The following is a 288,358-nucleotide window of genomic DNA, read 5'->3' on the forward strand; positions in this document are numbered from 1 at the left end:
GGTGCCGCTAGATTCTTCCTGGAGGCGGGTCAGTGCAGGCGCCATGTGAAACCTGCATTCTCCCAGGATGTGCAGTGAAGGCACATTCCTTTTTGTTGTAGTTACTGTGTTGTTGTTACTATTCCGTTGTATGGACATAGCATCACTTATTTATGCACTCACCTTTTGATGGACATTTGGATTATTTGCAGTTCTGAGGCTATCACAAATAAAGCTCCTGCAAATATTTGTGTTTCTGTCTTTGTATATCCATATACTTTCATTTCTCTTGGGTATACTTTAACTCTGAGTGGAAAGCTGGGAGCAGATGAGCTTTTATGGTTTAGACCACTACCAAACTTTTCCCAACTGGTTGTACTGGTTAATATTTCTTCTAGTTGTGTATAGAGGCTTCCCAGGTGGCGCTAGTGATAAAGAATCTGCCTGCCAATGCAGGAAACTCAGGAGACATGGGTTTAATCCCTGGGTTGGGAAGATCCCCTAGAGTAGGAAGAGGTAACCCAATCCAGTATTCTTGCCTGGACAGTTCCATGGACAGAGAAGCCTGGTGAGCTATAGTCCACGGGGTCACAGAGAGTTGGACACAATTGAGCATGCACACACACACATATACACACACTAGTTGTATATGAAAATGGCACTCCCTCTACACTTTCCCCAACACTCAGTAAGGTTAGTCACTTTAATTTTGGCTGCTCTAATAGGTGTGTGGGCACCCCTGGTAGCTCACCTGGTAAACAGTCTGCCTGCAATGTAGGAGACTTGGGTTTGATCCCTGGGTTGGGAAGATCCCCTGGAGGAAAGCATGGCAGCCCACTCTAATATTGTTGCCTGGAAAATTCCCATGAACAGAGGAGCCTGGTGGGCTAGAGTCCACGGGGTCTCAAAGAATCGGACATGCTGGTGCTGCTGCTGCTAAGTCGCTTCAGTCATGTCCAACTCTGTGCGACCCCATAGACGGCAGCCCACCAGGTTCCTCTGTCTCTGGGATTCTCCAGGCAAGAATACTGGAGTGGGTTGCCATTTCCTTCTCCAATGCATGCCTGCATGCCAAGTTATTTCAGTTGTGTCCAACTCTGTGCCACCCTATGGACAACAGCCCACCAGGCTCCTCTGTCCACAGGATTCTCTAAGCAAGAATACTGGAGGGATCGGACAGGACTGAGTGACTACGCACAGTACCCACAGCACAATAGGTGTATAATGGTATCTCATTTTGGTTTTAATTTGTATTTCCCTAAGTAATACCGGTGTTGAACATCTGTTCAGGTGCTTATTTGCCATTCATATATCTCCTTTGGTGAAGAGTCTATTCAAATTTTTTGTACTTTTAAAAATTGTTTTGATTGACATCTCTTATTTTTAGAATTCTTTGTGTATTCTGGATGTAATATATGATTTGTAAGCATTTTCTTCTCCAACTATGATTTTTCTTTTCATTGTCTTAATACTGTCTTTTAAAGAACAGTTTTTACATTTGATGACGTCCAGTATATCAAGTATATATCCAGTATATGGCTTGTCTTTTTGTATTGTACCTAAGAAATCTTGCTTTGCCTATCCAGAGTTTGCCTATTCTGCTAAAATTTGTATAATCTTTAGGTTTTACGTTAAGATTTGTCATCTCTTTCAATTCTTTAGATGATGAAAGATAGGGATCAAAGTCGTTAATTTTTATTTATTTATGTTTGGCAGTACTGGGTCTTTGTTGCTGCGATCAGGCTTTCCCTAGTTGCAGTTAGCAGTGGCTACTCTCTAGTTGTGGTGTGTGGCTTTTTCATTGTGGTGGTTTCTCTTGTTGCAGGGGCACAGGCTCTAGAGCATGGGCTCAGTAGTTGTGGCATTCGGGGAGCAAATTAGTTGCTCCTCGGCATGTGGAATCTTCCCCTGCTACTGCTAAGTCACTTCAGTCGTGTCCAACTCTGTGCGACCCCATAGACGGCAGCCCTCCAGGCTCCCCCGTCCCTGGGATTCTCCAGGCAAGAACACTGGAGTGGGTTGCCATTGCCTTCTCCAATGCATGAAAGTGAAAAGTGAAAGTGAAGTCACTCAGTCATGTCCGACTCTTCGAGACCCCATGGACTGTAGCCTCCCAGGCTCCTCCGTCCATGGGATTTTCCAGGCAAGAGTACTGCAGTGGGGTGCCATTGCTCTTCCCCTACCAGGGATCAAACCTCTGTCCCATACATTGGCAGATGGATTCTTAATTCACTGCACCATGAGGAAAGTCCCAAAGTTTTTATTTTTATTCTTCCTGCAGATATCTAGTAGTTCCAGAATTTGTTATATTTTTTGAAAAGAGAAAAATTTCTCCACTCAATTACCTTTGTAACTTTGTAGGTATGAGTTGTCCCTATTTCTGTGGGTCCATGTCCAGACACACTTTTCTGTTTCATTGATTCCTCTGTCTCTACTCTGGTTCTGCTCTGTGTTGATTACTTTGTATTTTACAATAAGCCTTGAAATTAGGCTGCATTAGTTCTCCAACCTCTTTCTTCTTTTACAAAGTTGGTTTGACTCTTACAGGTCTTTTGAATATATATGAGAATTTGAGAATCAATTTGTCAATGTCTTTTAAAAGAAACCTGTTGGAATTTTGATTAGGATTTTTTGGAATCTACAAATCAATTTTGAGATATTTGACAGATTAACAATATCAAGTTTCCTGACCCATGACAAAGGTGCATGTTTTCATTTATGTATATATTCTTGCATTTATCTGAGCAGTATTTTGTAGCTGTCAGTGTGTACATCTTTCACATCTTTTTGTTGTTGTTGTTCATCTTCTCTGAACTTCTGTTTCATCTCCTCCCGTCTTTAGCTTCCACTATGGAAAGATACAAAGTTTGTTCTTGCTAAACTGTCAAGAAAGCTCTTATTTTACTACTTAAATAGTTAAATGAAAATAGTATGACAGTGCAAATTTATATTATTTTCAGACTTGCAAAATAAACCACAACCAGCATGATGCATTGTGTAAAGTATGTACAGCTTTAATAAAAGAAACAAATCAGCCACTATAACATCGGAAATGTTCTAGAATAATAATAAACCAAAACTTTTATTTTTTTTTAAACTTTTAGGAGTTTTAGAAGGTAAAGAATTAAACAGTTGAAACTCAGCTTTAAACTATCAGGAGAGGCGCAAATTATTTCCTGTAATAATGCAATATATTTGGTATAGGGAAGAATATCAAAGGATAAGCTACCATTCCTGATTTCATGGAGGAGAAACATTTCACACTGGTACCTTGGTATCTGCCTGGGGTTAGCTCCAGGACTCCTCTTAGATACCCAAATCTGTGGATGTTCAAATCCCTTATGTAAAATGGTGCAGTATTTGCGTATAATCTATGTACATGCCTGTATACTTTAAATCATCTCTAGATTACTTAGAATCCCTCTTGCAGTGTAAATGCTCTGTAAATAGTTGCACCACAAATTCATGTTTTGCTTTTTGGATTTTTCTTTTTCCAAACGTTTCCCATCTGTATTTAGCTGGGTTCATGGATGCAGAACCTAAAGATATGGACGGCCGACTCTACTGCACCATCTCATACAAGGGACTTGAAATCTGCAGACGTTGGTATCTGCAGGGGTCCTGAAACCAGTCTCCTTTGGCTGCTACCAGATGACTGTATTCTTCTTATGGCCTCTCTTTTATCTAGCCTGTCTCCTCTGCTCCACACTGATGTGGATTCTTCCTTTCTGAAATTACAGCTTTATTGAGGTAGAACTTGCATTTTAGCAATTCACTCTTTTAAAGTATGCAGTCTAACGGTTTTTAGTGTATTAATAGGATTGTGCAACTATCAAAGCAATCGGTTTTGACACATAGTCATTAATCTCAAAGGAACACCAAACCCATTGGCAGTCACCTCGTCGATCCCCCAGCCACCTCAGCCCTTGGCAGCCACTAATCTACTTTCTGTCTTTTTAAATTTGCATATTCTGGACATTTGATATAAATGCAATTATAGAATATATGGTCACTTTTGACTGGCTTCTCTCATTTATCATACCGTTTTTGAGTTTCATCCATGGTGTAGCACGTATATGTACTTCATTTCTTTGTATTGCCAAATACTAATCAGTTATGTAGATATACCATATTTAGTGTATCTGTTCATCTGTTGGTGAATATTTGGGTTTTTCCACTTTTTTGTTGTTATGAATAGTGTTGCTACAAACCTTCATGTACAAGAGACTTTTTTCTATTCAGTCTTTTGAAATTTATTATAATCTCTTTCCCCAGATTTCATGATATATAATTGATAGTTTAAAATTTCATATTTTTAAGGTATACAGCTTGATGACTTGATAAACATATACATAATGAAACAATCACCACAATCAAGCTAATCAACATACTCATCATCCCTCATACTGTCCATCTTACTTGGCTTAAGATCTACCCTCTTAGAAAATTTCAAATATACAATATCGTTAACTATATTCACAGTGTTCTACATTAGTTTTTCAGAATTTATTCATCCTAAGTGACTTAAAATTTGTACCTCTCGATTAACAACTTTCCCTGCCTACCAGTCTCTGACAACCAACTCTTGCTACTACTGTTCTCTGCTTCTAGGAGTTTGACTCTTTTAGATTCAACATATAAGTGAAATCACGCAGTATTTGATTTTCTGCATCTTGATTATTTCACTTAGCATGATGCCCCCCAGATTAACCCATGCTGCGAAAGGTAGGATTTCCTTCTCTTTGAAGGTTAAATAATATTCTTGTGTGTGTGTGTGTGTATCTCATATTTCCTTTGTTCTTCTCTGGATGGATATTTAATTTGTTTCCATATCTGGGCTATTGTGAATAATGCTACAGTGAACATGGGAGTGAATGTATCTCAGTATCCTGATTTCACTTTCTTTGGATGTATACCCAGAAGTGAGATTGCTGGATCATAAGGTGGTTCTGTTTGTGATATTTTGAGGAATCTCCATACTATTTTAAAGAACGGTGATAAAAATTTACATTCCCACCAACAATGCACAAGGGTTCCGTTTTCTCCCCTTCCTCAACATGTGTTATTTCTTGTCTTTTTGAAAATAGCTATTCTAAAGGGTGTGAGATGACATCTCATTGTGGTTTTGATTCACATTTCCTTGATGATTTGTGATGTCATATACTCTTTCATACCTTTTAGTCATTTGTGTATCTTCTTTGCAGAAATGTAGGTCTTCTGCACGTTTTTTTTTTTAATTGAGGCATTGTTTTCGGCCATTGAGTTGTATGACTTACTTACATATATTGGATATTAAGCCTTATGAGATACATGGTTTGAAAATATTTCCCCCATTCTGTGGCTTGCCTTTTCCCTCTGTTGGCTCTTCCTTTTGCTTTGCAGAAGCATTTTTATTTGATAAAATTTCTCTCATCCACTTTTGCTTTTGTTGCTTCTGCTTTTGCTGATATATCCAAAAAGTAATTGCCCAGACCACCATCAGGAAGCTTTTCCCCTATGTTATCTTCTAGTAGTGTTACAGTTTCAGTTTCATGTTTAAATCTTAATACGTTTTGAGTTTTTGTTTAAATATGAGATAATCTCATTCTTCTGCATGTAGATACCAAGGTTTCCCAGAAGCATTTACTGAGGAGAGTATCTTTTCCTCATTGGGTGTTCTTTTCTGCTGCTGTACTGTGCTCGGTTGCTTAGTTGTGTGTGGCTCTTTGCAACTCATGGACTGTAGCCCACCAGGCTCTTCTGCCCATGGATTTTTCCCTTAAAGAATATTGGAGTGTACGGCCATTTCCTTCTCCAGGGGATCTTCCCCACCGAGGGATCAAACCTCGGTTTCCTGCATTGCAGGCAGATTCTTTACCACTGCACCACCTGAGAAGCCCCATGGATTTATTTGGTATATATGTCTGATTTTAATGCCAGTATGATGCTATTTTAATTACTGTAGCTTCAAAATATATTTTGAAATCAGGAAGTATGGTTTTTATTTTTCAGGATTGCTTTGGCTATTTGGGGTCTTCAGTTTGTTAGAGTTACTTTGTGACCTAATATGTGTTCTATCCTGGAGCAGGTTCTGTGTGCACTTAAGGAGAATGTGAGTTGTTCTACACTTGGATAATAACTACTGTATATTTCTGTTATGTCATTTTAGTCTATTGTGTTCTCACGTCAGTTGCTTCCTTCTTGATTTTCTGTCTGGATGTTCTAGCCACTAAGTGAGTTATTAAAGTGTCTTACTATTATTGTACTGCTGTCACTTTCTGCCTTTAGAACTGTCCCACCTTTATTAATGTATGATTGACAAATAAAGAATTTGTATATATTTAAGACATATAATATGGAGATATATCAATATCTGCTTTATACATTTAGCTGTGTATTCATATAAATGTTATCTCATCTTGTTGAATTAACCCTTTTATCATTATGCATTTACCTTCTTTGACGCCAAAGACAGTTTTAGACACAATGTCTGTTTTGTGTGGTATAAGTGTAGTTACCCTTGCCAGGCTGGAGAGGGTGAGCCAAGCTGGACAGGGCTAACTTGAGAGCATCCCTTTGGGGGCCCACCCTGTGACCCCCACCTTTTAAAATTATGGTGCTGCTCCTCCAGGGTCAAGGATAGGAACTTGGTACTCTTCATGCTCCTACAATACTCCACCTGGCACCAGGATCACGTGAAAAAGAAAAGAGCTGATGTGTACAGAGAATTGACTCTTTTGTTCCCCTTCTATAGCAACCTAAACAATATATCCAATAAATACACATCAATATCAGCCAGCTCTTATGGGAGCAATAAGGTGACCTGAGTAAAAGGTAATACTTGAGTTTTGTGCTAAGGAGGCTTGAGAAGCTAATAGGATTTTATGGGGAGGGGGGGTTGTTTTTATTATTTTACTAATATGCTGACATCTACCTATGACTCCAGGCAACTGGTATATGCCACAGAATATAACAGCAGGAAGGATGTGCAATGCCAAAGAAGAATGGAGGTAGGGAAAATGAGACTGTCAGAGATATGAGTATGGACTTATCACAGTGTTTTGGGGTGAGAATCAGTGGATCAACTCAGAATTCAGTTCAAGGTTTGATACCTGGGTGTTGTCCTATGTTGACCTTGGTTACTTAGATATCAGGGCTTCTAGTGCTCCAAACACGCTCATGATCCAAAAGATTTCTGAAAATAGCTTGTATATACTAAAAAGAAATGCTTTATGTGCCCACTTTTTAAGCATATGCTTAATCGCTCAGTCGTGTCTGACTCTTTGAGATTCTTTGCAACCCCATGGACTATAGCCCACCAAGTCCTCTGTCCATGGGGTTTCCCAGGCCAGAATACTGGAGTGGATTGCCATTTCTTCCTCCAGGGGATCTTCCTGACTCAGGGATCGAACCTGTGTCTCTTACATCTCCTGCACTGACAGGCGGGTTCTTTACCGCTAGCACTATCTGGGAAGCCCTAAAGGTCCTTGACCTTTGGGGAACTTTTCTCATGTGTAAGAATGAAGTAGTTGAAGCAGATTTTCTGACCAAGATGATTTAAATCAGGAAGATTTTTTTTTATAAATATCTGAAAAATCTGTGAGGAGAATATTAAAGTATCATCTTAATGATCTCTAACCAGAAACAGAGAGTTCTATCTTTTCATGTGGAACAAAATGAAATTCTTCTACCTTGGAGATAAGCAGAGCCCAAGGCTCTTAATCTCAGCAACACAGTGTATCCAAGACCAGTGCACTCAAGGAGTGTGGCACCTAGAGATGAAAAAGCAAAGTGCCATTCATCTATTGCTTTCTGCATCACTGCGCACCTTCTAGGTCTTAATACCTCTGACCTATGGCCTGAGCTCCTTATCTGGTTGACTTCCCTTTAATCTCTTTCTCACCTCTCCAGTAAATCCTCCATACTGACACTGGTTGTGCGTCTTTCCAGAACAAAGATCCCTCATGACATTCTTCCTTCATTGGATTTCTGCATCAAGGGGGAAAAAAAAAAACAAAACTTGTCTGCTGGCCAGTCATTTAAAACCTTCCACAGTCTTCTCTTGACCTGTCTTTTCAAATTTGTCTCCTTTACTCCCTGTCTTCTGTACAACTCCACACTGTTGTAGCTATTGTTCTGAATGCATTCTGCTTTCATACTTTCTGAGTCAAGCTCAAGCTTGCTTCTCAACCTCACCACTAACCCCATCCCTCTACTGCCAATCTGACATTGGGGTCCTACCCCCCCCCTCCATGACCTTGTTCAAATAATTCCCTACAGAGCCCTCCTAGATTTCTGCAGTTGGAAGTGATCTATCTTTTGCTTTTATTCCCAGAGCACTTTGAACCTTTTCCAGAAAATTCTTATAACAACTGGCTGCTTTGTCAGTTACCCTCACTGCCTCTCTCTCACAGGATGAATAGCATGTGTGCCTTAATCATCATCATGACCCCAATAATATCTAGCATAGTGTGAATATTTGATAAGGATTCAGAAAACATTTGGTGACAACCGAAGGTAAGATTATAGCCAAAATATCATGCAAATAGCATGCACGAGGTCATACCAAACATTTTGTTAGTTTTAATGGTAACTTTATTTCTGGCCTTATTTATAAGACTATTTGGCAATGAAGAACATGGTAGATAAAACATTTCTATCCCCTTTATTCAAGATAGTCATTCTATTTGTTTATACTAATAAAAATAAAATCTTTATTAGAGGGCTCAGAGTCAAACAGAAGCAGTTGTGATATTAGCATTTAAATAGAATTTGGGGTTACCCAGATATAACACAAATTTGTAGTATATGATTATTGAGAATTAGTTCTCCTACCATTGTGTAATATGTATTTTTTTAGCTCATTGATCAAGGTTCTTCTTTGTTTGATTTTAGAACACTCCCTCCTGTACCACGGCCAACAGGCCAGAGAGGGTTGGTAAAGACTACTGATAACTATCACTTATGTATCATTTTATCATGTTCTGAGCACTTGAATGTATTTTAGGTTATTTAATCTGTGTGAAATCTCTTCAAGGCAGGACTTGTTTCCTTTCTTGAGTGAGGAATCTCAGTCAGAAAATGTCATGTCTCACATCTAACATTTAGCAAATAGCAGAACCAGGTTCAAATCCAGATTTTCTGACTTGGAACAGCCACGCTACAAACAATGTAGAAGAGCTGGTCTGTAGAACAAGAGAATGAAGAAGAGTTGGTCTTTAGAAAACATCATTTGTGGTCCATCCCCTGACCTAGTCAATGTGTTGGCGTATTCCCAGAGTATAGCTAACCTTGAAAATATCCTTATAATAATTCAATTTCTCTGTATAAACCAACTTATCTACTTGTGTTTCAGCAGTACCAATATTACACTAAAACATATCTATGAACATCTCCCAAGATTAGTGTAGTTTATTCTCTGAAAGAAAGACAAAATTATCCCAGAGCTTATTAGAGCTCCAAAATGGGGAATGTGAAGTTAATGCAAGTCTCTTCATAAATTATCAAATTATCTTGACCTTCAAGAAAAGTTCAGGAGGTGCTTCCTTCATTCTCCTCGCCTTTCTAGTTTCTTTTTAATTTTATTTTTACATTTTCTCCTCTTTCTGAATACCAAGGAAATGTTTCTAAGGAGCTCCGCTCTGGAGAGCAGCTTGTCCAGGTCCCTTTGCTCTGTCTTCTCGTGTATCCAGAGCCATCTATATCTTTGCCTTCACTACCTTCAAATTCAGTGTTTCTTAGGGAGCCTTTGATTTGCTCTCTTTTGTTCTTCTGACAGGACTGGCAAGTCATTAGATGCCCTCTCTGTGTATCTGCCAAGCTAGCTATATTTCCCAAGTCACAATTGGGCCACACGGTTTGACATGCATGCTTTTTGACACAAGGGAAAAGGATATTAAAATTGAGATTGTCCCAAATTCCTCAGAGGTATGGTCACCATACCTATCTATGTGTATTTTGTGTCCTTTATTCTGTGGCTGTAACTTTCCTTCACATGAGAACAAAGGAGAGGGACTTGGATACCCCCCATTCCTGACTGGATATGCAACTTAATTCTGTTATGTCTCCTTATTCACAACACCTCTCCACAAATGTCCTTGAAAAATAGAGACCAGTTCATTTAGAAGCATCTCAGGGATATGTTATCGCTCTCTTTAGCATGATCTTTCTCCAAATTGTTGCACATAGCATTCAGTAAATATTGTGGAATGAGTGAATAAACAAATTGAAGTAAGGCTGAGGTTTTTTTTTTGTTTTTTTTTTTTAGTTGTCGCACACAACTGCTCTTTGTGGTTATTATTCTTCTGGTTTCCATTTTTTGATCCTTGGCGTGTGCCACAAAGGTGAGGCAAAAGCTAACCCAGACCCTGAATTTTTCTGATAGCATCTCTGATAAGCTGTGGCAACTTAGTGACATTAGAATGATGTCAAAATCTTGAACACTTCTGTTCTGCATTTATCTCCCATATCAGCACCGATGATTGAGTCCCAATTTGATTTTATCAAGACCTCTTGGGTATTGGGAATATCTCCTCTATGTATCACTGCAAGCTTATATTAATACTGAGACTCAAGGTATTTTGTTTTATGATTTAAATCTATAATATCCAAATCCTGACAATTTTCTCTGCACTAAATGAACTCAGACTTGCCCTGAATCTCAAGATATGACCCTAGCAATGAAAAAGGAGCCTTTATGAGAGACAAAAATACATTTTCATTCTGCTACATGCACATCATATTCATTAGTTTGTTCCCAAGTCTAAGAGGAGGGTAGGTGCTAACCTGATTTATAAAGTTAATCAAAGTTGTTGGAACATGTCACATGACAACAGGGGATTCCGTGAATCTCAGTACCTACTCAGTACCTTTTGTTGGGCAACCACACATGATGCAACTGAAATTTGAGTTTTCTCTTGCTCCTTTTCATTTCCTTAAATGATTATGCAAGACTGTTAATGTCTTCAATGAAGTTTTAGGTCAGTTATTTATACCACAGAATTAAACTGGCAGGCAATCATGTTCCTGTTAATTTTGCTTTGTAAATGGCATGATGACTGGGCCCAGGGCTGGTGGTTTTCAGGCTTTAGAGAAGATCTCAGAACATCTTTATTCCCTGTTTCTTCCTTACATCTTTGTATGGGTGTCACATGATGGTGAGGAGATGGCCAAGATGAAGGGAAGCTAAAGGGAGTCAGGAGTGGGCATTCCAGCACAAAGGTGTCAGGGAAGAACAGCAGAGGATGTTTGGGAAACCGTAAACAGTTGCATGGAAACAAGGCAGGAAATGGGAAGAGATGAAGCCAGGCAAGTTGTCAAGACCACGTGGGGAGGGACAAGGATGTCATGTGGTACTGGGGAGTGGGGGCCTCCTCACCAGGCACAGGGGGGCCCCCCAACCCCAGGGGTGAGCCAGGAGTGGTGCTATTGGACTTGCATGTGTGCCTTGGGCAGCTGTGTCAGGGGGAACTTTGTGAAGCACAATCCTGCAAAAAGGAAGTCAAATTGGGAGGAAGCATGGAGGCCCAGGAAAGAGATGATAAGTGTTGAAACTGTTAGTCACTCAGTCGTGTCCGACTCTTTGTGACCCCATGGACTTTGGCCCACCAGGCTCCTCCGTCCATGGGATTCTCCAGGCAAGAATACTGGAGTGGGTTGCCATTTCCTTCTCCAGGGGGATCTTCCTGACCCAGGGATGGAACTCAGGTCTTCTGCATTGCAGGCAGATTATTTACTAACTGAGCCAGAAGGTAATAGAAAAGGGGAGGATGGGCTGAATCTGAGAGGTATATTAGGGGAGGGGCAGGGCTATGTGGCTGGCTGGTTGGGTGGATCTGGGGAGGGAAGGAATGAGTCCTAGTTCTGGTGGAGGCGGGGCGAGACAGGAGGGGATTGTGCGGGGGCTTTGGCATCTGTGACAGACAACTCAGGAAGAGCAGCAGCAGTTTTGTCCTTCAATTCAGCAGGATTTCTTGAGGGCCTTCCTCAAGGTCAAGTGCTGGAAGATGGTGAATGGGGTGCAGGAGACATGGCGTTTGAGGTTCTGGTGTCATAGCCACAGACCAATGTGTGACAGAAAGAAGTGGAACTTTGAAGCTTGCAGGAGGGGCAGGCCAGAGATGACAGATCTATAAGTCACCATCTCAGAGCTGGTGGTTGAAACTGAGAGTAAACTTACTTACCCAGGGAGCACATGGCAGAAGAAGAACGCTGAGCTTGGCAGAACTCTAGATGATGTAAACATTAAAATGTTTATATAATTACTTTTTTTTAGTAGGTACTTCATGCACATTATATGATATCCAAAGGGTTCAAAAGGCTAGAGAGAAGTGAGTTTTTCTTCAGCCTTGTCCCCTGGCTGTCCCGCTCCCTGGCACTGTAACCACCTTTATTGGTTTCTGGTGTATCATTTCAAAGATGCTCTCTCTAAATGCAAATGTTTGCAAGTATGTTTGTGGTGGTTGGGATCATTTGAAACAGCGCCATCTCCTGTTCAGTCTGGTTGAGCTGCAGTCCTTGAGGACCCACCTACATGCAGATGTCTAACAGTGAGAAATAGATCTTTGATGCTTGCAGGAGAGGTGTGGGCCAGAGAGAACAGATCTGTAAGTCATCAGCCGCCAGGTGGGAGTTGAAACAGCAAGAGTGAATTATCAGCTCCTGGAGGAAAGTTTATTCCTTTCCAGAAATGCAACACAGAGGGAAAGAGAGGACTGGGCAGGGGAAAGAAAAACATGGAGAGAACGGGTGTGTAACCTCAGGAGAAGTGAAGATGGGGCGGGACATTATTGCTTTCAAGAAAATAAATTATGAGAGAAAAAAAGAGAGAACACTTGAGGTTGTGTCTTGTTCCAAATAGCTAAGGGGGTGGAGAAAATGAAACTTTATGATAAAATGGAAAGCATAGGGCGTTTGGAAGACTCAGATGGATACCCCAGAGACACACCTTCTCTATTTGTTTCCTTAAGACTTACACTCTGGGAAGTCTCCAGAAGCGTTAAGAACCAGAGGCATCTCAGTAGTATGCACTGAACATATATGGGTTGTTTTTCCTTCTAAAAACGTTCTAGCAACATTTTGCTGCGGCCTCATGATGTGCGAAGTAGCGCCCCGCAGCTCGGAGCGTCTCGGCTGTGGCTTGCTGCCCTCTAGTGGCCAGCAAGGAACCTCCCACTCCGGTTCTGTGACTTCAGTGAGGAGGGCGAATGGGGACTGGGGTTTGTGCTGAGTGTTTTGAGTGACTATTTGGAGGGCTCCTTGGGAACTTTGGAGACCATCGGCCTCTCTACCCAATCCACCATTTACCCGGAGAAGAAAATTTCCTTGGTCCAGAACACATTATGGAGGCAGCCATTAGGGCCAGACTCGAACTCATTGTTTCTATGATGTAAACAGTATTCTAAAGATAATGCTTTCTAGTTTCTCTGATGAAAGAGATGGCAGGCAAGATGTGGTTGGAGCAGACCCTCGTGAATATGTCAGGAGGGAAATCAAATGGAAATAGTGTAAACCAAACAAGTTTGTAAACTCTAGAGAAGTGCATGTATACACAGCATTATTTTAGGGAAAAATACCAGTGATCACGTGGCCTCTGCAATAGTTTCTTGGGCAAGATGTGCAACTTCTCCAAGCTTCAGCTGGCCCATCTGGGGATAACAATACATCCTGCATGTATGTGTGGCTGAGATCACGAGTCGATGGTTGAAGGGCTTACTTTTACCTTTCATTGTGCTTGACTGACACAGTATTAAAGATTTAATAAATTTAGCTATTATTTTTCATGAAGCCCATGCGCCTCATGCACAGTGAGGCCAAACAAAGTGAAATGTCAGAGTCTGGAGCAGAGAAAGATTCATTGCAGGCCATGCTTCTCAGGTAGCTTAGTGGTAAAGAATCCACCTGCCAATTCAGGAGACACAAGTTCGATCCTTGGGTCAGGAAGATCCCGTGGAAGAGGAAATATCAACCCACTCCAATATTCTTGCCTGGGAAATCCCATGGATAGAGTAGCCTGGTGGGCTGCAGTCCATAGGGTCACAGAGAGTCCGACACGACTTACCAACTAAGCAGACGTGCAAGGCGATAAGGTGGCTCATATCTGAAGTAACTTGAGCTCCTGGAAGGGCTTCAAGGGAAGCACTTTTAAAAGCCAGATTGGGGGGGGGGGTGACCTGGGGGATCATGCACAATTCGCTGATCGTCTGATGAGGAAGCAACAGTGTGGTGTCACAGAGGTTAACTTTCTCAGTCCTTAGGCTCTAGGGGGCCTGGGACTTTGCGCCCATGGTCATCGAGTAGTTAACATCTTCTATTTGGTGGGAAGTTTTCACTTCTGCAAAGCAACTCAGAAAATGTGCATCAAATGCAGAGAGGAGCTAAAGCGGAGTATGTGGGGGGGGGCACCATAGGGTCCTGCTCAGTTACATTATTATTATTATTTTACTGTTTTATTGTGTTGATTATTCTTTAGGAGATACAGTCCCAGCTTCAGCTTTAGACAGACCAGGAGAACCCTTCCATAAATAGAAACTCTCCTTCCCAGTTTATAAGGGTGTTTCAAGTCCATGTTGATCCCACTTAGTTAAAGCAGCACTTAAAATTCCTCATAAAGCTCTCCTCAAAGAGATGGAAGGGGAAAGATGTACTTGAATGGCCACTTGATGTGAAGAAACTGTAGAAGCGATTGAAGTGAACTTTGAAGGCCTTGATAAAATGGACATCAAAGCCCTCACAGGATGAAAATTTTGAATCACCTGACTCTCTGACCTACTTGTTGCCTGGAAATTCATGAGCAGAAGCCAACAGCAGAAGGGACCAGAGACACGTCTCTGCACAAGCTTGTGGCTGACCCCACCCCGCATTCTGGAGGGAAACTCCATTCTCTCCTCCTCAGAGGCGGGCACTTGGGTCCCTCCAGTCACCAGGGATGCTCCTGGAATGGCACACAGGCTGCCCATGACATCCTCCCTCCCAGCGCCACGCGCCAAGAATGCTTTCCTAGTGGAGGAGAGACGGGCATCAAGCTGAAGGAAATCAAAATAGTAAGACTCTGCAGGATGACTGGACAGAGACCTAAGGAAATGACTGACAACAAAAACTGGCAAGGATGATTTAGATACCAGTCTGATCTTTGCATGATATAAACATTATAACTTCTTGTGTCTTGGCAGAAAATAATACAAACATCATCATCTAATTTGTCAGTTCCGTCTGACAGTCATGGCATTAATAGAATGCTGTGATTAGGGTGCAGAGAGAGGAAACTATACAAGCTTGAATTGTGACATAGAATATACTTAATTCTTCTTTATGGAAGGATAGACGAACAAGTTGGTGAATTGGCTGTACTACATAATGGACTATGAATTCCTAAGAAGGATCCATCACTATAAGTCAACAAACATTTCAGTATAGACAGTATTAAAGGAATTTCCCTGGCGGCGCAGTGGATATAAGAATCCACCTGCCAGTGCAGGGGACATAGGTTCAATCCCTTGTCCGGGAAGATCCCACATGCTGTGGAGCAGCTAAGCCCATGCACCACCACTACCAAGCCCGTGTGCTGCAACTACTAAAGCCCGTGCATCTAGAGCCTGTGCTTCACAACCAGAGAAGCCACCACAATGCAACAACGAGTAACCCCCTCTCGCTGCAACTAGGGAAAAGCCCATGCAAAGCAACAAAGATCCAGTGCAGTCAAAGCTAAAATAAATAAAAATTTTAAAAAGCTATTAGTGCCTGGACTTAGAGGGAAAAATCATAATGCCAAAATAGCTCATGTTATTGAACACTTACTGAACACCAGATGCTATGCAGAGTACTTTTCACACATTATCTCATTCTTGAGACATACAGCCAATTTTCACATTTTACTGGGGTTCTTTAGAGAATTTCTTTCTTTCCCTTCATATGATTTACCACAATTCTTCATTATATAGTGTTTGGCTATTTGATGTCCAAACGTGATCATTGATGTTCGACATTATAATTGCAGTGTAAGTGGAATCTTTTCTTGTGGAATTCGGCTGGGTCCATTTTTCTGGTTGGTGATGTGGGGGAGGCAGCGCTGGGCTTTGCCCCAAGTTTGACCCCCGCTCAGGGTAGCAGTAGTCTATGTTTTGCTGTCCACAGACTGAGGAGTGTCTACCCCTCCTGGTTCCCAAGTGTTGACTTTGTATACTGACTGCACTGCAACCCAATGTTCTCTCCTTCCCCAACCTCTACCCTCACCCTCAAGAAGAAAAGAGCTTCCCCTTCAGCAGCCATTCTTCTAATACATTGAAATCCGAGAACATCCCCGAAGGAGCTCATCAGTATGAACATTTAAAACCTGCAGAAGCACTGTCGGAAGTGGGAACACGAAGGGAGCTGCCATGTTGCCCGAGCAAAAGGACCTCTGTCAATGGATGACAGTTAACACTATGGATTTCTCCAGCCAGATCACACCTCAGCACTGAACCAAGCTGCAGATCCAAGATCTGAACACCACTGGGAAGATGGTACTAATTTTGACAGTAGTCACGTGTCCTGCTCCATAATATATTGACCATTTGATGCTTTGAGTTCAGGATGAACTTGACTGTGAAGCTCTTTTTCCTTCTAAGGTTGGTGTCCCATTTCCCCAAAATCTTATATCTGTGGTAAAGACTCTTCTAAAGGCTCTGTTCAGAGTTGACTGCCCACCTTTCTTACCAGCACTTTGATTCTGTGATGTAGCCGCCAGAAAAGGCCTGTCATAGCATGTCCTTTAAGTACTTTATTTGTTCAAGATTTCAATTTGATTGATAGAGGAGAGTTGGCACCACTTCGGGAAATCATTGAGGAGTTTGGATTGAAATACAGGTTTCTTTAACACAGTTATCCTCTTGCTTTGTGTACCGTTTGACTTGTCTTATTGCTAATCTGCCATAGACTTGTGTTGGAGGTTGAATTGTACACCCCACCCCCAATCATATGTTGCAGTCCTAACCCCCAGTACCTTATTTGGAAGTAGAGTCCTTGCAGATGTAATTAAGTTAAAATGAGGTCATTAGTTTGGACTTCAACCCAGCATGACTGGTGTCATATAAAGGGGAAATTTGGATATAGAGACATGTACAAAGGGAGAATGTCCTGCGAACATGAAAACTTAGACACGTCACCCCTTTCTCTAAGTCCAAGAGGGAAACCCTAACAAATCCTTCCCTCACAGCTCTCAGAAGAAACCAACTCTGCCCTTACCTTGATTTTGAACTTCTAGCCTTCAGAATTGAGAGACAATGTATTTCTGTTTTTCTAAGCCATCTGGCTTGTGGTACTTTGTGTCCTGGCATCCCTAGCTAATACAACCGGTGATACAAACTTTGAGAAACCAAGGTACAGACACACATTGTCAGTGTTAACTGATAAAACTATTTCAGTGGTAGGTTGGCTTCAAAGTAAGAATACAAGAGTGTAGTTAGCTTTGACGTACTCAAAGACCTGTTATTTCATGAAGTCACACTTGTAATATATGATGACTGACCTGTACTTTATTAGTTTAACATTGTTTCTTTGCTGAAGAAATTGAATCTTTTTCCAATGACAAAATAATGGATAGTGAGCACTTCAGCCAGTAATTTATTGGTTTCCAAAAGTTTTGAAACCAAATTTCTTAACAGTACAGTCACATCACCAGATAGGTTTTATTCTACTTCAATCTAAACAATAAAAAGAGGCTTTTTTTTTTTTTTACCATTTAGAACATATGTTTTACTTTGTATTTTATTTTCATGTTTGTATACAAGTGCTTTTTATGGTTAAGAATCTACCTACTTACCTGTCTACCTATCTCGCTATCTATCTTCCTTTAAAAAATTCATAATTGTTATTCTAATAAATATTATATGACACATGTGGTGTAGGAGCAACTAAAGTTTTTCCTTAAATTCCTTTTTATTTTATAATATTTGAGATTTTTATCAACATAAACGTATCTACATTCTTAGGAGGGCATTTATGTGTGTTTATATACACAGAAATGATATATATCAGAAATTATTTATATATCTTTTACATCTTCTAAGGCTAATCTTATAGATTTTTATTTTCAAATGCCTCATTCAAATTAATTTTAACATATGAAGAGTTTGGTTAAGAAAAAAAATCTTCTAAAGCATTATCACAAACAGAGGTCTCAAAGCTACTGCTTTCATTCATGTTATAATGTGGGAGCCCACAAGCTTTATCCCAATAAATATAAATTAAGGAAGACCACAATAAAAGTCATGAAGATATCCAAAAGTATAGCACAGCTAAGTTATGGTGTGCTATCTATTCTTTAAGGATTGAGCCCTCATAGGAGTTCTGTTCTTTTTAACTGTTTTAGTATCCATATTCAACATACTTTATTTCAGTTAATAAAAAGGACCTTCCCCTTAAATAAGAAAGCACCTATTTTTCATTTGGATCCTAGGACTTACTCTAGCTAATGGTTTAGAATATATTGAGGCACAACAAGTGTACTGGAAGATTTGCAAAAGAAACGAAGCTTTAAATTCCCCTACGTTCTGTATTTCAGAGCCGTGATTTTCTTAGTCACTCACTGACCTCCTTGATGGCTTTGATGAAGGTTAGATTTGATAGTATTTTTTGTTTTTTATTTTTATTATCCCACTAGGCTATAAAGAAAATTGTTGTTTAGAAAATTCCATTTTATTAACTCAATTCTAATAAATTCTTAAATACATACAGCACTTGAAAGAATTTTCATCTAATTTATATCATCATTTGTTGAGTGAAACAGTGGGCTGTCACTTGTGAAAAAAGAGAAAAGTCCTCTGTGAAGCTAACCTATAATTTGCCTGTCAACCATTTTGTAGGGGTGTCTAGATAATGCCTAGAATGTTACTGACTCTCAACTTTAAATTAAACCTTGTCACTTTTATTTTATTTTTCCAGAAGAAATTAACTTCTATTTTTCAACTAGAGTCACATTTTCATCTTCATTTCTAGTATTTCTGTTATTCTCAAACACAGGGGTCCTCACTTTTTTACATGTATTTTCAGCACTAGAAATCCTCTCTTTCCTCATGACTACGCTTTAAACCAAACATCATCAGATCCCAAAGACATTCATTGTTAACCACAAACCAAAAGCTTGTAATTTGAGACTCATGATGCCCTTTATTATTTTTAATAAGCACAATTATCACCAGGTACACCAAAACCCTGATACAAACATTATTTGTTTGCATTCAAGGCCAGGGAGCCGAGGGTAGAAGAAAGCTGAGAGAATGGGAGAGGATGACACCCTCCTGACTTGGCTCAGAAGCTAAACTTTGATGAGTCAGAAGAAATCTGACTTCTGTTTCATTTTCCTGGTATCTCTCCGTGCCCTAAGCCAGAGTGTCTTGTTCCACAACCCATACTCCCCTGCCCACTCCAAATCACAAGGCCTCTATTCTCAATATCTATGATCTTTGCTCTTTGCACCTAATCCCACTCATAGGATGGAGAAAGCTTGCTACATTGTGTAGTCAATCTGTGGCGCTTTTATCTTCAGGCCTTTAAAAACAAAAATTTTTAAACCATGGGGCCATCATAGATCTTTGTTTGAATATTGACGATTCCATGTGCTACCGTGTTGGTTTTGGCCCCCAGATGTATCTATCTTATTCTTCCGTGATTTTATAGGACTGCTAGTTAATGAAGTGTTTCATGGTAGACTTGTAGCATCCTAACTCAGGTAGCTTCCTAGTTATTCTAGAAAAGCAAATCAGTGCTCATCATGACTTTCACAAAAACAAAGGGCAAGTTCCTCTAGTATTGCAGAGGCCCCAGGGCCAATTTTACTGGTGAGTTCAAGTTTTCCAAACTGTCGAGTTTTCCTTATTATTCTCTGGGCTTTCTCTCTGAGTGGTGAGGTTAAACCAGAAATGGAGCTTCTTAATCATAATATCACTATGTCATTAGCAGAAACAAATCAGGCCTAAAAAATCTAAGTTCTAGAAGTTTCTTTCCAAGTAGACTCAAATCATGGTGCTAGTGCTGCTGCTGCTCCTGCCTCTCAGGGTGGAATCCTAGCCAGAGAAGTACTGGCCTGGACAGTTATATTCATTAAACAAGGAGGTCATTAGGCTGAGGTGGCTGTAATGCCACTATGTAAGTCAACTAAAACCTAAGCCTGCAAATGCCTCAAGGTTGTGAAATTGAAACCTAAGAACAACCAGTCACAACAAGTCACCTAGGCTTTAAGCTGTAGCCCATCGAAGAATTTCCTTTCTTTGCCTCTGCACTTCTGTATATAATCTCTCCCCTGGCTCCTCCTGGCAGTGTGCTCCTAACTATTTCCAATTCCACTGGAATCAATTGTTGCTCTGATAAGCTCACAAAATTTTTAGTATGCCTCGGTTTATCTTTTGACAGCACCAAACCCTGAACACCTTCATGGAGGGACGTTATTTCCTCCTATACATTCAGTTTGGTGAGTAGATTTGATTTTTGCTACTGTAGAATTTTGGCAAAAAGGGAAAATGATCATCTGTTTTCAGTCTTTGTAAGTTTTGCATTATATTGTGATGTACCAGGCTGTAAAAGGCTTCCAACAGTAGTAGGGACATTACATGAGGTGGCAGTAATTTTACTAAATCAAGTGCATTGAAATTTGTTTGAGGTTTTTCTGATTATCAAATTCTATGCCAAACAAGTGTTCTGTAAATCCAGATGGATTACCAGTGGGCAGTACACTTGTTATGGAGCAACATTACATATTTGGTCTACATCAGAAATAGTAAGTGTTGTTTGCCATCCAAAATATTTTTAAATGTTCTTTTTGTTTAAAAAAATTAACCATTTTTAATTGAAGTATAGTTAATTTACAGTGTTGTTAGTTTCAAATGTACAGCAAAGTGATTCAGTTATTCATACACACACACACACACACACACACACATTCAGATTATTTTCCACTATAGGCTCCTACAAGATACTGAATATAATTCCCTGCACTATACATGCTATACAGTAGGTCCTTGGTTATCTATTTTATACATAGTAGCATGTATATGTTAATCCTAATCCCCTAATTTATCTCTCCCCTACCCCCACTATGTCATTTGGTAATAATAAATTTGTTTTCTTTGCGAGTTTAATTCTGTTTTGTAAATAAGTTCATTTGTATCTGGTGTGGGTTGCCATTCCCTTCTCCAGGGGATCTTCTTGACCCAAGGATTGAACTTGCATCTCCCGCATTGCAGGCAGATTGTTTACCATCTGAGCCAACCAGGGAAGCCCATTTCCTTGGTAACCCTAAGTTTGTTTTCTTTGTGAGTTTATTTCTGTTTTGTAATTAAGTTCATTTGTATCATTTCTTTTAGATTCTACATATAAGTGATATCATATATTTATTTTTCTCAGTCTGACTTACTTGACTCATTATGAGAAACTAGTTGCATCCATGTTGCTGCAGATTATATTATTTCATTCTTTTTTATGTCTCAGTAATATCCCATTGTATATATAAACATCTTCTTTATCCATTCACCTGTTGATAGACATTTAGATTGCTTTGATGTCTTGGCTATTGTAAATAGTACTGCTTTGAACATATGGGTGGATGTATCTTTTCAAATTAGAGTACTGTCTGGGTATTTTGCCCAGGAATGGAATTGTTGGATCATATGTCAAGTCTATTTTAGTTTTTTAAAGGAACTGCCATAGTGTTCTCCATAGTGGCTACAACAACTTGCCCTCCCTTTGCCCTCCCTCCTCCTTTTGGATCCTCTTTTCATACTACCTTGGGTCAGCAAAATATATGGAGCTGGAGCATTCATCTTATCATCACAAAGGGTCAACCAGGAGAAAAAAGTCAAATGAGTACTGGATGCTGGTTCTGAAGTTGTCAAGTTTCTGGATCAAGACCAGTAGCTACCTACCTTCAGATTTTTTTGTTATTGGAAAAAAATAAACTTCATCTTTGTTTAAAAGTCATTATAAGACAGGTTTTATACTGCTTGCAACTTGAAGTCCTGATAGACTTGCCTTGCCCCAGGAGAGCCACAGAAAAATCAATTACAGCTCAATTATGGACCTGACACCAGTCACACATGACTTTTACCTTTTGGTGCATGTGAAGCTTTGGATTCCTACCTGTTCTTGTACTTGTGTCCTTGAACTTTGGATCTGTGTCTGCAGGGTGGTAAACATGTTTCTAAATGCCAGTTACGATTGCTCCTATCTCCTGTTTTAACCAGACGTGGGGGTGTTCAGGGTCCCTCCTCCATTTCTGGAGTCAGGAAAGGGTAGATTCTGTGGTACCCAGAGCCACAGGTTGAGAAAAAACCTTACAGGCAGTCTTCTGGTTTCCAGATGAGTAAATTGAGGACTGTGACAAGGCTAATTGGAGTGTGCCGCTCTGCAGTGCCCTGCTTATCTCATCCTTCCTCTCCTGGAAGAAAGTCAATTTTGTTCAGTGTTGTCTAAAAGGCCCCTTGTAGGGCTGCACCAACCCATGGTTGTAGGAAGCTTTGCTGCCGTGTGGGATTGTCATACTTCTTATCCTTGCAAGTGACCCCTTGGGAGGCAGAATTATGAGAATCAGTCAATTAGGTGAGAGCAGGTGGATTGACAATGCAGTCATGTGGAAAACCACTTAATTTCACTTGCTGCCAACTTCAGATAAGAAGCATATGCATGATGATCACCTAAGATAGGAGTAGCACTTAATATTTTTCCTTCATATTACCACCGAGTGGTGATTACCTCTTTGTCATATTAGTAAGAAAGCATGCAATAAAATATTACTGAGCTATTAGATGAGATTGTCTTATAAGGGTTTTAAAATATAATAGGTTATCAGTTATGTTATTTCACTTCAGTTTCAAATATGATTAATTAAAATGATAATAGATTTGTGATCACTGATTTAATAGAAAAATTACTGAAGTACTGAGAGGAAAAAGGAGGAGGAGGAGACAGAGGATGAGATGGTTAGATAACATCACTGACTCAATGGACGTGAATCTGAACAAGCTCTGGGAGATAGTGGAGGACAGGGAAGCCTGGCGTGCCGCAGTCCATGGGGTTGCAGAGTTGGACATGACTTGGCAGCTGAACAAGAACAAGAACTGAGAGAAAATGATTTCCCACAAAATAAATTTTTATTTAGCGAATTGAATAATTTCCCATGTTATACTAAGAGGAAAAGAGAGATGGAAAGTAACTTTGAGGTTTTTAATACAAGCACCTCAGAAGATGACTTCCTATAATTAAAAATACCATAATAGTTGTGTGGAGAAGGAAATGGCAACCCACTCCAGTATTCTTGCCTGGAGAATCCCATGGACAGAAGAGCCTGGCGGGCTACAGTCCATGGGATCACAAAGAGTCAGACATGACTGAGTGACACTTTTTTTTTCAGAATTGCTTTACAACGTTTTGTTAGTTTCTGCTTTACAACAACGTGAATCAGCCCTATGTTCCCATACAGATAGCAAGATTCTCTCTGCTAACCAGTGCCCAGTATCAAGCCAAGAACTGCCTTTTAAAGTTTTGCTAGCATCAGACATGTAACAAGACCCTCCTCCGGCGGATAATAGTTACTATGCCAGTACTGAAAGGTCCGTGTGTGTGTGTGTGTGTGTGTGTGCGTGTGTGTGCATGCATGCACTTAGTTGCTCAGTTGTGTCCAACTCTTTGTGACCCCATGGACTGTAGCCCCCCAGCCTCCTCTGTCCACGGATTTCTCTAGGCAAGAATACTGGAGTGGGTTGCCATTTCCTTCTCCAGGGGATCTTCCCGATCCAGGGATCAATCCTGGGACTCCTGCATTGCAAGTGGATTCTTTACTATCTGAGCCACCAGGGAAGCCCAAAAGGTCCTAGGAAATAACCTTTGATCAAGTGGTCACCAGGCACAAAATCATGTGTGAATACTCTTGTGATAAACTGTTCAGCATTTGAACCTATAGCAAAATGACAACCCCAAATTAACTTAAAATTGAGATATTCTATTCTTTAATAATAACACATGATCATGCCACGAAGAATTTAAATATGCTTGAATCTGAACAATTCTTTTTATCACAGTGAGCATGCAAATGTCTACAAGAAGAGCACTCTTAAAATGAGGGCCAGATGATAGCTTCAATTACATGGTTCCAAGTTTCTTTTCACTTTTAAAATCTTGGAACAGAACCGTGAGAAAGAGTGAAAGAGTCCTATATCTGGAATACCTTAACATATTTATTTGTATCTCAAGGGGCTTCCCTGGTGGCTCAGACTGCAGTGCAGGAGACCCAGGTTCAATCCCTGGGTTGGGAAGAATCCCTGGAGAAGTGAATGACAACCCAGTCCAGTATTCTTGCCTGGAGAATTCCATGGACAGAGAAGCCTGGTGGACTGCAGTCCGTGGAGTCCCAAAGAGTTGGACATGACTGAGCAACTGACGCTTTCAAGGGACCTAGTTACTACTCAGGTGTGAATAATTTTAAACAGCAATACATGATTTACTTAGCTTCCATACTTGTAAACTGGCAAAGGGCAGAGAAACAGAAAATATGGGATCATTTTAATATTAATTGTTGACTCTTTTAGTAAAAGTTACATATGGCTAGAAATAAACATGTGATACAAGAACAATGAAAAAAGATCTGCAACTCATTCTGCTTAATCATCACACATGGAACAAATAATTGTAACTTTTATTTCATAAAACCACTGATTCACAATCTTTCACTTGCTTTTGTCCTCTTACACATTTCTTTCATCCACCACTTTGTCCCCTGATTTTTTTGTTTCCCAGCTGAACTCTCAGACAGCCAGGCAGCTCCAAGCCTTCTGAGCCCATTTAACCTCAATGGGATCTGGTCTTTTCACTCCCTTTTGTCCTCGACTCCATTTTCAATCCCTGCTGTTAGTTAGCTTCATTCTTGGGACTTGCCAGATTAATACTTTAATAATCTTCTCAGATGGAATTGTGATTAATTTCGGTAGATTGTACAGTAGATTATCACTATCTTTGTTTCCTCTCCCCTACCATTTAATTCAGTTAGTTAGGCCATAAAGCTTCTGAAGGATATGTTTGCCATTTCTTTTCTTTTTTTTTCTTTTTGGCCTCTCCAGCACTTAATACAGTATTCAGTAGGACCTTAATAAATGTTTGTTGAATAGTTAGATAAAGTCCCTAATCCATCCCTTCTTTTCCCTGACTTCCTCTTAGTCCTAAGTAAGCTTTGGAGAAGAATATGACTAAGATATGCTCAGAATCTGCGAGGGTGTTTGAATAGGGATGCTCTAGGAGAAGGAAATGGCAACCCACTCCAGTGTTCTTGCCTGGAGAATCCCAGGGATGGGGGAGCCTGGTGGGCTGCCGTCTATGGGGTCGCACAGAGTCGGACACGACTGAAGCGACTTAGCAGCAGTAGCAGCAGCGTCTCTGCACTTTGTCACCATATTTTAGTGGCTATAATTCAAGGACTAATGATATTCCCTTAGAGATCTGGACAGTACACTTTCTTCTTGCCATTTCCCATGCTCTCCTTGTGAATCCCCATCCATCTTATGTCCCAGGGCCAGGACTGATTAACTTGCGTAGTTTTATTTGGGTCAATTTTGCAAATGGTAAGGAATTTGTTGCTTCAGTGGTTTGGACAAATCTATCCAGGCGGTTTCATGCACACATTCAAAACTGGGCCCAAGTAATTATTAGAAAAGATTGGCAAGGAAGGAGGCAAGCCTGGGAGAGATGGAATGCACTGAAAATTTTCATTTCTCCCTGCATAAATACATTTCATAAATATATTTTCTAAAATCTCTCTTGAGACTTCCTCTTTTCACTGGATTCTGTAGAAGTGTGATGTTTAATTTCTAAACAATTGGAGATTTTCCTAACGTTCTGTTAATGATTTCTATTTTAATTTCATTACAATCAGAGATATCTGTTGTTTTCATTTGTTAATGTTTTATTACCTATCTTTTTGCTTTCTTTGTGTGCTTGAAAAGAATGGGTATCTGTGGTTGTTGGGTAGAATGTTCTATAACTGTAAGGTGGATCCCATTGGCTGATGTTGTTCAGTTCTTTTATATACTTGCTGATTTTTTTCTCTAGTAGTTCTATCAGTTACTGAAAAGAGGTATCGAGATTGTCAACCTTGATTGTGGATTTGTCTGTTTCTCTTTTAGTCATGTCAGTTTTGCTCTTGTGTTTTTTGCAACTCTGTTGTTTGGGGTATACATATATGTAGGATTGCTGTATCCCCTGGTAGGCTAATGTTTTTATCATTATATAGTGTCCCACTTTATCCCTGGTGATTTTTTTTTCCTGTGAAGTCTCCTTTATCAGATATTAGTATGGTTACTTCTGGTTTCTTTTGATATATCATTTTGCATCCTTTTCTTTTTAACCTCCTTATATCATTATATTTGAAGTGAATTTCTTATAGACAGCGTGTATTTGGGTTTGGAAGGTATTAATTATTCTTTGCTCATACTGTTCATAATCTCTCAAACTCCTTTTTTTTGAGAATAAATTTTATTTATTTATTTTTTCTGTGCTGGGTCTTAGTTGCTGCACAGGCTTTTCTCTCGTTGCAGAGAGCGGGAGTTACTCTCTATTTGCGATGCTTGGGCTTCTCACTGTGGTTCTCTTATTGGGGAGTGTGGGCTCTAGGGCCTGCAGGCTTTGGTAATTGAGGTGTGTGGGCTCAGTGGTTGTGGTTCCTGGGCTTTAGAGCACAGGTTGGTACTTGTGGAGCATGGGCTTAGTTGCTCCACAGCCTGTGGGATCTTCCCGGACCAGGACCTGAACCTGTGTCCCCTGCATTGGCAGGTAGATTCTTTACCACTCAGCCACCAGGGCAGGGAAGCCCCTCCTGTTTTCTCTTTGTACTTTATTTGTACTTATGGTATAATAGTTATCACACTTTATCTTATGCATATATTTGAATGAGATTTGAGAAGCAGCCTCTTCAATTTTTGATTCCCCCATATGGAACACAGTGCATTTTAGTGACTTGAGTTAAGTATAGAGCTATTTTTAAATTCACTGTGTTCTATTACCTGGTTTTCTTTAATTGAAGTACAGTCGAGTAACCATGTTGTGGTAATTTCTGCTGTGTGGCAGAGTGATTCAGTCACACATGCGTGTGTGTGGGGGTATGTGATTGAATTACTTTGCCACACAGCAGGAACTACCACAACATTGTAAAAATATATATATATTTATATTATACATATTCTTTTTACTATTTGTGTCCATTATAGTTTATCACAAGATATTGAGTATAGTTCCCTGAGCTACTCAGTAGGACAGTATTGCTTATCTCTGTTACCCGTTAATGGTAAACTTAAAGTGTAAGATCCAAGAAAGAGATGAGACTAAATTTTGAAACATCTCATCCTTAGTTTACTTTTGGAAGGCATATTGATGTTTAGTTGCTATACATAAAAATGCTTAGGTAAAAGATTTAAAACTTTATTTTTAATTCCACCAAAGGGAAATATTGTATCAGAGAGTCATAATCTTGAATTCTGCAACCTGGGAAATTTAAATTTAAGGAAATACAAACTAGAGTGAGACATGAGAACTTCTTGGCTAAATTAATGTAAGACTGTTACAGGATGAAGAACTGTGGTGAAGGAGGGGAGTAGGTGGGAAGAAGCAAGAGAAAACAACTTTCATTGCCGTTTCATACCCATCCTCTGCCACAAATCAAATATTCTTATTCCCTAATTTAATGTTAATACTAACTTTGACCCTCATATACCTATATATATATATTTCTATTGGAGTATAGTTGATTTACAATGCTGTGTTAATTTCAGGTGTACAACCAGCATATATTAATAATAGAAAAATATTAAAAGGATTAATAGCAAAATAAAAAAGAATTTCTGCTGGCTCATAAAATAATAGTCTCGTTGATGAGAACAAATAATTTTCTCAGGGAGCTCAGCTCGGTGCTCTGTGATGATCTAAAGGGATGGAATGGCAGTTGGGGAGGCCAGAGAGGGAGGGGGTCTATGTATACATATAGGTGATTCACTATGTTGTATGGCAGAAACTAGCACAGCACTGTACAGAAATTATACTCCAATTAAAAAAAAAGAAGAAACATAGTTTTAGTGCAAAAAACAATTTCCCAGAAATGTTTCAGTAACATGTAGGCTGCGGTTACATCAGGGAACATTTTAGTAATCTGTAGGCTGGTTACAACAGGGAACACTTTGCTTTTAGTTCAAGGATTACAAACTTCACAGCCCACCTGGGTCAGGGAGGTCATTTAAATATGTAAAATGGGTCAAAGGTTTATTGAGGAATGATAAGGACTGTGGTAGAGTAGCAAACACATGCCCTATACAAAGACATTCAGTTTAAAACATTTAAAAAATACTCTAAAGGACATGCAAAACATGTCTGCTGGCCAAGCCACCTTGATGTGACCTCCAGTTTAATTACGTAGCCATTTTTGATGGAAAAGAAAGCTAGTCTGCCTTTATCACATTCAGACGGCCCTTACCTCACATGTAACTGTCACATTCTGGAGTCATGTATAAGCTCTGCAGATGCAATCATCCTACGGGGAGATTTTACAGAACGCAGTGACTATAAGACATGATGCTGTGCCTCAGGGATTTCTGACCCCTAGAATCTTAAAATCAATAGATTTTAAAAAACAGAGTTCAAAAAAGGTCTAAATAAATGGTCATTTTTGCTTTAAAACTTATTTTGAATATGTCTAATCTTTCTTTCCAATTAATGATGGCATCACTAATTCAATATATATTTTACTCTAGATCAAGGGCCAGCAAAATTTTCCTGTAAAGGTTCAGGTAGTAAATATCTGAGGCTCACAGGCTACACGACAAATACTAAAGTCGATCACTGCAGTGCAAAAGTAGTCATAGACATTATGTAAACAAATTCGTGTGACTGTGTCCCAATAAAACTTATTTATGGACTTTGTGATATTTTCAATGAAAAATTAAGGTCATAGTTTTGTTTTGTTTTGTTTTTTTAGTAAGTGGGTTAAACCATTAATCGTTACCCATGTCTTTAATGCTCAGCCAAAATTAAGTCAATATGAATCTTGTTTCTGAACTCTAAATTGAGCTCCATTTACTATCAAAACCCCACAGAATATTTTCCAGTTGTTATGGAAAAAAGGCAATATCATTCCTCAGAGCCAGCCAGCTGGCGTACAATGACCAGGCAGTGGGAATATCTGCCCACAAGGGAAGGCTTATGACTTTTACTTTCTTGCTATGCACTGTGCTAATAAAATGGAGACAGATTTTAGTTAGGTTTTTCTTTAATATTTAAAATATTTATTTGGCCGCACCAAATAAATTGCATGTGGGATCTTTTTTTTATTGAAAGTGTCTGTAGTCAGTGAACCCTATTATTGGCTGTACTCCCGGTCTGCCCCCTGAGTGTAGGGGCATGACCATTCCCACTGGGCCATCCTTGGAATGCCACATGGGGTTAGCGTCTGTGATGTTTGCCCATGTGGTATCATTGGAAGGTTGTAGGAAAACCTCAGACAAGTCTATCATAAAATACCTAAAACTCTCCCATTCATAACAGAAATAGTAATGATAGAAGTGGAGAGGAATTACCATGTATTGACTTGTCTACCATGTGCCAGAGATTATGTGTTAAGTGCTTTATTTATACTTGAGAGATGAGGAAATGGGGTTTCTGAGAGGCGAAATAACTTGTCCAAAGCCACTGAAGAAATAATGGGGTGGGGATTCGGGACTGGGTGTAGGGAACGAGTAGGGTGAAGAAGGCTGCGTGGACAACTTCAGGAAAAAGGATGCTTAAAGTCGTGAGAAGAGAGGGTTGTATGAGAACAATGTGAAAGGATAGGGTTGAAATGAGAGGGTGTGTCACAAGTTTCCCGTGGCTGCTTTTGTTCCCCTGTGTGTCCTTTCTCCTCAACTTGAGCAGTTTATTGACAGCTCACGGTGTGCAGGGGCTTCCCAGGTGGATCTAGTGGTAAAGAACCCGCCTGCCAATGCAGGTGATGTAAGAGACAAGGGTTCGATCCCTGGGTCGGGAAGATCCACTGGAGGAGGAAATGGCAACCCAATCCAGTGTTCTTGCCTGGAGAATCCCATGGACGGGGGGAGCCTGGCGGGCTGTGTGGTCCATGGGGTCGCACAGAGTTGTACACAACTAAAGCGACTGAGTTTTCACACACGGTGTGCGGAGTGCTTCCAGGTTGCTGCTGTCACAGGAGCCAGGATTTTCTGTGTTAGCTGAGCCTGTGGAAACTGTGCTTGTGCAATGTGTCAGCTCTACTGCAACAAAGGCAATGAACCATATGACCAGTAAGCAATTGTCAAATAAAATTGCTCAAAAAGAAAACTTATTCCATACATACTCATGAAGAATCTTAAATAATTATTCAAACCTTCTTCCCAGCATTTTGACACAATATTAAAAAAAATAAACAGTGGAACAATGTTCACAAACATCACCATATTGTAGTACAATTAATAACCATAGTTTGATTGTGAAATATTGCGCCGGCCAAAAAGGTTGGGTTTTTCCATACCATCTTACAGAAAAACCCAAATGAAGTTTTTGGCCAATCCAGAAGATCACCTTTTCTAACATCTAAAAAATATAACACTTTGAAAAGTGAGGTGATTGCATAAGACGTTAAGGTACTTTCGTTCTCCTAGAAAGATTTCAGCATTTAACAGACTCAGGGCCTTCCTGGTTCAAAAGTTGTTCAGTCAGTCAGTCATGTCTAACTCTCATGCCCCATGGACTGCAGCATGCCAGGCTTCCCTGTCCTTCACCATTTCCTGGAGCTTGCTCAAACTCATGTCCATTGGGTCAGTGATGCCATCCAACCATCTCATCCTCTGTCATCCCCTTCTCCTCCTGCCCTCAGTCTTTCCCAGCATCAGGGTCTTTTACAGTAAGTCAGCTTTTTGCATCTGGTGACCAAAGTATTGGAGCTTCAGCTTCAGCATCAGTCCTTAAAAAAGGTGTGTCTTATTTTGGCAACCCAGATCTTTTCCCAATGACTCTGTAAACATCTTAAGTATGGTCAAAGCTGTCATGTAGTAAAAGACCTCAAGTAAGATGAATATTAAAAACACCTATAGTGAGAAAAAAGGATTTAAGAAAAATAAGATGAAAAGCATATCTACAGTTGGTAAAAAGAGGGAACAACAGAAGTTATCACTGCATTCACTGAAAATGAAAGTAAATGTAAAACGGATAGAAAGTTGTAGAGTTAGGAGACTAAAAGTGGTCCTTCAACTTCAGTGTTCATCTCTGTCACCTGGAGGGGTTGTTAAAACACAGATCACAGTCCTCACCCTTAAAGTCTCTGATTCAGAAGGTCTAAGGTAAGGCCTGATAATCTGCATTTTTAGCAAGCTTCCAGATCATGCTGATGTTGCAGATCTGGGGACCACACTTTAAGAACTATTGGACCTGGACTTCCCTGGTGGTCCAGTGGCTAAGACTCTGCACTTCCACTGCAGGGGGCACGAGTTCGATCCCTGGTCTGGGAACTAAGATTCCACATGCCCTGTAGTGTGGCCAAAAGCAGACAAACAAACAAAATCTGTTGGATTGGAGCAATGCTACTTACACTTTTCAAACTAACTCCTCCCAGTAGCAAAGGAGAGTAGGCAACCATGGGCTAAGATTTATCATAGCAGTGTAGTAAAGATATGGGACCAGATGTTAAGGGGACAGGACACAGGCAGAGTCTGGAGTAACTCATGTGTCCGTGCTCATGTTCAGTTGCTCAGTTGCTCAGTCGTGTCTGACTCTGCAACCCCATGAACCATAGCTCACCAGGTTCCTCTGTCCATGGGATTTCCCAGCCAGATTACTAGAGTGGGTTGTCATTTCCTCCTCCAGGGGATCTTCCCAACCCAGGGATCGAACTTGGGTCTCCTGCATTGATTCTTTACCACTGAACCACCTGTTAAGCCCAATCCATGTGTAGGCCTCCTAATGGTCTCTGTCTGCCATGAGGGGTCACACAGAATATCCTTTTCCCCCAGCAGTTAAAAGGCAGCAACATGCACAATGTTTCTGCCCCGGGAAGCCCTTTGAGACTTAGTTTAGGGTTTTCTCTTTTTTTTTTATTATTATTTTTTCTTTTTAGGGTTTTTTTTTTTTTCTTTTTTGCTGGAGACTGGTTACATAGACACCCTCTGCCTCAGATCTAGCAGAAGGCCCAACTTCCAGGAGGAAAGTAGGTGTTCAGAATAAAACACATTGTGTGAACAGTCCAGGCACAGTAAAAATCCTCATCAGTTAGGGAGCATTAAGGACCCTCCCCAAATCCAAGCTCCCAGATATCAGCCAAGGGCCAGGTTGGCAAACAGGCCTTTCTAAGGGTATCAGTCTCAGATCTGCTTTGTTCTTATTTCTGCAGAGGACAGTTGGCAGAAACCTCAGATAATACCATCAGTAGTATTATGGAACCCTATGGGATAGAATGATGAGGTGAAACCAACAAGGTGAAGCCTATGAAGTGAAAACGAGAGCTTTGCATTAAAGTCCAAAAGATCAATGACTAGTACTGGATGGTGGAGACCCAGCTTGACAGCAATTAATGTGAAAAACCCCCAGGGGGGTTTGTTGCTCAATATCAATTAACAGTGTTAACTGAGCCATTGGAAAAACTAATGGAAACTTACTCTAAATTAATGGGTGTAGAACTCCCATGGTATTCTGAAACGATCAAATATCATTTGGAAAAATGTATACACTTCTAAGGTTTTTATTCTAATACATATATAAATAAGTAAAAGAAGCACAGTAGCTATACGGGCTGCTAGAGTGACACTGATATATGAGCAACCTTATCATTTTTGAAATGAGCCCTTGAAATTTTTGAAACGAGTCTGGGTGATTCTCTCTTGCTCCATTTGGCAGAATTGAGACCAGTGGAGGCAGCTTTAGGGAGGTAGATACAGTGACACCGTAGAAAACAATTAGAGCAGACCGACTATGAAATTAGCTGATGTGGGCAAGAATGTCTTCCCCAATAATGCAAGTATTTACACAACTGGATGAACATGGGTCTCTAGGCTGGATGAGACACTGGAACTGAAGATCTGTGTGTGTTTGTGTGTGTGTGTATGTATGTGCTCAGTTGCTCAGTGTGTTGGACTCTTTGCAACCCCGTGGACTATAGTCCACCAGGCTCCTCTGTCCATGGCATTTCCCAGGCAAGAAGACTGGAGTCGATTTCCATTTCTTTCTCTAGGGGATCGGCCCGACCCAGGGATTAAACTCATGTCTCCTGTATTGGCAGCTGGGTACTTTACCATTGAGCCACCATCTCTTTCTCTTCCACTGTGCTTGACCCTGTGGTTCTGTTAATTTAGATGTCTCCCCTGTGCTCATATCTCAGAGGCTGCTGAATGGACAGTCAAAAGAAGAATAAGAGTGGTGACCTCTGCTATAGGTTGCCATAGGAGCCCTGGGGATGCTCACATGTGCTAGGGGCTCATTTCATAACATTGTCTCATACAGGCAGGCCCTCAATTTGGAGACAAAACTCTTCACTGGCAAGATTCATGCTTGAAATTTCACTTCTAGAATTAATCTTCAAGGATTATGTGATAAACATCAAGACATTACCTCAGTGAGCAGCTCTTAAATTTTAGATGCAATTTCAGTATACACCAGGAAGTTCCTTAGTCCCAGATGAAGCTGACCGGAGCTCCTCCCATTTTACCATTAAACATTTATTTTTCTGCATCTTACTAATATGTTGACTATCACAAAACATCCCCTAAAAATAAATAGCCCTGGGCGAAGTAGTGCTTTAGCTAATATCATCTAAATCAGGGTTCTCTAAGTGTTTCGTATTATGTAAAAAATATTGATTTCTAGGAGGAAAAATTCAGTTGTATCAGTAAAAAAGTTAGTCATATCCCGACCTGTCTATATCTTTTACTTCCTTGTATCCTTGACACTCTTCACTCATTCTCATTCAGCTTCCTTCCTCGAAACAACCAGAACCCTAGTCACAGCCAGCTCTCTGCCTACCCTGCAGCTGTGCCCCACTAATGCCTTTGGCTGGAATAAAACTCATCACCATGCAGATGGTTCTCTCTTGAAATTGATGCTGGAAACCTCATGTGGGCCCTTAATGCAGCTGAACCATCAGACTGTTCTTCCTGAATGTAGTCACTCTCCCTCAAAGTATATCTCAGACTTGGTGGTGATGGTGGTTTATTGCTAAGTTGTGTCTGACTCTTTGTGACCCCTTGGATTGTAGCCCACCAGACTGTCCATGGAATTCTCCAGGCAAGAATACTGGAGTGGGTGGCCATTTCCTCCTCCAAGGGGATTTTTCCAACCCAGTGATCAAACCCAGATCTCCTGCATTGCAGGCAGATTCTTTACCATCTGAGCCATCAGGGAAGCCCATCTCAAACTTGAGTGTGCTCTAAGTCACCTAGGCTTCTTAATTAAGTATACTTTCTGAACTGGTCCTGGAGTGTGTGAGCCTGTGTTTCTAATTAGCCTCAGGTAAGCTACGACCTTGGTGACCATTGAGTAGCAGAGTCCTCAATGACAATTTTATACCTTATCATTTCCCTCCAAGCTTCTAACACCTCCTCCCCAATCCTTGCAGCCAGGCAGTGCCCTGCTTCTTACTGTACCAAGAAAGCTGTAGTAATCAGAAGAAATGTTACCTCATCTACTGACCTGCCTGCATCCAGACCCACACATTCTGCCTTTCCACCTGTTAACAGACATCTCCAACATAACCGGGCTCAAAAGTGAACTCCTCGTGTTGTCCCCACAATCTCTTCTCTCAAGTTCTATGCATCAGTCCCTGCTGATGTTGCTGTCATTTCTCCAGTTGCTGACATCAAAAGTCTTGAAATCTTCCTTCTCATGTTTCTTTCCTTTTACCCTGTATCCAGTCCTATTTGCTTTACCTTCGGCATACATCTGTAGTCGGACCACTTCTCACCACCTGTATCATTACCACCCCTCCCTGTCACCTGGGTCAACATAATTATCTGTTAACTGGCCTGCCTCCATCTTAGCCTTGTGCCGTTAGGGTCTATTCAAAACCAAGTAGTGAGAGCGATCTATGTTATTGAATCTAATGCGTGTGTGCTCAGGCATGTCCAACTCTTTTGGACCCCATGGACTGTAGCCTGCCGGGCTCCTCTGTCCATGGAACCTTCCAGCAAGGATACTGGAGTGGGTTGCCATTTCCTTCTCCAGCAGATCTTCCCGACCCAGAGATGGAACCCATGTCTCTTGTTTCTTCTGCATTGCAGGGAGATTCATTACCACTTGAGAAGCCCTATTGAATTTAAAGTGAAAGTGAAAGTCACTCAGTCATGTCCAACTCTTTGTGACTCCATGTACTATATAGTATTCTCCAGGCCAGAATACTGGAGTGGGTAGCCTTTCCCTTTTCCAGGGGATCTTCCTGACCCAGGAATCAAACCAGGGTCTTCTGCATTGCAGGTGGATTCTTTACCAACTGAGCTCTCAGGGAAGCCCAAGATGCCACCAATTGTGAGAAGCAGCCTTATATTATGTATAAGTAAAGTAAGAGACATTGCTATGAACTAAACTATAAAGCTTTGCCTTAAAACTGTGTGTGCATGTGTGCTAAGTCGCTTCAGTTGTGTGCAATTCTTTGAAACCCAATGGACTGTAGCCCACCAGGCTTCTCTGTCCATGGGATTCTCCAGGCAAGATTACTGGAGTGGGTTGCATTTCCTTCTCCAGGGGATCTTCCCGACCCGGGGATCGAACCCATGTCTCCTGTGGTTCCTGCATTGCAGGCAGATTCTTTACTGCTGAGCCACTGGGTAAGCCCCATGCCTTAACACTAATCTTGTGCGAAACATCACTTAGTCTCATCAGAATCTGTCTGCTTGAAGAGATTTCACAATTCCAGGATATTTGAAACTTTTTTTTTTTTTACTGCATTCAGATTCATTCATCACTTGATGGAATGATAGGCAATCCTTTCCGATGTATACCACGAATGAAAGAAAACCCAAGTCCCTGATATATTTTCTTTGACCTTTTACAGTACTAACTTGGTAATGGCTTTGCAAGAAATAACAGACTTTCATTCCTCCAGCAATGAATGTTCATTTCACTAGTATCACTTTTTACACTGCTTCTATGTTTCCCTGACTTTCTATTGCATGTTAACTTTTTGCTTCAGTGCCAAATCATCATATAATCTTTTGGAAGACATTTTTATTTTTTAAATATTTGTTTATTTGGCTGTGCTGGATCTTCAGTTGCAGCATCCAAACTCTTAGTTGGGGCATATGGCATCTAGTTCCCTTTCTAGGAATCGAACGCAGGCTCCCTGCATTGGGAGCATGGAGACTTGGCCACTGGACCACAGGGAAGTCTCTGGAAGGCATTTTAAACAGCAATTAAACTCAACACATGTAGTACTGATAATGCAGAGAACTTGCCTAAAGGGAAGAAAAGAATTTTCCTGAACAAGTTCATTTGTGCAGGCAAATAACAACTTTGCCTGAACTGTCACATGGCAGATGAGTGTTGTAATAGTTGCCTCAAAGGTAATCCCAATAACCCCAGTGATAAAATATAGGGGGAAAGTGATAAAATTGAGTAAGTCAGATCAGTCCCTTCTGTACTCAGAACTAACAAAGGCTCTCCATTGCACTTATGAGAACCCCCGCCATATCCTACCGAATGCTGTGTGAGCTCCCTGTCCCCAGCTCAAGCCCCTTTGTCTTTGTTCCAGAGTGAGTTTGTCATTAGAGTGATCAGGTGAGTGTTTGGAATCTAGCCATGGGAGTATTGAGTTGCAGATACATGTAGCTTGGATTTCTGGGATGTATTTTTGTGGTTCACAGTCGTACCTAGAGGTAAGCTAGCTTCCCCATGTAAGGAATGGCTTCCCGAAACTCTCCTCATGTCCTCTGTGCTGACTCATCTGTGTCGGACATGAGGATGCAAGACCAAAGGCTGTTAGGTAATATAACCATGCACTCTGACTCCCAGCACCTGGAAGAATGGAGATGGTGAGAGAGAAACAATTACTGAAGTGGTTGATGCCACAAGCCAGACCGTCAGAAACTCTTCTGATCACTAGCGTGTATAAAGTTGTAGGCAGGGTGGTTTACTCATGCCAATGTCTGTCGAGACAGAAGTTCTCTTCTATCAGGAACATACATGAAAATGCAGCCATAAACTCTATTCCATGCTTCAGAGTCTTCAGGCTTTTTAAAGTTGGGCTTCACTCCTGGGCATACACACCGAGGAAACCAGATCTGAAAGAGACACGTGCACCCCAGTGTTCATTGCAGCACTGTTTATAATAGCCAGGACATGGAAGCAACCTAGATGCCCATCAGCAGACGAATGGATAAGGAAGCTATGGTACATATACACAATGGAATATTACTCAGCCACTAAAAAGAATACATTTGAATCAGTTCTAATGAGATGGATGAAACTGGAGCCCATTATACAGAGTGAAGTAAGCCAGAAAGATAAACACCAATACAGTATACTAATGCATATATATGGAATTTAACAATAACCCTATATGCAAAACAGAAAAAGAGACACAGATGTACAGAACAGACTTCTGGACTCTGTGGGAGAAGGCGAGGATGGGATGTTCTGAGAGAATAGCATTGAAACAAGTATACTATCAAGGGTGAAACAGATCACCAGCCCAGGTTGGATGCAGGAGGCAAGTGTTCAGGGCTGGTGCGCTGGGAAGACCCAGAGGGATGGGATGGAGAGGGAGGTGGGAGGGGGGATCGGGATGGGGAACACATGTAAATCCATGGCTGATTCATGTCAATGTATGGCAAAAACTACTACAATATTGTAAAGTAATTAGCCTCCAACTAATAAAAATAAATGAAAAAAATAAATAACTGCCAAAAAAACAAAATAATAAAGTTTGGGCTTCCCAGGTAGTGCAGTGGTAAAGAACCTGCCTGCTGAGGCAGGAGATGTAAGAGACTTGAGTTCCATTCCTGGGTCGGGAGGATCCCCTGGACTGGAAATGGCAACCCACTCCAGTATTCTTGCCTGGAGACTCCCCATGGACAGAAGAGCCTGAGGGGCTACAGTCCATGGGGTTGCAAAGAGTCAGACAGGACTGAGCACATGTGCACACACCTAAGGTTCGTCATTTATTGCAGTTTTCTTTGTCATTCTACATAAATCCTCGAATTTGTACCTAATTTTGTATTTGTACCTTTGAATTCTTTCCTTTTTACAAAGCATTTATTTATTTACTTATTTATTTGCTGCTCTGGGTGGTGTTTGTGGCACACGGGGTGTTTCTCTAGTTGTAGCCTATGGACTTCTCTTGTTGCGGCATGTAGGATCTGAGTTGCCCAGCCAGGGTTGGAACTTGTGGCTCCTGCTTTGGAAGACAGATTCTTAGCTAGTGGACCACCAGGGAAGTCCCTGAATTCTTTCTTTTAATTGTGCAAGACTCAGGTGCCACAACGGAGAAGGCAATGGCACCCCACTCCAGTACTCTTGCCTGGAAAATCCCATGGACGGAGGTGCCTGGGAGGCTGCAGTCCATGGGGTGGCGAAGAGTCGGACACGACTGAGTGACTTCACTTCCACTTTTCACTTTCATGCATTGGAGAAGGACATGGCAACCCACTCCAGTGTTCTTGCCTGGAGAATCCCAGGGACGGGGGAGCCTGGTGGGCTGCCGTCTATGGGGTCGCACAGAGTCGGACACGACTGAAGCGACTTAGCAGCAGTAGGTGCCACAAAACCTGGATTCACTCCTGCTCTGACGTCTGTAACACTGCCCTTGTCCCCACTTCCTGCACACTTGCCCTGAGCATAGGGTTCAATTGTAGTTGGTGGTTGTATATTCTCTTTTTTTTTGATTGTGTGGGGATTTTTAAGACTTTTTTAAGAGCAGTTTTAGGTTCCCAGAGAAATTGAGAAAGGTACAGACTTTTTCCATATACTCCCCTGCCCAGTGGTTATGGATTCTTACTACAGGAAAAAGGACAGGATGATTTTTATGGTTGAATGACTGCAGGACAAAGACCAAAGCTGCCTTTGAAATAAAAGCTTCTCATACACGTGGCTCTCGGTTCAGGAAACCAGAGAATTCTCTGGTGGTCATTATTTAGAACAATGAGGAAAATGAGGCCAGCAGAAAATGCTGAATGCTGTGAGCATTGGATATAAGCCAAACATTGGAAATGATGGTTTATTAACTTCTTTTCTGTTTGAATTTGTTTAGCTTTTTTTTTTTCTCGCCTCAGAAATGAGGATCATTTTCCCACATCTTGGGCTCCATTTCCATCACAGCACAGCAGGGCATAGCAGTGGGAGCCTCACAGGTGTTAATTTCGCTTCTGTCTCAGAACTTCGCATTTCAGGGAAAGTCTGCCTCCTTGTCAACAGCAAATTCAGTTAACAGTTACTAGCTATGTTTCTGATGTCTTCACCTGGCCATGCGCGGCTTCGAGCTACTTCTATCACTGTGCAGAAGGCTGGATGAGAAGTCATGTTTCTCCTTTTTGCTGAAAGGAAAGATTCAGGCCTAATGTTTTCTGCTTGGCTTAGCACATGTTCCAGGATGCTGACATATTTGGTGTAGTGATGCTAGGGAAATGTGAATGTCAAGAGCAGGTAGCCCTGAGGAGGATCACCTGGCGGGGTGGTTAACCGTGTTTCTTCTCCACTTACATCACACATATATTTGAAGCCTTGGTTCACGTCTGATCTTTGACACTTGGCAGTTGTCAGCTGTAGCTTTCTGTTCATGGCATGGTGGATTGGCAAGAGGAGTCCTCCCATGGGCACAGGCTTGTGGGGCCTGATGGCTTGTGGGGCCCAGGGAGGTGCCAGGACCTGTGAGGTTTGTTCCTCTGTGATCCAAGTGAACAAGACACTAGCCTCACTGCCCCCATCCTGGCCCCCACACAGCAGCCCAATGGATCCTGTTGAAACAGGAATCAGATCATGTCACTCCATTGCTTCACACCATCCCTTGGGTTCTCATTTCACTTGAAGGAAAGACGAAGTCTTCACAATGGCCCTGCTTGATCTGATCTCTGCCCTCCTCTTGCTTTTCCAACCTCTTCTCCTATTACTCTCCACCTCCCTCCCTCCATCCACTTGGACCACACTGGTCTTTTTTTGTTTTTTGTTTTAATATTTATTTATTTGACTGCATTGGGTCTTAGTTGCGGCATGCAGGATCTTTGTTGCATCATGCAGGCTCTTTTGTTGTGGCAGACAGACTCCAGCTATGGCATGCAGGCTCAGCAGTTGCAGTGCAGGGACACTCGAGTTGTGGCACATGGGCTCTGGAGCATGCCAGCTCAGTATGTGGTGCCCAGGCTTAATTGCCCTGTGGCATGGGGGGCGGATCTTAGTTCCCCCACCAGGGTTCGAACTCAACTCACCTGCATTAGAAGAAGAATTCTTAACCACCAGACTACCAGAGAAGTCCCCACACTGGTCTTCTTGCTGGACCTTAGACACACCTAGCACATGCCTTCCTCTGAAAGTGAAAGTCGTTCAGTCATGTCTGACTCTTTGTAACCCCATAGACTATAGCCCGCCAGGCTCCTCTGTCCATGGAATTCTCCAGGCAAGAATACTGGAGTGTTCCCTCCTCCAGGGGATCTTCCCCACCCAGGGATGGAACCCAGGTCTCCCACATTGCAGGCAGATTCTTTACCATCTGAGCCACCAGGGACACCCTTGCATTTACTGTCTCTTCTGCCTGAAATTCTCTTCCCTCAGGTTTCCTCATAGCACCCTCCCTCATCATCTACAAGTCTCTGCTTAGAAGTCACCTTCTCACTGAGGCTTACCTCAACTGCCACATGTCAATTAGCACCCTCTCCAGACACCCCACTCACACATGTATACTTAAATTCTCTCTTCCCTGCTTTAATTTTTCCATCGCCTCCTGTCATCATTGAACATTCTATATTATCTTTCTTGATTGTTGTATTGTCTGTCTTTCCTGCTACAGTATAGACTCTAAGAAGTTACTGGTTTTTACCTTATACACTGTTCACTGCTCTAGTCGAAGCCCCTGGAATAACACTTGGGATATAACCAGGTTGAGCATCCATACTGGTTTGCCAGGACTGTCCCAGTTATGTCTGTTGTCATGGTGTGATTATCAACTACACTCCCTTCACTGTGCAGAGTGACAATTAGATTTATGGTCAATGTACACCAAGGAGAAGCTTAGTAAATATGTCTGGATGAAGAGGCTGCTTTCTCATGGGTGGAATCTTTTCCAGTTGTGGTTCAGGCATTTAGTCAGTACCTGGAAAAAAAATTGAACACTCACCAGAATGATGCAACAGAGGTTCAGAAATGGTAGTAGAGAAAAGCAGCGAGCCTGTGAAAGGTCGGTCTTTGGGCTACAGTTTATCTGTCTCTGAGTTTCCCTGGTAGCTCCGTCGGTAAAGAATCTGCCTGCAGTGCAGGAGACCTGGGTTTGATCCCTGGGTCAGGAAGATCCCCTGGAGAAGGAAATGGCAACCCACTCCAGTATTCTTGCCTGGAAAATCCCATGGACAGAGAAGCCTGGCAGGCTACAGTCCATGGGGTTGCAAGAGTTGGACACGGCTATCAATCTCTGATATTCAGGAGCAGCATACCAGTTTCCTACAGGAGCACAGTGGACTCACTCTTTCCACAAGAAGCCTTGGGTCACTAGAAAGTTGACCAGAGCAGAAATGTAGAACAGCGTCCAAAACAGAAATCTAGCTTCATAAGCCAGCGCTGAAGAGGGTAGCAGTCAGGTAATCACAAGTTTTAGCTAACAAAAAGGATCCTTGATGCTTTTACTCTCTTGAATGAACCCTTTGAACCCTTTTGTTGTTGTTTAGTTGCTAAGCTGTGTCTGACTCTCTGTGACTCCATGGACTGGTGCCTGCCAGCCTCCTCTGTCCATGGGATTTCCCAGGCAAGAATACTGGAGTGGCTTGTCATGTCCTGCTCCAAGGGATCTTCCCGACTCCAGGGATCAAACCCATGTCTCTTACATTGCAGGTGGATTCTTTACCGCTGAGTCACCAGGGAAGCCGCTTGAACCCTTTACATATATTCGAAATCATCTTTTTCTTGTTGAAGACTGTGGCTCCCCTTCTACATGCCTTGTTAGTCTGTGACTTTTTCTTTTTTCAAAATATATACTTGAATACTTAAAAAAATATATCACTTTGCTTTCTCTTATTCCCTGTATTATTTTTAATATATTATTTATTTGGCTGCTCCAGGTGTTAGTTGCAGCATGCAAGATTTTAGTTGCAGCATGTGGGATCTAGTTCTCCGACTGGGGATCGAATCCAGGCCCCCTGCATTTGGAGCACTGAGTCTTAGCCAGTGGACTACCAGGGAAGTCCCAATGTATTAGATTTCTATTGCTGACATAGCAGATGGCCACAAACTTAGCAACTCAAAATAACATGAATTCATTGTCTCACAGTTCTGCAGATCAGAAGTATAGGATGGATCAGCAGGTTTTTCTACTCTGGGTCCCACAAGGCTGAAATCAAGGTATTGACTAGCCTGGGCACTTCACTTGTCTGGAGGCTCTGGGAGGCATTCCCCTGCTTGACACAGTCAGGTTTTCAGCAGAATTCAGTCCATGCTGTTTTAGGACTAACGCCCGCATTTCCTTCCTGGCTGTTGTCTGGGAGTCATTCACAGCTTCTGGAAGCTGCTCACATTCCTTGCTTTGTGGTCCCTTTATCTTCAAAGCCAGCAAGAGTGGGTTGACTTCCTCTCACGATTGGAATCTCCCCGAAATGTTCCTCTCTAGCATGTCTCCTCCAGCCTCCTCTATCACTGCATCTCTCTGACTGACTTTTCTGCCTTCCTCTCTTGCTTTTCTGGATTCATCTGTTTATAGTGAGCCCATGTCAATAACCCATAATATCCTCCCTGTTTTAAAGTTAACTGATGCATCACCATTAATTGCTTATTAACAAACTGGTGATTGTAATAAACTATAATAACTGTAAAAAAATTTTAATTACATCTGCAAAGCCCCTTCACAGTAGTAACTCGATTAGCATTGGATTGAATAACCAGGGAAAGGGACTCTTGGGGGAGTCACCTTTTAGAATTTCATTCATCACATTCCTCCTGTTTTTGCAAATGTATGTTCAAATTTCTTTTCAAAATATGTATTCAAATTTCTTTCCAAATTATCAGGCACTTGAGATGTTTTTACTTTTGAGTATGACAGCCTCCCGGCCCTGCAACTCCACAAACGATGCCTATAAAGGTGGTGAAATGGGTGGGCAGAATCTTGGGCTGGACTTAAACAGGAAACTCATCTGGTGAGGACTGATGTGTAAAAGTCTCTGGCTTCCGGCTGGCTCCCAATACCTTCATTCCTTCCTCCTAGCAGAGTTTGTTGTTGTTTTTGTTCAGTCACCCAGCTGTGTCTGACTCTTTGCAACCCCCCTGGACTGTAGCAGGCCAGGCCTCCCTGTCCCTCACCATCTCCTGGAGTTTGCCCAAGTTCATTGCATCGGTGATGCCATCCAGCCATCTCATGCTCTGATGCCCTCTTCTTCTGCCTTCAATCTTTCCCAGCATCAGGGACTTTTCCAATGAGTCGTCTATTCACATCAAATGACCAAAATGGTGGAGCTTGAGCTTCAGCTTCAGCATCAGTCCTTCCAGTGAATATTAGGGATTGAGCTCCCTTAAGACTGACTGGTTTGGTCTCCTTGATGTCCAAGGGACTCTCAGGAGTCTTCTCCAACATCGCAGTTTGAAGGCATCAGTTCTTTGGTATTCTGCCTTCTTTATGGTCCAGCTCTCGCAACTGTGTGTGACCACTGGGAAGACCATAACCTTGACTATATGGAGCTTTGTCAGCAGAATGATGTCTCTGGTTTTCAACACCCTGTCTAGGTTTGTCAGCAGAGAATTTAGTGAATAGCAAAATCCGATGTCAAAAATAAGTCTCCAAGTCTCTGATTTCCGAGGCAGGGAAAATGGGTCGGAGGATGTGCATGGGCTTAGAAAACTCCAGCACGGGAGCATAATTATCAAAACAGTGCACCCAGGAAGTGGTGGTGGGAGGGGCCCACACGACTGAGACCCATCAGGTAGCTGTGAATTGTGACAAGGGATGTGTGGGTGATGATTCTGAAACTGCTGCAGTAAGTCCTCTCCGGAGCTAGGATAAGTCAAAGACGGTGCTTCTCCAAGTAGGATCCCTGGACCCACAGTGTCAGCATCAGCTGGGGAATGTGTTAGAAATGTAAGTTCTTAGGACTTCCCTGGTGGCCCAGTGGCTAAGACTCTGTACTCCCAATGCAGGAGGCTTGAGTTCAATCCCTGGTCAGGGAACTAGATGCCACATGCCACAATTAAGAGTTTGTATGCTACAACAACAAACTGACACAGTCAAATAAATACATACGTACACACGTATAAACATTTGTTGTTGTGCAGTTGCTGACTCTTTGTGATACCATGGACTGCAGCACTCCAGGCTTCCCTGTCCTTCACCAACTCCTGGAGTTTGCTCAAACTCATATCCATTGAGTAAGTGATTCCATCCAATCATCTTGTCCTCTGTTGCCCACTTCTCCTCCTGTCCTCAATCTTTCCAAGAATCAGGGTCTTTTTGAATGAGTTGGCTCTTCGCTTCAGGTGGCCAAAGTATTGGAGCTTCAGCCTCAGTCCTTCCAATGAATGTTCAGGGTTGATTTCCTTTAGGAGTGACTGGTTTGATTTCCTTGCTGTTCTATTTGAAAGCATCAATTCTTCAGAGACATATATACTGACATAAATATTATTTTTAAAATGTAAGTTCTTGGACCCCATTCTTGACCTCTTAAATCAGAAACTCTAAGGCCCTAGGGATAGGGCCTAGGTGTTGGTGTTTTAACATGCTCTCCAGGTGATTTTGATGTAGGTGAGGTGGGTCCCCTTCAGCTATAGCAGTACACAAGAAATGGAAAGAGACACATCATGTAAAGGAGGTAAAGATACAATGTACAAACATCATGGAGATTCTCAGTTACCTTTCATGTATAACACTATGTTAGTGATTTTCGAAGACAATATGGGCACGAAATTATTTCCTCTAGGAGTTCACACACAAGACATGGTTCCTTAACAGATTTGAACATTTCCTCTAGTACAGGAGTTTTTGTTGCCCAGAATCTCTGGAGACATTCTCTAAGTTCAGTAATCTAGGGTTAGACTTAGTGTCCAGGGACAGGAATATTCAAAATTGGAATCATTTATCTCATCCTGCTGAAAGCCATGAAGCAAAGAGGGTTCACTTCACGGCTCACCCTGAGTTAAATAGATTCCTAAATCATTCAGCTGAAGCCCTTCAGGTTTGTCAACGATTCATTCACGACCCAGGGTGTGGAGGGCTGTGGCACCAGTTTGGCTGCTAAAGGGCTGGTGCTGAATACAAGTAAGGTTCTGCTCAGCAGCAGTGAGCCCCGTCTCTACAGTGAGCTTCTGCTTTGATGGAACTTGGATATGAGGCTGGCAAGCTGCCTGGCCCCTCAGAGAGTGAAAGAATTTATTGTGAGTAAATGCGTGAGGCAGAGGGAGTGGAAAAGGTCAAGGACATGGTTGAACTCAGACATCTGTCTGACTTGGAAAGAGAGGCGTGAGCCACGTTAAAGGCATGAGGCCTCCTCCTCTTTGCTAAATGATGATTGACTCCCTTTTCACTGAAACTATAGGCTTTTGCTTTTGTTTTACTCTGTTGTTGTTGTTGTTTTAATCTGGAAGCTCTACAACCAAAAGAAATGGCTTTTTAAAAATTTTCTTTTAATATATTTTTTTTTTATTTGTTTGTCTCCGCTGGGTCCTAGTTGCAGCATGTGGAATCTAGCTCCCAAACCAGGGATTGAACCCAGGCCCCCTGCAGTGGCAGCTTGGAATCTTATCTACTTCTTGATGTTTTTGTTCTCAAATTTTGGCATAGCCAAGTAGCAACTCCTGAAATCTGTGTTTTGAGAGCTGCCTGCACCCAGCTCTGCCATTTCCAAACTGTAAGCTGTAGCAGGTCACTCAGCATGTCAGTGTCTCATCTGTAAGATGTGAATATAATAGTTCTTACCTCATTGGGTAATGTTTAGGATTGAATGAGTTCATAAATGTCAAGCACTTACAACTGTGCCCTACATAGATGATTAGGCACCCAGCAAATGAAAATTATTCTTGCTGTTGTGGGGTGGTATTCTCTGCTCTGGATCGCTTTCTTCTTATACTTCCCGATATGTACCATATGCCTCATGACCATAACAAGAGGAGAAGACAGAGGCTATGGACTAGAGGTAAAATAATTCCTCACATGCTATACCTAGGTTGCATGCACAGTACCTCCCTGTCTTCTCTCCCTGACCATCAGCTCATTAATTTAATGCCAGGAAAGTTCAAGAATAACAAAAGATTACTTTAGTGACCTGAAAATGTGGCCTTTAAGCATTTAGAAATGTAAAAAGTAGAAACTAGCAAAAGCAAATTTTAAGTCATTCCAATATAATGTGGGCTTCCCTGGTGGCTCAGATGGTAAAGAATCTGCCTGCAGTGCAGGACACCTAGGTTCGATCCCTGGGTCAGGAAGATCCCCTGGAGGAGGAAATGGAAACCCTCTCCAATATTCTTGCCTGGAGAATCCCATGGACACAGAAGCCTGGCGGGCTACAGGCCGCAAAGAGTCCAAAACAACTGAGTGACTAAGCACACACTATAATGTATGGACTGTGTTAGTCAGTGACAAAGAAGTCCAGCATTATAACCATATATAGCCACAAGGACTTATTTCTTGCTCACATAACCAATCTGCCATGAGAAGACTGGGTCCCACCTCCACAGCTCTCTTCTCTGGCTGAGTTGGGCTCTTAGAGCGGCCAGCATCTGGCGAGTTGCTGTACTGTCGCCATAAAAAAGGAGACGAGGCACATCATGTACACAGCCACTAAACTGGTGGCCCAGAAATGAGCCACTTCTCCTCAGATTCCTTCAGCTAAAGCAAGTCACCTGTCTACGCTTAACTTCCACAGGGTCCATTACATCTGTGAAGGCATGGCCTCAAAACCAAAGCATTGTAAACTGTTGCTTCCAAAGAAAAATATTGGGCTTCCCTGGTGGCTCAGTGGTAAAGGATCCCCCTGCCAGTGCAGGAGACTCGGGTTTGATCTATGATCTGGGGAGATCCCACATGCCTCGGAACAACTAAGCCCGTGTGCCGCAACTACTGAAGCTGGCGCACCCTAGAGCCCATGCTCCACAACAAGAGAAGCCACCACAATGTGACGCCTGCACACCACAACTAGAGAGTAGCCCGTGCAGCGACGAGGACCCAACACAGCCAAAAATAAAATGTATAAAACGGAAAAATATTTAATATATAACAATATAAGAACACAAATCAACAATGTAAGAATGCAAGTCAACCTGAAATGAATCATCCCAACCCTAAGTGCACATTGTATCAAGTCAGTTTTTTCAGTCTTTCATATTTATATGATTAGTCTACTTTTCTAAGCAGAATGATACAATTTTCAAGCATTTTAATTATCTAAGAAAGACCTGCATAAAAAGGTCAGTCTCATTCCAATTTTAGGACAATATCAAGATAGATGGATATTTTTTTGAGTTGTTTGTATTATCTAAGTTTATAGATGTATAATTCCTAAAGTAGTAGTTTTTCTGTAATATAGTTTTTTGTTCCTGGTGTTCAGTGTGTGCATATATGCATTCCGGTTGCTTTAATTCAAAGTAACTCCTTAAAAATGGGCTTTGACTAAGGAAATTTATTTTTGAGAAAGCCTATCTGGAGATGGACAGGGAGGCCTGGCGTGCTGCAATTCATGGGGTTGCAAAGAGTCGGACACGACTGAGCGACTGAACTGAACTGAACTGATTAAGTTTACTAGGTTTTAAGCATGGACTGTAGCTTTTTTCTTAAGCTAACCTTAATGATTCCAGCTGAATAATTCAATGTTTGCATTGAAAGCCAAGTTTGGATTTTACATAGTCATGAAATGAAAATAATAACAATAAACAATATCTTAATTTACTAAGTTTTGTATACTTATTTAATCACTCAAAAAGAGGAACTATTAGTGTTCCCCCCCACACCACCATTTTACAGTTGTAGAGATTGAGGAGAAGCTAAGACTTAACCAGGGCTTCTCTGGTGACTCAGTGGTAAAGAACCCACCTGTCATCGCATGAGATGCAAAAGACACGGGTTTGATCCATGGGTCAGGAAGATCCCCTGGAGTAGGGATGGCAACCCACTCCAGTATTCTTGCCTGATAAATCCCATGGACAGAGGAGCCTGGGTTACTACACTCCAGGACGTCACAAAGAGTTGGGCACCGCTGAGAAACTGATCACAAGCACAAGAGACTTAACCAGGATCACACAGTAAGTAGCAGAGAGAGCATGCAAATCCTAGTCTCCCTGGCACCAGAGTCAGTGCTCCTAATAACACTCTATGCTCAATGGCTCACCAAGACCCCACATCCCTCAAAGTGAAATAGGACAGTTTGCTTATCCAACTGAACTTGTCCACATGGAATCCTTGACTGTATTAAAAAAAAAAAAAAACAGTTACTTAGGGCCCGATAAAATACATCCTAATGAGATAAGAGTATGTATAATTTTCCCAGAAGCATAATGATCACCTACCTACTATTAATAGTGCATGTGTGTGTGCTAAGCCGCTTCAGTTGTGTCCGACTTTTTGTGACCCTATGAACTGTAGCCCACCAGGCTCCTCTGTCCATGGGATTCTCCAGGCAAGAATACTGGAGTGGGTTGTCATGCCCTCCTCCAGGAGATCTTCCCAACCCAGGGTTCGAACCTGCGTCTCTTATGTCTCCTGCATTGGCAGGTGGGTTCTTTACCACTAGCACCACCTAGGAAGTAAGATATGTCTAATACACTGATATCTATGTTTAAAGTATATACGTAGGGAATAGCAGGCTTTTGTAGGTTGAAAGAATGAGAGAATAGTTGTGCTTAAAAATAAGCGGCTGAGGACTTCTCTGGTGGTCCAGTGGTTAAGAATCTGCCTGCCAATGTAGGGGACATGGGTTTGATCCCCGGTCTTGGAAGGTTCCATATGCGGGTGGGGCAACTAAGCCCATGTGCCGCCAACTACTGAGACCTCATGCTGCAACTACTGAAGTCTGTGTACCCTGGAGCCTGTGCTCTGCAACAAGAGAAGCCATCACAATTAGAAGCTCTTGCATGGCAACTGGAGAGTAGCCATTGCTTGCCTCAACTGGAGAAAGCCTGTGCACAGTAATGAAGAGCCAGCATAGCCAAAAGTAAAGAAATAAGATTATTTTTTAAAAAATATCAGCAGCTGAATTTTTAATATTAAAAGAAAACAAGTATTAAAAAACTGGCTCAAACTGGTAGGTTTGATATACGTCAAAGGCTTCTTTAGTCAAAGTAGAGATGAACAGCAAAGAATGTGCAGTAGCTTCAGCTCATCTATTAATGTGTGAACTTCCAGGCCTGCCAAGAGACTTAGAGTAGCCAAAGTGCCATAATAGGCTTTTAGTTTTCAACAGGGTCAGAGAGAAATTACATTTTAACTCTGATTAATTCCAACATCCTGTTAATTGAATACCTCAACAAACTCGTTAATGAGACTGTTGTCAGAAGAATGTAAGATCAGTTGTTTTTTTATTGTGGCTTTTTAGTTGACATTACCTTCAAAAAGAAAAGCTAATAAATTACATTGGGAAATCTATATTTATAACCAGAAAATAAATTGCTATTACAGTAACTTTGCTGAGGTAGGTAGACTACAGTATAAAGGGCATTTATTTTTAGGTAAATTACTGGTGTTCAAAAATATTCTATTTGCACGGCTAACTTGGTTAGCTACTTTGCAGAAAAGAGTTAAGATAACATGCTTGAGACTGCTTTCCTAAGAAGGGTCTTTTAGTGAGTTTGAACTTTGCCTGGCATCTGGGAACTTGGATTTGGGGAGGGTGCCCACTAGTCCCCAAACTGATAAGGGTGACTCACTGTATCTAAATGGTTTGTGCAAACAGTGTAGTTCCTGCTGAACTCTGCTTTCCTTCTGAAGTCTGCAATGCTGAGAGCTCAGCTTCTCTGCACAATGGTGCCAAGTCAAATCTTGGAGACCGAGTTTTGTGTGAAGTAGAAAAGAGTAGCTTTATTGCTTTGCCAGGTAAAGGGTGCTACAGCAGGCTAATGACCTCAAAACCGTGTGTCCCAACTTGGGGCAGATACTGAGAAGTTTTATAGCAATGGTTCAAAGAGGGTGTGATCAGCTCGTGGACTTTCTTCTTATGGGTTACTGGTAAGGTAAATAGGAGTCCGCATCATCGACCTTCAGGTCCAACTGGTCTGGGGTCTACGTGCCTGTGGGCAGCATACCATTATTAATTGTTAACTTCTCCCGCCTGGAGGGGCTTTCAATATCTGCAAAACAGCTCAAAGATACTCTTGTGTGTATCCATGGATGGGGAAATGGGAAAACAGGACCTTGACCCAAGGCTGCTCTTGACTGTTTGTTTCTCCCTAGTCTCACATCCCCTCTCTTCCCTTTTAACAACTGCTTGAATCTGCCTGTTGGAACTCAGGGAAGGTCATGGAGGCTGAATGGAGGCTGTTTCCTATAATCAAGGAAATGGGTGACACAGGAAGGCCTCATTCCCAGGAGTCCCACTGGGCCCTGCATAGTATCATCTAGAATTTTGATACATGTTTGACAGAGGGTACCTATGTGACCAGCCCCCAATGAAAGCCCCAAATACTAAGTCTCGAATGGATGGCCCTGGGTAGTAACATCACACATATGTTGCTGCACTTTTCTTGCTGGGGAAAGCGTGCACTCTGAGTGACACCTAATGGGAGGAATAAAACCTAGCAAGACCCTGCAGGCCTTCCCAGGTACAAACGCCCCTCCGTGTCCCCCATTTCTCTCCTGTAGAAAAGGCTTTAGTCTCCTAGGCCCTTCCTGAGTTCCAAAGAGCAGACTCAAGCATTTGCTAATTAGGGAAATGAGGGAATGCTGAAACAAAGGAAAAGCATTCAAGCAAGAAAAGTTGTGAGAGCTTAGATAATAGTTCAGATAAAACAGAGTCTTAGTTCTTCCTCAAGAGATCCACATAATGTTGTTATTGTTGTTCAGTTGCCCAATCGTGTCCGACTTTTGCGACCCCATGGACTGTAGCATGCCAGGCCTCCCTGTCCCTCACCATCTCCTGGAGTTTGCCCAAGTTCATGTACATCACATTAGTGATGCTGTCCAGCCGTCTCATCCTCTGACGCCCTCTTCTTCTGCCCTCAATCTTTCCCAACATCAGGGACTTTTACAATGTGTTGTCTGTTCACATCAGATGACCAAAAATACTGTAACTTCAGCTTCACCATCAGTCCTTCCAGTGAATATTTGGGGTTGATCTCTCTTAAGATTGACTGGTTTGGTCTCCTTGCTGTCCAAGGGACTCTCAGGAGTCTTCTCCAGCACCACAGTTTGAAAGCATCAATTCTTTAGTATTCTGCTTTCTTTACGGTCCAGCTCTCACAACCGTATGTGACCACTGGGAAGACAATAGCCTTGACTATATAGACCTTTGTTGGGAGAGTAATATCTCTGCTTTTCAACACACTGTCTATGTTTATCATCACTTTCTTGCCAAAAAGCAATCATCTTCTGATTTCATGACTGCAGTCACAGTCCGCAGTAATTTTGGTTGCCCTGGTAGCTCAGCTGGTAAAGAATCCACATAATAATCTGACATGTATCTTTGAGTCATTCTGCAAACACTAAGACTCCCCATCTAGCTGGAGGATGGTGACTACATTCTGACCACAAGAAGGTAGACCTCAGACTGATTGGAACCAGAAGGTTGATGATTGATTAAGATTACCAAAACATCACCCTGTTACCACCAACCAATCAGAAGAAAGTCTTGTATCCTGCAGCAGTCACCCCGAATGCTGCCTTTCAAAAACTCTCCCCTGAAAGCCAGCAAGGAGTTCTGGTCTTTTGAGCATGAGCTGCCCATTCTCCTTGTTGGTGAAAGTGAAAGTGTTAGTCGTTTAGTCATGTCCAACTCTTCGCGACCCCATGGACTGCAGCCTACCAGGCTCCTCCGTCCATGGGATTTTCCAGGCAAGAGTACTGGAGTGGGGTACCATTGACTTCTCCGCCTCAGTGGGCAAGTAGACCCAAATTTGATTTAGTAACAGGAAGAGAACAAAAGAAAGCCTGCATGTGGATTCTTCTAGATCCTGCTTGTGTCTTTCCCCCTCATGATCTGGCTGTATATCCATGCTGCATCACTGTAATAATTCTTAGCGATGTGTGCAACTGTCTTATGAGTCCTTCTAGTGAATGTCTGAATGCAGGGATGGTCTTGGAGACCCTTCAGCACAGGTACTTTCTACAGGCATTTTACATCCACAAGCTTTAATTTAAAAAGCAGTACTAAGTTGGTGTGTTTCATCAGAAAGTTGTAGAAAGATGATGTCTCACCCCGTTCCAACAAGATAAATAAAACTCCAAATATATTTGCAATCTGTGATTTCAATACATCAGCCTGCAACAAATGTTTTACACAGTAAAAAGCTCTGAAAGAGAATCAGAAAGGCAATGAATGCACACAGCAGAAACAATAGCTCACTTTTAAAGAAAAATAAGCAGAAGTGTCATTGTTCCTTTAGCCTTGGGGCACAATTATTCTTTGTTCTGAGAATTGTGAGGAAAAAAAAATCCAGGAAGCCACATGAAGATCTCTTGTGGACTTTTAAAAATATCAGCCAAGGGAGAAAGTGGGCAGAGATAAAGAGGAATCATGTTATTAACGAATGTTGTCCTTTTAATTTTTTTATGTTTTTTTCTCCTTTAAAAATTTTTTGGCTGTGTAAATATTATCTTTTAAAAATTACAGTTAATTACCTTTACTACAATATCCATAGTGTTTTATCTACTCTTCTTTTTAGGTACTGGAGGGCTGTTAAATGTATGTGAACAAAGGAAGAAAAAATATTCACGCAGTATGTTTTGAAATGGAATTGAAAACAAAAGAAAAGAACAAAGCAGAGCGTTCACTGAGATCATCATATAAAAAGAAAAGATGCCTGACAGGATTAAAATGCCAACGCCTGACATCAGGTAAAATTTAAATGTCAATTTCATAATAAGTATGTCATGAAGAGATACTGTAACACAAAATGAAATATTAGAAAACAGCAGTGCAGTACAGTGTACATCTTCTAAGCATTACTGTAGTTTTTTCTCATCCTTTAAAGCAATGTGATGTTTTTAGAATGCATAAAATACAATATTATGACAACGTTTAACACATTTCATATAGTTTCACAGGGTATTTCCAGAATATGAGTAATAATTTAAGAAAGATATTTCATCTATTCAGAGTGTGACTTGAAACTCTCTTCCTCTCCTCTAAGATTCCTATAACTTTTATGTGTCTTTAGCATCTTCCCCGACCCTGTTTTCCCACTTGTCACCCACTGACTACTTATACTTTGTAATTAACTTTATTTTTTCTCTGTAAACTAAAGATTTCTTAATGAAACAAATGGTAAAAGACTGGCCTTAAGAGGAAATGGGTTTTGCTGGAAAAGTTGCAAGAGGATAAGATTAAAAAGAAGAAAGATAGTCAGAGTAATGAATAGTTTGAGGACCACATATGGCATGGAATTACTCTCATTGGAATGCGAAGCCTGTTGAAATGATTTCACATGAAAATAGATATGACAAATAACTATGTCTATCAAAGAGTTTTAATATTCTCTCAAAAAGGATTATTTTCCAATACTCTCCAGTTACAATATATAAATCATTTGTAACAGATATTTTTGTTACATTCCTCGTAATAAAGGTGAATGGATTTCACTTCACAAAATTCTAAGACTTTGAACTCCTTTAAGGAAGGGAAGTGAATCTATTCCTCCTTACTTATATCTTTCTCCCCATATCCTCAGACTCTTCTCAATGCTTAGTTCATAATAAGAGTTTGGAGAAAAGTATAGGGGATGATGGGGGCACTTTGCTCCTTTCCTTGCCATGTCGACTTGGGAGAAAAATTCACTCTATCAGAGTTATGAGCTGGTTTTTTGTTTGTTTTTTGTAACTTTTTATTTTATATTGGGGTATAGTTGATTAACAATTTTTTGTTAGTTTCAGGTGTACAACAAAGTGATTCAGTTATACCTATATCTGTTCTTTTTCAAATTATTTTCCCAATTAAGTTATTACAGTTCCCTATGCTATGCAGTAGGTCCTTGTTGGTTATCCATTTTAAATATAGCCATGTGTACATGTCGAGACCTTCCTGAGGACTATTGCCCAAGGAGACAGCCTCTCAATAGCTCTGAGGGAACTGCTCCAAGAAGGAAGAGGAAGCAACCTCGTTTGTATATGACATTTGGCTAGGGAAGCATGCAGTCAAGCATGCAGCTTGGTAAAAGATTACTGCTATTCACAAAGAACAGATATCTCAAGTTAATGACCTGAGTGCTTTTCTATGTATGGATCTAACTGTGTAAGGGGACTTGTTTTTTCCAAAGCACAGAGAGCCTCATCCTGTTTTTCATCCTGAATTCCTCTGAGTGCCTGGTCAGCCAGTAACGACTTAGAGCTGGGTGCTGAGCAATGCTTTTTGTTCTTCCTTGTTTACAGCTTTGCTATAAAAAATTAATTTTTCTTTGTAATTCATAATTGAGAGGTAGACTGCCACTCTATCTGATTTCCCTTCTACAGTTTCCACTGGGTTCTATTTATAGTTCTTACTTCTTTGCTGAGAGTCCCTGTCTTTACATTCATTCTGAAGGTATTTTTATTTAATTCCCTGAGCATAATTACAATATCCTTGCATAATAATTTAGACAACTGAGTCACCTTAGGGTTGATCTCTGTTGATTATCTTTTCTGCTAAAAATTGGGCCACGTTTTCCTGTTCTGTTGTATACTTTTGGATTTTTGCTGGATATTGTGAATGTTATATCATGGAGATTTGGATTCTGCTATAGGCTCCCGAAGAGTTGGTTTTGATATTTTGCTCGTTTGTTTTCAAATCAGGTATGGCCTTTGGTTGGTTTCAGACTTCACGGTCTGAATCTCCCGAGGTGGCGACATCTCAAATTTCAGCTCTTACAGATAAAATTGTGTTAATTTGAGCCTACCCCAGCCCCTGTGTGGTTCAAGGGTCAGCCACAGAGCTGAGCAAAATTTATAGAGAGAAATTGATACACTTCCCCTCTTGTCTCCTTTTCATTGTCACACCCCTCCTTTGCAGTGTCTGTGGTTGCCCTGGATTCTGTCCTCTAGTTCTTCAGGCCAGAAATTCTGGAGATTTTCTATCCAAGTTTTAGCCACTCCAGGTAGGGAGATCTTTGTTTTGTCCTCAGTCTAATGGGTGTTAAACTGGTTCTGGGCTCTGTTCCTCTTTTTGAGTTTTGAGTTCCCTCCAAGACCTACTGTTTGTGTTTATTCTCCTATGCTTCCCAGTCACTGTTTTGTATTCTATTTTCCCCAGAATTTTTAATTGTTTCCTGTGGCAGGATTGTATCTAGTGGAGCTACTCAGCTATAGTAATAGCAAAACTTTATAGCTCTATGTGACTTCAAATATGACAGTGGTAAAATGAACTTTATGGCTATAAAAGTTTCTATGGTGTTTTCACTAGTGGGCTATTATTAATTAATATAATAAAAATAATCAGTGTAGCTATTAAAAGGGAGCCTCCCAGATATAACTTTTCTATAAGCTATTTAAATATTTTAAAAATAGACTTTTCAAAAGAGAGTAAAATAAAAATAAATAGAGCAATACAACTTGGAAAATCATATTATAAATTAAGAATATTTGAAGGAAGAATAAGTGGCATTGCAGAAGATATAAGATGAGAAGTAAACACAAAGGCTGTGGCCTTGATTCTAAGTCATTACAGATAAAGACATTGGACCTCAGAATAGCTTTACTATCTCAAAGTCTGATGTGGGTTGGCAGGGGTCTCTTCTATTTAGTGACTCGGGGATCCAGGTTTCCACCAGTTCATTGTATTCCCATGTAAACAAGTGGCTTGCAGAACCTCTGCTATCAGGAGAGAAAGAACCAGAGCATTGCTTCTACACAGGCTTTATATAGCCAGACTTGGAAATGGCATATGCCATTTCTGTCTATATTCCATTGGCAAGAACTCAGTGAAATGGTCCCAATCCATCTTCAAAAGAGGTTGGGAATATTGTCTTTCTGTGTGTCCAGGAAGATGAAGTAGTATGGTGAATACATAGCGCTGTATGTGCAATGCTCTCCTTTTCATTGAGGATAGTATTAGAGGGAAAAGGGCTTCCAAGGTGACTCAGAGAGTAAAGAATCTGCCTGCAATGCAAGAGACCTGGGTTCGATCCCTGGATTGGGAAGATCCCCTAGAGAAGGGAATGGCTACCCACTCTAATATTCGTGCCTGGAGAATCCCACGGACAGAGGAGGCTGGCAGGCCACAGTCCATGGGGTCGCAAAGAGTCAGACACAACTGAGCGATTAACACACACAGGGGGAAAGAAAGATAATTTTTAGTCCACATTTCTCTTCTTAATGGGAGGAAGAGTTGCTACTTCTTGCATATCACAAGAATATTGATGAGATCAAGACTACCTCAGAAAAGTATTTCTGCAGTTGATCCAAATAAAAAGCAAAGAGACCTACTTAACAATAAAGAGTAATATCTTTATTTATAGATATTTGAGGGAGTGTTTTATAAGATGTTCTTTCTGCTCCCTTTAGTCAGTAGTCTTTAGCAACCTGCTCTATATTATAAGGTAATAGAGTCTGTAGTTGATACAGTATATGTATTAATAGCTTTTATATACAAGAAGGTAATCTACAGCCTATATGGAGGGTAGGAGCACTGGGAACTTACCATTGAGGGGGTGCAACTGGGGCTACCTTCATGCTTATTGTCCTTCAACCCCAAGGAGGCTTGGCTAGTGGACTTGGCTTTGACCTTTCTCTCTTGGGGCTCCCTGCCCTAACATGCAGGAGTGGCTTATATGTAATCCATTTAGGAATCCCAAAGCTTGAAAAGTTCTCCATTGATTACTTATTCTCCCCTCAAAAATATTCCCTCCATCAGATTTTGGACTTACCATGTGCGAATTGTTTTATTGTTACAGTTGGGTTTTAATTTTTTTAAACTTAGAATATCTTAGCTGATCTTTCATCATTTATCTGGTGGGTTTCATTTTATTATTGTAACAAACTTTAACCTCTTTCCTCAGTTTTACTAAGTTAATGTTTAAAACACTTAGTTTTTTAAAACTCCTTTCATACATATATAGAGAGAGGGAGAGAAGTAGGGAAAAACCAAAAGACACAGTAATATGGTGATTTCTGTACACAGGACACTATTTTTGTGCTGAAATGATCAGAAACTATTTTCCAAAAGAGCTCATATCTGTCACAATAATTTTATCAAGAACTTATTTTAATAAAAATACAATATTATTTTAATAGTATTTTAGAATCTGTTATAGTATATATTATAACAGTATATATTATTTCTAGAATTATATATTATATAATAATATATGATTCTATATTAATATATTACATATCATGTTTTCTAGAATTTATACAATATAAAGTATATGAAAAATCCCCCAAAAGATCAAAAGAAAAAGAAAAAACACTCAGTCCCATCACTCAATCATTGTTTACAATTTAGAAAGCTTATACACTGAAAACTTGATGATATTTAGAAGTAGAGAGCAAATCCGCTACAGAATCGTGAACAGCTGGTTAGCTGAGGAGGCAGTCTGTAGAAATGGAGAGAATGGGAGATTTGAGACACTGATATTAGAAGAGCATAAAGCAACCAAATGAATGAAAGGAGTCAGGGAGGGAAAATTTTTCCTCTATCCTAAGTTCTCCTGGCTACTCTAAGGGTTAAACTGACATCAGCCAGATTAACAGCAGAAAATCAAATAAAAGTTTAATAACATGTAGGCATGGAAGAGACCCAGCAAAATTCAGTAACTTGCCAAAAGGGCTGAAACCCTCACCTTCAATACCATCTTCAGCTAAAGAAGTAGGGGCAGTGGTTTGGAACTTCAAAGAGGAGGGAGGCAATTCACACAGAGGTGGAAAAGCAAATATTTGCTAACCAAATGTTTGCTGGGCCACACAGAGACCATGGGACACAGAGTGGACCGTGATCTCTAGACCCTGCTGTGTTTCACTAGTACATCTCGCCCATGTTCTTTAAATATCTCTAGTGATAACCCTATTCTGAGAATGGGACTTCTGTCTAAATTCTTTCATGCAGTGAGGTTTAAGGTCAAAGATTGATCCTGAATCTTTTAGACCTTGATTGGTTTCAGCTTGAAATAATCCACACATCAAAGAGACACATTTTGTTGTGGCTGATTTTGTTCCCCTATAGAGTAAAAATGTTATAAAGGTATTGTTGTTGTTCTTCAGTGGCTCAGTCATGTCCATTTCTTTGCAACACCAAGGACTGCAGTATGCCAGGCTTCCCTGTTCTTCGTCATCTCCCGGAGCTTGCTCAGACTCATGTCCATCCAGTCGGTGATGCCATCCAACTATCACATCCTCTGTCGTCCCCTTCTCCTCCTGCCTTCAATCTTTCCCAGCATCAGGGTCTTTTCTAATGAGTCAGCTCTTCACATCAGGTGACCAAAGTATTGGAGCTTCAGCATCTGTCCTTCTAAAGAATATTCAGGATTGATTTCCTTTAGGATTGACTGGTTTGATCTCCTTGCAGTCCAAGGGACTCTCAAGAGTCTTATCCAACACCACAATTCAAAAGCATCAATTCTTTGGCCCTCAGCTTTCTTTATGGTCCAACTCTCACATCCATACATGACTACTGAAAAAACCATAGCTTTGACTAGACGGACGTTTGTCAGCAAACTAATGTCTCTGCTTTTTAATATGCTGTCTAGGTTGGTCATAGCTTTTCTTCCAAAGAGCAGGCATCTTTTACTTTCATGGCTGCAGTCACCATCTGCAGTGATTTTGGAGCCCAAGAAAATAAAGTCTGTCACTGATTCCATTGTTTCCCCATCTGTTTGCCATGAAGTGATGGGACCAGATGCCATGATCTTCATTTTTTGAATGTTGAGTTTTAAGCCAACTTTTTCACTCTCCTCTTTCACTTTCATCAAGGGGCTCTTTAGTTCCTCTTCACTTTCTGCCATAAGGGTGGTGTCATCTACGTATCTGAGATTATTGATATTTCTCCCAGCAATCTTGATTCTGGCTTGTGCTTCATCCAGCCTGGCATTTGGCATGATGTATTCTGCATAATAGTTAAATAAGCAGGGTGACAATATACAGTCTTGATGTATTTGTATCCCAATTTGGAACCAGTCCATTGTTCCATGTCTGGTTCTAAATGTTGCTTCTTGACCTGCATACAGATTTCTCAGGAGGCAGGTAAGATGGTCTGGTATTCCCATCTCTTTAAGAATTTAAGAATCCACAGTTTGTTGTGATGCACACAGTCAAAGGTTTTAGTGTAGTCAATGAAGTGGTAGTAGATGTTTTTCTGGAATTCTCTTGCTTTTTCTATGATCCAACAGATGTTGGCGGTTTGATCTCTGGTTCCTCTGCCTTTTCTAAATCCAGCTTGTATATCTGAAAGTTCTCAGTTCACATACTGTTGAAGCCTAGCTGGAAGGATTTTGAGCATTTCTTTGCTAGTATGTGAAATGAGTGCAATTGTGCGGTAGTCTGAACATTCTTTGGCATTGCCCTTCTTTGGGATTGGAATGAAAACTGACCTTTTCCAGTCCTGTGGTCACTGCTACATTTTCCAAATTTGCTGGCATATTGAGTGCAGCACTTTCACAGCATCATCTTCTAGGATTTAAAATAGCTCAACTGGAATTCCATCACCTCCACCAGCTTTGTTCATAGTGATGCTTCCTAAGGCCCCCTTGACTTTGCACTCCAGGATGTCTGACTTTAGGTGAGTGATCACACCATTGTGGTGATCCAGGTCATGAAGATCTTTTCTGTACAGTTCCTCTGTGTATTCTTGCCCCCTCTTCTTAATATCTTCTGCTTGTGTTAAGTCCATACCATTTCTATCCTTTATTGTGCCCATCTTTGCATGAAATGTTCCCTTGGTATCTCTAATTTTCTTGAAGAGATCACTTGTCTTTCCCATTCTATTGTTTTCCTCTATTTCTTTGCATTGTTCACTTAGGAAGGTATAGTTTTACCATTTTTAAGGGAAAGAAAAGAAGTGATGAGCCACAAACAGAATCTCTTAAATCAAGAAAAACCTTTTAAATGCTAGTTCCTCAAAAGAATAAATGCCGGAGATAGCTCATAAGTCCCCAATATAGAAAAATTGATGTCACACCAAAGACTAATAACATTAGCACTAAAAGCCCTGTGGGACTTCAGAGTAGCCAAAGTGCTTCAGAAACAAATAGGATAAATTAAAAAATAAATCAAGAATAAATGCTAAAAAAACCAAACAAACAGGATGAGGCAAAACTAATTAATTTATGCCCCAAGTTGGGAAAGAGCAATCTGGCAAATTCTTCAGTGGATGCAAAAAAAAAAAAATAAATTATTCTATTTTTATTTATTTTGATTATATATTTTATATGCATCTCTTTTTCAAATAACTACTGTTCTTCCATTTAGGATTGATAACAGAAAAAATCATGCTGGGGTTTTGTTTCTTGCTGAACTCAAAATTGAATAAGAAATGATTATAAACAGAGAAGGCAATGGCACCCCACTCCAGTACTCTTGCCTGGAAAATCCCATGGACGGAGGAGCCTAGTAGGCTGCAGTCCATGGGGTCGCTAAGAGTCGGACACGACTGAGTGACTTCACTTTTACTTTTCACTTTCATGCATTGGAGAAGCAAATGGCAGCCCACTCCAGTGTTCTTGCCTGGAGAATCCCAGGGACGGGGGAGCCTGGTGGGCTGCTATCTATGGGTCGCACAGAGTCAGACATGACTGAAGTGACTTAGCAGCAGCAGCAGCAATGACTATAAAAGCTCAAGAACTTATAGATTCACGAAATAATTTATAGAGGCATGTAACTGAGAAAAGAAAGTGAAGAAGGAAGAGTGGAAGAAGAGCAAAGGAAGGCAAGAGGAAAGCAAAAGAGAGGATTTTTTTCTTGAGTTTTAAATAGATTCTGTTTTTTTTTTTTTTTTTTTTAGATTCTGTTTTTAAAAGAAACGAGCCATGTATGCTACAAGTTCCCAAGTTCAATCTAAGAATCTCCATTACCAAACTTCTTAAATTGCTATTAAAAGTTAAATTACTGTTTAATTCCTCACAGTTCAGGCATTCTAGGCACCCCTCTTGAAAACACTGACCTGATTAGTTTTTCAGTTTACTTTGGGAAATTTGTTCTTTAGTCTCTAATTAAGCCATGTGTGATAAACTGAATAATGAACCCCAAAGATATTCACATCCCAATCCCTGGAACCTGTGAATATATTATCTAACATAGTGAAAGGATCTTTGCAGATTGATTATCTTGAGGAGGGAAAATTAGCCTGCATCATTTACTTGCATGCTAAGTCATGTCTGACTCTTTGCAACCCCATGGACTGTAGCCCGCCAGGCTCCTCTGTCCAAGGGATTCTCCAGGCAAGAATACTGGAGTGGGTTGCCATGCCCTCTTCCAGGGGATCTTCTTCACCCAGGCATCCAATCCAGGTCTCTAACATCTTCTGCATTGGCAGGTGGGTTCATTACTACTCACACCACCTGGGAATCCTCTGAATTATTTAACTGAGTCTTAAATGTAATCACAGGCTTCCCTGGTAGGTCAGAGGGTAAAGAATCTGCCTGCAATGCAGGAGACCTGAGTTCGATCACTGGGGAAGATCCCGTGGAGAAGGAAACAGCAACCCATTCCAGTATTCTTGCTTGGAAAATCCCATGGACAGAGCAGCCAGTGGGCTACAGTCCATGGGGTCACAAAGAGTCAGACAGAACTGAGCGACTAATGTCCTAAATGTAATCACAAGGGTTCTTATGAGAGGGAGATGGAGGGAGATTTGGCAACCAAAGATGGAATGCAACAATGGAACCAAGAGCTTAGAGGGATATGAGCAAGGGGATGAAAGGAACCACTAGACAAATGATACAGGAGATCTCAAAAAACTGGACCATCTATTGATGGAACCATGCTCAAAGAAGATTCCTGGGCTTTAGGTCAAAAGACTGATAAATAAATGTACAAATAGTTTTATGTTAAAATGACATTTTCAATTTTCCGTTTTAGCCAACTTTGCCAATTATGAAACCAATTACGATCCTAACTGCTTTTCATGAGGGATTCTCCTACAAGTTGGTTTATTTTTCTATAATTTATTAGCTTAAAAACACAAAAATAAGACACCAATCCTATAAAGATGCAAAACTCCCATGACATATAAGTATTACTCCACTCAATCTTTCCTTCCATACTTATAAAAAATATATTTTATTATTTATTTTTGGGTGAGCTGGGTCTTGGTTGCTGTGCAGGCTTTTCTCTAATTGGAGTGAGCAGTGTCTACTCTCTAGTTGCAATGCGTGGCCTTCTCATTGCGGTAGCTTCTCTTGTTGCAGAGCACAAGCTCTAGGATGCATGGGCTTCGGTAGTTGCGGCTCCTGGGCTCTAGTGCACAGGCTCGGTAGTTGTGGTAAACAGGTTTAGTTGCCCCTCGGCATGTGGGATCTTCCCTGACCAGGAATCAAACCCGTGTCTCCTGCATTGGCAGGCAGATTATTTACCACTAGGGGAGCCACCTTCCATACTTTAAAAAAAAAAACAAAAATACTCTTAAATAGTAATGTGCCTGTCATCCAGAGCATCCTGTATGCCCCAGGTCATGCAGCATTCATCTTATAAAATAAGGGCCAAGGTCTTTCCATACAGCGATTGCCCTCTGTAGCTGGTGCAGGATTCTCTTTGCACCTACTTTCAAACATTTCAATTTGCATCTTTCTTATCTTACCTTAAAAAATCATATTGGAGTAAATGGTGTCAGAACTCTCCTGAGACCTAGCCTATTGTGTTGCCCTGGGCCACCCAAAGGGGTCTACCCAACCAGAAATGAGGGAAATTAACTACTACCTCCCAGCAAAATAATCAGAATTTCCTTTTTCTTATTCAAGATCAGAATAACTTAATAACTACTTCTGGTTTGACTATAGTGGACTGAAGTGAGGAAGGCAGTGGGATCTCAGGAAGCTGTTGATAGAATCATCTAAATGTTCTAGTAACTAGGAGTTGGGCTTTTCTCAAAATCTCTTATATGGAAATTTTGTGATTATTGGGGGAAAAACATTCTCTATTTTGAGGGGCAGATTAGGAAAAGTCTGCAGCTGTTGATCAAAAGGGAAGAATAATAGGAAGGAAGTAAATATTGTACAATAACATTTATTATGGAAAAGACCCTGATGCTGGGGAAAAATGAGGGCAGGAGGAGAAGGGGGTGATAGAAGATGAGATGGTTGGATGGTATCACCGACTCAATGGACATGAGTTTGAGCAAACTCCAGGAGATAGTGAAAGACAGGGAATTCTGGCATGCTGCAGTCCATGGGATCACAGAGTCAGACACGACTTAGTGACTGAACAACAGCAATATTTATTAAGGTAGGACTTAACAAAGTCCTTATCCTTGGGCTTCTTCCCAAGGATAAAAAGAGACTTGGTCCCTCTTTTCCCAGTGATGATGGATTTAGACAAAAGAGCTGAAGGCAACATGACCAGCAAAGAATCAGACTAAATATAGGGCAAGTACAAAAATCACTGAATGTCGCATTGATTTTTCCATCTGAAAGCAGGATGTTTGTTTGACTAAAAGATTTCAAAATTCCAGCGTCTTAGATTAAGAGTCATAACTCTGAGCCTTAAGAGAGATAATTGTGATTTAGAAGCAAGAGCACAAAATGGGGTTTCCGAAGACTTGAATTCTAGTCCCAAATCCATTCTATATGTAGGTAAAGATACTTAAACTCTCAGAGCTGAGTGAATTAAGATCTGACACTTACTAGACTCTAATCTAGTCCTTGACCCTTAGCAGCCATGATCTTGGCTACAGTGCTTAACCTTTCCTAGCCTTGGGTTTGCTATTTGCAAAACAGGAATAATAATAGAACCAAAATGTAATAGGTAGAAGTAATGATTACATGGAATAAACATGTAAAGAACATAGCACTGTAGCCAGCATACAAGTACTCAACAAATATTAGCTGTAATTATTCATTTTGTGGGGAGGTGGTTAGAGAGACTGGCAGGAAGGAATGAATGTCAGAATTGGTGGCATTAGCCCTTTGAAAGGAGCTATTTTTTAAAATTGTATTTACAATTTTTCAGCCTCTAAAGAAATGCTGGTGCCCTAAGGCATAGTCCTGGGTGACCACACCCTAGTCAAATTCTCATCACAGACCTTGCTCTTTGGCATGAAGATCAGGGTCTGTGAATACCTTTTGTGTAGTCCTCATTCTGTTTAATCAGAAACTAGACAATTAGCCTGGGAATAAAAGAATATGAAATATGACTTATATGTATAATAATTATTTTAACTTTTATTCTAGTATTGACAGGACCATATTAATATTGACTATCCTTTTCCAACAACTGAGAACTGTTTAGCCACCAAAAAGATCATCCAAATTTAATGCAGTTAGAGCTTAGAGAGTATGCCTGTTTGGAACCTCCAGAAATTTAAATCTGAGACAGGATTATAAGAGGTTTAAGGGAAGGATGGAAAAGTAACATTTCTGAGAGATAAATGGGGGAGGAAGGCTTGGGCAGAGAAAACTTGGTCCTAAGATACTGATTTGACACTTTTGAAAGGAAAATGAGGAGGAAGCACATCAGAGAAAATTTCACAACAAAACACAGATCTGATCAAGTTTCAGCTAACCCAGTGGAGCTCCAGAGCAAAGATTGTTCCTTAGACTGAGTCTCGCCTTGGGCAGGAATAGCCAGGCTCCAGTGCCCCACCATGCTCATTCACATGGTGGGGAGTTGCCCATCAAGTATGCATAGCCCCCTCCCACCTCAAAGCTGAGGTGCCTCCTGAAGATGATATAACTAGAGGCTGCCAGCTACACCTACTGTTTGTAGCTGAACAACAATTTTCTTTCTTGAAGGAAGATCTGAGAGGCTTACCGCCAAAGAGAGTTTCCATAATATATATACCCTCAATATATTTTACTATAACAAGTGTTTACTATTTTTCTGCTTTGTTGTGTGCTGTGCTTAGTCGTGTCCAACTCTTTGTGACCCATTGGACTGTAGCCTGCCAAGCTACTCTGGCTGTGGAATTTTTCAGGCAAGAATATTAAAGTGGGTTTCCTCCTCCAGGGGATCTTCCTGACCCAAGAATTGAACTTGTGTCTCCTGCATTGCAGGCAGATTCTTTACTGCTGAGCCATTGGTTACACCATTTAATATTTTGTAATTTAAATCTTTATATTTTTTCTTGAACATTTCTTATCAAATTCTTGAATTGCTAATAAATACCAAATTACCAATTATAGTTGTTCAGTGCTAAGACGTGTCCGACTCTTTGCGACCCCATGGATTGTAGCATGCCAGGCTCCTCTCAACTTCACTATCTCCTGGAACTGCTCAAATTCATGTCCGTTGAGTCGTGATATTATCTAACCATCTCATCCTCTGATGTCCCCTTCTTTTGCCTTCAATCTTTCCCAGCATCAGGGTCTTTGCCAGTGAGTCTGCTCTTCATATCAGGTGGTCAAAGTATTGGAGGTTCAGCTTCAGCATCAGTCCTTCCAAAGAATATTCAGGGTCAATTCCTTTAGGATTGACTGGTTTGATCTCCTTGCTGTCCAAAGGACTCTCAAGAGTCTTCTCCAGCACCACAGTTTGACAACATCAATTCTGTGGCACTCAGCCTTCTTTATGGTCCAACTCTCACATCCGTGCATGACCACTGGAGAAACCATGACTTTGACTATATGGATCTTGTCGGCAAAGTGATGTCTCTGCTTTTTAATATGCTGTCTAGGTTTGTCATAGCTTTCCTTTCAAGGAGCAAGTGTCTTTTAATTTCATGGCTGCAGTCACCACTCACATCGATTGTGGAGCCCAAGAAAATGAAATCTATCACTCTTTCCACTTTTTCCCCTTCCCTTTGCCATGAAGTGATGGGACCAGATGCCATGATCCTAGTTTTTTGAATGTTTAGTTTTAAGCCAATGTTTTCACTCTCCTCTATCACCTTCAAAAAGAGGCTCTTTAGTTCCTCTTCACTTTCTGCCATTACAGTCGTGTCATCTGCATATCTGAGGTTGTTGATATTTCTACCGGCAATCTTGATTCCAGCTTGTGATTCATCCAGCCCAGCATCTCACATGATGTACTCTGCATATAAGTTAAATAAGCAGGGTGACAATATACAGCCTTGTCATACTCCTTTCCCAATTTTGAACCAGTCTGTTGTTCCATGTCTGGTTTTAACTGTTGCTTCTTGACCTGCATACTGGTTTCTCAGGAGACAGGTAAGGTAGTCTGGTACTCTCATCTCTGACAATTTTCCAGTTTCTTGTGATCCAGACATTTAGAGGTTTTAGTGTAGTTAGTGAAGCAGAAGTGGATGTATTTCTTGAAGTCCCTTGCCTTCTCCATGATCCAATGAATGTTGTCCATTTGATCTCTGGTTCTTCTGCCTCTTTGAAACCCAGCTTGTACATCTGGAAGTTCTTAGTTCACTTACTGCTGAAGCCTAGTTAGAAGGATTTTGAGCATAACCTTGCTAGCATATGAAGTGAGCACAACTGTACAGTAATTTGAATATTCTTTGGTGTTGCTCTTCTTTAGGATTAGAATGAAATCTGATATTTTCCAGTCCTGTGACCACTGCTATTTTCCAAATTTGCTGACATATTGAGTGCAGCAGCTTAACAGTGTCATCTTTTAGGGTTTTAAATAGTTCAGCTGGAATTCCATCACCTCCAGTGGTTTTGTTGGTAGTAATGCTCCCTAAGGCCCACTTGACTTCATACTCCAGGATGTCTGGCTCTAGGTTAGTGACCACACCATCGTGGTTATCTGAATCATTAAGACCTTTTTTGTATAGTTCTGTGTATTCTTGCCACCTCTTCTTAATATCTTGTGTTTCTCTTAGGTCCTTACTGCTTCTGTTCTTTATCATGCCCATCCTTGCTTAAAATGTTGCCTTGATACTTCCAATTTTCTTGAAGAAATTTCTAGTCTTTCTCCTTCTATTGTTTTCCTCCATTTGTTTGCATTGTTCATTTAAGAAGGCCTTCTTATTTCTCCATAGTGTTCTCTGAAACTCTGCATCCAATCAAAATATTCAGATCAATTTGGACATAAAATAATACATCCAGTAATCAAATGAAAGTGAACAAACATATGCACCTATTAAAGATACAAAAATTATCTTTATAATAGGGTTAGTGTTTTTTTTTCTTTTAGCAACTTCTGTATGTGAAACATGTTACCAGTGAAATGACTAGGCCAAATTTCTACTTCCAGGCAGTTACAGATTATTTAGCCTATAGAGTCTGTGTCTACACTTACCAATATACATACCCTCTTGCAGTCTGTCCTCACTGAAATCCCCATATGCTTATCTGACACATACAAAACAGAAGTGAGTTCAGAAAGTCTGGTTTGTAAAAATACACAAACGGAAGAACCACAAAGGTTAATGGAAAGAAATTCAGGATGTTCAGATCTCTAAGGGCAATGATGGGTCTTTCACCAAAAATGTTCCTTTCCCTTTTCAGTCTAAATACTTAGTGTGGAGGACTATCGCTTTGGTCCTGTGGCAATTCTATTATTATTAATAGCCAGTTGTTTCTCAGTTCCATCATAACTCAAGTAAAAAGAAGAAAAGTAATTTGGAGTAAGTCACTTCAGGCCCACAGGCCAATTCACTTGGATTCCACTCAGGTATGTTTATTTTAATAACTGATCTGAAGGCACGTGGAATACCACAGCCGACCAAATTTTAAGCAGAACAGCATAGAACTTAAAAACTAAGCACGCATGCAGCATGGAATAATAATCAAGTTAGGCTTCTTAAAATGCTAACTGCCAGAAAAACCTGAAACCAGGAGAGCAAAATTCGCAGGGCTACACACGCTGAATATTCCTGTTTCTCAGAGGGGCTTTTAAGAAGGCTCAAATTCTGAAGTGGCTCCCTAAAGAAGCAGGGTCAGAGATGGGTCTTATTTGACATGTGTTCTTCTTCCCAGGATATTTGGGTAGGTTTGTTTAAGACTTTTCTTTTCGTTCTTTTTTTTTTTTTTTTTTAAAAGAAAAAGCAGATGTTGTCAGCAAAAGGCCAGAACAGCAAAAGAGTTTGTTCTCTGGGAAAGAGCTGCGCTGTAACAGTGGGCAACGGTTGGAAAGTCACCAACCGTGTTCTGGCCTCACACAGCGTAGATGTGTTAACTAGGGTGCCCTGCACAGACGGTCTGTGGGTGAGAAATTTCCATGCGGCTCGCCTCTGGAGCGCCAAGGACCATGCAGGACGAGGCGAGAGGCCAGTGGGCGGAATAACCTGTGGGGAGACAGGCATGTGAAAAGGTGAAAGGGTAATGCCGGACCCAGAGTGGTTCCTGGGAGAGGCGTGCTGACGCCTGGGGTGGCTAGCTTGGCCCCACGCCGAGCTGGGCTCTCTGGAGTGTGAATGTGCATGGGGTGCACCCAGGGGCCTCGATGACTTCTCGTGCCAGTGTTATTTATAAACAGATCTCCAGACTGGAAAGCTCTAACCCAGTGCCCGGAGCCTTAGGTCTTCCTTGCCCAGGCGGCGGGCCCCGCCCCTCGGTTTCCCAACCTGCCCGGCCCCGCCCTGCCTCTCCTAACTCCTCCCGGGCCCCGCCTCCGCCGCTTCCCACAGCCCTTCCCGTCGGCTGCTGGCTCCAGGCTCCCACCGGGCTCGGCGGAGGTGGAAGCGCGCAGGCGCCGTTGGCGGCAGGCAGAGTGCGGAGTAGCGGCGCGGGGCGCGCGGTGAGTGTGGTGGGCACGCGGGGCTCGCAGCCGCAGATCGTGGTTCGGGCCAGGCGTCCTGAGAGGGATTGGAGTGTGTGCGGCTGACGGCTGGGACAGCCGTCGGTCCCGTAAGGAGAAAGCTGCCAGACGTGCGGCAGCGGGATTGGCCGCGCTGCCGGAGGGTGTCCGGCTCCGGCTGCGTGGGGAGCAGAGTGCGTGGTGGCAGGAGCGGGCGAGGATACGTGGAAGGGGAGAAATGGAAGGAAAGGGCTCCGGAGGCTGAAAGTCTGGACTCAGGCTTGGCAGGACCGGGAGGCTCGCCAAGGGCTCTGGAGGGTGTCCCAGCTTCAAGTTTAGTAGCCCCCGCTTGGTGCCCCTGAGCGGCGGGCGTCCCGGGCCCATCCCTTCCCCCGCGCTGCCGTCCGGGAGTGCAGAGTTGCCAGGAACATTCCTCATCGCGGGGGGAGAGGATTTGGAGGAGGTGGGCTGTCGCCCTAGGTTTGTGCCAAGGAGGGCGTGGCACTCGTGTGACTTTCTTCACCCCGCCCCCGGGAATGTGTCCGTCTTCTGGTACATTGTGCTCATGGACATTTCAACAAAGGCTAGGACTGTTTTCTAGGCAGTGGCGGGTGACAAGCGGGGGCGAGTCGGTGGAGGGGGAAGAGCCCAAGGTCGCGGTGCAGCCTTAGGGGACGGGGTAGCGAAAGTAGGGGGGCAGACATGGGGAGAGTGGAAGGCAACAGCCCTCCTGCCTCAGCTTCTTCCTCCTTTCTGGTCCGCTGATTTTGATCATTGGTAGAAACAGCCTCGAGAGGGATGTGAGTGGAAATTAGTGTGTGTGTTCAGACTGGCTGCAGCCATTGGTTTTCTAATTGTGCTGTTGATGTATTTCTAAGTGTCCCTTAAGGAGAAATGGGAAACTAATGGAATTTAAGAGGAAATAATTGAAAGGAAGGATGAAGAGGTGGTGTGTCAAAACTTAGAGCTAAATTAATGCCTTGAGATAGTCCTAGTATAAATTCAGCCAAACTTTGAAGGATGTGGAGGTGTGAAAGTCAGGGTAAGTGGAAGCTGGTTAGGGCGTGGTTGATTGTTTCAATTAAGAATGGATTTGTGTGTGTGTGTGTGTGTGTGCACGCAAGATTACATTGGGGATATAAAACACCAGGGCAAGTCTTGTAATTTAGGATAAGGTTCTGAGGCTTTCATTTTCAAGCATAGGGTTTTTATGGAAAGTAGTTATATGTGTTCCCAAGCATAGATGTTGATATTTTTACTCATTTGTTTAACTTAATACAATAAAACAAACTGAACTTCTTCCTCCTCCACCCCTTCCCCCTGCTTGTGAATACTGTTTTATAAACATTTACTTTCCGATCTGAAATGTGTTTAAAGGCACAGTCCGAACCCCCAGATCATAAAGTGGAGGATTTCTTCTTGCACTATTGTCATTTTACTCTTTCTTTTCCTGTTATTTTAAGTTAAATGCCACTAACATTACCAAATTTGGGGAGAGAAGTATTAGGGATACATCCCTTTTCCAGTGCCTGATGAACTCCTATTTATCCTTTCAGACTCAGCCCACTTCACTACTTGGAAAAAATTGGCCAAATCTTCCAGAATGTATTGGGCTTCCCAGGTGGCTCAGTGGTTAAAAAACAAAAAAAGATCCACCTGCCATGCAGGAGACCTGGGTTCGATCCCTGGGTGGAGAAGATCCCCTGGAGGAGGAAATGGCAATCCACTCTGGTATTCTTGCCTGGAAAATCCCACGGACAGAGGAGCCTGGTGGGCTCCAGTCCAGGGGGGGTCTCATAGTGTCGGACATGACTGAACACGTATGCACTCAGAATGTATTAATCACCTCCTTTTCTGTCAAGCTAACACTACTGGCCTTTTTTCTCTTGTTACTGGAACCTCAGTCTTCTGTATTATCCCAGTACCTAGGACTAATGGGTATGTACTCTATGCCTAATAAATGCACTTACAGTTAGATGTTAATAAGTGCTATTAGAAAGATAGCAATTCACATCACATAAGGCTCATGGGATAATAGAAGAAATTCAGAATGCTGAAATTATAGTGTTTGAACACCATTATTTAGAATATGGATAAGAAATAAGCACGGAAATATGTTCCCATGTATTAGTCTGTGGAGATCCCTGGGTTGGCAAGATGCCCTGGAGAAGGGAAAGGCTACCCACTCCAGTATTCTGGCCTGGAGTATTCCATGGGATCGCAAAGAGTCGGACACAACTGAGTGACTTTCACTTATATACTCTTCTTAAAAAGGGGTAAAAGCTTTGTGTATATATATATATATATAGGTGAAGTAGACATCAGAAAAAGGCTGATTATTTTTTTAAAGGTCAACTTCTGACACCAAGACTTCACTTTCACTTTTCACTTTTATGCATTGGAGAAGGAAATGGCAACCCACTCCAGTGTTCTTGCCTCGAGAATCCCAGGGATGGGGTTGCACAGAATCGGACACGACTGAAGTGACTTAGCAGTAGCAGTAGTCTGACACCAAAACAAGCGAAAAGCCAAGGCAAAATGATTAATCATTTGTAGAAAGACACAGATAGAATGCTGCTGGATTTAGGAAATTTGTAAGCAGATCAGGCTGACCAGATGCCATCTTCCGGAGGGTAATGTAGCTAAAGAAGCTATAACCGATTAGACCAGTTACACTTATCAGTTGTATTATACTCCTCCTAAATCATAAGGTGACTTGAACATTTGGCTAGGGAGTCTCTTCACAGCACAGTGTCCTCAGTGGGCTTGGCCTGACTTTTCTGCCAGCAAGTTCTCTTAACTCTACCAGCATCCCTGGCCTTCCAGTCACCTCTAGCTCATAACAGAAATTATCTTCCTTTTGCTCATTACTATTCAAGCTCCTCACCCTAACAGCTGGCTTTCCTCTGCTAAATGGATTTAAGCATTGGAGAGAACATCATGAGCAAATGGTTACTCAGTTTATAAGTGAATAGAATTGATACTTTAGTTTTAAAAATTAGTCAGTGTCTTCCCTTAGTTGGCAGCCTGGATGGGAGAGTTCCGGGGAGAACAGATACATGTATATGTATGCCTGAGTCCCTTTGCCGGCCACCTGAAACCATCACAACATTGTTCATCAACTGCACTCCAATATATATAATTTTTTTTCTTTTTTTAAATAAGATAAAGCTTAATAAAAGTTTTTTTTTAAGAAAAGGCAGAAAACCTATTCTGGCTCTTAGTACATTTCTAAATTTTCTCCCCTCATTTAATTTATCCCATCTCCACCTAAATGTAAAAACTTTTTTCTTTATGTCACTTTAAATATATACATATATATATATATGTGTGTGTGTGTGTGTGTGTAATATTAACCATTATTCCCCCCAAACACTCCAAGTTAGTGTCTGGTTTTGTCAGTAAAACTTGGGAATCAGAATGAATAGCCTCCATAAAACTAAAAAAAAAAAAGTTCTACATCCTTTGTGGTCTGTAGACTACTGAAAAAAAATTTCCCAACCACTGTGATTAAGGCTTTCTGCTTAAAACTTTCCTCACCTAGACTTCCTTCCCTATTTCTGGTTTCTCCTCTGATTCTTTGACCAGTCAACCTCAGTCACTTCCACTGAGTCGTCTTCTTAGGGTTCTGTTCAAGACTCTTTTCTTTCCCAGTCTTTGCAGGAGACAGTGATATGGTGGTCAGTGGTGTCAAATTTGGAGGCAAGAGTTTAAACATCTTTCTCAAAGTGTCAGTGTCCTTACCTGTAAAAATGATGATTACGACACCTGATAAGTGGGAGCAGGTGTGTTAACAGTTTATCAAAGTATCTAGCACATACTAATTGCCCTGAAAACAGTAGCTACAATTATTTGTAATTGTCATTTCTTAGGACACCTACTTAAGCACACCATGGGCTTCCCTGGTGGCTCAGACGATGAAGAATCTGCCTGCAGTACGGGAGATCTGGGTTCAATCCCTGCATTGGGAAGATCCCCTGAAGGAGGGCATGACCACCCACTCCAATATTCTTGCCTGGAGAATCCCCATGGACAGAGGAGTCTTGTGGGCTACAGTCCATGGGGTCACAGAGTCTGACATGACTGAGCGACTGAACAAACACGCATGACAACTACTATAATTTCAGTAGCAGTTAACTTCAAAATACGAATGTGTTGACATCTCGCTTCATTCACATTTCAGTCCTGTGAATAGATTCCTCCCATATTTCTAAAATCAGGTGGCTTAGCACACCGCTTTGCAGACATCAGCATGCCTAATAGTCACAAGAATGCATTGATTTCTGGACCCCATCCCTCGAGTTTCTGATGTCTGGAATGGGGCCTGAGGAATATTCATGTCTTGTAAGTTTCCAGTTGATGGTGTTGCTGCCCACCCTCGGATCCACACTGAGTGGCACTGATTTAGATGGCATTAAGACAGATTGGCAGGGAGGAGGGGAGACCAAAACAAAAAGACCAAGATGTTATTGAAGAGAGGAACATGCTTAAAATTGGTGGTATCGGATGCCTTGGAAAGTTCAGAAAGGATACAACTGAGAGAACACAGTTGGATTTGTGTTCTGATTAGAGCCTTTTTATTTGTTTTTCATGTGTGTCAGGTGCAAAGTTGATTTAATTATACTCCTCAATTGGTAGAATATTAACATTATTATGACCAGAAAAAAAGAAAACAACATATGGCAGGTCTTTGAGGTAATGGTTCTTAATATGGGAGTGTGCATTAGACTCTGTTAGGGAGCTGTTTTCACCAACACACTTAGGTTTAGTGTATTGTCTCAAGTGTCTTCCCCGTGCAAACTGATCAAGTCAGAATTTCAGAGTGTGGAACCTGGGCATGAAAAAATTCCAGGAGGTTTTCATGTACACTCTAGTTAAGAACCACTTCTTTGAATAATGTTGGTCAGGAAGTGGAGGCAGTGAAAAATATTTTTTTTTTGTAAATTGTTGATGAAGGAAGAAGAGAAGAAAAAAAAACTGGAGTTTGAGAATTTTAAGAGATCAAGAAAGCAGTATTGTGAGAAGGGCTGAAAACCCTACTGGAATGTTTGAAGGTGTAATGCTAAGTGGATATAATTGATAACATAGAGAGCTGGATTCAGAGGGCAGGAGGCACTAGAATCAGGCACCAAGAGAATAGAGGGGGAAAGAATGAGTTAAGAAAAGTAAATCTAAATGTAGAGAGGGGAGAAGTTGAAGGAACACTCTGTAAGGGAGGTTTGTTTGCACACTACTTTTCAGTGGAACTTAAATAGGCCATGAACTCGATGGATTTTTCAAGTTTAGTAATGCTGGTTACTAAAGTTCAGGACTTCAGCTACCTCTTATGGTTGCACAATTGTGTTTTTTTCCACCTTTTTTCATTTAGAAGAATTTTTTGAAGTTCAGTTCAGGCATGCTCTGTCATAACCCCACGGCCCCAGCCGTTGCCTTAAAACTGACATAAGTATATGATTATTATTCAACAAATATTTGTGTGCCTCTCAATTGCCAGGTATTATTCTAAGCACTCAGGATATAGCATTGAATAAAATATTTGTATTTTACTGGACATTTTTGTTCTCAAGGAGCTAACATCCTATTTGAGGGAGGAAGAAAATAAACATTAATAAGTAAAATGTGGGTGTATGTGCACTCTGTGTGTGTGTGTGTGTGTGTATACACACACACACTCGTGTATATGTGTATGTGAGTAGAGTTACAGTGTTGCATTCTTTAGAGAAATACAAAGTAGGGAAAGTGAATAGTGGAGCATCTATAGATATTCATCAGTAGGTGAATAGAGTCTTTTGGAGGGCAGTGATCAGGGAAGACAGTGTCAGCAAAGAGTTTTAAGAGATGAGAAAACTATTTATTTGGAGGAAGAGCTTTCTGGGAATAGAGAACAGGAAGTATAGAGGTCCTGAGGTGGTACCTTTTTGAGACATTTTTGCTAGGAATCACAGAACAGTCCTTGGGACGAGAATAGCATGAATGAGTGGGAGTGAATAATAAGAAACAGGGTCACATAAGTAAGAAGGTATGTTGGATGGTAGGAGCGTAGGGCAATTCCGCTCATTTTGAGAGGATATTGTAAGGCTATTGAATGAGAGGAAAAGCCATGGAAGGTTTGAAGAGTGAAATGTGATCTGATTTCTGTTTTATAAGGATCAATCTGAGTGCTTTGTGGAATATAGAGTTGCAAGGGGAGCAAGAACTGTATAGACCAGTCTGAGGAGAGGTTGAGGTGACTTGAACCAAGGTAATATAATGCTAGAGGTATGATAAGTGACCAGATTTTCTGCTCACTTATTGGAAGTGGAATCGGAAGGGGAATATGACAAAGGATGAGAGTCAAGGATGATGCCAAGGATTTTGGTTGGAGCAACTAGAACGATGGAGTAGCCACTTAGTGAGATATGGAAGATTGTTGGAGAAGAAAATTTGAGAGAAGGAAGACCAAGCATTCAGGACTAGGCATGCTGAGTCTGAGAAGACTTTCTATTATCCAGGTGGAATTCAGGAGAGTGGCATGGGTGGAGAGGAAGCTCTGGGAATAGATCAGATCATTACAAGGAAAGAGAAGGGCTCACTCCTTTAAAAAAAAAATTAACTGTTTTTTAGAGCATTTTAGGTTCACAGCAAAATTGAGTAGAAAATAGTCCTCCAGCTTTGTTCTTCAGTATTAAGTTGACTCTTTTAGATCTCTTGGCTCTCCATGTAAATTTTGGAGTAAGTTTGTTGATATTCACAAAATACCTTGCTAGATTTTGATTGAGATTGTGTTGAACCTATTGATCATCTTGGGAAGAACTGACATCTTGGCACTATTGAGTCTGTATTTCCATGAATGTAGAATAATTCTCCATTTATTTAGTTCTCCTTTGATGTCTCTGATCACAAATATGAGGAATTTTCCTCATGATGGATTTTGAACAGAGTTTTTTAGATTTATATATAAGTAATTCATTTTGTGGCGAGTGCTAATATAAATGGTAATATATTTTTAATTTCCACTTCCACTTATTTATTACTGGTGTTTAGGGAACTGGGTAGCTTTTGCATATTAATCTTGTATCTTGCAACTTTGCTATCATTGCTTATTAGCTCCAGGAGTCTTTGTTGTTGATTCTTTGGGGTTTTCTACATTGTTGATAATGCCATCTGTGAAAAAAGTTTGATTTCTTACTTACCAATCTGTGTAACTTAGGAAGGAATTCCCAGGTGGCGCTAGTGGTAAAGAAGCCACCTGCCAATGCAGAAGATCTAAATTCAATCTCTGGGTCAGGAAGATCCCCTGGAGAAGGGAGTGGCTACCCAGTATTGTTGGATAGGCAATCCCATGGACAAGAGGAACCTGGTGGGCGGCAGTCCATGGGGTCACAAACGTGTTGGACACGACGGAGCACACACACATAACTTGGAAAAGAGTGGTAAGAGGAGACATTGTTGCCTTGTTCCTTATTTTAGCTGGAAAGCTTTGTGATTCTCCCTATTAAGTATGGTGTTAAGCTGTAGGTTTTTGTAGATATTCTTAACAAATTGAGGAAGTTCACCTCTACTCCTAATTTTCTGAGAGTTCTTAATCATGTATGGGTGTTGGATTTTGTAAAGTCCTTTCTCTGCATCTGCTGATATGTTCATGTTCTTTTTCTTCTTTTGCCTATTGATGTGATGGATTACATTAATTGATCTTCAAATGTTGAATTAGCATTGCATAACTGGAATAAATCTCACTTGGTTATGGTTTGTAATTCTTTTTATACATCGTTGCATTTGATTTGCTAATATTTTGTTGAGGGTTTTTGCAGGTATATTCATGAGAGATGTTAGTCAGTAGTTTTCTTTTCCTGTAATGTCTTTGTCTGGTTTTGGTATTAGGGTAATTCTGGCTTCATAAGTTAGGAAGTATTCCCTTGGTTTGGTTTCTATCTTCTGGAAGAGACTGTAAGAAAATTGTTACAGTTTCTCCTTAAGGGTTTGATAGAATTCACAGGTGAGCCCATCTGAGCCTGTTGCTTTCCTTTTTGAAAGGTTATTAATTATTGATTTTATTTCTTTAATATATAATATGTATTCATATTGTCTATTTCTTCTTGTATGAGTTTTGGCAGGTTGACTCTTTCAAGGAATTGGTTTGATGGATTTGTTCATAATAATCTTTTATTAACCTTTTAATGTCTCCATGCAATCTGTAGTGGAATCTCCATGCAATCTGTTATTTCAAGTATTGTAATTTGCCTCTTTTTTTTTTTCTTAGCTTGTCTAGAATGTTAATTAAAAAAAATCTTTTCAAAGAGTCAGGTTTTGGTTTTATTTTCTCTGTTCATTCCTCATTTTCAGTTTCATTGTGATATCTGCTCTAATTTTTATTATTTCTCTTCTTTTGCTTCTTTGAATTTAATTTGCAGTTTCTGACTTTCTATGGTAGAAGCTTAGATTGTTGATTTTTAGAGCTTTTTTTCTTTAAATGGGCTTCCCAGGTGGCGCTAGCGGTAAAGAACCTTAAATGTATGCATTAAGTGCTATAGATTTTCCTCTAAGCACTGCTTTCACTGCATTCCATAGTATTCGGTAAGTTTTATTTTCATATAGTTGAAAATATTTTAAAATTTGAGAGTTCTTGCTTAACTCATATGTTGTTTAGAAGTGAGTTGTTTAATCATCATGTGCTTGGGGATTTTGCAGTTATCTTACTGATTTCTGGTGTAATTCCATTGTGGTCTGAGAGCAGACAGTGTATGATTTCTATTCTTTTAAATTTGTTAAGGTTGCATTTTATGTCCCAGAACGTGGTTTATTTTGGTGCATATTCCATCAAGCTAGAGAAAAATGGGAATTCTGTTGTTGGATGAAGTCGTCTTTAGATATCAGTTATATCCCATTGATTGGTGGTGCTATAGAGTTACTGAATTTCTGCCTGCTGAATCTGTCCAGTTCAGTTAGAGGAGTGTTGAAGTCTGTAATAATAGGAGATTCATCTGTTTTTCCTTGCAGTTCTGACAGGTTTTGCCTCATGTATTTTAACACTTTGTTGTTATGTGCATACATTAAGGATTGTTATGTCTTCTTGAAGAATTGACCCTCTTTGTCATTGTGTTATGATATTATCCTCTTATCTCTGACAACTTTCCTTGCCCTGAAGTAGCTCTGTCAGAAATTGATATAGCTGCTTCTACTTTCTTTGATTAATTACTAGCATGGTATATTTTTCCATTCCTTTATCTTTCGTCTATGTGTGTCTTTCTATGTAAAATATGCTTCTTGTAGACAATATATATTTGGGTTTTATTCTTTCATCCACTCTGACAATCTGTCTTTTCATTGGTATATTTAGATCATTGATGTTTTAAAAAGATTATTGATATAGTTGGATTAATAACTACCGTATTTGTTACTGCTTTCTATTTGTTGTTCTTGTTCTTTGTTCCTGTTTTTGTCTTTCATACTTTTCCTGTGTTTTAATTGACACTTTATATGGTTCCATTTTCTCTTATTTGTTAGTGTATCAGTTAAACTTAAAAAAAAACCATTTTTTAATGGTTGCCATAGCATTTGCTAAATACACATTTCCAACTAATCCAATTCCACTTTCAAATAATACTGTATCACTTCATAGGTAATAGAAGTACTGTATAATAACAAAATATTCCAAATTCCTCCCTCCTATTCCTTGTATCATTGTTATTCATTTCACTTATACATAAGCGTATATGTAAGTATTTATAACTGAAAGTATTATTGCTAGTAGTTTGAACAAATTGTAATCTTTTAGATCATTTAAGAATGAGAAAAAAAGTTTTTATATTACCTATAGTTATTCATTTTTTGATGCTCTTCGTTTCTTTATGTAGCTCCTTATTTCTGACCTATATTATTTTCCTTCTCTCTGAAGAACTTTTAACAAATCTGGTCAGGCAGATCTACTAGCAAAAAGTTGCCTCAGTTTTTGCCTGTCTGAGCAAGTCTTTATTTCTCCTTCTCTTTTGACAGATAATTTCTTAGGGTACAAAATTCTGAGTGGGTGAATTTTTTTCTCTCAACACTCTTAAGTATTCATTCCCTTCTCATTTGCTTGGTTTCTGAGGAAATGTCAGGTATACAGTTAGCTCTTGAACAATGTGGGGATTAATCCAAGTGAGTATAATTTACAGCTATACCTCCATATCTCCAGTTCCTCTGCATCCACAAAATCAACCAACCACAGACCATTTAGTACTTCAGTATTTACTACTGAAAAATATCTGCATATAAGTGAGCCTGGGCAGTTTAAATCCAGGTTGTTCAAGGGTCAATTTACCTTTGTTCCTCTAGTGGTACTTCTTTTTTTCTCCTCCTTTGGGTTGTTTTCCAGATTTTTTGTCCTTGATTTTCTGCAGTTTGACTATAACATTCCTAGACATAGCTTTTAGTTTGTTTCTTTGTTTTGCTTTTATCCTGTTTAGCATTTTACCCTGCTTGGTGTTCTCTGAGCTTCCTGGATCTATGGTTTGGTATCTGACATTTATTGGGGAAATTCTCACTCATTATTGCTTCAAATACTGCTGCTGTTCTTCTATTTCCTCTTTCTGGTATTCTCATTACACATATGTTACATCTTTTGTAATTGTCTCAGAGATCTTGGATATTCCTTTCTTTTCAGTTTTGCTGTTTCTATTTTCGTATTTTCAAGCTTAGAAAGTCTTTACTTAGCTGTATCCATTCTCCTAATAAGCCTATCAAAAGCTTTCTTTATTTCAGTTACAGCGTTTTTGATTGGTAGTATTTCTTTTTGATACTTTCTTGGAATGTCCATCTTTCCACTTACATTACCCATCTTTTCTTGCATGTTGTTTACTTTTTACATTAAAGCCCATATCATAATTGGTTTTTAACTGCTGCTAGGTCTCTGTTGCTTTGCATGGGCTTCTCATTGGGTGGCCTCTCTTGTTGCAGAGCACAGGCTATGGGTGCACAGGCTTCAGTAGTTGCAGCACATGGGCTCAATAGTTGCAGCTTCTGGTCTCTAGGGCATGTGGGCTCAGTAGTTGTGGCACACGGGCTTAATTGCTCCATGACATGTGGAATCTTCCCAGGGGTCGAACCGCTGTCCCCTGCCTTGGCAGGCAGATTCTTATCCACTGCGCCACCAGAGAAGTCCAAAGTCCATAGCATGTTATTCCTAGTATTTTAAAATTCCTGGTCTGATAATTCTAACATTCCTGCCACATCAGACTCTGATTTTGTTTTGATTTTTCTCCCTCTTAGGGTTTAGAAGACAACCTCTTCTAAGGTGTCGCAACACCTTTCCAACAACAGCAGTGATTGGGTTATCCTAAAAACGTTGGGGACCATAGAAATCATATTGTCAGTGGAAGTTGACTTTTAGCATCTCCTAAAGAAGTGGCTTTATACAATATATGTCAGACTTTTATTCGACATTTATTGAGCACTTTTGCTGTGAAAGGGGTGTGCTTTACTCTTTGTAGAGTAGAAACATAAATATTTCTCAAGAATATTATTGAGCATAATGAAGTGAGAGTTGAATAAAGTTCCACAAGGCAGGGATAATCAGAGCTGTGAAAAATGCTCAATGGTTGCTTTTCTTTCTCTATTATTGTGTGGTAATAGCTGGTATGCTTCTTTTCAAGCTCATTCACATACTTACGTATATGAATTTGTGATAGTATTCATTATCTTCTGGAAAGGCTTGGCGGTTAAATGGGCCAGAATTGAAATAACAATTTGAGCTTCTTAAGTATATTTTTCAGTGCCTCATAATTTAGAACCTAGGATTTCTTTAGGAGAGGGTATGCTATTTTATATTCCTGACTTGGAATAAGTTCCCTGCATTCTATTTTTTCCCTTCTTTGTGTCCTAGAAGATACATGTTATTTCCTGGAATCCTAGGTAACCAAGCTCCTCCTTTTTGACCGACAAAACCTATTCAAAGCACTGTACGTTCTGTGTAAGGGCTCTAGTCTGGCTCTAGAGAGCCTGTTCTTTGTGGTTTGGTTTCTAATGTTATGCATTACCATTTTGAAAAAAAAATCCATATGACTAACTTGCCACAGTAATCCTGTTTGACATGTTTGCTTCAGAGAGAAAGCTGGCAAAGTTAGAAACACATGCCTAGTTGAAAATTTGCTGTCACTGCAGAAAAACGTTAATGGAATATATTCCTAGTCTTTTCCTCTATGTTAGTATTACTCATGGGAGCAGAATAATGATTTTTGGCAAGAATATATTTACTTTCCTGTGTAATTTTATCATACTTCAATTTCCCACTCATTTTTTCCCTAGGATTTATCAAGAAAATATTATTATATAAAGGAGTAAAAATAAAAATTCTTTCTTTAGGCTCATAAGCAGTTAGTCTGAAAATACACATTTTTGTTGCATTAATATGAACTATCCACAAATACTGAAAGCTTCCAGCCTGCGGGTACCACTTCATGGTGCTTCGCCAGTCCCTTCTCCAGGGGACCTTTCTGACCTAGGGATCGAACCCAGGTCTCCTGTTCCAGGTAGATTCTTTACTGTCTGAGCCACTAGGGAAGCCCCCACAAAGCCCCACCCACCCCTAAAGACTGACCTCTTCACTGTCTTAAAAGGTTGTGTACCCCTAACCTTTCTGAGTTGGGTTCTGCTTCTCTGCCTGAGTTCCTTATTTGCATTTCAGCTCTTAACTGTTTTGAACTGGTGCTAGTTCTCTGCCAGAATCTCGGCCTCATTAGCTAGGGGTCAGAGCGTCTCTGTTGTCTTTGTCTACTTTGGTCTTTGCCTGGTGAGGGTTGGGAATCAGAAATCAGAAATCCAGTGACTCCTCACCACTGGAGTTGGTGGCCTCCAGCATATTGCATCAGGGCTGATAAGAGGCAGAATATATCAGGGCCTTCAGAAAACCAGGAAAGGCACTGGGGTAAATCCTGTTTGGAATGGGATTTTGTTTTTTCCTCTGGGATCCAAGCACACTCTTAGCAACCCTGTCTTTCACAGGAATATAGTTGAGTTCATTATTCAGAAGGTTGCCCACATTATTTTTTTCTTCTCATCTCTCAAGCAACACGGATTATCTTCCTTAATAATGATAATAACAGCAGTGACAACCCCTCCATGTTGTACCAGACATTTTACTTTTATTATTTTTATTACCTTGTAAGGGATATGATATTTACACCCACTTTTATACCAGGGACACTGCAGTTCAGCAAACTTAAGAGCTCGAGGTCACTTTGGGGTGTTCAGGAAGAGAAAATGTATATTGAACACTTACCATGCATGCATTTCGAGCATCAGACATGATCTTGCAGGCGTTAAGTGCTTAATCATTGTTGAATGAATGAATGAGAGGATACTGTGTAAATTTGTTAGAAAGGTTAATTTCTTTGTGCTTAACACAGCAGCAGGCATGGGGTAGGTGCTCAGAAAATATTTGTTGAATTGATGACACTATTCATTCAAATATTGTTGAGTTAGATTATCCAGTGTACTCTTCTATTAGAACATGATGATGAATATAAGTGTTTGAGTGATAGATATAGTATTCTGGTGAAGAAAAGATGAACTTTTTTTTTTTTTAATTTTGACCTCTACACAGCATATGGACTTTGGTTCCCCGACCAGAGATCGAACCCACGCCCCCTGCGTTGGAAGCGCAGAATCTTAACCACTGGACCACCAGAGAAGTCCCAAACACAGATTTTAATGGATGTTTTTGTCCTTTGATTCTCTCAAAGAGTAATTGATATCCTATGCTGAACTCCACTTGCGGTAAAGGCTTCATTTACCTACTTCATCTTACTCAGTCTCTCACTCATTCACTGCTAAAACTCCTTCCTTGACTTCTGCCCTTTCCCTAGATAATGCCATTAATTCTCATAACCTACTACATTCTGCACACTGACAATTCCCACAAATAGATCAGAATTTTTTAGCCAAAATTTTTCCTCAATGACCCAGGGCCATATAAATGACTTTCGACCTTAAGCTAAAATGTCTTAGAACTTCTCCCCCTGCCCACTGCCCCATGTATGTATCTCTGCTTCTCCTTTGTGGCTCGTATTGTTAAAGAGGAGGAGATTCTGTATTCAGGACAGAGACCTCTTGGTAAGAAGTGGCCTGAGTATAATTACGAATGTGACCATGTGGGGTTCCCTTAGTCACTGCTGTGGAGAAAAAGCAGTCCTGACCTCAAGTTAAGGCCCCTAACTTCAGGGGCTGTGGTCTGCATCACCTCTGCCAAACAAGTTTTGTCTTCTGGTGCTTTTATGTGCTGTGTTGTGCTCAGTCATGTCCAACTCTTTGCGACTCCATGGACTGTAGCCCGCCAGGCTCCTCTGTCCCTGGGATTTCCCAGGCAAGAATACTGGAGTGGATTGCCATTTCCTTCTCCAGGGGATCTTCCTGATCCAGGGATCGAACCCACATCTCCTGCATTGCAGACAGGTTCTTTACCACTGAGCCACCAGGGAAGCCCTCAATTGTTTTCTGTGCCGGTGACCACCTCTTCTTCCTTGCTGATGCCAGTAGGGATGACAGGAGCAGGCGGCCTCTTTCTTTTGACCTTCCTTTTTCAAGTGTGATGTGTGGGAAAATGTACTCTGATCGTCACGTCCACAGAGCTCTCAAGGTCTGTGTGGATTTTTCCCCCATTGTCTCTTCCTTTCCTGGCTGGATAATAGACCATATGTTTTTTTGTGAGTTATTTTTCCTGTGACTTCCAGTCCTCACAGGAGGCCTTCCCAGTGACACTGTGCAGTTCACTCTTACCTATTTCTCTGGGCCTATCCATGGTTTCCCCTTTTTGTGCTAGAGCCACAGGACTTCAGCTGATAGTGTTATGTTTTTTCCTGTCACATTACTACAATGGCATGTGGTTTTGCTTTTCTTTTTTTCCTTTATCCCATTGATGTGGGACCCATTTGTCCAAAGCTGTATATGAAATGTCTTCACACAACCTTAAAGTCAGACACTGTCTCTATAATGTTGGTAAAGAAATCTTAAGCATTTCTTTCCTACATTTAGTCATATTAAAGAGAAATTTATAAAAAAATATTTTCTTCCTTTGATTCCAAAATATTTACTAGAACTTCTTATGTAGTATTGATGAAAGCTGTGGATTCTGTTAAGATGACCAAAAGTTAATGTACATCTAGGCTTCATGTTGTCACAGGTGAATCTTAGTTGCTATGTGATCATCTACTGTGTGTCTGTCCATGCTGTGCTGTGCTTAATCGCTCAGTTGTGTCTGATTCTTTGCGACCCTATGCACTGTAGCCCACCAGGCTTCTCTGCCCATGGGATAGATTCTCCAGGCAAGAATACTAGAGTGGGTTGCCATGGCCTCCTCCAGGGGATCTTCCCAACCCAGGAATCGAACTGGGGTCTCCTGCATTGCAGGCAGATTCTTTACCAGCTGAGCTACCAGGAAAGCCCATGTCTGTCCATATCTGTATATAAAGAAATATAATTCCAACTCATTGTGTTGGCGGTTCCCCAGCCAGCAAGGACTAAGGCAGAGAGTGTCATGGAGAGCAGCATTAATTGCATGGAATATTATGAAATCCTGAGACCATCCTTCTGAGGACCAAGAGTGAGTGGTTGGGGGACATGTACAGGGCTGGTATACCGCTTCCTTCATTGTGATTCCACATACCTCCCACAAACAGACCCCCTGCTTCAAGGGTGCTTGGATTTGGAGTGCTTAATTCCATTAGCCTTTGTGAGTAGGTGAAAGGTTATTTGGTTAAAAAAACTTCACATTTACCTTCCTCCCCCATCACTTTTCTTTTATGTAGTTCAGGGCTCAGCTGAAATGCTCAGTGTTTTCCCTAGCGAGTGCTTCAGAAATCTTGGCACTGAATATCATTCTAGTAAAAACACGTAAATTCAGCATCTTGTAGAAAAGCTTCTCTGTGTGGTACCCGGGCCACCCTTGCATGTCTTCACTCAGGCCCCATGGGCAGTGCTTGACCATAGTCTGAGTCAAGTCTTGGCGAAACGCCCCATGGTTCCTCCTGGAGCAAGGAGAGATAAGCAGCCTGGTGTCATGAGGCAGCTTCTTGTAACATACCTTGTGGGAAATACCCTAAGTCTATTTCTCATCCATCTCCTCGTTCAGCTGAGGGCAGAGACTTCCGTCTTGTTCCCCATGCAGTACAACTTCTGGTGTCTTTGTAGGTCTGTAAAACTGCTATTGCTTGGACATCTGTCATTGGGCCCCTCCTGTTTGATGCCAGCCTATGGGCTTAAGTCCTTGGTACACTGACACATGCTGATTTTGCATTTGCTGTGTGTGTAAGTAATAAATTGTCTGAATCCATTTGAACTCATTGTCTCCTTACCAGCCTAACCTATGGAAGTGTGGCAAGCTAGCCCAGCGGCTGCACTAATAATACTTGTGACCTCGTGAGACATTGAGTTGGTGCTTTGGGAATGTTGCCTGTGTGACACAGTGAGGCAGTGGGGCTCTCACTGGCCACACTCTCAGCTCCTAGATGTACCATGGGGTATTTTTTGAGCCTTTGTGCTTGTCTTTGAGCAGAGTGGAGCCCCCAGTTTGTAGGTGAACGGAGCCTTTCTATTGGAATTACCCTTTTCTCACATTGCCAGGCCAAGGAAAATACCAATATCTGCTTTTTAGAAAGCCTTATTAATAGAACTGGAAAGACCATAGAAATTCTGAAGCTCCCTTCCCCGCAACCTCCCGGCCTCTGACTCTCTCGAAGTGTGGTAGAAAACAAGGACTAATCACAGTGTTAGGGCCTGCTCAGAATGGTGTACTTTATTTTTTTATTTTTATTTTTTTTAAGAATGGTGTACTTTATTTTTTTTTTTGAGGCAGTGAAAAGGAATTTTTATTTATAAGTTATACTCCACCTACTTCCCAAGAGAATTTGAAGGTGACTCAAAATGAAAACCACATATGCAACATAATCAGTAAAATAGAAAATCAAATCCATGGAAATGAAGAAAAGAAACCAACACTGATGATCACCATGCGTCAAGTTCTTGAGTGTCATCATCGTTTAACCCAACAACCCCATTTTACAGATCAGAAAGGCAAGAGCAAAGAGGCAGGCCCAGACCATGTGCAGGTGCAAGCACAATGGGCTTGGGATATTTAGGAGCCTGTGAAAATATTTAAAACAAGGAATGGTGTACTTTAAATGGTACATTCTTACTCAGGAGGTGGTTCTCTTGCTCATAGATTTTGTGATATTTTGGTTTCCAAAGACACCAAATGTTTCACCATTCAAGCACCTACAAAACATTTCTATTCTGGCATTAGATCTGGGAAAAAGAGAAAACAATATGGAGGGCAATTTCTACTTACATATTTTTGAAAGCGTTTTCTATAATACTTCTTGATTTTGCATTAGAGTTTTTTTTTTCAAATGTAGACATTTAAGGCTATAACTTTCCCACTAAGCACAACTTTAACTGCATTCCACAGATTTTATGTTGTACTTTTATTACCATTTAGTTCAAAATATTGTCTAATTTCTCTTGTCATTTATTTTTAAATTTTTGTGTTTTCCCATGTTGAAAGCTTTTCATCCAAATGCAGCCATACACATTTCACTACATGGTACTATAATTTTTATTCTAATACTGTAGTACTCTTTCAATTTATCAGACCTCTTTCAGAAGAGAAGTTAGTATATGTATAATTGATTTGTGATCCAATGGTTATTTAGAGTTTTACTGTTTACTTTCCAAATATGTAGGGTTTTCCTCATTTACATATTGGTATTTGTGAGGAAGATGTTAACACAGGGGTCTAGTTGCTAACTTTTCCTGTCTCTAAAGGAACCTGGAACCATACTCTTGGGAACCCTGGGAATGTGACCCTCTGCATGTTTTCATGTTAATGGTTGATTTTGTTTTGCACACCAGGAGCAATAGACCATGCTGTACCTGTTTGTCAGAACTACTTTGTACAAACATCTAGACTGATGAAGTATACCTAGTTTCATTGTTGGGGTCCTGAGTGTCAGTCCCCATGGCTGGGTATGCCTGTATGACCAGTCCTTCGTATAAGCCATGAACACTGAGACTCAGTTACTTTTTCTGCTCTTCCCTGGGCAGAGATATTTTGCATATGTCCCTGTATTTTGTTTCAAGAATGTATAAAAAGATGTGTGTCTGACCTCTCTGGATTCTCCTACCCAATGCATATATTTTTCTCTCTTGCTTTTACTCTGTACCCTAGGCTGCAAGAAATCTTAGCCCTGAGTATAACCTGCTGTTGACTCTTTGTTGGTGAATCACAAGCTTGAGGGTGGTCCTGTGTGCCCTAAAACTGGATTCTAATTGGATTCTATTGTGGTCAAAGAACATACTCCATATGATTTCAGTTTTTTTTAAAGAAAAAATTACTGAGGCTTGTTTTATAACCTAGAATACGATCTCTCCTGGTAGCTATACCATTCAAATCTGAAAAAGAATGTGTTCTGCCATTACTGGTTATGTCATTCTATAAATATATATTAAGTCAAAGTGGCTGATAATGTTGTGCAGGTCTTCTGTGGTTTTGCTGAGTTTTTTCCCCCTCTAGTTCAATCTACTGCTGAAGGAGGAGTGTTAAAGTCCCCAACTATAATTGGAGAATTGCCTATTTCTCCTCTTCAGTTCTGTCAGTTCTTGTTTCATATGCTTGGAAATTCTGTTACAAAATGCATACACATTTAGGTTGATCCCTTCCTGTTAAATTGACCCTTTTATCATTATGAAGAGTCCTTTGTATCTGATAATACATTTGGTTTTAAAATTTGTCTTGTGATGTTAATGGTCATTTCAGCCTTTTGCTTATTACTCTCTTCGAGGTATATTTTTTCATCTGCTCATTTTTAACCCATGTATTTATATTTAAAATGAATATTTTGTAAACAGCATAGACTTGTGTAGTTTGTTTCACTTTTGCCTTCTGACAGTTTCTACTTCTTAATTGTAATGATTAACATGATTGGGCTTATGCCAAATATTTCTATTTTTATTTTCTACACATCTGTTTTCCCTTCCTCTCTTCTTCCTGCCACGTTTGTAGAGGACTTGAATATGTTTTCAGAATTCTATTTTATTTTGTCTAATGATATTTTAGCTATCCTTGTTTGTAGTATTTTTATAGTGGCTGCCCTGGGGGTTACAATATACAAGCATAACTTTTCACAGTCCACTTAATTTGTTAATAATGTACTACTTGGTACATTAGTTAATAATGTACTACTTCAAGTAAAACATGGAAATCTTACAAACTTATAGGTCCACATTTCTGTTCTTTTTTTTAATAGGTGTTAAATGTACACATGTATACACACACACTCCACAAGACTCTGTTATCACTTTATTTTTAGACAGTTTCTTGATTTAAAGAAAAATTTAGAGGAAAAAAGCAAAATATAGTCCTCTGTTTTTATTCTGCCATTTATCACTTCTGATGTTCTTTATTCATATTTCAGTGTCCCAATTTCATCTGATATCATTTCCCTTACAGCTAAATAACTTCTTTTATTTCTTATAAGGCAACTCTGTTACCAACAAATGCACTTCTTATAGTGATCTGCCAGTGACAGATGCTTTTAATTTTTTTAATTAAAGATCTGAAAGTATATTTATTTTGTTTTCCCTCCTCAGGGATATGTGTACTGGATATAGAATTCTAGGTTAACATTCCCCCCGCCCTCCAAGATTTTAAAGAAGTTGGCTCCAGTCTTTCTGTCCTCCATGGTTTCTGATGAGAAGTTAAACATTAATCAGATCATTGTTTTCTTATTGGTGATATGCCATTTTTGGTTGCTTTCAATATTTGCTCTTCATCTTTGGCTTACAATGGTTTATTATCTACTTTGGGTTTCTCTGTGTTTATCCTGCTTTGATTCATGTATCTTGTATCCATGAATTTCTTTCATCAATTTTGGGAAATTTTCATCCATTATTTCTTTAAAGTTTTTTCCTCTCTCCTTTTCATCTGGTATTCTAATTACATTTATTTATGACTATATAATATAATTTAACAGGTCTCTTATCTCCTGTTCATTTTGTTTCATTTTATTTCTCTGTATTTCTCACCTTCTGTAATTTCTATTGTTTAGTCTTTAAGTTCTCTTCCTTATTCCTTATTCCTCTGTCATATCCATTTGGATGTTATTTAACCTAGTGATATTTTTTCAGAAATTATATATTTTTTGTTCTAAAATTTCATTTTCATTGTTTCTATTTCTCTGCTGAGACTTCTAGTATCTCTGCTGAAACTTTTATCTGTTAATCGTTACAACCTCTCAGCCATAATTGAATCCAGTTCTCATGCTTTCTTTGTCTCACCTAACTAGATTGTTTTGTTTTATTATGCTTTGACATTTTTTGCTGAAAACTGTACATCACGTACTGGGTAACAGGAACTGAGATAAATAGGCCTTTAGTGTGAAGTTTGAAGTTAGTCTGGCCAAAAGGCTGTGTATAGTATTTACTGTAGCTGTAGATGTCAGGATAAACTTTCCTCTGGTATCTTTATTTTTCACTTTCCTCTTGTCTTCAGGTTCTCCTTGGGACCTGTTCTTTTTTTTTTTTTTTTTTTTTTTAGTTGGAGGCTAATTACAATATTGTAGTGGTTTTTGCCATACATTGACATGAATCAGCCATGGATTTACATGTGTTCCCCATCCCAATATCCCCTCCCGCCTCTCTCCCCATCCATCCCTCTGGGTCTTCCCAGTGCACCAGCCCTGAACACTTGTCTCATGCATCCAACCTGGGCTGGTGATCTGTTTCACCCTTGATAGTATACTTGCTTCAGTGCTATTCTCTCAGAACATCCCACCCTCGCCTTCTCCCACAGAGTCCCAAAGTCTGTTCTGTACATCTGTGTCTCTTTTTATGTTTTGCATATAGGGTTATCATTACCATCTTTTTAAATTCCATATATATGCGTTAGTATACTGTATTGGTGTTTATCTTTCTGGCTTACTTCACTCTGTATAATGGGCTCCAGTTTCATCCATCTCATTAGAACTGATTCAAATGAATTCTTTTTAATGGCTGAGTAATATTCCATTGTCTATATGTACCATAGCTTCCTTATTCGTTCGTCTGCTGATGGGCATCTAGGTTGCTTCCATAACCTGTCTGTTATGGGACCTGTTCTTAAATAAGGTCTGGGATGTGCTATACTTTCAGTTTTATTCCCCTGTATATACAAGAATTCTATTGATGAGGTGGTGCTCATCAATAGACAAAGTGCTTTATCATCCTAAGGTTGGGTCTCAATCTTTTAGTGAAACTGTACCCCTGCACTGTGACCTTCACAACTACTTCTCAGCTTTTGTTTTTCCTCCTTAGATTACATCTCTTGCATTGGCAAGTGGGTTTTTACCACTAGTGCCACCTGGAAAGCCCCTTAGATGAGACAGGAAGACGAAATGGGGCTGGAATTAGGTGATTTCTTTCCCCCATGTGGAAGGCTAAAGGGGGTTAGAACTAACAGGGTATTTGGGTATTTTGAGTATTTCACTTCCCAGAAGTTGACTCAGTTCAGTTCAGTCGCTCAGTCGTGTTTGACTCTGCGACCCCATGGACTAGAGCATGCCAGGCTTCCCTGTCCATCACCAACTCCCAGAACTTGCTGAAACTCATGTCCATTGAGTCAGTGATGTCAAGGTTGACTAGGCTTTGTTAAATAGTCTCTCTCTCATTTTTATAATTTTCTTTGTTTATTATATTTGGCTGTGGTGAGTTTTCATTGCTGCACAGGCTTGTCTTTAGTTGCAGTACATGGGCTTCTTGCTGCAGTGGCTTCTCGTTGCAGAGCACGGACTCCAGGGCACATTGTCGTTGTTCAGTCGCTCAGTCTTGTCTGACTGTTTGTGACACTATGGACTGCAGCACACCAGGCTTCCCTGTCCTTCACTATCTCCTGGAATTTCCTCAAACTCATTTCCATCGAGTTGGTGATGCCATCCAACCATCTCATCCTCTGTTGGCCTTCAATCTTGCCCAGCATCAAGGTCTTTTCCAATGAGTCGACTCTTCACTTCAGGTGGCCAAAATATTGGAGCTTCAGCTTCAGCCTCAGTCCTTCCAATGAATATTCACCGTTGATTTCCTTTAGGATTGACTGGTTGGATCTCCTTGCAGTCCAGGGGACTCTCAAGAGTCTTCTCCTGCACCACAGTTTGAAAGCATTCATTCTTTGGTGCTCAGCCTTCTGTATGGTCCTACTCTCACATCCATACATGGTTACTGGAAGAACCATAGGCTTCAGTAGTTGTGACGTGTGGGCTCAGCAGTTATAGTTCTGGTCTCTAGAGCACAGGCTCCACAGTTGTGCACAGGCTTAGCTGTTCTGCAGCATGTGGGATCTTCCCAGACCAGGGATCTATCCCATGTCTCCTGCATTGGCAACAGATTCTTTATCACTGAGCCACCAGGGAAGCCCCAAATAATTTCTCTTGAGGGCAGGCCGCGTTAAGAGGTAGAGAATGTTCTGGGCATATTACACAATGGCTATTTTCACCCCCTCTCCCTGCTGGAAGCCTGAGAGAATTTTTCTCTGATCTTCCCTGTGAGAACTTGGTAGGGCTCCTAGTAGTCAAACTCACAAAAATATTAGGGTCCCCCTGAGATCAGCACCCCCCGCCGCCCTGAAATTTTTAACTCTCAAACTTATCTACACTGAGCCTCCAGCAATCAACTACAGTTTAGGTTCTCTGCTCTTGATTCTGGGCTTCTCTTGTGGCTCTGCTGGTCAAGAATCTGCCTGCAATGCGGAAGACCTGGGTTCAATCCCTGGGTTGGGAAGATGCCCTGGAGAAGGGAAAGGCTACCCGTAACTCCAGTATTCTGGCCTGGAGGATTCCATGGACTGCATAGTCCATGGGGTCTCAAAGAGTCAGACATGACTGAGTGAATTTCACTTTCATATTCACTCTGATTCTGGTTCTGGAGTTTTCTTTTCCTGGGCTCCTTTCTGCTTTGATACACTGGGTTTTCTAAATGGACCTGTCTGTCTCTCCAGTTTTGAAGGGTTTGCCCTGTGAGCTCAGTCCTCTGATGGATCTAGAAAGAATTGTTGGTTTTCAGTTTGTTCACCTTTTTTCTTATTGTGGAAGTGGGAGTGGCAACTTCCAAGGTCCTTATATGCCAAGGTCAGAAGTCAGGTTTTTATGAATTGAAAGCAGACCTCCTTGTATTTCGTTGAGGATAGCCACTTTAGCCAGAGAAGGCAATGGCACCCCACTCCAGTACTCTTGCCTGGAAAAAATCCCATGGATGGAGGAGCCTGGTAGGCTGCAGTCCATGGGGTTGCAAAGTCGGACATCACTGAGCGACTTCACTTTCACTTTTCACTTTCATGCATTGGAGAAGGAAATGGCAACCCACTCCAGTGTTCTTGCCTGGAGAATCCCAGGGATGGCGGAGCCTGGTGGGCTGCCGTCTATGGGGTCACACAGAGTCAGACATGACTGAAGCAACTTAGCAGCAGCACCAGCAGCCACTTTAGCATCCTTGTCTGTTAGTTCCAACATCTCAATTCACCTAGGAGTTGGACTAGAATGGTTTTCTTTTCTCCTGATAATGTGTTATATTGTGTGTGTGTGTGTGTGTGTGTGTGTGTGTGTGTGTGTGTGTGTATTCTTTGTATGCTGGGTACTTTGGGATTGTATCTTGGATATCATGAGTGTTATTATAAAATTCAGTAGATACTGGACTATATGATGTTTATCCAATAAGTACTGTATTTTAGCAGCCAGTTTTGTTGGCTGGGCTTAAACAGCTAACTTTTGTGTAGTAGCTCTTGTCTTTGTTCAGATCTGTTGTTTCTGGATGGCTGTTAAGAGTCTAGTCTGTGCAAGTGTTGTTCAGGGTTTAGTCAGAGATGTGGGTAATCAGGGATTAGGGATCTACTCTTTGGCACTTTCTCTTCAGTGCTCATGACTTCCTAGATTCTTGTTACCTGATTTTCCAGGGCTGAATGACTAGGTTTTTCCTACCTGCTTGCTTCTGCTGTGAGTACTTGAGCTGCACCTAGAACACTCACCATCTCCCCTCCTTCAAGTGAGCACACAGTCTGCCAGTGTCTGTCTGCTTCTCTTTGCCCACCAGAACCTTCTGGATGGCAGTTACAGTCTCAGTTCTGAGTCTGTTCTTTTGCTTTGCATTTATTTCATACCAGTGTAGTTCAGGGTTCAATTACCAGTGTTTTTCAGGATATGGGTAGACAGCGTTTGGTTCGCCTCCTCTTGGGATTCCCTCACTTCTTCAGCATTTTCCCAACTCACCTTTCCTGGTTCCCTAAGCCAGGATAATGTCAGGTTTTTTCCATGTGTGCCCTGTCCTCCACTGGTTACTGTTCATCACAAATGCTGACTTAGCCTCAGGCTGAAAGCCATGGTGACTAAAACTTATTTATCTAGTTCTCTGTTTCTGTCCCTCCCAGCAGTTGTGAGTTCTTGTGAGAGTTCGTAGGCTTCTGCTTACTGTTCAGTACCTTAAGTTTGTTTCTCTTTCTATCGTTCCTAGGCTTTGTGCTTGTTTTGTGTATGGGCGCGTGCGCATGGGCGCGTGCGTGAAAGAGTCCTATGGGTTCTGAGTTTATCATGTCCATAAATGGAAAGTTTTGAGGAGTATTTCCAGAGGGCAAAAAACCAATTCACTGAATGGTCTCTTATAAACCAGCCCCATGTGTTCCTTTAGTTAATATGGGCAATATAGAATCCTGTGATGTCCAACCTCTGGTTTTCCATACAAAAGGGAGTCCGGGGGGAGACATTTTAGAGATAAACAGTGTCCTTTGGGGGCTATGAACAATGTATATGATCCCACCTCACTAAGTTGTATTGAAAATAGAATTACTTGTCATCAGTTCTAGAGATTTTAGAAAACCTATTTATCGCTATTGATATTTTGAGTCAAATGCTAGATTCTGCTCTGCTTAGTACAGTGTTGTTTTTTAGTTGTTGAACTGTGTCCAACTCTTTTGCGACCCCATGGACTGTAACCTGCCAAGCTCCTCTGTCCATAGGATTTCCCAGGCAAGAATTCTGGTTTTCAGCAAATCATCATCATAATAAATTACCCATCATTAATAAATGAAGAGTGAGCATTTAGATTATCTCATAAATGATTAAAGAAATATATTTGTATGTTTTTCTTCTTGTAATCATGCAAACAGGCAGCTAATATATTTCAAGCCATTTTAAATCAAAGATTACTTTGTCCATGATATACCTTGTTATATAGTGCTATAAACTGAAATATTTGGGAGGAGGTTCCTGTAATGGTTATTTCTTACTACTAACTCATTTGTTGAAGAACTATAGGGAATAGTGAGCTAGGTAATTAAATAAAGTGCATTTTGTATGAACCTTATAGAACAGCCAGAGTAAATGAGATTATTAACTTGAACACCTTAAGGATGCATATAGTAATTAGGCTTGTAGAAATCACCAAGGAATTTACAATGATAGAAGAGCAAAGAATTACAGTTTCACTAATAATGGGGTTAAAGTGTTCTGCATATATGTCTACTTATGTACAAAGCATAAAATTCATCAAAATACAGCTTACAATACTTTTAGCTCATTACCCTCTTGTTAATTCACATGTAAGAGATGTTGTGTGGTCTCTTACGGTAAAGCATTATGGTAAATCATGGGCTGCGCTGCTCACTATTGAATGAGATTGCATGAGATCAAAGCAGCCATGTTGGCCTGTCACTAAAATGAGAGATTTGGCATTGACTTGTCAGAGTGGTTATAGTAAAAGAGAGGCTGTATGGAGCTATTTCCTGAGATTAATCCAAGTATTCAGCATTGTAACTCAGAAGCTCATCGAGTTCTCTTGCCCTAGGCCTCCACTGACTCAGTGCTGTAGGCAGATTGGTGAATCCTGAGAAAGCTTGGGACTTTAAAGGGGCTATGGTAGCTATCTTGCTGTTGGCTCTAGTGACCCGTAGCTGTGGATGCCCCTGTATGCACCCCCATTCTGGGGTTGAAGTCCAGTGCCCCAAAGCTGCTTTGAGGCCTTAATTGCATGAGTGAGCTCTAAAAATGTGAAAACAACTATAGACCAGAATAACAAGGTAAGTAAGGCCAAAGAATGTTCTTATGGATATTCATGCATGTGGCCAGCAGACTTCATTTTTTTCCCCAGATGGTTCTGAAAGATTCCTTTATAATTTAACAAATTTATATTTGATTCTTCTTGGCACCCAGTTGCATTCCTATTGGTTCTGTAACAGACCACATCAACTGTGACCCTTTGTCTTACTCTCCCGTCTCTGAGGTAGACGAATGTTTCATTCAGCTCAAAGGGTGGTAAGGAGCTATGCTTCCATGGGATTTGCCTTGTGTTTCACAGTGTCTGGGTGGTAAGAACAGGAAGAAAAATCTGGTTTACAATAAACTGTATGAGGTGTTAGAATCCTGTAACGCTTGTATGAAGTTTGGTGAAATGCTTTTCCAAAGAGAATTTTCTCCTCCAATTAGTAGGAGAAATTGGTATGCAGATAGAACCTTCCCTCAGATTGGCTTTCCCTGGTAGCTAAAGCAAGACATTGCGGACATTTCAGAAGCAGTTTCCAAGGAGGTGAATGGCTCGTGAGATAATTTTCTTAAGTACTTGGATCCTCATTGTTGCCAGAGGCTTTGAAGCTGTGAGTTACCAAAGAGCCTGATTTGATCTCCTGGGATCTTTGCCAGGTTCATAATTGCATTGAGATTTTCTGTGATCACAAATGACAACATGATGTCTCTCCTTTTATTTTAGCAGAGAGGCGATTCCGAGATGATAAGAAACAAAGGGTAGGTTTTAGTCTGGAAGACTTGGAACATCAGATTTCTTGTAGGCCAAACACAGTAGTATATATCAGAAACAGGTATGCAGCCATGGAGTTCTGACTGCTTGCTTTATTGAGATAGCCTTGAAAAAGTCGGTTAAACTAACCAACATGAGGGCAGGTTTTATGTTATTTAATATTTTGATGATCAGACTCCTGGTATGATGTTTGGCTATGGAAGATCCTGATAGATTGTTGTTAGAATGAGATGTCTGTTGTATTGCAATGTTCCTAGGTTGCTTGACTTGTTTTAGCTTGGGAATAGAGGTAGCAATGTTGGCCAGAAAGCACAGTAAGAGAGACTTTCCCTCCTGCCCCTGGCAAACAAGTCATTTTTTGAGACTTTCAGGTGTCGCCTGGAGACTTCCCTGGTGGTCCAGTGGCTAAGGCTCCACACTCACGATGGGGGGCCCTGGGTTTGATCTCTGGTCAGGTAACTAGATTCCACGTGCTACAACTAAGATATGGCACAGCGAAGTAAATGAATAAATATTTTTTAAAAAAGAAAAAGTGTCACCTGGTCTGTGATACTAGACCATATCTTTTCTGGGTACCACTGACCTGATCATTTTCCCCTTAATGTATCCTTTACTTCTTTTATAGCATCTATGGCATTTTTACTTCATTTTTGATGTGTATCTGCCTCTTTATACCATAGTGGAGAGCTCAATTATGGTCCATTTGCTTACCCGTGGTCTATTAGTAGGAATGAGTTTGGCTGCAATTGACAGGAAATGCATTTAATAGACACTTAGATAAGGGTGTTGTTATCTCACAAAATAAGTTAGGAGGTAGGCAGTTCAGAGCGAATGCCTTCAAGGACACATATCTTTCTGTTTTTCCAACCCATTAAGCGTAGCATGTGGTTCTCATTCTCATGATTGTACAATGGTTGTAGTCCACACCTCACATCTGTATTCCATGTGGGAAGAAAGAGGGCAAGTGCAGAAGGGTTTGCCAGAAGTATGTCCTCTGAAAAAAAAAAAGACTTTTCCCCTTATATCACATTGGTAGAACTGGATCACATGTATACCCTTAGTTACAAGGGAGTCTGAGAACTTTTCTGGCCCTCCTCCTAGAGAAAGACTGGGGGCAAAAGCATTGTGGATAGCATTTTTGTAGGCAGTCTACAGTGTCTTCTTCATGATTGGGGTCTTCCCTAAAAAATGTCCTGGCACACATCCAATCAATTCTGTCACACATTGAACAGATTTTAGTTGTAGGCTCACCGTCTGAAACCTCAAGGACAAAATCTGTTTCTTTGTGATTTCTTCAGATTCTTTGCATCTATTTTAAAAGTGTGGTCTGGCTCATGGTTTCAAATTAAACCTACGTTGGCCACTTTCAAGATGAAGGTTATGGTCAGAGATGGAAGTATGCAGGAGTACAATAGAATGTGGTTCCAGGAATGTGGCCCCAGCAGTATGGAAACCATTCAACCCTGTGAGTGATGGACTCCATAAATAATCTGTCTGATTCCTAGGGCTCTGTGATTTCTGGATGTCCCTTAGCTTTCAATTCCTTTCTTCTCTGAGGAATTGCATTTCATAGCGGGAGGGGCTGTGGCACTTGATGGGTCCGCTTATGTGTGTGTGGGTGTTGGTCACTCAGTCACGTCTGACCCTTTGTGACCCCATGGACTGTAGCTCACCAGGCTCCTCTATCCATGGAGATTCTCCAGGCAAGAATACTGGAGTGGGTTGCCATGCCCTCCTACTATGTGTAGTGTGAAAATATTTAATTTCTGTATCAACAAGTAACTTCTGAGTGTCCTTTTCTTTAAACTGGTTGGAATGAACTCGAGGACATCTGGGAACCTTTAAGACCCTCTAATCTTTGCTCCTGCTGCCTCCACTCTTACTCTTGTCCTAAGACACTCCTTTCTATCATTTGTGGCTTTTATGCATTACTGACTGTATTCTCTAGATGGTTGTGAATTGTAATGTCTCTGTCTTTATCCAAATACAGAATGTTTGTTTTCAGCCATAAATTCCCCTGTCCTTACTTACCACAGCCACAGGAAAACCCTACAGTCTTATCTATTACACAAATCCCTTTCCTCAGAGACCAGCTTTCCTCCACAGTCCTTCCCTTTAGTTGTTCCAGGAATGGCTGCTTTATTGAAGGAAGTTTGCTGAAGCAAGGTCTTCATTGCCTCTAGGAAAGTTACATCCAGTTCGGTAGTGGCAAAATTTTTTTTTTCCTTTGGAAGTCACATATATAAAGAGGAAGAAATCAAATAAGGGCCACACATGTCAAGATTTTACTGAGAGGGTAGTTCTTGTGGGAAGAAGTTTTACATTTTGAGAGAAAATGTTCTTCATGCATGCTTTTACAATTAAAAACAGAGTGTCTATGTCCCACAAAAAGAGCAGAGAGTACAAAATTTTAACCAAAAGCTATAGGTTCATAAGAGAACACATATAACTAGCTCATATATACATTATATATTTAATCTGATCGTGATCAAGGAATTGTAAACTAAAGCAATGAGGTGCATTTTTAATCTGTTGACTTCACAAATTTGAAAAACAAAGTGCTCGTTCTCATTGCCAACAAGTATGGGAAATAGTCTTTAAAATTTTTTTAAAGGCCTAACCCTCCCTAATCTGGTTCCCTTCCTTCCTTCCTTCCTTCCTTCCTTCACTGTCAACCTCCCTAAAGCCAACCTGAGGCAACCACTCTCTGTAAACAAACACTGTCCTACACTGGTGGTAAAAATGAAATTGCTTCAAACTGCCTGGAGGGCAAGATAGCAATAAATATCAATCACCTTAGGGATTTAATCTCAGAAAATAATGAAATGTTCATAAAAATATAGGTAGGTAGATTTACCACCATAATTTATAAGAAAGAAACAGAACCATCCTAAATGAGCACCCATAAATCACTGGTTAAATAAATGATATTCCTATAACAGATTATGATGTGGCAATGAAAATTTATGCATGTTCCGAGTTGTCTGTTTCTAAGTATGTATCAGTGAGTGGAAAATAGTTCCTGTACATGTCATGCAAGAATCGATGGTCAGTCCAGTGTTAAAACACATAATTTGGTTTTTGTGTTATGAACAGTTAAAATAGAACAAGGTAAAGGGGAAAATGAAAAGTTAAAAGATTGATTGAGGAACTAACCTGGCAGTCCAGTGGTTAGGACTCTGCACTTCCACCACAGGGGCACAGGTTCGATCCCTGACCCAGGAACTAAGATCCTGCATGCCTTACAGCTCAACCAAAAAAAAAATAGAATTGGTTGAGTTTAAGGCTTCCCTGGTAGCTCAGGTGGTAAAGAGTCCACCCACAATTCAGGAGACCCCAGTTCAATTCCTGGATCAGGAAGATCTGCTGGAGAAGGCATAGGGTACCCACTCCAGTATTCTTGGTCTTCTCTGGTGGCTCAGCTGGTAAAGAATCCAGCTGCAATGTGGGAGGCCTCAGTTCGATCCCTGGGTTGGGAAGATCTGCTGGAGAAGGGAATGGCTGCCCACTCCAGTATTCTGGCCTGGAGAATTCCATGGACTGTATAGTCCATGAGGTTGCAAAGAGTCAGACAAGTTTATAATGAAAGAAAGACAGTGAAGTTGGCAGCTCGATTGTTTAGACTGTTCAGAGGACCTGGAGTCTTAGCCATCAGTCATTGAGTGTTTTTTCTCTGTGTCACCTGGGCGCTAGCTGCTATTGTCAGTGCAGACAGGGCAAGTGAAGGTCTCATCCCTCAAGCAGCTTGTGATCTGAGGGAGACTGAGGACAGGAGGAGAAGAGGGCGACAGAGGATGAGATGGTTGGGTGTCATCACTGACTCCATGGACATGAGTTTGAGCAAACTCCAGCAGATAGTGAAGGACAGTGAAGCCGGGCATGCTAGAATCCATGGCATGCTGCAGTCAGACCTGACTTAGTGACTGAACAACAGCAATACACAGAAAATTGGTAAGCAAGCAAGAGAGAGTCATATTTGATGAATGAGTACTACGGGTCTGAATACCATAGAGATTCAGAGGACAGAGAGATTATGTCCTGCGGGGCTGATAGAGATGCATTTCTAAGGAGGCAGAAAATCATACTGCCGTTAATAATGGCGTTTGGATTCAAATATGCCAAAAGAAAGGGACCATCATATTTCAATGAAGAGGAATGGTATGAACATAGGTTTGTAAGTGGGAGAGAGCTAGATTTTTGCAGAGACCTTTTTTGTAGAGAGCTAGCTTGACTTGACTTGTAGGGTTCTTGTTGGAGGGGAAAAACAAATAACAGGGACCAGAAGTCAGTCTGGAATGTCACACTTGTCTTCGGACCTCTGATGCAGATTTGCATGCAATTGTGTTTGTTGCTTTTAATTGCATGACACAAAAATATCCATTTTAGTATTAGAGAGCCCACTGTAGGACATAATGAAATTAAGCTGAGAGCTGAAAATTTTCCCTTCTTGGTTGAGAGTACTACAGTGGGGACAGCATTAGAGTGAGATGTGCTGCAGGGTCTGCCAAGCAGAAACTCTACAGAGTTTGGTTACAACCAACCCAAACCTTGGTTTCCTCATCTGTAAGACAAGTATATTATTATTTGCCAGACTGAACACACAAGATTCCTAATGTGTAGGTCAAACATTAATAAAGTGAAAGAAATATTCTTATTGATGCAGGGTTGGAGGATCAAAAAAAAAAAAACAAAACAAAAACGTTCAGACAGAACCCCCTCTGTATCCTGTGCTGTCTCAACCTCAGCTCTGATGAAAGGGTGTGCAACTAGGGGACATAAAAGCATTTATAGAGAAATTTGAACCCACCTGAAAATTGAGTACTGACGGGTCAGTAGTCCAGAAAAATGTTCCCCCACCCAGCACCAGAATCTTTAGTGCGTTGTCCCCAGACAGCTGGGCTCCAGTATAGGTTTGGGGATTGCTTTTTAGCCATGAGCGTGTCCCTGGTGGCTCAGATGGTAAAGAATCTGCCTGCAATGCGAGAGACCAGATTTGCTCCCTGGGTCAGGAAGATCCCCTGGAGAAGGGAATGGCTACCCACTGCAGTATTCTTGCCTGGAGAATCCCTATGGACAGAGGAGGCTGGTGAGCTACAGTCCTTGGGGTCATAAAGAGTCGGACATGACTGATCAACGAACACTTTCGTATTGTAACAGATATCCTCTTTGGTTTTGGGCAGTGAATCCCACGGTTGTACTGATTTGGTAAACTCACCTGACAGGCATTCCACGATGTGTTTCCATGGTGCAGTAATTCTTAGGGACCCAAGGCTACCCCCAGATGAACTCTAGTCCCTCATCCTTAATTATTTAGAGTGGAATGATATGCTGAATTCTCTTGGCCCATGAGGTTGCTTTGTGGCTATTTTTTTCCTCAGGGCTGCTGCTCTTTTCTGGAGAAGGGCCAGCAGGGTGAGTCAGACCATCTAGAATTTATTCGTAGAATGGCCCTCAGGATTGCTGTCTGAATCAGCCAAATGTAATGAGTTTCCTTTGGCACGGGCATTCGGTTGGGCCTGGTGTGTTTTTGATTATATCTAGGCAGTTTGGGGCTTCCCTGGTGGCTCAGGCAGTAAAGAATCTGTCTGCAATGTAAGAGAACCAGGTTCAATCCCCAGGTCAGGAAGATCCCCTGAAGAAGGGAATGGCAACCCACTCTAGTATTCTTGCCTGGAGAATTCCACGGACAGAGGAGCCTGGCGGGCCACAGTCCATGGGGTCACAAAGAGTCAGACATGACTGAGTGACTTTCACTTTTTTCAGGCAGTTTTAGGAAGCCATTGAGTGGGTCAATTTCTAAATACATTATTACAAATGTAGAGTACCTGGCTTTGTGCTATCTTGCCATTGGCCTACTTATAACAAGAAACTGTAGAAATCGTGTTGTAAGATGCCTCATAGTATTTGCTATATGGATGTTGAAGATATTGTTCATCACATTTCTTCTTTTGAGGACACTCGGGATAATTTTCCTCTCTACTCTGAAAATCATAACTAATAAGGCTTCTAGGCAATTGGTTTGTTTTTATTTTGGAGATACCATGGCTCATGTAGCTAGTAGTGTTTTTCTCTTGGCTTTGGCTCCTGAGAAGTTTATTTCCTCCTTTAACAAAGATACAGAGCCTGTCAGCAAGTTTTTCATAGATTAATCTCAGTTCTCTCTATACAGGCCACATTATCTGAAACTCTTCTATTCTTGATTTCCCCTTTGTGACATTTCCCTCAAAGGCTTTTTATTTTTTAATTTTATTTTATCTTCTTTAATTATCTAAGTTTATATAGGCCATCCTTAATTCTTTCCAGAACTAGACAAGGTATAAGTAAATACAATTAATTTGATACTGAAATGTTAAATTTAATGTGCTGAAATGGTGTCTATTTTGCTTTTGTTGTATATTATGACTTCGTGGTGATCTGGGATACCGAAGTGAGTGATATTACTGAAATGTATAACACCTGAACTTTTAGATACACGAGAGATAAAGTAACAGCTGATCGTATGCCCGCAGTAACCCCTGCAGTGAATACCTCAAAGTGTGCATAAGTTCTGTCTTCTTGGCCCTTTCCTGTTAACCTTCTCAAGTCTCAGTTCATTTCACCAGGAAGCCTTATATAGGAGAGGAAACAGAGTCTCAGAAATTTCTCACAGCTCACTAAGTAACAGAACAAAGCCCTAGCTCAGTGCATGTTCCTTGATCAGGATCAATTCTCCCACACCCATCCTATATAACACAGCTCTTGCTGGATAAAACCCATTTCTGTTTTATCATGGGAAAACTCCAATTTTTGTAGTCTGTTTCAGCTAGGCATTAAGAAGCAGGCAGATTAATTTATACATGTGTGAAGAACTGATAATGCCCTCTGATTGTCCTACTAATATATGCTGGTTTGCCCCCAAAGATAAGATAGCTCTATCTCTAGATATCTAAATCCAGATTCTCCCATTTATCTGTTCCAAGGCAATAATTAGAAATGAGAATAGCAGTTTATATTTTAAAATACACACTGCTACATTATTTATGACAGCAAAAATTGGAATCAGTTCTTATTGACTGCATAAATTTTTATTGTATGATTGTAACAAAGTTCATTTCTGAAAGAACATTTAGGGAATGCTTAAATTATGGTTCATGAATGTAATGCACCCATCAAGAATCATACTTAGGAAGTACATAATTCATAGGAAGATTATTACGAAGTATGAATGAAAGAAGTTGGACACAAAATGGGGTAGTATATAAACTCAACACGTTAAAATGCAATATTTTATTTATTCCACAAGTTTTTTACTCGATAAATTTCACATGTCTAGTATGTGTCAAGTAGAGTGATAAGTATGAAGACCTAGCATCAAACAAGATTTACATGCTCTCTGCCAGCATGAAACAAAATAGGACATGATTAGGCAATTGAATCTCCCTTTGGGGATTGGTGGTTTCTCAGCAAATGTGATTAAGCTCATTTTCTAGTTTGTGGATTCTGAAGGACCTTGGTTTCATTTCTCTTCTGCGTTTTGTATGGGAATCCATAGTTCTCCAGTTCCGTTAGATTGAGTGGTAGAATTTAAAAACAATAGCAACAGACAACATCAAGCCTCATTCCCTGTCATCTTTGGATTTTTTTTTTTAACCTATGTGATTAGTGTTGCCCAGTGACACCAGTATAATAGCTTCTCCTAGAAATCTATCTGAGTTTATCTGGGCTGCTTATGCAGGAGAAGGTACTAGTGTGCAAAGAAAAAACATTTCTTTGTTGTCTTTCTATTTTACCTTACACCTGCTTTTACAGAATGATTCTTATTGTTGGCTAGCATTATGAGCTTAATTTTGTTCTTAAAATTAATTTTCCTTTGAAAAATTTGAATGATACTTCAAGGAAATGGACCTTCACTCAGAAATAGTTTTTTTATCGAAGAAACTATAAATCTTGTTTATTTAAGAAAGTCATCCTGCAAAATAAACCTTCTTTAGAATTGAGGTTAATGTTCTAATTTCATGTTTAATGGTCCGTGTCAAACCATTAAATTTTGGTTCTCCCAATAGCTTTAATGTAATATCCTTGGACATATTCATTGCAATGATATGGTTTGTTAGAGAATGATGTAACTTTTTACATGTCATAGCAAGAGCTCTTCTTTCTAAAGCATTAGAGATATATCAGATTTTTTCCATATGCTACTTGTAATATTATTTCAATGCTATATTTTTGTCATGTGCATATACAGTAGGATAGTGGGAATACTAAAAATGTGAGATGGATTTTTTTTTCTGGTTGAATTGTAAATATTGAGCTCTTGAAGTAAGTTAGTATACTGACCTCATTTAAAAAAAATGATAAACCTGAACTACTTATATGATCACATTTAAAGCACCAGTTTTGTTACATTTAGGGCTAAGATTTTGTTCTGTGGTATGCCTAAAGTAAATACAACCAAAGTCACATTGTTTATTCTTCTACTTTTTCACTCACACATGGTGTCCATTATGCATTGATCTTGTCCAGCAGTATTAACTTTCTTTAACTGATTGTTCTGCTGTCTGAAGCGTCTTATTAAACTTTAATCAGTAAACTAAAAATAAGCAGCTAATGCTGTAGTGCATTCTGGTAACTCATAAAAGAGAAAAAGTAAAGCCTAATGTAGGCATATGAGGTTAAAGGAAGGTGAATATTTATTGGCTAGTCAAGAGTATATATTGGCTTCCTAGATGGTACAGTGGTTAAAAATCCACCTGCAATGCAGGAGACCTGAGTTCGGTTCCTGGGTGAGGAAGATCCCCTGGAGAAGGGAATGGCTACCCACTCCAGTATTCTTGCCTGGGATATCCCATGGACTGAGGAGCCTGGCGGACTACAGTCCATGTGATTGTGGAGTCAGACACGAACTGAGCACGTGTGCACAGGTATATATAAATTACCATTTTTCCTCTCGAGATGTGTGATGTAATGGGATCACACTTACAGGTGATATACTTTTCTATTTGCAGAATGTTTACTGCTTTCCGCACTAGCACTGAACTGCTCTGAATTATATAGTGCTAGTGCTAAGTCACTTTCAGTTGGGTCTGACTCTTAGCAACCCCATGGACTGTAGCCCACCAGGTTTCTCTGTCTGTGGGATTCTCCAGGCAAGAATACTGGAGTGGGTTGCCATTTCCTTCTCCAGGGGATCTTCCCGACCCAGGGATCGAACCTGCGTCTCTTGTCTCCTGCATTGGCAGACGGGTTCTTTACTGCTCACACCACCTGGAAAGCTGTATAATAGGGGTAAAGCCCATCTGTGCCCCTTGTTTCCACAGAAAAGCTTTTCTGGACAGTGACTATGGTAACATGGTTGTTGAGTTATATCCTATGTGTCCTGCACTTCCCATCCACCAAAATAAAGCAGATCCCACCCACATGCATTATCTTCATAATTGTTCTTCTCTTTTTGTCTCATGCCCACCTTGAAAAGTTCCTTCTGCCTTACTGCTTTTCTTGTCTCTCTTTTCAAAACATTTCTAGATTTAGAAGAGTCATCTAATCATATTCCTGCTATTAGTTCTGTCTTTGCCCCCACTGGCTCTGTTCAAAGGTACTTGTTTTCACAATACTATAGAGAACCTATTGGTGGTTTAGTCATGTCCGCCTCTTGTGATCTCAAGGACTGTAGCCCGCCGGGCTCCTCTGTCTGTGGGATTTTTCCAGGCAAGAATACTGGAGTGGGTTGCCATTTCCTTCTCCAGGGGATCTTCCCAACCCAGGGATTAAACTTGGGTCTCCTCACTGCTGGTGGATTCTTTACCAGCTGAGCCACCAGGGAAGCTATTGAGAAAGTTATGGTATTTTGCTGATCTTAAAAGTAATATTTGCTTAAATAGGCAAAAGATTTGAAACAGGCGCTTCACATAAGATGTCCAAATGGCCAATCAATGTACAAAAAGCTGTTCAGTTTCATCAATTGTTAGGAAGATGTATGGTGCAGTACCACGACCACTCACCAGAATAGCAAAGATGAAAAGGACAATACCAAAAGTCTGCATGAATGTAGAGCAACTGGAGCCCTGTTCTAGTCCTGCCGAGAGTGGACAACCATACTGGAAAAGTGGTGATTAAGTAATGAGTAGAGCTGAATATAAGCATGCCTATAAATCCATTAATTCCACTTTTTGGCATAGATGCAGAAATTGTTATATATGTTCATAAAAAGACATGTGCAAGTATGTTCATAGCACTATTTGTTGTAAACCTAAACCTGAGAAAACCCAAATGTCCATCAGTAGTAAAATGAATGCATTAATGGGGATATAGACCTAGGATGAAATTGGTAGTAAGAATGAATGAACTGTAACTACATTGAACAATATGGGTGAATCTTATAAACATGATGCTAGAAGCTAGATTCAAAAGAACATACATTGTGATTCCACTTATACGAAGTTCAGAAACACTCAAATCTCATCTACGATGTAAGAAACCAGGCCAGTGGCCCAAGAGGGGCTTCTGGAGTGCCAGTAATGTTCTATTCAGATCTGGGTACCAGTACATGGATGTGCTCACTTTATGAAAATTCAACAGGGTATGTACTTAGGATTTGTATACTTTTATGTATGTGTGCTTTATTTTAATATATTATATAAAAGAATAATAAGTACTATGTTATTTATCTACTGCTGCATAACAAATTATCCCAAACCTTAGCAGTTTAATAACTATCTCACACAGTCAGAGTGTCATTGATCCAAGAGGAGCTAAGCTGGGTATTTGTAGCTCAGTCTCCCTTACAGGGTTGCTTTCAACATGTCAGCTGGGGTCTGCAGTCATGTGAAGGCTCGAATGGGCCTGGAGGATCTGATTCAAGGTGGCTACCTGTTGGCAGACACCTCAGTGAAAGCCGCTTATCTTAGCACAGACTAGAAAAAATAACAGATAATATTTATTTATTTGCTCATTTATTTCTAGCCTGGGATGGGGGGCATGAATGATGGGGTTGCAGAGGGAACCCATGTTCTCATTACATTCTTCAGTCACGTGGTCTCTGCTGTACCTTGGAAGACAAAGTCAAGAAAATTTTTCTTTTCTCCTTTTCTGACCCAATCTTATCTTACATTTGAAGCCATGAGTGCAGAGTGGCTTAGCTACTTGTGGAGAAAATAGTTGATAAGGTAGTAAAGAAAGAAGGAAAAAAATGAACTCTTGGGAGAAATACAACTTGAAGTATCTAAAAAAATGTCATCCCACAACACTTGGGTTGAATGACTGATAATAAAGATATCAATAATACAGTTACAGAATTTAGAGAATCAGCTACTTAATAATATACATGATGGAGAAAATAGTTGGTTTCAGATCCCTGATTTTCAGGTGGTGGCATAGTATCCAAGTGTAGATTTCTCTGGGGCATTTGAAATTATAGAAGTTAGGGGAAAGGTTAAGACTAGATAGATAGCTTTGTATTTCATTGGGTTGGAAGTGATAATTGAAACATTACTTTGGATGAAATAAATGATTTCTGTTAGGAAATCCCATTGACTTCATCAAGTGATTTACAGGGCATAGATTATTTGATGTTATCTGTGATGACTTCTTTTCATTCACTGAGGCACTTCTATAGCTTGAGCATGATTTATTTAGATAGTTACACCATTGTCTTTAATATTTTATTGGGTACTTGAAATACAAGTCCCACTATCATATAAAATTAATATCTCTGACTTAAAAGTTATTAGACAATTGTCTAAGTCTTCTTATTGATAGTGCCAGATCTTTATGTTTCAGTAATATTTATCCTGGGCTTACTTGGATTTCTTTTGACTTGTTGATTTATGGAAATACAGTAATTTCCCAGTATACTCCTGGGATTGCCAGATAATGGCTTGTGCCTGTTTTATATGGCCCATGAACTGAGAATGCTTTTTACACTTTTAAATGGTTGAAAAATTTTTAAAGGAAATTTCATGACACACGAAAATGATATAAAATTTCAATTTCACTATCCATAAATAAAGCTTTATTAGAACACAGCCACACACAATTTCATTTCTGTGGCTGCTTTTGTGCTACAACAGCAAAGTCGAATAGTTAAAGCAGAGACCATATGGCCTGCAAAGCTCAACATTTACAGAAACAGTTTACAGAAGAAGTTTGGCCCTTTACAGAAAAAGTTTGCTGACCCCTGGTATACACCAGCAGTTATGTCATTGATAAACTACTAAAAAGACAAGTATTCAAAAAATACTTGCCTGTTTACACAGATTTAAATAATCCCTATCCTCCTTTCAGGCCTTATTTTTTTATCCTTTGTGTGCACTGCTATTTGTCACAATTGAGCAGTCCATGCTAAGAGTCGGGCACAACTGAACGACTTCACTTTCACTTTTCACTTTCCTGCATTGGAGAAGGAAATGGCAACCCACTCCAGTGTTCTTGCCTGGAGAATCCCAGGGACGGTGGAGCCTGGTGGGCTGCTGTCTATGGGGTCGCAGAGAGTTGGATACGACTGAAGTGACTTAGCAGCAGCAGCAGCATATTATACATTTTGCTTGTTTCAGTAAACAAGCACAGGCTCCCACCCATCTAGGTTGTAACTTTCCTGAGGGCAGGGATTTTTGTCTTTTTTATTTACTGCTGTCTCTCTGGCAACTAGTCACATGGTAGAAACACAATTTGTATTTGCATAGTCATAGCAGTTGTTGAATTGAAAAGACGATTGTGCTGATTGTCCTTTTTTCATCTATAAACTGGCCTCACTTTGCTCTCCACGTTTTAAAAGATGAGTATCCAGGTAATGCAGCAATATCTTATAGCACATTTGATGCTGTTGCTTTGTGTATATCACTGGGAGGAACAGCATTTATAAATATTTATATATTATACACACATATAAATTTTAAAATTATTTTATATCATGATTTAGGATTTTATAATAATTATTATATTAGTACTTAATATGTACATATTAAAATATATATCTTAAGCCTTTATGTCAGTTATTTTATTTATACATTGAGGTTAATGGGCCTAGTGAAGTGGATGGTGTTGCGTAAGTACCCAAAGGTTAGAGCAATTGAAGAATTCAGCCAGCTCTTTGGGAAGAGGTTGTTTTAGGAAGAAGGGGTATTGTTTAGCATTCTTGCACAACATTTAGAATCCAAACTCTTCTTCAGGCGGTGAAGCCTTCTGTGATTTGACTATTTCTTTCTCTAACCTCTTCTCTTTCTTGCCATGCCGAAACCATACTGAACTTTTTAAAGTTCCTCTAATACCTTAAGCTCCTTTATATATGGTCTTTTTAAAAATAAATTATTATGACCCTATATATATATATATGTATATATATATAAATATAATACAGCTAAGCTGTATTAGGGCAGGGATCAAATCTGTCTAGTTTACCATCAGCTCTGCAGTGCTTAGCAAAATTCTGACATTTAGAAGCAGTAACTAAAAATATGTTGAATGCCTACATGTATGATTTACAGGTATGATTTAAGGAGCACTGGACTTGGTGTCGGAACCCCTCGGTTAAAATCCTGTGGAGTGTATTCCAAATCTTAATCTGGATGCTGGTTAGAGTAGGTGTGTTTGTGAAGTCTTTGAGCTGTACGTGTATGAAAGTGTACCAAATTGATGTAAATGTGTTGATGAACTAAAAACAACAATCCTGGGACTCTCCTCCTTACTGATGATGTGAACATGTGTGAGTCAGTTTCTTTGAAATTTAGTTTGTCACTTATCAAAAGTTATTGTTGTGAGCACTCATGAGATGATGCATATGAAATGGCTTTACTGTTATAGATATACAACATATACCAGTAGAGTCTTGTCTTTATTATTTGGAGGATGTGGAAGTAGAGAAGATGCAGAGGGGAAGCTCTGAGGAACCCGGTAGAGTAAACTCACCTCTTATAGAAGGCCCTTTGGCAGCTAAAGAGAGCTGGGGCTTTAAGAGACACCATGAAGAGACAATGGATTTCCTCAACTCTAGAGTATGCCACAGGGCCCTTAGGCCCACTTACTCTTCAAAATCAAAAGGACTTTAGAGCGTGGGGAAGAGCAGGAGACTAGGACTGGCACAGCCTTTAGTAGGATGTCCAGAAATTAATACAAATATCTGAGTCCTCTGCAGGGGAGGACAGGGAAGTGATTGACCTACCTATCAGCCATGAGAGAGCCATGTGGCTCGAAAATAAAACCGTCATCGAAGTGCTTCTCTACAAATTCAAATGTACCCTTCAGTGTTTCAGAACTATTAAAAAGCCAGACATAATTGAATCTCAGAGGATTACTGAAAGAAGAATCGCTACCAGGATTGGGAGTTTCCAGGCTCTGATTGTCACTGGAAGCTTGGGAAAAGAGGCACAAACACATTTAAGGACAGCAAAAATGGCAGAGGAAGCTCTTAAAGAACTGAGGGCACACATTCCAAACTTAAATAGGACATGCAACTGATGCTAAAACTTTAAAATCAAATTTTATTTTTTAAAAATTCAGCTCATTAAATATATAGTATTCTACTCTCTGTCTTAAGTAGTAATATTTACACTTAATAATTACTTTGCCAACAAAGGTCTGTCTAGTCAAGGCTATGGTTTTTCCAGTAGTCATGTATGGATATGAGAGTTGGACTATAAAGAAAGCTGAGCACCAAAGAATTGATGCTTTTGAACTGTGGTGTTGGAGAAGACTCTTGAGAGTCCCTTGGACTGCAAGGATAACCAACCAGTCTGTCCTAGAGGAAATCAGTCCTGAATATTCATTGGAAGGACTGATGTTGAAGCTGAAACTCCAATACTTTGGCCACCTGATGTGAAGAGCTAACTCATTTGAAAAGACCCTGATGCTGGGAAGGATTAAAGGAGGGAGGAGAAGGGGACGACAGAGGATGAGATGGTTGGATGGCATCACCAACTCAATGGACATGAGTTTGAGTAAACTCCTGGAGCTGGTGATGGACAGGGAAGCCTGGCGTGCTGCAGTCCATGGGGTCGCAAAGAGTCGGACATGACTGAGCAACTGAACTAAACTGAATGTATTGAACCAGATCGACCACCAGAACTACACTGAACGAAGACATTTGGGGGAATGCAAATCTTTGTTACCCTCTTCACAGGTCCTGTTCACTGTTTATTTGTTGTTACAAAGAACTGTTCTCATTTAATCTTCCCTCAAAGTCTGTGAAATTAGGGCTACCAATAATAATTGCATTATGGATGAAGAAACAGAGGCTTGGAGAGGTTAAATCACTTGCCCAAGGTCACATAGCTAGTAATTGGCAGGGCAGTCTCAAACCTTGGGACACATGGTGGCAAAGCTCACTCTGACCTGGTGGTGGAACCTTTGTCGGGAATGTGAGAAACCTGACATTACTTAAGAGGCCAGAATTCTGGAAATTTCTCAGTGCCAGAATGCCTGCCTTATATAAGAAATTAATACCACAGAGAAGAAATCCTGAAAACTGCAGACTTAATGATTCTTACTTGAATGTACTGGAAGAAAGTAGTAGCGTCTGTAACGTTGTTACTGGACTGTAAGCTCCAGAAAAGCAGATAATGTGTCTCTTTCATCTGCCATGTTTCTCTGAAGCAGGGTTTCTTAACTTGAATATTGTTGACATTTTGGATCAGATAATTCTTTGTTGTGGGGGACTGTTCTGGAAACTGTGGAATGTTTAGCAGTATCCTTGGCCTCAACCCCTGAGGTGTCAGTAGCATCCCTCCCCAGTTTTGACAAGCAGAAATATCTTTCGTGTGTGTGTGTGCTCAGTCGTGTCCGACTCTTTGCAGCCCCAAGGACTATAGCCCACGAGGCTCCTCTGTCCATGGGATTTTTCAGGCAAGAATATTGGAGTGGGTTGCCATTTCCTCCACCAGGGGATCTTCCCAACCCAGGGATCAAACCTGTGTCTCCTGCATTGGCAGGTGAATTCTTTACCACTGCGCCAGCCTCTCAAATATCTGTAGATAATGCCGAACGTTTCTTGGGGAGAAAATTACCTTCAGTTGAGAACAACAGCCCTTTTAAAGAGTAGAACAGCACCTGGCAAGTAAAAGACCCCCACTATTTTTTTAATCGACTGAAGATAGGAATGAACAATGTTCCACAAATTAAACAAAATAACCAGAGCAAACCTTGAAAAAGTTTTTGAACTTTAACAGTTATGCATTTTTATATGCATTAGAAAAAGAAAACATATTGAACTCGTGATTTCACATAGTATTTTACCAGATAAGGCTAAAGTGAATAGTGAAAACCCACTGGAAAAAAAAAATTAAAAAAAAAATATTGTAAAGTACTTAGCCTCCAACTAATAAAAATAAATGGAAAAAAAAATAAAATAAAAATAAAAATAAAAAATGACTTCATTGAAGGAAACCTGAAGTGAAGACAATAGATGCATTTAGCAAAAATCAATAAATCAACCAAGGTGGTATGTAAGTGACTGAAGTGTGATTCATTGATCTATATACTAAGGAAAACTTAGGCAAAAAGAGTGTCCTAAACATAGTTGGTATGAGAGCCTCCCCTAAGTCTGGCCACTAGAGCTCTCATTGGGAATGATCTGGTGTCTTGCACAACCTAGACACGGATGTAGAAGACAAATTACTTACCCTCTGAAAACTACAGTCTGATGGACACTGTAAGGTATGCACATCTGTACGAGATAGCACCTAAGTTCCACATTGTCTTAGTTCAAAGGAAAAGAGATGATTTCCTGTTCATGGAATGAGGAAAGGCTTCACTACCAATAGTGAGGGATGAATGGGATTTTAATAGTTATGGATAATGTAGAGAAGAGCAGAGGCATAGAATTGGAATGGTTTAAAGCATACTTTCGGGATGAGTAGAGGCCGGTTTGGCTGGAATGTAGGGTGACTGCTAATGAAGGTAGAACCTGCTTGTCGAGAATGTTTAATGCCAGGCTGGGTAAACCCATGGAACAGTGGTTTTTATTTAGATTTGTTAATGTCTGGCTAAAAGCTGCTTTGTTGTTGTTTTTAAGTACGTTGCCATTACTTTAAGAAATTAGCTTAACCCTGGCAACAGGAGAAGCAGAGGAGTAACCTGGGACTGGGGGAATCCAGGGTTTATTGGCAGTAGGCGGTAAACTCCATACCTCTGTCAGGAAATTGTCTTCTTTAAAACAAAGTTCGGGTCTTTGGAAGTTTATTGCTGGAACACTAGGTGAGTCAGCTGATGGTTACCTCCTTGGTTTCGTCTTCCCCTGGAAGAGAGTTGCCTCTGAAACCTGTTTTCTCCACCATGTTGACCTCTGGAGAGGCCAGTCCTCTTGAAAATCCTGGCTTAGGCCTGAAGCCCTTCCTTTTGTGGTTCCCCGAACACAACTGAGAACGGCTTGATTCTTTGCAAAAAGACTATTAAATATTAAAGAACAAACAGGAAATAAAGTACAAGAAGTCTCGCCAGTCAAATCTCCTCTTTTCCCTACTGCTGCCACTCAGAACTTCTTGAAATCCGAGTGTAGCCATGTAACTCCCTGGCGTAACACTTGAATAGCTTCTTGTCTCTACAGGGGTTGCATTTTAGCATATTAACTGTCATGTACTTTTTTCTGGAGTGAGAAAAGTTTTGTGATTCTCTTTACATAATGCTTATTTTATGTGTCCAACTTGGAGGAATGACTTAAAATTGAGTTGATACTGGGAAGGGTGAAGGACCTTCCTGTGAATATGTAGGAGAGTTCAGCTCTTTCCCAAAGTCTTCTCAGAATAGCTAATCAGAAGGGTTAGGGCTCACTAACCTCTGCTTTCCGACGAAGTTTCTAGGCTCCCTCAAGGAGAAATCCCAGTAAGTGGGACTACAGCCCTCTATCTCAATTCACCCTGAGGACTTGGGGCCTAACCCATTTTATATATTAGTGTTCTGCATAAGATTTTGTGAGTGATCTGCTGCTTTAAGTAAAAGGTGGGGTGAGGAGAAATCATTAGATGGTTTCTCAAGTTCCTTTTGGCTCCAAAGTACTCTGAGAATCAACCCCCTTGACTTCTTTCTGGATTCACTTTGTTACTTTTGTTCCGTACAATCAATGCCTTGTTAGATAGTAATGAAATTTCAGAGCTGCAAGCGGTTTTAGCAGTTATCTTCTCTGGGTTCCCAAACTGAGCTCACAAGAATAGAACTCCTAAGAAATACTGATTGCTTATGAAAAGGATTGTATAGCCAAATACATGGAGAGCGTATACTTTTGTCACATTGCTTATTAGCATTTTTAAGGCTCTGAAAAGTTTTATAATAAAGAAACCCATTTAGCCTTAAGATAGCATTTTTTCCATTTATTTGATCAGAGCCTTGTTTTTGAATAATGCACCTTTTAACATTCTGTGTACATCAACTTGGGAAACATTCATCTAGTTCTGCCCCTTCCTTTTGCAAGGAACTTGAGATAGAAATAATTTTCCAGTGTTGTACAACTAGTTATCAGGTTTCAGTCACATATTTATTCCCTGAGTGTCCCTATTTCATATAGACTTAATTTCTTTCTTTCCCAGCTTTATTTGAGATATAATTGATATATAACCTTGTATAAGTTAAAGTTGTGCAATGTGATGATTTGATTCATAAATACATTGTGAAGTGATAGCCACAATAAAGGTTAGTTAGCTGATCTGTCACCTAACATAGTTAGAATTTTTTGTGTGATGTGTTGAGAACTTTTAAGGTCTACTTGCTTAGCATTTTTCAAATATACAGTAAGTATTAATAACTGTAGTCATCATACTATATATTACGTCTCCAGAAATTACTCATCTTGAAATTGGAAGTTTGTACCTTTTGACCATCTTCACCCATTCTTACCGCCACCCTTGCCCCCATCCCTTGCCAGCACCATTCTACTCTCTATTTTTGTAAGTTTTTTTTTTTTTCAGATTCTACATAGAAGTGAGATTATACAGTATTTGTTTTTTGGGGTCTGCCTTATTTCACTTAGCCTAATGCTCTCAAAGATTCGTCTATGTTGTCACAGATGTTAGAATTCCCTTTCCTATGACTAACAATATTCCTGTGTGCGTGCTTGCATGTGCATTTCTTTATCTCTTCACCTGTTGGTAGACATTTAGGTATTTCCATGTCTCAACTATTATAAATGATGCTGCAGTGAACATGGTGGTGCAGAAATATACCCCAAAGAGGAATTACTGGATCACATGTTATTTCTGTTTTTTATTTTCTTGAGGAACTTCCATACTCCTTTCTTCAGTGGTTATAGGAGGTTAAATTTGCATTAGCAGTGTCTAAGGGTTCCCTTTTCTCCATATTCTCACTAGCATTTGTTATCTCTCATCTTTCTGTAAGTAGACATAGTAACAGGTGTGAGGTGTGATGTTCCATTGTATTTTTGTAATGTATTTTTAACTGGAGGATAATTGCTTTACAATATTGTGTTGACTTCTGCTATACAACAACATGAATCAGCCATAAGTATACAAATGTCCCCTCCTTCTTGAATCAACTCCCCCACCCCTCATTGTGGTTTGATTTGCATTTCTCTCAGGATTAGTGATGTTGAACACCTTTTCATGTACCTGTTGGCCATTTGTGTATTTTCTTTTGAAAGATGTTTATTTAGATCCATTGCCCATTTTAAAATTTGATTGTTTTCTGCTGTTGAGTTGTGTAAGTTCATTGTATATTTTGAATATTAACCCTTTATTGGATATGTGGTTTGCAAATAAACTCTCCCATTCCTTTGGTTGCCTTTTCATTTTGTTGATCATTTCTTTTCTCTACAGAGGCTTCTTAGATTGATGTAGTCTTATTAATTTGTGCTTTTTTTTGCCTGTTTTTTACCCTTTGTTTTCTTCTAGGACTTTTTATGAGTTCAAGTTTTACGTTTAAGCCTTTAGTTCATTTAAAGTTCATTTTTGTCCATGGTGTAAGGGAGGAGGTCCATTTTCAGTTTTTTTTTTTTTTTATGTGAGTATCTAGCTTTTCCAGAATCATTTGTTAGACTGTTTTTTCTCCATCGAGTGTTTTTGGCTCCCTTGTCAAATATTAGTTGACTTTATCTGCTTGGATTTATTTCTGGACTCAGGATTCTGTTTTTTTGGTCTATTCGTCTTTTTTTTTTTTTTTTTTGCTAGTACTTCTAGGTTGTTTAATTTGTTGATGGTAATTGTTCATAGTAGTCTCATGATCCTTTGTATTTATTTGGATCTTCACTTTTTTATTGGTCTAGCTAAAAATTTGTCAGTTTTGTTCTTTTCAATGAACCAACTTTTAGTTTTGTTAATCTTTTCTGTTGCTTCCCTATTCTTTATTGTATTTATTTCTGCTCTTATATTTAGTATTGAATTCCTCTACTAATTCTGGGCTAGTTTCTTCTTTTACTAATGTCTTTACGGCTAAAGTTCAGTTGTTCTTTTGAGATCTTTCTTTTCTTTTATAAATTTACCACTATGAACTTTTTAGAACTACTTTTGTTGCATCTGATGGGTTTTCCTGTATTGTATTTCAGTTTTTGTATGTCTCAATATTTGTTTTATTTACCTTTTGATTTCTCGTCTTTGGTCCATTGGTTGGTCAGGAAGATGTTTAATTTCCATGTACTTGAAATTTTTCTTGCTTTCCTCTAGTTATTGATTACTAACTTCATAACATTGTGTTTATAAAGGATGCTTTATATAATTTCTGCCTTCTTGAATTTGTTGAAACTTATTTTTTGGCCTACCATATGATCAATCCTAGAAAAAGTTTCTCTATTCTTGAGAAAAATGTGTATTCTGCTGCTATTGGATGGAATGCTATCTCTGTCTGTCTGTCTGATCTGTTTAGTCTGTAGTGTAGTTAAAATCCACTGTTTCCTGATTGATTCTCTATTTGGATGATAGATCCATTGTTGAGAGTGGGATATTAAAGTCAGCATGTGTTACTGTATTGCTGTTTGTTTCTCATTTTATTTGTAGTAGTACTTGCTTTATATATTTAAGTGCATCCAACATTGGGTGCATAAACATTTACAGTTGTTATATCTTCATGATGAAATTGACTCCTTTTTCTTTATATAATGGCCTTCTTTGTCTCTCATGACCACATTTAGCTTAAAGTCTACCTTGTCTGATCTAAGTATAGTTATCCCTGCTTTCTTTTGGTTTTTACTTGCTTGGAATATCTATTTCCATCCCTTCACCTCATCCTATATGTGTCCTTAAAAGTAAAGTGAGTCTCTTGTAGACAGCATATCATTGAAATCTTATATTTTATCCACTCAGCCATGCTGTTTTTGATTGGAGAATTTAACCCATTTACATTTAAAGTAATTATTGCTAGATATTACCATTTTATTCTATTGAATTCTTCAGTTATTGTATTCCTCAGCTCTAAGATTTCTTTTTTTCTGAAAGAGACTCACAGACTTAGAGAATGAACTTATGGTTGTTGGGGGGAAGGAAAAGAGGAAGGGATAGTTAAGGAGTTTGGGATGGACATGTACACATTACTAGATTTAAAATGGATAACCAACCAGGACCTACTGTATAGGATATGGAACTCTGCTCAATGTTATGTGGCAGCCTGGATGGGAGGGGAGTTTGTGGAAGAATGGATACATGTGTATGTATGGCTGTGTCCCTTTGTTGTTCATTGAAACTATCACAACATTGTTTGTTAATCGGCTATGCTCCAATACAAAATAAACAGTTTAAAAAAAAAGAACAGTGGACACTTCCATCAACCCCCAAAAGATTCTGATTTTTTTTTATGGTTTCTGTTTACTTCTTGAACTTTTTGTTTTATTCATGTACTGTTTTCCTGATTTTCTTTAGTTGTCAGTGTGTTCTTGTAGTTCACTGAAAGTTCTTTAAGAGGATTTTTCTGAATTCTTTTTCAGACAGCTTATAGACCTCTGTTTCATTAGGGTCAGTTGTTGTAACTTTTAGTTTCTTTTGGTGATGTCATGTTTACCTGTTTGTTTCATGATTCCTTGCATTGGTGTCTGTGTATATGTTTAAGCAGTCTCCTCCTCCAGACTTTACAGGTTCACTTCTGTAGAGAAAGACCTTCACCACTCATGATAGCTTGCAGCTGCTGGACCAGTTAGCTGGTACCTTCCACAGTCAGCAGGGCTTGTACTTGGAGTCTCATTGAGTGAGGCCATGCTCTGAGTTTGTGGGAAATGCCACTGACTGGGCTCCACTGTTGGGTAGGCCTATTGGCTGGGCTCCATGTTCAAGCAGAACTACTAGGTGACCATCTCCCTGTTTGGGTGGGGCTACTGGTTTTGCTCAGCAGTGAAATGGGACCACTAGCCAAGTTCTGATATCACCTCCAGTTGGGTAAAGTCCCAGACTGTTTGTTGGTAGGGTGGTGCCACAGGTTCAAGTCCTTGATTGAGCAGGACTATGGGTTGGTTCAGCAGTCACACATTGTTGTATGGGATCTCAGACCGCACTCCACAACCCAGTGGTATTGCTGGCTGGATTTTATGTTTAAGCAGGGCCCCGGGCAGGACAGTGTTTTCACATGGCTTCAAGTTGTGTTTCAGGATTAGGTGGGGCCACAGACACTGCCATGAAGTTGAACAAGGCTGCATGCTGCTGAGCTTCCTTGTTTGATGGGACCACAGGCTACCCTTCTTCATTGGGCAAGATTACTGGCTGGGCTTCCTGCATGGGCAAGACCACAGGCTGTTTCCAGCAAGTGGGCAGGGCCATAGGCTGAGCTCCTCTGCTTATCAGGGTTGAAAGGCTAGGCTCCATGGCTGAGTTGGGAGTGTAGGCTCCACTCTGCCTCTCTAGCCATCCCATAGGCTGGGTTCTGTTGCCCAGGGTCACACTGTTCCAGCTCCCTGGTTTTGTGGGGTCAGTGGTTATGCTCAGCAATTGGGCAGCACTACTAGCTTGGCTGTCTGACCAGTCAGGGCTGTAAGATGAGTTCATGGCTGCTCTGGGTCCCCAGCCAGGCTTCCTGGAAGGAGAAACCAGAGGCTATGCTCAGCACTTCAGCAGGGCTAGGCATTTGCTTGCCTTCATGGGCTGGATGGTAGAAGAAGCTCTAGTGATTATAGATCCAGATCAAGTAGAACTACCACCTGAGCTGTCTACTCAGAAGGGGCCACCTGCTTAGCTCTGCAAATGGCCAGATCTGCTGGCCAGGATCTTTGCTAAGGCATGGATGTGAGCAGAAATGCCATTTGCCAAGGCCTGAGCACTGTTTTCTTTGAGCCCCGCCCCCTTCTCCATCTCTTTCCAATTCCCAGTAGTCAAGCAGCAGATTGCTCCAGTGATCTCCATAAGGCAAGACCTGAGTGGGCCTCCGGGGAAGTGTCCTATATGGTAGGGGAGCCGGATGCCCACCTTTAGCTCTCTTTTCCCAGTGTGGAATCCATATTCCTCTCCTCCCCCCAGGGATGAGGGTGATGTGGTCAGGGTGGATCCAGTCCGCTCACCCTTCTCATGTGGTCCTGCTCACTCTCTGTTGTCCAGCAGGGTGCTTGAGCCTAGCATCTTCAAAATGGGCATATGCACATTTTCTGTGCATAGTTGCTAGTGGGTCTCCTTGTGAGGGGAAATGAAATTGGGAATGATCTATGTGGCCAGGTTGATGACATTACACTCCTCTATATGTATGACTTAAGCAGGTTATATATTCCTTAACATGGTGATAAATTAGAATTGTGCCTCTCTGGTGCTTAGCTCCATATTGGGAATGTGACACGTGAACAGTAAATGTGTGGTAGTTTTGTGATTAAACCCTGTAAGAAAATGAAGCCATTGTGGTATACATTAGCTTCTGTGTGTGTATTTTCCTAAAGAAACAGAATCACTGCTCCTCCATACATACCTGCATTTGCAGTATGTATTTTTCTCCTCCGAAGTTTCTATTGTCAGTAGCTCATAGTTATTATTGATTCATGCTGTTTACTGGTAGTAACTCTGGGGGCTGCTTTGCCGGAGGGATAATTTGATTAGAGGTACTGCTGTTTGGCACCATTCAGGAAAATGTTACACTCTAAAGGGTATTGGATTTGTCACAGAGTGACACTGAAGAGAAACCAGGGATAGGCAGGCTAATAACATGCTAGCCTTGTTATTAAAATTGAGCCTTTTGGCATTTTTGTCCACCTTTTTTTGTTGATGTCACTTCTTTCCTATGAGAGAAGCATGTGACCAATTTGATGACTTTTATTTGGCAAGGGCAGAAACTAATGCCAGATAAACAAGGTCATAGTCAACTGATATGGAGCCCATGTGTTCCAGAATACTGTGTTTCCATCTTCTGAGGTTAGATACCAGCTTTATTTATATAAGGGGGCAAGATTTGAAAGCACTGAAATCAGATGTTCATGTTGACAACATCAGTTTTAATGGAACTTGAATCTGACTCTGTGTGTGCTGTGTTTTGCAGAGGGACTCATCATCCAAGGATCTACCAGAGACCACAGGAAAACATGGGGAGAAGTAAGTCTCTCTTCACTTTTAAATAATTTAGATTCCCTCTACATTAATCCACTATATACAGGAAATTAGATTTGCAACTCAGTTTTTTTCCTTGTGGACAATTAAATTGTGTTTCTGGTTAGTGTTAGAAAGGTTTTGTCTGAAGCAGTGCTGTGCAGAGACAGGTTGCTCACTGGAAAGGGTCTCCCCCCGCCCAGCACTGCCCCCCCACCACTGCTGTTTTCTGAACATCTCTTAGTACAGGGAGCGAAGGCTCAAACTTGATATTATATAAACCTGCCCTAATCTCAGCTTCTTTACAACTCTTAGCAAAGTTACCCATATGCTGCTAATGGTTTCTAAGGCCTTACTGATAATAACATAAACAAAATATGATTGTACTATGCAACTAATAATAGTAGGAAAAACATCACCTTTGAGGTTGACTTAAATGGCTTTGGTTGCCTGTAAAGTGTTAAATACTGGAATTAAGACCCATTAAATGAATTCTTTTTGTCCATTTTTCATTTCTCATAAGGCTGTTACATGGACAGTTGACAACAGACAAATTTAAGATTATTTCTTTGTTAACCAGCCACTGCAGTGACTTGATGATTAATTCTAATCAACATAGGTCATGAAATCTGATGTTATAAAGGACCTCAAAGGCAGAGTTGGTGTTGGGTAGTATAATGAGAAGACTACTTGACAGAGAGTCAAGAGTCCTGAATTCAAGTTCTACCTCTACTGTTTTGATCAAATCCTGTCATTGCTCTAAACTTGTTTGTTCATCTCTGTTCAGTTCAGTTCAGTTGCTCAGTCATATCCAACTCTGTGACTCCATGAACTGCAGCACACCAGGCTTCCCTGTCCATCACCAACTCCCAGAGCTTAGTCAAACTCATGCCCATCGAGTTGGTGATGCCATCCAACCATCTCATCCTCTGCTGTCCCCTTCTCTTCCCGCCTTCAATCTTTCCCAGCATCAGGATCTTTTCCAATGAGTCAGTTCTTCACATCAGGTGGCCAAAGTATTGGTGTTTCAACTTCAGCATCAGTCCTTCTGATGAATATTCAGGACTGATTTCCTTTAGGATAGACTGGTTGGATCTCCTTGAAGTCCAAGGGACCCCGAAGAGTCTTCTCCAACACCACACTTCAAAAGCATCAATTTTTCGGCACTCAGCTTTCTTTATAGTCCAACTCTCACATCCATACATGACTACTGGAAAAACCATAGCTTTGACTAGATGGACCTTGGTTGGCAAAGTAATGTCTCTGCTTTTTAGTATGGTGTCTAGGTTGGTCATAGCTTTTCTTCCAAGGAGGAAGCGTCTTTTCATTTCATAGCTGCAGTCTCCATCTTCAGTGATTTTGGAGCCCCAAAAAATAAAGTCTGACATTGTTTCTACTGTCTCCCCATCTATTTCCCATGAGGTGATGGGACCAGATGCCATGATCTTAGTTTTCTGAATATTAAGCTTTAAGCCAACTTTTTCACTCTCCTCTTTCACTTTCATCAAGAGGCTTTTTAGTTCCTCTTCACTTTCTGCCATAAGGGTGGTGTCATATGCATATCTGAGGTTATTGATATTTCTCCCGGAAATCTTGATTCCAGCTTGTGTTTCTTCCAGCCCAGCGTTTCTCATGATGTACTCTGCATATAAGTTAAATAAGCAGGGTGACAATATACAGCCTTGACATACTCCTTTTCCTATTTGGAACCAGTCTGTTGTTCCATGTCCAGTTGTAACTGTTGCTTCCTGACCTGCATACCGGATTTTCAAGAGGCAGGTCAGGTGGTCTGGTATTCCCATCTCCTTCAGAATTTTCCACAGTTTATTGTGATCCACACAGTCGAAGGCTTTGGCGTAGTCAATAAAGCAGAAATAGGTGTTTTTCTGGAACTCTCTTGCTTTTTCGATGATCCAGTGGATATTGGCAATTTGATCTCTGGTTCCTCTGCCTTTTCTAAAACCAGGTTGAACATCTGGAAGTTCTCGGTTCACGTATTGCTGAAGCCTGGCTTGGAGAATTTCGAGCCTTACTTTACTAGCGTGTGAGATGAGCACAATTGTGTACTAGTTTGAGCATTCTTTGGGATTGCCTTTCTTAGGGATTGGAATGAAAACGGACCTTTTCCAGTCCTGTGGCCACTGCTGAGTTTTCCAAATTTGCTGGCATACTGAATGCAGCACTTTCACAGCATCATCTTTCAGGATTTGAAATAGCTCAGCTGGAATTCCATCATATCCACTAGCTTTGTTCATAAGGAGACAGTAATTAAGACCATCCCCAAGAAAAAGAAATGCAAAAAGGCAAAATGGTTGTCTGAGGAGGCCTTAGAAATAGCTGAGAAAAGAAGAGAAGCTAAAAGCAAAGGAGAAAAAGAAAGATATATCCATCTGAATGCAGAGTTCCAAAGAATAGAAAGGAAAGATAAAAACACATTCATCAGTGATCAGTGCAAAGAAATAGATGAAAACAATAGAATGGGAAAGACTAGGGATTTCTCCAAGAAAATCAGAGATACCAAGGGAACATTTCATGCAAAGATGGGCACAATAAAGGACAGAAATGGTATGGACCTAACAGAAGCTGAAGATATTAAAAAGAGGTGGCAGGAATACACAGAAGAACTATACAAAAAACATCTTCATGACTCAGATAACCACAGTGGTGTGATCACTCACCTAGAGCCAGACATCCTGGGATGCGAAGTCAAGTGGGCCTTAGGAAGCATCACTACAAACAAAGCTAGTGGAGGTGATGGAATTGCATTTGAGCTATTTCAAATCCTAAAAGGTGATGCTGTGAAAATGCTGCACTCAATGTGCCAGCAAATTTGGAAAACGTAGCAGTGGCCACAGGACTGGAAGAGGTCAGTTTTCATTCCAATCCCAATGAAGGGCAGTGCCAAACAATGTTTAAACTACCACACCGTTGCACTCATCTCACACACTAGCAAAGTAATGCTCAAAATGCTCCAAGCCAGGCTTCAACAGTATGTGAACTGTGAACTTCCACATGTGCAAGCTGGATTTAGAAAAGGCAGAGGAACCAGAGAACAAATTGCCAACATCTGGTGGATCATCAAAAAAGCAAGAAAGTTCCAGAAAAACATCTACTTCGGCTTTATTGACTATGCCAAAGCCTTTGACTGTTTATCTCTGTAGTGGGATTAATAACATAGCACACTGTTAGCTTCAGAAGGTTGTGGCTGGCATAATGTGAGAATATATATGAAAGCATGTTGAAAACCCTAATGTATAATGGAAGAATGCAGAGATATCTGCTCATTACTGTCTTTGTTGAAGACGTAGATCTCCATTGGTTCCGTCTTTCAGTAGTTAAAATGAAGTTATTTGATCAGATGTGTAGGCAGGAAGACTGGGACTAGGGTGTGCTAGAGATAGAGTGCTTCCTTATGTTTGTGTTCTGGGCATCTTTCTCACCCCATGCCAGTCTGGGCCCTGGTAGGCAAGCCCAAGGATTATAGATGGAAAATATCTTCCTGAACCGTGATGAGTCAGCTTTTGTGTGTTTTCTCCAGCACTCCTTCAGGGATTCTGGTTCTGTCCCCACCTTCACAAAAGATACCTATCTCTGATAGTTTTGAAATTTTTAAAACCTGAATACATTTTTTTAAAATGGTCAATGTTCTAGAACTAATCTATGCCAGGTCCTAACTCCAGCATCAACTATCAACAGAACCTTTGAGAGTAACTGGAATCATGGTTTGATTTTCACTTTCTCTCAAGCTTCAAGTGGATTTGGAGAATGCTGTGATTCTTGGTTTTCATCATGGCCCTGTAGCGAAGAGAGCCGCACTGAGATAGGGCAACATATTTCTCCTCGTTTCCCTTCTTCCTTTTTAGAACAGTCATCAAATCATTATCAGTAAGTGCTTGCTTTAAAAGATGCCTCAGCAAATGTCTGTTTAAATGGTCAGGCAGTTAATAGAGTTCTTGCTAAAGGATAGGGCTTGTTCGTGTAATCTGCAAAGATGGGGAGGTTTCCGCCCGGAGATGAGATAAGAGAAGCACTTCCAAAAACACTACTTTTACAAACACATGGCAGCTTGTAATAGCAGCATTTTGACTGTTTGTGTGAGCACTCTGAAAACATCCTTAACATCCTGAATCACAAAGAATCTATCCTTGACACTCTAAGCTTTAGTTTGTCTGATTATACTTGTTAATTGCTGACTCTGTTAGTGAAGAAAAAAAAAAAGATGCCACTGTGTGCTTTTTTTTTTTTTTTTTTTTTCTGGCCGTGTACAATGAAGTTTTTACTGGCTTTGGCAAAGGTTCTCACAAACATAGCTCAATGTGTCATACAAAGGGACAGCAGAGGAAAATATCAAAAAGACATGTCATTGGCCTCATTAATTAAGGAGCCACGAAAACAAAGAACACAGCTGGGAAACCATACAGTATAGATGAAAAATTACATTGAGGTCAACTTCTTTTAGTATTCTTTGATGTTGGATGAAGAAATTATTTATAGATGTGTTAGAGGAATCCTTCTTTTGCTTATATGATATGGAAAAATTCATAGTCTTACAAATGGTGGAGGGGATGAGAACAGGCTTGTGTGAATCATTTCTCAGTAGATCATCATCAGTGTCCATTGTATGTGGCATTGAAATTCCATTTACCATATAGAGATTTAGTATTTAAGTAGGGTTTAGTTTTTACAATTCTTATGAATATATAATTATTTTGGTATTAACAAGTATCTGTAGAGTTCATAACTCATAGATATTTCTCCATTATCTTACTTGAGTTGTAAGAGAACCCTGTAGTATAAATATGGATTATTATCTTCATTTTATGTACTAGAAAACATAGAGTCATGAGACAAAGTCTTATCTAAAGTCTACAGTTTATAAATGAAGAGTCAGAAGGCAAACCTAGGTCTCCTTATGTCATAGGCAGTTTTCATTTTCTTCCAATAAACTGTATTCTGAGCACCCTAGTCATCAGCTGTGTATAAAGTCAATTAAAAACTTAGAAACTATCTTATGGTGTGAAAGAAAATATCTTCTTAAAACTATGTTCTCACAGTATGGTGTGGGGGTGGGAAGAGAGGAAAAGAGAAATGGCTCAGTGTTCATCCTCATTTATGGTAACAGCTAAAACATCTGTGTCACATAGTGGAGTGCCTCAAATATCAAAATCCTCTGAGCAGCAGTGGTCCTTGGCTGTGGTAACTCAAAGGCAGCAGCCCTGATTGGCAATCACCAAGTGAAAGTAACAAGAAATTCAACTCAGAAGCTTGCTGGACACAACACACAGTGGGAAGTCCCCAAAGAAAGGGGCCCAAGACACCCCTTCTGTGGTGAAAGTCACCCTTCTTGATGGACAGGTTTTATCTCTGTGGTTTTTCATAACACAGAGAATACAATACACTATGGAACACCAGAACAGTATGTAGTCAACAAGGAAAGGTGCTGTTACAAAAAAAAAAACAGCATGTATACATTAAATTATATGTAAGATTTTAGTAGAGAATTAATGTTTTCACAAAGAAAATATGAGAATTTTTACAAAGGTGCATGTTTAGGCTTACCACATATTATGTACCAGAAGTATCTGTAGTCATCTTTAGAGAGACGTTAAAACTTTATCCTACCTTTTCATCCTCTCCTCCCCCCCCACCCCCCACCGCTGAATAACTGGAACATTCATGATAAAATGGCAAAGGTTTCAGTACTCCACAAAGCAATTTCTTGGGAGTTTTCTTGCTAAAAAATTTGAGGGTTGTTTTTCTTACAGTGTTTGGGTAGAATTTGATTTTTAGTCATACCTACTTTCCATCAGATTTTTTTCTATGTCGGAACACACTTCTCTTACTGCTTAAGTACTATAGCAGCAATTTATGGTATTTATTACTCTAATAGACAGTTATGATGGCTAATTTCACGTCTTTACCATAATAACAAAGCATGTGAAAGAAATTCATCTTGCCTTCTCAATAATAGCAAACTACAAGATGTTCCTACTCCTCTTTTACAAAATAAGAATAATATTTACCCATGAATCTTCAAACAGCTTTATTTTGCTTTGTTGTATAGAAAACAATGTCTGGAATTGCTGAATGATAACAGATACACAGGTTATATTTTTAGAGAATAATTAACATAAAATGCTTGATTCCAACTCAAGCTGGAATCAAGATTGTTGGGAGAAATACCAGTAACCTCAGATATGCAGATGACACCACCCTTATGGCAGAAAGTGAAAAGGAACTAGAGAGCCTCTTAATGAAAGTGAAAGAAGAGAGTGAAAACTCAACATTCAGAAAACGAAGATCATGGCATCCGGTCCCAACACTTCATGGCAAATAGATGGGGAAACAATGGAAACAGTGACAGACTTTATTTTTTTGGGCTCCAAAATCACTGCAGATGGTGACTGCAGTTATGAAATGAAAAGACGCCTTCCTCCTTGGAAGAAAAGCTATGACCAACCTAGACAGCATACTCAAAAGCAGAGATGTTACTTTGTAAACCAAGGTCCATCTAGTCAAAGCTATAGTTTTTCCAGTAGTCATGTATGGATGTGAGAATTGGACTATAAAGAAAGCTGAGTGCTAAAGAATTGATGATTTTTTAAGTGTGGTGTTGGAGAAGACTCTTGAGAGTCCCTTGGACTGCAAGGAGGTCCAACCAGTCCATCCTAAAGGCAATCAGTCCTGGGTGTTCATTGGAAGGTCTGATGCTGAAGCTGAATCGCCAATACCTTGGCCACCTGATGTGAAGAACTGACTCATTGGAAAAGATCCTGATGCTGGGAAAGATTGAAGGCAGGAGGAGAAGGGGATGACAGAAAATGAGATGGTTAGATGGTATCACCGACTCGATGGACATGAGTTTGACTAAGCTCCAGGAGTTGGTGATGGACAGGGAGGCCTGGCGTGCTGCAGTCCATGGGGTTGCAAAGAGTCGGACATGACTGAGTGACTGAACTGAACTAACATAAAAATGTAAAGATGCCTCAGCACATTTTCTGTTTCTCCTCTTTTGGTATTTAGTCTTTGGAGATAGGTTTTATCTAGCTTAGAAGGAAACCCTAGGCCTATAAATTCTTAATCCACAAAGTCAGTTTCCATCTTCATTTTCCATACTTAATAGTAACATGCCTTTGATGTCCTAGGATCCATGAAAATATGGTTGTGCTGTAGAGAAACAGTGACAGTGCTACCAGTTACAGTCTTTTGTTTATTATTATTAAACCATGGAGTTCTCAAGGCAAGAATACGGAAATGGTTTGCCATTCCCTTCTCCAGTGGACCACGTTTTGTCAGAACTCTCCAGCATGACCCATCCGTCTTGGGTGGCCCTACATGGCATGGCTCGTAGTTTCACTGAGTTAGAGAAGGCTGTGGTCCATGTGATCAGTTTGATTAGTTTTCTGTGATTGTGGTTTTCATTCTGTCTGCCCTCTAATGAATAAAGATAAGAGGCTTACGGAAGATTCCTGATGGGAGAGACTGACTCTCGCAGAATTGATGCTTTTGAACTGTGATGTTGGAGAAGACCCTTGAGAGTCCCTTGGACTGCAAGGAGATCAAACCAGTCCATCCTAAAGGAAGTCAGCCCTGAATATTCATTGGAAGGACTGACGCTGCAATGCCAATACTTTGGCCACCTGATGCAAAAAGAACTGACTCATTTGAAAAGACCCTGATGCTGGGAAAGATTGAAGGCAGGAATAGAAAGGGACGACAGAGGATGAGATGGTTGGTTGACATCGCTGACTCGATGGACATGAGTTTGAGCAAGCTCCAGGAGTTGGTGATGGACAGGGAAGCCTGGCATGCTGCAGTCCATGGGGGTCACAAGGAATCAGACATGACTGAGTGACTGAACTGGACTGAAGTGATTAAACCATAGCAGCATCATTCCCTTGGCTCCTTTACTTCAAAGAACCCAAACATATCCCCTCCACTTACCAAGACTTAATGGAAGGAAAGATGGTTCATAGCTACTAGAGTAAATTTGTAAGTTCTTTGAGTCATTGCTGAACTAGTGCTCAGTTGAGGTCAGTCCTAAGCTTTAATTCAAGCCATACAGCTCCATATTTTCAAACAGTGAATGCGTGTTCAAACTGACAAGGCTTGTAAAGTGACTGTTTAATAATGTACTGCCTAATTTTATTTGACAGGCCCCAGGTTTATAGTTCAAGTGAAGGCACACATTCAAAGACAATTATTTCATTTTCTGGCCTATATTAAATCTGAGAGTCTCGCTATTATGGTAGCATATTCATGCCTGTGCAGTCCAGATGATGTCACCAATTTATTATAAATCCTTATCTAGCTTCATAATTTTGCAACAGTAAAACAAATCTACTTGGAGCTGGCAACAGCCATTATTTTTTTTCCTGGCAAGATTTTCCTATTAGAAAAAAAAAATGAGCTTACTATGTGAGGTTCAGGCTGCCTTAAAAAAAAAAAAAAAAAAAACCTCATTATAGTGCTTGATGCTTTTTGTCTTTGATACAATCCTCTCTGCCTTTTACCTATTGAAGAAGAGAATAACTTTGGTACATAAATTTACAATGGCTTCTTAACCCTAGCACTGTTGACATTTTAAAAATTTGAGGCAAAATACATAATATAGGCAAAACAATTCACATAACATAGAATTGACTCTTTAAAAAAAATAGTTTTAGTTATTTTAGTTATCTAGTTTTGGCTGTCCTAAGTCTTTGCTGCTGTGTGGGCTTTTCTCTAGTTGCAGTGAACAGGAGCTACTCTCTAGTTGTGGTCAGCAGGCTTCTCATTGTGGAGCTGCTCTTGTGGAGTATGGGCTCCAGGATGCATGGGCGTCAGTAGTTGCAACTCCCGGCCTCTAGAACGCTGGCTCAGTAATTATTGTGGCACACAGGCTTAGTTGCTCTGTGGCATGTGGGATCTTCCCTAATCAGGGATTGAACCCATGTCTCCTGAATTGGCATGTGGATTCTTTACCACTGAGCAACCAGGGAAGCCCAGAATTGACCATTTTAAACTGTACAATTTAGTGGCATTTAGTACATGCACAATATTGTATAACTCTAGTACCAAAACATTTCCATCACCTCCAAGGGAGACCTTCTCTACCCAGTAAACAGTCAGTCTCTATTTTGCACTCTCCCAGGCTCTGGCAACCTGTTAGCTGATTTCTAGCTCTATGGATTTTTATCTATCATGGATATTTCATATAAATGGAATAATATAATATGTGCCCTTTGGTGTCTGGCTTTTCTCACTTGACATAATGTTTTTTTAGATTTATCCATGTTGTATTAGTACCATATTCTTTTTTTATGGCTGAATAATATCCCAGTGTATGACTGTATTACAATTTGATGAGTCATTCATCAGTTGGTGGACATTTGGGTTGTTGCCACCCTTTGGCTAATTGGAAACAGGGCTCCTGTGAACCTTGATGTACAAGTTTTCGTTTGAGTATCTGTTCTCAATTCTTTGGGCCAGATTTGTAGGATTAACTATCAACATTTGGGACCAGATACGTCTTTGTTGTGGAGGCTGACCTGTGCATTGGAAGATGTTCAGCAGCATCCTTGGCTTCTCCCCCACTAGTGGCACCTACTCCTCCAAGTTGTGAGAATCAAAAATGTATCCAGGGACTACCCAGGTGGTCCAGGGTTGAGAAGCCACCTTGCAGTGCAAATTTCAATCCCTAGCTGGGGAACAAAGACCCCCACATGCCACGGAGCAACTAAGCCCATGTGCCTCAACAGAAGATCTCACGTGACACAAAGATGTGCCTGTGTGCTGCAACTGATACTCAGCACAGACAAATAATTTTTTTTAATTTTTAAAAAATATATCCAGACATCGCCAGATGTTCCTTGGGGTGCAACATCACCCAAGATAGAAAACCACTGATTTAGAATGAAGGATAGTGATAGTGAAAGTCACTTAGTTGTGTCCGACTCTTTGCGACTACAGTCCATGGAATTCTCCAGGCCAGAATACTGGAGTGGGTAGCCTTTCTCTTCTCCAGGGGATCTTCCCAACCCAGGGGTTGAACCCAGGTCTCCTGCACTGCAGGCGGATTCTTTCCCAGCAGGGAAGCCCCGGAATAAAGGATAGGAAATCTTTAGAGATAAGCCAAACAGCACCATTGTGATTTTCATAGAAGTAATTTGAGTCTCAAGGACAGCGTTAGAGTCGGCCCTCTGTGTCTTCAGTTATCCTCAGGTTCCACAACCATGGATTCAATCCATTAAGGATCAAAAATACTGGGAAAAAAGTAAAAATTTCAGAAAGTTCAAGAAAGCAAAATCTGAATTTGCTGCATGCCATCAACTGTTCACATAGAATTTACGTTGTGTTTCCAACTATTTATGTATCATTTACATTGCACTGGGCCTTCCTGGTGGCTCAGATGGTAAAGAATCTGCCTGCAATGTAGGAGACATGGGTTTGATCCCTGGGTCAGGAAGATCCCCTGGAGAAGGTCATGGCAACCCACTTCAGTATTCTTGCTTGGAGAATCTCACGGACAGAGGAGACTGGAGGGCTGCAGTCCTTGAAGTTGCAAAGAATTGGACACAACTGAAGGGACTGAGCATGCATGCCATTTCACATAAGGGACTTGAGCACCTGCAGAATTTGGTATCCATAGGGGGGCCTGGAATCAATCCTCCACAGCTGCTGAGGAACAAATATATATGGTTGTCAACAAAAATGATCAGTAAACCAATCTATGATAGAAATAGAAAGGAATTTTGTTTGAGCCAAACTAAGGATTTAAGGAAGCCAAACAAAAGAAGCTGAAGCGCCAGTATTTGGTCACCTGGCACGACCAGCCTACTCACTGAAAAAGTCCCTGATGCTGGGAAAGATAGAGGGCAGACGGAGAAGGGTATGACAGAGGATGAGATGGTTGCATGGCATGGCATCACTGATGCAACGTACATGAACTTGGGTAAACTTTGGGAGATGATGAGGGATGGGGAGGCCTGATGTGCTGCAGTCCATGGGGTTGCAAAGAGTTGGACATGACTGGGCAACTGAACAACAACAAGGACTATAGCCCAGGAGACAGTGTCTCAGATTACTCTGAGGAACTTATGCTGGAGAAGTTACACTGTAGTTTTCAGCACAGTTTTTTTTTCTCCATTCAATCAAAATTTGTTGAGTAGCAACTGTGTGCTCAGCACTGGGAATACAGCAGTGAACAAGATGGGTACGACATCTGCCCTCATGAGCTTACAGTCTAGCAGCCAATTAACATCTGTAATTTTTACATTACTGTTGTAGTAAGTGCTCTGAAATGGGCTTGGTGCTAAGAGAAGATTTAACAGAAAGTCTTAACCGAGATGGAGAAACCAGAAAAGTTCTCTGTGAAGAAGAAACACTTAAGATTAGCACAGTGGGAAATGGAAAAGTGTTGCAAGCAGAGAGAACAGCCTGTGTGCCGGCTCTGAAGCAGGAAGATACTTAAACAGAAAGCCAGCCAGTGTGACTGGGACACAGGGAATGAAGAGGGGGTGATGCGAGGTAGAGGCTGATTTATGAAAGGTCTTTAGATTTAGGACATTCTTCCAAAAGCAGCTGGAAGCCACTGAAGAATTTGCAGGAGGAAAGTTAGATGCTGAGGTTTGTTTTTAGCAGCTCACTGTACTGTGTGTGGGGATGGTTGTTTAGTTGCTCAGTCATGCCCAACTCTTTTGCTACCCCATGGACTGTAGCCCGCCAGGCTCCTCTATCCATGGGATTCTCCAGGCAAGAATACTGGAGTGGATCGCCATCTCCTTCTCCACAGCACAGTTTTGTATCTTGTCAGAACAAAAAATACCGTTTTTGTTTTTTGTCTTGACAAGAAGTCAGGGATTCATTCCTTCAAGATTTTGAAACAACAATAACAAATCACCATGTACACAGGAGTCAGTATAGCCTTGGTACCTGGGAAGGGCGTCTTGTCATTGAAGGAGCACCACTATTGGCAGCCCAGGAAGGGCGGAATTTAATGTTTATTTTTAACATAGACTTTTTTTTTCCATTTATTTTTATTAGTTGGAGGCTAATTACTTTACAATATTGTAGTGGTTTTTGCCACAGATTGACATGAATCAGCCATGGATTTACATGTATTCCCCATCCCGATCCCCCCTCCCACCTCCCTCCCCACCCCATCCCTCTGGGTCTTCCCAGTGCACCAGCCCCGAGCACTTGTCTCATGCATCCAACCTGGGCTGGTGATCTGTTTCACCCTTGATAATATACATGTTTCGATGCTGTTCTTTCAAAACATTCCACCCTTGCCTTCTCCTACAGAGTCCAGAAGTCTGTTCTGTATATCTGTGTCTCTTTTTCTGTTTTGCATATAGGGTTATCATTACCATCTTTCTAAATTCCATATATATGCGTTAGTATACTGTATTGCTCTTTATCTTTCTGGCTTACTTCATTCTGTATAATGGGCTCCAGTTTCATCCAGCTCATTAGAACTGATTCAAATGAATTCTTTTTAATGGCTGAGTAATATTCCATGGTGTATATGTACCACAGCTTCCTTATCCATTTATCTGCCGATGGACATCTAGGTTGCTTCCATGTCCTGGCTATTATAAACAGTGCTGCGATGAACATTGGGGTGCACGTGTCTCTTTCAGATCTGGTTTCCTCAGTGTGTATGCCCAGAAGTGGGATTGCTGGGTCATATGGCAGTTCTATTTCCAGTTTTTTAAGAAATCTCCACACTGTTCTCCATAGTGGCTGTACTAGTTTGCATTCCCACCAACAGTGTAAGAGGGTTCCCTTTTCTCCACACCCTCTCCAGCATTTATTGCTTGTAGACTTTTGGATAGCAGCCATCCTGACTGGCGTGTAATGGTATCTCATTGTGGTTTTGATTTGCATTTCTCTGATAATGAGTGATGTTGAGCATCTTTCCATGTGTTTGTTAGCCATCTGTATGTCTTCTTTGGAGAAATGTCTGTTTAGTTCTTTGGCGCATTTTTTGATTGGGTCATTTATTTTTATAGATTTTTTTTTTTACTTCTGGTCAATGCACAGTTTTCTTTAAGGATCAAGGCAGATGTAGAGTGTTTGTTTGATAGGCCACCAACGGGCTGTTTTAGTTAGCATAAACTTTCTGTTTAATCATATATAAGCCAGAAGGACTCCCCCATATCTTAGTATTTGAAATTGGCTTCCATTATCATTCTAGAAACCAAGATGTAGTGCTGGTCCTAGAATCAAGCATCTGAGTCCTTGGATAAGTCATTTAGCCTGGATGTCCCTTTTCTTGTCAGCAAAATGAAGGGATTGAGATGGATCCGTGGTTTCAGTGTGCTCAGAGAAGCCCCAGGTTTTCTACAGGGGTCCCTGAGAAGCCACTAGGAGAGAAGGGAAAGAAGAGGGAATACTGGTGAGTGCTCCTCTCCCCTTCAGGTAGAACAAGCGGAAGTTTGAATTCTATCAACATCACTTCTAGAACAAATTCACATATAAACAACATTGATTTCACCAGGGAAAAGTCCTTTCTGAAATCTGTGTGCTAATTAATAAAAGCACTAATTTGTCAGTGAGATTCCGTTTCTGAAATCTATTCTGCTCTGCTGTTGTGCATAACAGAAAAATAGCTGACCACTAGCTTTGCATGTTCTCTGAACAACCATCTCTGATATGAGACTTTTTGATTAAATGTAGTATGTATTCTATTAGGACAATCATTCACTCCTAGCATCTAGATTACAGTTAACTATCCCATAGATAATACCATACTGTCTATGTTGACAGAGTATAAAGCATTCACTGTAACATAATTATATATTTAAAGCTATGTTTCATGTTTGCTGAGTCTCACTACGTGCCTTACCCTGCCCCACCCCAGCCCATTTAATGGTGATTGTTATAGTTGTTTCTGTAGTCTTCCAAATGGGACAGATCTAGTGTAACCAGAATCAGTGTAAATCGGATTCATAAACTAAAAACAAAGTTTTGTGGTTGTAGCAACTATAAACTCTAAGACAAATGATCTTCTTGTTGATGAGAGTTGAGGCACTAGTGATGGGAAATACCTATCTTGGGAATTCCCCTGTTTTCATGATTCTACCGGACTGTGTGCTTAATGTTGTGCAAATTAGATCATTTTCTAACCCCATATTTGTTTGCTTCCTGTGGGTAAGGCACGACTCTCGTTCATAAATATCATGTTAGAGTACCATACATTTAAGCAGTTGTTGTAATTGCTAGTAACTTGATTGCTGTCATCTACCATTTCATGAAGTATTCTTTTTGATAAGGAGTTATTGTAAAACTCCTTCAAAGAAAATTTGACTTTTTACCTTCCCTTGTGGGAGAATCTATTAGATAATTTCTCTGTATCTAATTATTCCTTACAAAGCATAAAATCATTAGACATGAGACATCTGAATATATGATGTAAAATTTGGCTTTTAAGTAAACCATATTGAATTAGTAATAGATCCCTCCTCATGGGGGAAGGGATCTATTGATGTTATACACTACCTCTTTTGTCTTCAGTCTTATAGAAATCAGTTTCTGGCTTTTTCTCCACACTTATTCCTGGAAACCTGCCTGTTATTATCTGGCATTTCATTGCATACCTCTGATAGCACAAAGATGTCTTTTTTTGAAGTCTTAGATAGGGATCATAACCACTACATTGTCCTTAAGAAGCAGGTTCAGGATAGTAAAGATACAACAGTTACTTCTCTCAAACCCTGAGATGCCCCCACTCTCTCTAGTTCAGTCCTATAACATTAAATAATATTTTAAATGTCTCAGTTCCTGAGTGGGTTTCCACTTCCTAATTCCTGTGAAAATGCCTACTACATGCCATTCTAACTAAGTTGTAAGTTTGTGACAACCTGTATGGGCACATGAGCACCACTATACAACAAATTCTGAATTATAAACTTACCTTCTATGAAAAAAAATAGCCTTTTAATTTCCACAGATAGGTTACAGTGGTGAAATACATTTGAGAAATAATCTTTTTCCCACCTCCCTAAGTAATAGGAGGGCTTCCCTTGTGGCTCAGCTGGTAAAGAACCCGCCTGCAATGTGGGAGACCTGAGTTTGATCCCTGGGTTGGGAAGATCCCCTGGAGAAGGGAAAGGCTACCCACTCCAGTATTCTGGCCTAGAGAATTCCCTGGACTGTATAGTCCATGGTGTCGCAAAGAGTCGGACATGACTGAGCAGCATTTTTTTTTTCAGTAGTAGGAAGATGATCCAAATAGGATCTTTTTTTTTTTAATATTGAAATTTATTTTTAATTGAAGGGTAATTGCTCTATAAAATTGTGTTGGTTGCTGCCAAACATCAGCATGAATCAGCCATAGGTATACCTGTGTCCCCTCCCTCTTGAACCTCCCTCCCCATCCCACCCCTCTAGGTTGTCACAGAATCCTGGTTTGAGCCCCCTGAGTCACATAGCAAATTCCCATCAGCTATCTGATTTACCTATGGTAATGTGTATGTTTCCATGCTACTTTCTGCATACATCCTACCCTCTCTACCCCCCCACCCCATGTCCATAAGTCTGTTCTCTATGTCTGTCTCCATCAGTTCAGTTCAGTCACTCAGTCATGTCCAACTCTTTGTGACCCCATGGACTGTCTCCATCGTTGCCCTGCAAATAGGATCAACAGTATCTTCTTTCTAGATTCCACATATATGCATTAATATACAGTGTTTGTTTTTCTCTTTCTGACTTACTTCACTGTGTGTAATAGGCTCTAGTTTCATCAACCTCATTAGAACTGACTCAAATGCATTCCTTTTTATGGATGAGTAATATTCCATTGTATATATGTACCACAGTTTCTTTATCCATTCATCTGTCAGTGGACATCTAGATCTCTTCCACATCCTAGCTATTGTAAATAATGCTGCAATGAACATTGGGGTGCATGTGTCTTTTTCAATTGTGGTTTCCTCAGAGTATATGACTAGTAGTGGGATTGCTGGGTCACATGGTAGTTTTTTTTTTTTAACTTGATTACATTTTTTTTTTTTATTTTTTTTCCATTTATTTTTATTAGTTGGAGGCTAATTACTTTACAATATTGTAGTGGTTTTTGTCATACATTGACGTGAATCAGCCATGGATTTACATGTATTCCCCATCCCGATCCCCCCTCCCACCTCCCTCTCCACCCGATTCCTCTGGGTCTTCCCAGTGCACCAGGACCGAGCACATGGTAATTTTATTCCTAGTTTTTTCAAGGAATTTCCATACTGTCTTTCATAGTGGCTGTATCAATTTACATTCCCACCAACAGTCAAATAAGATCTTTTTATTTTGCATAATTTTGGTTTTTAGGAAGTGAGATGTCACTTGAGAATTCTAGTGAGACTTAGTTGTTCTAAGGAAAGTTGTGTCCATCCATTTGCGATAAGAAATGCCTATTTATACCCATTTTAGCAGAAAAAACTTGAAGGCATTGCATGTACACACAACTGACTGAATGATGGTATCAAAAGTTTAGAAGCAAGGAAATATGAGTGTGATATTTTATAAGATTTTTTTCATAGTATATAAGTCTGAGCACAGGATTTGATGGGGAGGGTATCTTGTCGCTTTTTGCTTCTTGTTTGTTTTTATTGTTGGTTTGGGGGATTGTGGTTGCTTGGCTGAAAAATAATATATTCATATCCCCAAAGAATTTGAATGCGATACACTACTCCCACTTAACAAAAATCTTTCCAAGTATAAAATTTCACAGTTACAACTGAAAAGACCTAAGAAATAATATACATATAAACCTTAGGTTAACAAATTAGGAGACAGGCTCAGATAAATTTGGCAACAAATGCAGAATCATGTAGCCAGTTTAGTGCCAGAGCTGGACAGAAATTTGCATACCTGACTACAAATTTAGGATCTTTCCTCACTACCATACTCTGCCTGAATTTTCATGTGTCTCAATACAGGGTTGGTGAAAGCAGTGAACAGATACTGGCTTTTTCGGACTTCAACCAGAGAGTCTCAAAAGGCAGTTTTCATATGACTAACAACAGAAGGCTCAAATAAATGGATAACTTAGCATCTTGCACAGTCTTTTATGAGAAATTCACAACTAAACAAGATATTAGATTTATTTAAAAAAGAGAAAAAATAACCTCTTAGTATGCGGACTCCTTATAGTTTCAGTCTGTGGCACACCAACATTTACACAACACCGACTAGGAACAAACTTTCTATTTGAATAAACGCATGTTGCAGATTGCTGAAAGTGAAAGTCGCTCAGTCGTGTCTGACTCTTTGCGACCCTATGGACTATACAGTCCATAGAATTCTCCAGGCCAGAATACTGGAGTGGGTAGCCAGATTCCTTTCTCCAGGGGCTCTTCCCAACTCAGGGATTGAACCCAGGTCTCCTGCATTGTAGGCAGATTCTTTACCAGCTGAGCCACAAAGCTCAGGCCAATCTTTTTTACTAAAAAAACCAAAAACAAAACAAACTTAAAACACCGTGCTGCGTGCATCGGAACGTGCCAGCCGCAGCGGAACGCGCCAGCCGCAGCGGGCATGCGCACTAGAGGCAGCGCACTGCGCATGCATAAATATGGCGGGACTCGTGTTCTGAGTGCCATAGATCAGCGTGCTTTCTTTCCGCGAGCATTTCAGCTCCCAGGGGCGTGCGGCAGCGGTGCACCAGTCTGAGGTCCGGCCTAGCCACGTTGAGCATCTCATCACAACAGGGGCCAGGTTCGTGCTTGTTCCGCGGGACCTGTGTGTTGGAAGCGGTGCCCGACTTGAGTGGGAGAAGGCGGGAGAGCTCGTGCAGTGCGAGGTGAGGGCCAGCCGGGCAGCATGAGTCAGCAGCAGCTTGCCTGGGAGGCACGCAGCTTGCATGTGGACCAGGTGGAGGAGAAGACGGTGTGTGGTGAATCCAAAGACTCCACCCGCATGGAGGACCGGCGCGGATTAAAAGTAAGCTTTAATTTAGAAGATAGTGCGCAACAGGTGTCCATGAAAAAAGGCCCCAAAATGAAGATACCTCGATGTTATGCGTCCCTGTCTCGTTTAACTCAAAGATTTATGGCACTTCTCAGATCTAGTCCTGGAGGTGTTCTTGACTTAAATAAAGCTGCAGCAGCACTGGGCGTACGAAAACGAAGAGTGTATGATGTCATCAGTGTCTTAAGTGGAGTCAAGCTGGTTGAAAAAAAATCTAAGAACCAGATTCAATGGATAGGACCTGATCTTAGCTATTTGGAAATAGGGCCTGAACAGAGGAAGCTGCAGGAGGAACTTTTTGACTTATCAGAGAAAGAAGCAGCTCTGGATGAATTAATTAAGGATTGTTCTCAACAGATGTTTGAGTTAATAGAGGACAGAGAAAACAAAGATCTAGCATATGTGTCATATCAAGATATTCATAGCCTTGAAGCCTTCCGTGAACAGACTATGTTTGCAATTAATGCTCCGGCGGAAACCAGCTTCGATATTTTGTATCCCAACGATGAGTCTGTCTCAGTATATATGAAGAGCACCCAAGGGCCCATCAATGTTTATGTATGTCAAATGACGCAGCAGGATGTTTCAAGTGTTGAAACATTGGATGGTGTAGGAACCTTTTCGTCTGAAAGCACACAGCCAGAACACCTTCACCCTGAGAAAGAAGAATATCCTCCAGAGCAGAGTGAAGAATTGCTTGAAGTGAAAACTAATGGCATGTGAGGATCCAGGTATTGAGTCTTTGGGGACATCCGGGTGGGTGAATTACACTGGGTGGGTGATTCTCAGAGGAATAAATCATCCCCGATGCTTTCTCATTCTCCCTTACAGCAATAAGGCCAGGGGTAACTTTGAGCAGTTCACTACTTAGATTACTGGATAATTACGGTTTCTGCATTTGAAAATAACTTTTTAAAGCAATAATTATTCCCTGTTTTTTTGCCAGTGAAATAGACATCTTGCCTCCTGAAATTACTCCATCACACAGAGTATCACTGAAACTGTTGGGCAGGCTGGATGGACCGCTGTTTGTGGACTCTGCCCTTTGCTGCTTGGATCAGGTGTTTTTATCACAAGAGAAACTGCCTTAATACGGGTTAATGCATGCATCTGGACATGATGTCTTTGTGTATATTTGTATAATGTTTAGATTGCTTATGAAGTATTTCAAAGTGAGACTTTTTACCCTTGTATAACCAAAATAATGTCTATGTGGAGAGTATCAGACATACTATCTAATTTCTCTGTTCTTTATAACTGACTAGAACCTCAGAGAATGAGGGTTAGAGAAGAGTTTTTTCCAAAATTTTATATGCAGAGTTATCATAAATATGCTTATTTTTAAAGTTTGTGGAGTTAATTAATGTATTTCACTACGGTTCCCAGTGCTAAAATTGGACTTCAAGGTCCCTACAGATTGATTGTGTTGGAGCAGACTGGTGGCATGCCCCAGGCTTTGGGGGCAAGTGTAGAAATGCCATCAGATCATGGCTTAATAATTCCTTACAAGATGTGAATTCATGGTGACAATTGAAAACTATTTTAACCTTTAAAAAAAATTTTAAAGTTTACTGTGGACCATTGTTAAAGTCTGTTGAATTTGTTATGGTATTGTTTCTGTTCTATGTTTTTGGTTCTGTGGTCTTAGCTCCTCAACCAGGGATTGAACACACACCCCTGCATTGGAAGGCAAAGTCTTAACCACTGGACCACCAGGGGAGACCCCTATTTTAACCTTTTTTGCAAGCAGATTCTGTAATATGTTTCTGCATGTAGCCTTGCTCTTCAGTCAAAGGGATTTACTTATGATGACCTAATGGTACCCTGCCCTCTCTCCAGCTCTAGTTAATCATTTCCAAGTACCTAGTATTTCTGCTTCATTATGTAAAGCATGTACCACTCTGTGCCTCAGTTTACTCAGTAGTTTACCATTAGACTGTGAGCTCCTTGAGGGACTTTGTCGTATTGTTAAGCCCATTGCCTTGCACCAACATCTGGCACATAAAAAGTGCTCAATAAATGTTTGAACAAATCAGTGAGTGGGTCAGTGAATGGTAAACTTAGACTAATAATATTTGGCTTATGGAGCATAACAAGGTTCTTGTGTCATTCAAATTCATATCTTAAGCTTCTCTTGCTTTCAAAGAAAGAATTGAAGCAACATGAAATTAAGACCATGTATAAAAAGAGCATAAGAATCAAAAATCAAAATATTGGGAGATAATACTGAGCAGTTAGGAGTTGCACATCTGTGAGCTCCAGTGACTTTTGCCAGTCTTGCCCCTCTGCTGAACACCAGCCTCCTCCCTACTGGTGTAGCCCCTGCCGACTGCCTCTGCCAGTCTGGGACTGCTCATTGTGCTCCTTGGGCACAGGTGATGAACATGAGAGTTTTAGCAGGTTTGTGTATCGGTCAGGTGCTCCTTGGACAGGGCCAGGCTGTGCATTGTAGAGTTGGCAGTGTCGAGTTGTGCATTGTAGAGTCACCTAATAGAAGGGAAGGAGAAGAGGAGAGTCCCGTTAACATTTATTTTAAGGGAAGAGACAGAAGAAAAAGCCTTTCCTGAGAGGGAATAATGAGAGGAAGGGGAAAAACAACTGAAGAAGGTGGTGCTCCCCAAACCAACAAAGGAAGCATGGCCACAAGTGATAGCATCCTTTCAAAGCAGCAGTTTCTTACTTGTGAGATATGACAAACACTCTACTTTGCAAAGTGTTCTGAGTAAAAATGAAATCATGTAAACTTGTAAATAACCTCAAAGGGCCTCCTGTCTCTTTCCTCTTCAGATCCACCAACTTTCCCTTCGTGTTGCTGTCAGTGTGTTGATCTGGTTCAGCTCACCCCTACTCCCTTCTACTTCTCAGCTTTAATGTGCGAAAGAAGCTTTCCAGTCTTACAGCCAGGCTCATGGATGAGGGATGAGTAAATTAATCCTTGTTAAGTCTAAGGGAGCTAGGGCTCCCTTATAGGTAAAACAGAAGTTGTGATGCATCACCTTGGTCATGTTTTGTTTCTTAAGTTTATGAGTTTGAGTGACTTCTGCATAAATAATATCTTACTATCCTTAATATCCACAACAATTATGTCAGATATTGAATAGCTACCTGAACTATCAAATAACCCAAATATCAGTAGAAAATAATTTAGGATATTTTGTTATAGCTACTCATTCATGCTTCTCTAAATGTGTATATCTGTCAGGTGTATGATTTTCTGTAACTCCATTTTGTTTTCAAGATTTTGGATCATTTTTATTATCATTATTCTAAATTCTTTTTCAGGTAGATTCCCTATCTCCTCCTCTTTTGTTTGGCTTGGTGGGCATTTTTCATGTTCCTTTACCTGCTGGGTATTTCTCTGCCTTTTCATCTTACTTAGTTTGCTGTGTTTGGGGTGGCCTTTCTGTATTCTGGTAGTCTGTGGTTCCTTTTTTTTTTAAATTTTTTAATTTTTTTTACATTTATTTTTATGTGGAGGTTTCTCCCAGTGGGTGGGGTTGGACGATTGGCTTGTCAAGGTTTCCTGGTTAGGGAAGCTTGCGTCGGTGTTCTGGTGGGTGGAGCTGGATTTCTTCTCTCTGGAGTGCAATGGGGTGTCCAGTAGTGAGTTTTGAGATGGGTCTATGGGTTTGGTGTGACTTTGGGCAGCCTGTATATTGACGCTCAGGGCTATGTTCCTGCGTTGCTGGAGAATTTGTGTGGTATGTCTTGTTCTGGAACTTATTGGCTCTTGGGTGGTGGTTGGTTTCAGTGTAGGTATGGAGGCTTTTGGATGATCTCTTACTAGTTAATATTCCCTGTAGTCAGGAGTTCTCTAGTGTTCTCAGGTTTTGGGCTTAAGCCTCTTGCGTCTGGATTTCAGTCTTATTCTTCCAGTAGCCTCAAGACTTCTCCATCCATACAGCACTGATAATCAAACTTCCAGGTTAATGGTGAAAGGATTCTCCATAGTGAGGGACACCCAGAGAGTTTCACAGAGTTACATGAAGAAGAGGAGAGGGAGGAAGGAGATAGAGGTGAGCAGGAGGAGAAAAAGGGGGATTCAAGAGAAGAGAGACAGATCTAGGCAGTACTCTGTTCCCTAAGTGTTCTCAGCAGCCCAGAACACACACAGAGATTCACAGAATTGGGTTAAAAAGGGTGGGGGGGAGGAAATAGAGGTGATCTGGGGGAGAAAAAGGAGAGTCAAAAGGGGGAGAGAGTAATCAAACCAGTAATCACACTCCTGAGTAAAAATGGGTACTGAAGGTTGGATTCTTAAATGTCCAAAATTGATATCAAATACTGAAAAACAAAGATTGAAAATCTCGAGTAGAGGTTAGACTCTTAAAAATACAATATTAAAAAAAAACAAAACAAGAAATATATATGAAGTTCCCTTTAAAAATAGGGTCCCCCCTTTTTTTTGCAGGGTTATAGTGGGTTATAAAAATGAAAATTAAGGAGTAATAGAGGACTTAAAAAAAAGAAAAAAATTTTTAATTAAAAAAAATAATAGTAAAAATATATCTAGGAATTTCTCTGGAGCTGTTGCGGGCAGTGTGGGTTCAGTTCAGTTTCAGATAGCTCCTTGTTCCAGCTTACACTTCTTGATATCTATAGGCCCCTTCCAGTGTAGTTGGTGTTAACTCCAGGGATTTTAATCTGTTGCACTGGTCACTTCTAAAGCAGTTCCCTTTGTTTATTTGGCTTCTGTTTGCAGGTCTCTTCAGTGTCTAATTTCCGCCCTGATACAAGGGGGCAGAGGTGGTCTCTTGTTTAGGTTCGCTTGTTCAGTCGTGCTGTGGGGAGGGGGGGCACTGCAGACAAATGTCACTGGCCTTTGTGGGGAGCACTCGCAGTGTTCCGGCCACACTGGGTTTGCCCCCGCTCACAGCCTGTGTGCTTTCCCCCGTCTACACTGCTCAGGCTCCAGGCTGCTCTACAGGGAGCGGGCCCTGAGTTGCGTGCGGTTCCAGTTTTTGGGTACTCTACAAAGGCGCAGGCTTGGTCGGGCCTGCGTTTTGTGCCTTCCCTGGCCAGAGCAGCTCAGACAACCAGGAGCTTGACGGGCGCACTCTCCCGGGGTGCGGTGCACCTTATCCCCTCCGCGGTCCCAGCCTCAGTTTCCAGGCGTGCAGGTTCGGTGCACCTTGTGTCTCTTCTGGGGAGCTGATCTCTGGCTGTGACCCTCCTGGCGGATGTCAACCATCCAGAATCTCAGGAAGTCTTTGGTTAGAAACTGGAAGCCTGTTTGCAGTTTGGTAGGGGATGCCGTCTCTGGGGCCGAGTTTGCCCCTTTCCCCTCCCCCCTGCCTCCTGCCTCTGGCGGGGGATGGGCCGGTCCACCGCTGGCTAGCTCTTCTCTGGAATTGCTCAGCCCGTCATTTGTTCTGCAGATGGCCAGCAGTGCCTTTGGTTAGGGCTTTTCCCAGGTTAATTCTCTCTCTCTTGCGATTCCACAGTTTAGGTTGCTATCTTGCATTAGCTCCCTCCGATTGCCCTCAGGGCATTCAGGCCCAGTCCTTACCCTAAGCAATGCCGCCCGCTCCTCTCCGTTCAGCCCCCACTTGCTGGTGGCAGATGCTAACATCTGGGGTACTTTTCTGCTGGGAGTTGCTTTTAGGCATGTGATATGTGGGTTTTATTTATTTTTCCTCCTGGTTAGGTTGCCCTCCGAGATTCGAAAACTTGCCCCAGACCCACCAGTGAGAGGGTTTCCTGGTGTTTGGAAACTTCCTCTATTAGGACTCCCTTCCCGGGATGGATTTCCATCCCTAACTCTCTTGTCTTTCTTTTTATCTTTTATATTTTATCCTACCTCCTTTTGAAGACAATGGGCTGCTTTTCTGGGTGCATGACGTCCTCTGCTAGTGATCAGAAGTTGTTTTGTGGAGTTTGCTCAGCATTCAAATGATCTTTCCATGAATTTGGCGGGGAGAAAGTGGTCTCCCCATCCTCTTCCTCTGCCATCTTAGCTCCTCCCCTCCCATGTGTATGATTTTCAATTCTCAATCCTTCTTAAGAGCTTCTTTGTGATCTTTTGTTAAAATTCTCATGATGACAGACTTATCAGCACACATTTGACCAAAATTGAAGTTAATGTAAGGTATGGTAAAGGATACTTCCTTAAGAGTTTCTTATAAAATCAAGTCCTTCTTAAATAAGGACCAGAAATAGTCCATAATTTATGTTCTGAAGAATTTCTGAAATTTTTGAAAATAATTTTATTTATGTATTCACTTATTAATTTTGGCTGTGCTGGGGCTTCGTTGCTTCACACACTTTTCTCTAGTTACGGAAATCAGGGACTACTCCCTAGTTGTGGTGCACGGGCTTCTCATTGCAGTGGCTTCTGTTGTTGCAGAGCATGGGTTCTAGGGCACACAGGCTTCAGCAGTTGTGGTTCCCAGGCTCTAAAGAGCACTGGCTCGCTAGTTGTGGCAAATGGGCTTAGTTGCTCCATGGCATGTGGGATCGTCACAGATCAGGGGTCCATGTCTCCTGCCCAGGCAGGCAGATTCCTTACCAATGAGCCACCAGGGAAGCCCCCAAAATTTTAAATCTCATGATATCCTCAGAATATTTATGAATCATCAAAGTAGCCACTATTTGACAGTAACTAATTGAAAGGACCCATGAGATTCTCATTATTAAAGGTATGGGCTACCCTGGTGGCTCAGTGGTAAAGAATCCAGCTGCCAATGCAGGAAACGTGGGTTCAATCCCTGGGTCAGGAAGATCCCTGAAGGAGGGAATGGCAACCCACTCTAGTATTCTTACCTGGGAAATCCCATGGACAGAGGAGTCTGGCGGGGCTATGGTCCATAGGGTCGCAAAGAGTCGGACATGACTGAATGACTAATACACACACCACACTGCACCCTATCCTGGATTTGGATGAAGTCAAAAATGGGCTTAGGAGCCATCTCTCTCCTGCTGCACCATACCTTTATTGTTGCTTTGTCTTCTCATTGTGAACAGTCAAGATACATGCAAGGTAACCTTGGTCTCAGGGGAGCCAGAGGACAAGTTTACTGAGAATCTTTGATATTTAATGGTCATATAGCTGAAATTAGGCTGCATGCCATCAGTGCAAACCATCAATCTATACATTTTTCAATAAACTAGACAGGCTAGTACAGAGTGTCTCCAAGGGCTTTAAACAGCATTGTATAAAGCTTGTACATTTCATCCCAAACTTGACCAAGGGGACCAGACTTCCAGGCATCCCTGGAGTTAAACATGCAGACTCACTGCAAGTTAATCCTATCCTTGATCGATTATTCTTTCTTTTCTAAGTGTATTTTTTTTAAATCATTTTGGTAATAAATCTCTTGTTTTTCCTTAAATGAAATAACTGCTACCAGGACAGTGACAACAAATCATACTCTTGTTTATTGAGCTCCAGTCTTTGCCAGGCTCTGAGCAAAGCACTTTATGTCCAATACCTCATTTATAACTGAGGTTGGTGCTGTTACTCCAGTTTTACAGATGAGGAAGGGAAGCTTAGGGTTTCGGCTTTCCTCACATAGCTGTTTGCTTTAATATCTCTTTCTTACTTTGTAAATGTGTAGCTGATGGGTACCATTGACCAAACTTGGGATACCAATGAGATCACATTCATTACTCAAATTAACCACAGCCCCTGAAAATATGAGAATGTCTTCCTTCCTTCCCTTACCAGCCCTGTTCCCGTGGGACATGCAAGAGCTCTAGGGTTGCACCTGAAGCCTAGAGGAGTACATCCTGTGAGGAGTGATGAAGATGAAGGAGTAGTAGGCTGTGAAGCTCACCTTCTCCCACAAATAGAGGAGTACATCCTGCCTCCTGCATCGAAGAAAGATAATGGGATGCTCAGTGCATTTGTAGGAAGTCTCCCTTTTCTCTTGCTCTTCATGTTGTTGCTGGCATATAGTCTTACATTGAAACCAGGGCACCCAAACCAGGCTTTCTGATACAATTCCAAGGACAGTAGAGGAGCCACTTCATGAACTAAGGCATGGGTTTGCCCTGGCTGGGCTGGAAGTAATTACCAGCAGCACTTGGGAAAGAGGAGAACACTTTTCGACCCAGCACTTCCCTCCCCTCTGCTCGCTCCATAACACAGGAAGCCTGATTGCTCAGTGTTTCGGCTACCTAGTGGCCCTGTGTTTCAGTTTTCATCTCCCTGGCCTCTTCCCCAGACAGGCTGACAGAACTGGAGCAGCTAGCTGAGGGAGGTGGGACTGGATGGGGAGGGGACTACACTGGATTCTTTTCCTGCTAACGTTTATCAGGGCCACAGTAACTAGCCCATGTGACAGGTGTCACCAACTTTCAAGTTCCAAAATGGATCTCAGTTTGCTTTCTCAGAGGAGGAACTTCGCAGCCCATTGAAACTTGATGTGCCAGATGGATTTGGGAGCACAATGGCAGGACCCAATCAGTCTTCAGAACCCCTAGGTCAGAGGTTCCCAAACTTGCTGAGTTTGAGGTATTCTTAGTTATTGCAATGACTTTTTCATGGCAGCCATAGGCCAAAAGAAATGCCTAATAGTTCCATTTATTAAGTAATTAGGTCTAAACAACTTAACAGGTATTTATATCTTGACAGCTTGGTCGCCTCTTAAATACTACAGACATACCTCCTATTAATGCACTTGTCAAATATTGCGAGTTTTACAAATTGAAGGTTTTTGGCAACCCTGTGTTGTCAGGTGGTAGTTAGCATTTTTAGCAATGAAGTATTTTCTAATTACAGTATGTACATTACTTTTTAAAGATACAATGCTATTGCATACTTAATAGTCTATAGTATAGTATAAACATAACTTTTATATGCATTAGTTCTGTTTATGCTCCTTGGAAGAAAAGCTATAACCAACCTAGACAGCGTATTAAAAAGTAGGGACATTACTTTGCCAACAAAGGTCCGTTTAGTCAAATTTATGGTTTTTCCAGTAGTCATGTATGGATGTAAGAGTTGGACTATAAAGAAAGGTGAGTACCAAAGAATTGATGCTTTTGAATTGTGATGTTGGAGAAGACTCTTAAGAGTCCCTTGGACTGCAAGGAGATCCAACCAGTCCATCCTAAAGGAAATCAGTCCTGAGTGTTCATTGGAAGGACTGATGCTGAAGCTGAAACTCCAGTACTTTGGCCACATGATGTGAAGAAACTGACTCATTGGAAAAGATCCTGATGCTGGGAATGATTGAGGGTGGGAGGAGAAGGGGACAGCAGAGGATGAGATGGTTGGACAGCATCACTGATAAATGGACATGAGTTTGAGTAAGCTGTGGGAGTTGGTGATGGAAGGGAAGCCTAGCGTGCTGCAGTCCATGGGGTTGCAAAGAGTCGGACATGACTGAGTGACTGAACTTACGTGCATTAGGAAACAAAAAAACTCACACTTTGTTTTGATATTTCTCTTAAATAGCCATGAAGTTACTTACTTACTGGATGTGTGTACCTTTTGAGGATCACAAAACTTCTCAAACATTCTCACTTCTTCTCAGACACAGCACCTGTTTGGGTTTTTTTTTTTTTTTTTAAATCACAGCCAAAATCCACCTTCTGTGTAGAACTACCTAATAATGAAACTGAATGACCTTCAGCTCATAGTTTGTGTGCTATCCAGCTGACGTTATGTATCAATGAATTTCTCCCCAAATGTATACTATCCCACACATCTGTCATGAATTCGCTGTGGCACCTTGGGAAGCCAAGCTGCTAGTTCCTTACCAGGAACTGGCTCTGCCCTCTTCCCACATCAGTAGGTGTCCAGCTGCTCTCCTGCTACATAACTATTGGGGCAAATCAGTGTTTGTTTCAGAACAGCGACAAAACATATGCTCCAAGCGGAGCCCAAATAGAACTCTTGTACAAATTTCAAAAAGTGCTTGCTTTTGCAAAAAGGACATTCAAGTGCCGGCTAACTAGAAACTTTGCTGTACATATGTTGGTTTCACAATCATATATTAACTTTGTGATGCTGCTTCATAATTGGAGGCATGGCCCATGGCTTCCCAGTTTCTAGTCATTCAAATTTCAAGTTTCTCCCGTTCTGCGTTTTCCTTTATTCCCCCCTTATTGAATCCTGTTCTATAGCAAAATCTTTACTAGGCATTATGAAAAGCAGAGGTTGGATCAAAATATTAATAATACGTGGGACCCGTCCTCAAGTCTTGAGAGGGAATCAGATAGGCATACTAAAACTTCTAATAAAATTACAATATAGTTTATTTAATTGCTATAATTGAATTCTACCTAAATACTGAGACTCTATAGCAGCTATGTCTAATGATTTGGGAAGTAGAATCTGGGGAGCATTTTTAGAGGATGTTACAGCTGAATGGTGTGTGTTAGTCACTCAGTTGTGTCTGACTATTGGTTGGGAAGATCCCCTGGAGAAAGGAAAGGCTACCCACTCCAGTATTCTTGCCTAGAGAATCCCATAGACAGAGGAGCCTGATGGGCTACAGTCCACGGGATTGCAAAGAGTTGGACACAACTGAGTGACTAACACTTTCACTTCACATCTGAATAGAATAGGAGCTTGCCTGGCAGGGGAAATATTAGGTATAGAGCTATGGAGGCATGAAAAAGCCTATATGGAGAATGACAAGATTTGGTTTGACTGAGGAATAAGGTACATGATAGGTGTAGTGGCCAAAGGCATCACACATTGAGTTATATATTGGGTTATATTAACCCTAAATTTCACATCTGTCCCTTTCTTTCCCTTCCTTTTGGCACCATTGTGAAGCATGATCTTATCATTTCTTAACCTGGTCTAATGTAAGTAGCCTTTTTCCTGGTCTTTATTCCTCCATTTTCTCCTCATCCTACCCCTAAATCTGTTGTACATACACATTTTTCTAGGTTTTTCTCCATGAAGTATCGGTCTAAAATCTTGAATGCTATCAAATAGTTTAAATATTTTAACCTAACATTCAGTGCCTCATGACATGGCTATCAAGCCATTTCAAGTTCCATTTCCCTCTCTTCCTTTTTTGAATGGTGAACTCCAGCCCTACTGGCAAGCTCATTATTCCTCATTTATGGCCCTAGGTTTATTTGATTCTAGGCCCTCACTCACTTTTTTTGTTTTCGTAGGGTATCTTTCCTCACCATCTCTTCATGTCCCTAAAAGGCCAGCCCTAATACACTTTTCACTTGTCCTTCTCCAGGCCTCTCTCCCATCCACCAACACACCTACCCAGTAGAAATATGCCTGCCAACCTCAAACAGCATATATCTGGTTCATCTTCCATTAGAACTGTTTGTATCTCTTATCTTCATTATATGCACCAAAGAACCTTGAGAGCAAAGGCCATTTCCTGTTGATCTTTGTGACTTGTCATGATCTCATTGTACATAGTCTGTGTTCAGTAAACACGTCCTAAAGGAAAAATTTTGCTCACTTAAAAGAAAAATGTAAACATTTGCCACTTTAAATAATGGCTTTTGAGTAAATTCAGACCCAAGATGAGAGAACTGATTAGATAAATGGAGTGGAGATTTTCCACATGAGCTGTTAACTTTCAGGCCCTGCCATCTGCTGTTTTTCAGCAAATATATGGACATGATTTTACCTAGATAAATATTTTTGACATTAAAATATCCATTTTGGTATCCTGCAGTGTTAAAAATATGCAACATGACTATGTATTTTGGTTTAAGGGAGTAATTTAGGGAGTTACTTGAGAAATCATCTTATTTCACTTATTTTTATTGTTTTCTTCTGAAGAGAAAGCATGGGTGAGAGCTATCCATTTTGAAATTATGAAAAAGTAGCTATTTTTTTAAATTAATATTTTATAGTGGTATATCAGTCTTAGAGTTGAAATATTTTCCTTAGGATGTTCCCTAACTGAATCGAGATAAAACAGCTTAGGTTTTTCCTTATGTATTTTAATGAGAAAAGAATATGTTTGAATACCACCTCAGTGTTGTGTTCTCAGAGTAGATTTACAGTCTGTATACTTGTCATATCATGTCATCTCTGATGAAGGCATATACACGATTCTGGACAGCTCTGGGGTGCCTCACACATTTTGATGAGAAGGAGGTAGAGGAAAGTAATCAACTTTAGTTTCAAACATTAAGTCCAAACACAAGCCCCTGCATCATGGAGCTTGCCCAGCATTTTAGGAAGAAATAGTCTGATCTTACCCTATAGGTCCAAGATGTCACCTTTCCCTTATTTTGTTTTCCCATAGAAAGGATCCCAATTCTGATTTCACCCATTAGATTTCCAAATTACTTTGATTAGGACTGGCAAATATTCTGCCACAATTTCCTGTTCCCTAATATATGGCAGACGTGTTGTTGTTGTTCAGTCACTCAGTTGTGTCCGACTCTTTGCGACCCCATGGACTGTAGCACGCCAGGCTTCCCTGTCCTCCACTATCTCCTGGAGTTGCTCAGACTCCTGTTTATTGAGCCAGTGAGGCCATTCAGCCATCTCATCCTCTCTCACCCCTTCTCCTTTTTGTCTTCAATCTTTCCCAAGACACAACTAATCTGTAATAGTATCTTTCCTACTGGTCAGATTCTTATTCCAAGTGATAACTTCTAACTGACCACATTTGGCAAGTGAGATAAAAACGTGCTTGCCAGGTTATTGCATCTAGAGGTCTCAGTATTATATCACGTTGCCTCCCAGTACAAGAAATACACAGGAGGTGTTTGTAGAATGCTCTTGGTAATTTGGTTAGGCTGGAATTAGAAGGGCTGTGTCTTGCTGTACATTACCTTATAGTTGTGTGATCTTCTGAATTAGCCTGCATTCTGATTTTAGGAGTCAGCTGCTTTCCTTGACACATTTTTCAACGTAGACAGCATGTAAGATTTTCCCTTAGGAGAATTTAGGGGTTTTTCCCTCTTAAAAGCTTAAAATACAGTATTATTGATCAGTTTATTTTCAAGAAAACTGTCCCCAAAAGCCAAGGAAGTCTTAGACTTCATTGACATATCTGAAAGTGAAAGTTGTTCAGTCATGTCTGACTCTTTGCGACCCCATGGACTGAATTCCCCAGGCCAGAATACTGGAGTGGGCAGCCTTTCCCTTCTCCAGGGGATCTTCCCAACCCAGGGATCAAACCCAGGTCTCCCGCATTGCAGGTGGATTCTTTACCAGCTGAGCCACCAGGGAAGCCCAAGAATACTGGAATGGGCAGTCTATCCCTTCCCTGGCGGATCTCCCGACCCAGGAATCAAACCGGGGTCTCCTGCATTGCAGGCGGATTCTTTACCAGCTGAGCTACCAGGGAAGCACAATTGACATATCTAGTGTGTTTAAAAACATGAAAACTGATAGCCATGATTAGTTTTGTACTTGTCAGACCACACTCAGTGTAGAATACAGCATTTAATGTGATAAAGATGGTACAGGGACTCCTATGCATTTTTCTGATATATGACCAACAGATGAAGAAATGAGACATGTTTATCCTAGAAAAGAGAAGCCTCAAGGGAAGTCAGTTACCGTCTTCATGTATTAGTTGGCCTATTATATGGAAGAGAATTGTTTGTCATTGCCATAAATAAGACCAGTGGTTAATTCAGTGAAATGTCCCTTGGAAAAGGGCTCCATAGTCAAATAAATGTGACATACGCATGTGTTGTGTTTGTTTTCTGGAGATTTCAAATATATATTAAATACATAGTAAGAGTCCTAAAAAGTCATACAGTAAAAGATCTTTTTAAATGTGTTAATCCCAGCATTCCATAAACACCTTCCTCAGAACTAGTTTTCTAAGGAGCTCCCATTTGAGTAGTGGTTTTCAAACTGTGGGAGTGGGCCCAGCAACACCAGTGTGACCTGGGCTCTTACTTGAAATGCAGCTTCTTGGCTTTACCCCAGCCCTGTGCAATCAGAGACTCAGAGGTAGGCCCAGTAGGATGTGCGATAGTAAGTCCAGCAAGAGATGCTCACGCAGCTAAACTGTGAAAAGCACTGGCAGAAAATTCTACTGCTACTCTCCAACTCAGCAGCACCCTTTTCTGTTCTAGGATTTCTTCTAATGATTTTTTATGACTTTGTGATCCATTTTTATCACTACTTACCCTTCTGAGGCACAGAAGGAAGGAAGATGTACCGTAGTTTTCAGTGTACCCATCTAACTTGTATCAATTCGGATATTTTAAAGAATCCTAAGTATTGAATCCATATCCTCTATAAAGTCAAATACACATTTCTAAAATTGAAGTAAACCTTCAATTCATTCCTGTTGTTGCCAGTTTTAAACGAGTATTTACTTATTTTCATTTAACTTCAAAATGTTTTTTTCCGCCCCCCAAAATGTGGCCTTTTTTTTTTCTCTTAATGTTCTGAAGGATCTATTATGTACCTTGCCACATGTCAAAGGTCTTTAAGATTAGGGTATTTTCTAATTTATTTGCACTAGCAGAAGATTAAATTCTGGTAGCATTCTATTTATATCTTCAAACAAGCATGATCATTTTAGACAAATGTAACTGAAGTATAGTTTAAAATGAATCTGTACATAAAAATTATTTCCCACAAGTGTGCATTATAACCATTGCCTTATTTTACTGGGTATCATGAATGTGCATTTTGAATGTTTATATGAAATGCCTCTACAAGTCAGACAGAACAATTTTCTTTTTCTGAAGGACATCAAAATGGGGTTAAATATATTAGTGTCAAAATATATTCAAGCTAAGTGCATTTAGAACAAAATGACTATTAATATCCTTTGGAATGAAATATGGCCAAATTTACCTTAATTTCTTGGTAGTATTTTGTCACCTCTTCCTTTCACATGAGTAAAGGTGCTTTGGGTTTTTATAATTAGGTCAGTTGGAGTTTTATTTATTTTTAGTTGGGGTAACAAAGACTGATAGTCCACAGGCTGGATTTTTATTTCATTGCTGCTCTCCACTAGCAGAAAGCCTGGGGCATCCTCTTCCAGTAATGAGTGCATGTGTGTTCTGGTTCCATTATTGCTATATTTAAACACCCATGGTTGGCAGTAATGTGCTAAAGTCTGGATTGGGATAGTTCATCACGTCATTGTCGCTGCCCAGGGCAACTGCCACTGAAATGACGCACGTGATGAGGCAGACAGCAGATGGGGTGGTTGAGAGCCGAGTGTTGCTTGCTTGCTCACCTAGAGAAAGAGGTTGAGGGTGTTGGCTATGTTCTCCAAAGAGTGTCTAGCAGACTTCATCTTGTACAGTAACTTTCCACATGTATTTTTAATTACAATTTTATGCTTATTATTATATCTCTTTGTAGTTTTCCTCACTGGCGACAAAGCCAATTCAGTATTAAAACGCTACCGAAGAGCGAATGGACTCTTTGAAGAAATAAGACAGGGCAACATTGAGCGTGAATGCAAAGAAGAAGTCTGTACATTTGAAGAGGCAAGAGAAGCTTTTGAAAATAACGAAAAAACTGTGAGTATATTGGCAGTCTTTTAAAATATTCACAGATTTGCCTACCTTTGTGATGTATATTTAAAACCTGCATTCCCAAATGTGTGCTTTGCTATCAGTTAAAAACTAACCTCTGAAGAGCTAACTCTAAATGAGGCCTCTAAGAACACGGTGTGGGTCAGAGGCCTCGGTCCACTTTCCTGTGTGCTGATCTATGTTTGAGGGCTCCATTTCCATAGGACCCTGCTGAGCTGAGTTTGATCATCCGTGCAAAGGGTAAGTAAGCATGTTTTACGCAAAGCTTTGTTTGGGAAACTTGCAGATACCATCATCATCCTACTGCGCTTGATCACAGAGAAAGTACAGAGAAAGCTGATAGATAGTGACGCTGTTTTAAAACATTTTATTTCTACCGGAGAAAAGACCTATCAGAACTCCCCTCCCCACTCTGACAATGGTGTACATTCTTTGGAACTACTTTACAGTAGGAAATGATGTTTCAGAGCGGTAGCTATTGTATAAAGATCCACTCCTGTACGCTGCTGTGAAAATAACACTACTTGAGAAACAAGTGATGCTGGATGTGCTCAGGGGACATTAGATAATCTCAGGAGCAGTGGATGCAGAAGTTTTAAAGAAAGACAATTTGGTTTCTTGTTAGGTAAGGAAGGATCCAGGGGGTAAGAGGAAGGAGTTGAAGGAGAGATGATCAGAGAGGCAGTGTTGCTAGATTTTGGTGTGCACAGCAAAGGCAAAATCAATGTGTAAAGTGATCAGTTGTGAGCGTCAGGGTTTTTAACTACGAAGTCCCACAGGTAAAAACAGGGAAAAGAATACATCATCCATCATGCCATCATGCAATCACAAAATGCTCTTGGCTTTTCAATTTCTTTCCAGCTTTTTTCAGTTGTATCTGCTTACTCCTTGTGGGGTTTTTTTCTTCCCATACTTTTTCTTCTTATAAAAGTAATACATGTTTATTGTAGAGACATTGAAAATATGATAAAACATAAAAATGAATAAAATCACCTGAATTTTTAATACTATCAGTTTTATAATTTTGGTATTTATCATTCTAGCCTATTCATAGTACATAGATAATTTTAATAACAATAGGATTATAGTATAAATAGTATTTTGTAGCATGGAGTTTCTGATAAAACCTGGCTCATGCACTTAAAAATTTAGGTTTTGATATTGTGTTTTTCCAAAAAAATACAGATTTTAGATACTCTACTGTGGTTTTCATAAAGCTAGTGCCTTTTCATCCTGCTTTATCATGTTCCTTTAAAGGAAAGGTAAGAACTTTAGTGGGAAGATTCTTTGACACTACGTAAAAATATTCTGTTCTCCACCAAACTTCTACCCACTAGTTTTAATGTCTGCCATTGATAGTTCTTGACTGAATCAACTAAATTCTAGTTTAACATAATGCTAAATGGTGAGTTTCTGACTCCATCATTCTATGTACATTTATTAGCCGGCAGCCCACTATGGGAAAAATTTTTCCCTTGATCTATCTATCTTTCATAGATCATTTTATTCTGTGAGTTATAATCCATTACTGTCAGTGTTTTGATCAAAATATCTTAAATTTGGCTAATGGAAATTTCTTCAAACCAGCTTCTCTGTCTCTTTGACATGTCCTTATCATTTTTGTTTTTTTTTAAACTTTTTGGCCCAGCAAGGTGCTCCAGGATACTGTTGTACTTTCCCTGCCCTGGTCTTGGCATTGGTTGTTTCTCTGAGGAGCCTTGCTTACTTTTAGTTAGGAATAATATTTAGAAACCAAGATCTGGGAGCTAGAGTGTTTTCATTGCTATCAGAGTATCATTGTTTCTGGATGTTCCAACAGTAGAGCGAGGGAAAAAAATGATACATGTATATGCATATAAATGTGTGTGTGTATGCACGCGCACGTGTCTGTGTGTGTTAGCAGCCTGCATATTCATCCTGCTAATCTCCAGTTCCAACACCCCTCAGGGTTTTTCTTTGTTTTCCCTGTTCTATATTTGTATGTGAAATGTAAATATTCTTCATAGATATTCTTCCACAGTGAGAAGCCTGTCAGTTACACCAGTATATTAACTCCTTTGCCCAGTTCTACAGCACACATACAGTGGTTTCATAATTTTAATGCCCATATCAGAACAGGGAAAAACATTTATGTTCGTCCATCTGTCCCTTCTGAAAGTCATTCTGTGTGTATTCACAGAGCTTACCCTGTTTAAAAAAATCTGGACAGTACTTCCTTGTAAGGCTGTGTCACCATTTATTCAGCCGGTCTATTGTATTTTGGCATTAAGTAGTTTCCTCTATTTTTACAATTACAGATAATGCCATAGTAAATCATTTTGCACGATAGGAAGTACATCTTCAGTGTAAATTCTTAGAATCGGATTGCTTATCAAGGGTTGATGTGTGTGTAGGTTTGTTAGAATTTGCCAGAAAGCTCGTATTGTTTTACATTCCCCCCAGATATTTGAGAGAGTGCCTATTCCCTCACAGTCTGACTAACAGGGTGTGACATGGTATCTTGGTGGTGTTTCAATTTACATTTCTCTTATGAGTGAAGTTGTGTATTTTGCCATGTATTTATGGGCCATTATTATATCTATTTTGTGCATTGTCTTGGCCTTTTGTTCATTTTTTTCCTATCAGATTTATGGTCCTTCCCACACCCGCCACCCTGAATTTTTAGGAAATATATTAGAGATACTAGTCTTTATTGGTGATACATTTCAAATATGTGCTTGCAATTGTCATTTATATTTTGACTGTGCTTATGGATTATTACTTATGCAGTTTTTTTCATTTTCATTGTAGCTATACATTAAACAAGTAGTTTATTGAATCTAGATTTTAAATCATACTAGAAAACCTTCCTTTTAGTCCCTGGTTATAGAGGAATTCACACAATTTCTTCTAATATATTTGAATTTTTACATTTAATCCTCTGATTCACTTAGTTTATTCTTAGGTGAGATGTGAGTTATGGATCTGATTGTTTTTCATGTAGCTATCCAGTTGTCCAAACACAATTTGTTACAAAATCCTTCTTTGCCCCAGTGATTTTAGTTACCTTTTACCATATACGCAATTTCCATGTGTACTTAGTGAATTTCAGGATTGTTCATATTCTAGCCCACTGTTCCATCATTCTACTTAAATGCCGGTCCCACACTGTTTTAATTATAGATTGTTAGCATATTTAATATAAATTACAGCTAGTTTCCTTTATAAGCTCTTTTTCAGTGTTCTGTTCTCATATGACTATTTTTCCATATAAATTTTAGTATTGTGTCTAGCACAGAAAAAAGTCATTTGTCAGTATTTTTATTTGGATTTCTTTAGGTTTGTAAATTAACTTAGGGAGAACTAACATCTTTAAGGTATTAAATCACCCTCTCAAGAAGAGATTTCTTTCTGTTTGTGGAAGTAAGGAAAGTTTTACTGTTTTCAGAAATGTTTTATTGTTTTCATCATACAAGTTTTGCACATTCCTTAGGTTTGTTCCTGTTTCTTTGCTGCTATTGTAAGTGGGTTGTTCTTTTCCATGATATATTCTAGTTGGTTATTATTTGTGAATGTGTAAGCTATTGATGTTTTTTAAACCTTATTGAGTTACATACAGTTAACCGCACGTATATAAAGTGTACAATTTGGTAAATTTTAACATATGCATACACCTATGAAACCACAGTGAAGACAGTAAATAGATTCATCACTCCCAAAAGGTCCTTCTTGCCCCGTTGTAATTCCTCCTTCCCAGCTCTCCCCATGATCAAGACCACCCCCAGGCAATGATTCATCTGATTTTTGTTGCTACAGATTAGTATATATTTTCTCGAGTTTTCTATAAGTGAAGTCATACATTATGCACTCTTTTGTCTGACTTCTGTTACTCAGCATAATTATGTTCAGATGTATCCGTAGTTCACATAACAATAGTTATTTTTATTGCTGTGTAGTATATCATTGTATGTATATGGACATTTGAGTTGTTTCCAGTGTGAGGTTATTACAGATGAAGCTGCTATGAATTTTCATGTACTGGGCTATTGACTTTTTTAAATTAATGAACCATATATATTTTATTTTGATTTGAATTCTAAGAAATCCTATGGTCCAAGTTAAACTTTCAAGGGTGCATTAGATTTTTTTAAACTTTTTATTTTGAGATAATTATAGATTCTTAGAGAATTGCAAAGATAACACAGAGAGGTCCCACCGGAGCCTGTATCTACTTTACCCTGGTGGTTACATCTTACATAGTAGTAGTACCGTACCAAAACCAGGAAACTGACATTGGTACAACCTGTCTGTATAGTTCTATGCCATTTTATCGCTTGTGTAGACTCCTGTAACCACCACTACAGTTAAGATGCAAAATTCTTTCATTATTAAAAAATCTTCCTTAATAGTCACATCCTTTCCACCACCACTGACATCCCTAACCTCTGGTAATCACTCTTCTGTTCCCCACCTGTGTCGTTATAAGAATGTTATATAACTGGAATCATATAATATGCAACCTTTTTATATTGTCTGTTTACACTCAACATAATGCTCTTGAGTTCATCCAAGTTCAGTGTGTATCAATAGGTCATTCTTTTTTTATTGCTGAGTAGTATTCCATGGTAATGGGCTTCCCTGGTGGCTCAGATGGTAAAGAATCTGCCCGCAACACAGGAGACCTAGGTTCGATCCCTATGGATGTCTCACAGGTTTTTGAACCATTCCCTCATTGAGGTTCATCTGGGTTGCTTCCAGTTTGGGGCTATTTCAAATAAGGCTGCTATGAATATTTGTGTACAGGTTTTTTTTTTTTTTTAATTTTTTTTTTTTGCAGTTAAAACAGTGAAGTCATTTTTATTTCAGTACTTGACAAAATACCCCATAAAATTCAAAACTTCTACCATTATACAAAAATAGGTCTCTACAAGTGATATTATCTGTCTTCATCACCAGTAGCAAATATATTAGGCAGAAACATGTAACTTGTGGAATGCTAATTTAAATGATTAAATTATAAACATTGTGTTATTTATCTCATGGGTGTGTACAGGTTTTTATGTGAACATCATTTTTTATTTCTCTGGGGTAAATCCCCAGGGATATAAATGTTGCTTTCTTTCCTTGTAGCTCAGTTGGTAAAGAGTCCGCCTATAATGCAGGAGACCTGGGTTCGATTCCTGGGTTGGGAAGATCCCCTGGAGAAGGAAATGGCAACCCACTCCAGTACTCTTGCCTGGAGAAGCTCATGGACTATAGCCTGCCAGACTCCTCTGTCCATGGGGTCGCAAGAGTTGGTCACGACTTAGCAACTAAACCACCACCACCAAGTATATGTATAGTTCTGTAGGCTACTGACAAATTAATTTGTCATTGTATAAATGACTATTTTAAATTCCCACCAAAGCACTGTTTGAGTGATTCAGTTTCTCTGCATACTCGACAGCACTTGCTGTCATTACTGTTTCTTGTTTTTAGTCATTGTGATAGGTGTGTAGTGATACACTGTGGTTTTAACTTCCATTTCCTTAGTGGCCATAGGAACATCTTTTCATATGCTTATTTTCCATTTATATATTCTCTTCTGTGAAATCTTTCTTCCTATCTTTTGGTTACCTTCTGATCATATTTTCCTGTATTTTTGAGTTTTCTGTATATTCTGGACACAAATCTGTGGTCAGATATGTGTTTTGTAGACTATTGATTTTTATGTGTTTTTTTTTCATTTATTTTTATTAGTTGGAGGCTAATTTCTTTACAATATTGTAGTGGTTTTTGCCATACATTGACATGAATCAGCCATGGATTTACATGTGTTCCCCATCCTGATCCCCCCTCCCACCTCCCTCCCCATCCCATCCCTCTGGGTCTTCCCAGTGCACCAGCCCTGAGCACTTGTCTCATGCATCCAACCTGGGCTGGTGATCTGTTTCACCCTTGATAGTATACTTGTTTCAGTGCTATTCTCTCAGAACATCCCACCCTCGCCTTCTCCCACAGAGTCCAAAAGTCTGTTCTGTACATCTGTGTCTCTTTTTCATTTGAATCAGTTCTAATGAGATGGATGAAACTGGAGCCCATTAGACAGAGTGAAGTAAGCCAGAAAGATAAAGACCAATACAGTATACTAACGCATATATATGGAATTTAAAAAAATGATTTTTATGTGTTAATTGTAGACCGTACTACCTTACCGACAGCCTCTTTTGTTTCCTTCAAGGTGAATGATGATGTCTTTATGGCTTCCCTCTCTGGCCCTTAATGAATGTCAGTGCTTCTCTGTATCCTTTCCTGCCCTCAGAGACGGGATGCTGCATTTTAGCAATATTCAAAGCAAATTGAAGAAACTCTTTCAGCAATTGCTCTGTGCTCTCCAGCATCACCTTTTCCCTCTCTATAGAATCATTCTCATTAGCCTACCCACCTTTTAGGGAAAGAAAAAAGACAACTCTCTCTCACCCTCTTATCTCCCTCCAGCAATAACCTCATTTTTGCCTTGTCTGTACTCACAAACTGTGAGAAACCTTGCCTTGTCTGTACTCACACCCCTGGTGAGCTTTTCCTAGTTTGTGGCTTGAAATGTTAATGACTCCCAAATTTATATCCTGGAGCCCTGGAGAATTACCTCGAAATGCAGACCCAGGTGACTGACCGCCTACTCAGCATATCTTGGAATTGCCACAGCCTTTCTGATCTCAGTTGTTTGTTGTTAGTTGCTCAGTCGTGTCCGACTCTTTGTGACCATGGACTGTAGCCCACTAGGCTCCTCTGTCCATGGGATTTTCTAGGCAAGCATAGTGCAGTGGGTTTCCATTTCCTCCTCCAGGGGGTCTTCCCCACACTGGGATCGAACCCATGTCTCTTATGTCTCCTGCATTGACAGGCAGATTCTTTACCGCTGAGCCACCAAGGATCGATCCCACTTGAATCTCGGTATGTGGTAGCCATACATCCGTCCATCTCTTTGCTAAGCCCCAAACCTTGTTGCCACCCCTGACTCTTCTTTTTCATATCCACACTCCATCTGCCAAGAGTGCTGGTTCTAACATGAAAATATATTCAGAATAGAACCACCTCTCAGCCTGCCTTCTTGGTACCACTTTACGTCCAAGCCACCATCACTGTCTCATTTGTATGATATCTTGGCCACCTCGTCATTGGTCGTTCTCAAAATAGCAGGCTAGAGTGATCCTTCGAAGTGTCTTCTCTGTAACAGCTTCCTGTCTTCCTTGATAAACATCCAAGGGTTCAGAATTACCCACAGAGCATTGTACCAAAAGTCCTCGTCTCAGTCCACTCCATACCTCCACCACGGCTGCAGGCACTTCTGTATCACATCTCCTGTGACACATCACTCCTTGTTCACTTTCCTGTGGCTTCCTTGTGGCTCTGTACACACACGTAGCACATGTCCTGCCTCAGGGCTTTGGCACTTGCTCTTTCCTCTTCCAGGTGGATGTTTCTGAGCTTTGTCACCACTCTCCCAGGGAGGAAGTATCCTACTGTAAGTTGCAAGCTCTTGCCCCTCTGGGCATTGTTTTTCTTCCCAGCACTTATCAGCATCTGACGTGTATTCATTGTATTTGTTAACTGTTAGCTCTGATAGCAGCATTTCTCTTTTGTTTTGTTCACAGCTATGGTCTTTAGCATATGAAACAGTGTCCTCACATGCTAGGCATTAAAGAAATACTTGATGAAGGAATGAACGAATGTATTGGTGTATTATGAAGTCCATTTAATTCATGGGAAGTAGTGATCTGATGACTTTTGGCATTTGCTTTCTAGTCTTAGACTACATGTGTATGTGAGCAGTCATGTCTGACTCTTTGTGACCCCATGGACTCTAGCCCACCAGACTCCTCTGTTCATGGAATGTTCCAGGCAGGAATACTGGAATAGGTTCCCATTTCCTCCTCCAGGGGACCTTCCTGACCCAGGGATCAAACCTGCATCTCTTGCGTCTCCTGCATTGACAAGCAGATTCTTTACCACTGAGCCACCTAAGAAGCCACCTGTAAGTTAAGAGTATGTATTGACTACCTTTTTGTTTACTAAAACCTTGCACTCAGACCAGTTTACACATAATTATTTTCCTTATCCCCAAATCTGAACTTTGTGAAGTTTAAAAGTATGATTTCAATAAATTTTTTTGTTATTGTCATTGATTTTTTACCTAATTGGGAATATAAGTCTAGTTGTGAGATACAGTAGAAGTAAATGTGTTATGCTTCATTCCTCATTTTCACCAACGTGGAATTTGTGCAGATTTATTCAGATGTTATCTGCTGAGTGCCTGCTACATAGCAGACACAGGACATTCAGCAGTGAATGTGCTGACCTTCCCTCCTGGCTTTGAGATCTGGGAAAGGCAGGCTGCATACTCAAAAAAACTCAGTTCGGCTCAGTCACTCAGTCGTGTCCAACGCTTTGTGACCCCATGAACTGCAGCACACCAGGCTTTCCTTTCCTTCACCATCTCCTGAAGGTTGCTCAAACTCATGTCCATAGAGTCGGTGATGCCATCTAACCATCTTGTCCGCTGTCATCCCCTTCTCCTCCCACCTTCAGTCTTTCCCAGCATCAGGGTCTTTTCCAATGAGTTACTTCTTCGCATCAGCTGGCCAAACTATTGGAGCTTCAGCTTCAGCATTAGTCCTTCCAAAGAATATTCAGGACTGACTTCCTTTAGGATTGACTGGTTTGATCTCCTTGCAGTCAAGGGACTCTCAAGAGTCTTCAATACCACAGTTCAAAAGCATCAATTCCTCGGTGCTCAGCTTTCTTTATAGTCCAACTTTCATATCCATACATGACTACTGGAAAAACCATAGCTTTGACTAGACAGACCTTTGTCGGCAAAGTAATGTCTCTGCTTTTTAATATGCTGTCTAGGTTTGTCATAGCTTTTCTTCCAAGGAGCAAGCATCTTTTAATTGCATGGCTGCAGTCACTATCTGCAGTGCTTTTGGAGCCCAAGAAAATAAAGTCTGTCACTGTCTCCATTGTTTCCCCATCTATTTGTCTTGAAGTGATGGGACCGGATGCCATGATCTTAGTTTTTTTCAACGTTTCAAGCCAGCTTTTTCACTCTCTTCTTTCACTTTCATCAAGAGGCTCTTTAGTTCCTCTTCACTTTCTGCCATAAGTGCAGTGCCATCTGCATGTCTGAGGTTATTGATACTTCTCCCGGCAATCTTGACTCCAGCTTGTGCTTCCTCCAGCCCTGCATTTCACATGGTGTACTCTGCATATAAGTTAAATAAGCAGGGTGACAATATACAGCTTTGACGTACCCCTTTCCCAATTTTGAAGCCATCTGTTGTTCCATGTCTGGTTCTAACTGTTGCTTCTTGATCTGCATACAGGCTTCTCAGGAGGCAGGTAAGGTGGTGTGGTAGTCCCATCTCTTTAAGAATTTTCCACAGTTTGTTGTGATTCACACAGTCAAAGGCTTTAGCGTAGTCAGTGAAGCAGATGTTTTTCTGGAATTCTGTTGCTTTTTCTATGATCCAGCGGATGTTGGCAATTTGGTCTCTGGTTCCTCTGCCTTTTCTACATCCAGCTTGAACATCTGGAAGTTCTCAGTTCATGTACTGTTGAAGCCTAGCTTGGAGAATTTTGAGCATTGCTTTGCTAGCATGTGAGATGAGTGCAATTGTGTGGTAGTTTGAATATTCTTTGGAATTGGAATGAAAACTGACCTTTTCCAGTCCTGTGGGCACTGTTGAGTTTTCCAAATTTGGTGGCATACTGAGTGCAGCACTTTCACAATATCCTTATAGGATTTGAAATAGCTCAGCTGGAATTCTATCACTTCCACTAGCTTTGTTCATAATGATGTTTCCCTCAGGCCCACCTGACTTTGCATCCCAGGATGTCTGGCTCTAGGTGAGCAATCACACCATTGTGGTTATTTGAGTCATTTAAGATATTTTTTGTATAGTTCTTCTGTGTATTCTTGCCACCTCTTCTTAATATCTTCAGCTTCTGTTAGGTCCTTTATTGTGCCCATCTATGCATGAAATAATCTGTTGGTACCTTTAATTTTCTTGGAGAGATCTCTAGTCTGTCCCATTCTATTGTTTTCCTCTATATCTTTGCATTGATCACTGAGGAAGGCTTTCTTATCTCTCCTTGCTATTCTTTGGATCTCTGCATTCAGATGGATATATCTTTCCTTTTCTCCTTTGCCTTTAGCTTCATTTCTTTTCTCAGCTATTTGTAAGGACTCGTCAGACAACCATTTTGCCTTTTTGCATTTCTTTTTCTTGGGGATGGTCCTGATCACTGCCTCCTGTACAATGTCACAAACCTCGGTCCATAATTCTTCAGGCACTCCGTCTATCAGATCTAATCCCTTGAATCTATTTGTTACTTCCACTGTATAATCATAAGGGATTTGATTTAGGTCATACCTGAATGGTCTAGTGGTTTTCCCTAGTTTCTTCAATTTAAGTCTGAATTTTGCAGAAAAGCTCACCTGTGCATAGTTAACAGAAAGCCAAGTGAAATCTTTTTCATGGCAGAGCCCCGGACCTGATTTGGTGTCTCAGCTCTGCCACCTACTGACTGTTTTGTTTCTGCAAACATTTCACCTTTCTAGGCCTCAATTTCAGAACATTTAGAAAAGGAGAAATTATACCTTTAGCGTTAGATTTGGGGCTGTGCACTTAGCTTGGCACAGAGCCTGGCACAGAGAAAGCCGTCCATAAATCTATTTTGTTCTAGTTTTTAGGTGTTGAATTATAACCACTGTATTTCAGAATCAGTATTTGATCTCTACTATTGTCTTCTCTTTTCCTCTCTATGGGTCCCCCAGGGTATTTGCATTTTGGAACTTTTGATCTTGAACTAACATGAAGAAAATAGTAGTAATTCTTTAAACGAGCTATTTCAGAGCTTTTCTTGACAAATTATTTCTACTTTATTTGTGCTTGACTTTCCAAAATGGCTGCCCTCAAACTTGAGCATGCTTAAGAATCTGCTTGATTGCTTCCCAAAACTGCACAGTCCCCCTCAGTGCCCAGACCTAGGTTGCTCATACAATTCCACAGCAAGAGAAATCAGGATTCCCTGGGGGTATGGCACATTCTAGGGCTGTAGCAAGAGAATGGAAGATGAAGCGAAATCTTTTGTAGTGCTGTGTCATCCGTGTGTCTGACTCTCTTTCGACCCCATGGGCTATAGCCTGCCAGGCTCCTCTGTCCATGGAATTCTCCAGACAAGAATACTAAAGTGGGTTGCCATGTCCTACTCCAGGGGATCTTCCCAACCCAGGAGTTGAATCTGCATCTCTTGGATTTCCTGCATTGGCAGGCAGATTCTTTACCACTGAGCCACTTGGGAAGCCCAGCAGAAAATAAGGAAGTACTGAAAGTAAAAGGAGAGCATGTCCAAGGGACACAGGAGCCAACCTGAAGGAGCTCTCAGTGGCCAAAGCAAGAACAATGTGAATAACAATATATGTGATGTGGTTTTGGATTATAACGTAAACCATATAATAAACACACGAGTCCATAATGATACGAATAAATGAATAAATAGGTAAGAAGGGACAAATCTTTATTACACAAGAATTCTAATCTACTTATGTAAATACTCCCCCCTCCAGGAGGTAGAGCCTAATTCTCTGCCTCTCTTAAGGGTTGCTTGGACTTAATGATCTGCTTCCAAAGACTTGAATATGGAAAGTGGGAGGAAATACCTTACAGTGGAGAAACCTGGCAAACCACTACCTTGACTGGGTGATCAAGGTTAGCATCATCAGTAACAGGTCATGTTATGAGAATGGATTTCACCTCTGTGGTATCTTCCCCCGCAAACCCATAGCCCCAGTGGAATCATGAGAAAATTGCCAAAGACATCCAAATTGAGATATATTGTACAAAACACCTGACCCTTCAAAATTGTCAAGGTCGTGACAAAGAGGAAAAGACTGGAAAAGTGTCACAAAACTGATGAGACTAAAGACATGTAATGATTAAGTGCAATGTGGATTGGATTCTGGAACCAAAAGGTTAGTAGGAAAACCAGTGAAGTCCAAATCCACTGTTAACAATCATGGATCAATATTTGTTCATTATAACAAATGTACCATCCTAATGTAAGAGGCTAATGTGAGGGAATACTGGGTGAGGGACACAGAGAAATGCTCTGTACTATCTTTCCAAGTTTCCTGTAAATCTAAAATTACTCCAAAATTTAAAAAAAAAAAATCATTTTACAAATGTATGGTCCAGGGTCCACAGGTCTCCATGGGGCCAGGGAACCTGCTTCATTGAGCAGGGGATTCTAGTGCAGGTGATCAGCTGATAACATTTTATTAGACTATCAACCAGATGATTTACTAAAAGTGCTTAGTTTAGAAACCAAATCCAAGGATTTTAGTCTAAGTCGAGCTACTCCTTTTTGGATAATACCTCTGATTCCAAAGTGTTGCCTCAAATTTGTCTTGTGTGGAAATTATTAACAGAGAAATTGAAGAAAGTGCCGCTTCAAACTAGAATATGCCACAGTAGCTACACTGGGGATCTCTAAAGTCAGAGCCCACAGCAGGAGGCAGCATGTGGATATTTGTGGGTGGAGGTGGTGATTCATAAAAAGAGATCAGATGTATTTAAGAGTTGGTCACTAGTTCCCTGGAAATGACTCATCACACTTGCAGGGAGAAACTGGGATTCTTTGACATTGTTAGGGGAACTCTGATTTCATTGAGCCTCTCATGATCCACTGATGGCATTTGAGCCACTGATTCAGAACTTTGCCCTTTGAAAGTTGAGAGAATTCAGGAAAAAAAGGGAGGGAGGGAGTTGAGTCTGGGCATAGACATATGGGGGCATACAGGGAGCCTCACCATGGCTCTCTGACAGCCATCCTCTGTGCATATCCATCCAGAACTTTTCACACTTTCCATAGACTCATCCTAGACCCTCTTGGAGGAGCGAAATGTGAAGTTCCCTCTCGGCTACAGGTGGTAGTCTCCTGGGGCTCCCATGGGCTTCATCACTACATCTTTTGGGATCTCTTGAGAATAAGTTAAACAGGGCTAAAGTCTGTTATTGTGTATCATTGGTATTCTGATCCCCCAGAAAAATCAGAAAGGTCTGACAGCACTTTGTCCATGATCATATATGATCATTTAGTTTTTATTGATTATACTGTCGATGTTTTTCAGTTAGTGGTGAACTTTATTCTCTGGCAGTTGGGCCATTTTGCAGATTGTAAATGCTATGTAGTCTCAGTTATTCTTTTCAAGTTATGGTAGTAACTTTATTTGGAGGATTTCAGCCTGCGTGTTACTAAAGCAGTGGAGTTGTTTCAGTGTGGGTCTCTCCTGCCATACCAGCAGTCTTTTAACCTCGGCAAGTTTCAATACCAGTTACCCTTTTTTCAGGCCAGCTCTCAGAGACTGGTGACTGGTGGGATTGATGGGTCTACATTTTTTTTTGGTCATTTATAGAATCTTCTGCACCATAGGTTTAATATAACTCTGCATATCTTAGGCTGCAATGTCTAGTTAGTGATCTCCTGTTTAGTCTCCAGATACGCTGCTATTCAGGGCTTTCCTGGTGGCTCAGACAGTAAAGAATCTGCCTGCCATGTGGGAGATCCAGGTTTGATCTCTGGGTTGGGAAGATCCTCTGGAGAAGGGAATGGCTACCAACTCCAGTATTCTTGCCTCGAGGATCCCATGGACAGAGGAACCGGCAGGCTACAGTTCATGCGGTCACAAAGAGTCAAACATGACTGAGTGGTTAACACGTTCACAACACTTTCATGCTGCTGTTTACCCATGATTACCCCCAGGACATAGGTAGAATTTCAGAACTCATCAGTGCTCCTCATTTTGCCAGAAGGAGTTCTCCTAATGGAGCTGGTGGAAACCCAATGGTTCCCTGGCAATATTGCATCAGAGTTTAAGGTCACGTAAGTGGTGAGTCAGGTATTTGAAAAGACCCTGCTTTGCCTAATCACTCTGGTTTGACAGTCTATAAACTCTTGTTACTTGAAGACAGGCAGATCTCTTACCTTTCTAGGCACTTCGGACCATAAAAATTCCTATCCACTCTCTTCCACTTAAAATTGTAGTGCTGGATTTGCTTTATGCTCACCTTTTCCTCCTCTGCTTCTTCAACTTCTGTCACATCTTGACCAGAAGATCTTGCAGTAAGGAGAAGGTCATGATCTACTCTTCAGCACTCACCTTCCCCATTGGTCTCTCCCCTGGTATTTTGAGGACCGGGGTCGGGGCGGGGGGGGAGGAGAAGGGGACAGATGTCTCTAATGTCACTAGTATTGCCATCACCGCCCCCCTTCTTGGCTGTCACCAATTCTCAGGTGGGCCTAATTATAAGTTGGCTGGGAGATGCACAGTGTTCTTGCAAAGGATCCGAGAAGAAGCCTTCCCGTGACGCAGTTCTGGGAACAGGAGTTAGGACTCTGTGGTGGCCGCTTTTGCCCCATCCTCATATTCCTGTGGACACAGAAGGCAGGAGTGAGGCACCCCAGCCATTCCACTGCTGAAGCGGACGTCTGCTCGGGGAATGACCGTTCATGGGCTCCTCATGCGGGTACCCTACATTGGGCTTCCTTGAAGCTCCTCTCAGTAGTTCGGGGTCTTAGGTTCTCAGCAGTGCCTTTGAATCTATGAAAGTGTGACAGACCGACGTGGGCCGTGCAGTGCTGCTGCCCCGGCGTGCTGGATTGCTAGCTCGGCAGTGCTGGCACTGTTGGAAGTGGCTTACGTTATCCAGGAGTGAGTGGCATTCAGTCAGTGGAGCTGATGAGAATGAAACCTTCACATTCAAATTGGGATTTGAGTAGAACCCTAAATCAGCAACTTTCCTTGCTAAATATTTAATGCACCTATTATTTCATCTGAAAGATGGTGTCACATGTTTGCCATGGCAGGCTAGGAGGAGGTTAGCTATGAATTCAGAGAACGGGGGTTACCTATTACCCAAGGAATTATTCCTTAACCGAATACATTAAACCTCTCTTCAAAAATGTAAAAGAAAGAAGAAAAAGGTTAGCAACCACCCATTCTAGGATGAAGCTGATGTGTTGAAAAAATGATACAATATCCAATAGAAAATGCCAGTTTTTTTTAAAATAAGGTTTTCTATCTTTATATATAATACTGTGGACCATTAGGGCCACAAATCAATTTCCAAAAAGTAATAGGCAATTATGAATAGTTTAAAAAACTAGCTACTTTAATAAATATACTAAGGCAAGTGGATGACAAAATCCAATATATATTACATCACTTCTCTACAAAACCCAATATATATTTCATCAATTCTCTAATCATTTATTCACATTTTAAGTTCTGTGAAATTGAGGTGCAGCTTACAATAAATGACATATGGTTGAAAACAGGTTTTTTTCTTTTCTTTTTTTAACCCAGAAAAAAGTGTGCTTTTCAGTTCATGGTATATTTGATAAAATGCAGCAACCAGTCACCACCCCTGCCCACTCCTCAGAGCCCATCTGGGTGAGGCCCCTACTATAAATCAATTTCTGTTACAGTAGGTGGCTGCTGTTTCTTTTTCTTTTCTTTTCTTTTTTTAATATTCTAGGATATCTTAGAATCAATTCCTTTTTTTTAAAGAGATAAATGTGCACTGTAGAACAACTCACACTTCTTTTTTTATAATTTTATTTATTGTTGGCTGTGCTGGTCTCCACTGTTGCACAGGCTTTTCTCTAGTTGTGGTGAAGGCTACTCTCTAGGTGCGGTGCAGGGGCTTCTCATTGCAATGGCTTCTCTTGTGGAGCAAGGACTCGAAAGCACACAGGTTTCAGTAGTTGCAGTGTGTTACCTCAGCAGTTGCGGCGCCCGGGCTCTAGAACACGGGCTTGGTAGTTGTGGCACACAGGCTCATTTGCTCCACAGCATCTGGGATCTTCCCGGATAAGGGAATGGACCTGTGTCTCCTGCATTGGCAGATGGATTCTTATCCACTGCGCCATATTAATTAGAAGCCCAGCTGCTGATTTAATATGTTGGGGGTTGTAACTGGTTCTTTCCCCCAGTGTTAGGGCACAACTCCCCCAGGGCAAGACTTTTGACCCTGGTTCTCACTGTTGGAATGTCAACAACTGTAGAAATAAGATTCAGTTTAGTGACTTCCAAGGTACAATAAAATCAGTAGCAAAAGAAATTAGAACTCTGCAATAGTCTAATATTGTCAGACCTAGGACTTAGGTACCATCAAACTGAAACAGGGCATCTCTTCTCCCCACTGCACACACACCAACCAGCAGAGCAAAGAGGGCTCTGCTTTTTCTTGAATTGTAAGCTTCAGAGAGTTGTACTAATGCCATAACTTAATGTAGCATTATTATTTGAATGTTAAAATATTACCCCATTTCCAAAGCTAGTATTTGATACCAGTCACTGCTTATCATGAATAGACTAAAGCCTAATTTTTCTTTCCATTCTATTATTGAAGAAAGAGTCATGGAATAGGCTCCAGTCATTTTTTTTTCCATTTATTTTTATTAGTTGGAGGCTAATTTCTTTACAATATTGTAGTGGTTTTTGCCATACATTGACATGAATCAGCCATGGATTTACATGTGTTCCCCATCCTGATCCCCCCTCCCACCTCCCTCCCCATCCCATCCCTCTGGGTCTTCCCAGTGCACCAGCCCTGAGCACTTGTCTCATGCATCCAACCTGGGCTGGTGATCTGTTTCACCCTTGATAATATACATGTTTCGATGCTGTTCTCTCAAAACATCCCACCCTCGCCTTCTCCCACAGAGTCCAAAAGTCTGTTCTGTACATCTGTGTCTCTTTTTCTGTTTTGCATATAGGGTTATCATTACCATCTTTCTAAATTCCATATATATGCACTAATGTTGGTAATTTGTCTTCTTTTTTCCTGATCAGTCTGTTGAGAGATTTATCTTTTTTTAATCCTAAAGAATCTGTATTTAGTTTTGTTTGTTCTATTTTTTTTTGTTTTCTAGTTCACTGAATTTTCCTTTATCATTTTCTGACTTCAGCTTGACTTGTGTATTCATTGCTCTTCATTTTCTTATTCCTTAAAGGAGGGTAGATTTTTTTGATTTAGATGTTTTTTCTTTTCTAATAATGTGTGATTTGAGTCTTTTGAAATTTATTGAGACGTGGTTATAGCCTAGAATATGATCTGCCTTGGTAAACGTTCTCTGTGTACCTGAGAAGAATGTGCTTCTAAAGAATATATTTTAGTTTCTTCTCTTCAATCTCATGAATATTATTTCTTCCTCTTTTTCTTCTTTCTCCTCCTGATTTATAAGAAGTAATGCCATAATGCTTGCCTGCAGAGAGGAGACCAGTGTGGCTTTGAACTATATATTACCTATTAAGAAAATTATGTACACTTTTAGAAATGTTTTTTCTTAGAGGATAATTGCTTTACAGTGTTGTGGTGGTCTCTGCCATACATCAATGTGAATCAGTCATTAATGTATATATAGAAATTTTTAAAAATGATAATTGAATCATGGCAGTGGTTAAACACACAGAGACATCTACACACACACATACCACAGTAAAGGGTATTATTAGCACACCATAAATACGAGGAATTCTTGGAAGATATGAAATGCAGATGCAGTCAAACTACTTAATTCAGAGAATTTGAAACATCTGCAGTAGAAAACTGAGGATGCTCAGACACACTTCAAGAACAGTCACCAAACTGAAGCACTGTACAAAAGTCCTAGGTCAGCTGTGAGGTGGCATGGCTATTCTGAGAACAGCACAGCTGTTGCCCTGCCCTGAACCTCTCCCACCTCTACCTATACTGGACATAAGGACCTGTGCCATTTGAGTACCTTTCATCTCCCCAAACTGCAGACCTGCACAGAAGGGAAACATCAGGACACAAATACCCCCAAAGGGAAAAACATTTGCCTTGCTTTGTCAGAAATAACATCTTTATTTAAGCAACAGTGAGGATCTGTAGTCTACCTGTGAGCTCCATGTCATGTACCCACAAAAGTGGTCACTAAATAATTGACGTAGTCTGCCCTTCCATACTGAGGAGGAGAGTATAAATGAAATGGACGTCACTTTAGAACAGATCCATGCCAATTACCAAGGCTAATCAAATGAGTCCTTTATGCCGATGTTTAAATGGACAAAAGCTTGCCAGATGTTTGAGGAAAATAAAAGAGACGTTAATGATGAACAAATATAACTATTGCTGGAGAAAAGATGAATACAATACAGGAAACAATAAATCCAAATTCATATTCTCAGAATTTTAAGGAAGACAGTGATACTATAAAAGGAGAACAGGCTGCTATTAAAGGGAGCAATTAAAGAACAAGAGAAAGTCCATGAAAAGTAAAGTATTATGGCAAAAGTAAAACCTTAATAGATGCTAAATGCTTAGGTCAAAGTCTCTCTGCCTCACCAAAGCATTGGTGGAACCCGGGATACTCGCGCCCCGCCCACTGGCGCGCCCCGCCCACTGGCGCGCCCCGCCCACTGGCGCGCCCCGCCCACTGGCGCGCCCCGCCCACTGGCGCGCCCCGCCCACTGGCGCGCCCCGCCCACTGGCGCGCCCCGCCCACTGGCGCGCCCCGCCCACTGGCGCGCCCCGCCCACTGGCGCGCCCCGCCCACTGGCGCGCCCCGCCCACTGGCGCGCCCCGCCCACTGGCGCGCCCCGCCCACTGGCGCGCCCCGCCCACTGGCGCGCCCCGCCCACTGGCGCGCCCCGCCCACCGGCGCGCCCCGCCCACCGGCGCGCCCCGCCCACCGGCGCGCCCCGCCCACCGGCGCGCCCCGCCCACCGGCGCGCCCCGCCCACCGGCGCGCCCCGCCCGGAACCGGAACCTCCTCTCGGCCCTCCCAATCCCGGTAAGGGACTTGACTTCTGGTCCCTTGCAGAGCTCTCCACGTTACCTGAGCCGCCTTCCCCTGGCAACCCTAATTTTCCACCCTGGGAACTCTCCGAAGCCGGTGGTACCGGCCCCGTGGCTTAACCTTCACCTTCTCACCCACCGCACCTGTGTCGCTCGCCATGCTGCCCGCACCGCCCTCACAGGTACGCCAGAACTACCGCCCGAGTGTGAGGCTGTGGTCAACAGCCACGTGCTCTGGAGTTCCAAGCCTCCCTGGAGTTTCATGCCTCCTACGAGTGCCTGGCCGCAGCCTTCTACCTCAACCGTGATGATGTGGCCTTGAAGCACTTCTCTGGCTTCTTCCTGCTCTGCTGCCACGAGCACAGCGAGTGGGCGGAGAGCCTGATGTTCCTGCAGAACCAGTGTGGGGGCCGCGTCTGCTTCCTCGATATCAGAAAGCCTGAGACCCAAGAGTGGGAGAGTGGTCTCCAGGCCATGCAAGACACCCTGCACCTGGAGAAGTGCATCAACCAGAGCCTGCTCGACCTGCACCAGCTGGCCACGGACAGCAGCGACGCCGACCTGTGCCACTTCCTGGAGACGCACTACCAGGACCAGCAGGTTGAGTTCATCAAGGAGCTGGGGGACCATGGTAGCATCCTGAGTAACATGGGGTGCCCCAGAAGGCAGCCTGGAAGAGTAAGTCTTTGACAAGCTCACCTTGGGTGAGGGTGACAAGGAGGACAGAGCTTGGACTGGACTTTCCCCCGAGTTCCAGGTGACTGCCCAAGGTCACCCTGCCTGCCATGCAGACTGCAGTATTGCCCTTGCAGAAAAAGTTCAAGTTTTTTTCTTCCAGTTCCACCAGTTCATCACATAAAGTTATTGGTTCTTCAAATAGTTATTAGTTGATACATAAATAAAGGTCTCTGATTTGTGTGTGAAAATCTCTCACCTTTTAAACTTTAAAACTGTATCCAGGAATCTCTCCAGCTACCCAGGCCCTGTCCACGTGCAGCTCAGGATCTCCACGATGGAGGGAGAAGGTGTTCCATGGATCCTGGAAAACACAAAATCATTCTTCCCCTAGTAAACAGTGTTGGGTGTGGGTGGTCTGGGGCCCTGGTGAGTGTGGATGCCTGTGCAGAGTTAAAGTATAAAAACATGGCCTGAAAGTCATGATTGGGGTTGATCTGGGGAAAGAGTGAAAGAGATGGGGTTGGTCAGGGATTGAAATGAAGGGGTTTTTCACTTTATTTGAAATGTTAGTGGTTAATTCTGGGTACCAAGTTGGGGGCCCTGGAAGCCAGCATGGCAGAGTTCCTCTTTGACAAGCTCATCCTTTGCTGTAGTGATAAGGGAAACTGAGCTTTCACCTGTCTTCCCCATAAGATGTGAGGGTGACTTCCTCTGATCCCCTATGCAGAATATGCATGTTGTCCTTAGAAAATCTCCACTTTGCCCATATAAACTGTGGTTATGTAGGGTGGGGTGAGATGAGTGGTTTGGGACACTGGTGTCTGTGGGTGAATGTGTATGGTAAAAATATGGATAAAAACATGTTCTATAATTCACAATAGTGGTTGCCTCCCAGGAAGAAGTGAAAAATGGGATTGGTGATGGTGATGGTTTAGTTGCTAAGTTGTGTCCGACTTGTGCGATCTTGTGGACTATAGCCTGCCAGGCTCCACTGTCCATGGGATTCTCCAGGCAAGAATACTGGAATGGGTTGCCATTTCTTTCTCCAGGGGATCTTCCTGACCCAGGAATTGAACCCAGATCTCCTGCATTGCAGGCAGATGATTTACCAACTGAGCTATGAGGGAAGCCCGAAAAATGGGATTGGGCAGGCATTAAATAAATGAATGTGAGAGTTGGACCATAGAGAAGGCTGAGTGCTGAAGAGCTGATGATTTTGAACTGTGGTGTTGGAGAAGACTCTTGAGAGTCCCTTGGACTGCAAGGAGATCAAACCAGTCAATCCTAAAGGAAATTAACCATGAATATTCATTGAAGGGCTGATGCTGAAGCTGAAGCTCCAATACTTTGGCCACTTGATGCAAAGGGCTGATTCATTGGAAGAGACCCTGATGCTGGGAAAGATTGAGGGCAGGAGGAGAAAGGGATGACAGAGGATGAGATGGTTGGATGGCATCACCAACTTGATGGACATGAGTTTGAGCAGGAGATGGTGAAGGACAGGGAAGCCTGGCATGTTGCAGTCCATGGGGTTGCAATGAATCGGACACTATTGAGTGACTTAACAGCTACAAATAAGTGAAGTCTTCCACTTTATCTGAAGTATTTTCGCTTTTTATGTAAGTGTCCATGTTTATTGTTTCTCAGTAACAATTTGGGGCCCTGGAAACTGGCATTGTGGCATCCCTGTTTGGCAGGTTCACCCTTGTCAGTGATTATGGGAACTGTGCCTTAGGCTGACGGCTCCATAGACACAGGTATGACTTTATATAGTTAAGCAGTGCGAGGCATATATGCTGCTGCTGTTATAAAACTTCTGCCTTTATTTTTTTTCCTTTGTACAACTTCTAATAATTTGGTAGAGAAGGAAAACCCTACTTATTACAAAGTTTGAAAATTTAACATAGTAGCTGAACATCAAATTTTTGATAGTGAATGTATAGTAGATTGAATTTCCTTTAGAGAAATGAGTCATAAGGACCTTGTCCAATAACTGATAGCCACCGATAGAAATTTCAGAAGGTGAAAATAGAAGGTTGTGTAAAAGGGGACACAATAATCAAGAAGTGTTTTTTAAATACTAACTACATCCAAATGCTATTATCATACAATTTTCACCTTTAATATACTAGCACTCTAAATTAGATTAATAGATCTCCCTATGTGGAATTATTCCTGGAATGAAACTTACTTTGTCACTATTTATTTGTTTTGGTGTCAGTTTTTGAGCTATAATATTGTATAATATTAAGATGTGTAGTGTGTTGATTTATATACATATATTGTGAGATGACTACCCCCAAAGCCTTAGCTAAAAACTCTGTCACCTCACATATTTACCATTTCTTTTTGGTAGTCAGAATATTTAAGAATTACAATCTTAGCAACAATCTTAACAACATTAGCAACAGGTATTAATTATAATGACTATGCTGCACATTAGATTCCCCAAAGCTTGTACCTATTGGTTAACATCTCCCCCCTTTCCCCTGCCCCTAGCCTCCGGTAACCACCATTTTACTGAGTTTTGCTTTTTTAGACTCCACATGTAAGCGATAGAATGCAATATTTGCCCAACTTACTTTACTTAGAATAATACCCTCAAGGTTCATTCTAGTTGTTAAAAACATAAGGATTTCCATCTTTCTCGTGACTGAATAATATTCTGTTGTGTGTGTTTGTGTGTGTGTATATGGAGATATATATATATATATATGCACACACTTGTATAAACACATATATATATCACATCATCTTTATCCATTCATCTATTGATAGACACATTATTTCCATATGTAGGCTCCTGTGAATAATGTTGCATTGAATATGGAGATGCAGATACCTCGTTGATATCCTGTTTTCATTTATTTTAGATAAATGCCCAGAGAAGGAATTGCAGAATCATATGGTAGTTCTACTTTTAATTTTTTGAGGAGCATTCATACTGATTTTCATACTGGCTGTATCAATTTGCATTCCGAGAACAGTACACAAGGGATCCATTTTTTTCACATCCTCTCCAACACTTACCTCTTTTCTTTTTAATGATAGCCATTCTAATAGATGTGAGGTGATATCTCATTGTGGTTTTGATTTGTATTTCCCGGATAATTGTCATGTTGAATACCTTTTTGTGTACCTGTTAGCCATTTTTATGTCTTTGGAACAATGTCTACTCAGGTCCTCTGACCACTTTTTAATTAGGTTTTTTTTTTAAACTATTGAGTTGTGTGAGTTCTTTATATATTTAGTATATTAACCCCTTATCAGATATAAGATTACCTGTTTGCTTTACTGATGGTCTCTCTTGCCATACAGAATTTTTTTTAGTTTGATGTAGTCCTACTTACTTATTTTTGCTTGTACTTTTAGTGTCATGGGCTTCCCTGGTGGCTCAGCTGGTAAAGAATCCGCCTGCAATGCGGGAGACCTGGGTTCAATCCCTGAGTTGGGAAGATCCCCTGGAGAAGAGAATGGCTACCCACTCCAGTATTGGCCTGGAGAATTCCATGGACTGTATAGTCCATGGGGTCGCAAAGAGTTGGACACAACTGAGTGACTTTCAGTTTCACTTTTTAGTGTCATATCCACAAAATTGTTGCCAGGACAAAAGTCTAAGAAGTTTTTCCTATGTTATCTTCTTCGAGCAGCTTAATGGCTTCAGATCTCATGTTTAAGTCTTTAATCTTTTTCAAGTTAATTTTTGAGGGGTGTACAAGGGTCCAGTTTCATTCTTCTGCATGTGGTTGTCTATTTTCCCAACACCATTTAACAAAGAGACTATCCTTTCCTAACTGAATGTTCTTGGCTCCCTTATCAAATATTAGTTGGTCCTATATGCATGGGTTTATATCTGAGCTCTTATGTTCCATTGGACCATGTGTGTGTTTTTTATGCCAGTACCATACTGCTTTGATCACTAAAGCTTCTGTATTATAGTTCAAATCACACCCTTTGGGGTGTCTTGTGCATTTTTAGAAATTACAGGGTTTTTTCCCTGTTTCTGTAAAAAGTGTGATTGAAATTTTGATGGAAATTGCACTGCATGTACAGATGGCTTTGGCTAGTATGGACCTTTTAACCATATCAATTCTTTTACTTAGTGCACACAGTATAATATTCATTTTATTGGATCTTCCATTTTTTATCAAGATCTTAAAATTTTCAGCATACATATCTATAACCTACTTGATTCAGTTTACTTTTAAGTATTTTATTGCTTTTTTATTTTATTGTGAATAAGATTTTATTTTTCAGGTGTCTTGTGTATAGAAAAATGCAACTGTTGATGTTATTTTTGTATCCTGCAACTTTTCTGAATTTCTTGATTAGTTACAGCAGGGTTTGGGGGAATTCTTTAGGACTTCCTGTATATAAAATCATATGATCTGCAAAGACATGTTGACTTCTTCCTTTCCAATATGGATGCTTTTTATTTCTTTCTTTTTTTTTTTTTTTTTTGCCTGGTTGCTACAGCTAGGCCTTCCAGTACTATGTTGAACAGGAGTGATGAGAGTGGGTTTCTTGACTTGTTCTTGATCTTAGAAAAAAAGCTTTCAAATTTTTAGCATTGCAGATGATGTTAGCTGTGGACTTGTTCTGTGTGGCTTGTATTATGTTGAAGTGTCCTCTCTATACCAAATTTTTAAGAATTTTTATCATGAACGGATGTTGTATTTTATTAATTCTTTTTCTTCATCTGTTCAGGTGATGATATGATTTTTATTTTCCATTCTATTAATGTAGTGGGATCAGTTTTTGATTTGCATATGTGAAACTGTCCTTCCATCCCAGTGATAAATCCCACTTGATCATAGAATATGACCTTTTTAATGTGCTGCTCAATTCAGTTTGCAAAGGTTATGTTGAGAATATTTGCATCTACATCAAATAGGGACACTGACCCGTAATTTCTTTTCCTGGAGTGTCCTTACCTGGCTTTTGGTATTAGGGTAACGCTAGCCTTGTGAGATGATTTTTGGAGTGTTCCCTATTCTGCAATTTTTGGAAGTCTTTGAGAAGGATTGGTGTTACTTCTTTTGTAAAATGTTTGGTGGGATTCACCAGGGAAACCATCTGGTCCTAGCTTTTCTTTAGAAGACCTTTTTCATTCGTGATTCAATCTCTTTATTCAGTATTGTTCTGTTCAAGTTTTCTGTTTCTTCCTGATTCAGTCTTGGTAGGTTGCATGTTTCTCAGAATTTACCCGTTTCTTTTAGGTGCCAATTTGTTGGTGTATAGTTGTTTATAGGATCTCAGCATCCTTTGTATTTCTGTGGTATCAGTTGTAATGTCTTCTCTTTCATTTCTGAGTCTTTTCTCTTTTTCTTAGTCTAGCCAAAGGTTGTCAATTTCATTTATTTTTCTTGATGTATGCATTCGTCACTGTGCAGTTCCCCCTTAGAACTGTTTTTTATGCATCCCATTTGTTTTCTTTTTTTTTTTTTTTTATTATTATTTTTTTTTTCCAGTGGGTTTTGTCATACATTGATATGAATCAGCCATGGATTTACATGTATTCCCAATCCCGATCCCCCCTCCCACCTCCCTCTCCACCCGATTCCTCTGGGTTTTCCCAGTGCACCAGGCCGGAGCACTTGTCTCGTGCATCCCACCTGGGCTGGTGATCTGTTTCACCATAGATAGTATACATGCTGTTCTTTTGAAATATCCCACCCTCACATTCTCCCACAAAGTTCAAAAGTCTGTTCTGTATTTCTGTGTCTCTTTTTCTGTTCTGCATATAGGGTTATCGTTATCACCTTTCTAAATTCCATATACATGTGTCAGTATGCTGTAATGTTCTTTATCTTTCTGGCTTACTTCACTCTGTATAAGGGGCTCCAGCTTCATCCATCTCATTAGGACTGGTTCAAATGAATTCTTTTTCATGGCTGAGTAATATTCCATGGTGTATATGTACCACAGCTTCCTTATCCATTCATCTGCTGATGGGCATCTAGGTTGCTTCCATGTCCTGGCTATTATAAACAGTGCTGCGATGAACATTGGGGTGCACGTGTCTCTTTGAGATCTGGTGTCCTCAGTGTGTATGCCCAGAAGTGGGATTGCTGGGTCATATGGCAGTTCTATGTCCAGTTTTTTAAGAAATCTCCACACTGTTTTCCATAGCGGCTGTACTAGTTTGCATTCCCACCAACAGTGTAAGAGGGTTCCCTTTTCTCCACACCCTCTCCAGCATTTATTGCTTGTAGACTTTTGGATAGCAGCCATCCTGACTGGCGCGTAATGGTACCTCATTGTGGTTTTGATTTGCATTTCTCTAATAATGAGTGATGTTGAGCATCTTTTCATATGCTATGTTTCCATCTTTTTTTGTTTCAAGATAATATTCTGTTTCCCTTTTGAATCCTTCTTTGACCCATTGGTTGTTCAGCAGTGTGTTTTTTTATTTCCACATATTTGTGATTTTTCCATCTTTCCTTTAATTACTAATTTCTAGTTTCATAACATTGTGCTCAGGAAAGGTACTTGGTATGGTTTCAGTCTTATTAAATTTGCTATGTCTTGTTCTGTGACATCACATGATCTATCCTGGAGACTGTTTCTTGTGTGCTTGAGAAGAAAGTGTGTATTCTGCTGCTGGACCACCAGCGAAGTCCTAGAATCTTTTTTTGTTGCTGTTGTTTTGTTTTTGTATTTAACACAGGTTTTTCCTTTGTGTGTTTGGGATTGGTTATTGATGGTGATTGTGACCCTTTGGTCGTGTCATGTTTACTTGATGTTTTTCATGTTCCTTGGAGTTTTACTTGGCTGTCTTTTCTTTTAAGTGTATTTGTTTTTTATTGAAGGATAATTGCTTTACAGAATTTTGCTGTTTTCTGTTTGGCTGTCTTTTCTTTTGAAGCAGTAGTCACTTCCTACAATCTTTACTAATTGCCTTCAGGAGAAAAATACCTGCTCTGAGCCCTGGTAGTGAGGCTTTCTCAGATCTTCTGGAGATACAGCTGCTCCACACTTCTTCCTCCCTCTTGTGGCAGAATTCTTCAGCTTTCTCCTATGCCTTGATTCTGCACTGCATCAGGCCAAGAGTTGACAGTCTCAGTTTTATTTTCCAAAAAGTGGCACTAAATCTCAAGTTTGTCGTCTTTCCCTAGCCTATAGAATTGGGTGATTTCCTGCAGATGCTCACTAGCCATTTTCCAAGGCTTTCCCTTGCCATCACCACTGGGAGCACACACACGGAGCTGACCAAAGTGTGGGGGGGTGTGTGTGTAGAGGCGGCGTGCTGAGTACTGAGGGTACCCAGGGGTCAGTTGGGGGGTCAGTTGGGATCATCCATGGGGGCATTACCAGTGCTTGTATGCAGGTCTCTTGATGGAGTCAGGCACAGTAGGATCCAGGTCCATTTAATACCCTCGTAGAGGCCTATCTGCCGCGCTCTCGGCTTCTTCCTGCCCCCCGTCATTTAGTATTCCTTTCTAGTGTGTCTGAAATTTGTATCGCTTTTTCCAGTGGTATGTTGGAACTTTTCCTCTGGGAACCTGGACTTCCACAAAGGTTCTCACATCTGTGGGTGACTGCGTAAAACAGTATTTCCAGGGGTTCCTGGACTGGGGCCAAGAGAAACTGGAACTGGTTCATGGGCCACCCTAGGAGTCATACCTGAGACCAAGTGTATATGCCTTTTGCTCAGTGTGTGGGTAGTTGCAACTCCTTCTGGGATACTTGGCGTATGGAGCTGGATCATCCCACAGCTCCCACGAAGCATTTTTGTCCACAGTTGGATGTCAAATTGTTGTTGAAAGGGAACGAAGATGCTGGTTATTAAGCTGGGGCTTTTTGCCAGGGATACTTTGGAGGTGAAGGTTAGTGAAGACATGCCTTGTAAAATCTGGGATGCCTATTAGATATCCAAGTGGAATTGTCATGCTGGCGGGTGGAAAAATGAATCTGGAGCTCAGGAGGAGGTCTTGTATTGAAATATACATATGAGAGGCATCAGCTATAGAAGATGTTGAGGTCAAGGGAGTGGATAAGCTCACTGGAAAGCGGGTGGAGAGAAAGTATGGCACAACCAGCCCCCCACCCAGGGTGGCTAACTGTAGGTGGTGAGTTGAGGCATTGGAGCTCTGAGAGAGCTGCTGGCCCCACCTTGACCATTAGCTTATTCCAGACTGTGGCCACCTGGGTCCACACCACTGGCCCCAAATCAGCCTGTTCCTGACCTCAGTGTGGCTTCAGGTTTCTCCTTTCAGAATGTGGAAAAGAGTGAGCATTTTACTTTGTCTTCATGACTGTTAGTGCTAAGTCGCTTTAGTCATGTCCGACTCTTTTGTGACCCCACGGACTGTAGCCCACCAGGCTCCTCTGTCCATAGGATTTCCCAGGCAAGAATACTGGAGTGGGTTGCCATTTCCTTCACCAGGGAATCTTCCCAACCCAAAGATTGAACCTGTGTCTCTTATGTCTCCTGCATTGGCTGGTGGGTTCCTTATCACTAGCGCCACCTTCATGACTGTGGGTCAAAAGAAATTATTTCTCAGCTAAAGGAAGATTCCCCAAGGAAATGATCTGCTTTTTTATGTCTGTCTTTTTGTTTCTGTTCCCTTTTATTTTTTTAGTAAGGAGAACAATTTACTTGTTTATCTGCACTGGGTCGTAGTTGTGGCATGCGGGATCTTCGAGCTTCATTGGGATCTTACTTGCAGCTTCCAAACTCTTAGCTGTGGCATGTGGGATCTAGTTCCCTGACCAGGGATCATCCCAGGTCCCCAGCACTGGGACCCCAGTCTTCACTACTGGACCCTCAGGAAGTCCCTCTGTTCCCTTGTAAAAACCCCCTGTCTCACTCCGTCCACTATGTTTGACCAGATGAAATCTGTACCCATGTAAACTCTAAGGTTGTCCATGTCTAGGAAAAAAATTTGCAAAATATTTTGTTTCTTCTGAGCTGCCTGTGTGTTACAAAGATAAAAGTCAAACAGTACAGATTTTTTTTTGTGGTAATTAAGGTTACAGGGGTAGTGCAAGTCTCTTTAAAGCTAGTAGATAGCTTTAAACATTTAGTAAAATGTGAATGAATTTAGCTATATAGTAATTAGCATCCACACTTCATCACTGCACTGTAACATTTCTTTTAAAAAAATGAAAATTAGGCCCCCTGTGAGTCCAGTTTCCAGAAATGCTATTGTCATTTACCTCTTCTTAGTCAGTGCTGGTCTTTGTACTGTTTTTCTTTCTCTGCCTGCTTGGAGGGCCTCTCCTCTCTCTGACATTGGTTCAGATCTAACTATTAACTGTTCTCCTCTAGATATGAGGAAGCACAGCGTGAGCTCCTGTTTGTGTTCATAACTGTAAACTGACTGAGGAGCCTTATTTTCCTGTTTTGGAGAGGCAGTTTACTGATGTTTTTTTTTTAATATTTATTTATTTTGGCTGCACTGAGTCTTCGTTGCTGCATGACTTTCTTTAATTGCAGTGTGCTGGCTTCTCATTGCAGTGGTCTCTCTCGTTGCAGAGCACAGGCTTTAGGTGTGTGGGCTTCAGTAGTTGTGGTGCACGGGGCTTAGTAGTTGTGGCACATGGGCTTAGTTGCTCTGCAGCATGTGGTATCTTCCCAGAGCAGGGATCAAACCCATGTCCCCTGCATTGGCAGGCAAATTCTTAACCACTGGACCACCAGGGAAGTCCCCTGTACTGACGTCTTAACCTCAGAATCCCTGACTTCAAATCCCAGTTTATCCACATATCTTTGGTGAGCTTAGCCAAGTTATTTAACTTCTCTGCACCTCAGTTTCCTCATACGTAAAATAGTGATAATAAAAGTGTTAACCCCATTGGGGTTTTGCAGTTAAATGAGTTATATGCAAGTCATTTTGAACAGTGTCTGGTATATAGTAAATACATTGTGTGTTAGTCATCATTTATCATCACTATCCTCCTCATTCACTCGCTTCTAAGTTGTTGTTTTATTTTTTCGGTGCTTTGGGGAGAAGATTTCATGTCTGTGCTTTGCCACTGGTGGGTCTCTCTCGCATTTTGACCAACCTTGTCACCCTGTATATTTAGAAGGAAAAATTCTTCGTAGCTGCTTAGTTGTGAGGTTAGATGGTGAAGGACAAGGAAACCTGGTATGCTGCAGGCCACGAGGCCGCAAAGAGTCAGACACAACTGAGCAACAGTACAACAACAAAGTTGTCAGGTGCTGCCAGGACTCAGGAGGGTTGATTGCTGTTTTCACTGCCTGAACCTCAGGCACAAAACCATGGGCGAATTTTGCTACGACAGCTTTCCCTGGCAATCCTCCCCATTGTCTCAATGAGCTTCCCTTTTAGATCCTCCCATAGAACACTGTTTGCTTATTCTTCCCCATTCCAGATTGCCCAAGTCTCTTTTTCCATCCTGAACTAACACTCACTTCCCAGAGATGGAAAAGAGCAAAAGGAAGAAGTGTTAATCCTGAACTGCCCCCTGCCGCCACCATCATCTGCATGTTGGAATCTGAAAAGGAGAGGAATGGGTGAGCAGAGATCGTGGGCTGTGGAGTAGGCAAACAGGATCACGTTAGAGCTAGTAACAGAATAATAGCTAAATTGATAAATCACCACATGCTTTGCCATGTGGGTCCCTCAAGCTTTGTTGCACGTTAGAGTCCCATGCAGGGTACATGCCAGACCACTTATATCAGTCTCTTGGGGCAGGACCAAGGCATCCCAGGCAGGTAAACCAGCAAGACCTCCTGGCTGCTCATACTGCAGTCTGCAGTAACCTCACCTTGAGAGCTTGTTCATGCTCATGCTCAGCTGTGTCCAACTCTCTGTGGCCCCATGGACTGCAGCCCGCCAGGCTCCTGTCCGTGGGATTCTCCAGGCAAGCATACTGGAGTGGGAGAGCTTGTTGAAAGTGAAAGTCGCTCAGTCATGTCTGACTCTCTGTGACCCCATGGACTGTAGCCCGCCAGGCTCCTCTGTCCATGGGATTCTCCAGGCAAGAATACTGGAGTGGGTTGCCATGCCCTCCTCCAGGGGATCTGCCCAACCCAGGGATCGACCCCAGGTCTCCTGTATTGCAGGCAGATTCGCCATGCCCTCCTCCAGGGGATCTGCCCAACCCAGGGATCGACCCCAGGTCTCCTGTATTGCAGGCAGATTCGTTACCATTTGAGCTACCTGGGAAGCCGGGAGAGCTTGTTAGAAACTCATTAATCTTAGATGCGACCCCCAGACTTACTGAACCAGAATCTACATTTTAATAAGACTCCTGGTAATGAATATGCACACTGAAGTTTTTGAAGCACTAGTTTTAGCATCCTGCTTCTCAACGATGGCTGTATCTTGGGATAATCTGGGATGCTAGAAAAGGATACTTATGCTCAGATTTAAACAGCTCATCCAGGCATATCCTTCTGCACGTATGCAACCAAACACGCTAAAACGTTAGCTTGTTGAATTGGCAAAGATTGACGAAGACTTGAAAACCTCATTTCCACTTAGGCTGCATACTTGCGCACACATACACACACACTCACTTTTAAGCATTCTGTTTTGTAAACATAGGGCAACTGCTGTTTTATCACAAACATGGGTTAGAAACGGGCCCACAAGCCAAATCCAGTCCACTACCTACTTTTGTAATAAAGTTTTATTGGAACAAATGCATGGCCATTTGATTACATATTGCTTGTTGACAGGGTTCATGCTACAGTTGTTACCAATCTCAGGCCCAGTTGCTTGCCGCTAGAAGGTTGGCAGGAGAGACAAGTGTTGGTAGGAACAGAAAAGCTGCTTTTATTTTTTGATTTATTTTTATTAGTTGGAGGCTAATTGCTTTACAGTATTGTAGTGGTTTTTGCCATACATTGACATGAATCAGCCATGGATCTACATGTGTTCCCCATCCCGATCCCCTCCCCCGCCACCTCCCTCCCCATCCCATCCCTCTGGGTCTTCCCAGTGCTTTTAAAAAGTTGCTGGCAATCTGGAGAGAAGACTGACTAGTGTCCCCAAACCAACTCTATAAATTCTGCTTGGCCATGAAACTTCTTAAGGGAAAAAAGGGAAGTGATCTCAGTTAGTCATTGAGGTAGGGGTTTGGACGCATGACCATCTCCCACTGTGCACAGGCCTGTTGACTTCTTGTGATCTTTCTTTAGATGTATCTCCTTCACCCAGTTTGTCTGGAAGATTACTGAAGGGGAACCTGAGGAAGAGATCTGGTCATCTGTTAATTACTTATTCTTCATTTCTACCTCTTTGACCTAAGGAAGGAACCAGCAGGTTAGGCAAGGCTCTGTCTGATCAGAAGACTTGAAAAGTGTGCTTGAGCCGGAGGTTAGTTAAAATATAGCTTTGTTTGCTAAAGTGACAAGACAAAAGCTGCCTCCTGTGAAAAGCTATTTTCTGCCAAAAGCTGCTTACACAAATTAGTACATAGTGACAAAGACCGTATGTCCCACAAAGTCTAAAATACTATCTTATTCATAACAAAATGTTTGCCAACCCCTGTATTAGTACTAACTTGTCACAGGGCCTGAATTTACCTAAAGCTGCTAAATATTTAAAAACCCACAAGTGTCTCTATACTTCCAACATCCACACATTACAATTTAATCATCCATCTCCCTACCACAGTCACTCTTTGGCAGAAAGGAAAGCAAGGTAATATGTATGTTTAATCTTGGAGGTTAATGATTTAATATAGTATGAAATGAAAATATCTCCTGCCATATCAATAAACAAGAAATGTCATAGCCGTCGGCAACTTCTGGCCTCCATATGTGAGTGAGGCCTCCCAAAACTGTGATCCAGTGGATGCCACCACCCCTCACGGTGATTGCTGAGGAGCTGGGGGGAAGGAAGCAAGGTGAACAAGGAAACAGGATTGGCCCCAGATAGCTGAGGTGCATATGAAAGGAATGAATTCAGTGAGCCCAGAGGCTTGCATTTTCCTGTACATAGACTGCTAAACTCCTTAACTTGATACCCGATCTTTGATGATCTCACTGCCTGCTCCCTTTGTTGCAAACTTGTATGTAGCCTGACTTCCCCTCCTGCCTCCTCGGAGCAGTTTTCTCAGAGCTGCTGAAATGCTGTCTCTCAGGCTCGGAGTCCTAAACATTCTCACCAAATAAAATAACTCTACTTTCAGGTTGTGACTATATTTTTTAGTCGACAGTAGCATCTCCAGCTAAGAGAAGTGTGGCAGACACTGTTGGTTACTTATTCAATGGCCATTCCACTCATCCTTCCTTACTAAGGTGGCACTAATTTGGGGGGAATGACGATGTGCCCAGTTACTGACGATAAGTCATAGGTAGTCTGCATCAGTCATAGCACTTATTTTCTCCTTACAAGAGGTTTGCTTTATTCATCTTTCCTGATGCTAGGGCCAGCCATGTGACTGATTTCTGGCCTAAGAAGTAGATGTAAATAACCTGGCCGCCGAGCAAAGTTTGCTTCCCTGATAAAAGACAGAGTTTTGTGAAAAGCATTTTGCCACCACTCTAATCATTCTTACTGGGATGCTTGTATGGGGATGATACCACGAGCAGAGAGAGCCACCTTGTAACCATGAGGAAAGGCTGAGAATTGCAGGAAGACATAGACCATACTTTCGCTAGAGTCATCAACCCTAGCGTTTTTTTTTTTTTTTTATCACCCAGGCTTCTTGGTAAGAAAGCACAATTGATATTATTGTTTAAGTACTTTGTGTGTATTCTGTTATTTGTGGCTGATCTAACAGATCTAAGATGACTTCAGGGGCACGGTATTGATTGTTGCTGTTGTTCCGTCACTAAGTCCCACATACTGTAGCCAGCCAGGCTCCTGTGTCCTTGGGATTCTCCAGGGAAGACAACTGGAAAGGGTTGTCATTTCCTTCTCCAGGCGATCTTCCTGACCCAGAAATCAAGCCTAGGTCTCCTGCATTGGCAGGTGGATTCTTTACCACTGATTGTTTAGCCTCACTCAACATTAAATCGTAACTCTTCCCTCCCTTGTTAAGTAAGCAGTGTTGTAAGTATGTGTTATATGTGAGGTTTCAGATACAGCACCTGTTTCAGGTGCTTTCCAGACATTTTGTGTTGTTGTTAACAATCCTGTGAGGTATGGATCCTCCTTATTGGATGAGAGGATGGGTTCAGGGTGGTGCCACTTTCTACAGCCACATAGCTGCAAAGTGATAGAGCCAGGGTCATCTGGTTTCAGGAGAGAGTAATGTCTTTGTATCACTTCTACTTTGCTCTCATCTCAGTTCCTTCTGCTCTATGATCCATAGTACACAAGTGATTTTATTTAAGCAACAGCCCTGTGAGATGAGTCGCTGTACCTCTGTTTTAAAAAAGGTAATGCAGTTTAGTTTGTGGGTAGTGTTTGCAGACCCCTTTCAGGTGTTCGGACCTAGAGCTCCTTCTCTCCTTGTCACACCCAGCCCTGGATGACTGCTCCCTCCCTCTCTCTTACTCTCTTTAGGAGTTTAATATTCCTTAAATACACGAATCCCTGAACCTTATCTGCATCTCAAACTAACAGCTATTTCAACCTTTCATTCATAGCCAGGCTTCTGGAAAGGTTTGCCTGTATCTGTTGACTTTCTTAAAAGAAGGAATTTTTTACTATTAAGTTTTAGATGTAGTACTTCCAGAAGATTTAGAAATAAAACACATAAAATGATTTATGTGAAAGATTTCCTCCAGTTCCTATCCCTAGGCTCTCAGTTGTCCCTCCTCTGCTCCCTCAAGGTAAACTTTTCCTGGGAGTTTTCTGAATATTCATATGTACACATGTTTCATGTATATTTCAGCATACCCTCCCCCCATCCTAAAGAGTAGCATAATTTAAAGGATCCTGCATATTGCTTTTTTTCCTATCCTTAGTAATATAAAAGAATGAGTGTTTTTATTAAGATATAATTTTATTCATTATAAATTATTAAAGTTTATTTTATTATATAATTTTATTAGACATAACATTTTATTAGTTTCAGGTATATACAACATGATTTGATATTTGTATATGTTGCAAAATGACCACCACCACAAGTCTATTCAATATCCATCACCCTACATAATTATAATTTTTTTTCTTGTGATGAGAGACTACGATCAATTATTTTAGCAACTGTCAAATATACAATTCACTATAGTCATCATGTTGTACATTACATCCCCATGACTTTGTAATTGGAAGTTTGTACCTTTTAACCCCTTTTAACCATTCTGCCCATCCCCACCCCTGAAAACCACTGATCTCTTTTCTGTATCTATGAGCTCAGTTATTTGTTGCTTTGTTTTGATTGTTTAACATGTGAGATCATATATTTGTCTTTTTCTGTCTGACTTATTTCACTTAGCATAGTTCCCTCAAGGTGCACCCATGTTGTTGCAAATGGCAAGATTTCCTTTTTTTATAGTTGATAATTGTATATTCCATTTTTGGAATATTTTTTTGGAAAATATTCCAATTTTTCCAATTGTATATTCCACATCATCTTTATCCATTCATCTGTTGACTGGACACTTAAGACTGTTTCCATACATGAGTTATTAGGAATAACTAATAGGAATTAGGAATTCCTACAGTTGTAGGAATTAGGAATAACTAATAGTTATGGGAATTAGGAATAATGTTACAAATGAACATGGGGATGTGGATACCTCTTTGAGATCCTGTATTTATTTCTTTTAGATAAATACCCAGTGGAGGGATTGCTGATTGTATGGTGGTTATGATTTCATATTTTGAGGAGTCTGAATACTGTTTTCCATAGTGGCTACACCAATTTACATTTTCACCAACAGTGCACAAGGGTTCCCTTTTCTCCCTATCCTTGCCAACACTTGTTATTTCTTATCTTTTTGGTAATAGCCATTCTGACAGGTGTGAGGTGGTATCTCCTAATGGTTTTGCCTTGTGTCTCCCTGATGAGTAGTGACAGTGAGCACCTTTTCATGTACCTATTGGTTATCTATCTGTCTTTACTTTTAAAACTGTCTATTCAGATCCTCTGTCCATATTTTAACTGGACTGTCTTCAGGATTTGTAGTTTTTAGCTATTGAATTATAAGAGTTCCTTATGTATTTTGAACAGTAACCCCCAATCAGATATATGATTTGCAAATATTTTCTCCCATTCAGTAGGGCTCCCTTTTCACTTTGTTGACAGCTTGCTTTGCTGTACAGAAGCTATGTAGTTTGATGTAGCCCACTTGTTTATTTTTGCTTTAGTTGCCCATTTTTTTGGTGTCTAGTCCAAAAAATCATCACCAAAAACTGATGTCAAAGAACTTATGACCTATGTTTTCTCATAAAAATTGTATGGTTTCAGGTCATACATTCAAGTCTTTAATACATTTTGATAGAATTTTTCCAGCGTGTAAGATAGTGGTCCAGTTTCCCCAGCACCATTTATTTTAAGAACATAATTGCCATGATTGGCATAGAATAATTAGGATTTCTCACCAGTAACAGGGCACACTGTCATTCCACCCCAAGTCAGCTTATAGCCTTATGGGTTTGACCCTATATGACATTCAGAAAACTAAGATCATGGCATCCGGTCCCATCACTTCATGGCAAATAGATGGGGAAACAGTGGCTGACTTTATTTTGGGGGGCTCCAAAATCACTGCAGATGGTGATTGCAGCCATGAAATTAAAAGACGCTTACTCCTTGGGAGGAAAGTTATGACCAACCTAGACAGCATATTAAAAAGCAGAGATATTACTTTGTCAACAAAGGCCTGTCTAGTCAAGGCTATGGTTTTTCCAGTGGTCATGTATGGATGTGAGAGTTGGACTATAAAGAAAGCTGAGCACAGAAGATGCTTTTGAATCTGTGATGCTTTTGAACTGTGGTGTTGGAGAAGACTCTTGAGAGCCCCTTGGACTGCATGGAGATCCAACCAGTCCATCCTAAAGGAAATCAGTCCTGAATATTCATTGGAAGGACTGATGTTGAAGCTCAAACTCAAGTACTTTGGCCACCTGATGTGAAGAGCTGACTCATTTGAAAAGACCCTGATGCTGGGAAATATTGAGGGTGGGAGGAGAAGGGGACAACAGAGGATGAGATGGTTGGATGGCATCATCAACTCCATGGTCATGGGTTTGGGTAGACTCCAGGAGTTGGTGATGGACACGGAGGCCTGGCATGCTGCGGTTCATGGGGTCGCAAAGAGTTGGACACGACTAAGCGACTGAAATGAACTGACCCTATTTTTCTCTTGTAGCCTTTGGAATTCTTTATCTTTGGCAGTTTTAATTATAGTATGTCTTGGTTTGGGAGTCTCTGTGCTTCCTATACCTGGATATCTGTTTCCATTCCCAGGTTCAGGAAATTTTCAGCTATGAAATCATCAAATACATTATTGACCCCTTTTGCTCTCCCTTCTCCTTCTGTCACCCTCATAATGTGAATGTCACTACATTTGATGTTGTCTAACAGAAAATCCCTTAAACTGTTTCATTTTTTAAAATTTGTTTTTCTTTTTGCTGTTCGGATTGGATAACTTCCATTATTCTATCAGCCAGATCACTTCTGTGTTCTTCCATATCACCTAATCTGTTATTAGTTCCTTGAGTATTTCATTTCAGTTACTCTGTTCTTCATCTTGACTGGTTCTTTCTTATATTTTCTAGTGCCTTGGTAAAATTCTCTCTGTATCCATCTATTCCATGTTTCAGTTGTTAGTACTAATGCTTTGAACTCTTATCTAATTAATTTGTTCTTTCTAGATCATTAGTTGTTTTTTCAGTTTTTTTTTTTTTAATATACTAGTTGTATTTCCAGGGCTTTTTCCTTCTTCTTTCATTTGAAACAACTTTTTTTTTCCCATTTATTTTTATTAGTTGGAGGCTAATTACTTTACAATATTGTAGTGGTTTTTGCCATACATTGACATGAATCAGCCATGGATTTCCATGTGTTCCCATCCACTTTCTCTGTCTCTCTGAAATGAGGTCAAACGGTTACCTGTCCCAGTCTTAAAGTGTCCTTGTGTGGCGGTGTCCCTGTGCAGTCTGCATGGGCCCAGTGGCTCTGGTGAGAGAGCTGGGTCTGAAGTGAGCACAGGTCAAGCTTTCACCTATGACGTGTTGGCAGTTATCACCTCGGTGGGAGGTGCGCTGGGGCCAGAGCCAGCGCCAGGGTGCCGCTCCTGCTCTCCGCGGCACCACTGTCCTGATGGGGGCGGGGGTAGGTCCTGGAGAAGCCTGACCTGTTCCCTCGAAATACACATTCTCCTTGCTCCCAGCAATGGCCCCTTTGGCACAGAGGGGAGCAGCGCTGCAATAAGAGAGGCTGGAGTGGGTGCGCTGTGAAGGCTGGGGTGCATTATGGGATGGTCCCCACATGCCAGTCCGAGCTCCAGACAGCTACCTGTCAACCCACTGCGGCCAACGCGGGCCAGCAGTGGCTGCTCTCACCCCATTCAGATGTGGTGCGGGCTGCGAGCCGGCTCCACCCCCCGCATCTCAGTCTACTTCCTCTTCCTTGTTGAAGGAATAAGCAAGCTTGTGCATGTGGTTTGCAGGGGTGGAGTCTCAATTTCTTACAGCTCACTGGTTTGCAAACCAGCAAACAGGACTCGTCTTCGCAGTACTGGACCGCTGGGCTGGGGTGCCTAATATGTGGTTCAGACCGCTTACTCCCAAGGAGAATCTCCCACCCCATGATAGTCCCCTGCCTTTCTCTGTCTCCTCCTAGGTATGTGGGTCCAGAGCTGGTCGCTTCTCCTCTCTTCCTAAGCAGCTCTGCAGATCTTTGTTTACAGCCTTGATTGTAGAAGAGCCTTTCTGCCAGTCTCCAGTTTGTTTTCAGTGAGAATTGCTCGCCCCACATGTAGATGTATTTTTGATGTGTTCATGAGGCCAGGTGAGCTCAGCCTCCTCCCACTCTGCCGTCTTGATTTCCTCCCTCCCCTATGTGTCTCTGTTTTTAAATTGGAGGATACTTGCTTTACAATGTTGTGTTGGTTTCTGCCGTAGGACAGAGTGAATCAGTCATAAGTCCATGTAGATCCCCTCCCTCTTGTGCCTCCCTCCCCTCTAGGTCGTCACAGAGCGCCTGGCTGGGCTCCCTGTGTTATAATAGAACACCTTCTTCCCACTACTTTACACATGATAGAGTATTATATTAATGTTACTTTCTCAATTTGTCCTTCCCTCTCCTTTCCCTACTGTGTCCACAAGTTGGTTCTCTACATCTGCATCTCCATTCCTTACCTGCAAATAGGTTTATCAGTATTATTTTTGTAGATTCCATATGCATGTGTTAATATATATTTGCTTTTCTCTTTGACGTTTACTCTGTGTAGCAGGCTGTAGGTTCAACCACGTCGCTATCACTGACTCAAATTTGTTCCTTTTTATGGCTGAGTACTATGGACATGAGTTTGAGTAAACTCTGGGAGTTGGTGATGGACAGGGAAGCCTGGCGTGCTGCGATTCATGGGGTCACAAAAAGTTGGACACGACTGAGCAACTGAACTGAACTAAACTGAATATTCCACTGTCTGTGTACATCTTCTTTATCTGGTCATCTGTCAGTGGACATCTAGGTGGCTTCTATGTCTTGACTATTGTAAATAGTTTTAAAGTGAGCACTGGGGTACATGTGTCTTTTTCAATTGTGGTTTTTTTCAAGGTATATGCCCAGTAATGGGATTGCTGGGTCATAGGGTAGTTTTATTCCTAGTTTTTCTTTTTAAGGAATCTCCATGCTGTTCTCATAGTGGCTGTACCAATTTACATTTCCACCAACAGCACAAGAGGGTTCCCTTTTCTCCACTTCCTCTCCAGCATTGATTGATTGTAGATTTTTTTTCTGATGGTCATTCTGATAGGTGTGAGGTGATACCTCATTGTAGTTTTGATTTGTATTTCTGTAATAAGCGATGTTGAGCATCTTTTCATGTGTTTATTGGCCATCTGCCTCCCCTATTTTTTGTTTAAAGACCGGAAAGTTATCAGGAACCTCTACTAGTCAGAGTTCTTTCCATGAGTGTTCTTGAAAATGAAGCACTTTGTGTACGAATAGTCTGGCAAAAGCAACAAACAATAACTCTAATGACAAAAAGACAAATGTCTGTCATTAAAAATGTGATGAGAGTTCATAATAATGTAGTTTACATGGATATTTGGTTATTCCAATCACAGAGAACATTTTAAGATGATAACTAGATGTATAATAACAGTCTACTAGGACATATTAGAGTTTTAGGAATTTTATAAAATTTCTGGGACTACAATATTAACATATATATATATGTCAAATAAAACCTTGAGAAGGTTTACAATTACTTATTTATTAATAATTACCATATAATTTAACATATCAAATAAACCTCAAAGTCTCTCTCTTTTTTTTAAGGAGAGACAACACATCTTTTGACATGTTCCAGGATACTTCTGGAAAATCACAAAAGTAGTTCAAGGTCAAAAAGACTTCATTTGGTAATTTGATGTGGGGGAAGTTTGTCAAAAGAATCTCAAAATATTAAAACAAATAGGATCATAGGTCCTTCTGAAACAATACTGAGTTTTCCATTTAATCAAAGTGACAAAGACTTACCAGGAAAATACAAAAAGTTGCAAAATTGTAAAAACAACACCTTAGCTCTTTTAATAGAGAAGACTGGGTGTTTTTAACTTGCCAGGGACTTGATAAAACACCAAGCACAGGAAATTATTTTTGATAAAACATAGGATCTTTGTTTTCTAGGCAAATTTATTAAAAAGTAAAGAGAAACCTTTCAGTCTTATCAGGAGCAGACCAGTAGCTCATGAAAATTTTATCCTTTTAGCAAATGAAAGAAAATTAAGTTTTAGATTCCTGTACATACACTACTTAAACTTACTTAAAAAATAAAAAAAAACCTTACCATAAAATTATTTCATTTTTAGCTAGCTTGAGTACCCAAGATAAAGTTCTTTCTCTCTGCCCTCAACTTTCTATATCCATTCAGTTAGACCTTTATGTTACTCTTTTCATTATGAAACACCCAGTTTTATTTTTTACATTTATGTTTAATTGAAGGATAATTGCTTTACAGTATTGTGTTGGTTTCTGCCATCCATCAGCATGAATCAGCCACAGGTATACATATGTCCCCTCCCTCTTGAACCTCCCTCCCACCTCCCACCTCCCACCTCCCACCCCTCTAGATTGTTACAGAGCACCGATTTCAGCTCCCTGCTTCATACAGCCAATTCCCACTGGCTGTCTGTTTTACATATGGTAATGTATGTTTCCATGTTACTCTCTCCATATATATCCCACCCTCTCCTTCCTACACAAGTCTGTTCTCTATGTCTGGAAACACCCAGTTTTACTTTAGGATAAAATAACTTTCATTTCCTTTTTAAAAAATGCATCTCCATACATTATATCTTTTCTTAGCCAAAACATCCAGCTTATTTGGCATAGTGATATTTCTTTCTCTTAGTATTTCTAGTAGTTTTAATTACATGTATTAGCATTCTGAACCTTTAGAAACCTTAACTAAGAAGTAAGCACTTGTGAATCACTGTACAAGTAGTCTGTAGAGTGGAACACATCTGAATACAATTCAGAATTTCTAGAAGCACATGACTTCTCATAGTATAATCTTTTAATGTGGCACATGTCTGCTGACAGATCCCAGTATCTTTAGCTTCTCTGCAGTGAGACGTCAAAGGTGACAAAACCTATATTGGGTAATTAATCTATCAATATTTTCTCATTTGATGATGATTCAGACATGCATTGAATTGCCGTCATTTATCTTAAGTTAGAAAAACTGTAAGGTTTCAAGTTACTAAAAGATTTGAGTAACTCTTTAAGTAGACATAGCATGAAACATAAATGCTGTAGGAAAGTTCACTTCTAAATATGTATCCCAATTATGTCTATTTAATGAGGAGTTTCTTCCCTCCTGGACTGGTTTGATCGCTTTGCTGTCCAAGGGACTCTCAGGAGTCTTTTCCAGCACCATTGTTCGAGAGCTTAATTCTTCAGTGCTCAGCCTTCTCTATGGTCCAACTCTTCATCTGTACATGACTACTGGAAAAATCGTAAGTTTGGCTATAGGCACCTTTGTTGGCAAAGTGATGTCTCTGCATTTTCAATACACTGTCTAGGTTGGCATAGATTTTCTTCCAAAGAGCAAGCATCTGTTAATTTCATGGCTGCAGTTACCGTTTGCAGTGATTTTAGGGTCAAAGAAAAGAAAGTGTCTCCGTTTCCATTTTTCCCCCCATCTATATGCCATGAAGTGATGGGACCAGATACCATCTTAGTCTTTTGAATGTTTACACAGGTTTTTCACTCTCTTCTTTAACCTTCAACAAGAGGCTCTTTAGTTCTTCACAAGAGGCTCTTTAGTTCTTCTTTGCTTTCGTCCATTAAAGTGGTATCATCTTCATATCTGAGGTGGTTGATATGTCTCTCTGCAACCCTGATTGCAGCTTGTGAGTCGTGGAGCCCAGCATTTCGCATGATGTACTCTGTATAGATGGTAAATAAGCAATCTGAGAATATATAGCCTTGACATACTCCTTTCCCAATTTTCAACCAGCCTTTTGTTCTATGTCCGGTTCTGTTACTTCTTGACCTATATACAGATTTCTCAGGAGGCAGGTAAGGTAGACTGGTATTCCCATCTCTTGAATAAATTTCCAGTTTGTTCTGATCCACACGTCAAAGGCTTTAGCCTAGTCAATGAAATGGAAGTAGATGTTTTTCTGGAATTCTCTTGCTTTTTCATTGATCCAGCAGATGTTGGCAATTTGTTCTCTGGTTCTTCTGCCTTTTCTAAATCCAGCTTGTATATCTGAAAGTTCTCAGTTCATGTACTGTTGAAGCCTAGCTTAAAGGATTTTGAGCATTTCTTTGCTAGTATGTGAAACGAGCACAATTGTGTGGTAGTCTGAACATTCTTTGGCATTGCCTTTCTTTGGGATTGGAATGAACACTGACCTTTTCCACTCCTGTGGCCACTGCTGTGTTTTCCAAATTTGCTGGCATATTGAGTGCAGCACTTTCACAGCATCATCTTTTAGGATTTGAAATAGCTCAACTGAAATTCCATCACTTCCACTAGCTTTCTTCGTAGTGATGCTTCCTACGGCCCACTTGACTGGGCTTTTGTTTGCTGGAAGATTTTTGATTACAGTTTCGATTGTATCTTGTATCTTTCTTGATCTGTGCCTCCATTCTTTTCCAAAATCCTGGGACATCTTCACTATCATTATCCTTGTTAGATAAGTTGCCAGTCTTCACTTCATTTGGGTTTTCTTGTGGGTTTTTATCTTGGTCCTTCGCCTGGAACATATTTGCCATCTCTCAGGTCTTCTAACTTTCTGCTGGCTGCAGGACTGCAGCTCATTTTCTTCCTGTTATCTGTCCCCTGGTGTGTGACTTTAGTCCTGGGGCTTGTGCAGGCTTCCTGATGGGAGGCACTGGTTCACCTCCTTAAAGTTGTCAGGAGGTGCTGGCACCTGATGTTCACGACAGGATATTTATATTTGTCCATTGTGTAGCAACATCATGGCAAGTACTGCACCCATGGGATCTCATCAGGTCAGGGGGCAAAGAGCGTAACAGTTGTGAGGCAGTGACATAGAGACTGTAGGCCTCTTGTTGTATTTTCCCTTTCATTGTAGCCACCAGTTTCCTGTCACAAGGCTCTCTGTTCTGGGTTAAGTCTCTCAGCCCAGGCATGACCCACCAACATGATTGTCACAAGAAGAGGTCTCTTATCTTCCTTACCTATTGGAATCCTTTCATCCTGCCTTTAACCCAGGGCCTCCCCTTGGGCAGTGACAACAGCCTGGTGATCCAGTCTCCCTTCATAAGCTCTCCTTGGCCTTGAGGTATGGAGTACCCTCACACACATTCATAGTCAGTTTAGTCAATTAAAGTCTCTATAATTAACAGTCTACTCACCTCGCCCTTGAGCACACTGCTCTAGGTATACTGCTGAGTTGTTATAATAGCCATGAAACTTTGGGATAAGATCCTGAACACAGTATACAGCCGAGGCAGTATGTGAAGGCACACCGGAGCTCAACAGACCTCAAGTAAGTAAGCAGTGCTCCTCCTCTTTTTTTTGGGAAGTATTTGAGAAGGATTCGTATTAATAATTCTTTGAATGTTTTGTACATTTTACCAGTGAAATGGTCTGGTCCTTGTCTTTTGTTGGGAGGTTTTTTTATTAATCTCCTCACTAGTAATTGTTCATATCGTCTAGTCATGATTCAGTCTTGGTGTTTGTACATTTCTAGTAACTAATTTTATTCTAGGTTGTCAAATTTTTTGGCATGTGATTGTCCATTGTAGCCTCCTACAGTTTCTGTGGTACCAGCTGTAATATCTCCTATTTGCTGATTTTTATTTCAGTCCTCTTTTCTCAGGAGACTAAAGGCTTGTCAACTGTGTTTATCTTTGTAAAGAACCAGCTCTTAGTTTCACTGATTTTTCTATTGTCTTTTTAGTTCCTATTTCACGTATTTCCACTCTGATCTGTTATTTCCTTTCTTCTACTAACTTTGGCCTTAGTTTTTCCTTCTTTTTCTAGTTCTTTGAGGTATAAAATTAGGTTGTTTCTAATTTTTGTTTTATGATATAGGAATTTATTGTGATGAACTTCCCTTTAGAACTGCTTTTGCTTCATCCCATAAATTTTGGTATGTTTTATTTCCATTTCATCTGTCTTGGGAATTTTTTTCTCTTTGATCTCTTCATTGACACATTGGTTCTTCATATGTTGTTTAATCTCTGCATATTTCTGAATTTTCCAGAGAAAGGGGTCAATGGAACAAGAGTATGTAACACTTGTAAATATTCATGCACCCAACATAGTGGGTACCTCAATATATAAAGCAAATATTAATGGCTCTAAAGGGAGAAATAGCAGTTTATAATGATAGTAGGGGACTTTAATACCTCACTTTCATCAATGGACAGATCAACCAGACAGAACACCAATAAGGAAACATCAGCCTTAAATGTGAATGATAATGACAATCGTAAGTTGTATCATGAACCCTTGATCAATTGATAACATCTCTAGGCAATAACATTGGTGTAACAAACACATATCAATATGTTTTAAGAAAGTGATACAATTAGCATTAATGTATAAAGTTGTTAAAGCTTAACACTGATCAGGGGGTTATTATACAACTTATAGTTGTCATTATCATTCACATTTTGCTCTGTTAGGTTTTTGTTTCAACCTTGTATATGTTATAAACATAAGTGTATTACCATAACATTTTCTAAACTGACACATCAAGAAATTTCTCATTTCCAAAAGATGCTCCTTGTCAACTCCAGGTAAAAGAACAGACTCTAGGTGAAATAATACCCACAGGACTAAAGAAAACTGCCACCAGAAAGTACAGAGTGTCCTTCCAGGGAAAAGAGCAGTGAAACAGTATATTTGAAATAGATGCTCTGTCCTCCCGCACAGAGTGCCAGCTATACTGCCTCTAAAGAAATATTAGAATGCTTTAGTAAGACATGCACAAAAGTTTTTTACTCAAATGCAGATGTTCACTATTCATTTACATAACAAATCACTGGCCACAAAAATCCCCAGGTTATGTCTTGCAACAATGAAGCATAGGTATATATTTATTGCTGTTTTGTTGGTTAAGTGTTTTCTTACTGCTTTTCAGGCCCTCTAGTCATTCCTCTGTTGTTCTTTTCCTTTGTGATGACGATTTTCTTTAATAGTACGCTTTATCTTAAGTGTCTACTATAGGTTTTTGCTTTATGGCTATCATGAGGCTTACACATACAAGTTATCAACTTAAGTTGTTGTAAATTTGAACACATTCTGAAGTTCTACATTCTTACTCCTCCCCCCTCCATTATGCTTTTCATATCACATTTTACATCTTTATATCTTACATATCCCTTATATACAGTTAACCCTTGAACAACATGGGTTTGAATTTTGCAGGCTCACTTATACATGGATTTTTTTTTCACTAAATTTGTATGCTAGGACTATACAATGTACACTTGGTTGAATCTACAGATGTCGAACTATTCTATGGGAATTTTCAAGTGGGTAGAGGGTTGGTACACCTAACCCCTGTGTTGTTCAAGGGTCAACAGTAATGGGATTGTAGTTAGTTAGTTTTAGTACTACTTTTGTCTTTTAACGTTCGTACTAGCTTTATAAATGATTAATCTACCATTTTACTACATTATGTACCTTTTTATTACATTTTATGATTTACCTTTAGTACCCTTTTTTTCAGCTTAAAGAAAATTCTGTAACATTTCTTATAAGTCTGGTGATGAACTCCTTTACCTTTTGCATGTCCAAAAAACCCTCTTCCCAACTCTGAATAACTATTTAGATGGGGAGTGTATTCTTGGTTGGACGTTTTTCCCTTTCAGCACTTGAAATATATCATGCCAGTCCGTCCTGGCCTTCAACATTTCTGCTGAAAAATCTACTGGTGGTCTTATGTATGCTACATATTGTTTTCCTTTTGCTGCTTTTAAAAGTCTCTCCTTAACTTTACTTTTTAATTATAATCTGTCTTGGTGTGTGTCTCTTTGGGAAACCTGGAGAGTTCCAAACAAGATAACCCCAATCTGGATGTCTCTTTCCTTCCCCATTCTTTCTTTAAAATATCTTTGCACACCTTTCTCTCTCTCCTCCTCCTGGCACCTCCCTAAAATGCAAATCTGACGTTAGTTCAATGTTGTCCCCAAAGTCTTTTAAGCTATCTTCATTTTTTTTTTTTTCTTTTCACTGCTCTGACTGGGTAAGTTTCACTCACCTGTCTTCAAATGCATTGACCTTTTCTGTATCATCTAGTCTGCTGTTGAACTCCTCTAGTGTATTCTTTAGCTCTGTAACTTCCATTTGAGGTTATCACTGTGTGTGCCCATTCCTTTCCTGTGTTCAATAGCACCTTTATGATCATTGTTTTGAACTCTTCGTCAGATAAGTCACTTACCTCCGTTTCGTTCAAGGTTTTTTCCTGAGGTTTCATCATTCCTCTCATTTTCCTTGGGTCTCTGTGGTGGTTTCTATTGAGTAGATGAAACCACCACCTCTCCCAGTCTTGAAGAAGTAGTCTACAAAAGAAGAACCTTGTCATTCACCCCTGTCCTAGCTCTTGGTTGCCTGTCAAACCTTTGTGATTGTTCAAGCAGCCCATTTTATTTCTAATGACTCCCAGTCCTTGGGGGTGTGCCAAGACATTTCAGTGACCCAAAGAAGAGGATCACCATCAGCACCTCCATTCAGGCTGATGAGAAGCCAGACCTCCAACAGCAGCTTTTAAAATGTGCGAACATAATCTATAGTCCTGTGGGGTAAGTCATCTGACTACCAGGGCCCAGTGGTATAGACTTGTGTCCTAGGCAGCAGCCTACAAAGTCGGGGTCCCAGATTGAGGGTACAGGCTCCTTTCTAGGAGATACCAGCAGCCTGGAGTAGTGTGGGGGGAGAGTGCAAAGGTACCATCCACTGGCCTTCATCCACAGAGCGCCCTCAGAAATCCCTATATAAGCACCAAACCAGAATCTTGCTCCTCAGCCTGAAGCTCTAAGACAAGCAAGGAAGGATTTTTCACACAAAAATTGGGCTGTGTTTCAATCTGTTGTCTGTACTCTGCCCTGAGAGTGGTAGCCAGCCAGGAACTATCATATCTGTTCCACTACCGAGAGGTGACAAACACAGGAGCTGCTAGCCATCCTGGAAGGGACTAGAGGGGGCCTGAGCTGTATGTTTCCGTAGAAACCGGCCCCTCAGGCCATAGCTGTGACATAAAGCCTCTTTCCAGGATGCCAAGGTGGCCCCTGCTGTCCTCCACCCGGAGAGCATTGCATTAGGCCTTAAAGAAGTCTATGTTATCTCAGAGGCCTGTGCCTCAGGCCGACTGATGCTTTAAGAAGCACGTGAGTCTCTTTCACAGGAAGTCTGGGTGTTTCTGAGTTGGCTGCCACTGCCCTGAGTCCGCTCCCATGCTGCTAAGTACAGTCGGGGTGCCCCCACGTGAGCTCAAATCTTTTACTCCTCAAGGAGAACAGCTCATGTTTCTGAGACCCCTCCCAATGACAGGTCCTCACACGACAGGTGGGGTCTATGGGGAGGTTGTGTCCCAGGCTTTCCTACCCACCTCAGTATAGGTTTTCCCTGGCTCACCTGATGAGTAGAAGTTGCTCTGCTAGTTTTTTAGGTTTTTTCCAGAAAACAGTCGTTCCCTGCGTAGAGCTGATGTGTCCACAGAAGGAACTGCAACCCTAAAATGACGGATTTTTACCAGTTTTTTTCTTTTTTTTCATTTTCTTTTTTTTTTCATTTATTTTTATTAGTTGGAGGCTAATTACTTTACAATATTGTAGTGGTTTTTGCCATACATTGCCATGAATCAGCCATGGATTTACATGTGTTCCCCATCCCAATCCCCCCTCCCACCTCCCTCTCCACCCAACCCCTCTGGGTCTTCCCAGTGCACCAGCCCTGAGCACTTGGCTCATGCATCCAAACATGTATATTATCAAGGGTAAAACAGATCACCAGCCCAGGTTGGATACCAATCAGTTTTTAATTCTGCTTACAAGGGATATTTTGGGACTTGAGAGTTCTCCTGTTGCCTCTTATACTGGGGACGACTATCAGTTCCCACCTCAAGTATCCTGAATCTAAACCTTCACAGTTTTTACAACCATTACCATTATACCTAAATTACAGAGTTTTTTACTTTATGTAAGCTGTATGCTACCTAGCAAAATAATAATCCCCATAATTATTTTCTAAAAGAACTGTAACTTCTGAACACGTTTGAGTCAGTTCTAATGAGGTGGGTGAAGTTAAGTCAAAAAGAGAAGACAACTATCACATTATATTGCATATATATGGAATCTAGAAACATGGAACTGATGAACCTGTTTGCAGGGCACCCAAAGCCAGTGCTCTGTGACAACCTAGGGGGTGGGAGGTTTAAAGGGAGTGGACACATGTATATCTGTGGCTGATTCATGTTGATGTATGGCAGAAACCATCACAATACTGTAATTATCCTCCAATTAAAACAAAAGAAAAACTGTACCTTGTTCATCCTCCAGCCATATCATTTACAACTTATAGTAAAATAAGTTGACACCATACTTATCATAAATATTGCTTCTCAGCAAATTGTATACACTCTAGTGGCAATTTTCAAGAGAATGCCTTACCTTTTATATCGTACTTCATAATTTACAAGTAGTCTTTGTTTTCTCAGAAGTTAGATCAACATAGTCCTACTCTTTTGATGAAGGAAAGAACACAAAGTAACTTTTACAGGCATTTTTTTTTACCCTAGAACATCCATCTAGATAAAGAATCTTAACAGTGTTGAACGACCTCTTGCTGGAGTATTCTGACTTGTTCCCAACAAGGCAGCTTTTGGAGTTAGGATTGTGGCTTCGGCCCCTTGTCTCTGGTGGTCTTTCCTTCCCTGTCATGCTTGTTTAGTAAAAGGGAGAATATGAGTGCTGAGTATTAATGCTGCCGGACCCTCAGCAATACAAACTCACTGGGCACATCACCCACTTCCAAACTTTACCACATAGGTAGGTTCTGAGCTGATTACTCAAAGACTGGAAAAATATTCTTGGCTTTACTCTTTGAATTTAGGAATAGGGTCCTTCAGGCCTGGAGTCACTCAAATTCTACTTAACAATGGTATTGAGAAAATTCAAATCAGAAAAGCAGACATTTTATAATAAAATAGCGACAAATTTGGTTTGGTAGACTCTTTTACATACTTACCTACTGTGATGAAACATCTATCTTTTGAGGCTCTTGCCTCCAAAATAATTGTCAAAAACTAAAGAAAATATAAAAAGCAACAAGGGAAAAGCAACAAATAACAACCAATGGATCACTGAAGAAAAAAAAAATAATTCATTTGTCTCTAGGTAAACAAAAGCATGACAATCCAAAACATATGGGATGCAGCAAAAGCAGGGAAGCTTACAGCAATACAGTGTTACCTCAGGGAACAAGAAAAATGCTCAAATAATCTAACCTTACACTTATAGCAGCTAGAGAAAGAACAAACAACCCCAAAGTTAGTAGAAGGAAAGAAATCATAAAGCACAAATAAATAGAAAACATAGAAAAGATTAGTGAAACTAAAAACTGCTTCCTTGAAAAGATAAACATAATTGATAAACCTTTAGCCAGACTCATCAAGAAAAAAGAGGGCACAAACCTAACATTAGGAATGAAACGGAGAATTTACAACACTCACCACAGAAATACCGAGGATTATAAGGCAACTATATATAAAATGGACAAATTCTTAGAAAGGTACAATGTCCCAAGATTCAACTAGGAAGAAATACAAAATATGAACAGACCTGTCACAAGTACTGAAACTGTGATTTAAAAACTCCCAACAAATGCTAAGGCATAGATTTGTAATCCCTAGGTCTGCTTACCATAATAAGAGCCGCCTATCTTTTAGGGTGCTGGTGGAAGGTCATGGGATCTGAAACCTGACATCAGTATTTCAAAACATGAAGAAAACAATCTCTCATTATTAGTAAGTATGTAAGTACATGTAAAAAAAAACAACCTCCCAACCAAAAAAGACCAGGACCGGATGGCTTCACAGGTGAATTCTCTAGAAGAGTTAACACCTATCCTTCTGAAACCCTTCCACAAAATTGCAGAGGAAGGAACACTCCCGAACTCATTCCATGACACCACCATCAACCATTACCTTGTTACCCAAACCAGATGAAGATACCACAAAAAAAGAAAATTATAGGCCATTATCACCAATAAACATACATAGACACAAAAATCCTCAACAAAATACTGGTAAACCGAACCCAACAGTATATTACAAGGATCACACACCACGATCAAATGGGATTTATCCCAGGGATGCAAGGGTTCATCCATATCTGAATGATTTGCCAGACCCCTCTGATCCCTTGAGATTCATTATCTATGTAATTTTAGCCTTCTCTAAAATTACTGAATCCCTTTCTTTCATTATAATTTTCTCTCTTAAATAAACTTCCATTGCCTCTAAAGCACTGTTTTACTTGAGTCTTGAAATCACTTATTTGCTTTCTGAATATCTTCTGGCTGTTTCCAGTAAGATAAACAACAATCTAAATAGCTTAGAGAGACATAAACCTGGTTTGTCTGTTTGAATGACAGTCATTTTACTTGATTTTAAGTTAATATGTCTCTGATTCTCTTGCCTCAAGGACAGAGTAAGTCTAGTTTCCAAAGAAATAAATCTGGCAGTACCTTTTTATTCAGATCAATGAATGTTACTTGCTTTCAAACTACACATTTAGCATGATGAGAAAGATTGAATTTTCTAGGAAACTGTCCAAGTTTGACATACCATATGCATCAGGACGGACTGCTTTTTGCTTTGCTCTGACACCAGGCCTGTTGCATTCAAATGCCAGCTCCAACATTCGTGTGTTAAGTGACCTTGGTTTTATTATAAGGCAACATCTCTGAGCCTCCATTTCCTCATCTGCAATTGGGGATGATAAGTATGCCTTCATTATTAGGTGCAGCTTGCGAATTGCGTTGCTATTGGTAAAGTAAAAAGCTGGTGTGATGATTCCATTCTGGTCTAAGCTTTGTCTTTAAAACAGAATCACACTTTTATTTTCAAGGGTTAAAGTGTTTTCTCCCAAAGGAAAAAAAAAATCACAACTTTGCTGCTCAGGACTAAGTGTGCCAAGGAAACCACAGAAATTGATTTACACCAGCCAAGCATGAAAAAAAGACAGAACCATTTTCATGTGCATTATTGATTATCCAAAAGTGACTGGACAAGATTAAAAAGTCATTTTCTATTCCATTTATTCTAAGATTAGCATTATATAATTATTTGAAATCACATATTATTTGTGTTTTGTGGTTAAGATTAAATGGAGTGGAAGGAGATGGTGATCTGAGAGATGGCAAAGAGAGGAGAAATCCTCATCTCTATAGATAAAGAGAGTTACCTACAAAGTAGATACTTGGTAGGTCTCTATAAGTAGATTAATAAAAATTTTATTGGGATTTAGTAGTTTAATTTTAAGTTAATTTCTAAATGTAAATTAATTTCTAAAAAATGTACATTTGTGTAAGGATTCGACTCAAAGTTGGAGGAGAGCAATTGTAAACCAAAAATGTTAATAGTGTTTATATCTTTGCAATGTAATTACAGATGATTGGTCTTTCCTTTTGAGATATCTCTGCATTAGTAAATTTTTATATAATCTGTAATAAAGTTGGCAATACTTAAAAGTAACAGTTATACAAAAATAGCATACACTTTGATTGTTTACAAAAAGCTTCATGAGCTTTCAATCTGGATTATTACTGTTTCACTAATAAAAATTTAATTTCCCGTTTGGGGTATTGTCCTAAAATAAATGCTATACACTTTGGGATTATAGTATCTCTACTCTTGGCTTGTTTTAATGTTGCACCTTGCATATTTTCACCTGCACACCGCCTTTACTAAATCATACCATATTTCCTACAGCATATCAAACTTTTATCTTAGAATCACAGAATGTTGGAATAATTATGTACCTTATAAGACGACCAAGTTTAGGGGTGGAACACTATGGGTCATTCTTAGACCCACATAGTACTTTAAAAGCCTTTATGACTAATAAAAGATAGTGCTATGAAACAGTTTTCGTGCCCACAGTCTTACCTTCTGCCAGGTATTTAAATAGTATCAGTAGCCTGCAAACAAATATTGTGAGAAATAAAAAACCAAACATTATTAGCTAAGCTTAAGCATTGGGGGTAGTGTTTGTACCAAGGTTTGGGATACAGATTACTCCAATTTGAAGCAGAGAATTATGATACACAAGTGAAGTGTAAATTGCTCAGTCATGTCTGACTCTTTGTGACCCCATGGACTATAGCCCACAAGGCTCCTGTCCATGGGATTTCCCAGGCAAGAATACTAGAGTGGGTAGCCATCCTTTTCTCCAGGGGATCTTCCCAACCCAGGGATCAAACCAACGTCTCCTGCATTGCAGGCAGATTCTTTATCTGAGCTACCTGGGAAGCCCATGATATACAAGAATTCATTATAATCACCACTACTTATTGAATGTTTAGATGCATTAAATCTGTGTACTCGGGCTGGGGGGAAATACCTGGTAGAAAAGAGCCCCAAACAGAGCTATTGGAAAACAAGGCATTCCATCTGAGCACTAAGAGCCTCCAACAGCCTGAAACAGCACAATGATGATGATGGGGTCCTTCATAAGAACCTCATAATTGGACATGAAAAATGGTATTTACCTTCTATATTAAAGGGGAGATTAGGTGGTATATTTGGAAAAGGGAAAATTCCTTATGCTTTTTCCCCTTCCAATGTATCATAACTGAAAATACAAAAATCACCAAGTCTTGAAGACCTTGGGTTCTGACTCCCCATTTTAGGGGAGAGTCCAGAGGGAGCACCATGATCTGCAGTTTCTTGTCAGGGAAAATACAGACTGCAGGTCACTGGAACCAACAAATCTTTTCATCATATTAAAAAAACCCAGATATGCGTTCATTTGCTGTTTCCGATCTTTGGATCATGCTGATTTACAGTTAATCTCGTCTTCTATTTTCAGAAGGAATTTTGGAACACGTACACGAAAGCGCAACAAGGAGAGAGTAACAGAGGAAGTGACTGGTTTCAGTTTTACCTTACCTTTCCATTAATCTTTGGCCTCTTCATTATCCTCCTTGTCATCTTCCTAATCTGGAGATGCTTCCTAAGAAACAAGACTCGCCGACAGACGGTGACAGAAGGTCATATTCCCTTCCCTCAACACCTCAATATTATCACTACACCTCCCCCGCCAGATGAAGTCTTTGATAACAGCGGGTTGTCCCCAGGCTTCTTGGAATACGTGGTTGGGCGCTCAGATTCCGTCTCCACTCGCCTGTCCAACTGCGATCCCCCTCCGACCTACGAGGAAGCCACCGGCCAGATGAACCTACGGAGGAGTGAAACAGAACCTCATCTCGATCCGCCTCCGGAGTATGAGGACATCATCAACTCCAACTCAGCCAGTGCCATTCCTATGGTGCCTGTGGTCACCACCATCAAATGAAACTGCAAACTTCTTTTTACTATAACCGTTTTTAAAATACTAATAAGAGACCTTTCTAGCACTTTACCACTACATACATGTCATGTGCATCTGACTTATTGGACTCTGACAGCATACCACTTCATATTCTCCGATTTGATTTTCATTAGTTTTGTTTCCCACTCTAAACTCTATCCATGCTCATTTTTGCTAATGGAAATATGTGAAGAGGGAAAAATACTAGTGGAGGTCTTCCTAGGAGATGTACATCGGTGTGTGCGCATGTATGTTTATGTATATATGTACATGCACATATACGTGTGTGTACATCAGCCCAGGATATGGGCACCTGTCTTAAAAAGTCATTAACATCTATCTAAATCCCCTGTAAGAGAACATTACTCACCAAAATTGGGGGTTGGGGGGAAGGCACCAACACTGTGTAACAGCAACATGCTGTTGAATTTTGAAAATAAGATGAACTTAGCCTGCTTTAAAATTTTTACAGGCTTTTGTTAACCTTCTTTAACTTTCTTAAAAGGGAAAAAAAAGTGCATATAGTCAGTCTTGACTTGAGGAACATCTCAGAAGGTGACAGAGAGAGAAGGAAGGCATAATAATTGATACCTTGTTCCTAGTGGATAGCAAGAAAATCATTGGTCCTTCATGGCTTTTGGCTGCTTTCACAGGAGAGATTTTGGTGCTGTAATTGAGTGCCTCCCCGACAAAACTTAAACAGTGTTCACTTAGTGTCCTTGAAAGTCATATGCTATTTGTATTAACATCTTGGTGGAGTGGATTTCCTGGCAAAAGAATCATTTCTCAAGTAGATACTCAAATCAATGACAGAACTGATGCAGACTTCTCCTTGGCTCATTGGCAACACTTTTTTTCTCCATGTTACATTGCCTTTTTACTCTATCGCTCTCCTACCACCCCCAGAATCTTCTAGCAAGAGGAAATTTAGTTAAAACCCTGGGAATTATTTTCTTAATGTTTTTGTATAGAGTGAAGCCTTTGTCTCAAGATGATTACCAGGCAATTTTCCCTTAAATTAAGAACTGTGATTTCTGCATCATTCTCCAGTTGGCGGAGGAAGACTGCAAAGCCTGTGTTGTGCCAGGCGCACAATAAATCTAGTTATAGCTGCAAACATATCTCATGGTTGCTGTTTCATTTTGTATTTTCAGATTTTTTTTTAACTGCAGAATTTTTACTGAAAATCCTTGGAGCAGGGGGAACAGGCTGTGAATGAACTGCCAATATAAACTGGCTAGGAAAGAAGAAAAAATCCACCAGTTATACATGCACTGATGGAAAATGCATTCTATTGGTCAGATTTCTGTGCCACTCCCACAATTCCTTAGTGTTGGATAAAATGGTTGATCAGACAGAAGGCAAGCAGGTTTTGGAAGCGTCATGTCCTGCGGCCTCCATATCCATCCCCACGCAGACTCTCCTAAACCCTAAGGAGGAGGACCGCTTGGGAGGACCTTAAACTAGGAGTCAGATGACCTGAATTCAGATCCCACTCTGCCATACCCTTGCCAGGCTACTTTGGGAAAGACTCATGTCTGACCCTCGAGCTCCTTACTTACCTCTGAAATGGCAGTAGTATCATCCGCCCGGCCTTTCTCCTGGGGCTTTGAAAGGATGCAATGAGATGGTGTGTGTGAAAGTCATTTGTAAGACGTGAAGAGCACTCTAGGTGTAAGGTCACAGCATTGTTCCCGTTGCTCTCACGGGGGAAGAATTTTGTTTCCCTCAAATGTACCTGAGTTTTCAGAGAGTGAGAAATCGAGTGGGCTGCTCCATTAGTGGCTCACAGGTTCCTAATTTGAGTGTGTGGGCTCTCAGTCCAACTCCTGTCAGCCTCTGGTCTGTGCCAATGCTGGGCCCACTTACTGACAACTGTCTGCTCAGCGCAAACAGGAGTCAGCAGATGTTGGAAAGGGAACTACGCTGACTGTGTTTAGGTAATAGGTTTTACGGCTTTCAAGGACTAAAAATTAAGAAATCTTGAACCTGGTCTCAGCAGAAATGACAGTATTGTTTTGAATTTGGCCCTGAGTACATGGTAATCTCTGGCTTCTACTTAAAGCTGAGAATGGGAGTGTTTGAGCCAGTAATGTATTTTGGTTTAAAGAAAAATTAAGGCTCCTTTTGTGTGGACTTTTTCTTATGTCATTAATATCAGGCCTTAGATTAAACCAGCAGTTCTCAACAAATGGCCAATGAGCCCCCCCCTGGGAGTCCTTGAGAACATTCAAATTTGAGGGGGATCTGTGAGACCAACACTGTTTTCATAATAATACCAACACATTGTCTTTTCACTTTCTCTCAAAAAGTTGTTAAAAACGTTAAAGTCATCTTTCCATGATTTTGTTTGTTTTAGAAAATATAGCTATTTTCTTTAAAATGCTATTTATGTTTAGCACGTAATGGACTTTTTAATTCGGGGACTTATATATTTTTAAATCAATAAGTACTTAAATTTTTTTTCACTTTTACTTTTTAATATGGCAAATACTGGTAGCTATAAATTTCATAAACAAAAGCTCTTTGGTGTCCAGATCCCCAACAAATGTTAAGAACATAAAGGGGCCTGGAGACCAAAAGTTTGAAAATTACAGGATTAGACAAAGGAGCAGGATGTTCTATTACTAACTATGCATACTTGCCATTTAATTTTACATTCTAAACTCCTGATAGTGAATTTAACGCTGCCTCTTAGAGATACCTGAATTTAAGTATAAGAATGAATGTTGATCCTTGAAGCAAAAGCCAAATAATAACACTGATCAATGGCTACAGCTTTTTAGACCGTTGTCAGAGAACACACTATTCCACAGTGCTAACTGACATCAGCCACAGGTCTCATGGCCGCATTCAGGTGATAATGACAGGCTAAGCAAATGTCTAAGATAAAATACTTTAAGAAATGGTCTCTTAGGTTAGTTTTGTTTGATCTTGGTTTGGGTTTGACCTTTTTAGAAACCTTTTTGCTATCCTATCTGGTTTTGTACACTGAGTTTCTTAACATTTGTTATAATTAAAGGGGCTTGTCTGGAATAGTGTCTATTTTTATGCTTTAGCCTTTCTTACCTGACTGATATTACATTCACCTTTGATCATTTTTAATAAATGTTTATTTTTACAGATCTATTTAGTACCTTTCTTAAGAAGTAACTACATTGAATCAACCAGTGTATATTTACATGAAAGAATGGGCTACCTGGTCTTTTAGTGGATCGGTTTCCAGACGTCCACCTGCAGTGCTTGTGTCTGGAATCCTAGAAGTGGCACTTTTCTGCCTCCCTGCTTTGATTGTCACAATGAATTGTATCTGTTTAAATTAAATGATTTCTCTTTTTCCTGTTGACCAGTACAAATACAGATGCTGTGTTTGATTCACTGTTAATGATGACTTCAAGATTGATGATCTGATAGAAGAATTGTGGAGGGAGCTTTACCTTGGTTTTGACGATCTGATAGACTAACTGTGGAGGGAGCTTTACCTTGGTTCTGTGTAAATAGCATGTATTTGATAATATTTCACATTTTTAAACAGCTGGTTTACATTAAATTATGGTATTTAACTATTTTATGTTCATTCCAGGTAAGGTTTTTCTTATGTTTCTGTGTTTTGGGTATGCTAAATAAAGCTGTTTTTAAACTCTAAAGATTTCTTCTGCCATTTGTTAATAATTAGATTATGGTGAGATGATAAACATGCTGTATAAGCTCTTATTGTGATCTTTTTAACATGGTAAAATTATTACACTTCTTTTTTGCCTAGGAATTTAGGGAACACTGCTTAGTAATCAAAAATTACCTGCTGAAAACTTCAGGGTGTTGTGAATGATGTTGGAATGATACAAAATGGGAACACTTGCTCCAAAGGGGTAGACTCAGTTCCCTGCTATAGTGGAGTCTGTCAAATACTGGGAACAGTGTTGTCTACAGATACAAAAGACCCGTGTGTTTCCTCAGCAGAATAGCTTGCATTTGACATGAAACACTGAGAAAGGAAAGCAAAGGATGGGAACATATATGACCACAGGACATCTCCCTAAGTATAGTTACCTCAAAGATAAGAAGCTGATATGCCGTGTCATTACCTAAGCAGGTAAATATAACTTGATCTTTACAGTATACAAAATTAAAACAATTTACTTATATCTAAGGAAAAATTTTAAGTGTAAATTGTAAGCCTAAAATACACATTTTATAAGTGTTAAGTTTAGGTACTTTTAAAAACATCAGTTTCTAAAAATTTTATAACATACATCTTTAACATATCCATGAAACCTAAAACCCAGATCAAGATATTTCTAGTATGCCCCAGAAGGCTCCCTCTTACCCTACCCCCTCCTTAAAGAGAACACTATTCTCACATCAATCATAACAGATCAGTTTTTAAATTTCACACTTGGCTGTAGCCATATGGACTCATCCCCCTTCCTTTTTCAAAGTATTTCCAAAAAAGTTCAGGTTATAAATTCCAGAGCTGCTCTTCTATCTCCTGGCCCTCCTTGGAATCACCTACTCATTCTAAGCCTTTTCTACATACCTAAAGCTCCTTGAGGGCCAAAATTCTGTTTAATCCCTTTCCCTCCCTTCCACAAGTATGTGGTTGTGGTCTAGTCGCTCAGCCGTCTCTAATTCTTGCAACCCCACGGACTGTAGCCTGCCAGGCTCCTCTGTCGATAGGATTTCCCAGGCAAGAATACTGGAGTGGGTTGCCACCTAAAAGTGAGGCCTTTCTAATACTATATATTGACCAAAACCTTAGTACCTTTCTGGCTGGTCTCTTGCTTGTCTTTGTTTTGTAATTCTTATCACATGCCATTTCCTTAAACTTTGTATGACAACATTTGTTCTCAGTAATTTTATTTATTTTGTCTACTGCTTTTTTTTTTTTAGATCAAAACCTGCTATAATCTGGTCCCACAGGCTTATGTAACCTTATTTTCTTAGTAACTGAGATGGTAGATACTTACAAAGTACCTACCTTGTGATAGACACTAATTGGATTAGAAAGCAATGGTGCCCATAGCTTTGTCCCTGAGAGTTAGACTGGCCTAACCTTCTAATCTTCTAATTTGGTATAACCTTAATTCCACCCCATCTCACAGACAGTCTTTTGGCTGAAAGTTTTATATTATAATTAGTCATCTTCATTATGCAGTCCTACCAGGCTATATTGTGATTTTTTAAGTTTTTAATAATGGAAACAAAGTTTGAAATATTTTCTTCCGAGAACCCTAATATATTAAACAGATGAGACGATGATGGCTGATGAAAGAAGTGAGAAGCTTGGAACCTCACCATCTATGACCTTCCTTATCAATTACCCTTACTTCAGGTCAAAGTTCTCTCTGCAAATGCTAGAATTTGATGAACATCATCACTTAACATCTCCTACTGATGGCCAGTTTCTTAGTCCCTCATCTTTACACACACACTAAAACAGCAATCTACAGAATCTCTTCCACTAAAGGACTGCTCAGAGTTTTAACGTTCCTTCTGGCCCGTTGTTCTTAACTCACATGTGTACTGCCCCAACCACCAACATACACTATCAGAATTTTGTCAGCAGAGAGCACCACAGAATGCTCCCAGTTCTGATTCTTTGTTTACATCATTTCCATCATCACCATACGGTTTAGTATATTTTCAATACTCAGTCCATCTGCCTTTGTGGAAATGATAGTTTGAATATACTCATAAACCATGTTTTAAAATAAGCATAGAGTAATGTCAATGAAAATAGGCAACTCCATGTTCTTCCACAAAATCAGCAAAAAAAAAAAAAAACCCTGCCAAAATCTGGCAGAATCAACTTTATTAGCACTCTGGAAACTACTTAAAGCTTATAGCAACCAATCAAGAAAAAATGTTTACCTTACCCTGTCCTTATCCCCGGCTTCCCTTCTCACTGGCAGTGTAGAATTCTCGACAGCTTACGTTCCAGGTAGAGGCTTCTAGTACCAGAGGGAGAAAAATGAATCTTATCCTCAAAGAATAGAGGCTGGTTGCTCAGCTCTGTATTTTGGCTTCCTGAAGTACCGGCTCAAAGGGTTTGTGTTTATTTAACCTGACTTGGAAATCTCCCAAGTTGGAGGCAGCTACAGGGCAGGGCAGCAGGGAGAGAAGGCAGTCAAAAATACTTAAAGGTAAAAGCATTAGGGCTAGCAACTAGACAAGGACTGCTACTGCTAAGTCACTTCAGTCGTGTCCGATTCTGTGCAACCCCATAGACAGCAGCCCACCAGGCTCCCCCATCCCTGGGATTCTCCAGGCAAGAACACTGGAGTGGGTTGCCATTTCCTTCTCCAATGCATGAAAGTGAAAAATGAAAGTGAAGTCGCTCAGTCGTGTCCGACTCTTATCGACCCCACGGACTGCAGCCTACCAGGCTCTTCCGTCCATGGGATTTTCCAGGTGAGAGTACTGGAGTGGGGTGCCATTGCCTTCTCCGAGACAAGGACTAACAGTAGGGATAAACAATAGACAAACGGAAAAGCTTGGGAGGATAAGGACTTTGTAAAGCTTTCAGGTAGTCTTAGTAATCTAAAAGGTCAAGCACATATCAAAAGCTGGGTACATGCTCTTAAAAAAGAAAAAAACAAGCTGAGAGACTTTAATCTCTCACCTTTGTCTGAACTTCAGGCTCTCTGTAAGCAAGAAGTGAAGGTTATGATAGAATTGTATATTGTCTGACTGTAAGTCGAAGGTTTTCTCCAACACAAAGGGCCCACCTGTGAAAACTAGGACACTTTTTGAAGGTGGAGTGTTGCACGTGTTTAAGGAATTCTATCAAATCACTAGTTGACCACTACAGTAACAGAGACTTCAGCCTCATCTGACTAAGAATACAGACTTTACAAAATGAGTTTAAAATGTTACTGAAATAACAACAACTAGAACAAGAAGAAGAATCAAACCCTGAGGAGGGCAAGAATCAGATTTCCAAAGTTGCTATTCTTTAATATTAATTCAGAGCTCCACTTCTTCTTTAGCATAGTACCCAGTCCCCACCATCTAGGAGGCCTGACCGGAGAAGTCAAACAACCGTGGAGCCTCCCTACAGCCTTCTGTGGGCAGGGCAATAAGGCAGCAGTCCTATCCCATGGGGTACAGCCAGCAACACACGCCTCCAACCTTGTAGCTCAGGCAGTGGCCTCACCCCAAAATAGACCCAGATGGCAAGCCCCATTGGCCCAATGATGTTATTTGCAGACATGTACAGGAACCCAAACTGAACTGACTGGTGAAGAGCTGTCTCTGACAAAGCAAGCCTGTAAGGTCTGAAACGGAAACTCACTTTCTCAAATGTGTAGATACCCATGTAAGAAACCAAAGATCATTAAAAAAAGCAAACAAACAGGGAAATAGAAAAACACCAAAGGAAACTAATAAAGCTCCCAATAGCTGACTCTAAATAGAAATCTGTAAACTGTCAGGCAAAGAATTCACAATCATCTTTCTAAAGGAGTTTAGTGAACTACAAGTACACACAGACACCTCAATGAAATTAGGAAAACAATACATGAACAAAAGTAAAAGTTCAAAGAAATACAAATCATCAAAAATGAAAACAAATCCTGAAGCTAAAAAATATAATGAGTAAACTGAGATCAGTCCTGGGTGTTCATGGGAAGGGTTGATGTTGAACTCCAATAATTTGGTCACCTGATGTGAAGCACTAACTCATTGAAAAAGACCCTGATGCTGGAAGGGATTGAGGACAGGAGGAGAAGGGGACGACGGAGGATGAGATGGTTGGATGGCATCACCAACTCAATTGACATGGGTTTGGGTGGACTCCGGGAGTTGGTGATGGACAGGGAGGCCTGGCGTGCTGCAGTTCATGGGGTTGCAAAGAGTCGGACATGACTGAGCGACTGAACTGAAACTGAAGAATTCAACAGACAACTTCAAAAGCAGATTCAACCATACAGAAGAAGTTAGTGACTGAGTAGACAGGAGTATTGAAATTATCCAATCAGAGGTGGGGGAAAAGAATAAAAGAGTAAAGAAAGTTGCTAGGACAGATGGAACACAATAAAAAGAAACAATATCCACACTATGGAAATTCCAGAAGGATAAAAAGAAAAAAAGGACAAAGGGACAGAAAGTATATTTAAAGCAATAATGGCTGAAAACTTCCCAAACCAGGGGAGAGAAATGGACATTCAGACCCATGAGTCTTAAAGGATCCCAAATAGGTTCAACTTAAATAGGATTACACCAAGACACATTATAATTAAATTGTTGAACACAAAGAATTGAGAAAGCGGCAAAAGAAGAGAAGTTATATACAAGGGAACCCCCTAACACTATCGATGGATTTCTCAAAAACATTTCAGGTCAGGAGAGAATGGATGATATAGCCTACACTGCCCAAGACTCCAGCCTTGGGTTACTTAGTGGGATTTCAAAGAACAAAAAGACAAGACAAGAAAGCTTACAGTTTTTTCTCCTCTGTCTTTGCAATGTAATTTTTCTGCCTAGGCTCTCAGGAACTACCTAATCTATCTGTAGTCCCCCAGACTGGAAAAAATAAAAGCCATTTTAAATATAACCAGGAAAATCATGAGACTTCTGGTTCTGTATAAATTAACTTATCTAGCTTAAGCTACTGGGTTCACTTAATACAGACCTGGGTACAGAGTCATCAGCATTAAGTATAACACTTTCATTGTATCCAGGGTTACCAGAAGTCAGTAAGTGCATATTGTTTGTTACAAAAATCTGTCAACAGGGATAATAACCAGATATGATTAAATTTTTAGGTAAATGTAACTGAGATAAGAACATTTTGGTAAAATCTAAAGGAATAGCTATGTTTTGGTAATGTCCATCTAAAATGGTCTCTCCAAATGCTGGTAAATTTGAAACTAAATTAAGTTAAATGATGGGAATTAATTGAATATTCAGGCCATTTCAAGTAAGATACAATATTGGAATATTAATTGCTAAACAGATCTAAATATACCTAGTTTTGTCTTGTGAAAGAAACTAAAGATGTTTGGTAAAGAGTAGACTGGGGCATCACAAGCTGGAATCAAGATTCCTGGGAGAAATATCAACAGCCTCACAAATGCTGATGATACCACCATAATGGCAGAAAGTGAAGAGGAACTAAAGAACTTCTTGATGAGAGTGAAAGAGAAGAGTGAAAAAGCTGGCTTTAAAACTCAATGTTCAAAAAACTAAGATCACGGCATCCGGTCCGATCACTTCATGACAAATAGAGGGGGAAAAGTGGAAGCAGGAACAGATTTTATTTTCTTGGGCTCCAAAATCACTGTGGATAGTGACTTGGAGCCAAGAAATTAAAGGATGCCTCCTCCTTTGAAGGAAAGCTATGACAAACCTAGACAGCATATTAAAAGCAGAGACTTACTTTGCCAACAAAGGTCTGTACGGTCAAATGCTGTGGTTTGTCCAGCAGTCATGTACGGATGTGAGAGTTGGACCATGAAGAAGGCTGAGTTCCAAAGAACTGCTTTTGAATTGTGCTGGAGAAGACTCTTGAGAATCCTTTGGACTGTAAGGAGACCAAACCAGTCAATCCTAAAGGAAATCAGTCCTGAATCTTCACTGGAAGGACTGATGCTGAAGCTGAAGCTTCAATACTTTGGCCACCTGATGTGAAGAACTGAATCATTGGAAAAGACCCTGATGCTGGGAAAGACTGAACGCAAAAGGAGAAGGAGTGGCAGAGGATGAGATAGTTAGACAGCATCACTGACTCAATGGACATAAATTTGAGCAAACTCTGGGAGTTAATGGGGAACAGAGGAGCCTGGCTACAGTCCATGGGTTGCAAAAAGTCGGATACGACTTAACAACTCAACAACAAAGACTGATGCACGACTGGATTCGGTCTCTCTCGTAAGAGAACAAAGTTGTTCTGGAATGCTACTCTTGGTAACAGAGCGTGTGCCTTTAAGTGATCTACATTTACTTTAGATTTTTTTCCCCCACTTTACCTCAAGGAATAAGAATTTTTTCACAGAAACCTACGATCCTATTTGACCGGGTGTTTTAAAATGTTTTCAAATTTTTGACAAATACCAGAATATTAAATTCTAATGGAAAGTCTCTAGACTTCCAGTTAACTGTGGAGTGCTCCAAAGGGCCCTTGGAATGTCCCAAAGAGAAATCCTAAACTAACTGGGTTAATCTGCAAGGAGTCATTGGCCAGATTCTCAGAGAACCCTAACAAATTTAGGGATGAATTTGTCAGGCTATGGCTGGCATTCTCTCTCCCCTGACAGGATATCATAATTATTCTGGCCTACTGTTGCACTCTGAACGAAAAGGAGTATATACTGAGAAAGGCCAGGGAATACACAGAAAATGTCTACTGGCCACCCATCCACACTACCAAATTCATCAGGCGGTAGGGATGCAACCCCAGAACATGAGCCACATGGGGACTGCAGATCGTGTAAGCCAGGCTAGGATGAGACATTACTTGTCTTCCAGAAGGAATGAATGTTTGTTAATTATGATACGGTCAGAGAGGCTGTACAGGAAGAAGTTAAAAACCTGGCAGTCTTCCTGAGTCAAGTGACAGAGGCATTCAGGAAGGACACCCATATAGACCTGGAATCCACAGAAGGGAAAACATACTGGCCCTGCATTTTAGCACCCAGGCTACTCCTGATAACCAGAGAAAATTAGAAAAGCTTGAGGCTGGGCCTCAAAACCCATTATCAACCTTGGTAGAGGATGCCTTCAATAACTATTAACTGAGACTTAACAGAACAGGCCAATGAGGATCAGTTCAGTTCAGTTGCTCAGCTGTGTCCAACTCTGTGATCCCATGGACTGCAGCTCTCCAGGCTTTTCTGTCCATCACCAACTCCCAGAGCTTACTCAAACTCATATCTATCGAGTTGGTGTTGCCATCCAATGTTCTCATCCTCTGTCGTCCTCTTCTCCTCCTACCTTCAATCTTTCCCAGCATCAGGGTTTTTCCCAATGAGTCAGTTCCTTGCATCAGGTGGTCAAAGTAATAGAGTTTCAGTTTCAGCATCAGCCCTTTCAATGAATATTCAGGACTGATTTCCTTTAGGATGGACTGGTTGGATCTCCTTGCAGTCCAAGGGACTCTCAAGAGTCTTCTCCAACACCACACTTCAAAAGCATCAAGTCTTCAGTGCTCAGCTTTCCTTATAGTCCAACTTTCACATCCATACATGACTACTGAAAAAACCATGGCTTTCACTAGATGGACCTTTGTTGGCAAAGTAATGTCTCTCACTTTTAGCATACTCACTCCTTTTTGTATATGCCAGAATGCCGCCCCCCTCCTCCGGAGAGATTTGCTAAATAAGGACCTAGTATAATCTCAGGACAGGGTAAAGTCCAAAGAGGTAAAGAATCTGAACAGAGAATGCATCTGTTAGTAGTCCCATATGATCCACCCATTGGGCATCAAAATATCTCTTGTGACATCTGCGAAGAAATCAGAGAACAGGTAGATCCTGCAGTTTGGGATACCCTGATGCCAGGAAGGGCTAAATGTGTTCCCCCAGGAAAAATAGGGTTAAGTCCTGGGGAAGAATACCCCTGGAAGAGACAATATCCCTTAAAGCCTGTGGCCCTGAGGGGATTCCAACTGCTGCTCAGCAAATTCCTAAACACAGACTCATTATGCCCTGCCAATCCCCTTGTAACATCCCCATCCTCCCCATTCAGAAGCCTAGCGGGGAGTATCAGTTCATCCAAGACTCACAAGCAGTGAGTGAAGCAGTCATCCCTGTTCACCCACTGGTGACAAATCCATACCCCCTCCTCATCCAAGTGCCAAGCAACATCTGGTATTCCTCTGTTTTGGGTCTCAACGATGCATTTTTCTGTACTGCCCCATATCCAAACTCTTAGTACCTTTCTGCCTTTGAATGGAGGGACCCTGACATTGTGGGGGCCAAGCAAAACACCTAGGCAATGCTTCCGCAGCGTTTTCAGGACAGCCCCCATTTCTGGAAATGCATTAGCAAGGGAGTGTAGAGAACTGAACCTGGAGAAGGGAACTCTGCTACAACACATTGATGCCTTATTGGTAAGTCGTGAGACCAAACAAGATTTAGATCAAAATACTGTTAGGATCCTAAATTTTCTGGCAAAAGAGGGGATATAAAGTCTCTCTAACCAAGGCTCAGATCTCACAGCAATGGGTTCAATATTTAGGATTTGTTTTGAACCCAGGGTCATGAGCCCTGGCCGTAGATTAAAAAACAGCATTTAGTGCATTACCATCTGAAACCACAAGGAGGCAGCTCTGAGGCTTTCTCAGGATGGCTGGGTTCTGTCCTGTCCGGATTCCTAATTATGGCCTTATAGCAAAACCCCTCTATGAGGCTCTAAAGGGAGGAAAAAGGGAAGCCCTTCAATGGAATATGGACAACCAGTGGGACTTTGAGACTCTATAAAGACGGAGTTGAACTGAGCAACAGCACCAGGGCCTCCGAATTTGGACAAGCCGTTTATCCTGTATGTTCACGACAGGTGAGGGATAGCACGAGTTGTCCTGATCCAAAAGCTGGGACCAGATCAGAGATCACTGGCTTATTTTTAAAACAACTGGACTCAGTGGCCCTGGGATGGCCAAGCTGGCCATAGGCGGAAGCAGCCACAGCCCTGTTGGTTATGATGCTTCCAAGCTCACCCTGGGACAACACTTATATGTGTTAATCCCTCATCAGATACAATCTGTTCTGGAAGTCAAAGGACATCAATGGTTGACTAGAAGAAGGTTAACAAGGCATCGGGCCCTCCTAATACCCCTGACACTACCTTAAAGGTGTGCCAAACCCTGAACCCAGCAACTCTGCTTCCAGCTATCAAGAGTGGAGACTTAGTGCATCAGTGTATGGAGACCCCAGAACAAACTTACTCCAACAGGTCTGATCTTCTAGATGAGCCTCTTGGTAGCCCTGAGGTCAAGAGGCTTACTGATGGGAGTGGTTTTGTAGAAGTGGGAACCTGAAAAACAACATATGCCATAGTTAGTCTAGAAGACATCATAGAAGCCAAGGCCCTGCCACCCCACAGACTCAGCTTTCCCCACAGCCAGTTCCTCACATCAGGAAGCTGGCACAAGCCTCTTATTCTCATCCATCAGAAGACAGACAGAATGAAAACCACAATCACAGAAAACTAACCAAAATAATCACATGGACCACAGCCTTGTCTAACTCAATAAAACTATGAGCCATGCCATGTAGGGCCACCCAAGATGGATGGATCATGGTGGAGAGTTCTGACAAAACGTGGCCCACTGGAGAAAGGAATCACAAGCCACTGCAGCATTCTTGCATTGAGAACCTGATGAACAGCATCAAAAGGCAAAAAGATATGACACTGAAAGACAAGGCTGAACTAACTACATTAATGAGAACTTTGCAATTAGCAAAAAAAAAAAAAAGAAACTAAATAGTTTTACAGACTCTAAATTTGGGTCCCTGCTCATGTTCAGTTCGGTTCAGTCGCTCAGTCGTGTCCGACTCTTTGTAACCCCATGGACTGCAGCACGCCAGCATTCCCTGTCCATCACCAACTCCTGAAGTTTATTCAAACTCATGCCCATCGAGTTAGTGATGCCATCCAACCATCTCATCCTCTGTTGTCCCCTTGTCCTCCCGCCCTTAATCTTTCCCAGCATCAGGGTCTTTTCAAAGAGTCAGTTCTTCACATCAGGTGGCCAAAGTATTGGAGTTTCAGCTTCAGCATCAGTCCTTCCAATGAATATTCAGGACTGATTTCCCTTAGGATGGACTGGATTTCCTTTAGGATGGATTTGCTCATGTTGCCATTTCGAAAAAAGGAGACATGTTAACCGCTAGAAATTCCCCCTTAAAACATAAAGATGTGATTTCAGCTCTTTTAGACGCAGTGCAGCTTCTGACCCTGGTAGCAATAATCAGCTGTAGGGGCCATCAGAGGAGGGATCTTTTGTGAGCCAAGGGAACAGCAAAGCTGACTGAACTGAAAAACAGGCAGCTCAACTGCAGGAACCTAAATAGGTTCCCGCTTTAGTGACTGGTCTCCCTGAACTCCCGAGCCTCCCCCAGAGTTGCCCCACAGGAACAAGAACATGCTGAGAAATGGGGCTATGAGAAGGGAATCACAGGCTGATATTAAAAAGGAGTGTAAGATTCTAATCTCTGAGGCCCAACAATGGAAACTCACTAAGAGTTTACATGACCTTCACTCTGACAGGAGTGTACTATGGCACTTGATGCAGAAGGCCTTTTAGGTGAAGGGGCTTAAAAGAACAGTAAAATAAGCAACACTGCCTATGATTTATGTGCCCACAATAGCCCACAGACCCATCCAATCCCCCCTTCATTACTCAGGTCAATTGAACACTGAGGTACTTACCTGGAGGAAGACTGGTAGTTAGATTTCATCCAAATGTCCACATTGTCAGGATAAAAATATCTTCTGGCATTTGTTGATACCTTCACAGGATGGGTTGAAGCCTTCCACACCCAATCTGAAAAGGTTAAAACACCTGTAAGTCCCCTATAAAAGAAATAATTTCTCTGTCTGGACTTCCAAAGTCCCTTGAGAGCAATAACGGGCTCTCTTTTACAGCCAAAATCACACAGGGGCTCACAACAGCGCTAGGAATAGACTACAAGCTACACACCTCTTGGTACCCCCAGTCTTCAGGGAAGGCAGAGAAAATGAACCATACTTTAAAGAAAACCATATTGAAGCTCTGCCAAGAAATTCATGAACCCTGGGCCAATTTGCTTCCTATTGCACTCCTCAGGGTCCATATAGCCCCCAGGCATGGTCTCAGATTTAGCCCATTTGAAATGACCTATGGGAGGAGGTCTTTGCTTATTATTGACTTTCTACTGGATGAGGAAGTGAGCCAGGTCCTGAGATATACACATAGACAAAATCTAGCACAAGTTCAGAAGGCAATCCAAGACTATGCCCACAAGGCACTGCCCGCTCCCACTAAAAACATATAGGAAGGAGCAGTTCCTTCACAAATAAACCCCCAGGGACCAAGTTCTTCGTAAAACCTGGAAATGGGGGTCCCTCAAATACCAAAGATTGCCAAAATAGAAGGCCCCCTATAAAGTAATTTTAACCATCCCGATTGCTGTCAAACGGCAAGGGATATCTAGTTGGGTATGTTTGTCCAGACTAAAGTTTTTACCTCCAGAAACAGCAAAGGTCACAACAGAAGAACAATACACCTGTGAGCCTGTGGAAGATCTGAGATACTTTTTCAAAAGACAGGCATGGGACTTCCCTGGTTAAGAATCCGCCTGACAATGCAGGACACAGGTTTGATCCCTGATCCAGGAAGATCTCCACATGCCGCAGGGCCAGCTAAGCCCATGACTTACTGAGCCCACACTTTGCAACAACAGAAAGCCCATGTGCAACAATGAAGACCCAACAATGGTCACAAACATTCAGCACAACCAAAAATAAATTAATTAATTTTTAAAAAGACAGGGATGATCAACAGTTAACTAAAATGATGTAGTGCGTTGGCTCCAATTTGAAGTCTTAACTGGACTTGGGACCTCTTGTTTCCTTGGCTGGTGTGGTTCTTGACAGTTGTCTGGTCCTTGGTTACCTTCTGGCAGACCAAGGCAGAGTCTGTGCAATAACTGATACTCCCTGCTGCATTTGAATCAATGCAACAGGACATATAAAAGTTAGTATTAAGGAAATACACACCTAGGCAGAGTGGCTTCCTAATTTTGGCAGGGGAAATATTGCCTCCCTTGAATGGTCAACAGTTAAGGAAGTTAACCTGGTTGCTTCCCTTTCTAGGCCCTTCAATGGCTATTGCTGTTGTCTTTTTTAGCCCTTGTTTATTTAAACTTTTGGTTAAGTTTGTGTCTTTTAAAGGTGTTAACAGTTTGAAGTGAGGCTCATGATGGCTCAAGGAATTCAGCTCATTCCAATGGCAAGTGGCCCAGGTCCCTATAGGTCCTTGGAACAGTCACCGAGGGACTTCTTTACCTCCAGTATAGGCTAGGGTCTGTGGCCCCTGTCCAGCAGGAAGAAGTTTCAGAAGAAGAGACCTTCAGCCCCTTACTCCTTAAGAATAAGGATGTTGAGTCTCTTGCGGGAATGAGACTGGCTGGGATCTGAGACCCTTGCTGCAGTGCTGCAAAGCTTGCCCCTGGAGACACCTTGCCTCCAGCAACAAAATGCAAAGAAACTATATGGGACTGAAAATAGCTGTGTGCATGTACAGTTGGGGCAAATGCTGGACAAAAGATACAGAGAGACCAAAAAAGCCAACTGCCACTTCTGAAGAGCCTGCAGAAAAAGCAGGGTACTGCGCATGCCCTCTGCACAGAACACCACCTAAGGGGTGACGCCTCCAGCTAGACCTCTGAATAGACCTCCACTCTCACCCCATATAAGGAACAAGCTAGCCCCACCTCAGGGAGCAAGTAAACAAGAGAACCTGTTGTTTGTTCTCACTCTCCCCTGCTGCAGTAGCGGCCCCAATAAAGCCTTGCCTGAAAAAACTAAATGAAGGAAGGAAGGAATAAGTAAACACATAAAAACAAAAAAGTAGAGTAAAACTCATTGGTGATGGTAAATATATATTCAAATTAGACTCTGTAGTATGATAATGGTGGTGCATAAATCATTTACTACTCTAGCTTAAAAGTTAAATGTAATACAAATTACTATAACTACAATAGCCTGTTATTACTTAAGTAATATAAAAAATATGTACACTGTAATATGAACAATCAAAAAATGTGATGGGAAGGAGAAGTAAAAGTGATAAGCTTAGAAATTCAGTTGAGGGACTTCCCTGGTCCAGTAAAGAATCCATCTTCCAATGAATGGGATGTGGGTTTGATCCTTGGTTGAGGAACTAAGATCCTACATGCCACAAGGCAACTAAAGGCATGCACAGCAATGAAAGAAAGAGCCCACATGATGCATGAATTATATATATGATTTCTTTATATATAAAGAAATTCAGTTCAAGTTGTTATCAGTGTAAAATAAGGTGTTGTAATTTTAAACTATTTGATATGAGCCTTGGAAACAATGATGGACATTATTATACCATTATACATCCCTCCAAATTCCACTTTTGGTCATTTCTGACAATCCTCGAGTTTTTACATTCTAACATGGTGCCGTTTTTATTGGGTTAGCCATAAAGTTCGTTCAGGTTTTTCTGTAAAATGTTATGGAAAAATCTAAACAATCTTTTTTTTTTTTTTTTGCCAACACAGTATCTTGTGCTCTGACTCTGTTTCACCATGCTTCTGTGACTTTTTTTACATCACCTGATCATCTGCTTCACTCTGGTAACTTGATGGAGGGCAGACAGTCCATTATGATGCCCTCATCACTGAATGTCCCACAGGCCACAACCCCACCAAGTCAGTGTGAGATCAATTCTAAGAGGAAGTTCATAGCAAAACACATTTACATTGAGGAGCTAGAAAAATTTCAAATAAACCTAACTCTACGTCTTCAGGAACTGGGGTGGGTGGTGGGGGGAGAAAGTTACATCCAAATTGAACAGAATAAGAAAGATGTCAATAATATTAGAGTAGAAATAAATGGAATAGAGAACAGGAAAACAATACAAAAGATTAGCCCAACTAACAGCAGTTTCCTTGAAAAGATAAACAAAATTGACATGCCATTGGCTAGACTAGCTAGGGGAAAAGGGAGGATTCAAACTAATAAAGTTATAAACGAAAAGGGAGACATTACAACAGAAATACAAAGAATCACTACAAGCTATTGTGAATAACTATATGCCAACAAACAGGAGAACCTAGAAGAAATGGAAACATTCTTGGAAAAATACAATCTACCATGACTGAACCAGGAAGAAAAGAAAATCTAAACAGACAAACTACTAGTCAGGAGACGGAGTCAGTAAATACACATCTGCTAAAAAAGACAAACCCAGGACCAGATGGCTTCAGAGTTGAATCTTACTAGACTTTTTAAAGATTAATGCCACTAGGGACTTTCCTGGTGGTCCAGTGGCTAAGCCTCTGTGCTCCCCATGCAAGGAGCCTGGGTTTGATCCTTCTCAGGGAACTAGATCCCACATGCTGCAAGAAAGATCAAAGATCCCATGTGCCACAACTAAGACCTGGCGCAGCCAAATAAATAAATAAAAATTTTAAAATATCAAAAAAATTAATGCCACTACTTGCCCAAAAAGTAAAGAGGAGCAAACACTCTCAAATACATGTAAATCCATGGCTGATTCATATCAATGTATGACAAAACCCACTGGAAAAAAAAAATAATAAAAAAAAAATAAATAAAAAAATAAAAAATAAAAAAAAAAAAGTCATTTTCTGAGGCCAACCTTACCCTGCTACCTAAAAGCCAGAAAAGGACACTATCACAAAAGAATATTATAGGCCAATATACCTGATAAACATAGATGTAAAATTCTCAATAAAATACTAGCAGACTGAACTCAGCAGCACATTAAAAAGACCATTCACCATGATCAAGTGGGATTTATCCCTGGGAGTCAAGGATGGTTCAACACATACAAATTAATCAATGTGATACATCACATTCGTAGAATCAAAAATAAAAATCATGATCAACTTGATAGATGCAGAGAAAACACTGCACAAAATTCAATATCTGTTCATGATTTTAAAAAACTTAACAAATTAGATATTGAAGGAATTTACCTCAGCATGATAACAACATATAACACTGTCGCAATGTTGACAAGCAACAGTGAAAATCATCCTAAATGGTGAGACACTGAAAGCTTTCCTAAAAGATTTGAAATAAGCAAGGGTGCCCATTCTCAACACTTCTATTCAACATAGCATGGAAGTTTTAGCTAGTGCAATCTGGCAAGGAAAGGAAATAAAATGCATCAGAATTTCAAAGGAAAAAGTAAAATTGTCTCTATGTGCAGACGACATGATTTTATATCTAGAAAAGTCCTAAAGATTCTACCAAAAAAACAGTTCAATCTAATCAACAAATTCAGTAAAGTTGCAGGATTCAAAATTAACATGCAAAATTCAGTAGTGTTTCTACACCCAAACAAACAATTATCTGAAAATGAAGTACAGAAAATGATCTCATTTACAATAGCATCAAAAACAATAAAATACTTAATGGAAAAGTACAACCTAGTAGGCAAAAGATCTATACACTGTAAACTGTACCACATTGATGAACAAAATCAAAGAAAACATAAATAAATGAAAAGATATCCCATGTTCATAGATTTGAAAAAATATACTTAAATTTTTCATACTGCTTTCACTTTTCACCCAAAGCCATCCACAGACTTAATGGAATCCATACCAAGAAGAGTCCAATGGCTTTTTTTATTAACAGAAGTAGAATCAACAATCCTAAAATTTAGATGGGCCCAATGTGTGTGTATAATCATAAGGGATTTGATTTAGGTCATACCTGAATGGTCTAGTGGTTTTCCCCACTTTCTTCAATTTAAGTCTGAATTTGGCAATAAGGAGTTCATGATATGAACTACAGTCAGCTCCTGGTCTTGTTTTTGCTGATTGTACAGAGCTTCTCCATCTTTGGCTGCAAAGAATATAATCAATCTGATTTTGGTGTTGGCCATCTGGTGATGTTCATATGTAGAATCTTCTCTTGTGTTGTTGGAACAGGGTGTTTGCTATGACCAGTATGTTCTCCTGGCAAAACTCTATTAGCCTTTGCCCTGCTTCATTCCATACTCCCAAGGATAAATTTGCCTGTTACTCCAGGTGTTTCTTGACTTTCTGCTTTTGCATTCCAGTCTCCTATAATGAAAGGGACATCTTTTTTGGGTGTTCATTCTAAAAGGTCTTGTAGGTCTTCATAAAACCACTGAACTTCAGCTTCTTCAGCATTACTGGTTGGGGAATAGACTAGGAGTACCGTGATATTGAATGGTTTGCCTTGGAAACAAACAGAGATCATCCAAGTACTGCATTTTGGACTCTTTTGTTGACTATGATGGCTACTCCATTTTTTCTAAGGGATTCCTGCCCACAGTAGCAGATATAATGGTCACCTGAGTTAAATTCACCCATTCCAGTCCATTTTAGTTCGCTGATTCCTAGAATGTCAACGTTCACTCTTGCCATCTCCTGTTTGACCACTTCCAATTTGCCTTGATTCATGGACCTAACATTCCGGGTTCCTATGGAATATTGCTCTTTACAGCATCGGACCCTGCTTCTATCACCAGTCACATCCACAACTGGGTGTTGTTTTTGCTTTGGCTACATCCCTTCATTCTTTCTGGAGTTATTTCTCCAATGATATCCAGTAGCATGCTGGGCACCTACTGACCTGGGGAGATCATCTTTCAGTGTCCTATATTTTTGCCTTTTCATACTGTTCATGGGGTTCTCAAGGCAAGAATACTGAAGTGGTCTGCCACTAGATCTGATAGACATAGTGACTGAATGAACTACAGATGGAGGTTTGTGACACTGTACAGGAGACAGGGATCAAGACCATTCCCAAGAAAAAGAAATGCAAAAAAGCAAGAGGGCAGTATGAGGACGCCTTACAAATAGCTGTGAAAAGAAGAGAAGTGAAAAGCAAAGGAGAAAAGGAAAGATATACCCATTTGAATGCAGAATGCCAAAGAATAGCAAGGAGAGATAAGAAAGCCTTCCTCAGCGATCAATGCCAAGAAATAGAGGAAAACAATAGAATGGGAAAGACTAGAGATCTCTTCAAGAAAATTAGAGATACCAAGGGAACATTTCATACAAAGATGGGCTCAATAAAGGACAGAAATGGTATGGACCTAACAGAAGTAGAAGATATTAAGAAAAGGTGGCAAGAATACACAGACGAACTGTACAAAAAAGATCTTCACAACTCAGATAATCACGATGGTGTGATCACTCACCTAGAACCAGACATCCTGGAATGTGAAGTCAAGTGGGCCTTAGGAAGCATCACTATGGACAAAGCTAGTGGAGGTGATGGAATTGCAGTTGAGCTATTTCAAATCCTGAAAGATGATGCTGTGAAAGTGCTGCACTCAATATATCAGTAAATGTGGAAAACACAGCAGTGCCCACGGGACTGGAAAAGGTCAGTTTTCATTCCAATCCCAATGAAGGGCAATGCCCAACAATATTTAAACTACTGCACAATTGCAGTCATCTCACACGCTGGTAAGGTAATGCTGAAAATTCTCCAAGCCAGGCTTCAACAATACATGAATCGTTAACTTCCAGATGTTCAAGCTGGTTTTAGAAAAGGCAGAGGAACCAGAGATCAAATTACCAACATCCGCTGGATCATCGAAAAAGCAAGAGAGTTCCAGAAAAACACCTATTTCTGCTTTATTGACTGTGCCAAAGCCTTTGACTGGGTGCATCACAATAAACTGTGGAAAATTCTGAAAGAGATGGCAATGCCAGACCACCTGACCTGGCTCTTGAGAAATCTGTGTGCAGGTCAGGAAGCAACAGTTAGAACTGGACATGGAACAACAGACTGGTTCCAAATAGGGAAAGGAGTACGTCAAGGCTGTATATTGTCACCCTGCTCATTTAACTTAATGCAGAGTATATCATGAGAAATGCTGGGCTGGAAGAAGTACAAGCTGGAATCAAGATTGCCAGGAGAAATATCAATAGCCTCAGATATGCACATGACACCACCCTTATGGCAGAAAGTGAAGAAGAACTAAAGAGCTTCTTGGTGAAAGTGAAAGAGGAGAGTTGGGTTAAAGCTCAACATTCAGAAAACTAAGATCATGGCATCCGGTCCCATCACTTCATGGCAAATAGATGGGGAAACAGAGGCTGAGTTTATTTTGGGGGACTCCAAAATCACTGCAGATGGAGATTGCAGCCATGATATTAAAAGACGCTTACTCCTTGGAAGGAAAGTTATGACCAACCTAGACAGCATATTAAAAAGAAGAGACATTACTTTGTCAACAAAGGTCTGTCTAGTCAAGGCTATGGTTTTTCTAGTAGTTATGAATGCATGTGAGAGTTGGACCATAAAGAATGCTGAGCTCCGAAGAATTGATGCTTTTGAACTGTGGTGTTGGAGAAGACTCTTGAGAGTCCCTTGGACTGCATGGAGATCCAACCAGTCCATCGTAAGGGAGATCAGTCCTGGGTGTTCATTGGAAGGACTGATGTTGAGGCTGAAACTCCAATACCTTGGCCACCTGATACAAAGAACTGACTCATTTGAAAAGACCCTGATGCTGGGAAAGATTGAGGGCAGGAGGAGAAGGGGATGGCAGGCGATGAGATGGTTGGATGGCATCACCAACTCAATGGACATAAGTTTGGGTAAACTCTGGGAGTTGGTGATGGACAGGGAAGCTTGGCGTGCTGTGGTTCATGGGGTCACAAAAAGTCGGACACAGCTGAGTGACTGAACTGAACTGAATGTGCGTGTGCTGAGCCGCCTAGTCTTGTCCGACTCTGCGACCCCATGCACTGTTAGCCTGCCAGGCTCCTCTGTACATGGGAATTTTTAGGTAAGAATACTGGAGTGGGTAGCCATTCCCTTCTCCAGGGGATCTTTCAGACCCAGGGATTGAACCCAGGTCTCCTGCATTGCAGGTGGATTCCTTACTGTCTGAGCCACCCGGGAAGCCCAGATGGGCCCAAAGAAGACCCTGAATGCTCAAAGCAATCCTGAAAAAGAACAATGCAGGAGGCATCACACTTCCTGAATTCAAGCTGTATTCTAAAACTAGTCTTCACAATAGTATGGTACTGGCATAAAAATAGATAAGTAAACCAGTGGAACAGAAGTCAAGAATGCAGAAATAACCCAAATGCATACAGTCAGGTTATATTTAGCAAGGGAGGCAACAATACTCAATGGAGAAAAGACAGTCTCTTAAATACACGGTGCTGGGAAAATTGGATACTTACATGTAAAAGAATGAAATTAGACCCCCACATTTTATGCCACTCACAGAGATTAACTGGAAAGAGATTAAAGACTAATGTAAATCCAGAAACCATAAAATTACTAGGACTAAGCATAGGAAAAAAGCTCCTTAATATGGGTATTGGCAATGATTTCTTTGTATATGACACCTAAAGCACAAGCAAACAAAATTTAAAAATAAATGGGATTGTATCAAATTATAAAGCTTCTGCATAGCAATAGAAGCTATCAATAAAATGAAAAGACTATGTATCGAATGGGAAATCATACCTGCAAACCAAACATCTGATAAGGGGTTCATATCCAAAATATGTAAAGAATGTGTACAACTCAAAAAACCGAAACAATCCAACTAAAAATGGGCAAAGGACCAGATTACTTTTTTATCCCAAAGAAGATATATGAATGGTTGACAGGAAGGATTTCAACATCATTAGGCAAATGCAAACCAAAACTATGAGGTAATACCTCATACCTGTTAGAATGGTTAGCATCAAAAAGACGAGATAACAAAAGCCGATATGGATGTGGAAGAAAGGGAACCCTTGTGCACTGATGGTGATATTATGTACTAATACAGCCAGTATGGAAAACAGTATGGACATTCCTCAAAAAATTAACTACTGCACGATCCAGCAATTCCACTTCTGGAAATACATCAAAAGGTAGCGAAAACACTCTGTTGAAGAGCTATATGCCCCCACCCCACCCCTTATGTTCATAGCAGCCTTATTTACAATGGCCAAGACATGGCAACAGCCTAAATATCCACCTACAGATGAAAGAATAACAAAGACATGATATATATGTATATACAATGGGATATTATTTAGCCAGAAAGGGGAGGAAATCCTGCCACTGGAGACAACATGGATAGATCTTGAGGGCATTGTACTAAGTGAATTCAGTCAGAGAAAGCACAACTACTTTATGATCTTACTTACATATGGAATGAAAACAACTCAGAGAGAGAGCTTAGATTTGTGTTTACCAGAGGTGAGACATGCAGGAAGAGGGAACTGGATGAAGATGGTCAAAAAGTACAAACTTCCAGTTTTAAGATTAATAAGTACTAGCGATAAATAGTCATCAATGTGACTATAATTAATACTACTGTATGGTATACATAGGGGCTTCCCTGGTGATTTAGCGGTAAAGAATCTGCCTGCAATGCAGGAGACGCAGGTTCAATCCCTGGGTGAGGAAGATCTCCTGGAGAAGGGAATGGCAACCCACTGCAGTATTATTGCCTGGGAAATCCCAGGGACAGAGGAGCCTGGTGGGCTACAGTTCAATGTCACAAAAGAGTTGGGCATGACTTAGCAACTAAACAATAACAGAGGTATATGTGAAAGTTGTTAAGAGCAAATCCTAAGTGTTCTTATCATGAGGAAAAGTATTTTTTTTTCCTTCTTTCCCCCATATCCATATGAAATGATGGATATTACCTCAGTGCAATCTATATAAGTCAAATCATTATGTTACACATCTTAACCTGATACAGTGTTACATGTCAATTAGTACCTCAGTAAAGCTTGAAGAAAAAGCATATAGCACATGCACATTTGAAGGACATCCTTGCTCCTTCAAGCATTTTGGTAACAAATCCTTGCCCTAGAGGACATAATATAATATGGGGCATCCTTATTTATATATAGTATAAGCACCTAACAGTTAGGGTCCTTAAATTTTTATTATAATGCAACTGCCTGACATTAAGCGTTTGATCGCCCGAGGCATCCACTTCAAAGACAGCTCTCCTGAATAAACACAGTGCCAGCTACAGGACTATGTAGTCACGGTGCCCCACCCCTGAGTTTTCTTTGGTTTAGAGATCTCTGATCAACTTACATAAGTGATCATCTGACTGCTAGTTTTTCCCTTCCTGAGTTTTAATTCCCACCCTTGTTTTAAATTTATCAACGAAGAGTGAACCTGTGAGACCCTGGGCACTCCATCCTAGACTCCAATAAAGGCATAACCCCATGTCCACTATCTCTCTACTGCAACCTCACTGAGTGGCCCCAGGTATAACATGTATTCTATAGGATTCCTGTGTAATCATTCTTTTTTTTTGGCTCTAAGTTCCCTGATGGTTGTTGCCTAGGTGCATCATGTAATCATAATAAAAACCACAAGGCTGAAAGAGGAAAACAAATATCGTATATTAATGCATATATATGGGATCTAAAAAAATGGTACTGATGAACCTATCTGCAGGGCAGCAATGGGGACACAGATGTAGAGAACAGACTTGTGGACACAGGGCAGGAAGGAGAGGGTGGGCTGAGTTGAGAGAGTAGCATTGAAACATATATATTACCATATGTAAAACAGATAGCCAGTGGGAATTCACGGAATGATGCAGGGAGCTCAACCCAGTGCTCTGTGATGACGGTGGGATGGGATGGGAGGTGGGAGGGAGGTTTAAGAGGGAGAGGACAGATGTATACATGTTGATGGATGGCAGAAACCAACACAACATTGTAGAGCAACTATCCTCCAATTAAAAAAAAAACAAAACAAAACCTACAAGGGCGAGTCCAATCACAGCACTGGTTCTGAAAGGGGAGATGTCTATAGGGGCTCACCTCAGGCCCAGGTGAGTGCCCCCAGACATTTATAGCCAAGAGCATTGCTGTTCATAGGCCGAGACCAGCACACAGTTGGCCTAGCTGGCAGGAGAGCATGGTTGCCTCTATAGTTAATCAAGGGGGACACTCTTCAGCTGCACCTGCCTTACTAGCTGACCAGCCCACATGGGTAACACCCTCTGGGAACAGAGCACCGCTGGCTGGAGGGCTGCCATGCTGCTATGCGCTTTTGCATATTGCCTCTGTCCTGTGTTGTCTGCAGTATCCAGGCCAAGATGTCACTGCGGCCATAACAACTCAATGATCTCCCCAGAGCAGCATGATCAAGGCCATATGGTCTAATGAGACAATTAGACCACTAATTAAAAAGGCCTTAATTGACTATTAATGTACACGAGGGCCTTCCAAGTCTCCTGCTGTGCAAAACTGGCATGCTCCAAGGCCTCTGTCGTTTCCACCACCGTAGTGACCCAAATGACTCTCCCTGAATCTCCAACCCTCAATAGGTCTCATTCGACCCTAAGTCCAGAGAATTCTTTTTACATGGTGCTCCCCTAACTACAGGGCAGCACTGCTACTACAGCATTCTGGGAAGGGAGTTCCTGAAACCATCCACCAGGCACTGAGCAGGAGAGCGCTGACATGCCTACCAGAGATGTCCCAATACATCAGACTCATGGCCCCCTGTCACCGTTACCCCAGAAAGGCCTCCCTCAAACAAACTGCCCTCAACAGAAAGGCTTCTCCACTCCCTTTCTAATAAACCTCTGATCTAGCTGTGCCCTGTATGGGAATACAAGGCAAAACCTCTACTGGGAGTTATGAAAACATGGGGCTCCTGACCACTTAACCTCTGGACAGCCGCTCTCTAAACTCCAGACTCTGAAACTAATGTTCTCCCAACCACAGCCCCCTTCTGCCATCCCTGCTCTGGTCTCAGCTCTCTAGCCCCAAACCAGTCCCTGCTTCCCCACTGCCCCCTTCCCTAACCTCCAGGACTGGCTACCACTTAAGCTCCCACCCTGTGAAATCAGCAGCTCTCCTGGGCTTGTCCCACCTCCCGGGGACAAATACCCCTCCAGCACTCTGGTGGTTCATTAGAGCAATGAAAATGCACAGTCCTTTTTGGCCCTGCTAGATGGTGATGCTAGTGGTAAAGAACCCGCCTGCCAATGCAGGAGACATAAGAGACACAGGTTCGATCCCCGGGTTGGGAAGATCCCCTGGAGGAGGGCATGGCGATCCACTCCAGTATTCTGGACTGGAGAATCCCATGGACAGAGGAGCCTGGTGGGCTACAGTCCATGGGGTTGCACAGAGTCAGACATGAGTGAAGTGACTTAGCACAGCACAGCACAGATCCAAGTCACTATCATGCTAGACAATCCCTCTGAAACCCCAAAAGAAAAGCCCTTCTACCTGACCCAGGAGACAGATGGGCTCCATGTTAGACATTTACAACTGGCCTCCTGTTTGCATTTCATGGGGCACAAAGAGGTGGTCCTCAGGCTGGATACTGAACAACTGTTATCATTTCCTGATACAGGAGATACAGGTGGGCTCCAGTTAAGGCATTTGCAATCAGCCTCCTGTCTGCCCTCTGAAATGGAAGTAACAACAGAAACAGGGTAAACAGCCAGTGTTTGTCTCTTGTAAACACCTTAAGGTAACAGTCATGGCACAGACAAAGAGGGGCAAAACTCTATGAGTAAAGGATTAAGGGGTCTCCACTCCTGTTATCTTTTGGGACAGCAGAGATACTACATATGCACAGAAAGGATTCTTGTGGGTCAAAGATCAGGGGATGCCAGGCCATAATGAGTCTTGCTCCTCCCAGAAGCCTTAACTTCAAGATCCATCTTGGCTGAGGGGTGTGTGCACACCCAGGGGAGGGTTCTAGGATAGGTCTGGTGAGGAAAAAGAAACTAGATAATTGGCTAAAGGTAAACAAAGACCCAGAAGAACTGGCCTACATAAATGACTTAACTGCCTCTTTACTGCCCTCCTCCTCACTTGGTAGAATGCCCACACTGAGAAATGGAGTATTCCTGCCATTATAAGTAAACAAAGATGTCACAGTCACTAGTGATTTCAGTCTTTCAAATGTGGATCCTAAGGGCAGTCAGAAACGAGAACAATACCTGCAATCCTGCAGCCATCTGGCTGCAGCCATTCCCTATGGTGAGCACAGAGGAACTTAGGATGTAGAAAAAAACGTAGGTTACTGGCCTCAGATAGGTGAGATGCATATGAAAGGAATGATTTCAGTGAGTCCACACTTTTGCATCTTTCAATACACAGAAAAGCACTGAATTCCTTAACTTATGAAATCTGTTTTCTTTAATTCACAAAAATACTTCTGATGTTCAGACTACCTGCCCTTTGTTGCAAACTTCTGTAAAAGCTGACTTCCCCCCACCCCCATGCCCAGCCTCCTCAGAGCAGTCTCATGATTATGTGAGATGCTGTCTCTCAGGCTTGCAGTCCTAAAAATTCACACCAAGTAAAACACAACTCTTAACTTGAAGGTTGTGACTATTTTTTTAGGTCAACAACACCCTTTCTCTGCGGATATGCATCTTTGTCTTCTATCTTAACTAAACAAACCCATCTCTGTGTGCTCTCCCGCTTGCTGTTGTGCTATGTCTCTAATAATAAACTTTATACCTGCATTTACAGTTTCTGCCTCTGTGGTAAATGCATTTTTCACTGGGGGCAAAGACCCAGGGAAAAATAGCTTCTAGCCTCTAGCCCTTGCTGGTCTGGTGGCTAGGATTCCTGGTTCTCATCCAGGTTACCTAGGTTTAATTCCTGGGCAGGGAATTAAGATCTTGCTTCATGCTGCCACTCAGGGCTGCCTTGCTGAGATCATACCTACAGGGCATTGCCGGGAAAACAATCAGAGCTGCACAAACTCATTTGGTTGTCACTATTATGATCCTTCACCTCAAACAGATTTCTCTGGTGGTGGCCCCAATGACACCATGCCACATGGAATAAACCCAAGTTCTTGGTCTTCCTGGTGAAACTCTCCCATGGACACGAGGGACACTTCCTCTCTTGGTCAATATACTAAACATCTCACATTATCAACTTAAACAGGGTGCCCTGTCATTAAAGATATGCTTAAGACCCAAGTCATAAGTCACTATCTCCCTTGTTAATAGCCCCATTTAGCAGGTACTTCAGCCAGCCAACAAAGGAAGGCATGTCACCATAGATGATCAAAACCTTAGTGTTCAGGCTCCCTAATAAGGCTTCAATTCCTATTATAGAACTGACTGAGGATGTATAGTTGGCCCAACAAATGACCTTTGTGTTCATTGATCTACTAACATGTTCCACTCGATCTCATCTTTGATGAGTCCCAGGCTCTCTTTGCTTTTGCTTTTTAAGGAGCTCATTATACATTTATGCAGTTCTCAATGGAATATTTAAATAGCCCTGCAATCACATGTATCCTCTGCCACCAGGATTTAAATACCTTATAGTTGGAAAGGTGTCATTTTGGGCATTATATTGATGACATTATGCTCAGGGGTCCCTCTGAAAGCAGTACAAGTAGACTTGCACATCCTCACACACCACCTAGACCTCAAGAGCTAAGGCTTAGCCTTGTCTGTCACATTTCTGGTCGTCAACTAGTCCTATAGGGCAGAGGTCCCCAAGCTTGGGATCTAATGCCTGATGATATGAGGTGGAGCTGATGTAGTAATAATAGAAATAAAGAGCACAATAAATGCAATGCAATTGAATCATCCCAAAACTAACCCTGCACCCCTGGTCTATGAAAAAATTTTCTTCCCTAAAACTGGTCCTTGGTGCCAAAAAGGTTGGGGACATCTGCTTAAAGGCTGAAAAATTTCCCCAACAGTCAACCATCAAATGCGTTGTTTAGTTGCTCAGTTGTTTTCATCTCTTTGTGATCCCATGGACTGTAGGACTGTAGCCTGCCAGGCTCCTCTGTTCATGGGATTTTCCAGGCAAGAATACTGGAGTGGGTTGCCATTTCCTTCCCCAGGGGATCTCCTCAACCTAGGGATCAAACCCAGGTCTCCTGCATTGCAGGCAGATACTTGACCACTGAGCCACCTGGGAAGCACCAAACATCAATTATTCACCATGAAACCATCCAGTACACTCAGACAAGCACAACCCATATTAGGCCTTTTCCTGTTCTGGAGGCAACACATCCCTCACGTCTCACTGTTTCTTTGCCCTGTTACACATGCAATCACATACAAGTTAGCTGCCTTCCACTGGGGCTAAGGCCAACAAATATGCTTTGGAAGGTGCCCGGGAGGCATTCCAGCAAGTTTTCCCTTTATTCCCCACTGGCTCCATATACCCTATCAAGTCGTTGGTAACAGGAGACTATGCCTCCTGGAGTCTCTGGACCAAACAGGAAGGGAGTCTACCTGGTTTCTTTTGGGGTTTTGGACTAAGCACCTACCCAAGCAGCAGGCCTGTATACTCCATTTGAGCACCAGCTTTTGGCATCCTCTTGGACTCTTTGAGGAACTGAGTTCATAAGCAGCCCCCATCTGTTACTACTCCAAACATAAGTTCCTACAATGCCTGGGGTTAGAGATGCCTCTCAAGAGAAAAGCTCAGCACGCACCCATGATGCCTCTTTGATGACATGGAAATGTTACCTTCAGGGCTAAACTTGATGTCAAAGGCCTTTCCAAAGGACAAGAGGATGTGGCTTCCCCCACGCTCAGCCCCTGGCCGGAGAGTAGCGCCCCTTCTGCCGCTTCCTCCTCCTGTGGCCACTTGGGGTTCCACACTTGTAGCCCTGGGTTCCACAGCAACAGATTTTATTATCTTGGGCTCCAAAATCACTGCGGATGGTGACTACAGCCATGAAATTAAAAGACACTTGCTCCTTGGAAAAGTTATGACCAATCTAGACAGAGTATTCAAAATCTCACTTTGCCAACAAAGGTTCGTCTAGTCAAAGCTATGGTTTTTCCAGTAGTCATGTATGGATGTGAGCCAGAAATTATGGACCTTCTTTATGGACCATAAAGAAGGCTCAATGCCAAAGAATGCTTTGATGCTTTTGAACTGTGGTGTTGGAAAAGACTCTTGAGAGTCCCTTGGACAGCAAGGAGATCAAACCAGTCAATCCTAAAGGAAATCAACCATGAATATCATGGGAAAGACTGATGCCGAAGCTGAAGCTCCAATACTTTGGCCACCTGATGCAAAGAGCCAACTCACTGGAAAACACCCTGATTCTGGAAAAGACTCAGAGCTAGAGGAGAAGGCGGCAGCAAAGGATGAGATCATTGCATGGCATCATCAACTCAATGGACAGTTTAAGCAAAGTCCGGGAGATAGTGAAGACAGGGAAGCTTGGTGTGCTGCAGTCCATGGTGTCACAAAGAGCTGGACATGACTTACCAACTTAACAACAATGACTGGGACCCACTGTCTGAAATGGAAAGGGAGGTAGTGGTCTTCATCCCATGCAACTCGCTGGATGGCCGTGGCATTTGCCCAGCTTTGGGGAACTTTCCAAGTCAAGGAGGACATCTTGGCTCAGCCCAACTGGCAGAAACCAGACCTTAAGAAGGCCACAAAAAAGGGGTGCTTCACAGAGCCACGTTTTCACGAACTCCTGGGCTGTAGCTAAGGGCCTTGCAGTTTGGTCCAGCCAAGAGCTAAGGGACAATTTTTTCAGATGCAGCAAGGCCATCTGGCATTCCCAGATACAGAAGGAACTAGGAGAATCCCCACCCCTATCACTGGTGTTCACGTTTCCACTCACATGAACCGCTCTACACTATTTTCAACAATATTGCGGTAAGACCCCTCACTCAGTCCTCCACCCTCTGCCCCACAGATGCCTAGGGTAATGACCCTTCACCCCAGCTTGTACGATGGGCAATGCAACCTCAGGACATTGTGGAATCCATACCTTAGCAACCTGGGCTCAAGCAAGGGGACCCCTCTCCCACCACTACTCAGCAGCAACCAAGGTGGTAACAGATGAGCATGCTCTCTGCTCTCAAACAATGGGGCCCATCCGGATGGGGACACACTCCACAGGTGTGACCGACCATACTCCCGCTCTGCTGGGGCTTCCTGATACCACATCACCATCACCGACACTTGCACAGGTAAGTGTAAGTCACTTACTTGGTGAACTGCATCCAGAATTCCTCCTCAAAACAGGTCCTCTCTTTCCTTACTTCATTTACTCTTGTTCCCTTCAGATCACCAGACATTGCTGCCTCTCACCAGGGCGCCCACTTCACCTCTCAGGAGATTCAACGGTGGGCTCTTCAACCCAACATTCCTACAAACTTCTATCTAGGTGATTGCCCCAAGGTGGCTGGCCTCATTGAGATAACAATGACTAAATTAATTGAGTTATGAAATTATTTTCAAAGAAGTGGTTCTCAAAATGGATGGAACGCTTGCCCCCAGACCCACATGTTGCTTAATTCTCACCCCTTGAGCCTTTATACCACACATACCAATTATTTTATGATTATTATACATCCCCCCAAATTCCACTTTGGGTAATTTCTGGCAATCCTTAATCTTTTACACTCTAACACAATGCCCTTTTTATTGGGTTAGCCAAAAAGTTAGTTTGGGTTTTTTTGTAAGGTGTTACGGAAAAACTTGAATGATCTTTTATTGCCAACCCATTATCTCCTTCTCTGATTCTACTTCTCTCTGCTTCTGTGATTTTTTTTTTTTAAATCACCTGACCATCTGCTTCAGTCTGGTAACCTGATGGAGGACAGACAGTCCAGTAAGATGCCTTCATCACTGAGTGTCCTACAGGCCATAACCCCACCAAGTCAGTGTGAGAACACTTCTTTGAAAATCCTGTGAATAGTGAGGACTCTTCAAGAGAACCCACCTCCGTGTCCGAATACAGTGACTACAAGGACTGGCTAATGAAGCTGCATGCCCCAACTAATTTCAAGGAAGTGGAAGTCATCACTCCAGGACCAAACACTGGCACACTTAGGATGTCTGAAAAAGAGACAGAAACCGGGTAGACAGAAGTCATATTCGGAGATGAGAGTACAGCAAGAAAGCTAGGAGTTATGGCCAGACCCTATGTTACATAAGGCAACCCAGTATTTTCTTACCCAAGCAACTATGCTTAGCCAGCAAGCAACACACACACAGCTCATGCAGAAGGAGTCTGATTCAAGCTCTAGCATCAGGGCTCAAACATCAGGGCTCCAGCTGGCTATGGCCATTCTTATTGCTTTGTACCACCTATATGATATGGTTATTGGTAGATCCCTCAGGCCTAACCCTCTCCCAGATATAATGCTGCAAAAATACTGCTCTAGCCGGTAACTGCACTTGAGGATGGAGAAGGGGGGAATGTTAGAGAGCCCTGTTGGAAGGGGTCAGGCCAGTGTGCAACTGAGTCTGAGAGGCAAAAGGATGGGTGTATCTGTGTTAGTCACTCACTTGTGTCCAACTCTTTGCAACCCCATGGACTGCAGCCCAGCAGTAGCTGAAGCCAGCCTACTCCTTGGTCTATGGATTCCCGAGACAAGAATACTGGAGTGGGTAGTCATTCCCTTCTTCAGGGGATTCTCCTGACCAAGGAATCGAACTCGTGTCTCCCACATTGAAGGTGGGTTCGTTACCCTCTGAACCACCAGGGAAGCCCTTAAGGGGCAACGGGCTCTCTGGAAGCAAGATCCAAATGATACTTGCCCTCCAGTATCAACATCAAATAGTGCTACAAGTCCAGTTGCCCTATGATCGCTCCTACATAAAACCCATCTGGATATGGGGAATGTGCTCCCAGGATCTGTGCAGGGACTGCCCTCATGGCTGCGCCGAAGTAGCATCCATAAGATCGCTTGTACCCTGGGATATAAATGTGCCCAGCATCTTCTGGTGTTTTGGATGAGCTCTTTCAGGAAGGAAAGGACAGCCACTCATTCCACTGCTAAAGATCCCCTTGATGACCCCAGAGAGCTTTCAACAATTTGTTCCATGAGCAGCAGGCATCAGATATTTCTCACAGTCCTCAGGGAATCCCCTACATTTAATCAGGCCAGCTTACACCCAGGTGATGACCAATACCCCAACTGCATATCCACATGGTTCCCACCCCTAGGTGGCCTCCACTCCAGAGGACCTCACTCATGAGTGGGACAGACTCATCGCTGGAGACGATGCCATCCCAAGTGACATTGTCCCAGTCCAGGAGTTCACCACCGGATATGCCTATGCCTCGTCTACCGGAAATGACACCCCAGGGCCATGGTACCATGTTGGAGATGTATCTGCTCACCCAGATGGCTTGCTCCCCAGTTCACATTGTGGAACACTGCAATGGGGACTGAGACGTTCCTGAAACAATGGACTAAGTGCACTGCCTGAGGACAAGCTGCTATGATGTTATCTGGCAGAATTTGCTCAGTGCTTGCTGACTGACCCAACCCTAGACCAAGAGGCCCATCAGACTGTCAGTTAGTTCTCAGGCCAAAAGGTACACCCAGAAACAGACAGCTCCCCTGCCTACAAATACTTAAGGCTGTTCAGGTCCTCACCTCCTAGCTCTGCTGTCTCAGCATCGCAGGCTGGGCTGTACTCTAAGCGCCTGAGTTGTTTTGTTTTATTTGGCTGCACTGGGTCTTAGCTACAGTATGTGGAATCTAGATCCCCGACCAGGGCTTGAACCCAGGCCCCCTGCATTGGGAGCTTGGCGTAGTCACTGGACTACCAGGGAAGTCCCCTGAGTTGTTGTTTGTTTTTGTTTTTAATTTTTCCTATTGTAATGCAAGTTGATTGTCGAGGCATCCACATCACAGACAGCTGTCTTAAATAAACACAAGGCCAGCGACAGGACTAGATGAAAGCCAGGCTATCCCATCACAGAAGTTTCCTTTGTTTTAGAGATCACTGGTTGACTAGGATAACTGACCATCTGACCACTTGTTTTCCCCTTCTGACATTTTAATTCACGCTCATGTTTTAAATGTACCAAGAAAGACTGAATCTGTGAGACACTAGGCATCCCATCTTAGACCCCAATAAAAGCACCCAGGCTGAACGTGTCCTCACTTTCTACCCATGACCTGATTGTGCAGCTCCAGGCATGCCATGTATCCTCCAGGACCTGTGAGTAATAAGCTATGTTTTCTTTTCACAGTTCCCTAAGGGCTGTTACTGAGGCACCTCTTGCAATCATAATAAGAACCACAAGGCGGGGTGGGGGTGCGGGGTGAAATCACAATGAAAAAAGTGGAACTGTTAGTCACTCAGCCGTGTCCGACTCTTTGTGACCCCATGGACTGTAGCCTGCCAGGCTCCTCTGTCCATGGGATTCTCCAGGCCAGAATACTGGAGTGGGGAGCCAATCCCTTCTCCAAGGGATCTTCTCCATTCAGGGAGCAAACCCGGGTCTCCTATACTACAGGCAAATTCTTTACTGTGAAAGCCACCAACACTGGCTCCCACAGGGGAAATGTCTGTGGGGGTCAGGTAAGTTTCCAAGGGATTTGCAGCCAATAGCATCACTACTGAGTGGGTTGAACGCACTCAGAACAACACATCTGTTGTTTTCCATGCTACTGGAGCGCTACTTCCTCACTCTTCCTTGTGTCAACCTGGTCATGTAATAAGCAGTTAGTGGTCACAGGACCACAGCCAGACTAGAAGTCTCCACGAGACAGTCACAGCCTCTAGCCACATATGACAGAAGACTCATTTGAACTCCGTCTACATTCAAAAATACAATTGAGGTATTGGATTTTATAACAACGTGTGCTCAACCATAAAATAAATGACAGGAAAGGATGAAGGACCAGTGATGATCCCCACAGTTCTTTAAGTTTCTACAAGATATCTGTCTGAGTCCATTGCTGGCCATTAAATGCAGCACATGGGTGGCTTCTGATATATCGGACCCTCTCCAGATTAAAAAATAGGGTGTGAAGAATTATGGTCCAAGGACTTTCCTAGAGGTACACTGGTTAACATTTTGCCCTCCCAGCCCAGGGAGCATGAGTTCAATCCCTGGGGAGGGAACTAAGTTCCCCCATGCCACCTGGTGCAGCCTAAAGAAAAAACTGGGTTATGGCCAACATTAGAGAAGTGTTGGTTTAGTTACACCAAAGAGGCACACATAACCATGAAGCAATGATTTGGGATTTTTGTGCATCAAACTGCTGAGAGATGGAGAAGGGTGGTGATCTTCATAAGACCACACAAACTATACTCCTGCTGGGAAAAATCATACACAATTATCAACGGGTATTTCGAGAATTGACCAAGGGACAGTAGTTTCGGAGAGAGGTGCTAAATAACTCCCTAGAAAACTTACTTTAGTCCTAGGTGGAAAGGAAACCCAAGCCTCTCGTTTATCCCCAGGGTGAAATATTGACTACCCCCATTGATAGAGGATGACAGATCACGAACTCTTGAGAAAATGTCATCTACAAATTAGACCAACAGAATATAAATCAAGAACAACTCAGCTGGGGGAGGGGAGGCAGCACATGACAGGACTGATACACCACGTAACCCCTCATCCTGGCTGTGGTCAGGGGCTTGGCAGCCTGCTGAGGAAAGGTTTTGTTCCAACGATAACCCTCTGTGATTTTGAAATTTTACTTTAATTCCTTTCCTAGCAGAAAGTGAGCAAGAAGAGACTATTGTTGTGTGGTTGGGTAGGGACCTGGCCTGGCTGAAGGTTAGAACGGTGCCAAGACCCAGGGCAGCGGGGTTACTCAGCTGCTACAGAATCAAGAACAGCTATCTGTCTGCACCTCTTTGTTCTCAAAACCATCTAGACTTTTTTAACCTCTAGGTCTTCATTTTCACTAAGAGGAAATGCCATAGGACTACAGTAGCTTATAACCTGTAGTCATCCAGAATTTGCTTCCTGGCTAACTAGTCAGGGTATGCTAACTGCTGCAACAAATATTCTGAGTCTGATTAGCTTAACACAGTACATATTTTACTTTCTGTTCTTACCAAGACCCAGTGCACAATGGTGGGGCAGACAGTGGGGATAGAGTCTCCTTATATCATTCAAAGGCTCAGGAAGGGAAACCATATGAGAGAAGCCCTGAGATAACTGTGGACCTGGTCTGCAGAGAAGCAAGGAACAAAACAAAATGACATAATCAATCTAGAAGAGATACAGGAAAGTTCCCCAATGTCAAAAAATACCAAGCTTTTGGTATTTCGGATGGTTTTTATCATCTGCAAGCTCCAAACCATGTATCCCAGAGAAGACGCTCCCAAATTGATACACTCCACCCTCCCATTCAGAAAAGACTAATAGTGGAATGGATGTCACAACTGTAGCTCAGATCCAGGCTAATTTCCGAGGCTAATCAAATGAGTCCTTGACTCCCAAATATGGACGCACAAATGCTTACCAGATTTGTGAGGAAAATGGAAGAGAAGATCATGATGAATAAACAGATTTCTGGAGAAAAAATAAATATATGACAGGAAACAGAACACAAAATGACCAAATATCCAAATTTATATATTCAATGGCAGAATTGTAAAGATGACAGTGGGTTTATAAAATGGGAACAGAGTGCTATAAAAGGGAACAATTAGAAAATAAGAGAAAGTCCTTGGAAAAAAAGTATTACGGCAAATTGAAATCTTTGTAGATGGGAAGCACTCAGCTCAGAGCGGCTTGGCCTCACCCTGGCTTTGATAGACAGTGGTCTCGCCCCGCCCACAGATCTCGCCCACTCACGTGACCTCTTCCTTAACCAATCTCAAGCCCAGGCACTGACCCCGCCCAACGGACGCCATTACCCCCCCATCCCAGAGCCCACATCTAGCCACCTGCCCTCTGGCCCGGAGCTGGCCTCCGTCCTCCCACATTGTCCACCATGGGAAGGCTCCGAGGAGGCCGCTGGCACTCGCACCCCCGCCGATGCCAGCCCCGCACACCCGCCGACTGAGCCGCCATTCCCTGGGTCATGGAGTTGCCCGCCATGCTGCCAAAACCGCCCTCACAGGTGCGTCAGAACTACTGCCCCGAGTGTGAGGCTGCGGTCAACAGCCACGCTGCCCTGGTGTTCCACGCCTCCTTCCAGTGCCTGGCCGTGGCCTTCTACCTCGACCGTGATGACGTCGCCCTGAAGCACTTCCACCGCTTCTTCCTGCTCTGCTCCCACGAGCACAGCAAGACAGCCAAGAGCCTGATGTTCCTGCAGAACCGGTGTGGGGGCCGCGTCTGCTTCCTCGACATCAGAAAGCCCGAAAGCCAAGAGTGGGAGAGCGGGCTCCAGGCCATGCAAGACACCCTGCACCTGGAGAAGTGCGTCAACCAGAGCCTGCTCGACATGCACCAGCTGGCCACCGAGAGCTGCGACGCCGACCTGTGCCACTTCCTGGAGACCGGCTACCCGGACCAGCAGGTCAAGTTCATCAAGGAGCTGGAGGACCATGTCAGCAGCCTGAGCAACGCGGGGTCCCCGGAAGGTGCCCTGGCAGAGTACTTCTTTGACAAGCTCACCCTGGGTGATGGCGACAAGGAGGACTGAGCCTGGACTGGACTTTCCCCTGAGTCCTGGGTGAGTGCCCACAGTCACCCTGCCTGCCATGAAGTCTGCAGTATTGCCCTTGCAGAATAAGTTCACTTAAGTTTTCCTTCTTTCCGTGTTGCCAGTTCTTCCAATAAACTAATTGCTTCCTAAAGAAATAAAGGTCCTTTGTTGTCATGCGTGCAAACCCTTAACCTTTCAAGTTTTAAAACAGGTATGCGGGAGTCTCTTAAGCTATCAATGCCCTGTCCACAGGCAGCTCAGGATCTCCACAGAGGGAGGGAGAAGGGGTTCCATGGGACCCTGAAAAATGAAAACGTACCTTCACTGGACTTCCCTGGTGGCTCAGATGTAAAGAGTTCACCTGCAATGGGAAATCTGGGTTCAGTCTCTGGGTTGGTAAGATTCCTTGGAGGACGAAATGGCAACCTACTCCTGTATTCATTCCTAGAGACTCCCAGGGACAGAGGAGCCCGGTAGGCTACAGTCCATGGGCTCCCAAAGAGTGGGACATGACTGAATGACTAAGCACACACACATGCAAATAAACAATGTGGTACATGGGGTGGGGGTGGGTGAGTTGTGGCCCTGGTGAATGTAGGTGCTTGTGAATAGAATAACTATAAAAATATGGCCTAAAAATCATGATTGGGGTTGATCTCCAGAAATAGTGAAGGGGATGAGATTGGCAAGGGACTGAAATAAAGGGGTCTTCATTTTGTTTGAAGCAGAGTTCTGGGTAGCAAGATGGGGGCCCCGGATGCTGGCATAGCAGAGTCCCTCTCTGACAAGCTCACCCTTGGCTACAGTGACAGTCAAGTGTAGGAGGGCTGGCTTTCCTATAGACACTTCCTGTGGTCACCACTGTTGAGCATGGATGCTGCTCTTAGAAAACATCCACCTGTGAATTTTTACTTGAACTGTACCACGATGCAATAAAGTAATTGTTCCACTGAAAATTTACCTCAATAGAAGGGATGAAAAATATAAGCTCATGGATGAAGGTCAATTTGTGATATTGAATATAAAGTAAAATGAATCCCTGTGAATGTGAAATCAGTGGTTCCAGGCGCACTGAGGAATGTAGAGAGGGAGGGGTTGAAGCTTGGCGACCAGTCAGTACATACCATAGCTGGTCCAGGTGAAAGACAATGGTGGTTGAATTGGAGTGGAGGCTGAAAAAATGAAGAGATATAGACACACTGCAGATGGATTTGGATACATCAGCAAGATTTCCTCATGGAACAGAGAGGAAAAATGAGATATGAAGAAGATGATCTAACTTTTAATTTAGCCTGGGTTGGGTGGTGCTAATTATTAATTTGTAGTCTTTTGTCAGGGTCACAGCTGGGATGGAAGAGTGGAGAAGATATGTCATGTAAAATCCGAGATGCATATTAGATCTCCAAGTGGAGTTGTCATGCAGGATGTCAGAAAAATGAATTTGGAGTTCAGGGTGTACAGCAGCTTTAGAAAAAGAGCTATGGGAGATATAACCTATATAGATTGTATTGCAGTCATGGGAATGAAAAACTTCACTGGAGAGTGGACAAGGAGTATGGCAGACCCCAAGCCCAGGGTAACTAACATGTAGAAGCAGGGCTGAGGTGATGAAACACCCAGAGGGGTGCTGACCTCACCTTGACCTTTAGCTCACTGCAGACTCTGCCCACCTGTGCCCACACCCCGTGGCCCCAAATCAGCCTGTTCGGGACCTCAGTGTGGCCTCCTGGGGTCAGCTTTCAGAATGGGGAGAAGACTGTACTTTTTATCCTTTTCTGACTGTGCAGAAAGAAATTTTCCAATTTAAAGAAAAAAATGATCTCTTAAGAAAATGATAGGGACTTCCCTGGTGGTCCATTGGTTAAGAAGCTGCCTTTCTAACACACAGCATATTGGTTCGATCTCTGGTCTGGGAGCTATGATCCCACATGCCTGAGGAGAACTAAGGCCATGCGCAGCAAAAGACCCAGCACAGCCAAGAAAATCTTGTTTGTTTTCTCCTGTTCCCCTTTAAAAATTTAGCCTCTTGGTCAAGTCTATTTGATCAGATGAAATCTGTATACATATAAACCCTAGTATTGTCTTTGCCTAAGAAAAACACTCAAAATATGTTTCTTCTGTGCCTAGGTGTGGTTAATAAGATAAAAGTTAAAGTTTTATAGATTTTGCATGCCTTATCAAGGACACATGGTCAATCTGAGTCTAAAGTTTGCATACTTCTTTAAAAATTTACTAATACATGAACAAGCTTAGCTAGAAAGGAATTAACTTTCCCATTTCAACATGACTGCACTTGAACATTTTCTTCAAATGAGGATTAAGTCTCTTCAGTTAAGTTTCCAGAAAATGTCCGTTCACTCTGTTCCTCTCTCTGTTCACGTTGAGGAACTCTCCTCTCTCTGACGGGGGTTCCCTGGTGGATCAGATGGTAAAGAATCTGCCTGCAATGCAGGAGACCCGGGTTTGATCCCTGGGTCAGGGAGATCCCCGGGAGAAGGGAATGTTTACCTACTCTAGTGTTCTTGCCTGGAGAAGTCCATGAATAGAGGAGCCTGGTGGGCTACAGTCCATGGGGTCACAAAGAGTTGGACACAACTGAGTAACTAACACTTTCATTTTTCTCTCTCTGACAATGTCTCAGCTCCTACAGAAGTCAATAAACTGTTCTCCTCCAGACAGAAGGAAGCACTGGGTGAGCAGCTGTTGGTGTTTGTAACTAGATATTGAGTGAAGAGCCTTCCTTTTTAAAAAAAAAAAAATATATATATATATATATTTTTATTTTTGGCCATGCTAGGTGTTCATTACTGCGCAGGGTTTTCTCTGGTTGCAGTACGTAGGTTTCTTATTGCAGTGGCTTCTCCTGTTGCACCCCACGGTCTCAAGGTGCTTGGACTTCAGTAGTTGCCTCTGGCTCTAGAGCACAGATTCAGCAGTTGGGATGCACAGCCTGAGTTGCTCTGTGAAATGTGTGATCTTCTGGGATCAGGGAACAAACTCATGTTTCACGCTTTGGCAGGAGGATTCTTTACCACTGAGCTACCAGGTAAGCCTGAAGATCCTTCTTACTCTCCTGTTTTAGAGAAACAGTTTGGTGTTGTGGATTCTTCCCCAAGGATGGCCTGGGTTCAAATCCCAGTCGAGCCACTTACTAAATTGAGGGAATTGGGATATGTTAATTACCTTTTCTGTGCCTCTGTTTTCTCACATGCAAAATAGGGATCATAAAACTGTTGCTTAAAACATTAGATGATTTAGTATATTTTAAATGCTTAAAACAGTGGCTGGCGCATAAGTACTTTGTGTAACCATCTTTTCTCATCATCACCATCGTCACCATCATACACAACTTCTAAGTTCCTTTGTGGTGTTTATACTTCTAAGAAAGAATTTTTTATTTATCTTTTCTTTGCCACAGGGGATCTCTTGCATTTTCACCAATCTTGTCACCTTACTAACTGAAAGGGAAAAATCCTTTGTAACTGCTTCTCAAGTGCTACCCTAGGAATCAGGAGAACAGATTGCTCTTTTCACTGCTGCAGACTCAGGCAGAAGAGAAGGAAGGTATGGTTCAGGGGGAAGACTGAAACTCAGAAAAATCCTGTCTCGCCTGAGTCAGAGCCTAATGATGATCCTAACTAAATCCATGTGGCTCTGCCTTCAGTGCCTCTCATGGTTCCCCCGCCATAAAAACAGAGAATCCCTCCACAAAGTTCAGAGCTTCCATCAACACTCATCCAAAGGCCACAGATCCACCGGTACCCCTGTACCCTGCCTCACCAGAGAGGCCAAAGGGATTGGTCTCCCAATCCTTGAACCCACCAGGGTACTAAACTTGGCACAGGGGGTCCTCACCCTAAGGCAGGGCAATAACCAATGAAACAAGTTCCCAAAGTGCGAGATGATCGAGGTCAACCCAGGGCATTCATACATGTACAGTCTCCATTTTCTACCGCAGATCTTATATAATAGGGTGGGAAAAAAAGCATATGTAGGGCACAGCTTTCTGTATCTGCCTGAATGCCCTATCCCCTTACTGGGGGATAATCTAACAAAGTTAAATGCCCAAGTGACGTTCTCACCAGAAACAGTAGACCCTAAGTTACTCCTAAGTCAAAACTGCACCCTCCAAGCAGTGCTATGACAATGGAAAGACAAACTTCAACCAGAAGTCCCTGGAGAAATTCTACAAAAGGTGAGAGCAGATGCTTGAGTTGAGGGGAGGCCAGGAAGAGCCAAGAACACTGACCCTGTAGTAGGAAAACTCCAGCCCGGTGCCAAGTATCAGAACTGAAAAAGCAATAGCCTTTAAAGAGGCATGTGAAGTATAAAGCCTCTGACAATCACCTTTATTAAATGCCAAGTAATCAAAAGTTAGTAGTGTACTGTTAGTCACTCAGTCATGTCTGACTCTTTGCAACCTTATGGACTGTAGCCCATTAGGCTTCTCTGTCCATGGGATTCTCCAGACAAGAATACTGGAGTGGGTAGCCATTCCCCTCTCCAGGGTATCCTCCCAACCCAGGGATCAAATCCATGTCTCCCATGTGGCAGGCAGGTTCTTTACCCTCTGAATCACCAGGGTACCCCTTAAAGGCAACAGGCTCTCTGGAAGCAACATCCAAATGATACTTGCCCTCCAGTATCAACATCAAATACTGCTACAAGCCAATTGGCCCTATGATCACTCCTACATAAAACCCATTTGGATATGGGGAATGTGCTCCCAGGATCTGTGCAGGGACTGCCCTCATGGCTGTGCTGAAGTAGCATCCATAAGATTGACTCTAGCCTGGGATATAAATGTGCCCAGAATATCGAAGTGCTTTGGATGAGCTCTTCCAGGAAGGAAAGGACAGCCACTCATTCCACTGCTAAAGATGTCCTTGATGACCCAGGAGAGCTCTCAACAATTTGTCCACAAGCAGCAGGCATCAGATATGCCCTACAGTCCTCAAGGAAGCCTCTACGTTACATCAGGCCAGCCTATGCCCAGCTGATGACCAATACTGCATATCCACATGGGTTCCCACCCCTGGGTGGCCTCCACTCCAGAGGACCTCACTTGTGAGTGAGACTGACTCATCGCTGGAGATGATACCATCCCAGGCAACATCATCCCAGGCCAGGAGTTCACCACCGGAGACACCTATGCCTCGTCCACTGGAGATGACACCCCAGGGCCATGGTACCATGTTGGAGATGCAGCTGCTCACCCAGATGGCTTGCTCCCCAGTTCACATTGTGGAACATTGCAACAGGGACTGAGACGTTCCTGAAACATGGACTAAGTGCACTGCCCGATGGCACTGGAGGACGAGCCACTATGACGTTACCAGGCGGAACTTGCTGGGTGCTTGCTGACTGACCCAACCCTAGACCAAGAGGCCCGTCAGACTGTCAGTCAGTTCTCAGGCCAAAAGGTGCACCCAGAAACAGACAGCTCCCCTGCCTACAAATACTGAAGGCTGTTCACATCCTCACCTCCTAACTCTCCTGTCTCAGCATCACAGGCTGGATTGTACGCTAAGCACCTGACTTGTTTTGTATTGTTTGGCTGCACTGGGTCTTAGCTGCAGTATGTGGGATCTACTTCCCCAACCAGCAATTGAACCCAAGCCCCCTGCACTGGGAGCTTGGAGTTGTAGCCACTGAACTACCAGGGAACAACTACCCTGAGTTATTTTTTTTGTTATGTCAGTTTTTAATTTTCTTTTATTGTAACGTAAGTGCCTGATCTTAAGCTGTTGATTGCCAAGGCATCCACATCACAGACAGCTGTCTTAAATAAACATAGTGCCAGCTACCAGACTAAATGAAAGCCAGGCTTCCCCATCACAGAAGTTTAAAAAACAAATCAAGATAGCCATAGAAACAAATGAAAATGAAAACACAACAATTGAAACCTATGGGACACTGTAAAAGCAGTGCTAAGGGGAAGGTTCATAGCAATACAGGCTTACCTCAAGAAACAAAAAAACAAGTCAAATAAATAACCTAACTCTATACCTAAAGCAACTTGAGAAGGAAGAAATTATGTACCCCAAGGTTAGTAGAAGGAAAGGAATCTTAAAAATTAGGGCAGAAATAAATGCAAAAGAAGCAAAAGAGACCATAGCAAAAATCAACAAAACCAAAAGCTGGTTCTTTGAGAAGGTAAATAAAATTTACAAGCCATTAGCCAGACTCATCAAGAAACAAAGGGAGAAAAATCAAATCAACAAAATTAGAAATGAAAATGGAGAGATCACAACAGATAACACAGAAATACAAAGGATTATAAGAGACTATCATCAGCAACTATATGCAAATAAAATGGACCACTTGGAAGCAATGGAAAAATTCTTAGAAAAGTACAACTTTACATAATTGAACAGGAACAAATAGAAAATCTCAACAGACCCATCACAAGCACGGAAATTGAAACTGTAATCAGAAACCTTCCAACAAACAAAAGCCCAGGACCAAACAGCTTCACAGCTGAATTCTACCAAAAATTTAGAGAAGAACTAACACCTATCCTACTCAAACTCTTTCAGAAAATTGCAGAGGAAGGTAAACTTCCAAACTGTTTGAGGCCACCATCACCTTAATACCAAAACCTAACAAAGATGCCACAAAAAAAGAAAACTATAGGCCAATATCACTGATGAACATAGATGCAAAAATCCTTAACAAAATTCTAGCAAACAGAATCCAACAACATATTAAAAAGATCATACATAATGACCAAGTGGGCTTTATCCCAGGGATGGAAGGATTCTTCAATATCCACAAATCAATCAATGTAATACACCACATTAACAAACTAAAAAATAAAAACCATATGATTATCTCAATAGATGCAGAGAAAGCCTTTGACAGAATTCAACATTCATTTATGATTAAAAAAAAAAAAAACCTCCAGGAAGTAGGAATAGAAGGAACATACCTCAATATAATAAAAGCTATAAATGACAAACCCTCAGCAAACATTATCCCCAGTGGTGAAAAATTGAAAGCATTTCCCCAAATCAGGAACAAGACAAGGGTGCCCACTCTCACCACTACTATTCAATATAGTTTTGGAAGTTTTGGTCACAGCAATCAGAGCAGAAAAATAAAAGGAATCCAGATTAGAAAAGAAGTAGCAAAACTCTCACTGTTTGCAGCAGTTTCCTTTGTTTTAGAGATCACTGGTTGACTAGGATTGCTGACCATCTGACCACTTACTTTTCCCGTAAGACATTTTAATTCACGCTCATGTTTTAAATTCACCAAGAAAGACTCAGTCCATGACACCCTAGGCATCCCATCCTAGACCCCAATAAAAGCACCCCAGGCTGCACGTATACTCATTTTCTACCCATGATAGGGCTGTGGAGTCCAACACATGAGTAATGAGCCATGTTTTCATTTCAAAGTTCCCTAAAAGTTGTTACTGAGGCACCTCTTGCAATCATAATAAGAACCACCAGGCGGGGGAGGGGAGGGTGAAATCACAATGAAAAAAGTGGAAGTGTTAGTCATTCAGCCGTGTAGGAAGGACTCTGCGACCCCACTGACTTTAGCCCGCCAGGCTTTTCTGTCCATGGGATTCTCCAGGCCAGAATACTGGAGTAGGTAGCCATTCCCTTCTCCAGACGATCTTCCAGAAGCAGGGATTGAACCTGGATCCTTTACTCCCAAATATGGATGGACAAATGTTTACCAGATATTTAACGAACTGAAAGAGATCATGATTAATAAACAGAACTATTTTTGGAGAAAAAAAACAAATATACTGCAGGGAGGAGAAGAGAACATTACCAAAAAAATTCAAATTCATATTCTCAGAACTGTAAACATGACAGTGGGTTTATAGAATGGGAACAGGTTCTATAAAAGGGAGAAATTATAGAATAAGAGAAAATCCTTGGAAAAAAAGTATTAAGGCAAATGGAAAACGTTGTAGACGTGAAGTACTCAGCTCAAAGCGGCTCTGCCTCACCCTGCCTTTGATAGACAGTGGTCTCGCCCCGCCCACAGATCCCGCCCATGGATCCCGCCCACTCACGTGACCTCCTCCTTAACCAATCTCAAGCCCAGGCACTGACCCCGCCCAACAGACGCCATTACCCTTCCCTCCCAGAGCCGGCACCCAGCCACCTGCCCTCTGGCCCAGACCTCACCTCTGGCCACCCACACTGTCCACCATGGGAAGGTTCCGGGGAGGCCGCTGGCGCCCGCGACCCCGCCGATGCTGGGCCCACACTCACATCGTCCGAGCCGCCATTCCCTCGGTCTTGGAGTCACCCGACTTGGTGCCCACACCAACTTCGGAGGTGCGTCAGAACAACCGCCCTGAGTGTGAGGCCGCGGTCAACAGCCACGCCGCCCTGGAGTTCCACGCCTCCTTCCAGTGCCTGGCTGTGGCCTTCTACCTCAACCGTGATGACGTGGCCCTGAAGCACTTCCACCGCTTCTTCCTGCTCCGCTCCCACGAGCACAGCAAGACAGCGGAGAGCCTGATGTTCCTGCAGAAAGAGCGTGGGGGCCGCGTCTGCTTCCTCAACATCAGAAAGCCTGAGAGCCAAGAGTGGGAGAGCGGGCTCCAGGCCATGCAAGACACCCTGCACCTGGAGAAGTGCGTCAACCAGAGCCTGCTCGACCTGCACCAGCTGGCCATCGAGAGCTGCGACGCCGACCTGTGCTACTTCCTGGAGACCGGCTACCTGGACCAGCAGGTCAAGTTCATCAAGGAGCTGGAGGACCATGTCAGCAGCCTGAGCAACGCAGGGTCCGCGGAAGGCGGCCTGGCAGACGACGTCCTTGACAAGCTCACCCTGGGCCACGGCAATAAGTAGGACTGATCCTGGACTGGACTGTCCCCTGAGTCCTGGGTGAGTGCCCATGGTCACCCTGCCTGCCATGAAGTCTGCAGTATTGCCCCTGCAGAATAAGTTCACTTAAGTTTCCCTTCTTTCAGTGTTGCCAGTTCTTCCAATAAATTGCTTCCTAAAGAAATAAAGGTCCCTTGTTGATTCATGCGTGCAAACCCTTAACCTTTCAAGTTTTAAAACAGGTATCCAGGAGTCTCTTAAGCTAACCCTGTCCACAGGCAGCTCAAGATCTGCACAGAGGAGGGAGAAGGGGTTCCATGGGACCCTGAACAATACAAAATGTACCTTCCCCTAATAAACAATGTTGTATATGGGATGGGTGTGGGTGAGGAGAGGCGCTGGTGAATGTGGGTGCCTGTCAATAGATAAGCAATAAAAATATGGCCTGAAAATCATGATTCGGGTTGATCTCCAGAAACAGTTAAGGGAAAGGGATTGGGAAGGGAATGAAATAAAGGGGTCTTCATTTTGTTCGAAGCAGACTTCTGGGTAGCAAGATGGGCATCCTGGATGCTGGCACAGCAGAGTCCCTCTCTGACAAGCTCACCTTGGCCTACAGTGACAATCTAAGTGTAGCAGGGCTGGCTTTCCTAGAGACATAACTTCCTGTGGTCACCACTGTTGAGCATGGATGCTACCCTTAAAAAACATTCACTGTGATTTTTTACTTGAACTGTACCACCCTGAGATAAAGTAACATGGTAGCACTCAAAATTTACCTCAATTCTATTGAGGGTGATTCTATACAGCCCTTGGAGGGTGAAAAATATAAGCTCATGAATGAAGCTCAATTTGTGATACTGAATATAAAGTAATATGAATCCCCCTGAATATAACGTCAGGGGTACTGGGTGCATTGAGGAATGCAGAGTGGGAAGGGTTGAAGCTGGGAAACCAGCTAGTAGGTATCACAGCTGGTCCAGGTGAAAGACAATGGTGGATGAACTGGAGTGGAGGATGCAGAGATGTAGACACACTGCAGATGGATTTGGACACATCAGCAAGGTTTCTGCATGGACCAGAGAGGAAGAGTGAGAGATGGAGAAAATAGTCAAATTTAACCTGGGTTGATGGTGGTGCCATTTGATCATTTTGGGGTCTTTTGCCAAGGGCACAGCTGGGATGGGAAGTTGGAGAAGGCATTCCATGTCAAATCTGCAAGTGGAACTGTCATGCAGGTAGCCAGAAAAATGAATCTGGAGTTCAGAGTGGATGTCAGCTTTAGAAACAGACCTATGGGAGACATCATGATGCCTATATAGGTTGTGTTGTGGTCATGGGAGTGGAAAACCTCAGTGGAGAGTGGACTGGGAGGATGGCAGAGCCCAAGCCCAGGGTAACTAACATGTAGAAGCAGGGCTGAGGTGATGAAACACCCAGAGGGGTGCTGACCTCACCTTGACCTTTAGCTCACTGCAGACTTTGCCCACCTGTGTCCACACCCTGTGGCCCCAAATCAGCCTGTTTGTGACCTGTGTGGCCTCCTGGGGTCTGCTTTCAGAATGGGGAGAAGACTGAACTTTTTATCCTTTTGTGACTATGCAGAAAGAAATTTTCCAGTTAAAAAAGAGATTTCTTAAAAAAATGATAGGGACTTCCCTGGTGGTCCATTGGTTAAGAAGCTGCCTTCCAATACATGGGATGCGGGTTTGATCTCTGGTCCGGGAATTAGGATCCCACATGCCTCAGGAGAACTAAGGCCATGTGGAGAAACAAAGACACAGCACAGCCAAAAAAAATAAATGTTTATTTTTTTCCTCTTCCCCTTTAAAAATTTAGCCTCTCGGTCAACTCTATTTGATCAGATGAACTCTCTACACATGTAAACCCTAATACTGCGTTTGCCTATCAAAACCACTCAAAATATGTTTCTTCTGTGCCTTGGTGTAGTTAATAAGGCAAAAGTTAAAATTTTACAGATCTTGCCTGTCTTATGGTCCTTGATAAGACAGGGTCCTCAGATTGACACATGCTCAATCTGAGTCTCCCTAAAGTTTGCAAACTGCTTTGAATATTTACAAATATTCAAATATTTACAAATATTCCTCCCTGTAGCTCAGACGGTAAAGAATCTGCCCGCAATGTGGGAGAACTGGGTCTGATCCCTGGGTCAGAAAAATCCCCTGGAGACAGGAATGGCAACCCACTCCAGTACTCTTGCCTGGAGAATTCCATGCACAGAGGAGCCTGGTGGGCTACAATCCATGGGATCGCAGAGAGTCGGACATGACTGAGCGACTAAGTCTTGCTTTGAATATTTACAAATATATAAACAAGCTCGCTACGAAGGAATTAACTTTCCCATTTCACCATGACGGCACTTGAATTTTTATTTTAAATGAGGATGAAGTCTCTTCACCTAAATTTCCAGAAAATGTGCTTGTTGCTTTGTGCTTGTTCCTTTGTGCTTAGACAACCGGGCTGTTTTCACTGTTTCTCTGCTCACATTGAGGATCTCTCCTCTTTCTTTGATGGGCATTCCCTGGTGGCTCAGACGATAAAGAATCTGCCTGCAATGCAGGAGACCCGGGTTTAGTCTCTGGGAGAAGGGAATGTCAAACCACTCCAGTGTTCTTGCCTGGAGAATTCCATGAACAGATTAGCCTAGTGGGCTGCAGTCCATGGGGTCGAAAAGGGTCAGACACGACTGAGTGACTAACACTTTAATTTTCCTCTCTCTGACAATATCTCAGATCCTACATATGTCAATTCACCGTTCTCTTCTAGATAGCAGCAAGCACCAGGTGAGAAGATGTTCATCTTTATAACTAGAAATTGACTTTTTGGTTATGCTAGGGCTTCCTTACTGCACAGGCTTTTCTCTAGTTGCAGTATGTGGGTTTCTTACGGTGGTGGCTTCGCCTGTTGCACACCATGGGCTCGAGGTGCTTGGACTTCAGTAGTTGGGGCACAGGGGCTCAGCAGTTGTGGTTCCCCGGCTCTAGAGCACCGGTTCAGTAGTTGTGATGGGCAGGCTAAGATGCTCTTCGAAATGTGGGATGTTCCCAGATCAGGGATCCAACCCAGGTCTCCTGCTTTGGCAGGCGGGTTCTTTACCATTGAGCCACCAGGGAAGCCTGAAGGTCCTTCTTGCTCTCATGCTTTGGAGAAATAGTTTGGTGTCATGGATTCTTCCACATAGATGGCCTGGATTAAAATACCATTTTAGCCACTTACTAAAGAGGGCATTGGGGAGTGTTAATTACCTTCACTGTTTCTCTGTTTTCTCATATGTAAAATAGGGTTAAAAAAAAAAACTATTGCTTAAAAGAGTAGATAGTTTATTATATTGTAAAGGTTTAATTTAAATTTAAACATTTAAAATTAGTATCTTTTAAATTGCCCTCAGGAAGGGCAATAACCAATGAAACAAGTTCCCAAAGCGCTAGATGACTGAGGTCAACCCAGAGCATTCGTATATGTACAGTCTCCATTTTCTACCTAAGATCTTACATAATTGGGGGAGAAAAAAAACCATATGTAGGGCACAGCTTTCTGTATCTGCCTACATGCCCTATTCCCTTACTGGGGGAAAATCTAACAAAGTTAAATGCCCAAGTGACGTTCTCACCAGAAACAGTAGACACTAAAGTACTCCTACCTAGGTCAAGCCTGCACCCTCCAAGCTGTGCTATGAGAATGAAAAGACAAACTTCAACCAGAAGTCCCTGAAGAAATTCTACAAAAGGTTAGAGTGGATGCTTGATTTGAGGGGAGGCCAGGAAGAGCCAAGACCGCCGACCCAGTAGTAGGAAAACTCCAACCTGGTGCCAAGTATCGGAACTGGAAAAGCAATAGCCTTTAAAGAGGCAGGTAAAGTATAAAGCCTCTGACAACCACCTTTATTAAATGCCAATTAACCCATCCTCAGTGGTGTAGTGTTAGTCGTTCAGTTGTGTCCTACTTTTTATGACCTTATGGACTGTAGCCCACCAGCCTCCTTTGTCCATGGGATTCTCCATGCAAGGATACTGGAGTAGGTAGCCATTCCCTTCTCCAGAACATCTTCCTTACCCAGGGATCGAACCTGAGTCTCCTGAATTGCAGGCAGATTCTCTACCATCTGAGGTACCAGGGAAGCCCCTTATCAAACTTACCAGTATCAATAAAATACTCCAATACTGTCAGTATAAAAGCCAGGGGACAGAGATTATTGCTTGCATCGGATCTGAGACCCAGTGACTAAATTGTACACGATACACGTCCCATAGTGCCAAATCCTTATACTTTTGCTTACAATCTTATCTGGAGTCTTTTGCTGATTTAAATTCTGGACCTTAAAGATCCCTTTTACTGCATACCACTCAGTCCTGAACCCTAGGAAAGGTTGCCTTTGAATGAGACGATCCAAAGACTAATATGAAACAACCCTATTGTTGGATGGTGCTCCCACAAGGATCAAAGAATGCCCCACCATCTTCTCGGCAAGCCTAAGCCAAGGACTTAAGGGACTGCCAATTAAATGAGGGAGCTGTACTGCAATATATGAATAATATACCTAATGGCTAGTAAAACAAAGGAAGCTTCAAGCCAAAATACAATCCTTACTTTCAACTTTCTGGCAGACTGAGGATATAAAGTCTCCACGGGAAAAGTGAAAACTTCTCAATCAACTGTAAAATATCTATGACAAATAAACACATTCCAAAATGAAGGGAGGCATTTGAGTGACTGAATCAACCACCAGAAGGCAATTGTGAGGATTCTTAGGAATGGCTGGGCTTTGTTGTATTTGGATCCCTAAGTTTGGGATCATGGTAAACCCCTATATGACGTTCTTAAAGGAAAGGACAATAAGCCACCAAGATAGACTGCAGAATGCCATAAGTTCTTTCTGTACAATTCACTCAAGTCCTCTCTAGCAGATCTGACCTGACAATCCAGATACAGAAATGCTTACAAATGAGAGCAGCTTCATGGACGGGGGACTCTTTGGTATGCAACAGTAAGTCATCAGGAAATCCTCGAAGCAGAAATCCTCCTCCAGGTATGTCTGCCCAGAAGGCAGAGCTAATAACCTGCATGAGACCCCTGTACCTTGGAGCTAGGAACAAGGTAACTCCTTATATTCATTCTAAGTACGCCTTCTCTGTGGTACAGGTATGTGGGGCCATATGAAAAGAGAGGTCTATGAACATCAGGAAGGAAAGAAGGACACAGAGGAGTTCCAGGCGTTACTGGACTCTGTTAGAATGCTGGAAGAACCAGCCATAGCTGACTGCCCAGACCACCAAAAGGTGGATAGTTACATAACTAATGGAAGTAATTTGGCCCATCATGCATGCATGCTAAGTCACTCAGTTGTATCCAACTCTCTGCGACCGCATGGACTGTAGCCTGCTGGCCTCCTCTGTCCATGGGACTTCCCAGGCAAGATCCTGGAGTGGGCTGCCATTTCATCCTCTAGGGATCTTGTACTGTCTCCATATTTGTTACGTTGATATATAATTGACATACACCACTGATTTCAGCTATATAACATAATGCTTAGATATTTGTATATGTTGTGAAATGCTCCCAAGTAGTTGACATCCATTACCATACAATATTTACAAATTTTTTACTTCTGATGAGAACTTTTCAGATTTACTCTACTAGCAACTTCCAAATATACGATTGTGTTATTAACTACAGGCACCATGCTATATATCATAACCCATAACTTATAGCTTAAAGAATGTGTCTTTTGACTCCCTTAATCCATTTTGCTCACCTTCACGCCCTCCACCTCTGCTCTGGCAACTACCAATCTGTCCTCTACGAGTTTGGTTTTCAGTTGTTGTTGCTGTTTTAGATTTCACATGTAAAGGAGATCATATGGTATTTGTCTTTCTTGGTCTGACTTATTCCACTTAGACTAATGCCCTCCAAGTCCATCCATATTGTTGCACATGCACAATTTCCTTCTTTGTATGCTGAGTAATGTTCCATTGTATAAATAAACCCCATCTTTCTTCATTCATTCATCAGTGAACACTCCGGTTGCTTCCATGTCTAGTCTATTGTAAATAATGCGGAAGTGAACATGGAAGTACATACATCTTTTTGAGCTGTTGTTTTCATTTCCTTTGCATAAACACCCAGAAGTCAAATTGCTGGGTCTTATGATAGTTCTATTTTTAACTTTTTGAGGAACTTCCATACTGTTTTCCATAGTGTCTGCAGCAATTTACAATTCTATCAACAGTGCACAAGAATTTCTTTACTCCACAGCCTCACCAATACGTGTTATTTCTTGTGTTTTGGATAACAGCCATTCCAACAGGAGTGGGGTGATATCTGGGATGGGTCTGATTTGCATTTCTCTGATGATAAGTGATGCTGAATACCTTTTCATGTATTTCTTAGCCATCTGTATGTCTTCTTCACAAAACCATCTATTCAGATCTTCTGTCCATTTGAGTAGTCAATTTCTTTTTGCTATTGAGTTCTATGAGTTGTTTACATATTTTGGATATTAACCTCGTATGACAGGAGTCCCCATCCTCCAGGCCATGGACTGGTACCTCCCGTCAGATCAGTGGCAGCATTAGATAAAGTGCACAAAGTATGTAATGTGCTTGAATCATCCCGAAACCATCTCCTCACCCCCATTCGATGAAAAATTGTCTTCCACAAAATCCGTTCCTGGTGCCAAAAAGGTTGGGGACGGCTACCTTATCAGATCTATCATTTACAAACATTTTACTCTCCTTGTGGTTCAGCTGGTAGAGAATCCACCTGCAATGCAGCAGACCTGGGTTCGATCCCTGGGTTGGGAACATCCCCGGGAGAAGGGAAAGGCTACCCACTCCAGTATTCTGGCCTAGGGAATTCCACGGACTGTATAGTCCATGGGGTCACAAAGAGTCAGACACGACTGAGTGACTTTCACTTTCTTCCATCCAATAGGTTGCCTTTTGATTCTGTTGATAGTTTCCTTTGCTGTGCACAAGTCTTTTCGTTTGATGTAGTCCCACCTGTTTAGTTTTGCTTTTCTTGCCTTCACTTTGGTGTCAAATACAAAACCTCATCTACAAGACTAACATCAAGGAGTTTACTAATGCCTCTGTTTTCTCCTACACATTTTATGGTTTCAGTCTTATGTTCAAGTCTTTCATACATTTTGAGCTGATTTGTATAAAATAGTGGTCCAGTTTCCTTCCTTTACATGTCGATATCCTGTTTTCCCAACACCATTTACTGCAGAAACTATCTTTTTTCCACTGTATGTTCTTGGCTCCTCTGTCATAAATTGTCATCAATTAATTCATTTGGGTTTATTTCCAGGCTGTTTTGCTTCATTGACCTGTGTGTCTGTTTTTATGCCAATACCATACTCATTTGGTTACTCTTTCCATAGTTTTGTCTTTTCTAGAATGTCATACAGTTGAAATCATATGGTATATAGCCTTTTTACATTGGCTTCTTTCACTTAGTAAGATGCATGTATGTCTTCTTCATGTCTTTCTATGGCTTGATAGCTTATTTCTTTTTAGCGCTGATTACTATTACACTGTCTGGTTGTATCATAATTCATTTATCCATTCACGTATGGAAGGACATTCTGGGCATTGTTAATAAAACTGCTACAAATATCTGCACGCAGGTTTTTGTGTTAATGTAAGTTTTCAGCTCCTCTCAGTACATAACCAAGGAGTGTGATTTCTGGATCATATGTTAAGAATAGGTTTACTTTGGAAGAAACCACCAGAATGTCTTCCAAAGTGCTATACCATTTTGCATTCCCACCAGGAACAAGTGAGTGCTCCGTCGCTTCTCATCCTAGTCAGCATGTAGTGTTGTCTGTTGTCTGCATTTTGGCAATTCTAATAGGTGTGAAGTGATACCTAATTGTTGTTTAAGTTGGCATTTCCCTGATGACATATGATATGGAGCATCTTTTCATATGCTTGTTTGCCATCTTTATATTTTCTTTCATGAGCTGTTAAGGTCTTTTTCCCATTTTAAAACTACACTGTTTGTTTTCTTATTGTTAGGTCTTAAGAGTTATTTGTCTACTTTGGATAACAGTCCTTCATCATATGTGTTTTCTGCAAATATTTTTTCCCAGTCTGTGCCTTGTCTTCTCCTTATTTTAATATTGCCTTTCACAGGGAGGAAGTTTTTAATTTGAACAAAATACAATTTATCAATGATTTCTTCCATGGATGATGTCTTTGGTTGTTGTATCTGCAAAGTCATTGACATGTCAAAGGTCATCTAAGGTTTCTCCAATGTTATTTTCTAGGAGTTTTATAACTTGACATTTTACATTTAGGTCGATGATCCATTTTAAGTTAAATTTTGGAAAGGATGTAAACTGTGTGTCATTTCTTTGCACGTGGATGTCCAGTTGTTCCAGTATAATTTCTTGAAAATACTATCTTTGCTCCATTGTATTGCATTTTTTCTTTGTTAAACATTACTTGATTATATTTATATGGTTGTATTTCTGAACTCCCTGGTGGTGGTTTAGTATATCCACTCGGGGGTCCTAACACTACCTGAAGATAAACCATGCATGCTCAGTTGTGTCTGACTCTTTGCAACCCCATGGACTATAGTCTACCAAGCTCTTCTGTTCATGGAATTCTCCAGCCAAAAATTCTGGAATGGGTTGCCATTCCCTTCTCCAGGGGATCTTCCCAACACAGGGATCCAACTTGAGTCTCCTGCATTGCAGGTAGATTCTCTACTGACTCTCTAGTTTGTTCACTGAACTATTTGATTATTCTTTCACCAATATCATACTGTCTCAACTACCATTGCTTTATAATAAGTCTTGAGGTCAAGTCATGTCAATTTTCCAATTCTCCTTAATACCACATTCACTCTTCTCGTGTTTTTTTTTTTTTCTTTATCACCTCTCCATACCAATTTTAGAATAATTTTAGTGATATCCACAAAATAACTTGCTGTGATTTTCACCATCTGCTTTTTTAATAAAATTTTATTGGAACTGAGCCATGACCATTTATTTACATGTAGCCAGTTGCTGGGTTTATGCTACAGAGTCAGTAAGTAGGCGAGACAGTATCCATATATTCCACGAGGCCTAAAATATTGACTATCTTGCTGTTTCCTGAAATGTTTGCATCCTTGTCTATAACAATAGCCCCTAAATTCATATAAAAGTGTCAGATATTTTTAACATGTCAGCTGTCTTTATATATCCAATATGTTCACTGCGGTTCTACCATCAACATCTCTACCATCACCACACTTTAATATAATTCAAACAATGCCTTTCTTTTCTGCTAAACTAAGATGCTAATGATTTAATCCATCATCTCAGCAAAGGCAGCATGGCAGATACTGTTGATTACTAATCCAACAGTCATTTCACCCCCTTCTTACTTATGAAGAGAACACTGAACTTTTTGAAATGACAGTGTGCCCAGTTCCTTGGCATAAAATTATAATCCATAAAAATTTTCTTCCGATTTCAAGATGTTTGATTTTGTAGCCTTTCCTGTTGCCATGGTTGGTTGACTATGTGACTGAGTTTTGACTGAAGATAGAAATAGCCTAGATTTTTCATTAAATTTTAATTGCCTGACAAAAGTGATGAGCTTTATGAAAAGAAATCATTTTGCCCCTTTATCATTCTGACTATGATGTTTATATGAGGATGTGATGCCTGGTGCAAGGGCAGCCACCATGTAACTATGAGCATAATGTCAAGAGCACTGCAGAACTCTTCTGGAGCTCTGCCAGAGTAAAGTATGACATTTTCCTCCCCATGTCATCCCCCAGATCCTTGGAAAATAAAACTAACCTTACTGCTTAAGCTCCTTTGTGTACATTCTGTTAGTTATGATTCATCTAACCCGTACAAGAAGAGTACAAGAAGGCATGTTTCAACCTCACTAAAAATTCAATCCATCTTACCTCCACCCCTGCTGTATTTAAATACAGGTTTCCCCACTACCCAAAAGTAGAGCATTCCTATGAAAGTTTTCATAAGCCAAAGTAGTGTAAAGCCAAGCTTATCTCCTGGTTTCCAAAAGTTTTTATTATGCCACTTTGCTTTTACAAAAGACCTATAGAAATATCGCTTTCCTGGTGGCTCAGGCAGTGAAAACTCTGCCTGCAACTTGGGAGACCTGGGTTCAATATCTGGGTTAGGAAGGTATCATGGAGAAGAGAGTGGTAACCCACTCCAGTATTTTTGCCTGGGAAATCCCATTGACAGAGGAGCCTGGCGGGCTACAGTTCATGGGATGGCAAAGTGTCAGACATGACTGAGGGACTAACATGAGTGAGAGACTAATACTTCCACTTTTTACATTAATAGAGGGCTTCCCTCATGGCTCAGACAGTAAGGAATCTGCCTGCAATGCAGCAGACCCAGGTTAGATCCCTAGGTTGGGAAGATCCCCTGGAGAAGGCCATGGCAACCCACTCCAGTATTCTTGCCTGGAGAATCCCATTGACAGATGAGCCTGGTGGACTACAGTCCATCAGGTTGCAAAGAGTCAGATGTGACTGAGCAACTAACACTTGCTCTACTTTCTATATTAATATTGTAATGGCTTTCTTTTTTTGTAAAATAAAAAATCATCTTTGGATTTTTTTGTTAATGAAAATCAGTACTAACGCAGTGTGACACAGTTTTCATTCCAATTCCAAAGAAAGGCAATGCCAAAGAGTACTCCAACTACCAAACCATTACACTCATCTCACATGCTAGTAAAGTAATGCTCAAAATTCTCCAAGCCAGGCTTTAGCAATACCTGAACCGTGAAATTCCAGATGTTCAAGCTGCTTTTAGAAAAGGCAGAGGAACCAGAGATCAAATTGCCAACATCCTCTGGATCATCAAAAAAGCAAGAGAGTTCCAGAAAAACATCTATTTCTGCTTTATTGACTATGCCAAAGCCTTTGACTGTGGATAACAATAAACTGTGGAAAATTCTGTGGAATACCAGACCACCTGACTTGCCTCGTGAGAAACCTGTATGCATGTCAGGAAGCAACTGTTAGAACTGGATATGGAACAAAAGACTGGTTCCAAATAGGAAAAGGAGTACTTCAAGGCTGTACATTGTCACCCTGCTTATTTAACTTACATGCAGAGTACATCATGAGAAACACTGGGCTAGAGGAAGCACAAGCTGGAATCAAGATTGCCGGGAGAAATATCAATAACCTCAGATATGCAGATGACATCAACTTTATGGCAGAAAGTGTAGAGGAACTAAAGAGCCTCTTGATGAAAGTGAAAGAGGAGAGTGAAAAAGTTGGCTTAAAGCTTAACATTCAGAAAACTAACATCATGGCATCAGGTCCCATCACTTCATGGCAAATAGATGGGGAAACAGTGGAAACAGTGGCTGACTTTATTTTTCTGGGCTCCAAAATCACTGCAGATGGTGAGTGCAGCCATGAAATTAAAAGACGCTTACTCCTTGGAAGGAAAGTTATGACCAACCTAGACAGCATATTAAAAAGCAGAGACATTACTTTGCCAACAAAGGTCTGTCTAGTCAAGGCTATGGTTTTTCCAGTGGTCATGTATGGATGTGAGAGTTGGACTACAAAGAAAGCTGAGCACCGAAGAATTGATGCTTTTGAACTATGGTGTTGGAGAACTCTTGAGAGTCCTTTATACTGCAAGGAGATCCAACCAGTCTATCCTAAAGGAGATCACTCCTGGGTGTTCATTCCAAGGATTGATGCTGAAGCTGAAACTCCAATACTTTGGCAACATGATACAAAGAGCTGACTCATTTGAAAAGACCCTGATGCTGGGAAAGATTGAGGGCAGGAGGAGAAGGGGACGACAGGATGAGATGGTTGGATGACATCACTGACTCAATGGACATGGGTTTGTGTGTATTCTGGGAGTTGGTGATGGACAAGGAGGCCTGGCGTGCTGCAGTTCATGGGGTCGCAAAGAGTCGGACATGCCTAAGCAACTGAACTGAACTGAACACAAACTTTCAGAAAACCAGGGCGGGAGTGGAATCGCAGACTTGTACCCAGGATTTGCCAAGTGCATGCAATATGTGACGAACTGCCTGTTTTCTGACAGTGTCTGTATCACTCTTGCAATAGTCCTGTGAGGTATGGATCTTCTTTATTTTACAAGTGAGAAAACAGTTTCAGAGTAATGTTACTGCTCTGAAACTACACAGCTAGTAAGTGAGTGAGTCTAATTCCTAAGAACATAATAATATCTTTGTATGCTTTCTGCTCTTCTGTCATCACATTATGGGGGACTATGTTATTTTACATAGGTGATGGACTATGTCACACCAAATAGGTGATTTCATTTAAGCAACAGGCGTGTGAGATGGGTCTCATTATAGTTTTACAAATAATTAGCACATACTCTTGTGGGCAGAGTTTGAATGTCCCTTCCAGGTGTTCCTACCCAGAGTCCATGCCCTCCCCTATTGCACCCAGTGCTCAATGACCTATTTCACCTCTGATATTCACAGAGCACACAGGTCCCTGAAGCTCATCTCCATCTTAAACTGGCTACTCTCTGCCTTTAATTCATAGCCAGGCTTCCAGAAAGGTCTACTTACACATGTTCACCTCTCTGAAAGAATGTATTCTGTTGATTTAAGTTCTGAGATTACATCCATATGCTCAGAAACGAAAATGTAAAAAAACAATATATGGTGAAGCCTTTTTCTAAACATAGGTCCTCAGTTTCCTAATGTTCTCTACTTTCTAGAATGTAACCTTCTTGAGACTTTTCTGCATGTCCTCACAAACACTTGTAGAATGTATATATAAGCACATACAGATGTATAGCACCCTTATCTAAACAGTAGTATAACACATAGGATCCTGTACTTTGCTTTTTTCCGCCTTTGAAATATGACATGATTAATTTTTAACAGTCCATTTTACATACTGGTCACTAGAAATACTTTGGCACTTGAGATTCTTCCTGCTGCCTCTTACATCAAGATAGCTACCAATCACTCTGTACTTGATTAGCTTCATTCAAGTGTCCTGAATATGAATTGTAACACTTCCCCAAAAATTACAACTAAATTAAACAAGTTTTATTTAGGAAACTGTGTTCCACCTTGCATAAAAGTCTCTATGGTTATTTTAAGCAAGATGCAACCAACCTCTGACTTCTTCTTTCCCGAGTTACTCATCTTTAATAGTATAATAAATTGGCACTGGTAGTGCACAGCAAAAATAATGCATTTAAGCCATGTGATTACCACCTTCCCCTGTGACAATGTCAATAGCATATGTTACTTTTTACACAAAACTTCCCAATTTACATGTGTTCTATCTCTCTATTTTCTCCAGAAGTTTGAGTTTCTTAATCTTATTTTATAGATGAAGAAATTAAAGAAGTGACTTGTGTGTTGGTCCTGCGATTTTCCCTAGAACAGTCAAGTTGATAAGATGGCTCTTAAATTTTTGAACAACTTTTGGATCGTCAACTACCTCTCTGTGAATGCCCCACCTTGCAGATATTTCTGCTTTATGTTCTCAACACAAGGCAGTTTTTGGAGTTTGGATTGTGGTTTCTGTCCCTCATCTCTGATTATCTTTCTTTCCCTTTCCTGTCATGCTTCTTCAAAGAAAGGAAGAAGCCATATGAATGCTGTATATGTGGCTGGGCCCTGCTCAGCAATACAAACTCACTGGGAACATAACTCACTTCCAAACTTTACTGGGCAGGTTCTGAGCTGATTAATCAGATAGTAGAACATGCTTGGCTCTACTCTTTCCAAGTATGCATAGGGTCCTTCAGCCTTGAGTCAGGACACATCTAAGAAGGTGATTAGTTGGATACCACAGGAAGAACACATATTGTTGCCCACAACTGCTTCCTAGTCCCCACACCGAGCAGTAGCAAGAATGGTGGTAAATGCTTTTAGATCAGAGCAGGATGCATGGAAGCTCAGGTCACAGGGTTGGGACAGGACCCACAAGTGGGTGGCAATACCCAGGAAGAACAAGGAGAATCCAAATGCAGCATTTCACCAAAAATATGAGTTCATTCTCTCCAATTTCATTAATGATTGGCCAGAGTAGAAGCTGTCCCACCTCTGATATCCCTGGCTTTCTAAATTCACACAACTGAATGTTTAACAGGGAATCTCCAATTCAAGCATGAATTAAGAATCATCATGTTTGAAGAAAAACTTATAAATTATAAAGAAGAAATATCAAACTGAACAAATGAAGAAAAAAAAAGCCCTTATACTCAAAATATTATGCAAACCCAAATTCAGAGACATTCTACAAAATAACTGGCTTATGAGCCTCGAAAGTGTCAAGGCATGCAAGACAAAGAAAGACTCAAGAATGCCAGACTGAAGGAAGCTAACCATCAAGATAACTAACTGTAGCATGAGATTCCAGATTGGGTCCTTTTGCTGCATAAGACATTTTGGGGATAACTGGAAAAAAAACTTGAATGGCATCTGAATATTTGATGGTAGTAGTGCATCAATGTTCGTTCCCAATTTTGACTGTTCTATTGCAGCTACTAGGAGAATTTCCATGTTTTTGCAGAAGATACACACTAAAGGAATGGGGTGTACTAATTACTGTATCTCCCTCTTAGTACATCAAAGAATAGTGTTGCTGATTTTGATGCAAAGTTGCTTAAGAGTTCAGGAGCCAAAGATTATCACCCAGAGAAGGAGCAGCCAAGAAATAGAAAGTTCATTTCACTCTGCTTAAGCAAGGGAAGTGGTTGGGAGAATGTTAGGTTATGCTGTGCTTGAAAATTAAAAATTAATGTGAAAAATATCTACACCATTTCTCTCAGTGTTAGCAACTATATCTCTTTTTCTAAATTATATATCCTAATTTTTCACCATATATTTATTTTTATATTAGTTCTTTAAACTGAAAGCATGAGTATTATAGAAAAAGCATATTTGAAAGTGAAAGTCAGCTACATTCTTTTAGACAAAGTAAATTTTTTAGTGGAAGCCTGACTACATAAATTAGGCACAAACATCCACTTGATGGCGGCAATATCCAGAGGCATTACCCTATGGACTTCTCCACACATCACTTGTTTCAGTCAGGGCACTTGTTGCAAACAACAAAGTGAAAAGTGAAAATATTAGTCCCTCAGTTGTGTCCAACACTGTGTGACCCCATGGACTGTAGCCTGCCAGACTCCTCTGTCCATGGGATTCTCCAGGCCAGAATACTGGAGTGTGAAGCCCTTCCCTTTTCCAGGGAATCTTCTCCACTCAGGAATCAAACCCAGGTCTCCTGTACTGCAGGCAGATTCTTTACTGTGTGAGCCACCAATACTGGCTTCCTCAGGGGAAATGTCTGTGGGGGGTCAGGTAAGGGCCCCAGGCATTTCCAGCCAATAGCATCACTACTGAGGCTAAACCAAGACTTTTGTTGTTTCCTTTCATCCTAAGTGCTTCTTTCTCACCCTCCTTGGGTCAACCTGGTCATGTGATAAGCAGTCAGTGGTCACAGGACCACAGCTGGACTAGAAGTCTCCACAAGAGAGTCACAGGCTCTAGCCCCTTGTGACAGAAGAGTCATTTGAACTACTTCTGGATTCAAAAGTACAACTGAGGTGTTGGATTTTTTAACAATGCGTACTCAATCATAAATTAAGTGACAGGAAAGGATGAAGGTCCAGTGATGATCCCCATGGCTCTGTGTTAAGTTTCGACAAGACATCTGTCTGAGTCCATTGCTGGCCATTAAATGCAGCACATGGGTGGTTTTTGACATATTAACCCCTCTCCAGATTCAAAAATAGGGTGTGAAGAATCATGGTCCAGGGACTCTTTTGGTTAAGATTCTGCCCTCCCAATCCAGGGGGTATGAGTTCAGTCCCTGGGCAGGGAACTAAGATTCCCATGACATCAGGTGCAGTCTAAAGAAAAAACAGAATTATGGCCTATATTTGATAAGTGTTGGTTTAGTTACGCCAAAGAGGCACACATAACCACGAAGCAATGATTTGGGATTTTTGTGCATCAAACTGCTAAGAGATGGAGAAGGGTGGTGATCTTCGTAAGACCACACAAACTATACTCCTGCTGGGAAAACTCATACACAAATATCAATGGGTATTTGGAGAATTGACCAAGGGACAGCAGTTTCAGAGAGAGGTGCTAAATAACTCCCTAGAAAACTTACTTTAGTCCTAGGTGGAAAGGAAACCCAAGCATCTCATTTATCCCCAGGGTGAAATATTGACTGCCCTCAATGTTAGAGGATGACAGATCATGAACACTTGGGAAAATGTCATCTACAAATTAGACCAACAGAACATAAATCAAGAACAACTCAGCTGGGGGAGGGAAGGCAGCTCATGACAGGACTGATACACCACGTAACCCCTCATCCTGGCTATGGTCAGGGGCTTGGCAGCCTGCTGAGGAAAGGTTTTGTTCCAACTATAAGCCTCTGTGATTTTGAAAATTTACTTTAATTCCTTTCCTAGCAGAAAGAGAGCAAGAAGAGACTGTTGTTGTGTGGTTGGGTAGGGACCTGGCCTGGCTGAAGGTTAGAACGGTGCCAAGACCCAGGGCGGCGGGGTTACTCAGCTGCTACAGAATCAAGAACAGCTATTTGTCTGCACCTCTTTGTTCTCAAAACTAGGAGAGGCCTCGAGAAATGTCATGACTCTGTCTGATTCACACCCCATTCTATTGAACAGAGGGTTTCCCTGGGCTCCCTGGTGGCTCAGATGGTAAAGACTCTGCCTGCAAAGCAGGAGACCTGGGTTCAATTCCTGGGTCGGGAAGATCCCCTGGAGAAGGGAATGGCAACCCACTCCAGTATTCTTGCCTGGAAAATCCCATGGACAGAAGAGCCTGGCGGGCTACAGTCTATGGGGTCACAAACAGCCGGACATGACTGAGCGACAAATACTTTTCACTTTTATGTATTGAACAGGTGGCTCAGGTTACAGGGGTGTAGCTGAGAGTCAGATCTGACTTAATTCCACTTTTCACATCACCTTGGACAAGAACTTTGTATTGGGGACTTTTCAATTTCCTTCTGTGGGCAAAGATATAAACAAACCTATCTATCTCACGAAATTGTGAGGATGAGCAAAAATGCAGGTCAGCTAGTCTGGTGAGGACGCATCAGATCTTACACTGAGACTGGCTCCCTGGTCACCTTGATGCCCAGTGCTCATGACGGCTAGGCTCCCGAGAGCGCTGCCAGGAAACCCTGCCCCGAGACCTTTTGAGTCTGTATTTGGGAGGTGAAGCCATTTTCCATGTCCACAGATGTTCCAAACAGGGTGTTACAGGCCTTTTTGAGCCACTGTTGTTTCTCCTTTGTCTATATACTGTTCTCCAAAGGTGAAGAATTGCTTGAGGAAGGGGGTGTTAAGCATCCGGCGTGATGTGTAGTGTTGGAGACACAGAGACCTTGGACTCCCTCCAGTTTAGAGACCTAACAGTCCAGTTTGGAAGACAAAAATGGTATCATCTTTGGACCATCTCTTTAGCTCTAGTCTAGCATCCTCCTCTCTGGGCAGCTGCCTCACACAAACACATCCTCGACTGATGGGGTTCCAGGGGGTGACCCTGCTCTTACACAAGCCACAGCTCCCTCACCACATGGGTCAGCCGGTCTCACTACCACCCCTTATGCCTCCCGTTGCTGGTTGAAGGCTGAGCACCTGAGGACCAGCTTGGGTTTGCTTCCCACCACTGAGGGAAATGGAAAAACTTATTCCTTGTGCTTCATGTGTCCTTGAGAGATTTTTCATTCCACTCGCCATGAGGGGAAAAGGGAGGAGGATAGATATATATTATTGATGAATGTAGCCAAAGAATCAGAGTATGATGATTCAGCTCTATCTAGACTTTTTAACTTTTGGATCTGCATTTCCACCAAGAGGAAATGCTGTGGGCTTACAGGAACTTATAACCTGTAGTCATCCAGAACTTCCTTCCTGGCTAACTAGTCAGGGTAGGCGAACTGCTATAACAAATATTCTGAGTCTTATTAGCTTAACACAGTACATTTTCACTTTCTGTTCTTACGGAGACCCAGCGCACAATGGTGGGGCAGAGGATGGGGCTAGAGTCTCCTTATGTCATTCAAAGGATCAGGAAGGGAAACCATATGAGAAGTTCTGAGGTAACTGTGGACCCACTCTGCAGAAGAGAAAGAAACAAAACACAAAGACATAATCAATCTAGAAGACATACAGGAAAGTCTTCCAATTTCAGAAAATACCAAGCTTCTGGCATTTGGGATGTCCTTATCTTACGTGCAAGCTCCAAACCACATATCCCAAAGACAGAAGACCACTCCCTAACTGATACACTCTGCACTCCCATTCAGAGGAGGAGACTAATAGTGGAATGGATATCAGAACTGTAGGTCAGATCCATGGTAAACTTCAAGGCTATACAAATGAGTCCTTTATACCCAAATATGGATGGACAAATGCTTACCAAACATTTCACAGAAGTGGAAGAGATCATGATGAATAAACTGAACTATTTCTGGAGAAAAAAACACATATACTACAGGAAACAGAGGACATTACCAAAAAATCCAAATTCATATTCTCAGAACTGTAAAGATAACAGGGGTTTTATAAAATAGGAACAGGGTGCTATAAAAGGCAAGAATTAAAGAATAAGAGAAAGTCCTTGGGAAAAAAGTATTATGGTAAATTAAAAACTTTCTGGATGCAAAGTACTCAGCTCAAAGTGGCTCTGCCTCACCCTGCCTTTGATAGACAGTGGTCTCGACCTGCCCACAGATCCCGCCCAGGGATCCCGCCAACTCACATGACCTCTTCCTTAACCAATCTCAAGCCCAGGCACTGACCCCGCCCAACGAACGCCATTACCCCTGCAACCCAGAGCCGAACTCAGCCAGCTGCCTTCTGGCTCGGCTCCGGCTGCCCACAGCGTCCACCATGGGAAGGTTCGAACGAGTCCGAGGGCGCCGTCGTCGGCGCCCGCGTCCCCGCCGATTCCAACCCCGCAGACGCCTCATCCGAGCCGCCATTCCCTGGTTCTTGGAGTGGCCCACCGTGCTGCCCACACCACCCTCACAGGTGCATCAGAACCACCACCCTGAGTGTGAGGCCGCGATCAACAGCCAGACCTCCCTGGAGTTCCATGTCTCCTTCCATTGCCGGGCTGTGGCCTTCTACCTCGACCTCAGTGATGACGTGGCCCTGAAGCATTTCTCCGGTTTCTTTTTGCTCCGCTCCCACGAGCACAGCAAGACAGCCGAGAGCCTGATGTTCCTGCAGAACCGGCGTGGGGGCCGCATCTCTTTCCTCGACATCAGAAACCCCGAGAGCCAAGAGTGGGAGAGCGGGCTCCAGGCCATGCAAGACATCCTGCACCTGGAAAAGTACATCAACCAGAGCCTGATCGACCTGCACCAGCTGGCCACCGAGAGCTGCGACGCCGACCTGTGCCACTTCCTGGAGACCGGCTACCTGGACCAGCAGGTCAAGTTCATCAAGGAGCTGGAGGACCATGTCAGCAGCCTGAGCAACGCGAGGTCCCCGGAAGGTGCCCTGGCAGAGTACTTCTCTGAGAAGCTCACCCTGAGTGACGGCGACAAGGAGGACTGAGCCTGGACTGGACTTTCCCCTGAGGCCTGGGTGAGTGCCCACGGTCACCCTGCCTCCCATGAAGTCTGCAGTATTGCCCCTGCAGAATAAGTTCACTTAAGTTTCCCTTCTTTCCGTGTTGCCAGTTCTTCCAGTAAACTAATTGCTTCCTAAAGAAATAAAGGTCCCTGTTGATTCGCGCGTGCAAACCCTTCACCTTTCAAGTTTTAAAACAGGTATGCAGGAGTCTCTTGAGCTACCAATGCCCTGTCCACAGGCAGCTCAGGATCTCCACAGAGGGAGGGAAAAAGGGGATGCATGGGACCCTGGACAATACAAAATATACCTTCCCCTAGTAAACAATGTGGTATATGGGGTGGGTGTGGGCGAGGTGAGGCCCTGGTCAATGTGCGTGCCTGTGAATAGATAAGCTATAAAAATATGGCCTGAAAATCATGATTGGGGTTGATCTCCAGAAATACTGAAGGGAGTGGGATTGGGAAGGGAATGAAATAAAGGGGTTTTCATTTTGGTTGAAGCAGACTTCTGGGTAGCAAGATGGGGGCCCAGGATGCTTGCATAGCAGAGTCCCATGCTGACAAGCTCACCCTGAGCTACAATGACAATCTAACGGTAGCATGGCTGACTTTCCAAGACATACACTTCCAGTGGTCACCACTGTTGAGCATGGATGTTGCCCTTACAAAACATCCATGTGTGATTCTTTACTTGAATTGTACCACCCTGTGATAAAGCAGATTGATACCACTCAAAATTTATCTCAGTTCTATTGAGGGCGATTATATATAGCTCTTCTTGGGTGAAAAATACAGGCTCATGAATGAAGGTCAATTTGTGATATTGAATATCAAGTAAAATGAATCCCCCTGAATATGAAGTCAGTGGTACTGGCTGCATTGAAGTATGTAGAGAGGGAAGGGTTGATGCTGGGATACCAGTTAGTTGGTATCACAGCTGGGCCAGGTGAAAGACAATGGTGATTGAACTGGAGTGGAGGATAAAGAAATGAAGAGATGTAGACACACTGCAGATAGATTTGGATACATGAGCAAGGTTTCCACATGGACCAGAGAGGAAGAGGGAGACATGAAGAAAATAATCTAATTTAGCCTCGGTTGATGGAGGTGCCTTTTGAGCAATTTGGGGTCTTTTGCCAGGGACACAGTGGGGATGGAAAGTTGGAGAAGGCATGTCACATCAAATCTGAGATGCATATTAGACGTCCAAGTGGAACTGTCATGCAGGTAGCCAGAAAAATGAATCTGGAGTTCAGAGTGGATGTCAGCTTTAGAAACAGACCTGTGGGAGACACCATGATGCCTATATAGGTTGTGTTGTGGTCATGGGAGTGGAAAACCTCAGTGGAGAGTGGACTGGGAGGATGGCAGAGCCCAAGCCCAGGGTAACTAACATGTAGAAGCAGGGCTGAGGTGATGAAACACCCAGAGGGGTGCTGACCTCACCTTGACCTTTAGCTCACTGCAGACTCGGCCCACCTGTGCCCACACCCCGTGGCCCCAAATCAGCCTGTTCGTGACCTCAGTGTGGCCTCCTGGGGTCGGCTATCAGAATGGGGAGGAGACTGTACTGTTTCTCTTTCTGTGACTGTGCAGAAAGAAATTTTCCAGTTTAAGAAAAGAATTCTTAAAAAAATGATAGGGACTTCCCTGGTGGTCCATTGGTTAAGAAGCTGCCTTCCAACACATGGGATAAAGGTTCGATCTCTGGTCCGGGAATTATGATCCCACATGCCTCAGGAAAACTAAGGCCATGTGCAGCAGCAAAGACCCAGTACAGTCAAAAAAATAAAATCTTTAATATTTTCCTCTTCTTTAAAAATTCAGCCTCTGGGTCAACTCTATTTGATCAGATGAAATCTCTACACATGTAAAGCCTAATATTGCTTTTGCCTAACAAAAACACTCAAAATATGTTTCTTCTGTGCCTAGGTGTATTTAACAAGGCAAAAGTTAAAATTTTACAGATCTTGCCTGTCTTATGGTCCTTGATAAGACAGGGTCCTCAGATTGACACATGCTCAATCTGAGTCTCCCTAAAGTTTGCAAACTGCTTTGAATATTTACAAATATTCAAATATTTACAAATATTCCTCCCTGTAGCTCAAATGGTATAGAATCTACCCACAATGTGGGAGACCTGGGTCTGATCCCTGCGTCAGAATAATCCCCTGGAGAAAACAATGGCAATCCACTCAAGTATTCTTGCCTGGAGAATTCCATGCACAGAGGAGCCTGGTGGGCTACAATCCATGGGATCGCAGAGAGTCGGACATGACTGAGCGACTAAGTCTTGCTTTGAATATTTACAAATATATAAACAAGCTTGCTACGAAGGAATTAACTTTCCCATTTCACCATGACGGCACTTGAATTTTTATTTTAAATGAGGATGAAGTCTCTTCACTTAAATTTCCAGAAAATGTGCTTGTTGCTTTGTGCTTGTTCCTTTGTGCTTAGACAACCAGGCTGTTTTCACTGTTTCTCTGCTCACATTGAGGATCTCTCCTCTTTCTTTGATGGGCATTCCCTGGTGGCTCAGACGGTAAAGAATCTGCCTGCAATGCAGGAGACTGGGGTTTAGTCCCTGGGTCAGCGAGATCCCTGCGAGAAGGGAATGTCCACCCACTCCAGTGTTCTTGCCTGGAGAATTCTATAAACAGAGTAGCCTAGTAGGCTACCATCCACGGGGTCGCAAAGGGTGGGACACGACTGAGTGACTAACACTTTCATTTTCCGCTCTCTGACAATGTCTCAGATCCTACATGTGTCAATTCACGGTTCTACTCTAGATAGAAGCAAGCACCAGGTGAGAAGATGTTCATCTTTATGACTAGAAATTGAATTTTTGGTTGTGCTAGGGTTTCGTTACTCACAGTCTTTGCTCTAGTTGTGGTATGTGGGTTTCTTATGGTCGTGGCTTCGCCAGTTGCACACCATGGGCTCGAGGCGCTTAGACTTCAGTAGTTGAGGCACATGGGCTCAGCAGCTCTGGTTCCCCAGCTCTAGAGCACCGCTTCAGTAGTTGTGATGCACAGGCTGAAGTCCTCTGTGAAATGTGGGATCTTCCTGGATCCGAGATCAAACCTAGGTCTCCTGCTTTGGCAGAAGGAGTCTTTACTACTGAACCACGAGGGAAGCCTGAAGGTCCCTCTTAGTTTTCTGTTTTGAAGAAACAGTTTGGTGTCGTGGATTCTTCCACATCGATGGCATGGGTTCAGATCCCATTCCAGCCACTTACTAAATTGAGGGTATTGGAAAATGTTAATTACCTTCTCTCTGCCTCTGATTTCTCATATGTAAAATAGGGATCAAAAAACTATTGCTTAAAAGAGTAGATGGTTTATTATATTGTAAATGTTTAATTTGAATTTAAACATATTTAAAATTAGTATCTTTTAAATTGCCCTCAGGTAGGGCAGTATCAAATGAAACAAGTCCCCAAAGTACTAGATGACCAAAGTCAACCCAGGGCATTCGTACATATACAGTCTCCATTTTCTACCGCAGATCTTATATAATAGGGCGGGAAAAAAACCATATGTAGGGCACAGCTTTCTGTATCTGCCTGAATGCCCTATTCCCTTACTGGGGGAAAATCTAACAAAGTTAAATGCCCAAGTGACTTTCTCACTAGAAACAGTAGATGCTGAATTACTCCTAGGTCAAACCTGCACCCTCCAAGCTGTGCTATGACAATGTAGAAACAAATTTGAACCAGAAGTCCCCAAAGAAATTCTACAAAAGGTAAGAGAGGATGCTTGAGTTGAGGACAGGCCAGGAAGAGCCAAAACCACTGACCGCATAGTAGGAAAACTCCAGCCCAGTGCCAAGTATAGGAACTGAAAAAGCAGTAGCCTTTAAAGAGGCATGTGAAGCATAAATCCTCTGAAAACCACCTTTCTTATATGCCAATTAATCTAACCGCAGTACTGTAGTGTTAGTCGTTCAGTCGTGTCAGACTCTACGACCTAAAGGACTGTAGCCCACCAGCCTCCTCTGTCCGTGGGATTCTCCAGACAAGAATACTGGATTGGGTGGCCATTCCCTTCTCCAGAATATTTTCCTTACCCAGTTATCGAACGTGGGTCTCCTGCATTGCAGGCAGATTCTCTACCATCTGAGGTACGAGGGAAGCCCCTTATGAAATTTACCAATATCAATAAAGTAGTTCAATACTGCCGGTATAAAAGCCAGGGGTCAGAGATTATTGTTTGCATGGGATCTGAGACCCACTGACTAAATTGTACATGATATATGTTCCATAGTGCCAAATCCTTATACTTTTGCTTACAATGTTATCCGGAGACTTTTGCTGGTCTACAATTCTGGACCCAAAAGATCCCTTTTACTGGATACCACTCAGCCCTGAGGCCTAGGAACTGTTGCCTTTTAATCAGATGATCCAGAGACTAATATGAAACAACCCTGTTGTTGGATGGGGTCCCACTAGGATGGAGGAATCCCCTACCATCGTCTCCACAAGCCTTAGCCAAGGACTTAAGGGACTGCCAATTAAATGAGGGAGCTGTACTGCAATATATGAATAATATACCTAATGCCTAGTAAAACAAAGGAAGCTTCAGGCCAAAATACAATCCTTACTTTCAACTTTCTGGCAGACTGGGGATATAAAGTCTCCATGGGAAAAGTGAAAACTTCTCAACCAACTGCAAAATATCTATGACAAAGAAACATATTCCAAATGGAATGGAGGCATTAGAGTGACTGCATCAACCACCAGAAGGCAATCATAAGGATTCTTAGGAATGTCAGGGCTTTGTAATGTTTGGATCCCTAAGTTTGGGATCATGGTAAACCCCTATATGACACTCTTAAAGGAAAGGATAATGAGCCACTAAGATAGACTGCAGAATGCCAAAAGGTCTTTCTGTACAATTCACTCAAGTCCATTCTAGCAGACCTGACCTGACAATCCGGATACGAAAATGCTTACAAATGGGAGCAGCTTCATGGACGGGGGACTCTTTGGTATGCAACAGTGAGTCATCAGGAAGTTCTAGAAGCAGAAATCCTCCTCCAGGTATGTCTGCCCAGAAGGCAGAGCTAGTAACCTGCATGAGACCCCTGCACCTTGGAGCTAGGAACAAGGTAACTCCTTATATTCATTCTAAGTACGCCTTCTCTGTGGTACAGGTATGTGGGGCCATATGGAAAGAGAGGTCTATGAACATCAGGAAGGAAAGAAGGACACAGAGGAGATCCGGGCATTATTGGACTCTGTTAGAATGCTGGAAGAACCAGCCATAGCTCACTGCCCAGGCCACCAAAAGGTGGATAGTTATATAACTAATGGAAATAATTTAGCCCATCATGCATGCATGCTAAGTCACTCAGTTGTATCCAACTCTCTGCGACCCCACGGACTGTAGCCTGCTGAGCTCCTCTGTCCATGGGACTTCCCAGGCAAGATACTGGAGTGGGTTGCCATTTCGTCCTCTAGGGATCTTCCCGACCCAGGGATCAAACCCACGTCTTTTGTGTCTCGTGACCTGGCAGGCAGGTTCTTTACCACTAGTGTCACCTGGAGAATAATTTGACCTGTTACACCACAGAAAATCAGCCAGAACAAAAACCCCAGGTCCTAAAGCCCTAGCACTCATGCCATGTGAGGACCTATTGCTGGTGAAGCCTCAGTATTCAGTAAAGGACCTAGAGAGCAGATGGATGGGGATGGTATGCTCAATACAACTAATTAGTAGAGCAGTACAAAAGGAAACTTACCATGAGGGCTTCCCTAGTGACCCAGTAGTTAAGAATATGCCTTGCAATGCAGGGGAAACTGGTTCAATCCCTGGTTTGGGAAGATCTCAGATGCCGCAGAGCAACGATGCCCGCGAGCCACAGCGACTTAAACCCATGAGCCTAGAGCCCATGCTCTGCAGCAAGAGAAGCCTCCGAAATGAGAAACCCACACACCAGAGCTGGAGAGCAGCTCCCACGCAGCACAAATAGAGAAAGCCCTCACACAGCAGGGAAGATCCAGCACAGCCAAAATAGACAAATAAACAGACATTTCTCCAAAGAAGACATACAGACGGGCAAAAAGCTCAGGAAAACAGGCTCCATGTCGGTAATAATTAGAAAAATCCAAATCGAAACTACAATGATGTGTCACCTCACACCAGTCAGAATGACCATCATCAGAAAACTACAAACAATAAATGCTGGAGAGGGTGTGGTGAAAAGAGAACCCTCTTGCACTGTTGGTAGGAATGTAAATTGGTGCAGCCACAATGGAGAACTGTATGGAGGTTCCTTAAAAAACTAAAACTACAACTACCATATGACACAGAAACCCCACTACTGGGCATATACCCTGAGAAAACCATAATTCTAAAAGAGACAGGGACCCCAATGTTCATAGCTGGACTATTCACAATAGCCAGGACATGGAAGCAGCCTAAATGTCCACTGACACAAAAACAGATAAACAAGATCTACATATATACAATGGAGTATTTCTCAGTCCTAAAAAGAAATAAAATTAGGACATTTGTAGCGATGTGGATGTACCTAGAGTCTGTCATGCAGAGTGAAATGAGTCTGAAAGAGAAAAACAAACATGGTCTATTAATGCATATATATGCAATTGAGGAAAATGGTATTGATGACCCAATTTGCAGGGCAGAAATAGAAATGCAGACATAAAGAATGGCCATGTGGACATGTTGGGGAAGAGGGAGGGGGCCAGCTGCGAAAGTGGCAATGACATATATACACTGCCAGGTGTGAAATAGCTAGCTAGTGGGAAGCTGCTATGTAGCACAGGGAGCTCAGCTCGGCGCTCTGTGATGACCTAGAGGGGTGGGATGTGGGGGTGGGAGGGAGGCTGAAGAGGGAGGGGATATATGTGTACATATAGCGCATCCACTCTGTTCTATGGCGGAAACAAACACCACATTGTAAAGCAATATACTCCGCCCTCCCAAGAGAAAAGGAAACCATGGCTTCCAGCAGCACGAGTAGTTCATATGGGCTGATTCGAGACTGGCCAATCAGCTGATTCCTCGAACCCCTTAAATTTCTCCTTCAGCCTTGGGGTGAAGAACCAGATTTGACAGCCTTGCCTGCTGTCTCCTTGCCAGCTGACCTCACGATAAAACTCTTCCTTTTCTCAAAAGCCAATCCTATAGTACGGGGTTCTATGCACATCAGGCAGCGAGCCTTTGTCGGTAGTGGACACACGGTTAACCAGACACATCAAGTGACACAGACACTCATTTACCTATTTGTTTCATCACAAATCACTTTGTTTTATACCATGGGTTGTCAAACTATGGCCTGCAAGCCAAATCCAGCCCACCATCTATTGTGTTACTTTTTAAATTTGTTAAACACTGTGTTTTTTGAGAGTCCCTTCGACTGCAAGGAGATCAGACCAGTCAATTCTAAAGGAAATCAACCCTGGATATTCATTGTAAGGACTATTTCTGAAGCTCCAATATTCTGGCCCCCGGATGCAAAGAACTGACTCACTGGAAAACACTGGGAAATGCTGGGAAAGATGGAAGGCAAAATGAAAAGGGGACGACAGAGGATGAGATGGTTAGATAGCATCACTGACTCAATGGTCATGAATGTTAGCAAACTCTGGGAGACAGTGGATGAAAGAGGAGCCTGACATACTACAATCCACGGGGGTCACAAAGAGTTGGACATGACTTACTGACTAAACACCAACAATTTTAAGAGCAGTTTTAGGCTGATAGCAAAATTCAGAGAAAGAAACTGAGATATTCCCAGGCCATATATTCCCTGGCCCCACATATGCATAATGTATTCCACCATCAACATCCAGCAGCAGAGTGGTTGATTTGTTACAACTGATGAACCTACAATGATACATCATAATCACACAAATGCCATAGTTTATATTAGGATTCCTTATTGGTGGTGTAGCGTCTATGGGTTTGGACAAATGTATAGCAACATGAAACCCTGATTAGAGTCATGTACAGAGTTTTCAGTGCCCTAAAAAATATCCTCTTCACCTATTCTTTCCTCCTCCCCTCTCAACCACTAATCTTTTTACTGTCTCCATATTTCTTACATTGACATATAATTGACATACACCACTGATTTCAGGAATATAACATAATGCTTAGATATCTGTATATGTTGTGAAATGATCCCAAGTAGTTGACATCCGTTACCATACAATCATTACAATTTTTTTACTTGTGATAAGAACTTTTTAAATTTACTCTACTAGCAACTTCCAAATAGACGATAGTGTTATTAACTACAGGCACCATGCTATATATCATAACCCATAACTTATAGCTTAAAGAATGTGTCTTTTGACTCCCTTAACCCATTTTGCTCACCTTCACGCCCTCCACCTCTGCTCTGGCAACTACCAATCTGTCCTCTACGAGTTTGGTTTTCGGTTGTTGTTGCTGTTTTAGATTTCACATGTAAAGGAGATCATATGGTATTTGTCTTTCTTGGTCTGACTTATTCCACTTAGCCTAATGCCCTCCAAGTTCATCCATATTGTTGCACATGCACAATTTCCTTCTTTGTATACCTGAATAATGTTCCATTGTATATATAAACCGCATCTTTCTTCATTCATTCATCAGTGAACACTCAGGTTGCTTCCATGTCTAGTCTATTGTAAATAACGCGGAAGTGAACATGGAAGTACATACATCTTTTTGAGCTGTTGTTTTCATTTCCTTTGCATAAACACCCAGAAGTCAAATTGCTGGGTCTTATGATAGTTCTATTTTTAACTTTTTGAGGAACTTCCATACCGTTTTCCATAGTGTCTGCAGCAATTTACAATTCTATCAACAGTGCACAAGAGTTTCTTTACTCCACAGTCTCACCAATATGTGTTATTTCTTGTGTTTTGGATAACAGCCATTCCAACAGGAGTGGGGTGATATCTGGGATGGGTCTGATTTGCATTTCTCTGATGATAAATGATGCTGAATACCTTTTCATGTATTTCTTAGCCATCTGTATGTCTTCTTCACAAAACCATCTATTCAGATCTTCTGTCCATTTGAGTAGTCAATTTCTTTTTGCTATTGAGTTCTATGAGTTGTTTACATATTTTGGATATTAACCTCGTATGACAGGAGTCCCCATCCTCTAGGCCATGGACTGGTACCTCCCGTCAGATCAGTGGCAGCATTAGATAAAGTGCACAAAGTATGTAATGTGCTTGAATCATCCCGAAACCATCTCCTCACCCCCATTCGATGAAAAATTGTCTTCCACAAAATCCGTTCCTGGTGCCAAAAAGGTTGGGGACGGCTACCTTATCAGATCTATCATTTACAAACATTTTACTCTCCTTGTAGTTCAGCTGGTAGAGAATCCACCTGCAATGCAGCAGACCTGGGTTCGATCCCTGGGTTGGGAACATCCCCGGGAGAAGGGAAAGGCTACCCACTCCAGTATTCTGGCCTAGGGAATTCCATGGACTGTATAGTCCATGGGGTCACAAAGAGTCAGACACGACTGAATGACTTTCACTTTCTTCCATCCAATAGGTTGCCTTTTGATTCTGTTGATAGTTTCCTTTGCTGTGCACAAGTCTTTTCGTTTGATATAGTCCCACCTGTTTATTTTTGCTTTTCTTGCCTTCACTTTGGTGTCAAATACAAAACCTCATCTACAAGACTAACATCAAGGAGTTTACTAATGCTTCTGTTTTCTCCTACACATTTTATGGTTTCAGTCTTATGTTCAAGTCTTTCATACATTTTGAGCTGATTTGTATAAAATAGTGGTCCAGTTTCCTTCCTTTACATGTCGATATCCTGTTTTCCCAACACCATTTACTGCAGAAACTGTCTTTTTTCCACTGTATATTCTTGGCTCCTCTGTCATAAATTGTCATCAATTAATTCATTTGGGTTTATTTCCAGGCTGTTTTGCTTCATTGACCTGTGTGTCTGTTTTTATGCCAATACCATACTCATTTGGTTACTCTTTCCATAGTTTTGTCTTTTCTAGAATGTCATACAGTTGAAATCATATGGTATATAGCCTTTTTACATTGGCTTCTTTCACTTAGTAAGATGCATGTATGTCTTCTTCATGTCTTTCTATGGCTTGATAGCTTATTTCTTTTTAGCGCTGATTAGTATTACAATGTCTGGTTGTATCATAATTCATTTATCTATTCACGTATGGAAGGACATTCTGGGCATTGTTAATAAAACTGCTACAAACATCTGCACGCAGGTTTTTGTGTTAATGTAAGTTTTCAGCTCCTCTCAGTAAATAACCAAGGAGTGTGATTTCTGGATCATATGTTAAGAATAGGTTTACTTTTGTAAGAAACCACCAGAATGTCTTCCAAAGTGCTATACCATTTTGCATTCCCACCAGGAACAAGTGAGCGCTCCCGTCGCTTCTCATCCTAGTCAGCATGTAGTGTTGTCTGTTGTCTGCATTTTGGCCATTCTAATAGGTGTGAAGTGATATCTTATTGTTGTTTAAGTTGGGATTTCCCTGATGACATACGATATGGAGCATCTTTTCATATGCTTGTTTGCCATCTTTATACTTTCTTTGATGAGCTATCTGTTAAGGTCTTTTTCCCATTTTAAAACTACATTGTTTGTTTTCTTTTTTTTCCCATTTATTTTTATTAGTTGGAGGCTAAATACTTTACAATATTGTAGTGGTTTTTGCCATACATTGACATGAATCAGCCCTGGATTTACATGTGTTCCCCATCCCGATCCCCCCTCACACCTCCCTCTCCACCCGATCCCTCTGGGTCTTCCCAGGGCACCAGACCCGAGCACTTGTCTCACGCATGTTTGTTTTCTTATTGTTAGGTTTTAAGAGTTATTTGTCTACTTTGGATAACAGTCCTTCATCATATGTGTTTTCTGCAAATATTTTCTCCCAGTCTGTGCCTTGTCTTCTCCTTATTTTAATATTGCCTTTCACAGGGAGGAAGTTTTTAATTTGAACAAAATACAATTTATCAATGATTTCTTCCATGGATGATGTCTTTGGTTGTTGTATCTGCAAAGTCATTGACATGTCAAAGGTCATCTAAGGTTTCTCCAATGTTATTTTCTAGGAGTTTTATAACTTGACATTTTACATTTAGGTCGATGATCCATTTTAAGTTAAATTTTGGAAAGGATGTAAACTGTGTGTCACTTCTTTGCACGTGGATGTCCAGTTGTTCCAGTATAATTTCTTGAAAATACTATCTTTGCTCCATTGTATTGCATTTTTTCTTTGTTAAATATTATTTGATTATATTTATATGGTTGTATTTCTGAACTCCCTGGTGGTGGTTTAGTATATCCACTCGGGGGTCCTAACACTACCTGAAGATAAACCATGCATGCTCAGTTGTGTCTGACTCTTTGCAACCCCATGGACTATAGTCTGCCAGGCTCTTCTGTTCATGGAATTCTCCAGCCAAAAATTCTTGAATGGGTTGCCATTCCCTTCTCCAGGGGATCTTCCCAACACAGGGACCCAACTCGGGTCTCCTGCATTGCAGGTAGATTCTCTACTGACTCCCTAGTTTGTTCACTGAACTATTTGACTATTCTTTCACCAATATCATACTGTCTCAACTACCATTGCTTTATAATAAATCTTGAGGTCAAGTCATGTCAATTTTCCAATTCTCCTTAATACCATGTTCACACTTCTCGTGTTTTTTTTTTTCTTTATCACCTCTCCATACGAATTTTAGAGTAGTTTTAATGATATCCACAAAATAACTTGCTGTGATTTTCACCATCTGCTTTTGTAATAAAATTTTATTGGAACTGAGCCATGACCATTTATTTACATGTAGCCTGTTGCTGGGTTTATGCTACAGAGTCAGTAAGTAGGCGAGACAGTATCCATATATTCCACAAGGCCTAAAATATTGACTATCTTGCTGTTTCCTGAAATGTTTGCCAGTCCTTGTCTATAACAATAGCCCCTAAATTCATATAAAAGTGTCAAATATTTTTAACATGTCAGTTGTCTTTATATATCCAGTATGTTCACTGTGGTTCTACCATCAACATCTCTACCATCACCACACTTTAATATAATTCAAACAATGCCTTTCTTTTCTGCTAAACTAAGATGCTAATGATTTAATCCATCATCTCCGCAAAGGCAGCATGGCAGACACTGTTGGTTACTAATCCAACAGCGATTTCACCCCCTTCTTACTTAGGAAGAGAACACTGAACTTTTTGAAATGACAGTGTGCCCAATTCCTTGGCATAAAATTATAATCCATAAAAATTTTCTTCCGATTTCAAGATGTTTGATTTTGTAGCCTTTCCTGTTGCCATGGTTGGTTGACTATGTGACTGAGTTTTGACTGAAGATAGAAATAGCCTAGATTTTTCATTAAATTTTAATTGCCTGACAAAAGTGATGAGCTTTACAAAAAGAAATCATTTTGCCCCTTTATCATTCTGACTATGATGCTTATATGAGGATGTGATGTCTGGTGCAAGGGCAGCCACCATGTAACTATGAGCATAATGTCAAGAGCACTGCAGAACTCTTCTGGAGCTCTGCCAGAGTAAAGTATGACATTTTCCTCCCCATGTCATCCCCCAGATCCTTGGAAAATAAAATTAACCTTACTGCTTAAGCTCCTTTGTGTACATTCTGTTAGTTATGATTCATCTAACCCGTACAAGAAGAGTACAAGAAGGCATGTTTCAACCTCACTAAAAATTCAATCCATCTTACCTCCACCCCTGCTGTATTTAAATACAGGTTTCCCCACTACCCAAAAGTAGAGCATTCCTATGAAAGTTTTCATAAGCCAAAGTAGTGTAAAGCCAAGCTTATCTCCTGGTTTCCAAAAGTTTTTATTATGCCACTTTGCTTTTACAAAAGACCTATAGAAATATCACTTTCCTGGTGGCTCAGACAGTAAAAAGTCTGCCTGCATCTTGGGAGACCTGGGTTCAATATCTGGGTTAGGAAGGTATCATGGAGAAGAGAGTGGTAACCCACTCCAGTATTTTTGCCTGGGAAATCCCATTGACAGAGGAGCCTGGCGGGCTACAGTTCATGGGATGGCAAAGTGTCAGACATGACTGAGGGACTAACATGAGTGAGAGACTAATACTTCCACTTTTTACATTAATAGAGGTCTTCCCTCTTGGCTCAGACAGTAAAGAATCTGCCTGCAACGCAGGAGACCCAGGTTAGATCCCTAGGTTGGGAAGATCCCCTGGAGAAGGCCATGGCAACCCACTCCAGTATTCTTGCCTGGAGAATCCCATTGACAGATGAGCCTGGTGGGCTACAGCCCATGGGGTTGCAAAGAGTCGGACGCGACTGAGCAACTAACACTTGCTCTACTTTCTATATTAATATGGCAATGGCTTTCTTTTTTTTGTAAAATCAAAAATCCTCTTTGGATTTTTCTTTTGTTCATGAAAATCAGTCCTAATGCAGTGACATAGTTTTCATTACAATCCCAAAGAAAGGCAATTGCAAAGAATAGTCCAACTACCACACCACTGCACTCATCTCACATGCTAGTAAAGTAATGCTCAAAATTCTCCAAGCCAAGCTTCAGCAATATGTGAACCGTGAACTTCCCGATGTCCAAGCCGGTTTGAGAAAAGGGAGAGGAACCAGAGATCAAATTGCCAACATTCGACGGATCATCGAAACAGCAAGTTCTGGAGTTCAAGAAAAACATCTATTTCCGCTTTATTGACTACACCAAAGCACTTGACTGTGTGGATCACAATAAACTGTGGAAAATTTTGAAAGAGATGCGAATACCAGACCACCTGACTTGCCTCTTTGAGAAACCTGTATGCAGCTCAGGAAGCAAGAGTTAGAACTGGACATGGAACAAAAGACAGGTTCCAAATAGGAAAAGGAGTACGTCAAGGCTGTATATTGTCACCCTGCTTATTTATCTTATATGCAGAATACACCATGGGAAACGCTGGGCTGGAGGAAGCACAAGCTGGAATCAAGATTGCCGGGAGAAATATCAATAACCTCAGATATGCAGATGAGACCACCCTTATGGCAGAAAGTGTAGAGGAACTAAAGAGCCTCTTGATGAACGTGAAAGAGGAGAGTGAAAAAGTTGGCTTAAAGCTCAACATTCAGAAAATGGCATCCGGTCCCATCACTTCATGGCAAATAGATCGGGAAACAGTGAAAGCAATGGCTGACTTTATTTTTCTGGGCTCCAAAATCACTGCAGATGGTGATTGCAGCCATGAAATTAAAAGACGCTTACTCCTTGGAAGGAAAGTTATGACCAACCTAGATAGCATATTAAAAAGCAGAGACATTACTTTGTCAACAAAGGTCCGTCTAGTCAAGGCTATGGTTTTTCCAGTGGTCATGTATGGATGTGAGAGTTGGACTATAAAGAAAGCTGAGCACTGAAGAATTGATGCTTTTGAACTGTGGTGTTGGAGAAGACTCTTGAGAGTCCCTTGGACTGCAAGGAGATCCAACCAGTCCATCCTAAAGGAGATCAGTCCTGGGTGTTCATTGCAAGGACTGATGCTGAAGCTGAAACTCCAATACTTTGGCAACATGATACAAAGAGCTGACTCATTTGAAAAGACCCTGATGCTGGGAAAGATTGAGGGCAGGAGGAGAAGGGGACGACAGGATGAGATGGTTGGATGACATCACCGACTCAATGGACATGGGTTTGGATGGATTCCGGGAGTTGGTGATGGACAAGGAGGCCTGGCGTGCTGCAGTTCATGGGGTCGCAAAGAGTTGGACATGCCTAAGCAACTGAACTGAACTGAACACAGACTTTCAGAAAACCAGGGCGGGAGTGGAATCGCAGACTTGTACCCAGGATTTGCCAAGTGCATGCAATATGTGACGAACTGCCTGTTTTCTGACAGTGTCTGTAT

At 41.4% G+C, this 288,358-nt stretch overlaps 4 protein-coding genes and 1 pseudogene across 4 annotated transcripts; all 5 read left to right on the forward strand.

Moving 5' to 3' along the window:
• Window positions 1-13,048: 13,048 nt before the first annotated feature.
• Window positions 13,049-16,810, forward strand: LOC133052830 (MOB kinase activator 1A-like; annotated as a pseudogene).
• Window positions 16,811-68,842: 52,032 nt separating this feature from the next.
• Window positions 68,843-210,694, forward strand: PRRG1 (proline rich and Gla domain 1). The gene is made up of 4 exons (XM_061136114.1): window positions 68,843-68,938; window positions 120,050-120,102; window positions 153,272-153,432; window positions 206,547-210,694. The coding sequence occupies exons 2-4, from the start codon at window positions 120,093-120,095 to the stop codon at window positions 207,030-207,032; spliced, it is 657 nt and encodes a 218-aa protein (XP_060992097.1). The 5' UTR covers window positions 68,843-68,938; window positions 120,050-120,092; the 3' UTR covers window positions 207,033-210,694.
• On the forward strand, window positions 138,058-138,765 carry LOC133052124 (transcription factor E2F6-like). The gene has a single exon (XM_061136896.1). The coding sequence runs from the start codon at window positions 138,073-138,075 to the stop codon at window positions 138,763-138,765; it is 693 nt and encodes a 230-aa protein (XP_060992879.1). The 5' UTR covers window positions 138,058-138,072.
• Window positions 210,695-244,512: 33,818 nt separating the features above from the next.
• Window positions 244,513-245,064, forward strand: LOC133052833 (ferritin heavy chain-like). Its single transcript, XM_061137667.1, has one exon. It carries the CDS (start codon window positions 244,513-244,515, stop codon window positions 245,062-245,064), a length of 552 nt encoding a protein of 183 aa, XP_060993650.1.
• An 8,177-nt stretch (window positions 245,065-253,241) lies between these two features.
• On the forward strand, window positions 253,242-253,892 carry LOC133052834 (ferritin heavy chain-like). Its single transcript, XM_061137668.1, has one exon. It carries the CDS (start codon window positions 253,242-253,244, stop codon window positions 253,890-253,892), a length of 651 nt encoding a protein of 216 aa, XP_060993651.1.
• The last annotated feature ends 34,466 nt before the right edge of the window (window positions 253,893-288,358 follow it).

The sequence above is a fragment of the Dama dama genome, chromosome X, assembly GCF_033118175.1.
Source record: "Dama dama isolate Ldn47 chromosome X, ASM3311817v1, whole genome shotgun sequence".
NCBI classification, from domain to species: Eukaryota; Metazoa; Chordata; class Mammalia; order Artiodactyla; family Cervidae; genus Dama; species Dama dama.

Excerpts from the sequence above, each read along its gene's own strand:
- PRRG1 (XM_061136114.1), top strand. Across the intron at positions 153,433-206,546 it reads TTGAAAATAACGAAAAAACT|AAGGAATTTTGGAACACGTA; the intron begins GTGAGTATATTG and ends TTCTATTTTCAG.
- LOC133052124 (XM_061136896.1), top strand. The coding sequence starts at position 138,073 with ATGAAGATACCTCGATGTTATGCGTCCCTGTCTCGTTTAACTCAAAGA.
- LOC133052833 (XM_061137667.1), top strand. The coding sequence starts at position 244,513 with ATGCTGCCAAAACCGCCCTCACAGGTGCGTCAGAACTACTGCCCCGAG.
- LOC133052834 (XM_061137668.1), top strand. The coding sequence starts at position 253,242 with ATGGGAAGGTTCCGGGGAGGCCGCTGGCGCCCGCGACCCCGCCGATGC.